The 288,358-nt window shown below is 40.4% G+C and overlaps 1 protein-coding gene and 3 pseudogenes across 1 annotated transcript; 2 read left to right on the top strand and 2 right to left on the bottom strand.

The window, feature by feature from the left end:
* Nucleotides 1–60,605: 60,605 nt before the first annotated feature.
* Nucleotides 60,606–62,973, bottom strand: LOC124085026 (melanoma inhibitory activity protein 2-like; annotated as a pseudogene).
* Nucleotides 62,974–76,494: 13,521 nt separating this feature from the next.
* LOC124085012 (E3 ubiquitin-protein ligase SH3RF1-like) lies at nucleotides 76,495–90,270 on the top strand (annotated as a pseudogene).
* A 2,515-nt stretch (nucleotides 90,271–92,785) lies between these two features.
* LOC124085013 (E3 ubiquitin-protein ligase SH3RF1-like) lies at nucleotides 92,786–203,695 on the bottom strand. The gene is made up of 5 exons (XM_058575188.1): nucleotides 203,539–203,695; nucleotides 199,100–199,246; nucleotides 107,707–109,016; nucleotides 107,475–107,612; nucleotides 92,786–93,626 (listed from the first exon to the last, which is right to left on the bottom strand). The coding sequence occupies exons 3-5, from the start codon at nucleotides 107,975–107,977 to the stop codon at nucleotides 93,466–93,468; spliced, it is 570 nt and encodes a 189-aa protein (XP_058431171.1). The 5' UTR covers nucleotides 107,978–109,016; nucleotides 199,100–199,246; nucleotides 203,539–203,695; the 3' UTR covers nucleotides 92,786–93,465.
* LOC124084978 (melanoma inhibitory activity protein 2-like) lies at nucleotides 120,114–122,480 on the top strand (annotated as a pseudogene).
* Nucleotides 203,696–288,358: the final 84,663 nt, after the last annotated feature.

The following is a 288,358-nucleotide window of genomic DNA, read 5'->3' as shown; positions in this document are numbered from 1 at the left end:
CTGTGATTTTATGTGGTCGGTGTCCTGTATGCATCTACAATTTGTATATCCTTTTCTTTTTTGATTTCTGGAAAGTTTTCTGTAATTATTTCATTCAGCAGGTTACACATTCCCTTGGTTTGAATCTCTGTATCTTCCTCTATCCCAATGACTCATAAGTTTGTTTTTTTAATGTTATCCCATATCTCTTGGATGTTTTTCTTGTGATTTTTTACCAGCCTTTCTGAGTTGGCTAGACTCTTTTCAAGATGATATATTTTGTCTTCATTATCTGATGTTCTGGCTTCTACTTGCTCCACTCTGTTAGTGATACTCTCAATTGAGTTTTTAATTTGGTTTATCGCTTCCTTCATTTCTAGAATTATTGTTTGATTTTTTTAATAATCTCTATCTCCTGATAAAGATGCTTAACTTATTCTTCTATCTGTTTATGTAATTCATTTTCAATGTGTTCTTTCACTGTTTGAATTTGCCGTCTCATATCCTCTTTAAGGTTCCATTCCATCTGTCTAAGGTATTCCTTGAGTTCTTTATATGACCATTTTTCTGATGACTCTAGGTCCTCCTGAATATTTAGGCTGTCCTTCATTGTTTGTACTCCTTTTCTTCCTTGCTTTTTTATGCTGCTCATGTTACTTCTTGTTCTGTTTGACTGCTGAGTTACTGTTTACTCTTATAAATTTATTTGATGCTTGGGAGGAAAGATATTAGAAGGGAAGGGAAGAAGTCACTAAAGAGAATAAGAGTAGGCAGGTAGAATTCAAGGAAGGGGGAATAAGAAAATTGAAAAGAAATGAAAAGACAAAAAATAGAAAATAAAGAAAGAAAGAAAAAAAAATTAAAAAATAATAATGATAATAAAAAAATGAAAATTAAAATTAAAAATAATAATAATAAAATAAATAAATTAAAAACATTAAAAAAGTTAAGGAACAACAACAAAAAAATGAAAATGAAAGAAAAAGAGAAAAAAAGAAGAAAAAAAATAATAAATGCAGTCATAGAGTTTGATTAACTTCTCTTCCAGTAGGTGGAGCTGGGCTAAGCTTCTCCTCTCAATAAGTGTGAACCAATCACTGTGCAGCAGCTCTTCCTCCCAGACTGGGCGGGTCTCCAATCCTGAGTGCCTAGGGCCTTCTCTTGTGTTTCCTCAAGCCAGGCCCCGCTCACCTGTAATGCTCACCACAATACTGGCTACAAGCCAGGTCTGCTGCTCCTGGGAGCCCTGTTTTCATGAACGCCTGGGCACACTCTCCCTGTTTGCCTCCCTCAGACCCTAAGTTTGTAGAGCTTGGGGCTGAGAACCCCCAGTGAATTTGCTTGCCCTCTGGTAGCCATGCCCCCGGTAGCTGGTGCAAGAGACCTCAGTTGTCAGCACTGGTGGGAGCGGTAGCCGGGAGTTCCGCGCCGGGAGTCCCGCCCCACTCCTGATTCCCTCGGTCTGGCTATCGCGCTCACAGGAGAGCTGGGAGGGGCCCTTAAGGTTTCCCCGCTGTGTGGAGAGAGATGGCTAGGGGATTACACACCTGTCGCGCTGGTTTCAATGAAGTTATCTCCTCCGCCTGTGACGTCAGTTCTCTGCCATGGTGGTATCCCATGCAAATGGTGACTGTTCGTTCCCTTTGCCGGGTGACCAATGCAACGGGTGGGTCCTGACTGTCTCTCCCAAGCCCCGTTTCAATCCTGTGGCCACTGCCTATGAAGGCTCCGTTGGCTTTTACCTCTGTAAGTTCAGAAGGGCCGACCAGTTATTTCAGCGGGATTGTTAGTGCTGAGTCATGAGAAGCAGGCGAACCGGAGCTTGAATGCAGCCGATCCGGGCTCGGTGTGTGTGTTCTGAGGGGCCCAGACTGTTTGCCCCAGATCCACGTCAGCTCAGCATTGCCTAGTGATCCTGAGCAAACAGATTTTAGACAATTTACGACTCCCTATGCCCGCGCAGCTGAAGAGGTCAGAGACTTGATCTCTCTGCGTCTGCCGCCATGTTGGATGCCCCCATGTTAAGCATTTTTAAGTGCACATAGAATTCAGAAATGCTAAGTACATTCACTATCACCACCATCTGTTGCTAGACTTCATCTTTATAATAGAAACTCTATACCCATGAAATAATGCCACCCCACTGTCCCTCATCCAGTCCCCTGCTTTCTGTTTCTGTGGGCTTGAGTGACTCTAGATACATCATCTACAGAATCACATACTAAGTGTTCTTTTGTGATTGTGTGACTACACTTAACATAATGTATGGTGAATTATATTCCATTGTGTGTATGGACAACATGTTTATCCATTCCTCCATCAATGGATGCTTGCATTACTTACACTCTTCAGGTCTGGGGAACTCTTACTTGGCATTTCTGGAAGCTTGAGCACTAGAGGAGGTGGAGAATCTACAGGAAATGAGCTGTGGTTGGGATCTCATGGGTCCATGACTTTCATCTCGATATAATCTGTAGGCAAGAGGAGATATGAGCTGATCCAGGTGAGGGCACCTGCAGTTAGCACAAATGCTACAGGGAAGGTCAGAACAACCTCTTCACTCTACAGAAAGAGAGGAAATAATGAAACTCAGAGACAGACTTGATAAGAGGCCCCAAACCTAAGGAAAAGGGAAGTGGAGCCACACAAAGAACACTAAGAAGTAATGAATGTGAGTGAAGGATGAGCAAAGCCCAGGTACACTCTTCTTCCCAACATCACAGGTTGCACCTGCCATCCTTTGTTTTCAGTTGATGAGCAGAAGGCTTAGTGCATACTACATTTAAACACTCCAGTTTCCAAGATCACTGCTACCTGCACCATTTAACAGAGGGGTACCTTTTACAGACTTTCCTTTTAAGGACTTAGAAGTTCCTTAAGTACAAGGGCTGAGTCTAATCTTTGCATGTCCCAAAGTGCCTGATGCATAGTCAGCACTGGGTCTTTCTGCAGTGTCAGACTGAGGACAGGGGTCAGGCCCAAGAAGCAAGATGAAGGAATCCATCAGTTGGAGGAAGATGCAAGGCACTGTGGGAATATTGGTCATCATTTATTCAGAGGTGGCAATAGCCCCAGGGTCATTTCCATACTTCTTTTTAATATAAAGGCCAAACAAAAAAGGCACATAGCCAAGAAGCTGGTGCATCCCTACAAGCAAATGTTTATGACCTTGATTACATATGCTGAATCACCATGTTTCTGATCTTGACTACACGCTGACCATAAAATAGCCCATTCATAGCCTCAGGCACTCACTAAAAGCATAACAGCTAACTGGAAGTCTGGAAAGGGAGCCATTTTGGCCCTGCCCCAAAACATGGCTTCAGCTTAAACACTGATCTCCTGCACACTGTTCGACAGTTTCCACACATAGAGGCAAGGACAACTTGTGCTTTCCTCCTTAGGAGCTGACAGCACTGACAGAGAGGACACAGCAGCAACAAGTCACTGGGACCAGCTCCTTGAGGGCAGTTTAGCATTATGAGGAGAGAGAGGCCTGGTTGCTGCTCACACTGAGAGAGGAAGGGCCTTGAGAATTGTGCTGGTGGTGGGAATGAGTTTTAAGACAGGATAAAACAACAATAAAAGCAAATGATTTTTTGCTTGCATATATTGTCAGAGGTTTTGATAATATAATAAGAAATAATAATTATTTAAAAAGTCAGCTGACTGTTCTCAAGTGAGATCTTTCAGGGCTTGCTCAGGGGTATTTGCTATAAGCAATCAACCTTCTTCTTCCCTGATTATTAAGTCATCTTGAAAGCAAGACAAGGAACATCAATGAAACATAAATATTAGTTGTCTGGCATTTCTTTTGAGATGATGAAGATTTTGGGAAAAACAGAAACATTGTAATAATTCAATATAAATATTTATGTCAGAGAAAAATAGGTAAGACTGGAAGACTCTCAATTTCCTTCAATGTTCAAAACCTCTGTTTTATTTCTATATTTAAGGTCAATCAATAGCACTTTGAAGTGAAACCCACTTTTGTTTGATCCAGTATTCGATAGCCATTTTAGTCCAAGTTTCCCATTGAAGGGGGAAAAATTACAATTATTTTATAAATACAACAAAGAAGTACATAGTTGCTATACAAACATAAAGTAAAGGACATTTGGAGACAACGGAGTGTCCAATATGCAGGCAAATCAGAACACAAAGTGATGACTTGTTTTTACTCTTTAAAGGTCTGCATCCCAGCCACATGGTATGGTAAGTCACTGAAGCTGGGCTGACCATAGATGGCTGCACTATCCCAAGTAAATATAAAATTAAAATAAACAAAATATAAAATTACATATTCATCGGGGAACCTAAAACTATGTATCACACTGATAGTATAACTACAAAGATGAAGGGGGGAAAATAAGAATTAATATAAGTAACTTTATAACCAATCACTCTAGCAGGATATTACTGGTGAGATTTATTTAAAAAAAATAAGCAACCTTGAACTGAACTTAAAGACTTGTCTATGCAGTGTTAGGGAGTATGAGTCCCATGTGTACCTGGGTTCAGGAGATGATATTCTAATCAACCAGAGTTCTCACTGTGGGAGAAACAGATGCAATGTGGAGTGGTACTGGATTGGATTCAAAGTCTCAGAATAAAATCTCAGTCAGTTGATTGATCATGCAATCAGTAGATCAGTCATTCTACCAGCTCTATCCACTGAAAGGTCTAGAGGCAAATACAACCCAGTAGCCATGACCACATGACTGTTCCCCTATCATTTTGTTTCCAAATGCCATCCACCATGCAAAATAAGGCTCCTTGGAGAAATGGTTGATTTTTCCAGGGCTTGAGCAAGGAAAGCACAAGCTAAGCCCGCAGCATCCTGCTGAGGAAGAAAGTAAGAGCATATTCATCAACCCATGGGATACATCCAAAGGACTTGGGAACTGCTTCAATGGTCCCACTTGCAAATTATGAATACTTTGAACACAAAAGGAATAAAATAATTATACAAAATTCATGTATAAAGATGTGAATTTGGTGTCAACATACCTTATATACAAACAGAGATTTGATAAATTGTGGTATAAAGATGTATTAAGAATTGCAATGCAAAAAATTATGAATGTAATGCATGTAATATAATGAGTGAAAGAGTATTGAGAATGCAATATATGCATACTCAGGTTTTGCTTCACAGATGGCTTACTAAATACAGAGGGAAGACAAGTAGCTTTGCAATACAGATGACATCTGGGTGACACCAGCATCACAGTGGCCACACTGAACAGCACCAGGAATGGGCTGGGCAGGGGGAAGGGAAAGGATGACATCAAGTCCCTCTGAGGTGTTACACAGGGACATAGCACTTCCCTAGTGGGAACAATGACCAAAAAAAATGCATAATCATGCCTCCAGTCTCAAAGGTATCAATCAAAAGAGTACATGTTCATACTTTTTGCAAAACAATTGTCAATGACATAAGAGAGAACAGAAAGGTATGGAGAACTTTTTCTAGAAAAAGGGCTAACCAAGCAACCCAAAGCCATGAATGATCTATGACTACATTTTGGATGGAGAAAAACAAAAATTCCAGTCACACAGGATATTGTCAAGGAAATTTGTACAAGCTCTCCATTAGACACAACAGTGTGTCAGTCCCTAAGTTCACTATAGAGCCCCCAAGCCTCCTCCACGTGGTGCATGTCAGGTGCTACTCAGGGTCTGCCCATCCTTGTCTGCTAACCTTATCAGGGTTGAGGTCAGTCTACCTTCTTCTGCAGTTCCCAGTAAACCCAGGGCATCTGGCATTTGGTTGACCGCTGCCATGAACATTAGTTCTGTCCCACAGATGCTTCAGCACTTCCTTGGGGCACAGTTGGGACTGCAGTCCTCTCTCTTGAGGTCAGGTGTGCCATGTGGCTTGCCCTGATTTCAATGTCTGAGTGAAAATCTTATCTGCCACTTCCAGGCAAAAGGTCAGGAGTCAGTGCATGAAGCCACTCTCTCTGCCTCTGCCACCCTGTCTGGCAATTATTAGTTAGGGTCAGATGAGGAGGATGATAGAGCAGCTAACCCAAAGTGGAGCTTCAATCAGTCTCATTACAGGCCTGCAATGAGCTTAACCTCCTAATCATGTCCCTCAAGCCCCCTGACCACACTCGACATGTACCCTGAATAAGAGTAAAGTCAGAGAGATACTGAGTTGGCTGTTATATTAGCACTCACCAGCTTATCTCAGGTGATACATGTGTGTTCAACTCTGAGTGCAAATTCAAATAGCCAAATAGGTTACCTAAACACCAAATAAGTCAGAGAGTTTATCTTTATATGTGGTGACACACCACATGGACATAGGAGCTCTCTAGAGCCAGGAGTTCTGTCAAGTGGGAAAATAAGATTGCACACCCAGGAATAGCTGAATATGTGCCATATTCTGAAGCCCCAGGACAGTTTATCACTATGTCCATCAGCCAAGAAAGCCCTGCTCTCCACCACAAGGACATGGGAAATGTGAGTCCCTGTGTGAGGGAGGAGGAAGGTGCCATCCTCCTACCCCTTCCTGCCTAGGGAATTCACTGAGCACTTGTATCTTTGATTACTTTGATTGCTGTGTAGAGCTAGATATTCTGAAATCCAGGTCAATTCTTTGTGTCTCTGAGAGCAGGAATAGAATGTGGGTGTATATCACCATAACGCTTGCCCATATTTTGCACTCAGGGTAGGGAAAACCTTACAGAACACATCAAATGGGACACTGGGGGACAAAGGTACTATATGATCAAACCTGGGGCCATCACATGCAAACATCCACTCACCTGTGTACAATGGCATTGTAGGAGAACACAGGAGGCTGGCAGAGGCTGCCCCTCCAGGGGCACACTGGGACCAAGCATGGCAGGAAAATCCACTTTCTGCCCCTTGTCAGTATTGTGTGTCTTCCTGCCCATGTATGCCAATGCAAGCACATGCTGTGAAATTACCTGGGAGAGGTGGGAAGACTTGGTGGGTAAGAACTGCAGCTGCTTGGTGAGGGCATGCCTGCCTGTGCATCTACAAACATGTTAATCAACCTTTCTGTTCCAGTTTTATCAGCTTGAAAATGGAATATGGACAGGGCCTCCCCAGGGCATGATGAGGATGTGATGATATAGTTCACACAAAACTCTTTCAAAGGCACCTGCCTCATGTGTACTCAACAGGCATTATCAACTGTTGTTACCTGTCTCAGTAATAATAGTAATATAATACAATTTACAGGACGAAGGGGTAAGATCCATTAGGAAAACATGAAATCTAGCACCATGAAGATCCACTCCATGGTTTGCTTTCATAGGGAGCAAGAAGGGATTTAGGACAAATAAAATGGGAATGAGCCTGGGTGATAATTAGAGTTCATCATTTGAGAGATTAAAGTCAGAAAATAATAATCACCTGTAAGTACCTAGTACCATGCAAAAGAGATCAAACTGAGTGAGCTGTGTCTCCAGTTAAAACAAAATGATGGGGCACAAGAGCATTGAAGAGTACAGGAAACATGGTTTATCCCAGGAAAGCACTACCCAATCCATAACCAGTATCTAAGGGGGATCTCAGGAAGCCCCAGTAGGGAATGGGGGTATGGACACAATTCTAGCTGCCAGGAACCTAGTGGGGAACTTGTGCAACTACAACAGAAAGGAAACTGACCCATTATGGAGGGTGTTTCACCCAACCTCCCAATGCAGCAGGGGCTGGGCCCTCTGTGGAAGATACAGAAACACAAGCTGAATGCAGAGACCCTACTGCAGATGTGCCTGGTCTATTAGGAGGGTGAGAGTACATGGGAGGGATTTTGTGGAAGACTGGGTTCATCACTCACGGGAGGTGGCATCAGCATGAGAAGAGTGAAGATGAGTGCCCTGGGGACTATGGGTGAAGTTCCTCATCAGAGTGTGTACTTCAGGAAAGTGGATCCTGGCACAGAGCTGGCCCTTTGCACCCACATTCAAGTAGTCATTTAAAGCAGGGCATTTTAGGACAACTATCAGAGGTGGCATTCACCCCAAATCCAGCTGGTGGTCTGCACTTCTTGTAGAGGCCCAGGGACCAGGGAACAATGTCTTTTCGGCATTGCCTGGCTTTGAGCTCTTCACCTCAAACCCCACTCTACCTCATGCAGGGTAGGGCAGGAGGAGGGAGTTGCCATGTTCCAGTGAATTACAGGAAAAGTGCCAAGGGTCAGGAATCTCAATGCAAGAGTAAATGAAGGCCTACCTAGAGGTGGAAGGCCCAGATAATGAGGTTCTGGGAGTCCAAGGAGTAAAGAAAATGTGGAACACAAGATTCAATTACATCAAGAGGCTTTCTGACAGAGAAACTGAATATAAATGCTAGGCATGACCAAGATGAGAGGCAATCCTTTTGGAAACAGCAACGCATCAAGCAGTTGGTCAAAATAACATTGAGTGGAACAGGCCAGACTTGCTACATAAGGGTGTGCAGGTAGTATCCTACACAGAGGCCTCCAGATGCTGCAGTCAAATGTGCTAGCAAAGGATAACTTTTGGTGGAGTCCTCCTTTCCATAATTCACACAAAATCATCTGCTAAAGTTTAAAAGTCCTCCAAAGACCCATGTGCTTTAGACTTGGTCACCAGCCTGTGGTGCTACTGGGAGATAGTGGAACCTATAGGAGCTGGAGCCTGGTAGAAGGAAGTTAGATCATCAGGGTCATGCCCTCAAAGGAATATTGGGAGTCCAGTCCTTCCTCTCTCTTTTGCTTCCTGGCTGCCATGATATGAGCAGCCTCATATGGCCTCCACATTTGGCCATGGGCTCTCACCATGATGTACTGTCTTGGCTCAGGCCCAAAGCAACAGAGCCAACAGACCAGGAACTGAAACTCTGAAACCATGAGACATATAAATCTTCACTCTTTTAAGCTGATTTTTCTCAGTTGTTTTTGACAGAAATGGAAATCTGACATCTATGATCACTATGAGAAGTGGGGTGGAAGAAAGAATAGCCAAAGAAATGCAGGACCTAAGCAGAGTTGCTGCTGCTGCAGAATGAGGGAGTGACTGTAGTCTATCATGAAAAAGCCATCAACTAGGTGTGAAAATAACCATTAGCCTGCCCAGGGCTTGCTCTATGTACAGGGCTATGCTAGGACTTGACAGAGTATCCTATTTAATTAGAATTATCGCAATTAGAAATAAAGGGGTTCTTACCAAGAAAATTTCCTAGGGCAAAATTCAAAAATCACAACTGTAAAAATAGCACATTTGATTCAAATGAAGGCACAAGAAAGGCAACAATGCTTCAGCTATGAGAAAACACAGGCTCTCTACAGGGAAGAAGGGGTAGCCCATCTTACCAGGCCTGGGCATTGTATATGCTGCTGCCTCATTGGGTCATGAAGGATGTGTATGCCCTTCCATTCTTCACTATTTGTTCTTCCTCTCTACTAAGGCTGACCATGATGCCCCACAATTGTCATAACCCAAATGTAGGTGAGTCTCCTGTTTCTTGGAGCTCATAGTGGTCTGGTGTACACCGTGTCAGACAGCATGGTGTTGTGTAAAGCCAAAGACCTGGACACAACAGGACCTTGGCTAACATTCCAAGTCCTGTCACTTCCTCTCTATAGAACCTTGGGCTCTCTTGGGACCTCAGATGCTACATTACCAAATAACCAGCTCTCTTGGGACCTCAGATGCTACATTACCAAATGAAACCCAGTGTCCCTGTATTACAGATGGTAGAACAAGACCTGAAGAAGTGGGATAACTTACACAAGGCCATACAACTGATGAGCTGAAGACTGGGAAAAATGTCTTTGGACATGAGCCAAGGCTCATGGAGCACATAGGAGGTCAGCATCAGGCCCCCAGTGCTCCTGTTCCAAGCTCCACCTGCACCTCTCTCAGTGTTCAACTTCAAAGAATACACACAGGATCATGTGCAAAAAATGGAAGTCTAAATATCTCTGTATACAGTTCATTTTTCAGAAAATTAGCTTGTTAATAAAGCAGATTAAAACCTGAAAATTGCCCAATTTGGCCTAATGCTTTAGTTTTGTATTTTTAGCATTAATCATAAATATATAAGTCATTTGTAAACAAATAACTTATTTTCCATATTACCAACAAAATCTGAATAAATTATAGGGCTAAGAAGTGTTTGAATAATTAGTAATTAATAAAATTTTTACATAGGTATTCAAGGTTCCTATTTAATTAAAAGGTGAATCCTTCCAACAGTGGGACTATCTTGATTAAAGATCTTTAAAATTGTGCAAAACCCACAAATGTTCAGGACATATTAAATAACAGAACTAAGAATATGTCCCTGCTATCAGTACACAGTCAGGTATTGTTTTTAACCAAATTTGTATCAAAAGAACAAACTGAAAAAGGTGTTAACAATCACAAGCAACACTGAAGTGCCGAAGAATATAGTTAAGGCTCAAGACCAGAGAAGAGAAGTTTTGGTGGGGTAGGGACCCTTCTTTTATTTTTTACTTGTAGATGAAGACAATACCTTGATTTTATTCATTTGTTTTTTATATGACCAAACCCAGTGTTTCATACACGCCAGGTAAGTGCTTTACCACGAGCCACAACCTCAGCCCAGGGCCCTTCTTTTTCTGAGAGCACTTTCAGAAACCAGAAGGCCAGAGTAAGTGTAGGCTGACAAGCATTGTTTCAATAAGACAGATGATGCATGAAAAAGAAGCCTCACAACAAACATGCCCACCTACAACTCCTCTCTAATAACTAAAATCACACTGGCACCAGGATATGAAAATTTTGGTATTGCTGTTTTGATTTTTTAAAGGTTCAATATTAAGTTAGTTAGATATATTTAACTTAGGTAAGAAGTTCATCAACATAAATATTCAGCAAGAAATCACCTATCACAACCTCATGAAAGCATCAAACTCCAACAAGGGACTGCAATACTTCTTTAGCATAAACTACTTTACATTGATCCTTTACATCTTTCTACAGATCACTATCCCCCAGTGGTTTGGAAATTGAAAGGTGAGTAAGTGATCACTGAACCTACCTTCTCAAAGCAAAATGGGAAGAGTGGAGGGCCAACCACTGAAATAGGCTAGCTCTGACATTTTCTTTTGCCTTTTGGTTATCTTGTACAACATTTTATACCAAATACAGTCCCAAGATAACAAGCTATGAGGCCTCAGGTTATGCACCTACAAAATAGGGTCAATACTCCTGGTGACAAGCAGAGTCTGACTCATTCTTTCACCCAGCATCAATTTAATGAGTTCTGACCCCCAAGTCATCTTTATGTCTTTCCTTCCTAGTGAATCCCAGTGCCCCTGCAATTCTCTGTCCCAAATTCCAGAAGTTCTTCTGTTCTCATCTTTTAAGAATCATGACACCTCCCCCACACACCAGCTTTCTTCCTTGAGACAGACCTGGGTCTGTAGTGCCTTCCTACTCTTCCACCTACCCTAAGTGCTGAGGGACTCACCAGGTGCTGATGCAGCAGCAGCAGCAGGAACAGTCCCAGGCAGAGTTTGCAGCTTTTGGAGAAACTTCCTCTACTGGTGGTCCTGGTACCAGCCCCTGTTGAGTGGGCCCCACATGTGAGAGCAGCTGTTGCCCCTGGGACACCATACCAAAGGTGTACCCAGAGGGTTCCCAGCACTTCTGCAAGTTCCCACATGCCCTCAGGCCTCACATGCTCCACACAGGTTGCATACTGCCACTTCTGCACTTTCCTCCCCAGGACTGAAGTTCCAATTCATCTTCTGCCTGTGTGTGTGGACTGTAGCACTAGTGCCCACAGCTACTGCTAACTAACAGGGTGCCACATCCAAGGGAGGAAAGATTTTCTCCTTGTACTCTTCTGTGGCTGTTTAGAGGATACTCCAAGGCTCCTCTCCATGCTCTGCCTGCACAGACCTTAAACCAAGAGGTAATTTTGTTGCTTAAAGATCCATGTTGCTCAAGAGCAACACCTCATCCTCAGTCTGCATTTAGCCCTGGACCTCAGGGAGCCCTGCTTGCTAACTTTATTCCACAAGGCCTCTCAGTATAAGCCCATGAGTGAAATCATACCTGCTATAGAAATGAGTGATTTAGAAAATTTATCACAGAGGTAATTCTAACTACAGATGATAAGTCTAGAGGTCCTCATTCATAATTCTGAACAAGAAATCAAAAATTTTTAATATAATTAAGTCTGAGCCCTTGTGGTTGAGCTGCCTATAATTTCCTTGACTCTGGAGACTGAGGCAGGAGGATTCTAAGTTGAAAGCCAGCCTCAGAAACTTAATGAGGCCCTAAACAAGTCAGTGAGACCCTGGCTCTAATAATAATAATAGGGCAGGGGATGTGGCACATGCTTAAGTGTGTCTGGATTCAATCCCAGGAATAACAAAAAAAGTTTGAAAGCTAAAAACCCTGAGAAAATGACCCCCATGAATGATGAATAAGAAAAGCAAAAGAAATGCTTAAAAATTATAATGATTGGTCTTCCTAAGATTTAAAGGACAGTTCCTTTGATTGAAAGTAGAATAACAGGTCGTTATTACAGAGGAGCAGTTGTTAAATGAAAGGTAATTGTGACTCTTAACAGAGCTGTGATTCTCATCTGCAAACATTTTCAGAAAATAGGGAAGAATGAACACTTGCCAACTCATTCTACAAGGCAAATATTCTCTTATAGAAAATCAAGAGCAAACATGACAAGAAAACCACAGACCACTTATTGTCCCTCCTTAAGAAAAGCAAAAACCATTAATAAAATGCTGGTCATCTGAATGAAGCCACACTGACAAGGAGTATATAACATGAACAGGTAGAATTTACCCAAGAATTCCAGGTTGGCTTAATATCCCCAAACCAGTCAGGCACTGAGGTTGACCTTCATCTGCACCACAGAGGGCACCACAGGCTGGCTACATGCCTGTCACCTTCCCTCAGAGCTGCATGAAAAGGAGACAATACTTTTGAGAAGAAGAAGTCTGGAACCAAGGAGCAAGCTGTGGAAACAGGAAAAAGAAATTTCAAAAAATTCCCTGAACCAAAACTCACAAAGAGGAGGCCTAGAGAATAACTACTCCTGAGAAGCAAGCAGGTAGAGTTTGAATGCAGTATCTTTAAAGATTTTAGCCTATTTTAATATTTATTTTGTCTTTCGGAAAATGCATTTCTCTAGGAATTTTGTCCACTTTACAGAAATTGCCTGCTGTGTTGCTATAAAAGTTTTCATAAATATATTTTTCTAGGAATTTGTCTACTTCATCAGAGAGTCCTGCTGTATGGATATAAAGTTTTCCATACTGTCTTCTTATGGAATTTTAAAATGTCTGTGAGCCAGGTGATGATGTGAGCCTTTTCATCCTTCTTAAGCCCCTTGCCCTTCTCACTGCCCAGGATCAGTCATCAGGGATCCATCCCCTGCTTACTTTTTCCCTCGCAAAAACCTTTGGACTTTGTATACCTTCTCCATCAAGGATTGTTTTCTATTTGTTAATTTGTGTTCTTTGTGTTTCCATGCCTGCCACCATGTCTGAGCTCTATTGTTCCTCTTTTTCTTACTTCTTGAGACAGGTGCTTCTCATCTGGGTTTGTTCTCTCTGTCCACCCTGTGTACACAGGCAAACCTGTATGTTTTCCCTTAACAGTGGCATTAGGTGCAGCCTGAAAATTTTGATAGCCTTTCTTATGGTTCAGTTCAAAATAATATCTATATTATATTGGGATTCTTTATATCCTTATGTTATTTGAAAGTATATTGCTTCTAAATAGGTACAAGTACACAGGAGCATTTTATAAAAATGTATGATTCCTCATTGAATTCAAAAGAACAAACTCTGAGTGATTGATGAAAATCTATGATGAAGAATATGATCAGTTTTGAAAATGTGCTTAAAAAGAATGGTTTATATGCCCTGAAAGGTTGCATTATTCTCTAAGTGTATGTATGGTTAAATCTGCTAAAATTTATTCCATTATTTATTTATAACAATTTGTGTTCTACATGGATGTGTCCATGTGCGTGTGTGCATGTGTGTACTGTTGCAGATGGAACCCAGGACCTTATGCCTGCTAGAGAAGTGTTCTACCACTGAGCTACATTTCTAGACCTGCTTTTCTATCAGACAAAATCTTCTAGGGCTGGGGTTGTGGCTCCGCAGTAGAGCACTTGCCTAGCAACTACAAAAGTGAGGCACTGGGTTTGATCCTCAGCACCACATAAAAATAAAATTAAGGTTATTTTTCACCTACAACTAAAAACCAAATATTTAAAAAGAAAACTTCTATGTTTTACTTGTCTGTCTCTTTTTAAGTTTTGTTCAATTCATATACATACACAAAAATGTCTGCAAAATATTTTCACATTAGACTATATTCTTCAACATAAATCAAACCTCAATGAATTTCAAATAAGTGAAATCATTCAGCTTTCATAGTATTTTCTCTAGAACAAATGAGAAATCAAAAAAAAAATATATATTAGAAAATCAGGGCTGGGGCTGTAGCTCAGTAGTAGAGCATTTGCCTAGCATGTGTGGGCACTGGCTTGTATCCTCAGCACCACATAAAAATAAAAAATAAAATAAAGGCATTCTGTCCATCTACAACTTTTTTATTTTAATTTTTAAATATGAGAAAATCATCATACCCATAATAGGTATCTATAAAAATATACACATATACACATATGCACACCAGGTTATTAGCTAGACAATGTTCATTTGATCCACAAAACTTGTCCCTGCCAAAGGACAGGTTTATGTGTAATGACATATGTATATGTGCTGTATATGTATAATAAGGTTACAAGGTTATTTTAAAAAATCTTCTGAAGAACCAAGGCTTCTGTGATCATGCAGCTTCTCTCCAGTAATATTTGTACTTAAATTCTATTTTGTGTGATATTTCATAGTCAACCACTGATTTTAGGTTAGTATTTGTATGGCTTATCTTTCTGCATCATTTTCTTTTCAATTTTCTGTGTCCTTTTGTTCTAGGTTTTTTCATATAAGAAGCATGAGTTTTTATTTAGTCTGATTGATTTATGGCTTTTAATTAGAATATTTACCCTACTGCATTTAGCATAGCTCTTGTAAGAATTCTGGATTTAATTAAATCATCTTGTCATATATATATATATATATATATATATATATATATATATATATATATATATATATATATATATACTCATCCTTCTTTTTCTTTGCTCTCTTTTGGCTTCTTTTGAATGGATTATTTTTTAATTTTTCAATTTTCTTTCCATCAGCTTGAAAGTCAGAAATCCTGAAACCTTTGTTAAAACCCCGAAACCTTTGCTTATGGGACACAAGCAAAGGTTCAGGAACAGAAAGTGATGTGTTTCTGATAGGCATAGAGCTGGAAGAGGATAGAAGTGTGACAAGTTTAATTTAGAAAATATTGACTTAGAAAATTATTACAGGAGAAAGGAAGAGTGTGGGGAGGAGGAGTGGAGGGAATAGTTAGTAAAGTTAGCCAATCCCAACCAAACAAATGCTGAACTTTTTCTCTGATATAAAGAGGCTGACTCATAGTGGGGTAGGGAGGGGGAGCATGGGAGGAATATACAAACTCTAGATAGGGCAAAGGGGTGGGAGGGTAAGGGAGGTGGCATGGGGTTAGAAATGATGGTGGAATATGATGAACATCATTATCCAAAGTACATGTATAAAAACACGAATTGCTGTGAACATACTTTATATACAACCAGAGATGAAAAGTGTGCTGTATATGTGTAATAAGAATTGTAATGCATTCTGCTGTCATTTATTTTTTTAAAAAATGAATTAAAAAAAAATAGAAAAAAGAGAAAAAGCTAAAGGGAAGTGGCTTTTACTCATTAGTAGCACTAGAGGGTGCCAGAACACTGGAATTCAGTAACAGAAAGCCCATGATCTGCATTGCAAAGAAAAGAAGGACTTCAAACAGGGTGAATTCAATACTGCACAAAACTTGTCTCTGCCAAAGGACAGCTTGGCTTTTAACCCAGTTAGTTTGCTCACATCTTGTGAATTCTATGTGTCTGTTCTTGGGGATTTTATTATTGACTTTTTTAGGTTATTGTTTTTTTAAGCTTCTATGCAATAATTGTCCCTGAAACACAGTATAGAAATAACAGAACTCTAGAAATACTCTGATTTTAAAATTAAAGAACATTTGGAGAAATAAAAGAGGATTTTACCTAGTTATTAAAAGGGAACATCATGTCCCCACCCCCAAAGTTACAAAAACAGATGAACCAAAAACATTAAAATACATCCTAAGGGGGCTGGGTTGTGGCTCAGTGGTAGAGCACTTGCCTAGCATGTGTGAGACACTGGGTTCAATTCTCAGCACTGCATATATATAAATGAATAAAATAAAGGCTCATCAACAACTAAAAAAAAATTAAAAAAATACATCCTAGGACAATGGTCATCTGTAAACAGAGAACAAGGACCTGGTAGACACATACTATCCCACAAGCAAAGTAACTACAATCATCCATTTCTGAATTGTGAAATTAACTGAGGCTGTGGATCAAATGAACATTGTCTATCCAAGAGAAAGTAATGTAGGTAAGACAGTGATATCTGTTACATCTTCACAGGGGCTTCCTCCTGTCCTCTCCATCTCAAGACCAGTAACCTGCTTACAAAGTTATGAAAGGCTGTCCCTTAGAATTAAAGGACACTACACATAACTCGAATCCAAACAGAGAAATAAAAAGCAGCAGCAAAGGCAGTTGGGCCCCTGGGGAATATGGAACAGGATGCACACATCATACCTATAACTCTTTTCTTCCAATAGTTGTTTTAAAAGACTACTGCAGAAAGCAACAAGAGTTATAAAACTGTGTTGAAGGATTAAAATGAACAAAGAGAAAAGTTGTTTTACAAAATAGCCCAAAGGAAGTAGGAGGAAATGGAGTTATATTGGAGTCAGTTTTTGTACAGTATTGAACTTAATATTAATCTGAATTAGATTGTTTTTAAAAGCTCATAATACTCCCTAGGACAATTACTAAGAAGTTGAATTTTAAAATTTAATAAAATAAACAAGAAGAGACTTAAAATAGTACACTAGAATGTACCCACTTATCAGTAAAGAAGGTATAAGTGGGGGGTTGTGGCTCAGTAGTAGAGCACTGGCCTAGCACATGTGAGCCACTGGGTTCTACCCTCAGAACCACACAAAAGTAAAGGTTAAAAAAAGAAAGAAGAAGGCATAAGTGGAGAAACAGAGAAACATCATACACATGCCATATTGAAACATGAACCAGACGTGAATTATACCTCCTCAGTGATCATGCCAAATGGAAATGGACTAAACACTAAAATCAAAAGGTATAGATTGCCAGAATGGATTGAAAAACAGGATCATGTAACATATTGCTATTGAAGACACACCTTAGATTCAAGAATACAAATAGGTGCAAAGCAATAGGGAGGAAAAAGACATGGCAAATAAGCAAAGTTGGCATGACTCCACTGACACAGAATAATAGACTTTGGAACATAATTGTTTACAAAGAAAGAGAAGAACATCTTATGGCAAATGGCCAATTTACTAAGAACATAAGTAGGAATAAACAAATGTGCATAAAACAGCACCATTAGGAAGGAAAAGTGAGAAGATTAAGGGAGCAACCAATCATTCGATGTTAACAGTGGAGACTTTGAAATCTCACCCTAAGTAAGAGAGAGAACAACCAGGAAGATCCATGAGGAGTAGAATCCTGAGCAACAGCATGTGGGCATCTATAGCCACAGCATGGACCCCGTCCAGAGCCTAGCTGGGCTGTGAAGCCCTGTGACTAGGTAACAATAATGCAGGTGCCATCACTGCACCCTTGGGGGAGGGACCACCTGTCCAGAGATCCTCAAAGGTTTGGAGGGCACAGAGGCACAGAGGCGTGTCCTTGTGGCAAGGAAGTGTGTGCCTTCAGGGGTGATTTGTATGTTGTGCTGTTTAAAACACAAAAGCAATGCAAAATGATGTTTGAAGATCTGACAAACTTCACATGATAGTGAAGAATTAAGCAGCTAAGATTTTTTTTAATATTTATTTTTTTAGTTGTAGTTGGATAACATACCTTCATTTTATTTATTTTTATGTGGTTCTGAGGATCGAACCCAGGGCCTTGCATGTGCTAGGCAAGACCTCTACAGCTGAGCCACAACCCCACCTCAACAGCTTAGATTTTTGAGGTTTGATTTTCCTGGGAGTGCTCACCAAATCTACTAGAGGCACGACTACAAACTTGTGATTTGAAGTCCATGTGGGGGCTTCTGGTATATAAAGATATTCCCTATCTTTTCCTGGGTCCCAATTACAAGGATCTGTGTTTTATAACAAGTCATTAAGCTGCATGATTTAAGGTTCAGTTCTCCTTTCTGTATCCGTTGCAGATTACATAAGTACAAAATTATTACCTAATATTAAATAACTATACACACACATATATGAACAGTGTACCCATTTATATAGAATGTTCCATCACTTCAAACATTCTCAAGGATTCACAAAATCAGGTCATAAACTCCAAAAAAGCAAATCTCAACTCACAAGAGAAGAAACAATACAAATACTATGTGCTGATCATAATTTAATAAAAGTAGAAGCTAATCGCCCAACTAGAAAATACAACTTTTGTTCAAAAACCTTTTTTAAACTCAATAAAAACCTAGTATTTTTTAAGTGCTACATATTAAAATAATAGAACATCTAGAAAATAATGTATTCAGTCTATCAGAACAAATGAGACACAAGAAAAAAAGAAAATTATTTCAAGGAAAATGTGCAGTCCCCAAAGACATACACTAGTAAAAATGTGCAGAGGGGCTGGGGATGTGGCTCAAGCAGTAAGGTGCTCACCTGGCATGCGTGGTGGGCTGGGTTCAATCTTCAGCACCACATAAAAATAAAGATGTGTGTCCACCAAAAAACTGAAAAATAAATTGAAAAGATGTGCAGAGGATAGCACTGCTTGTTCACTAAAAGCCACTGTCCCCTTATTCATGAAGAACAGTATGGGGTTCATCCCCCAGAACTTGTGGGTTGGCTGTGGTGGATGACTAAGCTAGGGAATGCCAGTGGACAAACTTGGTGTCACCTCAGGGCTGTACTGCCACCTTCTGGGTATTCCTAAAGGTCCTCTACTGGCTTGGTGCATGTGACAGTTCCATGTTCCATGATTTATTTAACTAATTTTCTATTAATGGATGCTGATTCTTTATCAGGGGTTTATTTTGTTGTTTTTGTATGTTTGGTTATTTGGTCACTAGAAACAATGCCATAAGCCAGGTTTGGTGGCACACAACTATATTCCCAGTTACTTCGGAGACTGAGGTAGGAGGATCACAAGTTTGATGCTAGCAAGACCTTATCTCAAAATAAAAAGTGGTGAGGATGTAGCTTACTATTAGGGTACTTGTCTTGCATGCATGATCCAAGGGTTAGATCTCAAGTACCACAAAAACAAAGAAAATAAAGCTGTAGTATAGAGTCTTGTACGTACACTTTAGCACACATTGGGAAATATAGCTTTAATTTAAATTCACAGAACTGACATTCAAATAAACCATAATAAGAAGGCTGTTCAGGAATTGAACACAATCCAAATGTCTCTCTTTAGAGTTGATAAAATACATAGAAGTCAGTACATAATTTCATAAGACTCCCTAGCTTGTCAGAACTGGCACATGTGACTTGGACAAGTCACAAATTTATAATGGCAAAGAACTCATCTCCCATTTATTTTATTATCTCATTTAACCTGCAAAGCTTAAGCAAAGAAAAGCAGGTCATCTTGCATTGTTTAAATCATCTAACTGAAAAGAAAGGGTGAAAAGGACTCCTGAGGAGCTTCAGATGATCTAGTTTTAAACATACTTGGGCTGAACTCCAGATCATATGTGTGGCTACTCCCTCTCTGGGGAGCTGGGGCTCACTTCACTCACTGTCTTGGGAATGACCTGCTTCTGAGGAGTGGGGAAAGAAGTGAGGAAAGTATCTTCACAGTGGAGAAACCTGTGAACAAGCTTATTCTCACATGTGATGAGTCATGTTAACTGCCTGTATCCTCCAAGAAATGATGAGAATATCACCAGTAGGCTTTTCTTACCCAAAATCCATAATCAAGAGACTAAACATTATGTACATTACATATCATACGTATTATAGAACTGGGGCTCCTGTTATACTTGCCTAGGTATAACTCACTTGTTGAGAAGCAACAAATGTTCTATATATACTTACACTTGCCTGGTTACAACTCATAGTAGTCTCCTCACACATTGGTCCCAAAGACCTTTTTCATTTTATAATAAGAATAAGGAAGGACTTCAGAAGTTTCTGACTTCAGAGCGTTATAGAGGCTGATATTTACCCATTTAGAAATTAAGATCTGTAGGAGGCTTCAATGGCTCTTCCATTCCAAGTCTGAAAATCTGTAATGACTTTTGACTTTTAAAGAACTGATCATACCTACACTCAAAGTGTGCAATTTCTTTTTCTTCCAAGTCAAAACAATTGGTGTCCAAAGGATGGTAGTACTTCATTCACATCCTGACACTGGCACAAATGCTTAATTACCTAAGGCACTACAGGCCATGTTGTTCACATCTATGGGACTGAGAGGAAGTGTACTTGGTTATCATTTCCTCATAAGGTCCTCATTTCTCCTCAGAAACTCTGAAACACAGAAGACATTAGGTTGAAATATTCAAAGTGATGAGAGACAAACCTGCCAGCCAAGAATCCTCTGGTCAGCCCATATGTCCTTCCCACAGCAGGAAGCATTGAATGGATTCACTGTTCAACTATGTCAGACAAGAGAAAAATAAACTTGAGTGAATTACAAATTCAAATTCAAATCATTACAAAAAAATCATATATGCTGAATGAGAAATGAAATGAATAAGCATTATGCAATTAAAAACAACCAGAAATAGAATGTTGACAGTGAAAGAAATAAAACAAGACACAAGAAGACTCCCAGCTTCTGGTTCTACCTAAAAGAAGATTGGAAGTTGTCGACCCTTGTAATAAGTCAAACACTGAACTAACCCAAAATTAGCCACTCTTCTTACATCCATCAAAGAATTGAGATCTCAGTGCAAACTGTTGGCCAAAAAATGGTGGATACAAGGGCTGAGGCTGTAGCTAGTGGTAGAGTGTGTGCTTAGCATACATGAGGCCCTGGGTGAACTCTGGAAAGACACATTGATGGGGAGAATTGCAACTTACCACAGCCATAACCTATAAGCACAAACTTGGGTAGAGTTTCTACAAGGATAGGAAATCCCAACCTATAATAGACAAATTGCTGGAGTCTCAAAGGTGGCAAGTCCCAGAATTAAAATCTTCAAGCTGCTTACACTGAGAATAGGTTCCATACATTTTCAGGTCATCTTCAGGAGCCTACCAGGTCCTCAGAGTGAATTGTGGAGAAAAAACACTTCTTGAAGAGCAGTGTGAACAATTGTTTTCAAATATTCCCAGAACATTTCTTGCTTCTCAATGAGGCCTGCCACCAAGAGAAAGTATTTGGACTGACCTCACCTGACTGGGTTAAATCAGGGAAACACAAACACAGTTTATTTCTGCTCCTGATGGGGTGTGGATTTTCCTGACCAGCAGTCACAGGTGGCTCAGTCCCTGGGGCTGAGGTGGCTGGTTTCAGAGTATCCTCTCCTGTGGATCAAGTGAAGTGCAGTTTTAAAAAAAATTGGTGTTCCTGTGGGTGAGGGGTTCAGAATTCTTGGAATTCTTTGATATTTTCTGTTTCTGTGGGACTCTTATTTTCAGCCCCTCTCTATTTTCCCTACCAAACCTCCAAGAGACTTTTTCCCTTTCCACAATGTCCCTCTCTGACCTGAAAATGTCTTTCCAGCCCTAGGCCTGTGTCCCCCCAAGCTTTCCAAGTCCTCTCCTGTCTACAGTCACCCTTGTTCTAACAGCAGGTCTCACATGAGTTCATGCTGCCATTGGAAGAGAGCCCTATAATTCATGCATGAATATACTTTTTCAAAACAAGTGGAAGTAGTACTTTTATAGGTTTTTTAGTCAAGCTAAATGTTTAATATATACATTAAAAGCCATTGCTTCAAACAATTTTTCAAATGATGGATATATGAAAATGTATAATACCACAACTCTGACCATGGCCACTGCTCCCCTTAAGGAGTACAGCAGTCCCAATGTAAGTGAAGTCTCCATGTCCCCAATGACATGTCCCCTCTGTCTTCACTCTTGGGCTAAGTTGCCCAAGCTGGCATCAAAATTTCAATCATCCTGCCTCATCCTCCCCAGTAGCTAGGATTATAGTTGTGTGCCACTGTGGCCAGTTACTCTTGTTTTCTTAAGTGTGCAAACTCTTTAATACGATGTTCTTATTCTTCTCCTGGGATGGATGGATGGATGGATGAATGGATGACTGGATGGATGAATGGATGAATGGATGGATAGATAAATATACATGTATATATTTAACTCAGGGGCACTTTACCATTGTAGCTATATCCTCTGACATTTTTATTTTTTATTTTTATTTTTTAATTTTATTAGAGAATTATAATTATACATAGAATTTGAGTTCATTTTGACAAAATAATACGTTCAAGGATTTTGATTAAAATCTTCATTCTCCTCGCCCTTTTCCTTACCTCCTCCTTCTCCCTATTCTCCTTCCTCTCCTTTATTAATCTTACTTTCACTCCTTTATTTAATTTTGCTTGATATTTTCTACATGTACATACAGGTTAAATTCTTTTTGTTACATTGATATATGTATATAACATAATATTGTTGAATTCATTTCATATTTCTACCCATTTCCTCTCTTTCTTCCATCCCTCTTATTCTTCTCCTCTACTGATTGACCCTATATCTTCATGATATCTTATTCTCTCCCCCACCACCTTCTTTCCCTTATTTGGCCCAAGCTTCCACATATGTGAGAAAACACTTCACTCTTGATTTTCTAAGTCTGACTTATTTTGCTTAGCATGAATTTCTACATTTCCTTCCATTACCTACAAATACCATTACTACATTCTTCTTTATGGCTGAGTAAAACTTCATTGTGTGGATATATCTATATCTATATATCTATATCTTTATATTATTATATATAGATATTTTCTTGACTCATTCATTTGTTGATGGGCATCAAGGTGGATTCCATAATTTGGCTCTTGTAAACTGTGCTGCTCTAAACAATGAAGTGGCTGTATGGCTATAGTGTGCTGATTTTAGTTCTTTTGGACAAATATCAAGGAGTGAGATAGTTGAGTCATATTGTGCTTCCATTCCTAGATTTTGTGTGTGTGTGTTTTTGTTTATTTGAGGAGTTTCCACACTGCTTTCCACAGTGGTTGTACTAATTTTTAGTTTGTATTTTAAGACAGTGTTTCACTAAGTTGCTGGGGGGTCTCACTAAGTTCTGAGCCTGGCCTCAACCTTCTTGCCTCAGTCTCCCAAGTCACTGGGGTTACAGGTATGCACCGTTGCAGCCAGCCTCTTATTTTCAAGTCTTTTGTGTTGTTGTTCTGATACTAATTATAGCCATTCCAATTTTTTTTTATTATTGTTTGCATGGTTTATCTTATCCCATTCTTGTACTTTTTCTCTGTGATTTATACTTAAAAATGTGTCCCTTGTTGACAGCATGTAGATAGATTTTGCTTTGCAAGTCAGTCTAGTTATCTTTGCCTTTCAGCTGTAGTATTGAAATCTATCATAATATTAATTATTAATATGGTTACATTTAAGTCTACCATCTTGCAATTTGTTTTAAATTTGTCCCATGGTTTTGTTTTTCCTTTTAATTTTTTAAAATTTTTACTCCTTCATTGGGTTTTTAGCTATAGACCATTGTTTTATTCCTTAGGTGTTTGTTTAGAATCCAAAACATGCATCTTTAATTTAACTCAATCTACTTCAATTTATTTTACCACTTCATTTTTAATGAAAGTACCTTACAAGAGGGAAAAGAATGTCACTCCATTCCCTATCTTGAACTTTGTGCTTTCATAATATACAAATTCTACATATAGTTTTTGTGTAGTCACTGGTGTTTTATAGTGACTTAAAAATTAGAAAAATCCTCATATATATATATATATATATATATATATATATATATATATATATAATTTTCTTTGTTCAAGTAGATCCAAATTTCTTTTTTTTTCTTCCCCCCCCCACACAATACTTGTTCCCCTGGAGGATTTTATTTGCAAGTTTCTGCCCTGGTAAGTTGTGATTTTTCACTATCTGCCTGTGTCTTCAACTTTGGGTATCAGACCTCAGATCTAGGAAGAGTTGTTGATTCTTCCTATGGTTCATCTTTATGATTGTTGTTAGAGTCAAGTGTCAAGTGTCAACTCCAAAACTCCTTAAATGGAAGCCAGCAGACTATTTTTAAAATGTATTTTTTTCATTGTTTTCAAGTGGTTTCCTTAGATTTACAATTATCATCTTAATTTATAACAGTCTATTTTGGGTTAACTTAATTTCAATGATTTACAAAACTTATCTATAGCTACATTTGTGCCTCGTACTGTTGTTATAAAAATTACATCTTTATATATTGTGTTCCAAACAACAGAGATTTAAAATTATTGATTATGCAATTATCATTTAAATCACAAGAAAAAGCTATCTTTTCAAACAAAAGTCTACATTTAAACTATCTTTCATATTTATTTTTATAGTTGCCTTTATCAATATTCTATTTCCTCATGTGGAATAGACTTCCTGCCCTATGTCCCTCCATTTCAGTTTGAAGCATTCCCCTTAGTATTTCTTCTATGGAAAGATTGTTAGTGACAGAATCTCTCTGTTTTATCTGAAAGTGTCTAGATTTATTTTTCATTTATGCTAAGCATATTCTCTCCCAGTGAGCTACACCTCTAGCTCTAAGTTTTTAATCTTCTTCAAAATTTCTTTTATATGATTAATCATTTCTATTTTCCTGTTTTCAAAATTCTCTATCTTTGTTTTTGAGCAGCATGATCATGTAGTGTCTAGGCGTAGATCTTTAAATTTATCCTACTTGGAGTATGTTGAGATTTTTTGATGTACAATTTTTTTACATCAAATTTTGGAAGTTTTTCCAATTTTTATTTATATATTTCTTCTATGCCTTTGTCCCCTCTCCATTTGGAATTCCCATTTTTTCACATCTTTCTATACTTGTTTTTATCTTGTAGAACTCTAAGACTCCATTTTTTCTTTATACAATTTTTTTTCTCTTTCTCAGATTGTTTTATCATAATTGGCTCATTTTAAAATTTGGCTTATATTATCTATTTTTGAGACATAATTCTCATACTTTTTTTAGTTCTATAAACATGATTTCCTTTAGTTAATGTATTTAAGAGAGCTTAATTTTTTTTTATTGGTTGTTCAAAACATTACACAGCTCATGACATATCATCTTCCATACATTTGATTCAAGTGGGTTATGAACTCCCATTTTTTACCCCAAATACAAGTTGCAGAATCACATCGGTTACACATCCACATTTTTACATAATACCATATTAGTGACTGTTGTATTCTGCTACCTTTCCTATCCCCTACTATCCCCCCTCCCCTTCCCTCTCATGTTCCCTCTCTACCCCATCTGCTGTTGTTTAATTCTCTCCCTTGTTTTTTTTCCCCTTTCCCCTCACAAACTCTTATATGTAATTTTGTGTAACAATGAGGGTCTCCTTCCATTTCCATAGTTTCCCTTCTCTCTCGCTTTCTCTCCCCCCACTCGTCTCTGTTTAATGTTAATCTTTTCCTCATGCTCTTCTTCCCTGTTCTGATCTTAGTTGCTCTCTTTATATCAAAGAAGACATTTGGCATTTGTTTTTTAAGGATTGGCTAGCTTCACTTAGCATAATCTGCTCTAATGCCATCCATTTCCCTGCAAAATCCATGATTTTGTCATTTTTTAGTGCTGCGTAATACTCCATTGTGTATAAATGCCACAGTTTTTTAATCCATTCATCTATTGAAGGGCATCTGGGTTGATTCCAAAGTCTAGCTATTGTGAATTGTGCTGCCATGATCATTGATGTGGCAGTATCCCTATAGTATGCTCTTTAAAGGTCCTCAGGGAATAGACCGTGAAGGGCGATAGCTGGGTCAAATGGTGGTTCCATTCCCAGCTTTCCTAGGAATCTCCATACTGCTTTCCATATTGGCCACACCAGTTTGCAGTTCCACCAGCAATGTACAAGTGTACCCTTTTCCCCACATCCTCGCCAGCACTTATTGTTGCTTGACTTCATAATGGCTGCCAATCTTACTGGAGTGAGATGGTATCTTAGGGTGGTTTTGATTTGCATTTCTCTGACTGCTAGAGATGGTGAGCATTTTTTCATGTACTTATTGATAGATTGTATGTCCTCCTCTGAGAAGTGTCTGTTCAGGTCCTTCGCCCATTTGTTGATAGGGTTGTTTGTTATCTTGTTGTTTAATTTTTTGAGTTCTTTGTATATTCTGGATATTAGGGCTCTATCTGAAGTGTGAGGAGTAAAGATTTGTTCCCAGGATGTAGGTTCCCTATTTACCTCTCTTATTGTTTCTCTTGCTGAGAAAAAACTTTTTAGTTTGAGTAAGTCCCATTTGTTGATTCTAGTTATTAACTTTTGTGCTATGGGCGTCCTATTAAGGAATTTGGAGCCCGACCCCACAATGTGTAGATTGAAGCCAACTTTTTCTTCTATCAGGTGCAGAGTCTCTGATTTGATATCTAGGTCCTTGATCCATTTTGAATTTACTTTTGTGCATGGTGAGAGAAAGGGGTTCAGCTTCATTTTGTTGCATATGGATTTCCAGTTTTCCCAGCACCATTTGTTGAAGATGCTATCCTTTCTCCACTGCATGCTTTTAGCGCCTTTATCAAATATAAGAAAGTTGTAATTTTGTGGATTGGTCTCTGTGTCCTCTATTCTGTACCATTGATCCACCTGCCTGTTTTGGTACCAGTACCATGCTGTTTTTGTTACTATTGCTCTGTAGTACAGTTTGAAATCTGGTATCGCTATACCTCCCGATTCACACTTCCTGCTTAGAATTGCTTTTGCTATTCTGGGTCTTTTGTTTTTCCATATGAATTTCATGATAGCTTTATCTATTTCTACCAGAAATGCCGTTGGGATTTTGATTGGCATTGCGTTGAACCTGTAGAGAACTTTGGGTAATATCACCATTTTGATGATGTTGGTTCTGCCTATCCATGAACAGGGTACATTTTTCCATCTTCTAAGATCTTCTTCTATCTCTCTCTTTAGGGTTCTGTAGTTTTCATTGTATAAATCTTTCACCTCTTTTGTTAGGTTGATTCCCAAGTATTTTATTTTTTTTGAGGATATTGTGAATGGGGTGGTTTTCCTCATTTCCATTTCAGAAGTTTTGTTACTGATATACAGGAATGCCTTTGATTTATGCGTGTTGATTTTATATCCTGCCACTTTGCTGAATTCATTTATTAGTTCTAGTAGTTTTTTTGTAGACCCTTTTGGGTCTTCTAAGTATAGGATCATATCGTCTGCAAATAGTGATATTTTAAGTTCTTCTTTTCCTATTTTTATGCCTTTAATTTCTTTTGTCTGTCTAGTTGCTCTGGCTAGTATTTCAAGGACTAAATTAAATAGAAGTGGTGAGAGAGGGCATCCCTGTCTTGTTCCAGATTTTAGCGGGAATGCCTTCAGTTTTTCTCCATTTAGAATGATGCTAGCCTGAGGCTTAGCATAGATAGCTTTTACAATGTTGAGGTAAGTTCCTGTTATCCCCAGTTTTTCTAGTGTTTTGAACATAAAAGGATGCTGTACTTTGTTGAATGCTTTTTCTGCATCTATCGAGACGATCATACGGTTCTTATCTTTAAGTCTATTGATGTGGTGAATAATATTTATTGATTTCCGTATATTGAACCAACCTTGCATCCCAGGGATGAATCCTACTTGATCATGGTGCACAATTTTTTTGATATGCTTTTGTATTCGATTCACCAGGATTTTATTGAGAATTTTTGCATCTATGTTCATTAGAAATATTGGTCTGTAGTTTTCTTTCTTTGAAGTGTCTTTGTCTGGTTTCGGGATCAGGGTGATGTTGGCCTCATAGAATGAATTTGGAAGAGCTCCTTCTTTTTCTATTTCTTGAAATAGCTTGAAAAGTATTGGTATTAATTCTTCTTTGAAGGTTTTGTAAAACTCCGCTGTATACCCATCTGGTCCAGGGCTTTTTTTGGTTGGTAGTCTTTTGATGGCTTCTTCTATTTCTTCCTTTGTTATTGGTCTGTTTAAATTGTGTGTGTCTTCCTGACTCAATCTGGGCAGCTCATATGACTTAAGAAATTTATCGATGTCTTCACTGTCTTCTATTTTATTAGAATATAGAGTTTCACAATACTTTCTAATTATCTTCTGTATTTCTGTAGTGTCTGTTGTGATATTGCCTTTTTCATCCCGTATGTTAGTGATTTGAGTTTTCTCTCTTCTTCTCTTCGTTAGCATGGCTAAGAATCTGTCGATCTTATTTATTTTTTCAAAGAACCAACTTTTAGTTTTATCAATTTTTTCGATGGTTTTTTTTGTTTCAATTTCGTTGATTTCCGCTCTGATTTTAATTATTTCTTGTCGTCTGCTATATTTGCTGTTGTTTTGCTCTTCCTTTTCTAGGGTTTTGAGATGTAGTGTGAGTTCGTTTATTTGTTGTTTTTTTCTTTTTTTGAGGAATGAACTCCAGGAAATGAATTTCCCCCTTAAAACTGCTTTCATTGTGTCCCATAGATTCCGGTATGTTGTGTCTGAATTGTCATTTATCTCTAAGAATTTTTTGATTTCCTCCTTTATGTCTTCTGTAACCCATTGATCATTCAGTAACATATTGTTTATTTTCCATGTGATGCAGGATTTTTCCTTCCTTCTTTTTTCATTGATTTCCAGTTTCATTCCATTATGATCAGATATGGTGCATGGTATTATCTCCACTCCTTTATATTTGCTAAGAGTTGCCCTATGGCATAATATATGATCTATCTTTGAGTACGATCCATGCGCTGCTGAGAAGAACGTGTATCCACTTGATGATGGTTGATATATTCTATATATGTTGGTTAAGTCTAGGTTATTGATTGTGTCATTGAGTTCTATAGTTTCTTTATTCAGCTTTTGTCTGGAGGATCTGTCTAATGGCGAGAGCGGTGTGTTGAAGTCACCCATAATTATTGTGTTGTGGTCAATTTGACTTTTGAACTTGAGGAGAGTTTGTTTTATGAACATTATCACCATTATTTGGTGCATATAAATTGATAATTGTTATGTGTTGTTGGTGAATAGTTCCTTTTAACAGGATATAGTGTCCTTCTTTATCCCTTTTGATTAACTTAGGTTTGAAGTTGATTTTATTCGATATGAGTATGGCCACTCCTGCTTGCTTCCGAGGGCCATGTGAGTGGTATGATTTTTCCCAACCTTTCACCTTCAGCCTGTGTATGTCTTTTCCTATCATATGAGTCTCCTGAAGGCAGCATATTGTTGGATTTGTTTTTTTGATCCAGGTTACCAGCCTGTGTCTCTTGATTGGTGAGTTTAGTCCATTAACATTTAAGGTTACAATTGAAATATGATTTGTACTTCCAGTCATGTTTATTTATTTATTTATTTTAGTTTGGCTAGTTTTTACTTTTTGGTTGTTTTCCTCCCCCTTTACTGAGATACCTCCCGCTGTTGGTTTTGGGCACTGTTTTTCCATTCCTCTTCTTGTAGAATTTTGCCCAAAATGCTTTGCAGTGCTGGTTTTCTGGCTGCGAAGTCTTTTAGCTTTTGTTTATCGTGAAAGATTTTAATTTCATTGTCAAATCTGAAGCTTAATTTTGCTGGATACAGTATTCTTGGTTGGAATCCATTATTTTTCAGCGTTTGAAATACATTGTTCCAGGATCTTCTCACTTTCAAAGTCTGTGATGAAAAATCAGCCGTTAACCTAATTGGTTTACCCCTGAATGTAATCTGCCTCCTTTCCCTCGTAGCTTTTAATATTCTCTCCTTGTTCTGTATGTTGGCTATCTTCATAATTATATGTCTTGGAGTTGGCCTATTACAGTTTTGGATGTTTGGGGTCCTGTAGGCTTCCAGGATTTGGCAATCCATTCCATCTTTCATCTCTGGGAAGTTTTCTAGGATTATTTCATTCAATAGGTTGTCCATTCCTTTGGCTTGAATCTCTGTGCCTTCTTCTATCCCAATGACTCTCAAATTTGGTTTTTTGATGAAATCCCATATCTCTTGGATAGATTGCTCGTGAGATTTAAGCATCTTTTTAGTATTGACTATATTCTTTTCAAGTTGATAAACTTTGTCTTCATTATCTGATGTTCTGACTTCTACTTGATCTAGTCTATTTGTAATATTCTCGTTAGCATTTTTAATCTGGTTTATGGTTTCTTGCATTTCTAAAATCACTGTTTGGTTTTTTTTAAGATCTCTATCTCCTGGTAAAGCTCGTTCTTTGCAGTTTGAATTTGTTTGTTTAGTTGGTTTTCAAAATATACTTTCAATTCTTGGATTTGCTGTCTCATGTCTTCTCTAAAATTCCGTTCCATCTGAGTTAGGTATGCCTTGATTTCTTTCCCTGTCCATGTTTCTGATGCTTCTAGGTCCTCCTGTAGATTTAAGTTGTCCTGCATTATCTGTACTCCTTTTTTCCCTGTTTTTTTCATGTTGTCCACATTACTTTCCAGCTCTATTTGACTACTTTGTAACTGCTTTCTCCTATACATTTGTTTTGGCTTTGTTTATATCTGTTGTTTCTCCTTTGTGGTGGGAGATTATGCCTATAGATGTTGGGCTTTATTGTACTTTAGAGCTGATTCATTCAATTTATAAAGGCCTTCCGGATTTTGTATGCATATAGTGATTTGTTTTTTGTTCTTAGGACTTTATGTTGGGTGCTATGAAGGTATACAGGTTAGTATGTCTTGGCTACTTTAGAAGATTGCTCTACTGAAGGGGGATGCTAACCGTCAATTGGATCAGGGTGTTGGTAGTAGCTAGGTATTTAGGAGCACTATAGATGGCCTCGAAACATTCACCTGTTTGCATTTAGACAGTTACACGAAATGGAGGACGTAATGCTTGGGATGAAAGTTGGGGGGAAGGGAAAGGAAGGTGCTCTTGAAAAGTAAGAAGGAGGGGGAGTTAGATAGCATAGAGGAGAATGGAAAGAACAATAAAACTTGGAAGGGGAGAGAAAGAGGGAAAAAGAGAGAGAAAAAATAAAATAAAATAAGAAATAAAATTAGGTCTTAGAGATCCATTTTCTTCTCTTCCCGTAGGCAAAGCTGTGCCCTCCGGGCTGAGATTTGCCCTCAATGTGTCAACAGCAATCCCTGTAAGGCGGCTCCTGGGAGTCTCTCAATCCTGTTGGTCCAGAGCCGTTTCACTTCTACAGCCCCTCCTCCCCTTCCTCCTGCCAGCCAGCCAGGTCCTGTGCACCGGAGGAGGTTCTCCAAGGATTTGGTTACACTTTCAGACCCTCTGGGTGCTCTATTTCCCTAATGACTGAGCACTCTCTCTGTCATTCATCTAAGCCCCAGTGCTGTGGAGCTGTGTTCTGGGAGTCAATAGTTTAATTTTTCCGGACCCCTTTGGTGGGCACACCTTCGGAGTCTGGCGGCTAAGACCATTGGTGTCGCCACTGGTGGTAATGGGAGTTGGGGGTCGAGGATCCCATCTGCTTCCCTCAGCCCCTACAATCACGACCACTCCGCTGGCAGTAGGAGGAGTTGGGGGTCTGGAGTGTCCTCTGTTTCCCTCCACCCCTACTGTCACGCCCTCTCAGTTGGCGGTTGGGGGAGTTGGGGGTGGGGAGTCTTCTCTGCTTCCCTCCACCCCTACAGTCACGCCCACGTCACTGGCAGTATTGGGAGTTGGGGGTCGAGAGTCCTTTGGCCCTTACAGTCACGCCCACAGAGAGATTTTGAAGTTTCCCGGTTGTTTGTATCTGATGTGGGTGGGAGTCACACACCTGCTAAAGTAGATTCTGCTGGGAAGGAATCTCTTTGGCTAAACTTTGGTGACTTCCCCTCTCTGCAATGGCGGGCCCCTGCCTCCTTGCTGGAGTGTCCGAAGGGAGGGGTGGAACTGGCTTGTCTCTGGACTGACCCAATCTCTGGTTTTAGTTCCCAGTTCGCTATTTCATAAAGGCTTGGTTAGATTTCCTTCACGTCGTCTCAGGGGGGGAGCCGTTTGCCGGGCGGGCGGGGCCGTTCGCAGTGGGGGCGGGGCCGTTAGCAGAGCTGGGAGGGCACAGGCCGTCTGCCGGGGCGGGGACCCTTCTCGCCGCGCAGGGCCGCTGGGGGCCGCCTGCAGAGCCTGGGGCGGTGGCCGCGGGCTGGGCGCCAGCAGAGCCCAGAGGGCGGGGGGGCCCGTTTGCCGGGTGGGCGGGGCCGTTTGCAGAGCCAGGTGGGCAGGGGGCCGTTAGCCATGCTGGCGGGGCGTTAGCAGCGCCGGGAGGGCACAGGCCGTCTGCCGGGCCAGGCGGGGACACTTCTCGCTGCGCGGGCCACCAGGGGCCGCCTGCAGAGCCGAGCCTGCGCTGGCCGGGGGCGGGGCCGCCAACAGAGCCGGGAGGGCGGGGGGGGGGGGCGTTTGCCGGGTGGGCGGGGCCGTTAGCAGAGCCAGGAGGGCGCAGGCCATTTGCCAGGCCAGGCGGGGACCCTTCTCGCCACGCCGGCTGCCGGGGGCCGCTTGTAGAACCCGGTAGGCAGTGGCCTCGTGGCTAAGAGCCGGGCGGGCGGGGTGGCCGATCACCGAGCGAGCGGGGCCGCCAGGAGAGCCAGGATGGCGGGAGCCGTCTGCCGGGCCAGGCGGGGACCCTTCTCGCTGCCCCGGGCCTCCGGGGGCCGCTTGCAGAGCCGGTTGGGCGGTGGCTGCGGGATTGGACCTCTGTGCCCTCGTGGCCGGCCAAGATTCACTTGTCTGGGGCCAACTGTCACCTCTAATATAACTTACTACTTCCTGGCAGGTCTCCTTTCAGCGGAATTTTGCTAGAAGTTCCTCAGTAGGTAGAATGTAGCTGTTTTAATGGGTGTTTCTGATCCGGTTAATGTGGAGATACTGAAAGTGCTGCTTCCTTGCCGGTCGCCATGTTGGATCCCTTAGTAGATCCAAATTTCATCTGATATTTTTGTTCTGTCTAAAAGAAGTTCTTTTCAATATTTAAGTGCAAGTCTGATGCATTGAATTCTCTTGGATTTTGTGTCTAAAAATGCCTTTAACTTTCACTTTAGAAATATAGTTACAAATTATATAATTCCAGCTTGACAATTGTCCTCCCCCTATATTGTCCTCTGTTTTTTTTTAAATTGTATTTTTAGCAATTTGATTACAACCTGTTTCCATGTATTTTTCACTGCTTATTCTGTTTGGGTTTCTTGAGCTCCATGGATGTGTGACTTTATACTTTTTGTCAAATTTGGAAATATTCAGCCATTATTTCTTCAAACGTCTTCCTATTTTGTTCTTCTCTACTGTCCTGGGACTTGAGCTACACTTTTGTTGAACTAAATGGTATTATACCCACAGGACACCTTTTGTTTTGTTTTGTTTTTGTTTGTTTATTTGTTTGGTTTTTGGCCATGTTCCCACTATGCTTAATTTTAGTTGGTTTCATTTTCAGTATGCTCTAAGTTCACTATCATTGTCTCCAACCCCTGTCAAAACTCTAGCTGTTTTTAGAGCCTCTTTGTGCACTCCTCTTTGTGCTCTCAGCTGCACTCCACTTCCTTATGGAGATCCACCTTCACCCAGCCTTTCCCCACTCCTGTCCCATGCTCTCCAATCACCTGGTTTGGTAGTACTTCTGTCTATCTTCAGTTGTCTGATTATTTCATTCACATCTCTCTTCCCAGCCAGTCTGTCAGATGTAGGAGGGTGGGGCCTATATTTGTATATTTGCAGGTCCCCAGCACCCATGATCCTGCTCAGTAAATATATCTGTGTTGTGGTGAAACAGAGGTCGAACCCACTCTTGTTCTTTACATGAGAACCTTCACTGGGCCATGGATAGAGCTGGGACAAATCAGGGAGGTCATATCTGGGCTACAACAGCTAATAGCATGGGTTGAAACCAGCCTCACCCTGACCCTGGGTCCCCCAGCACCATCTTGCTGCCAGCTGTACATTCTAGAACTTAGATGAGGTTGGAAAATGGCCTGGATCACAGTGAGTCTCAGGCAGTTTCTGATAGAAAGAAATGCCTGAGACTCACTGAAAATATTTTTTCACTGTCAGAAGAGCAAAAGGTGAGGCCTCCTGTTTCATGTCAGTGGTGCTATTAACTGGAAAAGGTTCTGGGGTGTTGCTTAACTAGCTCTTTCTTGCTTATAGCTCTTACACATCCTCTAAGGCCATTCTTTCTTGTGACTTAACAGGATTTATTGGATCTAAAGACCTAGCAAAGGATGTAGTAGGGAAAATTATTTTTATAGTTTTGGGTATTTGTTAAAATGTGTGTTTTATGATTTTCAGCAAATATCAACTAATAGTTACTGCCATGAATAGAGAGTTCATCCCAGTTTTATGTAGTGTAAGTGGTGACATACTCATCTCATATAAAATAAGAGAATATGAGTAGGACTTAGGTTTCTCTTAGACTCTGTTAGGTCTTAGATAAAGATATAGGACACAAAGAACCTGACATCTTGAAAATAACTCTACCACTGGGTATCAGCACTTAGAAAAATAATATGTGGAAATAAGTCTTTAGTTGTACTAGTAAATGTAATTTATTATCAAATAAAATTTTATTTTAGTCTGCAAAGATATAATCATTGGAAATATTGATACTCATGAGATCACTTTTATCTTCTGGAACTTGACAATGAAAACTTCATCAAGAACTTCATAACCAAGTGTCTGGAACTATGATTGCTTGCCAACTTTGAGGTATTTTTCCTTTTGGCCTTACAATAATTTTCTTGTTTATACAGATGTAGCTCAGCAGTTTTAGAGATTGGGAGTCACACATTTTCTACTGTCAGGGTGATTTATTACATATGAATAAATGTATTTCTCCATGGATTATTTATGTATCTGTATAATTTCATATATAGCATACAATCATTTTTAAAATTAGCAATGGATCAAAAAATACACGTAATTTTTTTCTCCTGGGAAAGACTGGGTGCCACATGGTTCTATCTTTCCTGGTTATTCTCACATGGGTGCCTGGTGGCTGCCAACCTTCTGCTCCTTGGAGACTGTGATCATATGTAGATTCTTTATCTCTCCTGGTCTCTGCTTTGGCTGGTGGTCCTCAGCTGGTGCTGCTCACTCCAGGTCCTGCTCTATATTGACCTGGTCTTTTTCTCTGTCTGCCTGTGTCCTCTCCTTTACTTAGAAGGTTGCTAGTCTTTGATTTGGGGTACACCCTTAATCTTGATGATTCACCTTATTATCCTTAATGAACTACATCTGCAAAGACCATGAACCTCACATTCTAAAGTTCAAAGTGAACATGAATTGGGGAGTACATCATCCAACCCATTATAAAGACCAAGCAAAATAAATTACTAAAGGCACATGCTCCAAATATAATTCTTGCTTCAAATGAAGAAGGACATGGTTTAAACACAGGCCCACTTGAGAGAACTCTAAAACAACACTGGCCATACACACACACACACACAAAAAAAAAAAAAAACCAAAAAAAAAAACCTGTTTAACTTTTCCAAAACAACCAAATCAATTCTGATGTGATCTATGTACCCACCACCTATAAATCTAAAGATGTACTTATCAATATGAGAACTGAATACCTTAGTGATTTTACACTGTTCCAGGTATATTCACTTGTAACAGAAACTGAACCTTGACAAGAATCAAGTTCAGCAGAAAATAATCTCATTCACCTTCCAATTGGCAAACAGAAACTTTGTTATATAATGGACAAGGCACTAGCATAGTATTTGTAGGTATAATTATAAAAATATGCTGTAGGTGTACTATTCTCTTTGAAGTCATGTGTATGTCTGTGTGTGCGTGTGTGTGTGTGCGCACATGGGGGTGGGGGAGTGGATAGATAGATATTGAGGGGCACTGGACAGAATCAAGGTGTACAGCTAGGTGGGTGCTCTCAAGTCCTGCCATCTCTCTATGCCACAGCTCCCTTTGAAGTTGGGCTGGGTGCATGTGACTGTGTCCTCACAGTAGATTGAATGGATCACTCCCTCACTTTCAGGCATAGATCAAATTCCTCCTGTTTCTCTCTTCTGAAGAGAACACACAGCCAATGCACCACAGGTGACTGTAGTGCCAGACAGAACTAGCATGGATCCCTGGGTCAGCATGGGTGGAGAGACCACAGAGCCACCAGACTTGCAACTGGGATGGGAGTGAGAAACAGCCGTGCTTGTCCATTTCACAGATCCTTTAAGTGTCTTTCCTTGCTATAGTCTGGGTATTGACAGATCCTCCAAGGCCCATTTACTAAGGCCTTGTCCACTGGGTGGGGTTACTGGGAGAAGGTGGAACCTTTGACAGGTGGGCCTAGTGGGAGGTCTTGAGGTCCCTGGGGTGTTACTGTTAAGAGGAGAGTGGGATTCTAGCCATTCCCTCCTCCCTTTTGACTTCCTGGCTGATGATAGGATCAGTTCTGCATTGCTACACCCTCCCACCATGATGGGCCATCTCACAACAGTCCCAGAGCAACAGCAACAACCCATTATGGACTGGCATCTCTAGAAGTATGGGCCCCCAAAACCCTTTCTATTCATAAGCTGATTAACACACATATTTGTTACAGTGAAGGAAAGTAGACTATCAGAATTATCAATTTTCTAGAGATTCTGAAGAAGTCACACATACCCTCCTCTTTGCTCTTACATCCCATTCTCCACAGTGCCTCCTAGCAGCAGGCCTGGGTCTGTGCATGGCCTGTCTCCCCTGTAGATAGAGCTCTTTCATAAGGCTGGATTCTCTGCCTTAATTGTTGTTATTGCCCAGCCCCAAGCATAGTGAGCACACAACTTTCTGATTTGTCTTTCTGCATGAAAGAGGAAGAATTTGTCAAAACATCATTTATAAGCAAAATTTCAAGAAGAATTTATTATAAAAGTAGTTATTTCTCACAGCTGAGTCATCACAGGCTCAGCTGGGTCTTTAGCCCCTGATGATGCACTGTCTGCACTGGTTTCCAGTCACCCATCCCAACTCGTGTCTGTCCACCTCTCTGGGCAGACATCTTTCCACTTCTATGGAATGAAGGTGACCTAGTGGGAATGGCCCTTTCCCATCTTGGCATACAAAGTTACAGGAAGTCACACTCCTGTTCAAGTCACTTCCTGCAGCTTCAAGAATTCCACCTCCTATCTTTACCAGTGGCCTCTTCTCTGTAGGGTCTCTTGCTTGACTGTTTCTCCATGCAGTGTGAAAAAATTCTCAAGATTTTCATTTCTTAAAGCAAAATTCCCCCCTCTAGATCCTACTGGTGACAGGAAGGACAGGGGAGCTACGCTTGCCCCAGCCCTCAGACAAAATCATGGGTACCAGGACAGAGAGAATTCCCTTTTGGCTGGGTCCTCTTTTCCAAAAGGATGCTGTTTAGCAGATGGAGAAGGCCAGTGGACACTAGAAGAGGTTCCTACCATCACTGGCTTGACCACAGTCAGGGAGACTGACAACACTCAGAAACTTTCCTAAGCTCACAGGCTCAGATTAATCATTGTGTTCACAAAAACCTTCCTATTTCTTTCTGCACAGCCTATCCCCTAATAGTGGAGCTGCAAGGAGAGTGGAGGGTAAAATAGGCAGCCTCCAGCCAGGCCCTCTGCCTAGTGGTCACAAAGCCAAGCCCTGCTCTTCATGACCCTCACTCCTGTGGTCAGAGTGCACACAGCTCTGCTGCTCTCTGCTGGCCAAGCTTTTAATCCACCTGTGCAGTTTACCTGGATTCGGTAGCTCAAATCCTTCTTCCTTCCAGTTACATTTTGTATTTTACTCCTGGGCGATCAATTCCCCTCTTGAACTATGGCTTTGATAAACATGGTATCCCAACATGCTCTTGCCACCAAAGCACGTTGCCAAAAGCCTATCATGTCCTTCTGTGGTCTGAATTCCTTCTTGGAATGTGAGACCCCTGAGCTGGGTGTGACAATATGCTAAGTTCCCAGTGAATTTTTGGTAAATCAGTGAATGAGTGGAAGGAACAAAATTACCCCCTTTTATCCCCACAGCTTTTCACTGAGTTTGATCCATTCTGTTTCCTCAACAACTCTCAAGTCCATCAGCTCCTCTCCTTGCCTGCCTGGAGTGACTTATCCCAGGGCTCATTTCTTCCTGCTGAGCTTGGAGTACAGCTGTTGTTACACCTGTCACTCAGCATCCCATCCTCCTTCTCAACACCACTTCAGATGGCCTGGGACGTAACACCCATCACAATGTTTTGCCTCTGCACAGCTGCCAATGTCCAAACTGAGTGGAGCATGAGGCCAAAGCAGGCTGTGAGGCCATGAGTGATGGGATCCACTCCTATTAATAGTGTCTCCTGCATCACCTCCCACTCACTCTTGTTGCACCAGTCAAATGAAAGTATCTTCTGAGCCCCATGCCCAGGCTTCTTTTCTGAAGACAAACTTTTAGTTTTAGTAGTCTTAGTTTATAGAAAAACTGAAAGGCAGTACAGAAGGTTAATGATAACTCTCAGCTAGTTTCACCAAAGGTTAGCATAGACATGGCTTTGAACATCTGTGAAATTAATGAATCTACTCTGACATATTGACTAATGTCTGTGCATTACTCATCTGTAATTCTCCCCTAACTGCTGAGAGCCACAGCTGAAGGGGCCCCAGTAAACTTCCAGCTGATTGGCTCACAGTGGCCCCAGCAAACTTCCAGCTTCCAGCTAATGATTGGCTCACAGCGGCCCCAGCAAACTTCCAGCTTCCAGTTGATTGGCTCCTCTGCAGTGATGCTCATTGGGCTGTTTCCCCGCCCTTTCAGACCACGGAGATGCTCATTGGGGGACTCTTTTGGCTCCGCCCACATGACCCAGCCAATCGGCCTCAAGAGCAGGAGGAGTGAGGGGGAGGTAGAGAGGCTTGTGGGAAGCCCGTGGTGGCAGTTGGGCTCTGAAGAAATTCCTGAAGAGCTTGTGTGGTGCTGCCTGTGTGTTCTAAAAATAAAGTTCGTTTCTGCTTGATAAGTGGCTCGTGATTTGTGCCCAGCCAGACTGCGGCATTTCACCTTGCCGTCTCCTTGCAAAATTCCTCATTGGCAACCTTCCATGACAGGTATTGTGTTCAAGTTGGTAATGGATTTGACCATGCTTACAGTGAAGGGTGCTTGAGGACCATAGTTTGTTACAGCCTCTTTTAGCTGCTTCACTTTTTTGAAATCTAAAGCATGGTGAATTCACTGCCCTCTGGCCTGCTCAAATACAGGGCATGCTAATATTTGAGGTCCTGTCTTAGGATCCCATCTATCAACTACGGGGTTTGGGGGCCTCCCAGCATATGGAGGTGGTGCTGTTGGTTGGACTCTTACGCCCTCTGGTGATAGAAAGGTGTTAGTAGCAGTCTCCTGTTGTAACTTTTCCCCTGATGGCTTTTTCTGCTCTAAACTTTCTCTGTCTGACTAGCTTGAGAGACCTTCTCTTTTACTTGAATCTTTCCCTCTGTCCAAAACAGTTAAAAAACAGATAATGCCCCTGGTTATACTTCTACCTATTTTAACCAATTTTGCTCATCATTTGGCATTACTCATATAACAGGAATCCCATACAATACACAGGGACAAGGCATAGTTGAAAGAGCTCATCAAACTATTAAAATGTACTTATTAAAGCAAAAAGAGGGAATTGGGAAGGGGTATATATTCCCCAAAGATAAACTTAAAATAACCCTTTTTACTCTAAACTTTTTAAATTTGGATTCATCAGGGCTTAGTGCTGCAGAAAGGCATATGTGTCCAAAAAATGTACATAAGCCCAAGGTACTTTGGAAGGATATTCTAACAGGACAATGGAAAGGTCCTGACCCAGTAATTGTCTGGAGTCAGGAGTCTGTTTGTGTGTTTCCACAGGGAGAACAGCAGCCGATTTGGATTCCAGAGAGATTAACTAAGGTCCTGACCCAGTGATTGTCTGGAGTTGGGGGTCTGTTTATTTGTTTCCACAAGGAGAACAGCAGCCGATTTAGATTCCAGAAAGATTAAATAAAGGGATTTCTACAGACCAAAAAGAAGATGATTTGGCTTAAATCCATAACAGCTGATATCCAGAACTCCAGTTTGGCTATCCTTACATCTGCAACAGAACTAGGATGCTTTTTTCAATATCTATTTTATTATTGCCCTTTCCCACATCATGAATTTCTGTTTTGTATTTTGAGCTCATACAGACCTAGGTTAATGTTTTGCTGATCAGGTCTAGTTTTTGACTATAGAGTTTCACCTGTAAAAAGTTATAAGGCCTTTACTTGTTGGCAGCAGGTCCACCCTGGCCCCTGGAGCCCTACCTCCACTAGTTTGTTCTGCATGCCAGTGTGGCCAGCTCACAAGGCCATGGCGAACTTGCGGTTTTTCTGTTCCTGCTTATCCGTCTGAGACATATGTATCCCACGGGAATGCCTTGACCTTTTCTGGTCTGATGGACTTATTGTTAAGGGAGGTTTCAGTACCTGACAATAATAGATGTTGAAACTAAATTTCTCCCCCCTCCCTCCTGCTTTTGGGTAGTTTTCCACTTCTGCTGCTTGGGGTATAAAAAAGGTGTGTCAGCAATAAAGATTATTGACTCCTGGATGAAGAACCTTGGTGTCCTGTGTGTCTTTTAACCTCGCCGTCCCTCGCCGGACTCGGCTCCCTTGGCCGGAAGCGGAAATTGGAGGTTCCCACCGAGATCCGGAAAGCAGGGGTAAGCGGACGGGGCTCACCTTCTAAGAAAGAAGGGGGAGGATTGGTTTAAAGATATTTTAAAGAGACAGGGTAAGTACCATGGGTAACTCAACAGCGAAGGTTCGTCTGGCCAACGAACTAAAAGAGCTGTTAAATACACAAGGAACAGGAATAAAAACTAAGACTGCAACCGAATTCATTGAAATTATTGCCCAGGCTTGTCCTTGGTTTCTGACAGGAGGATTTCTTAATAATAGTGACTGGGACCTGGTGAGGCATGACCTTCAGAAATTATTGAGGGACCGGGGCTCGGACAGTGTCCCAGTTGCCACCTTTTCCTTATGGAGGTTGGTAAAGGGATGCTTTATTAACAGATAAAGTAAAGATCAAGGATCAGCTTGCTGAATGTGAACAGGCCCTTAATCAGGTGCAGGAGGAGCAAATGGCAGAATCCTTAAAGGATGAGGGTCCCCTTGAGGACTCGGGCTCGGAGGGTAGGAAACGCCTCCAGATTTCTAAGCCCAAAAAGGATCCTGAGGATCTCAGTTCTCTCTCTGAGGAAGAGGAGGGATTAGAAAGGGAGATAGAGGAACTAGAACATCGCCTTAAAAGGGCAAATGTGAGGGTGCCTAGGGCCCCCTCAATTGCCGCACCTCCTCCCTATAATCCTGATTGGAATGAGGACGCCCCTACTAGACGGGCGGGGGTCCACTGGGGTTCTAGAGCGGCTCAGGTTTTTCCAATGATTGAAAACGCCGATGCTGATGGACAGCCGGCCAGAGCCCATGTCCCCCTAGCCTTCAAGGACATAAAACAGCTTAAGGAGGCGGTCATTAATTATGGACCTCATGCCCCTTTCACATTGACCCTCTTCGAGTCTTTCTCAGCCAGTCAACTAATACCCAATGATTGGCAGCAACTTTGCAGGGCTGTGTTATCTGGAGGGGCTTTCTTATTGTGGAAAAGTGAATATCATGAAAGGTGCCGCGAGGTGGCTCAGATTAACCTGAATGCGGGCCATCAACGGCGAAATGCCGAAATGTTGACAGGAACTGGGCAGTATGCCACCATAGGCCAACAAATTAATTACGACCCAGGTGTTTATGCTCAAATAGCCTCAGCTGCAGTTCATGCCTGGAAAGCCCTGCCCGTTTCTAAGACTGAAGCAAAAATTTCCAAGATCTCTCAAGGACCCTCTGAACCTTATTCGGACTTTATAGCCCACCTAATGCAGGCTGCTGGAAAAATATTCCCTAATCTGGAACAGGCTATGCCACTTATTAGACAACTGGCATATGAAAACGCTAACACTTACTGCCAAAATGCTATTAAGTCCTCCCGGGCCAAAAGTATAGATGACATGATTCGAGCATGCAAAGATATAGATGGGCCTCATATTACTGGTCAGGTTTTGGCTGCTGCCCTTAAGACTGGAATGCAAAAATCTGATAACAGGGGAACCCGCTCTAAGGGGTGTTTTAAGTGTGGGAAAGAGGGACATATAAGGAGAAACTGCCCGGAAAGGAGCAACGGTGCTGGCAGAGGGATGCCTGGACTTTGTCCTCAATGTCATAAAGGAAATCATTGGAGCAGTGAGTGCAGGTCAAAATTTGACATCCAGGGTAACCCAATACCGTCGGGAAACGGGAGCAGGGGCCCGCCCCGGGCCCCGGAAGCCAAAGTGTACGTGGCAGTGCAGGGACAGAACAGTGCCCCAGGGAGTGGGCATCTCCGCCGCCTCCCACTGACCAACCCCTTTCTATCTGGGAACTCCCCAGGGGAATACCAGGAAGCGCAGGACTGGACCTCAGTTCCACCTCCCGAGCGGTATTAACTCCCCAAATGGGACCTCAGACGCTGCCTACTGGGGTTTTTGGACCCCTGCCAGAGAGGACGGTGGGACTAGTGTTGGGACGAGGTAGCGCAACTCAGTGGGGCTTGAAGATTCTTACGGGGGTTGTTGATGCTGATTATCAGGGAGAAATAAAAATAGTAGTAAAAGCTACCCAAGGAATTGTTATTCTTCCCCCCGGGGAGCGTATAGCTCAATTGCTGCTGCTACCCTTAGTTTCCATTCCTGGGCACACCCTCCGTGGGTCCCAGGGCGACGGCAGCTTTGGCTCCACTGGAACTCCCCAGGCCTTTTGGGTAGCTCATTTGGATTTGCGTCCCAACCTGACCATTGAGATACAGGAGAAGGCTTTCAAGGGAATACTAGATACGGGGGCAGATGTCTCTGTCATTTCTGAAAAACAATGGCCACCTGCCTGGCCCCTCCAGAGTCCCTCGGCCATATTACAGGGGATAGGACAGACCCGACCAAAAAGAAGTGCCTCCTTTTTAAAATGGAGAGATGGTGAAGGACATAGTGGCCATTTCCAGCCTTATGTGGTGACTGGACTCCCCACGAATCTTTGGGGGACGGACTTACTTCATCAAATGGGGGCTATTCTCACTACCCAGACTTTGAAAAAAAATAATGACTTTGTTAATGATGCAATGCTAGACATGGGATGGATCCCTGGAAGGAGACTAGGAAAGAGACATGAGGGCAGAATATCACCCGTGGATCCAGCAGAACAGGTTACCCAGAGGGGAAGAGACCGGAGAGGACTGGGAAATTTATCCTAGGGGCCACTGAAGTGCGGCCACCTCCACTGTCCATTACTTGGTTATCAGATGACCCTGTGTGGGTAGAACAGTGGCCCCTAACTAAGGACAAATTACAGGCCGCTTCCCTATTAGTTCAAGACCAGCTTGAGTTAGGACACGTGGTGCCCTCTACCTCCCCTTGGAATACCCCTATTTTTGTTATACAAAAGGGGTCTGGGAAGTGGAGACTTCTTCAGGACCTACGGGCTATTAATAAAACTATGCAACCCATGGGACCCTTACAACCAGGGCTACCCTTTCCTACTGCGATCCCAAAGGATTGGCATCTTATTGTCATAGATTTAAAAGATTGTTTCTTCTCTATCCCCTTAGACCCACGAGACCAAAAGCGTTTTGCTTTCTCCTTGCCTTCCACAAACTTTAGGGAACCTTACCAACGGTATGAATGGACCGTCCTACCTCAAGGGATGACTAATAGTCCTACAATGTGCCAATATTTTGTAGCTGAGGTTTTGCGACCCTTTCGACAGCAGTTCCCACAGCTCTACCTCATTCATTATATGGATGACATCTTACTGGCAGGGCCCAAGAAAGAAAGGCTTCTTCAATCTTATGAAGTCCTCCAATCCCTTCTAAAAGGGGCAGGGCTGGTCATAGCACCCGAAAAGGTGCAGTTTCAACACCCTTACAATTATTTGGGATACATCATTAATAACATAGGAATCTTTCCCCAGAGACCCCAGTTCCAGATAAATCAGCTCAAAACTTTACATCAGTGGCAGACATTCCTCGGAGAAATACAGTGGCTGCGCCCGTCCTTTCATATTCCAACTGGAGAGCTCAAACCCCTGTATGACCTCTTGCGAGGAGATCCTTCTCCTACGTCGTATAGAGTACCTACACCAGAAGCCTTATGAGCACTGAGGCTAATAGAAGAGGCTCTGCAGGACATGCAGATTACGCAGATAGATTATTCTCTGCCCTTGTCATTTATAGTTCTACCTTCTAAAATTACTCCCACAGGAGTGTTCTGGCAAACGGGTCCCATTTATTGGGTCCACTTGCCGGCTTCTAACCCCTGGGTACTGACTCCCTTTTATGAGCTAGTTATTAACTTAATTTGGAAGGCTAAATATTTGGGTGATGCATTGTTTGGAAAAACCTTTGACATACTTATTTAACCTTACACTCAAGATATGATACACAAGTTACAACAAGAACATGACCTTTGGTGTCTTTTCCTGTGCAGCTTCAAGGGCCAGATTGATAATCACTTCCCTAAACATAGACTTTTGGAGGGCTTTAAAAGGTGTCCCATTATCTTCCCAAAGATTATGAAAAGGGAACCTATTCCAAAGGCCCAAACTGTATATACAGATGGGGCCAAAAATGGATTTGCCGTCGTTTTTGATGGATCTCAAATTCTCCGACAACCTGTGTCAGGTCAGTCGGCCCAAAAGGCGGAAGTTGAAGCTTTAATCATAGCTCTCAAAGTCTATAGTTCTATTCCTCTTAATGTATATACTGACAGCTTGTATGTAGCCAATCTGGCTCTAGTCATAGAAACAGCATCATATATTGGAAAGCAATCCACCATCACAGAACAACTACAGGTAGTTCAGCTTCTCATTTGGGCTAGACGAGATCCTCTATACATCGGCCACATCCGAAGCCATTCAGGGCTCCCTGGACCTTTGTCAGAGGGCAACGCAAAAGCAGACGCTGCTACTCATGCTGTTGGCCTTTCCTGTGTGACGACCGAATATGATAAGGCCTTACAATTCCATAACAAATTTCATTTAAATGCACAGTCTTTACGCTTCCACACAGGATGTTCACGAGACCAAGCTTTACAGATTGTCTCATTATGTCCAACCTGTGCACCATTTATTCATTCTCCTTCCCTTGGGGTTAATCCAAGAGGACTACAACCTAATGATGTCTGGCAAACTGATGTTACACACTTCCCTAGCTTTGGTAAGCTCTCCTTTATACATGTTTCCACTGACACATATTCTGGCTTCATTTTTGCCACCTTACATACTGGAGAGAAGGCTAAGGACGTAATCAGTCATCTTCTAAAAGCCTTTTCCTCCATGGGCACCCCACGATGCCTCAAAACCGATAATGGTCCCACATATGTAAGCCAGGCGGTTCAACGGTTTTACACCCAATGGGAAATTAATCATAAGCCTGGAATCCCTTATAATCCACAGGGACAAGCTATCGTGGAACGAGCCCATCAACATTTAAAAACTTATTTACAAAAAACAAAAGAGGGGGAGATATACCGGAATTGTCAGGGACCACAAGCACTTCTAAGCATAACCTTATTTACTTTAAATTTTTTACTCACTGACACTGGAGGGCGCACGGCTGCACAACGCCACTTTTCCCCTCCCACTGTACAAGATGCTCAAATAAGGTGGAAAGATTTATCCACTGGAAAGTGGCAACCCCCGGCTCCACTCTTAGCTAGAGTGAGGGGAGCTGTATGTGTTTTTCCCCCAGGAACTGAGAAGCCCATTTGGATCCCGGAGCGCTGCACCAGACCGGTGAATGAAAATTCAAGACAAAATGAAGTTCCCAAGATGGCTGATCCTGCCACTGTTGTTCTCACCCCTTCAAGTGAGTGCCGAGACACACTTCATGAGCTGGACCCCGCTTGTGGCATTCCTTCTGGACAGGTTTGTTGAAGGAGGGCTTGACCCCCCACCTGGGAATATTCATGAATATCTTTTTGGAGCCCCTTGTGAGTGTAAGGGAGGGCCCCTGCACTCGGCCCCCTCTGGTTATATCCAGAGCATTGATTGTGGGACTAAAGTAGCCTATATGGCAGCTAAACTCAATGAAAACATCGGAGGATTTAAGCAACCAAAATGGGTATGTGTTAATAAGCCCAGACTTGTTGTCCCTAATCCGACCGAGACTCTTGGAAGCTGTCCCGCCACTTGTCATTACACCCCAGCAATGCACATCTCCTGTTATACATCGGCCTCAATTTGTGTTAATAATCAAGGAAAACAGTATTTTGAGGCCATCCTAACTAACACCCGTGGAGAATGGGGGACCACTTATAATTATATTCCTTTTCTTGGTGACCGGGGAGGGGAAGGCATCACGACTTGGTTAACGGAGGCGGGATGTGAGGGCTTTGTGGGTAAACCTTCCTGCTGGCCCATGCAGGCCCCCATCGGAGTCTCTGATGGAGGGGGGACCCACTGATGCTATCAAACACCTTCAGGTGATTAAGCTTTTAAAGCCGGAGATCCCTAAGCCTACATACCACCCCTTGATATTGCCCAAATCCCAGTTTCCTGATTTAGATGCCAATACATTAGATATCCTAGAAACTACCTTTTCTTTACTTAACAGTTCCAACCCTACCCTTGCTGGTGATTGCTGGCTCTGCATGACGGCAGGTGCAGTCATGCCATTGGTGGTTCCCATCAATTATACCATTGATGATGACAACACATGTCAATCTGGGCTGCCCTTTAAGGTGCAGCCTCTAGGTGGTTTTATGTCATGCCTTCTGGGCATGATACAAAATAATACCTATGATGTTGATGTTGGAATCTCTTCCTTTGGAAACTGCTCATTAGTAAAGAATTACTCCTCACCTACTCCGCCCATTTGTCCCCCTAATGGTACAGTTTTTATGTGTGGTGGAAATTTAGCTTTTCCCAGGCTCCCAGCAAATTGGACTGGTGGTTGCGTTCTGGCATTACTACTTCCTGATATCACGATTATCTCAGGAGATGAACCCCTACCCATTCCTAGCCTAGACATCTTAGTTAGAAGACACAAGAGAGCTGTGCAGGCCTTACCACTCCTTGTTGGCCTTGGAATAACCGCTGCTGTGGGTACAGGCACGGCGGGATTGGGTACGGCTATACATTCTTACCGCCGCCTATCTCAACAGCTTATAGATGATGTGCAAACCCTGTCAGGAACCATTAAAGACCTACAAGACCAGATAGACTCCCTAGCAGAAGTAGTTCTTCAGAACAGGTGGGGTTTAGACTTGCTTACTGCCAATCAAGGGGAAATTTGTTTAGCCCTTGGGGAGAGGTGCTGTTTTTATGCTAACAAGTCTAACATAGTTCGCACAAAAATTAAACAACTCCAAGAAGACCTAGAAAAAAGGAGGAGGGAATTATTTGAGAACCCTCTCTGGACTAGACTTAATGGATTTTTGCCTTATCTTCTTCCCTTATTGGGGCCATTGTTAGGCCTCCTTCTAGTAGTGGCAATAGGACCCTGCATTGTAAATAAGATAGTACAATTCATTAAGGATCAAATTAATATCTTAGCCTCTAAGCTGATACAGGTTCACTATCAACGCTTGAAGATGGATGATCGCCCCTCTGAGATATACTTCAGACCGATCCGAAGATGAGTGTCCTCCTTAAAAGAAGAACTCCTGCCATATCTTTTCTCTATGCATACCTCTCCCTCTTGCTTTCCTGTACTAGGATCTTTGCTGTCTAATCTCTCGGTCCAATCACATCTGCCATTCAGCGGTGATGGTCGTGGGTCCCGTAGGTGGAGACGGTTAAGCGTTCACCGCAATAATGTCTTGATAGGTCATAACACCTTGAGCTGATCTTGTAGTACCCAGTGACGGGCAACTTTCACGCTTGCTGTGCAACCTAAGCCAGGGAATCGGGGCCTTCCCAGAGACGGGTAAGCATCGCAAGGGCTGTGAACGACCTAAGACAGGGGCTACTTGATTCCCACTGGCATGCAAAAAACAAAAGAGGGGGACTTGTTGGCAGCATGTCCACCCTGGCCCCTGGAGCCCTACCTCCACTAGTTTGTTCTGCATGCCAGTGTGGCCAGCTCACAAGGCCATGGCGAACTTGCGGTTTTTCTGTTCCTGCTTATCCGTCTGAGACATATGTATCCCACGGGAATGCCTTGACCTTTTCTGGTCTGATGGACTTATTGTTAAGGGAGGTTTCAGTACCTGACAATAATAGATGTTGAAACTAAATTTCTCCCCCCTCCCTCCTGCTTTTGGGTAGTTTTCCACTTCTGCTGCTTGGGGTATAAAAAAAGGTGTGTTAGCAATAAAGATTATTGACTCCTGGATGAAGAACCTTGGTGTCCTGTGTGTCTTTTAACCTCGCCGTCCCTCGCCGGACTCGGCTCCCTTGGCCGGACGCGACATTTACTATTATGTTATGTGTTGTATGTATTATATTATGTGTGCACACTTGTGTTTTGTGTTGTATGTTTGTATGTATGTATGTCCATATATCATATATGATGAGCGCTCATGAAAAAATGGATCCAATTTTTTTTCTTATTCACGTGATTTAAATGGTTTAATTTAAATTGGGTAAACAGCTGTAGAGGATTGTTTTAATATGTGAACAAAAAAGGAGGTTAACAGATCTGTTTGTTTACTTTCACCTTTCCTTTTCATTATATTTAATAATTCATTCAGGATAATGTAAATTGTTCAGAAAATTCTTTTAGTGCCTGCTGGAATGTTACATAATTTTTTCTTTAGCCATTATTGCCAGAATTCCTATCTTCATCCCAGTGCCGGTGAAGACAAAGATAAAACCAATCTACAGCTTCTGCAATAGCTATCACTGAACTGCTTGCAGAACTTGCCTGGACTATGTATCACTTTTATGCATTGTGAACTATCTGTTGGTGCAGTGACTTGTGGTAGTGTTGGGATATTTTTGCTGATGGTGTCATCAGTGGTACAATTTTTCCAAAAGGAGCTGTCAATTGGCTTGGTGTATCCTCCTCCCTTCTTCTTGTGATGGTCATTCAGCTAAAATTTGGGGGCCAACAGAGGTGAGGCAAAGAACCCCCCCCCCCCCCCCCGCTGGTACAAAGGCCTATCCACAGGTGTGGCTGTATGCTGGACTGGTAGTCAATGATGGGTAAGATCCAATTGCAAAGGTTACCAACCTAAGATAGGAGGCTGACGCCTTGAAGTCAGCTCATCCGATGACGGGTAAGGATCATATGTAGTATTGGACAACCTAAGGCAGGCACGGTCCCTAAGCCACATGCTTGTTGTTTAAACAGAGAGGGGGAGATTTTGAGAGCCACAGCCGAAGGGGCCCCAGCAAACTTCCAGCTGATTGGCTCACAGGGGCCCCAGCAAACTTCCAGCTGCCAGCTGATGATTGGCTCACAGGGGCCCCAGCAAACTTCCAGCTGCCAGCTGATGATTGGCTCACAGGGGCCCCAGCAAACTTCCAGCTGCCAGCTGATTGGCTGCTCTGTGGTGATGCTCATTGGGCTGTTTCCCTGCCCTTTCAGACCATGGAGCTGCTCATTGGGGGACTCTTTTGGCTCTGCCCACGTGACCCAGCCAATCGGCCTCAAGAGCAGGAGGAGTGGGGGAAGATAGAGAGGCTTGTGGGAAGCTGGTGGTGGCAGTTGGGCTCTGAGGAAGTTCCTGAAGAGCTTGTGTGGTGTGGCGTGTGTGTTCTAAAAATAAAGTTCATTTCTGCTTGATAAGTGGCTCATGAATTATGCCCAGCCAGACTGTGGCACCTAACATCTTTCTTCTGTCTGGAGATCCCAAGTAGGATGCTATGTTATGGGGTGTGGTCATATTGTGTGGGCTCCTCTGGGAAGTCATGGTATCTCAGACTTCCCTGGTTTTGAGGACCTTCCCAGAAGCATTTAGAGGCACTGGTCAGAGGTTTGTAGAACATCCTTAACTGCTCTGCTTTGAAGCCATTTCCCAGCCTACAATCTTGGGCTTTTACTCTGTTCAGAAGAAAGAAATTAATTCACAATAAAAATAATTTCTGTAGCATTTAATGAATTTCTGCTATTTACAATCTTCTCAACCTAATGATCCTGGGAGTTATTTAAAGAGAAAGAATGAAAGTCAAGAATAGTTAGAATTTTAGCTAACAGATAATCCTCCAAATGCTAGTTTAAAATCCAGGAAAAGTACAATTTCTAAAACATGAAAGAAAAAAACAGGAAGGAAGGAAAGAAAGGAGGCTGTGAAAGTGAAGGAGGAAGAGGAGGAAAGAGGAAAAAGGAGGTATACCACCTCCATTGAATGTTATAATTTTCAATTTGGGAAGAACAAGAAGAACCAGGACTTGGTAATAATAATCCACTTGTGCCCATGATTTTATGAAGACTTCTAAGTACAAAGACAGAAGTTTGTAATGACAGAAGTGGAAATCCATCTGTAAAGGCCTTCATCCAGGGATAACAAATAGGAACCACAGAGGAATGTGGAGCCTTTGAAAATCCATAAAGATGAGTAGGAACAAAACATGTTAAAAGTTAGTCAGAAAGACTGAAACTGCACCACTGTAGCTAGGGGTCCAGTCTTGTATTGGGGGGAGGCTGCTGTGTAGGACTTACCCAAATGGCTTCAGAAGGGCCCCAGAGGCACAGATCAACCCTGTTTTCTGACTCAATGTCATTGTGTCAATCTTTTGTTCCTGCTTGACAGTTTCCTAAAGCAGCAGATACCAGGCTACCTTGCAAGTGAACCTGCCCTTGAGTGGACCAGGAAGTCTGTCACTGACCCACTCTCCTCTTCTTGGAACTACAGACTTCACATTCCTCAGGTCAACCATCCACCCAGCAGGAGACCTTGATGCCAAGCACAGTGGGAGTGTGTGTTTTTTCTGAGGCCTGGGTTTTAATCACAGGCTGATCCACGGGTGATGGGTTTGAAGATACCTGGAGAAAGGCAGGGTGTGTGATGGTCAATCCTGTATGTTCACTTGGACAGACTATGGTGCCCATGTTGTCAGTCAGCCTGGATGTTGCTGCAAAGATATTTTAAAGATGTGATTGAAACTGAAGTCTGCAGATGGAGAGTCAAGCAGATTGCCTTCCATAATGTGAGTGGGCCTCAGCAAATGAAAGGTCTTAAGAAATAATACTGGGCTTCCCTCTGGAAAAGAAACCCCTGCCCACAGACTGCTTCCAGATTAAGCTGCAACCTCAGCGCTTCCCTGGGCCTCCAGCCTGCAATCTGCCCTGCACATCACATTAAACTTGCTACTTTCCACAGTTAGTGAGCCAGTTCCATAAAATAAGGCTCTCTGTCTCTCTCTACCTTTCAGTACTGCAACTCCACATTTCAGGAGATCCATCCTTTCTGACATGTGACCATTGTGACCCTACAGGTAGGTTGGGACATGCTAATGACAGGGAGTTCACTATGGTGCAGAGGCAATGAAATAAGCAGAGGTCTCTTCTCAGGCCTGGCAGGAAGTCATCTTGCCTCAGACTCTGGTTCTGGCAGGCCTACACTGGGCACACACTCTGGTGATGTTGCACTTGCTTCTATCTGGCCAGGTTGGGATGTGCACAGGAACAAAGATTTTGCTCTTCTATCATCTTCAAACCTTAGGATGCTACTCTTTGAAATATCAATTTAAGTGATGCTTTCAATTCATCCTCTCCAGAAAGGCAGTATGTCATCCAGGAACACAACCAACAAGGAAATTACACTCAGAGAAAAAGTAGATGCTTAAGAAAATTTGTGAGAAAATCAAAGAATTTCCCAGATGGCCCTGGACATCTGTCAAGGTGGGATCTGTGTTGAGGAATACCCCCAGAATTGAACTCTGGCCAGGGCTCAAGTTTATGTCCATATGACTGAGTATCCTGGCCAAGCAGGACAGGGAGGTCAGCAGGATGATGTGGGGATCTCCACCTGGGCTCAGCAATATGTCCACAAGTTCACATGTCTCCTGCAGCTTGGCAGTGGCATGACTTCTTATCTTCCCAGCACCCAGCACTATGGCTCCTAGGAGATGGGAGATGGCTCGTGTTCTTTGTAGCCACTGTTATAATTCAAGCCAGACCCTTGTAAATGGCAAGAAGTATGGAAGAAAGGGAAGGAAAAGAGAAAGTATAGGAGGAAAGTTGGGGATGGTTGTTGTAGAGCAACCTGGAGATGGATTCCTATTTCCCATGCTCCCCTGGGGCATCCTGCAGAACTGCCAGATGAAAGGAAGGTCTCGCAATGCCCCTGTCCTTTAGTGACTTTTTGATGAGAGCAGTGGTAACAGTGAACATTTTCCAGAAGTTACCACCTTAGGTGTAGCCAATATTCGTTATTCATGTCCTGTATTTGCAGTTTACTGCTTGCTAAACCTTACTTGTAACCCCCAAATAAGTGCCCACGTGCATAGAGCCACCTGATATCTATGCACCAGCTGAGGCTGAATGAGACCCCTGTCTTCCTTTTTGTTCTTGCACTGTAAACAAGTGTATTTTTCTCCACCTTCCCAGGGCCCTGTTTTTAAAAAAACCCTTCACACATCATGCTGAATGCTTTTGCATTCCTGAGCAAAGGAAGGCTGAGATGGCCTCATGGAGAACACACACATCACAGAATCTCTCTTCCAGCACAAGCTGTGGCACTGCTGGCCCTGTTTCATGCTAACCAACTAGCAGCATGTATCAGTTAAGGTGTCTCAAACAGAAGCACACATACCACAAGGTGATATATTGGTGGGTGGCTGCAAGCAAGTGCAACCAGAGACTGGCAGGCACCTGGCCCTGCTGCACCTAGGATCAGCACCCCAACATTCCCCAGCTTAGGGTTAAAGGTGACTTTACATAGCAGAACTGCCATTGGAAACAAGAACTATTATGCAGTTCACTACAAATTTGGGGCATCCTGATCCTGGCTGGGTGCTGGATCCCATGGGCAGCGGCTCATTGCTCAAGGGGATGTGATGGAGCAGAGTCATCTTGAGTAAAGATCAAGCGCTTCCCTTGTTGTTCTCTATAACCCTCCCAGGCAATCCTGAAAAGTACACCCTGTTGTTGGTCAGGACTTGAGTGGGGTTTCATGGGTTTAATTGATTTGCCCAAGGTAATCACAGAACCAGTGACTCCTGGGTCCAGAAGTCCAGCCCTGGCAGTCAGACCATGGAGCCCTGGGTGAACCCTGAGTGATACTGCCCACTCACCTTCCCTTCCTGCTGGGGCAGAGTCGTGGGTGTCAGGGGACTAAGACAGTTATTACACAGAGACCCTAGACTGATGCTGCCATTCAAATGACATGTAAACCCTTGGGGACATACTAGACCCACAGCACCTGGCATGCTTAGGCTCTCTTCTATTTGTATTTTGTGCTTCTGAGATAGATTTTTGCTTTGTGGTTACCACAGTTTATATAAAAATCTTAGGCTATTTTATGCAGATAACAACTTAATCTCAATTATATACAACTCTGTGCATTGGCTATGTACTTTAAACACACATTTTATGCTTTTGATGTCAACATTTCCATCACTTTGTACCAAGTATCTTGAAAATCTGTTAGATCTAAAGTTGTCTTAAATATTTTTCTCTCTCCACATACTAGAGAGAAATATTGACTCAGTATTACTTATAGTATCAGTGTCTGGGCTTTTATATGTTTTATGTTGTGAATTAGTAATTTTGTTTGTTTGTTTCAACTTCACTCCCTTCAGCAGTTGCAGGGACAGACCTCGTGGTGGGGAACTTGGCTTTTCTTTAGGAGAGTCATCACCTACTTCCTCCTCATTTATGAAGTTCAGTTTTGCTGAATAAAGTATTATTGGCTGGTGAGTTTTTCCTTTTTTCCCTTTAGCACATTGAGTTTATCCCCTGCTCTTGCCTAGTCTACAGGGCTTCTGTAGATCAAGTCCTTGAGTGCCATCTTGGGGCTCTTTTGTCTGAGGTGAAGAGAAATATTTTTAAAGCACCACAGTTTCTGTGCACTGAAGATAAGCATAGTCTCAAAGAGTAACAGGGTTCTTCCTATACCTGAACCCTGCCAGGTAAGGACTGTGCTAGGAGCTGCAGGAGTCTTGTTTGGAGCAGAGCAGATGTTATGACTCAGCAGAGCAGAGTGGCTACTCTTTATACCTCCAGCATAGAGGAAATGTGTTCCCTCCAGCTGGCGCACTCTCTCTCTGTGCTTTTTTTTTTTTATTGTTGTTGCTCTGATCAAAGAGACAGAAAATGATCTTAGTCTGGGATAAGCCAAAAATAATGTAGTTGGAAGGAACCGTAAGTGATGCCATTCCTCTAGCCAATGTGAGACAGCCACAAATTTAATAGAATTAGGAGCATTGCACTTGAATCAACTTAAACTTGAAATAAATTTGTAGCAGTATACTAAGAAAATTAAGCACAAGAATCTTTACACAGAGTTGCCAGTGACACCCAGCATGGACCTCTGCAATGCTTCCTAAGACAACTGAAAGTCTGAAAAAGGAGAAAAGGAATCTGCCTCTGCTTCCTACTTCAAGGCCTTTTTTTTATTTAAGAAAGTGTATCAAATGGTCTGGTCTGCTTTTGTCAGTAGATAGGAATTTTAAGAAACACATAAAAAGACATCCACTGTGATTCTGGTTAACTTTTTAAGCACACCACAAAAGCATGGTTACATAAAAAATGAAGAAAAATACTTTTTTTAGAATATTAGAATATTTACTTTATTTAAGCCATGTAAATGATATGTGTCTGTGGCTGCAGGTGCTGTGGCTGCTTTGAAGCAGCAGCAGAAGGGCTGAGAGGTTGTGGTAGAGATGCATGGGTCACAAAACAAAAACAGAACTCAAAACATGGTTTTAGCCTTTACCCACATGTGCCCACTTCTTAATAAATGGGGTGAGAAACCTGAGGATCAGTCTGAAAACTGTAGGAAGACTTTTTGATTCTCTTTCACCCTCCATGTCCATCACAAACTGGAACAGCTGTCAACTAGGCAGCATCCAGAAATCCAAGGTCAGTTTAGAGCTGACTGAGAAAAGATGAGATAGAGGGTCTGATGGGCAGGCTGGTGGCCTGCAGTAGATGAAGAAGCAAGATTTGTCCTAAGGAACATAAGCAGGACAGAGCCAAGACAACACTCCTCCTCTGCTTGCAGCTACCACCCTCAGAGCCCAGGGCTGGCTATCATTCTCCAAGGCTTTCCCAGCTGTCACCTTCTCAGCACCTTAAAGTTGCATGGCTCATTCACTCCACACTCCAAATCACATTTCCTTTTCATTGTAATCCTCTAACAATATTGTAAGTTTCCTTTTTATTAAGTTTATTGTCTAGATCAGAGATCAGCAAAGTACAGCCCTCCAGCCAAATCTGGCACCCCACCTGCTATTAATTAACATTCATATTCACATTATGTTTTGCTAGAGCACATCCAGGCCCATTTGTCTGTGGCTGCAGGGGCTGGGGCTGCTTTGAAACAGAAGCAGAAGGGCTGAGGGATTGTGGTAGAGATACAGGAGTCACAAAGCCAAGGATTTGCACTTTCTGGCCTTTGCAGAAGGTCTCCCTACCTCTGGACAAGCTCCATAAATTCAGGAAATGGGTTTTCTCAATCCTGTGTCCCAAGTGCTGAGCAAATAGTTGAGGCAGGAATGGATGAATAATGCCTTAGGCAGAAGGTGTTCTGTTTTGTAGTTTTAAAAGAGAGACAGGCAGGGGAACCTGAGTCACCACATCCCATACTAGTATTGCAACTGGAACACAAAGTTCTGTGCACCAGCAGTGAAAACTTTATTTCTCTACTAATTTAGAAAACACTGGGTGTTCATGAGAGTTTTTTCCATTCTTCAGTTCAAGAACTACAGGAATAAGGGGTCAGTAGAGCAGGTTGATGAGGTTTGCTCTTGAGAACTGGAAAGCTGGAGAAACCATCCAAGTCCCCACTTCTCCTGGATTCCTCAAGAGCCTCAGTTCCTGTCCTCTCCCAGCAGTAGAGGTGTACTTACATATTTCTGTAGCTTGGTTCATAGGTCATGTTTTCCAGGGGAAAGAGGTTCCAGAACAGCCAGGTCACTGTCCCCAGCCTCTATGGGAGGAGGGGAGGAGCTGGTGGCAATAAGCTCAAGTCTTTGTTACTCAGAATCCAAGCAGAGGAATGTCCTGATTCCATTTCTGCTAGAGGACTGAGGATACCTGTTTAATTTCTTGCATAAGATTTTTTCCTTATAGTCCTATAAATAGTCCCTTTTATCTGAAGATTATTGCTTTTATAATCAATGCATTTTCATCTTAATGCATACTGAAAAAATTGTGAATCTGTAAGCAAGAGGATAAATCAGAAAGCAGAAGCGAGAAAAGCCATTTGAAAGGAACAAGAAATGAAAACCACAGTGATCCATGTACTGGCATGAAAGGTGTGTTTAGCAGAAAATGACCTGACTTCTAAACATAAAGGGTATTTTATCCTCAGCAATCAATGGCAGCCTTTGGAATTTTGGCAAATATGGTTAGAAAAACAAGTTGCCTTTGTTAAGAGCTAAAACTTTGTGTTTTTTCATTTTTCTGAGATATCTATAATATATTTCTTTCTTTTTTTTCAAAATTAATTTTTAGGGATGGGGTTGTAGCTCAGTGGTAGAATGCTTGCTTGCCTTGCATGTGTGAGGCCCTAGGTTTGATCCTCAGCACCACATAAAAATAAAATCAATTTTAAATTTTACTATTGATCCAGGAATCCATTCTTCTATTGCAGATAAAATCATCACAATATGTTATTCTGCATTTCCAAGCTTCCTCCCTCAAACATCCCCAATTATTACCATTACTATGGTATCTTGAGTGTTACCCATATTAAAAATACTATTATAACCACATGGATATACATATAGAAAACACTTCGCATTATTCCATGTTTTATCACACAGAGCAATAATAATTTATAATCCTGTGTTTGCTTCATTCCACACCTTGTTTTTCAGCAGAAGGATTTTTGAGAGAGATTCATTTTGTAAAGCAGATAGAAAAGAGATGAAAATATAGTTTATTCAATCTTTATGAAGCTCTTTAGTTCCCCTAGAAAGTATCTGCTACTTGTTGTCCATTAATCCTTCCCCCAATAAATATTAGTGAGAATGTGGTGAAAAAGGTACACTCATACACTGCTGGTGGGACTGCAATTGGTGCAACCACTATGGAAAGCAGCATGGAGATTTCTCAGAAAATTAGGAATGGAACCACCATTTGACCCAGCTTTCCCACTCCTTTGTTTATACCCAAAGGACTTAAAATCAGCATACTGTAGTGATGCAGCCACATCAGAGTTTGTAGCACCTCAATTCACAACAGTTAGACTATGGATCCAACCTGGGTGTCTCTCAATAGATGAATGGATAAGAAAATGTGGAATATATACTCAGCTTTAAAGAAGAGTAAAATTATTGAATTTGCCAGTAAGTGGTTGGAGTTGGAGAATAACATGCTAAGCAAAAGAAGCCAATCCTAAAAAACCAATTTTTTATTAATATGCAGATACTAATTCACAATAAGGTGGGGGGCAGTAAGGAAGAATAGTGTTACCTTAGATTAAGTAGAGAAAAATGATGGGAGGGGAGGGGAGGGGATGTGGAGATAGAAAATATAGAATGAAACAGACATTTTTACTGTATGTATATACATGACTGCATGACCAATATGATTCTGCAACATGTACACTCAGAAAAATGAGAAATTATATCCCATCTATGTATGACATATCAAACTGCATAAATGCATTCTACTTTCATATATAACTGAAACAAACCAACAAAAAAGAACTAGAGAAGAGCCTGTAACCTCTAATACCATTTTCCCTTCCTATCATAACCCTCTGAAAATGACCCTATTAGCAATATAGGAATGCATTTCTTTATGTCCATTTTATATTTTATGTATATGGAATTATATAGTGAAAGAAACTTCTTAACTTCAATGTTGTTTGTAAGAATCACATGTCCTACTGCCTGAAGCCCAAGTATCTTCATCTCCTTTTGATAGCCTCCTATTGTGTGTGTGTGTGTGTGTGTGTGTGTGTTTTCCTATGAATATGTGGTATCCTGAAGAGTTTTACCACCTGTGGGTATTTGGGTTATGAAGAAGTATCCTCCTATGATTGCTGTGGTAAATGTGTTTAGGTAAATTGCATGTAAGTATTTTTTTTATTTATATCCTAAGAGTAAATTTCTGGATCATCAGTTACACATATTTGAAATTTAGTATATATTACCAAATGCTTTCCAAAACAACTGTATGAATTCAATCCACTAGTAACATGGGGACACTCTAATCTATCCATATCCTCACTTACATTTGTTACAGTCTTTTTTTTTTTATCTTAGTGATTCATCTGGGTGGGCAATAGTGACATATTGTGTTTTAATTTGTGTGTCACCAATGACTAAGAAACTTCTGCATTTATACAAATTTTTAAAAAAATTTTTAAATGGGTCTGGGGATGTGGCTCAAGCGGTAGCACACTTGCCTGGAATGCGTGTGGCCCGGGTTCGATCCTCAGCACCACATACAAACAAAGATGTTGTGTCCACCGAAAATTAAAAAATAAATATTAAAAATTCTCTCTCTCTCTCTCTCTCTCTCTCTCTTTAAATTTTTTTTAAATGGCCAGAAAATAAACTCTTTATTTCTAAAAAAATATTTAAAATGTAACATAATATCCATCGCTTCTAAAATTTTTCTTCAACTGAGATGATAAATACTGTTAATCACATTTTTCTAATATTGTTATTTTAATTAAAATACATAAATAAATTTAACATAATTGTGATTAATCACCATAAATATGGTTTCTTAAATGATCAAATTAGAAATTACAACTGACGCCCAACTACTTTCTCCTTTTTTGTTCAGTTGTTAAAGAAACAACAGGATCCTGCCTCAAATCTCTCCGCAGCAAACTGAATTAACCACCATCATCATGGCACTGAGATTATTTTCTACTACTTTAAACCATACCACAGATTCTGAATATATAGCTAGACTTGGTCCTTATATTTCTGTACTTATGTTATCCCCTTGTTTGGATTCCAGTTTACTATCTCTTTTTTTTTAGCCCTTCAGACTCTTTCACAGCATCAAAAGTCCTCCATCTTCCTTGCTCATATGCACGACACACCAAGATTCCTGGACCTCTGACAGAGAATAACGCCCACACATATACTGCTTTGAGGTCCCTAATCTTTTATTGTCAGATGCTGTAAAACTCATGGTTTTCTCATCAAAAAACTCATGGATTTTCTGCTCATGAATGAAGATGTTTTCCATTTCTTTCCCCAAAGCTCAGGCCACTGTCAATAACTGTTCTCACTATACACCCTTCTGGGCCCCTATTTGGGAATCTGTAAACCTACAAGGACTACATTCTAATGCACTTAGGCAAATAGGTGTTAACACATTTCCCTCCATTTTCATTCTTATTTCTTTCTTCATATTTCCACTGATGTCATTCTGGGTTTATTTGGGTTACTGCACAATGATCTAAAAATTTACCTTCTTACAATTCTCATTTATTACTCTGCTTTGTCACTATGGGCAAGCCTACTTATTTAAAAACAGATAACATCCCTGCATACATACTCTGTGCTTTTGCACAATTTGCTACTCATTGGAATATCATTTTAACCCACAGAATTACTCATACTCTTACCAGACAATCCTGGCTTGAACCAGCACATTGTATCCTAATGACATGACACTTACATAAAAAAATATAAATGGGACTTAACCCACAGTAGAATAATTTTATGAAGTTATTATACTTAATTTTATGAAAATGGGCATCAAATAAAAGATATAAGGGACAATGGGGATCAAGTAAACTTAAGTGGTGGCTTATAATTCCTAAAAGTTTTCCTGAGAACAGGAAACTTCTTATGTTTGAAATATCCTGTTTACATGACAGTCATGTTTTCTTGTTTACACTTAATATACTCTGGTTATTCTAATTTATGGGAAAATGATCTGATTTTTATTATCGTCAATGCCAAACAAGGCTTTAAATCAATTAAAATCTTTCATTAAGCATAAAGTTACTTTCACACATGCTACAATCATAATAAGTAAATTTCTTTGTATAAAGGCATATGCTTTGTTTGGATTTTAAAATATCCCTGACTGCAAGATTTTGTATATAAAACTCCCATTGTTGCTTATGTAATAGTAAATTAATCAAATGAGGTCACACTACCTACAATCAAATAAAATGAAAATAATTTACTCATAGAATTCATTTTCAAATCATCTTTATTTACAAAATACTATCCTAAGAATTATAATTCCATTAAGCTTCAACTGGAGCAAAAGTATAATCATTTAATTAAGTAAAAGCAGATACTTAAACTAAAAGTGAGAGATAAGTCAAATTCCTTTTGAAGAGAGATCAGAAAAATCAGGTTTCTTGTTTTGGATGTTCAGTAGCAGTCTCATTTGAAGGTGGAATCAACCCTGAAGGAAACTCACTTCTACATTCAGAATGTGGAGGTGGGGGAGGAATGCAGCTCTTGGGGGAAGATAATGAGAGAAACACCTCAGTGAATTGACATTTCCCATTGGGAATGGAGGGGGTGGTGGGCCCGATGGAAAATAATCTCCAGATGCTCCATACATGTTTCCTGGAGGAAGTAGAGGGAAACAAGGTCCTCTTCTCATGAACTGATTCCTTGGGTCTACTGGAAACAATGCACCTCTGACTGGAGGGGAAGATGAAAAAACAAAACCAGAGCCAGTTGCTTGGTTTTCAGCAGGGAGAGATGAATCAGGCACATTGGAATTACAAAGATTGACTTTGGTATCATTTTTACTAGATTCCATTTCTGAAGATGGAGGCCCATCCACTTTATCCAAAGAAGGCATATTAAAACTTCTGTGTTCCACCGGTCCAGAAAGTCTACCATAATTGAATAATATATATCCTGCCTTTGTAGAGGAAGATACGGATCAGAATATGGTTGGTTTAGTGGAGGGATAATCAGCCTACAGGCATTTTCCCATGGAGGTGACAGGGGCCCAGTATTATAAGACACTCTCTGAGGACCAGTTAACCCAACATATCCTGATTTTCTCCTTTCATTGATAATTGGAGGTCCCAGAGGATTCTCTTGGCCTCTTGAGCCTCTTTCTCCTCCCACTGGCACCAAAGATAAGAATATGAGTGGACCCTTCTTTTCTAAAAGAGGACCTCTCATTTAATATGGAGGTTGACCCAGTAGTGACAGACCATTTGGGGAATGCTGTCTGGCAAAGGCTATACTTGAATCATCAAGTGTATAAGCATCTTTTTCCCTAAAAGTTTAAATTTAACCTAATTTTCAGTTAATTTTTATCTGTTCTGAGCATTTTGTTTCCTTAAATCTTGAGGTATCTTTTAGCACTCTGAGCTGCGAGCTCATTATCATGTGCTTTTTTCTCACAGTACATAATCTGCCCCTGATAAGAATGAATGGTTCTCTCCAAATCTTCTTTAAGATCTTTGACTTGCTTTCTATAGTTCTCCAGCTGTTCAGTTGTATGACTGATGTTTTCATCTACTTTGGAAAGTTTCTCCTCTCACTCTAACTGGTAATTTTCCTCTCCTATTAATTTTTTTTGGAGTTTCATTACATTTTTTATATAGTTCAATCATAACATTAAATTTCTGCTGAAGATTCTGATTCTCTCTTTTAAATTGTGTATTTTTGTCTGCAAAGATGCTTGCTGTATCTTAAGATTTTGTAATATATTCTATAAGGTCTCCTTTATTTCATCTACTTCAGATAATAAAGTAAACATTTTATTTCTTTCTCCTTCTAAGGTTTTAAAAGGGCATTTAATTAGCACCGTAAACCTGTTCCTTCAAAGCTCCTTTTGGCTGATCATCTAAGTGAGCACCAATTTCTGATTCACCCTTCATTTTTAATTCCAAGTTACCATCATCTATTAGATCTTCTCCAAGTACAGAAGCCCAATCTTTCATCTGCACCAAGTGTTCAGTCAGAGACTTGATGTGATTTTCTTTCTCTCTTAGAACTTGTTCTGCATATACTGTAGAGTCTTCCAATGTTATTTTCTGTTTATTAAGGTCATTCACTTTTTCTTTCCATACTTTAGCTTCTTGTAAAAGTTGTTTCTGACTATATGAATTTGAGAATTTTCTTTCAAAACCTCTTTTATTGCTAACTTAAATCCTTCTGCATTTATTTGAAATATTCTCAAGATTATTTCAACTTTGGCTATTAGTAACTTGAGGGGTTTTGATTCATCTTCTAGGGACTTAATCCTTCTTGGTATATGTGCCATCAATTCATCCTGTTGAGAATGTTTAGTTTTCTCTTCTTTTAGCTCTTTTTCTAGAAAGAGTATTTAATCCCTAAATTAGATTCAGACCTATTCAGCTTTTCATATATTGCCTCCAAATTTTCTGCTTCTATGGACTTCTCCAAAATGGCATCCTTTAAAGATGACTCTAAGCCTTCATACTCTTTTTGAACAAGGCTAACTTTTTCAAGTAGTTGACATTTTTCTTCAATTAGTCCACCAGGTTTTAGAGCAAGCTTTTTCTCTCTTCTCACATAACACCTGCTTCTAACACATTAACAACATGTCCACAGAAATAAGAGAACAGGAAAAAATCCAATAGCTGCATATATCACCAACTCCCAAGGATACCCATAAGGATGAGGGCCTGGTTTCATATCTGCAGACAATGATACCAAAGCCCTGTGTACTTCTTTCAGGACCAGCCCCCAATACAGCTGAGGGGCAACCATTGGCACCTCCATCATGCTAAGGCTGCTTTGCCTACTGCCACAGCCTGCCCAGCCATGCCCAAACAGGCTGTGGACATTCAGGTTTTTGGTCAGGAACTCAAACCTGTACCAGGTAATGGAGCATACCATTGTGAAGCAGCTGCAGAGGAGTGGGGCTGGAGCTGTTTGCATGGGCAGGGGAAGCCACAGTCATAGGCTCCCAGAGGCCTAGCACACTCAAGTGCCTGTCAGGGAAGTTTGGCCCCTTCACTATGCTGTGCATCCTAAAGCAGTGCAGGTTCCAGTGTGTCCCAATTGAGCCAGAGAGGACTCCTCTCCATGCCACCCACCCTTGGTTTAGTTTCAGCCAGGCCAAGGTGGAGCTTATTATGTGCTATTCCATTCAGTCATAATGTCAACCAGTTTGATGTAACTAAAATTCTAAAGCTTTGTAAAATAATTTAAAGAGTTAGTACAGCATATATTTATACATTTGTACCACTTGCCCTTTTATTATAATGATTCATTCCTTTTCCTCCCCTCCTGCCTACTCCCTTTTTTCCCTTTCTTCCTTCTTTCTCCCTTCTCTCCCTTTCCTTTTCATGCAGTGTTGGGAGTTAAACTCCAAGGCCTTCTCCATGCTAAGCAAGCTCTCTACCACTGAGCTACATCCACAGCCTGTTGACACTTACTATAGAAGTAATCTGACTTATTTCTACAGAAAAACTCTCATGTTAGGATATTTCAAAGGTATTTTTTAGAAGAGTTGCTACCATGAGCACAAATCAGTTATGACAAGCTGCTTTTTTTAAAAGTACAGCATATGTAATATTTGTAAAAAAAAAAAAAAAGGAACTTGAAACTTGAGTTGGTTTTCATGCCAGTTTTTCTAGACTACCACTTATTTAAGTTTGCAAAATCATTTCTTTCGATGTTCTTTTGACTTCTTATAGGATATAAAAACTTCTAAGTAACTGGGTCAGTATAAATATATACCAAAAAGAAGGATAAGATGTGACTCTTTGAAATGGCTTTAGCTCCTAAAGGTGAATTATGTTGTTGTTAAGATAGAGTTCATTGCTTGATGTAAATAAAAGACATCTAATATATTTTTGTTCCTAGTTATGCTTGAATTGTTGATGAGCCAAATCTAATGTTTCAAGGAAAGCATTCACTAGTAGTCTTTGGTTTCCTAAATATCTCTAAAGTTCAAAGGCATTATGCCACCATGTATGATTAGACCTATTCTATTTCTATGGTCAGAGTTTTGTCAATGTAAACTAAAACACTTGTCTAGTTCCATAGGGTATGAATGTTTAGAAATTTTTTAACAAATGTAATTATGTGATGTCACAAATATGTTTATTAGTTTGTGGTGAATATTTCACAATGTACATACATATATCAGAATCAAATTATCAGCTGGGCATAGTGTCACACACCTGTAATCCTAATAGCCACTTAGGAGGCTAAGGCAGGAATATTATAGGTTCAAGGCCAGCCTCAGCAATTTAGTGAGACCCTGTCTCAAAAAAAAAAGGGCCCTTCAAGAGACATTTCAGATCCATTAAACTGTAACACCATGTGCTATTCTCTGCCACCTCATGTCCCAGAGGCCTCACCAGATGCCAGCACCGTGCTCTTGAACTTCCAGATCCATGATCTAAATAAATTGTCTTTTCCCTATAATTTACTCAGGGTGACATTCAATTATAGCAACACAAATCATACTAAGTTTCAGAGAGATTACTGGTCAAGGCACACAACTAAAAAGCAACACATTTGGGACTCAAATCAATTGCCTTCAGTTCTAAACAAAATAGAAGCAGTTAGTCATCAAATAAAACATACAAAAGCCAGGCTGCAGTTTCCTCTTTACTTGCCAGAGCTGTTTCTGTTTGGATGTAAAAGTCACTAAATGAGAGTAGCTCGTTTGCATCTATAGCATCTGTATCAAGGTACCTGCTTTCAAGTGAAATTTCTGAGCCTTTTACTCATCTGATCATGCAAGTCAATAACACTTTTGTAATAATAATAATAATAATAATAATAATATTCACTATAACAGAGTTATTCCCATCATAAAGGGACAAACAAAAAAGACATCAAATGCTGTTCAATTCCTTCCCATTCTCCTTTTTCCATTTCTTAGTAGAAAGAATAAAAAGTGAGGATTCTTAAAAATCATTTTTCTTTGAAGGGTTATAGGATTTTCAAATGGTACAGAAACTATGATAGCACATCAAATAGTAATAAGATACCAAACCACACCCAGCTAAAAAAGTGAAGTCTGGGGTAATTACTTTTGAGACTTTCCATTCTGAGACATGGGCACCTGGTCTTACCACTTATTTAAATGTGAGAAAATTTTGCACCATTCATGTCACCATTCCCCAGATCACCAGAGATGATGATGACAGTTGCAGTACCCCCACGTGTTTCCTGAACACTTACAGAGTTCAGGAACAGCAATATGTGCACTTTCCCTAAACTTGTAATATCATTTTCTACCAAAATTCTAGTACTCAAAAATTTTTCTTTGAAACATGCAAGCATTGTGTTGTAGAAAATCAGTAGCATCCTATAATTAGAAACTGGTGAACTGGGTGTGGTTGCGAATGCCTGTAATCCCAGTGGCTCAGGAGGCTGAGATAGGAGGATCATGAGTTCAAAGCCAGCTTCAGCAAAAAGCAAGGTGCTGAGCAACTCAGTGAGACCCTGTCTCTAAATAAAATACAAACTAGGGCTAAGGATGTGGCTCAGTGGTCTAGCAACATTGAGTTAAATCCCTGGTACCTTCCACTACCACCAAATAAAAAGACTAGTGTTTCCTTTCTGACACATTACCCTAGGAAATGGGAATCCTCATTCCAGAGAATCTACTGTGTATAACTTATTATACACAGTAGAGATATATAACTGAGACATGTCAATTAGCTTGACAAAAGGATTCACCATCATAGTACCATAAGGAGTTTGAAGGAGACATCAGAAGACTCAAGGAGAGATACTATGGGCACCCAGGGAGTCTGAAAGATGATCCCTATGAGTTCCAGAAGCATCTATGGATCAAATATAACCAGAAAATGCTCTCATGATTAAAATGATTGTTACAGTGGAAAAAATATTCCTCTTGGTAAACATCAATGAATCACCCCAGGGGTCCTGCAGGACCCCCCCCCCCAATCACACAGACCACCGCAACCTTGAGCACTGTGGCTTGGATCCATTCTGATTTGCTGCCACGTATGCCAAGGCAGTTATAAAATACTTTGAATACCACTCCTGGGTATCATCAAAACTTCTTCTTAAGTAAAAATCTTTCTCCCCCACTAAAATTTTAGACACTTTTCCCTTGAGCTATTTGACAGTGTTTTCTACCTAAAAAATATTAGCAGCTGAAAGTAAGATCCAGCTCCATGAAATGCATCTCTTTCCTATAGTAGATTTTCATCAAATTATGTATGTTAGAATTTAATTTAGAATTTATACACAGCCTGATTAAAGTTCTAAGCTGTGACATTACAATTTTTTAAACTATAGAGATAGAGGATTTGCTCGTGGATGGTGCAAAACTATATGTTACAGCACAATTAATCACTCATTTCTTTGGAACCATGTATTATTAATCTCTTTACTCATCCTAACAAGAAAAACGATTCAACCATAAAAGCTATACAGAGATCATTAATGACAAAGAAAATTTTTGGTTCTTTCCTGGAAATGTTTGAATTTATTAAACTACACAACAGTGCAACACTTAGAATGCCCCTAAAAAATTATAGAGAAAGAAGATGGCGGATTAGAGGAGAACTCGTTACATGATCCCAAGTTGGTGGACAGACGCTCCCCCTCATAGGAACCCTCACCCATGAATTTAAACTTCATGGAGCCTGTGACAGGATTATAAACAAGGGCTGGTCACAAACGCAGTCCAGAACATGTGAAACTCCAAGTTGTTCCATGCGTGGAAACTGGCCAGCGGAATTGAAGGCTCCGGAGTTCTGTCAGCTTAGAGACACAGAGTTTCAGATCCTTTGGAGATAGAATGTGCTAGACTGTGATTTGCATCTCCAGGGGGCATCAGACCAAGGATGGAAGTTTGGACTTAGTGGAGATACAACTCTGTTCCCTCCCCCTCACCAGACACCCCTATGCAGAAACGGAAAATCTACCTCATAGCTTTGGGTGGATCTCACGGACAGTGAGATTAGTGATAGATCAACAGTGATGACTTGGTGAGTTCCCAACAAAGAGCATTCAGCTGATCATGAGCACTGGGTGACCATGGTGTGACACGCCCAGAGTAATTCCAGGGCTGTGGGGAGGAGTCCCAGTGACTGGGGCCTCGTGAGCAGGAGAAGTGAGGGGGATAGAGGCTGGGAGCAACTTAAAGAGACTGGGATTGGAGAAGCTCCCGGCAGGGGAGGGAGAGCCACCCCACATGGATTTCTTCCTACATCATGAGGGCAGAGACTCAATCTGGAATGCACAACACCATCTACTGGTAAAGAAGAAAACAGAACTCTAAGAGTGCATTTTTCTTTTCTAATTTTTTTCTTTCACTTTTTTCTTCTTTTCTTTTTATTTTTCTTCCCTCTTCTCTTCCTCTCCCAACCTCCCAAGCATTACTATTTCAACTACATGTAATATACTAAATGCAAATAGGTGAATGTTTATATGCTTCTTATAGTCTTCCCAAGTACTTAGCTACCCCAATTTGCTCCTTTCTATTCTCCTGTTAATAACCTCCTTCATTAGAGCTCTCCTCCAAAGTAGCTAAGATATACTAACCCCCATATCTGCACATCTTTCCTCCTAAACATAAAGTCCTACTTCTGACCCTCAGTTCTCTATAAACCATAAGAAGCTGTATGCCTTTTATGAAGCTAATGAATTTATTTTAAATTACAATTGAACCCAACATCTCTAGACATTATCTCCCATCACAAAGGAGAGACCTTGGAGATATACAAAAACAACAAAAATTTATAGGAGTAAATAATAACACAGCAGTCACACAGAGCTGGAAAGAAATGTGAGCATCATGAAAAAACAAGGGGGAAAAGGAACACAAACAATGCAAGACAACTCAACAATAGAGGAGTTGTTAGCTGCAGAAGAAAAAATGTCAGATAAAGATTTCAAGATATACATGCTTCAGTTGATCTGGAGTCTCAAGGAAGATCTTAGACAATGACAATGAAAGATCACTTTGACAATAAATTACATAAACAAATCCAAGAAGCAAAAGATCAACTCTACAGGGAGATAAAGGTTAAACAAACAAACAAACAAAAAACAAACAAACAGAAATCCTGGAAATGAAGGAAATTATAAACCAAATTTAAAAACTTAAATGAGAGCATCATCAGTAGAGTAGACCAATTAGAAGTCAGAACATCAGACAATGAAGACAAAATATATCATCTCAAAAAGAGCCTAAACAATTCAGAAAAGCTGATAAGAAACCATGAGCAGAACATCCAAGAAATCTGAGATACCATAAAAAGACCAAATTTAAGAGTTATTGGGATAGAGGAAGGTATGGAGGTCCAAATCAAAGTAATGAGCAATCTGTTCAATAAAATAATTTTAGAAAACTTTCCAGACATGAAGAATAAAATGGAAATCCAAATCCTAGAAACCTACAGGATGCCAAATGTACAAAACCACAAAAGACCCACACCAAGTCACATTATAATGAAAATATCCAACATACAGAACAAGGAGAGAATTTTGAAAACTACAAGAGAAAGGAGGCAGATTACATTTAGGTGGAAACCATTAGGTTAACAGCTGATTTTTTCATCACAGATGCTGAAAGCTAGAAGATCCTGAAACAATGTATTTCAAATGTTGAAAGCTAATGGGTTCCAACCAAGAATCTTGTATCCAGAAAAATTAAGCTTCAGGTTTGACAATGAAATAAAAATCTTCCATGATAAACAAAAGTTAAAAGAATTCACAGCTAGAAAACCAGCTCTGCAAAGCATCTTGGGCAAAACATTACACAAAGAGGAAATGAAAAACAACAACAAAAATCAACAGTGAGAAGTAGTACAGTAAGGAGAAAAACTAATCAAAGAGGAAAAACAAATAAAGTTAAATAACAAAAATAAACAAACATGGCTGGAAGTACAAACCATATCTCAATAGTAACCCTAAATGTTAATGGCTTAAACTCACCAATCAAAAGACATAGGCTAGTAGACTGGATTAAAAAAAAAAGATCCAACAATATTCTGCCTACAGGAGACTCATCTGATAGAAAAAGACATACACAGACTGAAGGTGAAAGGTTGGGAAAAATCATACTACTCACATGGACCTTGGAAGCAATCAGGGGTGTCCATAGTCATATCAAATAAAATAGACTTCAAGTCAAAGTTAATCAAAAGAGATAAAGAAGGACACTACATACTGCTAAAGGGAACCATTCACCAACAAGACATAACAATCACTAATATATATGCCCCAAACAATGGTGCAGCTATGTTCATCAAACAAACCCTTCTCAAGTTCAAGAGACAAATAGATCACAACACAGTAATCATGGGTTACTGTAACACACCTCTCTCACAACTGGACAGATGTTCCAAACAAAAGTTGAATAAAGAAAGTATAGATCAAAATAACACAATTAATAACTTAGACTAAATTGATATATATAGAATATATCAACCAAAATCAAGTGCACACACTTTTTTCTCATCAGCACATGGATCCTTCTCAAAAATAGACCATATATTATGCCATAGGGCAACTCTTAGCAAATATAAAGGAGTAGAGATATTACCATGCATTTTATCCAATCATAATGGAGTGAAATTGGAAATCAATGATAAAATAAGGTAGAAAAATTCCTACATCACTTGGAGAATGAACAATAGGCTACTGAATGAACAATGGGTTACAGAAGACATGAATGAGAAAATTAAAAAATTCTTAGAAATAAATGAAAACACAGACACAACATATCAAAATCTATGGGACACTATGAAAGCAATATTAAGAGGAAAATTAATTGCATGGAGTTCATTCCTCAAGAAAAGAAAAAGCCAACAAATAAATGATCTCACACTACATCTCAAAGCCCTAGAAGAAGAAGAGCAAATCAGCAGCAAATGCAGTAGAAGGCAAGAAATAACTAAAATCAGAGCTGAAATCAATGAAATTGAAACAAAAGAAACAACTGAAAAATTGACAAAACTAAAAGATGGTGCTTTGAAACAATAAATAAGATTGACAGACCCTTAGCCAAGCTAATGAGGAGAAGAGAGAGAACCCAAATTACTAGCATACAGGATGAAAAAGGCAATATTACAACAGACACTACAGAAATACAGAAGATAATTAGAAATTATTTTGAAACCTTATACTCCAATAAAATAGAAGATAGTGAAGGCATTGATAAATTCCTTAAGTCATATGATCTGCCCAGATTGAATCAGGAAGATATACACAATTTAAACAGGCCAATAACATGTGAGGAAATAGAAGAAGCAATCAAAAGATTACCAAACAAGAAAAGCCCAGGACTGGATGGATATACAGCAGAGTTTTACAAGACCCTTAAAGAAAAACTAATACCAATACTCTTCAATCTATTTCAGGAAATAGAAAAAGAGGGATATTTCCAAATTTATTCTATGAGGCCAATATCACCCTGATTCCAAAACCAGGCAAAGACACTTCAAAGAAGGAAAATTTCAGACCAATATCTCTAATGAATATAGATGCAAAAATCCTCAATAAAATTCTGGCAAATTTGATACAAAAACACATCACAAAGATCATGCATAATGATCAAGTGGGTTTCATCCCTGGGATGCAAGGCTGGTTCAGCATATGGAAATCAATAAATGTAATTCACCACATCAATAGACTTAAAGATAAGAACCATGTGATCATCTTGATAGACACAGAAAAAGCATTTGACAAAATACAGCACTTCTTTATGTTTAAAGCATTAGAAAAACTAGGGATAACAGGAACTTACCTCAACATTGTAAAAGCTATCTACTCTAAGTCTCAGGCCAGCATCATTCTAAATCGAGAAAAATTGAAGACATTCCCTCTAAATCTGGAACAAGACAGGGATGCCCTCTCTCACCACTTCTATTCAACATAGTTCTTGAAACACTAGCCAGAACAATTGGACAGACAAATGAAATTAAAGGCATAAATATTGGAAAGCAAGAACTTAAACTAGCACTATTTGCCAATGATATAATCCTATACCTAGCAGACCCAAAAGGTTCTACCAAGAAACTTCTAGAATTAGTAAATGAATTCAGCAAAGTGACAGGATATAAAATCAACACCCATAAATCAAAAGGCATTCTTGTATATCCATGACAAATCCTCTGAAATGAAAATGAGGAAAACTACCTGATTCACAATACTCTCAAAAAAAAAAAACTTGAAAATCAACTTAACAAAATAGGTGAAAGATCTATACAATGAAAACTATAGAACCCTAAAGAAATAAATAGAAGAAGACCTTAGAAGATGGAAAGATATACCTTGCTCATGGATAGGCAGAATTAATATTATTAAAATGGCCATATTACCAAAAGCACTCTACAGATTCAACGCAATTCAGATCAAAATCCCAATGGCATTCCTTGCAGAAATAGAAAAAGCAATTATGAAATTCATCTGGAAAAATAAGAGACCCAGAATAGCTAAAGCAATTCTAAGCAGGAAGAGTGAAACAGGAGGTATCACTATTCCAGATCTTAAACTATACTACAGAGCAATAGTAACAAAAACAGCATGGTACTGGCACCAAAACAGGCTGGTAGACCAATGGTACAGTATAGAGGACACAGAGACCAACCCAAAAAATTACAACTACCTTATATTAGACAAAGGTGCTAAAAACATGCAATGGAGAAAGGATAGCATCTTCAACAAATGATGCTTGGAGAACTGGAAATCCATATGTAACAAAATGAAATTGAATCCCCATATCTCACCATGCACAAAAGTTAACTCAAAATGGATCAAGGATCTAGGAATCTAACCAGAGACTCTGCATCTAATAAAAGAAAAAGTAGGCTCTAATCTCCATCACATGGGGTTAGGCCCCAAGTTCCTTAATAAGACACCTATAGCACAAGAATTAAAACCATGAATCAACAAATGGGACAAATTCAAACTAAAAAGTTTTTTCTCAGCAAGAGAAATAATATGTGAAGTGAATATGGAGCCTACATCCTGGGAACAAATTTTTACCCCTCACACATCAGATAGAGCTCTAATCTCTAGGGTATACAAAGAACTCAAAAAAGTTAAACAACAAAAAAACAAATAATCCAATCAACAAATGGGCCAAGGACCAGAACAGATACTTCTCATTAGAGGATATACAATCAATCAAAAAATACACGAAAAAATGATCACCATCTCTAGCAATCAGAGAAATGCAAATTAAAACTACTATAAGATATCATCTCACTCCAGTAAGAATGGCAGCCATTATGAAGTCAAACAACAAGTGTTGGCAAGGATGTGGGGGAAAAGGTACACTCATACATTGCTGGTGGGACTGCAAATTGGTGCAGCCAATTTGGAAAGCAGTATGGAGATTCCTTGGAAAACTGGGAATGGAGCTACCATTGGACCCAGCTATTGTTCTTCTCGGACTATACTCAAAAGACCTAAAAATGGCATACTACAGGGACATAGCCACATCAATGTTTATAGCAGCATAATTCACAATAGCTAGACTGTGGAGCCAACCTAGATGCCCTTCAATGGATGAATGGATAAAAAAAATGTGGCATTCATAATGATGGAATATTACTCAGCACTAAAAAATAACAAGATCATAGCATTTGCAAGGAAATGGATGGCATTAGAGCAGATTATGCTAAGTGAAGTTAGCCAATTCCAAAAAAAAAACAAATTCCAAATGTCTTCTCTGATATAAGGGAGGTGAATCAAAATGGGGTAGGGAGGAAGAGCATGAGAAGAAAATTACCTCTAGATAGGGAAGAGGGGTGGGAGGGAAAGGGAGGGAGAAGAGGAATTGTATGGAAGAGAGAAGGAGACCCCCTTCTTTATAGAGAATACAGGTATGATGATATGAAGGGGAAAAAAGAATTGTGTCACATTATATTGGGTAGAGAGAACTGATGGAAGGGGAGGGGAGGGGAAGGGGGGAATGGAAGGACAGCAGAATAAAATAGACATTATTATTGCTGTGGGTATATACGTGACTGCATGACTAATGTAATTCTGCAACCTGTACACTCAAAAAAATGAGAAATTATATCCCATCTGATTCAAATGTATATGTCAAGATCATTGTAGTGTCATGTGTAACTAATTAAAACAAAACAAAACAAAAAACAAATAATAATAGTTCTTAATGTTTTGGGAAATCACAACACCAGTCTTAAGAATCTGGGCCTAACATGGACCTCCTCCAAGAAAATGTACATATATATGTACATAGCATTAAGAGGCTCACCAAACTCCTGAAGTATATCTCTGATAGTAAGAAATACAGGTTAAGAATTGGGGCGTTCAGTCCCAAAAAGCCAAGTCCAAATGATCTCTCTGATATGTGGATGCTAACACATAATAAGAGTACAGGGGTTAAAACAGACATTTATTGGATTAGACAAAGGGGAATGAAGGAAAGAGAGGAGGATGGGAATTGGAAAGACAGTGGAGTGAATCAGACATAACTTTCTTATGTTCATATATGAATATATGACCAGTTTCACTCCACATCACATACAACCACAAGAATGGAATCCTAATTAGAATAAGTTATACTCCATGAATGCATACTATGTCAAAATACACTCTAATGTCATGTGTATCTAAAAAGAACATTTTTTAAGTTTAGATAAATAATACCTTCACATAGATTTGAAATACTTATTGGGTTGATGAACTTTGAAATTCTGTTTTTTTTTTTTTCACTTCAAATGTGGACAATAACATATAACATCTATCAATGTAGAAGAAAATTTAATGTCAGTTTGTTTTTTTGGTTTAGATCACCTGTAGGTGGATTGTTCTCACTGCCTAGTTCAGCTTAAGAAGACAATAATGTTGATAGCTTCTATGTCGTTTGTTAAGATTTTAATTAAATTAAATTTGTATTACTTTTTGTCTGGTTACATGAAAACCCATTGGATGTACATATAATTTCTCCTTTGTTTCATATAATTATTTTCTTTTATTAATATTGCTATTATTAAAACTTGGGAAAAAATCGGGGCTTTAATTTGACTATTTAAAGGCAACTAAATTTTATGTTTAATTTAAGGCTAAAACCTTTCTTTATAAAAGAATGTTATCAAAATGTATAGAAGAAAGGGTAGAAGTAGAAAACTCACCCCCTGGGAAAATTTTAATTTGACCTGATGTTAGATAGCTTTAGGATATTGTTGCTACTTTCTTGGGTGACATAATAACATTGTGCTATGCAGGTGAGTCTTCTTATTTTTAGGAGATGCATGTTAAGCTATTTAAGGATGAAGGGCCATAATGATGCAACTTACATTGAAAAAGTTCAACAAATGAGATGGTTGTCAGAGGATAGATGAAGTTAATCAGGGGAAATATTAACAACTCTAGAAACTAGGTGGTGGGTATGTGGCGCCTATTTTACTCTTCCTAAAAATTTCTCTGCTGTTTGAAATTTTTATAATAAATATCTGAAGAAAAAAGGTCCCAGTTTTTGAACATTTGGGGTACTGGGCAAGAAAATATTAATGTAATTTTAAAGTCTAGGGGGAAAATTAAGGTCTGTGTGGATATTCTAATGTAGACACTGATACTAAACTATTTCAAAGAAAAAAAAAGAGTTCATATTTGTTATAGAAACAAGATTAGAAATCAGTACAAATAGGAATGTCTCAAATTAGGGTCACAAATTATCTCAATCCAACTTAATTCAAGTAAACTGAAACTTTGCAGATTTGGTTTATTTAAACTTTTGTGTGTGTTGCCATATGTATGAGTAATGTAATCATGCCATTATTTTGTTTAAATATAGTTCATTACACAAAGTATAATAAAGTGTTTCTGATCTTCAAAAAAATATAGAGAAGACCCCAAAGGGTGACCATTTATCCTTCTGCTTAACTCTAAACTGTATGAATTAGTTACAAATGGGTACTACCCAGTCAGTAAGAGCTTGTCACATGGAAAATAATTAAAATCATCATAGATTTTTTGAAGGAAAATATCTGCATTTGAAGACAGAAATAAAAGTCTTAATTTTCAAAAGAAAATGATTAGCTATTTGCAAATTTACAATTTACTAAAGCCATATCACTGTGATTTCATTACCTAAAGCATGTAACAGTGCCATGAAATTGTATTCGCCAAACAACAGCTTAGAACATAACCACACAGTTAAAGATATTTTACAATAAATAATGGTTAATAACAAAGAGCCATGTACAAAACAACTGATCAGAGCTGTGAAGATGCAGGGAGACACACAGATGCCCAAGAAAGGCTGTTTCCATGAGCACAACAGGCAGCCACATAGATCACATTGGACTTCGATTTTCAAGTTAAAGATCTAAGGGGTGCTAGGTAAAGCAGAAGGTCAACCCCAAGGGAGTCACAAGTGAAATTCATTGACTTATCTCCACAAATACAATTTCCAATACCTGTAAGAGCCACCATCCCATAGCAGTTGAACACATTAAAATACTCCAGTCTAAAGTGTACTTGCCCCTTCCAACTTCTCCACCATGTTAGCCAGCATCTCCTGCAGGGTCTGCAACAAGAGGGACTGCTCCAGCCAAAAGGTGTAGATGAACAGGTCCTTGGGGACATTCTGCAAGAAAAAAGGGAGAGGTATGAATATGTCACCAGTGTCAAGCATCCAGGCCCCATCTACCTTGGTGTCTGTCCTTCAGCTGCTTCACAGAAAGAGTGAAGGTCCTCGCTACCTCTGCACTGTCAGCTGCCCATCACCACAAGACACTGTCATTACTGCTCTTGTTTCATACATTATTAAACTCAGGGTAACAATAGCTGCCATGTCTTGAGTGTGTATCATGACTTGCACTGCATTGGAGCTTTGTCTGTAGTTCCTGTGGTTCCCTATGACAGGGACTACTACTACCACCAGAGAAAAAGAAAGCAGAGAAGTTAGGTCACTCCTCAAAAGTCACAAAGTCACAAAATATTCAAGCCAGGATAGAAATTTGGACTATTCCATCTCTCATGTGTTGGTTTCTAATCCATCAAGTATTCTGTTGACTTAAAAAATAACATTTAAGGCTGGGCAAGTGGGAGGTGGTGATACCTGTAATGTGTCTTCGCAGACAGGGGGGCAGCAGAGAAGAGTCTCCAGGGGCTGCAGCACCTGCTTCAGAGACATAGGGAGCAGCAGGCAAGGCTGGGTGGAATCTGCATTGGCCATGGCCACCACTGGGGGGAACAAGAACAAGAAGGAGGAGCCAAGGCATAAGAGCAAAATATGACATGGATGTTACATGAATAATTTTAAGAGCTGCACACAACTATGAACTTTGCTAAAGATTTTTCTCACTAGAGTACATCAAGATGGATGAATCTGCCTCCTTGGATCTTTTGGAGTATCCTGGGTGCTTCTGCAAAAGTCTTGCTTTGCCAGCACAGGTTTTACAAAGGATGTTTTCTGGGATCTTAGGTTCCCTCAGTTGTCCCAAGTAGAGGACTCTTGTTGGCTCCCATTATGAGCTTCCAGGTAACATCCTGCTGGTCAGGCTTCTGTATGGCATCAAGCAGAGGCCTTGGAAACCTAGCTGGTGGAGGTTTTTTGGCTAACTGTAGTGCAAAAGATCTGGAGAAATCCCAGTGTGGATGGCAGCCTCAGGTGCAAGCCTGGAGGCCCCAGTGATGGGTATACCTGTTACCATGTCCTCAAGCATTACATAACTATGAAGGAAAGGACCCTGGAGACTTTAAATTCAGCAAATATGACATCATCATTTTTTTGAGGACACATTGATAAAAACTGGCTCCACAGGGTAAGTCAATGGGATCCATGGCTTTTTCCCCAACCAACTTAGTGCAGATTATTAAACCATTGCCTCAGCCCCCACCTCAGTGCAAAGCACTTTATGACTTTGAAGTGAAAGACAAAAAAAAAGTAGCAGATAATGACTTCCTTCCATTTGTTAAGGATGATGTTCTGACTGTGATCCAGAGAGTGGATGTAAGCTGTGCTGAAGGAAAGTTGGCAGACAAAATAGGAATATTTCTGATTTCCTATATTGAGTTTAATTTGACTGCTAAGCAACTGACAGAATGGGATAGCCTCCTATGCCAGAAGTTGATGCTGAAGAATGTACCTCAGCAACAGCCCAGAGCAGCACTGCCCAAAAGCAATTCTACACCAAGAACAATACCAAAAATCACAACTCCTTCACTTCCCTCACCATAGCAAACAAGTCCTCTCACACATCCCAGAACTGCCAGTCCATGGAGATCAGCCCTCCTGTCTTCATCTGCCACAAGGATCAGAGAACTGTCTGGACTTTCCTTCTGTGTCCCTTCTCAGATTCATGTGAGTACTGTCACGTTCATTGTGACCCCACACCCTAGCAGCCCAGGGACAACTGGCCCCTCATTCACTTTCTTGTTTGATGTCCCCTCTCTAGGTACACATGCAACTATGAATCCTCCCTTTCTAGCACCCCCTTCTCCTGGCTAACACTGTCCTCTCACCTCTATCTTGCCAGGTGCTGTGCTGCTTCTGCTGGAATGGGACCCAGTATCATGGCAGAATCCACTGCTCACAGGTGAGAAGATTGAATATTATGAAGATGTTAGTTCTCCCCAAATTTATCTACAGATTTGATGCTATCTCATTACAAATTCTAGCTGTCAATTTTGTGGAAATGTATATATTAATTCCAAATGTATATATTAATTAACATATGTTAATGCCAAAATTTAAGCAGGTATAAATCATCTCAGAAGCTGGGATCATAGTATGGTAAAAGTAATTAGGAAATGATGAATTTTGAGTATTAATTATTCCTGATTTTTATATGATCTACTTAATTTTTAATAATGGTTGGATTTAACAATGATTTGCAAAATTTATAAAAAACTATTCTCATAAATAAATGTGGGCTGACTTTAGCAAACCAATGATTCCAGGTATCCAGAGAAGTTTAGGTATCTATGATTTTCTTACCAGCCATTCTTAAGTACTGGAAGAATATTAGCCTAGTTAAGAAAAAGAAAGGAGAGAGCTTCCAATCACTCATGCAAGGTAGGCGGGCCTGCAACCCACCTGAAGAAGAGGAGCACCGGCCTGCTGAGAGGCAGAGCCGCCCCCCATCCCTTGTGCCTGCCAGGTAGGCGGAACTGTGACCACCAACAGAAAAGGCCCAGTGGCCCGCGGCGGGACAGAGCTTCCAATCACTCCTGCAAGGTAGCTGGGCCTGCGACCCACCGGCAGAAGAGGAGCAGAGGCCTGCTGAGAGGCAGAGCCGCCCCCTCCCCCTGTGCCGGCAAGGTAGAGGGAACTGTGACCACCCACAGAGCAGGCCCAGTGGCCTGCTGAGGGGCAGAGCCGCCCCCCACCCCCCGCGCCTGCCAGGTAGGCGGAACTGTGACCACCGACAGAAAAGGCCCAGTGGCCCGCGGAGGGGCAGAGCTTCCAATCACTCCTGCAAGGTAGGCAGGCCTGCAACCCACCAGCAGAAGAGGAGCAGCAGCCTGCTGAGAGGCAGAGCCGCCCCCTCCCCCCGCACCTGCAAGGTAGACGGAACTGTGACCACCATCAGAACAGGCCAGACCTGCAACCAACAGACAGAACAGGCCCAGTGGCCTGAGGAAGGGTAGAGCCGCCCCGCCCCCTGCACCTGCAATGTAGGCGGACCTGTGACCCACTGGCAGAACAGCCCCAGAGGCCTGAAGAGGGGCAGTGCCACTGCCTGCGCCTGCAAAGTAGGCAGAACTGCGACCACCAACAGAACAAGCCTAGCGGCCCGCAGAGGGAAAGAGCCACCGCCTGCGCCTGCAAGGTAGGCGGACCTGCTACCAACCGGCAGAGCAGGCCCAGTGGCCTGCCGGCGTGGTAGGCACATTGCCCCAATTGGAGGAGGGGCAGAGCCACCACCCGGCCTGCGAGGGAGACTTTGCAACTATACAAGACCAATATAAATATATAGGGGGAAAATTCAATAGCACAACAGTTTCACCAAGTAGAAAGGAACGCGAACAGTATGAAGAGACAAGGAAAGAAAGGACCACAAGCAATGCAGGTCAACTCAACTTTAGAAGAGGTAATAGCTGCAGCAGATGGAATGTCAGATAAAGAATTCAGGATATACATGCTTCAGATGATCTGGAGTCTCAAGGAAGACATCAGACAGCAAAATCAGACAATGAAAGATCACTTCAACAATGAATTACATAAACAAATCCAAGAAGCAAAAGATCAACTATACAGGGAGATAGAGGTTATAAAAAACAAACAGAAATCCTAGAAATGCAGGAAGCAATAAACCAACTTAAAAACTCAATTGAGAATACTACCAGCAGAGTAGAACACTTAGAAGATAGAACATCAGACAATGAAGATAAAGTATTTCAACTTGAAAAGAACATAGACAGCTCAGCAAGACTGTTAAGAAACCATGAGCAGAACATCCAAGAAATATGGGATAACATCAAGAGACCAAATTTAAGAGTCATTGGGATACAGGAAGGGACGCAGTTTCAAACCAAAGGAATGAGCAATCTATTCAATGAAATAATACGAGAAAACTTCCCAGACTTGAAGAATGAGACAGAATCCCAAATCCTAGAAGCCTACAGGATGCCGAATGTGCAAAATCATAAGAGACCCACACCTAGACACATTATAATGAAGATGCCCAACATACAGAATAAGGAGAGAATTTTAAAAGCTACAAGAGAAAGGAAGCAGATCACATTTAGGGGTAAGCCAATCAGGATAACAGCTGATCTTTCAACACAGACTCTGAAAGCTAGAAGATCCTGGAATAACATATTTCAAACACTGAAAGAAAATGGGTTCCAACCAAGAATTGTGTTTCCAGTGAAATTAAGCTTCAGGATGGAAGATGAAATTAAAACCTTCCACGATAAACAAAAGTTAAAAGAATTTGCAGCTAGAAAACCATCTCTTCTAAACATCCTTGGCAAAACATTACAGGAAGAGGAAATGGAAAATAACAATGAAAACCAACAGTGGGAGGTAGGACAGTAAAGGGGGGAAAAATAATCAAAGAGGAAAACAAACCATGTTTAGTAACATAAATAAACAAATATGGCTGGAAGAACAACCCATATCTCAATAATAACCTTAAATGTTAATGGCTTAAACTCACCAATCAAGAGACACAGGCTAGTAGAATGGATCACAAAACAAGACCCAACAATATGCTGCCTACAGGAGATGCATTTGATAGGAAAAGACATACATAGGCTGAAGGTGAAAGGTTGGGAAAAATCATATCACTCATATGGACTTCGGAAACAAGCAGGAGTGTCCATACTCATATCAAATAAAATAGATTTCAAGCCAAAGTTAATCAAAAGGGATAAAGAGGGACACTACATACTGCTTAAGGGAACCATACACCAACAAGACATAACAATCATAAATATATATGCCCCAAACAATGGTGCAGCTATGTTCATCAAACAAACTCTTCTCAAGTTCAAGAGTCTAATAGACCACCATACAATAATCATGGGAGACTTCAACACACCTCTCTCACCACTGGACAGATCTTCCAAACAAAAGTTGAATAAGGAAACTATAGAACTCAATAATACAATTAATAACCTAGACTTAATTGACATATATAGAATATACCACCCAACATCAAGCAGTTACACTTTTTTCTCAGCAGCACATGGATCCTTCTCAAAAATAGATCATATATTATGTCACAGGGCAACTCTTAGACAACACAAAGGAGTAGAGATAATACCATGCATCCTATCTGATCATAATGGAATGGAACTGAAAATCAATGATAAAAGAAGGAAGGAAAAAGAATACATCACTTGGAGAATGAACAATAGGTTACTGAATGATCAATGGGTTATAGAAGACATCAAGGACGAAATTAAAAAATTCTTAGAGATTAATGAAAACACTGACACAACATATCGGAATCTATGGGACACATTGAAAGCAGTTCTAAGAGGAAAATTCATTGCGTGGAGTTCATTCCTTAAAAAAAGAAAAAACCAACAAATAAATGATCTCATACTTCATCTCAAAATCCTAGAAAAAGAAGAGCAAAACAACAGCAAAAGAAGTAGAAGGCAAGAAATAATTAAAATCAGAGCTGAAATTAATGAAATTGAAACAAAAGAAACAATTGAAAAAATTGACAAAACTAAAAGTTGGTTCTTTGAAAAAATAAACAAAATCGACAGACCCTTAGCCATGCTAATGAAGAGAAGAAGAGAGAGAACTGAAATTACTAGCATACGGGATGAAAAAGGCAATATCACAACAGACACTTCAGATATACAGAAGATAATCAGAAATTATTTTGAATCCTTATACTCCAATAAATTAGAAGATAGTGAAGGCATCGATAAATTTCTTAAGTCATATGATCTGCCCAGATTGAGTCAGGAGGATATAGACAACCTAAACAGACCAATATCAATTGAGGAAATAGAAGAAACCATCAAAAGACTACCAACTAAGAAAAGCCCAGGACCGGATGGGTATACAGCAGAGTTTTACAAAACCTTTAAAGAGGAACTAATACCAATACTTTTCAAGCTACTTCAGGAAATAGAAAAAGAGGGAGAACTTCCAAATTCATTCTACGAGGCCAACATCACCCTGATACCTAAACCAGACAAAGACACTTCAAAGAAAGAAAACTACAGACCAATATCTCTAATGAACCTAGATGCAAAAATCCTCAATAAAATTCTGGCCACTCGGATACAAAAACATATCAAAAAAATTGTGCATCATGATCAAGTAGGATTCATCCCTGGGATGCAAGGCTGGTTCAATATACGGAAATCAATAAATGTTATTCACCACATCAATAGACTTAAAAATAAGAACCATATGATCATCTCCATAGATGCGGAAAAAGCATTCGACAAAGTACAGCATCCCTTTATGTTCAAAACTCTAGAAAAACTAGGGATAACAGGAACATACCTCAATATTGTAAAAGCAATCTATGCTAAGCCTCAGGCTAGCATCATTCTGAATGGAGAAAAATTGAAGGCATTCCCTCTAAAATCTGGAACAAGACAGGGATGCCCTCTCTCTCCACTTATGTTCAACATAGTTCTCGAAACACTGGCCAGAGCAATTAGACAGACGAAAGAAATTAAAGGCATCAAAATAGGAAAAGAAGAACTTAAATTATCACTATTTGCAGATGACATGATTCTATACCTAGCAGACCCAAAAGGGTCTACAAAGAAACTATTAGAGCTAATAAATGAATTCAGCAAAGTGGCAGGATATAAAATCAACACGCATAAATCAAAGGCATTCCTGTATATCAGCAACAAATCCTCTGAAATGGAAATGAGGACAACCACTCCATTCACAATATCTTCAAAAAAAATAACATACTTGGGAATCAACCTAACAAAAGAGGTGAAAGACTTATACAATGAAAACTACAGAACCCTAAAGAGAGAAATAGAAGAAGATCTTAGAAGATGGAAAAATATACCCTGTTCATGGATAGGCAGAACTAACATCATCAAAATGGCGATATTACCAAAAGTTCTCTATAGGTTTAATGCAATGCCAATCAAAATCCCAACGGGATTTCTTGTAGAAATAGAGAAAGCAATCATGAAATTCATATGGAAAAATAAAAGACCCAGAATAGCAAAAACAACTCTAAGCAGGAAGTGTGAATCAGGCGGTATAGCGATACCAGACTTCAAACTATACTACAGAGCAATAGTAACAAAAACAGCATGGTACTGGTACCAAAACAGGCGGGTGGACCAATGGTACAGAATAGAGGACACAGAAACCAATCCACAAATCTACAACTACCTTATATTTGATAAAGGGGCTAAAAGCATGCAATGGAGGAAGGATAGCATCTTCAACAAATGGTGCTGGGAAAACTGGAAATCCATATGCAACAAAATGAAACTGAATCCCTTTCTCTCGCCATGCACAAAAGTTAATTCAAAATGGACCAAGGAGCTTGATATCAAATCAGAGACATGCCGTCTGATAGAAGAAAAAGTTGGCTACGATCTACATACTGTGGGGTCGGGCTCCAAATTCCTCAATAGGACACCCATAGCACAAAAGTTAATAACTAGAATCAACAAATGGGACTTACTCAAACTAAAAAGGTTTTTCTCAGCAAAATAAACAATAAGAGAGGTAAATAGAGAGCCTACATCCTGGGAACAAATCTTTACTCCTCACACTTCAGATAGAGCCCTAATATCCAGAGTATACAAAGAACTCAAAAAATTAGACAATAAGAGAACAAACAACCCAATCAACAAATGGGCCAAGGACCTGAACAGACACTTCTCAGGGGAGGACATACAATCAATCAACAAGTACATGAAAAAATGCTCACCATCTCTAGCAGTCAGAGAAATGCAAATCAAAACCACCCTACGATACCATCTCACTCCAGTTAGATTGGCAGCCATTATGAAGTCAAACAACAACAAGTGCTGGTGAGGATGTGGGGAAAAGGGTACACTTGTACATTGCTGGTGGGACTGCAAATTGGTGCAGCCAATTTGGAAAGCAGTATGGAGATTTCTTGGAAAGCTGGGAATGGAGCCACCATTTGACCCAGCTATTCCCCTTCTCGGTCTATTCCCTAAAGACCTAAAAAGAGCATGCTACAGGGACACTGCTACATCAATGTTCATAGCAGCACAATTCACAATAGCAAGACTGTGGAACCAACCTAGATGCCCCTCAATAGATGAATGGATTAAAAAAATGTGGCATTTATACACAATGGAGTATTACTCTGCATTAAAAAATGACAAAATCATAGAATTTACAGGGAAATGGATGGCATTAGAGCAGATTATGCTAAGTGAAGCTAGCCAATCCCTAAAAAACAAATGCCAAATGTCTTCTTTGATATAAGGAGAGTAACTAAGAACAGAGTAGGGTCGAAGAGCATGAGAAGAAGATTAACATAAAACAGGGATGAGAGGTGGGAGGGAAAGGGAGAGAGAAGGGAAATTGCATGGAAATGGAAGGAGACCCTCAGAGTTATACAAAAGTACATACAAGAGGAAGTGAGGGGAAAGGGAAAAATAATACAAGGGGGACAAATGAATGTCAGTAGAGGGGACAGAGAGAGAAAAGGGGAGGGGAGGGGAGGGGAGGGGGGATAGTAGAGGATAGGAAAGGCAGTAGAACACAACAGACACTAGTATGGCAATATGTAAATCAATGGATGTGTAACTGATGTAATTCTGCAATTTGTATATGGGGTAAAAATGGGAGCTCATAACCCACTTGAATCAAAGTGTGAAATATGATATATCAAGAACTATGTAATGTTTTGAACAGCCAACAATAAAAAATTAAAAAAAATAAAAATAAAAAATATGCAGATTTAAAACAAATTAATGGTTTTCAGCGATTAGGAATGGTAGCAAGGAATGGATATGATTATAAAGGGGTTTCAAAGGAAGGATCTTCATTATGATAGATGAGTCTGTCTTTTTTTTTTTTTAAAGAGAGAGAGAGAGAGAATTTTTTTTAATGTTTTTTATTTTTTAGTTCTCGGCAGACACAACATCTCTGTATGTGGTGCTGAGGATCAAACCCGGGCTGCACGCATGCCAGGCGAGCACGCTACCACTTGAGCCACATCCCCAGCCCAAAGAGTCTGTCTTGATTATAGTGCTGGTTACAGGAATTTGCATGTGATAAAATTACATAGAATTATGTACACAGATTGTACCAATGACAAGTTTTTAGTTTTGATGGTGTTTTATAATAAAAAAAAAAGAAAAAGAAAGGAAAAATAAAATGAAAGAAACTTCAGCCCCTGCCCCAGAATATATAATTTGATTTTCAAGAGTAAGCAGGTTTTTGAAGTTATAAATAGGTCAATTTTTTTTCTACTACAAGGCTGGCTTTCCTTACAGATTATAGGTAAAGTCTATGGATTCATATCTGGAAAAAACTTCATATAATGTTCTGCAAGCCATTTAAGAAAAAGAAGGTCATGAAGTGTTCATGGATCCTTTAAAAAAATATACATTTTGCCCAAAGTCATCTACTCTGGCCACAAATTGTAATTTGACCATTGAAGTTGCATATTGCTGTAAGAAGGTGGGCTTCCACAATCTTCTGTTCCCTTTGTTTCTGGAGCCCACCATTGTTTGAATCTTTTTCTATGCTTCCTCTTCTGGATCAGGACCTCCAGGTATCTGTGCTACACAGGTGCTGAAAAATATCAGGTCAAAACATACAGAACCCTGAAAGCAGAGAAATGTCTTTATCTCCAGTGTTGGATTTAGTGGAAACTTTGAAAGGAACCATTGACATTCAGGGATGTGGTCATTGATTTTTCTGAAGAAAAGTGGAAATGCCTGGACCCAGCTTAGCAGGCTTTATATGGTGATGTGATGTTAGAGGTTTATAGAAACCTGGTTTGTGGGTATGTCTTCTCATCAAAACCTAGAATTTTCAGGAAAGCAAAACATAAAATATTTTTTTGCAAAAAATTTTTAAGAAAAGGAAACATCTGGGTGATCATTTTAAAAAGATTTACAAAGATAAAAGTGAGAACTTTTTAATTCATACTCAAAATTCATCCATCCAAGTTTTCATGTTCATGAAAAGAATTACAAATATAAGGAATGTGAAAGCATTTTATATAAAACTGCAAGTATTACTCAACACCAGAGTATTCATAATGGAGAAAAACCATTCAAATGTAAAGAATGTGGCAAAGATTTTACCAAAATCATGCCATAGTAGACACCAGAAAATTCATACTGGAGAGAAACCATATAAATGTAAAGAATGTGGCAAAGCTTTTAATTGAAGATCATACCTTATCCAACTCCAGAGTATTCATACTGGAGAGAAACCATACAAATGTAAAGAATGTGGCAAAGCATTTATTTGAAGATCACATTTTATTCAACATCAGAGAATTCATACAGCAGAGAAACCATACAAATGAAGTTGCAAATTGCAGACAAAGATGATTCATAATTAAGGTAATCCCAAAAGACTAGAAATTTGTTTATCCATTACATCATAACAAGTTCAGAACACTTTTATCTATCAGATAGATGTTGGTTGATTAATGAAAACTAACGAGCCATTAGTTTTGAATATGCTCTCTTCAGGAGAGCCCTAGAAATGCAACTATGCTGCATTCTTGCATTTCCTCCCACCTATTATTCTCTAATTTAAAGATGACACTAGCAAAAAAAATCCTTAAATTTTAATTGATGGAAAGCAGCCTGTGTCTTGTGCATTGTGTAGGCGCCAGTTTCTGAGGTGTCAGATTGTATATATGGAAAGAACCCCCCCCCCCTGGCTAACACAGGAGCTGAAACAAACAGCAGTAAGAGTTGTTTTGTTCTGTGAATATTTTTGGATGTGAAATATAATGAAGAAAGATGATTTGACTGAAGATGGTTTTAGAAGAAGCAATTTATAAATAAGAAAAAGTCTAATAAAAATGAAGATCTCACTGCTCTGAACCATTGGATAAATGAATCCTCTTTTAAACTAAAGATAATACTGTGAACAGACCAGATTTTATGTTAATATGAATCTATAATTTCCTTCTTCCATGCACTTGACTTCAACACATTTACAGAACACATCTGCTGTGTTGTATGACCTTCTGGCTGAGTCCTGATTCCTCAAGTTTCCATATCTGACATACCTGTAACATCCCAAGTTATTGAGGTCAACCTGAGGATCCTAAGTCCATGAAAATAAAACTCTTGTTCACATTCTGCAATTAAAAATAAGTTAAAAGGAAGGGATTCATAATATAAGGTAACTACTTTTTGAAAAGTCAAGAGACTCTGCTATGTTATTTCAATTTTAAATCATCATCTTTATATATTTAGGGATTTAATTTATGGAACAATCAGGCAATCTTATATTTTAACATTAAATATCTGAATATTATAAATCACCTTAGATGAAAATTTATGGGGGATTTTCAGTGAAACTTCTGAACAAATTGTCATTTTATTGTATAGCAATGATTTGTAAAAAAAAATGATATGCTAAATAATCCTAGAGTATAATTTAGGGACACAAAAACAACTGTCAAGAAATAGGCAGAGATCATGTTTAATCAATCTTTGCAGACTAAAGTAATAAGTATTAAATTAATAAATACAGCTTAATTGAAGCTCTATATGTGACATTTTTAAATTAGACTTGTTATTAATGGATCTTTAAATGCTACCACAACTTGAACTCTGGGTTAAATCTAGATAATGAACCACTGTTGCCACACAATAAAAGAACAAACACTACTTTAATAGCCCTTTGTTTCCATGAGTCTTTTCCTTTTGTACAGAGTGAAGACAAAGAGGACTCCCTCCTTCCTCCCCAGGGTTGACTAGACTCTTTTCGAGATGATATATTTTGTCTTCATTGTCTGATGTTCTGACTTCTACTTGGTCTACTCTACTGGTGATACTTTCATTTGATTTTTTAAATTTGGTTTATACTTTCCTTCATTTCTAGGATCTCTGTTTGGTTTTTTATTATAACCTCTATATCCCTGTAGAGTTGTTCATTTGCTTTTTTAATTTGTTTGTGTAATTCATTGTGGAGGTGTTCTTTCATTGCTTGCATTTGCTGTCTAATGATCTCTTTAAGATTCCATTCCATCTGAGTCAGGTATGCCTTGAGTTCTTTATTTGACCATTTTTCTGATGCATATAGCATCTCCTGTAAATTTAAGCTGTCCTGCATTGTTTGTGTTACTTTTCTTCCTTTTTTCATGGTGCTCATGTTTCTTTCCAGCTCTGTTTGACTGCTGTGTTATTATTTTCTCCTATAAATTTGTTTTGGTTTTGTATAGCTCCGAGATCTCTCCTTTGTATTGGGAGACAATGTTTAGAGACGTTTGATTTAAAGTAAATTCATTAGTTTCATTAAAGGCCTACAGATTTTGATGTCATATAGAGAATTGAAGTTTGAACTTAGGATTTTATGTTAAGGTCGGGAGATGTGATGGTATGGAGGTTAGTATACCTTAGCTTCTTTGGGGGGGTTACTCAAATGCAGGAAGATATTAACAAGAGAATAGACAGGAGTACTTGGGGGTAGTTAAGGGCTTAGGCGGACTATAGACTCTCTGGTAACATTCATCTATTTGCATTTAGTAAATTACAGGTAATCGGAGTGGTCATGCTTGGGAGGAAAGATAGGGAAAAGGTAAGGAAGAAAACCAAGAAAGAGAGAGGGAGAGAAGAAAGAAAGAGAAAAAAATAGAAAAGAAAAGAGAAATGATAAAAAATAATAATAAAATAAGTAAAATAAAAATTACAATTAAGAAAAAATGCACCGTTAGGCTTCTATTTTCTTCACTTCCAGTAGGTGGAGCTGTGCTTTCAGGAGCAAGATTTTGCCCTCGGGCTGTAGGAAACAATCCATATGAGGTGGCTCCCCCCTCCCCCACCTGGTGTCTCTCCAATCCTATTCACTTAGGGTTGTTCCTGGCCTCTAGCCTCCTCGCTTCTCCCGCCAGCCAGGCCTTCCCCAGTGTGGTACCTCTCCACAGTTCAAGCTACACTCTGGGCCTGCAGTTTCCTAGATGTGGAGTGCAGGAATTGGGAATCGGCCCCCTATTCTTTCCATTCCCTCCAATAGCCACTCCCCCCAGAGCTGGTTTCCTTTTTGCCCCTGGTGGGAGGTGGGAGTTGGAGGTCAGGTGTCTTTACCTTTCCCCACGCCTCTGATATTCATGCCCACTCTGATATTCATGCCCACGGAAAGCCGGGGAGAGATTTAATGCGATTTCCCCTCTGTATGGGAGAAGGGCTGAATGTCACACACCTGTTCTATCACTGAACTTGCTGCGATGGGATCTGATCTGTCAGAAGCTGGTGATGGTGACATCAGCTCCCCAATATGGTGGCGGCTGGCTTCCTCTGTGGGGTGTCTGGTGTGGAAGGCAGATCTGGACCATTTCTCTCCCCCGTCTCAATCTCAGAACTCAGCCTGGAGCACTGTGAGTGCACAGTTAGCAGGACCCCACAGAATCTGTAGAATCATTTCTCTGCTTTGCTGGCACATGGATGGAGCAGGCTCCGGCTGCTGGCGAGCTTCTGATCAATCAGCCTGAATCTCGGGGCACACGGTTCACTCGCAATTGAGCCGCAATAACTGATCCTCCAGTGTTGAAATTCTTCCTCTAGGTTTCAGTGCACTCCAATTTTGCTGGACATTCCAAACAAGATAGCTTCCGGCGGTTCTAAACTCACTAATTACCTGCGCAGTGACGCGGTACACAGGGGTGTCTCACTCCATTCACCGCCATCTTCTTCTTCCTTGCCTAATGTTTTATTTTTACATGGATAACATTTGGGCCACCCAAATCAAGCTTAGGTAATATAAGTAAGTCCCTTGCATTGAAGAATAGAGTCAATCCATGAAGTCGTACTGAAAGTAATTGCGAATAAAATTAAGAATATGAATAAGCTAGTTTTCTTTCTTTTTTTCTTCCTTCCTTTATTGTTTTAGCTATTTATTTATTCATAAGCTCCTGGGGGGTTTCCCCTGGTGGGATGGACCCATACCTAATTAGGGTTCCAGCAGCCATGAAGATCCACGAGGAGGATCTGGCCAGACCTGAGCTTCATTGAGAGTCTGCTATTGGGTGTATACAGTCCTGGCCCTGCCTGAGCTCCGGAAGTGTCTTCCAGTGGACTGAGGCAGTTCTGGGTTGAGCCTCAAATGTGGTGAGGGTCTGCTGGTGGCTTGATGGACTCAGGCCTACCCTAGGTAAGGACTCCCACGCAGTTGGAATAGGCTGATCTGGGGAGAGCCCGAGCTCCAGAAGAGGTCAGCCAGTGGCGGGATGGTCCTGGGCTTACCCTGAGCATCAGCTCAGGAGAGTTCGGCCAGGTGCATCAGATCTGGGCGTCAGCTCCCTCAGTAGTTGGCTGGTGGCGGAATGGACCTGTGGCTATCCTGTGCCCGCGCTTCCACTGCAGGTCGTCCTGGCAGATTGGGGCGATCCTGAGCTCTCAAAGATGTCTGGCAATGAGGAGAAGCAGTCCTGGGCCGAGCCTAAGAACCACAGACATCAGGTGGTGGCACGTAGAACCAGGGCCTTCCCTGCCGCCTGGCTCCCGGGCAAACCTTGAGCTCCAGTGGAGGTGTGCAGGTGGTGGGATGGAACCAGTCCTACCCTTGCCAGGGTTCCCATGCAGGTCATTGAGGCAATCCTGAGCCAAGCCTAAGCTCCACCTGCTATCTAGCAGTGGCGGGATGAACTCAGGCCTACTACCCTGTATCTGGACTCCCACAGGTGTACTAGGATAATCTGGGCTGAGTCCGAACTCCAGCAGGTGTCAGCAAGTGAGCAGAGGGAGTCCTGGCCCGGGCCTGAGCTCCGGTAGGCATCTGACCATAGATAGAGGTGGTATTGGGCCGAGTCTAAGCTCCAGCGGGGGTCGGACACTGGCGGGATGGGAGTGTGCCTACCTATGCCCGGGCTCCCACGCAGGTGGACTTAGGCTGATCTGAGAAGAGCCTGAGCTTCAGAAGGTGTCTGCCAGTGGGGGGAAGCTGTTCTATGTGGGGGCTGAGCTCTGCTAGAGGCCTTCTTATGGCAGTTGGTCCCAGGCCTACCTTGGGCCAGGCTCCCACACCTGTCACACTGCTGATCTGGGCTGGGGCTGAACTTTGGTGACTGTGGGTCAGTTGGTGGAGTCATTCATGGGCGGAGCCTGAGCTTTGGTGCCAGTCTCATGGTGACTGGATCCACTTGGGCTACCCTGAGCTTGGGATTCATCTCCTGCCAGGACATAGAGTTGGATTTGGCAGAGCTGGAGCTCTGGTGGGGTTCTGCTGGTGGTGGGATGAAACAGGGCCTCCCCTTGCCCGGGCTCCTGCTCAGGTCAGGGAGGCCAATCTTGGCCATGTTTGAACTCTGCCTGTGGTTGAAGGTGGTTCTGTGTATGGCCTGAGCGGTGCTTGGGGCCTTCTTATGGCAGTTGGTCCCAGGCCTACCTTGGGCCAGGCTCCCACACCTGTCAGCACTGCTGATCTGGGCTGGGGCTGAACTTTGGTGACTGTGGGTCAGTGGGTGGAGTCATTCATGGGCGGAGCCTGAGCTTTGGTGCCAGTCTCATGGTGACTGGATGGACTTGGGCTATCCTGTGCTCAAGCTTTGTCTCCTGCCAGGTCATGGAGGTGGATCTGGGCAGAGCTGGAGCTCTGGTAGGGTTCTGGAGGTGGCGGGATGGAACAGGGCCTCCCCTTGCCTGGGCTCTTGGGCAGATCAGGGAGGGCAATCTTGGTCATGTTTGAACTCTGCCTGTGGATGAAGGTGGTTCTGTGTCTGGCCTGAGGTCTGCTTGGTGCCTGCTTGTGGCAATTGTTCACAGGCCTACCATGGGCCAGGCTCCCACACCCTTCAGCACTGCTGATTTGGGCTGGGTCCGAACTACTGTAGCTGTCTGTCAGTGGGCGGAGTCCGTCCTGAGAGGAGCCTGAGTTTCGGATACCAGTCTCTTCATGACTGGAAGGACATAGGCTATGCTGGACTCGGTTTCATCCTGCCAGGTCATCAAGTTGGATCTGGGCATAGCTGGAGCTCTGGTGGGATTCTGCAAGTGGCAGGATGGAACAGGGCCTCCCCTTGCCTGGGCTCCTGTGCAGGGTAGTGAGGCCGATCTGGGCCTTGTATGAGCTCTGGCAGGATTCTGCCTGTGGGCAGAGTCAGTCCTGGGCCGAGCCTGAGCTCAGGTGGTGGTCTGGTGGTGGCCATATGTTCCCAGGGCTACCCTCTTCCTGGGCACCTGTGCACATCTGCAAGGCTTATCTGGTGGGAGCCTGAGATACAGTGGGGGTCTGCTTTTGGTGGGAAGCACCAGGGCCTACGCTGGGCTTCAGCCAGGATGTCGAGGCTGAAGTGGGCTGGGATTGGCCACCAGCAAGTGTCTGTTGGTGGGCAGTCTGTCCTGGTCCAAACCTGAGCTCTGGAGGGAGCTGCTGGAGGGTGGAGGCAGTCCTGGGCCAAACCTGAGCTCTGGCACCAGTCTCATGATGAGTGGATGGACTCAGGCTACCCTGGGCCTGGTCTCCTGAGAAGGTCCTTGAGGTGGCTCTGGACTGGATCTGAGTCCTGCAGTGGTCTGCCGGTGGGCAGAGGCAGTCCTGGGCCAAGTCTCAGCTACGGGGAGGGTCAGCCAATGTTGGGATGGACCCAGACCTACCCTTTCCCGGGCTTCATGCAGGTTGGTGAAGCTGATCTGGGCAGAGCCTGAGCTCCAGCGGGTGTCTGCTGGTGTGTGGAGGCAGTCCTGGGCTGGACCTGAGCTTGGGGCAGGTCTCCTGGTTGAGGGATGGACGCGGGCCTGCCCTGTGTCTGGCCTCCTGCACAGGTCAGTGGGGGCAGATCTGGACTGTACATGAGCTCTTGATTGGAAGTTGTCCTGGGCTGGGCCTGAGAATTCTGCTGGTGGCAGGATGAAACTGGGCTACTCTGGGCCCCAGCTCCAGTGCATCTGGGAAGGGCCTGAGCTCAGGTAGCTGTCTCTGGACCTTTATTTTATTCATTTGTTCCTAGGTGGTACTGAGAATCAAAGCCAGTGCCTTACAGGTGCGAGACAAGTGCTTTATCACTGAGTCACAATCCTAGCCCTATTTGCTTCTTCTTGACCTTTAATCATAATATCTTTTGGTTCTATATAATTTGTTCATGCATGCATTTGAATTTTAACAATTAGCTATTATGTGATATCACCAGCAATACTTCCCAAGCTGGCCCCAAATCAGTCCTTGGTCCTCCGCTGGATTACATCCCACACACCCATTCACCTCTGGCATAAGTGCAGAAGAGAGATGACTAAAACATGGTCCATGACTCTCAACTTTTGGAAAAAAATTATTTTAAAGAGATAAAGGATAAGGGGTCACTTGACAGAGATCCTGCAGAACGCAGAGCAGGTATGTTTTTGAGTAAGGATTTATGTATTGATAAAGTTTATTTTCTTTTTTGCTCGCATTCATTTATCTGAAATTTGTTTTTCCTTTTTCTTTTTGGAATAGGGATCGAACCCACGGCTTTGGGAATGTGAGGCAAGTGCTTTTGCAGCTTTGCCATTGAGCTGCTTCCCAATCCATTCATTCATTGTCAGCATGGGAATTCGGGGCTTCTTTTATGAATGAATCTACTATGAATATTAAAAAGAGACTGATCAATGGAGTTCCTATGTGTCCAACCCAATTAGCATAACTTTGGGCCAATAGCATTGATATTTCTTTCTAAGTCCTAATTAGCATAAGTTTGGACAAATAGCATTGGACGAAGTGCTATATAAACCCCTTGGAGGCTAGTCTGAGGAAGAGAAGCTGCCAAGGCCATGGAGATTGCTGTGCAAGAGTTCCTCAGAGTTTCGCCACAGTTCTGCTGGAGTTCTGCAGGAGTTCCTCAGGAGTTCTGCCTGAATTCCACGGAAGTTCCAGCCTGCTTTGGTTCCCAGAGATGAGACTGCTGAAAGAAGAAGAAATGGTTGAGGATCTGCTGGGGTCTGCTGCAAAGCTGGATGGAATGGCCCGCCATGAAGAGCTAGGACTCCTCTCTGCTGCAGATTCCCCCCCCCCCCCCCCCCCGCGCAGACCCCTACCTGCCAGCAGAAGCCATGGAGTTTCATCTTAGAACTCCGGTTTCAAAGGTATTGTTAGATAATTAGCGTCTAAATAATGAAATTTCTTAATTTTAATTTCTAGTAGTGAAGAAGCGGGAAAAGTCTGTCCCAATAGTTGTGTCATCATATGGCAGAAAAGTGGGAGAGATTATATACACACTCTTAAAAGCCCTTTTCGTTTCCATTCATTTTAAGTTGATTTTAGTGCTATCAAAATGTTTAAAGAACCTAGGAAATGTTTCATTTTATTAGTTTTCGTTTATTGTTTGTTTTAAGTTATTAAATCCAATTTTTTATTTTTTAAGTTGTTAATGGACCGTTTATTTTATTTTATTTATATGCAGTACTGAGAATTAAACCCAGTGCCTCACACATGCTAGGCAAGTGCTCTCCACTGAGCCAAACCCTGGCCCATAAAATTCATTTTGATTTAGCCCATATTTGTATAATTATACTTTATCTATTTAGAGTTACATTATTAGGATGTACATGGTGGTGGGATTCACTATGTTGTTTCCACATATATACATGGGAAAGCTGCATCAGAGTTTTTCCACTGTCTTTCCTTTGCTTATGCCCCCTCCTTTACCTCCACTCCACATTGTCTAATCTACTGCACTTCTGTTCCCATCATCCCTCCTGTTGTGGGTTAGCTTCCACATATCAGATTAAACATTTTTCCTTTGTTTTTTGAAAACTGGCTTAGCTTCATTTAGGATTGTCTCCAGGTGGATCCATTTATGAGCAGATATTGTAGTCATATTTTTTCTGCAAATTGGTATGTTTTCTTTAATCTACTTTAAAAAAATTTGTTCTAATTCTACATGACAATAGAATGTACTTTGACATATCATACATAAATGTAGTATAATTTCTCATGCTTCTAGTTGTGCAGGATGTAGCATCACACCAGTCATGTACTTTGGATGATAATGTCTGATTCATTCTACTATCCATTCTACCCACTATACCCTTTCCCCTCTCTTCACCCCCCCCTTTTAAGTAATGTAAAGTTGTTACTTTTTCTGTAATAAAAACAGACATTTAACACAGTTTATATCTGAAGCCTGTGAACTTCAGGGATGCCTGTGGGTTGCCTGTCTCCAGGTCAGACACACAGTCCTGTGCTTACTCAATACAGGTTTGGAGACTCTTGAAGCCTCTTCTATAACCATGAGAGCCAGTGCTTCATAGTCAGCAGGCCAAGTCTGAGTCTCCAGGTCACATAAATGACACATCCCTATGGTGCTGACTCCCCCCCCCAATCAGTTCATCTCCTGCCTTCCCACACTCACTGGCCACCATTTAGCTGGATGGGCCCTGTTCCATAATGGGAAATTTATAGCCTTTGCCTTACTTGTCCAGAGCTTGTGGAAAGGGGCCTGGCCTTTCCTAACCTCCAGAACTATCTCTGTGTCCTCTTCACATGGTCCTGTTATTACTGGCTCTGAGTGTGCTTTGTGCAGATGGTGGTGTACTGCAAGCTTATACCACATTCATTTTGTGTCCTCTTCCTTATAGCACTTAACAAGGTGCTGGGAACTGGTCTGAAAAATGACCCTAAGCTTCATGACCATACAGTTAGGAAAACCTAGGGGTTGGAGGTGATGATAGTATGGAGAGAAACCAATTCCTCCTAGGGAAACACATGCACAATCAAACTTCAATTTAGTAAAACGACATCCTGCACACCAAAATCAAGCAATTCTAGATGGATTTCAGAGCATTAAAAAAAAAAGGAGAGGAAAACAGAACTAGAAGATAAAATTGAATAGTTTTTCGATTTCTGCTTGGGAGCCAGTTCTCACTGTCGGATCACACTGTGCTCTACTGGGGATCATGAATATCACATGAAGTGAGAGCTGTACAAACACATCTCCAGTTACTTGTCTTGTTGTGACACAGCACATTTCCTTAGTCTTTTATGAGGGAAAAATTACACATTTGCTCCTAATGAATGCTGTGCTTGGACTGTTCTGCCTCAGCCATTAAGGACCTGGGCTTTGTTCAGCGGGATCCAGATTTTTAGAAAAAGGCTAGGCAGCAGAGAGAGACACATATCAAATCAGTTGTCAGAACAGGACTCCACCATGACTATAAATGTTGAGCGATCACTTCTGGTTCTGTTTTTAGTATCTGTGCTGCCTCTCCACTTGGTGGTCTTTAACTGATAAGCTAGCTTTTGACATTGGCCTGCATTAGGACACCACAGTTGAGGACTTGGGGATGGTAGAGAGCCTGGTTGGCATTGGATTGGATGATTGTGTGAGACACTATGGAAGATGCATTAGACCAAAGTCCTCATGGGTAGAGTCACGAAAAAGTGCTTTCTTCTTGACATTTTGATAGAGGGAGGAAGTGTGAATTTTTCCGAATGGCAATCCCCATGTAATTAGTTGGATATTCAAACTAGGTTTCAAACTCCATTCTTTCATGAGTTTGGAGGGAAAAACTAGTACTTACTATTCAGCTTACTGGGTGTTAACTATCATACTGTGCACTGGTTAGTTTATAAAATATCACCGCAAATCTCTCATTTTAATCAGATTTTAAGTATACACATGTAAGGTACTCAATGTCAACATTCGAACAAAAAGTAGAGAATGAAAACCTCCTTCATTTCTCTGCCCATAAGGCATTGTGCTGAATTAAATATCTGTTAAGGAGATATGCATTTCTATGTTTTTGAAACAAAAAAAGGTATATATTAACACACTTATACTTTTAGAAAGTCAAAATAAGAGAATTCTTCTCAGTTCTCTGAGGACTTTAGACTTATTTTATAAACCTCTGTTCAGTATGGCTCTTTGTTTTTTTTACAAAGAGAATGCATGGCTTTTGTAATTGAAAATACATGAGACCAAGTAGAAAAAAGAAAGGAAGTAGCTCAAATTTGATCCTTTCAGGGGAGGATTCAGCCTATTCTCTCACTCCTTCCAGAAATGCTTTCTGCTGGGTTGTGTGCATAGCCCTACAGTGGAGGCCTTGCCCAGTGTGAAAGGCCCTGGGGTTCAGTCCCTGGTGCTACAGAAACAGCAGAGCTCTTGCCTAACTTGTGTGAGGTACTGGGTTTAAATCTCAAAACCACATTTAAATAAATAAATAAAATGAAGGCTCGTTGACAAACAAATAAATAAAAACCAACAGCAAACATTTTCTGGAATGCTATTGCACAGTAGGGTGGTGAGTATTGGTAATAGTATATTGGTATAGTATATTTCATCAAGCTGGAAGAAAAGAGCCCACACAGTTTCACAATATACAAAGGGGAAATGTTAAGGAGGTAGGTGTCTTTAACCTGATTTAAACATTGTACCTTATTTGGTGTATCAAAACATCACATGGTACTCTATAAATACATGTAATTTTTACATTTTATATATCAGTTAGCTACCAATTTAAAATATTTTCCATATTCTCTGAAGTTTTATAAACAAAAAATGGATAAAAAGTTATTTATGTATCTAATCAATAACTTCCAAGAATCCTAGGCAGTCTCATTTTTATTTCATTTTATATAGGCTCAGTAATACTTACGCATTTTTCTAGGATTTTGGTATTCTCGTTTAATATATTTTGGCACACTATTAAATGAAAATCAAAGTCAAGGTTGCTCTTCAGCAGACATGCAAGTCAGGTTTTGGAAATTGTGTTTCTATGATAAGATGTTAGGATGACACAGTCAGTCCCTGTCCCTGCATCAGATCTCTTGTGATACTCTGCCACGCCCCCCTCATATATCTACTTTTTCTGAATTACTGGATTATTTATTGTATTTATTATTTGTTGTCTGCTTATCTTCATCAGAATGACACCCACAAGGCAGGTGATTATTTTTCTTGTTTATTGATGTATTGTAAGCTACTGTGAAGCAGTGGTTGGCAAATAGTGGGAAAAGTATAAATGCTTGTATGAGTGCATACAAAACTACCTACAACTCTAAAATGTGGATCTGGTGAATAAAGTTAAGAAATCCTGCCAGGTGACCTGCAAGTAAAAGTGATTGTGTAAGAAAAGCATCATGAGGCACAGGCTACATATTGACTCTAAGGATGCTTCAGAAATACTATTGGATTACTCCTTCATTCACTCATGCAAAATTAACTTTTATTGAGTGCATATAGTATGTTACTTGGAGCTGGGAAAACTAGGACAGCTGCCCATGAAGGACAGGAGATTTTCTACCTCAGGGGCAAGGCTTCTGGGATAAAGGTCAAGGCAAGGTGTAGATCCCCATCTGCGCTAGACTTTTCCTTGGCTCTAAGTATAGATTTAAATGAGGAAATACATAGAAAATGAAATCCCTTTTTCTTAACAAATAAGATAACTGGGACTCAGGGGTTTCTTAAAGTAGAAACTATTTTGCTTTCCCTCTTTTCCCAAAGCAGCAGATTTCTGGGCTCACCAATCAATTAACAATGTGAATTGGGGGAGGAGGCAGCTGCCTTTGTCCCTGGGATCAGTTCCCTCACTCCCAGGGCAGGTGGCTACACATTCCCCAGGCTCCACCCTGTAGCAACTGAAGCTGCAGGCAGCCTTCCTGCCAAGAGCACCTTACCAGTGGATGATCTGGTGACACAGAGGACACCAGGACTCTCCTGGGGTCTAGACTGACAGTGCCCCTGGACCAGGTAAATGCTGCCTGTGCCTGCATTACCTGCTGGGCCCTGGCGGGGCATCTTCAACTAGTGGAAGAACAGAAACAAAGTTAGAGGCACCTGCCAGGGACAATAATGCAAGCCAGGGAAACTGGGACTCTCATTGCTGCAAAGCAGATTTCCCTGACATCCACCTGCATATTGCTGTTTCACCCCAGGGGTGACCAACACCAACCTAACGTGAATGAGTTTGTTATTGTCTGGTTGTGCAATAAAGGAAGGAGAAGCACAGGCCTGACCTTGTGTCTCCTATTTTTTTCTTTTTAAAAAATTCTCTTGTGCTGCTGGGGATGAAATCCAGGGCCTCACACATGCCAGGCAAGGGCTGTGCCCCTGAGCTCCACCCTGGTGCCATCTTCTCTTTCTTGATGCTCCATTCAGTTGTCAGCAGCTGTGCTGGTTCTTACTTCCAGTGCATCCAGAACCTGGCCTCCATTCCATGCCTCCATTTCTCTGGCCTCCCTGGTCAAGCTGTGGTCTCTCCTGATCACTGGGATGACCCCAGGTGGGCTCCTGCTTCTCCCACCTGTAGAGTCTTATCTGTAGGAAAAGAGTGGAGGGTATACTCCCAATCCTTTCCTTTTTAAATTAAGCACTGCCACTACTAAAGTTTGAATCTGGAATGACCCCTACAGGCCCAGGTGGGAAAGCCTTGGTCTCAGCCACAGGTGCTATTGAGAGAAGGTGGGACCTTTAAGGGGGCGGGGGGCAAGTGGGAGGCTTCCTGTTATGGGCCTGCTTTCAGGGGACTGAGGAACCCTGGCCTCTTAATTTACCACTCTCTGCTTCCCAATCACCATAAAGTGAGTAACTTTCCACCATGCACTACCAGGGTGATATGTGGTTTCACCCCAGACCCAAGAGCAACAGGGCAACCAACCATGGACTGAAGCCTGCAAACAGTAAGCCAGAATATACCTTTGTCTTTCTAAGCTGATTACCTCAGATATTTGTCACAGTAATGGAAAGCAACACAAGTACAAAGCTGGGGAGGGGACCACAGTAATAAAGGTGTAACTTAGTGAAAAATTGGTTGAAACACTCTAGAACCAAGTCAGGAACATCACCCTGCCAGCATCACCTCATGGCTGCATCCTATCCCTAGTCCTTCCTCCCTCCAGAAGTAACAAGCCCCATGGCCCACATGCTCAAAGGCTAAGACACCCCATGTACCACTTGGTATGTCTTGGTGCGGGTCTTGGTTTGCAGATTCCTACCATGTGTGTTTTTTCCTTAGACTCTCTTTGTTACAGTGGCAGGCCCTGTGACCCATGGAGGTTCTCACATCTGTATTCTGCTAATTCATATTTAGAATATAGTCCACACCTTCCTTTCTCTTTCTTCCATATCTCTTGCAGAATGGAAGCTGGATGTGAGACCTATTGAGAGTGACCTGTGATGCTGAAAAAAGTTTTGAATTTTAAAGTATATATTGGGACCTGAGAGAAATAACATTAGAAACAAGATCACGATGCTGATGTCCACCAATTGAAGCTCACCAGGCTATCACCTGTGGTCAGATTCAGTTTACTTAGATTTCTGTTGGCTTCACAGCCACAGAGAAGCATCTCATAAAGAAGCATGGAGCATGCCCCTTAGAGGATTCTGGCTTCTATTCAACAACTTCAAGATGTGAGTCAGGACAGGGTCAAGAAGTAAGGTAGCTTAGTGATTGGACATCTTAATTACTTTTGTCTCAGGGGTGGGAAGATTACTGGAGAGTCACAGTCTATGTTGGTAAAGAGGCAGCTGTCACTCATGTTAGAAAAAGGATGGACTCAGATATTTATGTGGCCTCAGAGTCAGTCTCCACCTAGTTTACGATATGACTACCATGTGGTCCTGCCTGAGGTTTTCATTCTATTAGCAGTGCATGTTTTGAGTTGGGGAGATCATGGACGAGCCACCTATTGTCAGGAAGGTCATTTCCCTTTCTCAGTTCCTCTCAGGGTCTAGATGAAAATAGCACTGATTTTACTTTATCAATGGCCAGATTGCTGAAGGCCTTGAGTTTCGGTGAGAGGAGGTTTATACCTAGTAAGGTAAATGATATTTGGATAGGAGGTGTCTCCCAAAAGCTCATGTGTGAGACAGTACAAAATCGTTCAGAGGTGAAATGATTATATCATGAAAGCTGTAACCTAATCAGTGGATTAATTAATTTGATGGGTTAATAATTTGAAGGGGTTAATGGGTGATAATTATAGGTGAGTAGGATGTAAGCAGTTCATTGAGGGTGTATCTTTTTGTTTATATTTTGTCCCTGGCCAGTGAAACTCCCTCTCTCCCTCTCTCTCCTGGTGGCCATGAGCTGAGAAGCTTTCCTCCATCTTCCACCATAATGTTCTGCCTCACCTCAGGCCCAGAGTGAGGGAGTCAGCCAGGTATGGACTGAAGCACTGAAACCATGAGCTGAAAGAAGCTTTTCCTCCTCTAGGGAGTTTTTTGGGTATTTTGGTGACAGTGATGGAAAGCCAACTCACAGAGTGGATAAGAGAGCCACCAGGACTTTCGGGTGCTGGAGTGCTCAGCTGAGCATCATGCTTGAGGGATCAGCATCCATCAATCTTTTGGGAGACAGATGATCTGAGGCAGGTCTAGGAAGAGGCCATTCCAGAGGTGCACCTGAGTGGAGGAAAGGATGAGGCTGCAGCCCAGGCAGGACACTGGCAGAGAAGGGAGCAAGTGGGGAAGTGGAGGTCTACCTCTGGACTGTGCCCGCTTCTCTGCCTGCTGTATGTTTTTTCTAGGCAAAATGGAAAGGAATGGTGAGCTGTCAAAAGCAGTCCTGGCTCTCCCAGTCACTTGGTCAGATGCCTCTGGGCTCCCTTTTGTGAAGGCTGCCCATGATCTCACTCTGGCCAATGGGGTCCTGGGAAAGGTTCTTATATCTTGTCAAAGTAGGAGTATAAAAAGGCTGCTCCCTAAATGGCCATTTTCCCCTTGTTTGGGGAAAGCCTGCAGTAGGTAATGTCTGGTGTCATCCTTCCAAGTTTTGTTCTAAATTTCTTGCCATTTTTGGAACTTACTTAGTTGGGAATATGGTTCCTTGTAGCCCAAAGCATCCCCATCACAGTGCCAGAGACAACTGGACTGTCTGAGGTGGCAATACACCTGGCCATGGAGCCTGAAGAGGTTTGGGAAGCTGGAGGAGGAGCTGTACTGGGAGTGGGTTAAAAAAAAAAAAAAAAAACTTTGTTAGAATCTTCCAGGAAGTATGTTGACAGTAAATGTCAAAATCTGCATCTTGGGACAGAGGCTACAGCCTGTGAGGAAGCAGGCAGTACCCTGGCCCCAGGGTGTGGATTATGTCACAGGAGAGGAATCCAGAAAGTGATCATGGATCCTTGGTAAACAGATACTAATTGTTCTCCACATTTTCAGATATTGCTGTTAGGAGTTGGTGAGTTCAGGGCCTGGCTGTGTTACTGCACTTCCAAGCCTGCCAGGAAAATAAACCACATCCCTTGTAACTATACAGCCACTGCCCACTCCTCACAGGAGATTTTCTCTTTCTCTTCTTCTGTGCCTTTTCTTTTTTTTTTTTTTTCTTTGCATTTTTTCAATGTTCCAAGTGTAGTGGTCACCACACTCTCTAAGATCCTGTGCATCAGCAGAGTGGCCTGCAGGAGGGATAGAGCTTCTGTAAGCAGCAGGAGGAGGACATGGAGGTGTGGGGTACAGGGCTAGTACTGTCAATCAGGAGCACAGGCCTCATGGTGAGTCAGAGTTTAATGGTGGGGAGGAGGCCTGGGAGGACCCCTGGTCTACTAACCCCTCTCTCTTTTAAAATATCCACATCTAGTGACTTTAAAGCAGGAACAGATGTGGGGGAAGTGAGTCACAGAGTTATCCATTTTTCTAAAATCAGGGATAAATTTGGCATTGGAGCCAGATCTACTTCTTGGTCTTGCTCTCTTCCCTTCCTGTCACTGAAAATAAGATGAATAATTAACAGAGGGCTTGGAGCAGAGGACTCATAGGGCCTGCTCCATGCTGGGGGATATCATTCAGAGTGTGCTCTTGAATAGAAGAGGCCAGGAGTTGTTACAGGCCTGAAGGGCAAGAGGTAAGAGGCTGGGAGAGATGGAGCTGAGATCCAGTGGGGACAGTGGAGGAAAGCTTGGGGCAGGCATGGTATATTCCAGAGATGGGGTCAATTGTCCAGATGTACTGCTGAAAGGTGACAAAGGTGACTCCCAGGTTAGGTCCTGAGAACTGAAACCATGTTCTTGCTCCAGGAGCAGCAGGTTTAGAGGGAGGTTGTCTCCATCTGTGCAGGCTGCTTGGACCAAATACCATAGACCAAGTAGCTTATACATGACAGACATAAAGCCATTTCTCACCATCCTGTAGGCTGGACAGTCTGAGATCAAGATGCCAGCAGTTTCCATGTCTTGCACTTTCTGGCTCATGGAGAGGCCTTCTGCATGCATCCCTGCAGGTGAATGAGTTCCTGGGCCTCTTTGATAAGGACACTAATTTCACTCATAAAGACATATCCACATGACCTAATCCCCTCCAAGAGGCCCTTCCTGATACTTTTGGTTTCAGGATTCACCCTTTGGTGTGGGGGCAACCAGCATTAAGGCTACAGTGAAGGCATGAAGATTTTCACTTGGACAGGTTGCATTTTGATTTATCTGGGCAGTTGAGTGATGAGTCAGAGTTCAGGAGAGTTTCAGGCCAGAGATATCAATGTGGGGGCACCTGGGAGGTGTTAAAAACCTCTAGCTTCATAGGATCTCCCAAGAGAGAATGCTAATCTTCTCAAATGTGGGGGCCCCTGTGCCATCCCGGGCAAGCCATGCCACCGCTTGAGCCTTTTTCTTGACTGTAAAGATGTGGGTTGAAGCAGTTTTTCTCCAACTTCCTGTCCTGCTCTGAGATTCTGCAGTGGAATGTCTTCAAAACAAAACAGATTGGTCCAGACTGACCAAATGGGTGCTGTCCACACATCAGTGCTGATCTCCTCTAGGTGAGTTACCTGGGTTATCATGGGACTGACACTGTGGGTGCTTCTGGAGTGAGATCTGGGATGGCCCCCAGTTCTTCAACCTGCTCAGCAGGAGGTGTTATCTCTAGGAAGTCAGAAACACTCAAAAAACCAGTCCATGGGGACCAGTCACCTCTGCAGCCATATCCCCCAAACCTGCTTGCAATCTGTTCTCCTGCTAGCCGTTAAGCCGAGGACTACAGAAACAACCAGAGTCTTCCTGTCCAACATCCGCTCCTGCCCCAGGGCACTGAAATTCCTATTGCAATCATTGAAGGATGCAGACATTACAAGATGACCTTGCTTTGTGGTATCACAGGCTGATACATTAGAAGTAGGGCCCTGGAAAATGGGGAGGTTGGTCTTTGCAGGTCAGGTGGGCTGTTCTGAGGAACAGAGAATAACATGGCCACAAGAACAAAGTAAAGAGGTTTGTGGGATGGACTGCAAACTCCCAGCAGCCACATAGTTAAGGTCAGGAGGGTGCCAAACAGGCTGTGCTGAGAACAACAGGGCCACTTGAATAAGTAGCCCTCCATGTGACAGTAGGTCGGGTGGCTAGAGCCAGAACTCTGGGAATGTTGCTGCAATTTGAGGTCAGAAATTTGGCCCTGGGGACCCAGCAAATTAGGTCCAGCCACTCATCCCAAAACCAAACTGGAAAGTAATGAAGAAAACAAGGAAGGAGCTTTCCTCACCATGGCCATGTCAGGAAAGACAAGTGAGCTACAGGGTCTCAGGCCTGTCCATGGGATGCTCTCATGAGCTTTTGGGTTAAATAGAGGAGGGATTGAGACAAATCAAGAGGGCTGAACAAGGATGCAGCCCTGGGCAATCTAATCTGGTCATCGTCATCTCCCTGGTGCTCCTAGGAGGGGCTTCTTGTCTATTGGACTGTAGGTCCAGAAGGGGGCAATTTTGTTCTAACTGGACACATGCACCTGCTTGGTGGGGCCAGCCTTGTCACCAGGTGATCTCTGCTACAAGGTTCTGCTGTTCCTCAGAGGTGCATGGCAATGACTGGAGACTTCTAGGCCACTCCAGGGATGTGGAACAGGACAATGTGAAAGCTGACACTGAATGTCCCTGAAAACCCTGGAAATCCCTTAGTTATTCTCATCTCATCATCTTGTCCCTCTTCAAGACTAGGTAAATTGGGGCTAATAAACCTTGTGCTACTAGGTTTTAGAAGAACACTCCTTAAAGGAGAACACACCTTTATGCAGAGCTGAGCAGGAGTCTGAAGACAAATAAAAAAGGAATGCAGAGATGCCTCCTGCTTTGTGCCAACATAATTAGCAGCTTCTAATTATTTGATGGGGACCTGCATACTCCCTCAACTGGAATTCTGCTTCTGTCATTTTCTATCTGTGTCATTTTGGTTGAGTGAGTTCTCTGTGTTTAGAAGTTTGATATGAAAAAACATGGATGCAAAATTGTGCTATTCCATCAGATCATGCTGAGGACCCAAGGAGTGTTATGCCTAGAAGCAACACTCGGAGCACTGTGAGTGTACTTAAGACTTGTTCTTCCCCAGGACTGACTGATTCTGTAGCCAAATGCCAGATTCTCCCTATTCTGAAAGATTGCCAGGAGCACATCTGGATTCAAAAGTGTCTCAGTACCCCAGAGGAAGACCTCAGCTGCTGGTTCTTCCCCCTCTGTGAGCTCTCTCATCAGATGACATCAGAGTGATTGACTGTGGTGTGGGCAACTCAGAACCTTTAGATGGAGATGTGAAGCCAAGACACAAGCATGTCATTGATACACAGAAAGAGGCACCAAGTGACATTCAGGATCATGATGGGGATGTGTCAAAGGGCAGTACACAACAAATGGTTGGGTGTTTGGTGGGACAGAATGGATAGGGATATGGACAGAGAATCAACAGCTCATTACTGTACTCAGAAGGCCCCAGGGAATCAGCTACAAGTGACAGATCTTATAATTGTGTGCAGAAGCCCACAGGTATGCTGGGGCTCAGTCTGTCAGTAAAACAGCCATATGAACAGGAGGACAGTAAAGGAACCCTAGGAGTTTAAGGAAAGGCAGGACATTTAGGAAGAGCTCACTCCACAAGACTTGCTGTTGATTCTGGAATGAAGACAAAGATGACAGGAATCTTGTATGTTCAGAATAGTGTGGTTGAGGCTGGTGTCCTGTCACATGGAGGCTGAGGCAGAAGTTCGAAGCCAGTTGTTTTTGTTTCCCTAAATTATACTCCAGGATTATTTAGCATATCATTTTTTTACAACTCATTGCTGTACAATAAAATGACAATTTGTTCAGAAGTTTCACTGAAAATCCCCCATAAATGTTCATCTAAGGTGATTTATAATATTCAGGTATTTAATGTTAAATATAAATATTGCCTGATTGTTCCATAAATTAAAGCCCTAAACATATAAAGTTGATGGTTTAAAACTGAAATAACATAGCAGAATCTCTTGACTTTTCAAAAAGTAGTTACCCTATGTTATGAATCCCTTCCTTTTAACTCATTTTTAATTGCAGAATGTGAACAAGAGTTTTATTTTCATGGACTTAGGATCCTCAGGTTGACCTCAACAACACAAGATGTTATAGGTATGTCATATCTGGAAACCTGAGGAATCAGGACTCAGGCAGAAGGTTACACAACACAACAGGTGTGTTCTATAAATATGTTGAACTCAAGTGCATGGAAGAAGGAAATTATAGATTCATATTAACATAAAATCTGGCCTGTTTACAGTATTATCTTTAGTTTAAAATAGGATTAATTTCTCCAATGGTTCAGAGCAGTGATATCTTCATCATTTTTCATTAGACTTTTTCTTATTTATATACAACTCCTTCTAAATTCATCTTCAGTCAAATCATCATTCTTCATTATATTCCATGTCCAAAAATATTCATGAAACAAAATAACTCTTACTGCCCTTTGTTTCAGCTCCTGTGTTAGCCAGGGGGGCTTTTCTTTCCATATATTAATCTGAAACCTCAGAAACTGGCACCTACACACTGCACAAGACACAGGCTGCTTTCCATCAATTAAAATTTAAGGAATTTTTGCTAGTGTCATCTTTAAATTAGAGAATAATAGGTGGAAGGAAACCTCCTACAAGAATGCAGCATAGTCTCATTTCTAGGGCGCTCCTGAAGACTAATGGCTTGTTAGTTTTCATTCATCAACCAATATTTATCTGATAGATAAAAGGGTTCTGGACTTGTTATGATGTAATGGGTAAACAAATTTCTAGACTTTTGAGATTACCTTAGTTATAAATCAACTTTGTCTGCAATTTTCAACTTCAGTGGTCGACTTTCAATTTGGGGCCAGAGTAGTAGTCTTTGGGCAAAATGTATATTGTTTTAAAGGAACCACGAACACTTCATGATCCTCTTTTTCTTAAATGGCTTGCAGAACATTATATGAAGTTTTATCCAAATCAAAATACATAGACTTTACCTATAATCTGTAAAGAAAGCTAGCCATGTAGTAGAAAAAAAATGACCTATTTATAACTTCAAACACCTGCTTACTCTTGAAAATCAAATTATATATTCTGGGGCAGGGGCTGAAGTTTCTTTCATTTTATTTTCCCTTTCTTTCTCTTCATTAGGCTAATATTCTTCCAGTACTTAAGAATGGCTGGTAAGAAAATCATAGATACCTAAACTTCTCCAGATACCTGGTATCATTGGTTTGCTAAAGTCAGCCCAAATTTATTTATTTATGAGATTAGTTTTTATAAATTTTGCCAATCATTGTTAAACCCAACCATTATTAAAAATTAAGTAGATCGTATAAAATCAGGAATAATTAATACTCAAAATTCACCACTTTCTAATTATTTTTACCATACTGTGATCCCAGGTTCTGAGATGATGTATACCTGCTTAAATTTGGGAATTAATATATGTTAATTAATATATGCATTCGGAATTAATATACACATTTCCACAAAATTGACTGCTAGAATTTGTAATGAGATGGCATCAAATCTATAGATAAATTAGGGGAGAATTAACATCTTCATAATATTCAATCTTCTCACCTGTGAGCAGTGGATTCTGCCATGAGACTGGGTCCCATTCCAGCAGAAGCAGCATAGCACCTGGCAGGATGGAGGTGAGGACAGTGGCAGCCAGGAGAGGGGGTGCTGGAAAGGGAGGATTCATAGTTCCATGGGCACCTGGAGAGGGGACATCCAACAAGAAAGTGAACGAGGGGCCAGTTGTCACTAGGCTGCTTGGGTGTGGGATCAAAATGAACATGGCAGTACTCACATGAATCTGAGAAAGGGCACTGAAGGAAAGCACAGACAGTTCTCTGATCCTTATGGCAGCTGAAGGTTGCTGGAGCTGATGAGGACAGGAGGGCTGATCTCCATGGATTGACAGTTCTGGGATGCATGAATGCATGAGAGGACTTGTTTGCCATGATGAAGGAAGTGAAGGAGTGATGCTTTTTGGTGTTGTTATTGGTGTTGGAGTGCTTTGGAGCAGAGCTGCTCTGGGCTGCTGCTGAGGTACAGTCTTCAGCATCAACTACTGGCATGGGAGGCTTATCCCATTATGTCAGCTGCTTAGCAGTCAAGTTAAACTCAATGTAGGAAATCAGAAATATTCCTATTTTGTCTTCCAGCATTCCTTCAGCACAGCTTACATCCACTCTCTGGATCACAGTCAGAACATCATCCTTAACAGATGGAAGGCAGTCATTATCTGCTGCTTTTTTGTCTTTCACTTCAAAGTCATAAAATGCTTTGCACTGAGGTGGGGGCTGAAACAATGGTTTAATAATCTGCACTAAGTTGGTTGGGGAAAAAGCCATGGATCCCATTGACTTACCCTGTGGAGCCAGTTTTTATCAACATGTTGTCAACAAATGATGATGTCACATTTGCTGAATTTAAAGTCTCCAGGGTTCTTTCCTTCATAGTAATGTAATGCTTGAGGACATGGTAACAGGTATACCCCTCATTGGAGCCTCCAGGCTTGCACTGGAGGCTGCCATCCACACTGGGAGCTCTCTAGATCTTTTGCACTACAATTAGCCATAGTACTGCCCTGAACCCTTAATGCATTTGTGCAGTTAGTCTCAATGCCCCCACCAGCTAGGTTTCCAAGGCCTCTCTGCTTGATGCCATCCAGAAGCCTGACCAGCAGGATGTTATCTGGATGTTCATCACAGGAGCCAACAAGAGCCCTCCAGTACAAACAACTGAGGGAACCTATGATCCCAGAAATCATCCTTTGCAAATCCTGTGCTGGCAAGGCAAGACTTTTGCAGAAGAACCCAGGCATTCTACACACACAGGACATTCCAAAAGATCCAAGAAGGCAGGTTCATTCATCTTGATGTACTTCACTGAGAAAAGGCTTCAGAAATGTTCATAATTGTGTGCAGCTCTTTAAATTATTCATGTAACTTCCATGTCATACTTTGCTCTTACACCTTGGCTCCTCCTTCTTGTTCCTGGTCCCCCAGTGGTGGCAATGGCCAATGCAGATTCCACCCAGCCTTGCCTGCTGCTTTCTATTTCTCTGAAGGAGGTGTGGTGGCCCCTGGAGACTCCTTTCTGCTGTCCCTCTCTCTGCACAGAGACATTACACAGGTGTCAGTGCCTCTCACTTGACCAGCCTTAAATGTTCTTTTTTAAATCAACAGAATGCTTGATGGGTTAGAAACCAATATGTGAGAGATGGAATAGTCCAAATTTCAATCCTGGCTTGAATATTTTGTGACTGTGTGACTTTGGAAAAGTGACCTAACTTCTCTGCTTTCTTTTTTTCTGATGGTAGTAATAGTCCCTGTCATAGGGAACCTCAGGAACTACAGACAAAGCTCCAATGCAGAGTATGTCAGGATACACAATCTGGGCATGACAGCACTTGTTACTCTGAGTTTAATAATATATGAAACAAGAGCAGTAATGACAGTGACTTGTGGAGATGGTCAGCTGACAGTGCAGAAGTAGCAAACATCTTCACATTTTCTGTGAAGCAGCTGGAGGACACCAAGGTAGATGGGGCCTGGATTCTTGAAACTGTTAACATATCTACATCTCTCCCTCTTTCCTTGCAGAATATCCCCCAGGGCCTGTCCATCTACAGCTTTAAGCTGGAGCAGTTCCTCTTGTTGCATATCCTGCAGGAGATGCTGGCTAACATGGTAGAGAAGCTGGAAGGGGCAAGTACACTTTAGACTGGAGTATTTAGTGTGCTCAGCTGCTGTGGGATGGTGGCTCTTCCAGGTATTGGAAATCATGTTTGTGGAGATATGTCAATGACTTTCACTTGTGACACCCTTGGGGTTGACCTTCTGCTTTACCCAGCACCCCATCATATCTTGAACTTGAAAACAGAAATCTAAGTGCAATGTAATCTATGTGGCTGCCTGTTGTGCTCATGGAAACAGCCTCTCTTTGGCATCTGTGTGTCTCCCTGTGTCTTCAGAGCTCTGACTGTTCCTGTTTTGACCAATTGTTTTGTGCATGGCTCTTTGTTATTGACCATTATTTATTGTCAAATACCTTTAACTATGTGGCTATGTTCTAAGCTGTTGTTTGGTGAGTAAAATTTCATGGCACTATTACATATTTTAGGTAATAAAATCACGGTAATCTGGCTTTAGTGAATTGTAAATTTGCAAATAGCTGATCATTTTCTTTTGAAAATTAAGACTTTTATTTCTGTCTTCAAATGCAGATATTTTCCTTCAAAAATCTATATGGTGATTTTAATTATTTTCCATGTGATAAGCTCTTACTGACTGGGTAGTACAATTTGTAACCAACTCATACAGTTTAAAGTTAAGCAGAAGGATAAATGGTCACCTTTTGTGGTCTTCTGTATAATTTTTAGGGGAATTGTATGTGCTGCACTGTTGTGTAGTTTAATAAACTCAAGTACTTCCAGGAATAGAACCAAAATTTTTCTTTATCATTAATGATCTCTGTATAGCTTTTATGGTCAAATCGTTATTCTTTTTGGGATGAGTAAAGAGATTATTAATACGTGGTTTCAAAGAAATGAGTGATTAATTGTGTCATAACATATAGTTTTGCACCATCCATGAGCAAATCCTGTATCTCTATAGTTTAAAAACTTTTAGTGTCACAGCTTAGAACTTTAATCAGGCTGTGTATGAATTCTAAATTAAAATTTAACATAAATAATTTGATGAAAACCTACTATAGGAAAGAGATGCATTTCATGGAGCTGGATCTTACTTTCAGCTGCTAGTATTTTTTAGGTAGAAAACACTGTCAAATAGCTCAAGGAAAAAGTGTCTAAAATTTTAGGGAGTAGAAAGATTCTTATTTAAGAAGCAGTTTTGATGATACCCCAGGAGTGATATTCAAAATATTGTACAACTGCATTGGCATAAGTACCAGTGAATTAGAGTGGCTTTGAGTTACACTGCTGGAGGTTGGGGTAATCTGAGTGATTTGTGGGGGGTTCTGGAGGACCCTTGGGGTGGTCCAGTGATGTTTACCAAGAGAGATAGGTTTTTTCCACTATAATAATCATTTTAATCATGAGAGTGTTTACTGGTTGTATTTGATCCATGGATACTGCTGGGACTCACAGGAATCATCTTTTGGACTCCCTGGATGCCCATAGCATCTCTCCTTGAGTTTTCTGATGTCTCCTTCAAACTCCTTATGGTACTATGATGGTGAATCCTTTTGTCAAGCAAATTGACATGTCTCAGTTAATAAACTATACACAGTAGATTCTCTGGAATGAAGATTCCCATTTCCTAGGGTAACATGTCAGAAAGGAAACATTAATCTTTTTATTTAGTGGGGGGGGTATAAGGGATTGAACTCAAGGGCACTTGACAACTGAGCCATATCCTTAGCCCTAGTTTGTACTTTATTTAGTGACAGGGTCTCACCGCACACCTCACTTAGCACCTCACTTTTTGCTGAAGCTGTCTTTGAACTTATGATCCTCCTATCTCAGCTTCCCGAGCTACTGGGATTCTAGGTGTGCACAACCACACTCAGTTCACCAGTTTCCAATTAAAGGGTGCTACTGATTCCCTAAAACACAATGCTTGCATCTTACAAAGAAAAATTTTTTGTACTAGAATTTTTGTAGGAAATGATATTACAAGTTGTGGGTAAGTGTACAAATAGCTGTTCCTGAACTCTCAAAATGTTCAGGAAGCACATGGGGTACTGCATCTGTCATCATCATCTCTGGTGACCTGGGGAATGATGACGTGAATGGTGCAAAACTTTCTCACATTTAAATAAGTGGTAAGACCAGGTGCCCATGTCACAGAGTGGAAAGTCAAAGGTAATTGACCAAGACTTAACTTTTTTAGCTGGGTATGGTTTGGTATCTTAGTAGTATTTGATATGCTATTATAGTTTCTATACCATTTGAAAATCCTATAATCCTTCAATGAAAAATGATTTTAAAGAATCCTCACTTTTTTTCTTTCTACCAAGAAATGGGAAAAGGAGAGTGGATAGGAATGGAACAGCATTTGATGTCTGTTCTCTTTGTCCCTTTAATAATGGGAATAGGCTCTGGGCTGCTTTCCCTTCTTGAGTGGGCACGGAGCCCCAGCATGCTGGTTCAATAAATCCCCCCTTCTGCCAATTGCATGAGTGGTCACTTGGTGGTCTCTTTCTCCGACATTTCGCGGGATCCTTACATTTGGTGCATTGGCCGGGAAAAGCGCATTGCCGGACAAGGAGACCTCCCAAGGACTCCTTTAGGGGGTAAGTAAGGTGCCTCTTCCTCTTCTTCTTCCTCCTTCTCTCTCCTCCTTGTTCTCCTTCTTGTTTTTCCTTTGCGATCGCTTAGAGCTTTTTGGTTTTTGGCTCGGTGGAGAGTGTAAGTTCTCAGAGCTTTTTGGTTCAGGTTTGGTCTTTGGCTTGGATTGGTTTGGTTGGGTTGGCAGCGTGGCCATCAGTGGAGAGTGTAAATTCTCCCTGGCAGTGGTGACAGAAGTGTCCTAATCCACAGGCCACCCCTCTTAAGGGACGCCTTAGAGGATTCGGGGGGGGGGCAAAAGTGCCCCCAGTTGGTAGAGGGACAAGAGTGCCCTCGTTTGTACTCTGCTGCCAACCTGTTTGGTTTCGCTGGCAATTCTTTCTCTCAGATTGGATTCACAGTCTGTCTTTAATCTTTGCCTCTGAACTTGTGTTAACCGTTTACTGTTTGTCCTTGTCTCTGTGTCACGTTTGTATTGTCCCTGTCTCTGCCTGAGTAACTCCCAGTATGGGACAAAGCCATTCCACGCCTCTGTCCCTGAAGCCTTTCTTGGTCCCTGCCTCCACTCCGACCCCTTCCCCCAAGATCCTATCACTCAATCCTTCTGCTCCTCCCCCTTTTCCCTCCATTCTCCTTGAGTCACAAGATTGTAGATCTTGGGGTTGTGAACGAACGGGAGCTGCATGATGATCTTTGTGTGTCATTTTGTCTGTGTCTCTGTTAAGTGTGATGGCATTGTTTTACTTTGGACCGATGCAGAGTCCCAAATTCCAAACGGCCTTAGATGTGTGGAAGTAACTTTAGCTAAATTTTAACCTAATGCTTCTCCTGTGAGGGACCAAAAGTCAATAGAACCACCAGCTTTTCTGTTCTCACCTTTTACACCTCTCTTAGCTATGTTTTAAAGAATTTTGATAAACTTTACCCCCCTTTGTTAAGCGAGATTAGGGAAGCAGTGTTTTCTTTTCTTCCCATAGTTGGCTTGAGCACGCCCACTGCAGAGGGAAATGCCTGGGGTCTAAAATCTTTGATATCTCGCTTAAACTTTTCTCAAACTCGAAACAACTGCAAGCAGAAGATGAGCTTTTTGGGAAGCTGACTACTGAAAAGTTAAGAGATGTGAGAAATGCCTAGTGCCTGGGGTCAGACCAAGCCAGAGGAACTAATCCTGTAAGTAAAAGGGAAACTGAGGATTCCCAGCAGCTGCCAGAGCCATTTTTGCTTTGGGGAATTTCCTCATTCTTCCCTGCACTGTAAGGATTGCTCCATCTCTGTCCACTTAAAAAAAGGGACACTAAATGTAGTAAAGTCAGTCACACTGAGACCCTTGATTTTACACCTATAGTTGCCCCTCTGTGAAAACATCTGGTCCACTCATGGGGAAATCTATGGTGCCACTGATAGGAGTCATAATTAAATGGAAGTTAAAAACCTGGAGAGATTTTTCTCTTATCTGGTTTCTCTATTTTAAAGGTTATTATAGATTGTTTCTTGGGGATGATCTTGGCTAAATGTGTGTCTAAAAGATGATTTTTTATTGTAACAATCTGGTATCTGAATGGGTTTCTAAAGCATTGCACTATCTTGCAGTTAAAAGTTGGGTTTAAGCAATTGTTTAGTTTGATTTCAGATAGTTCATGCTAGAAAACTTAAATACTTAGGGTAAAAAAAAAATTAGAAAGTTTCAATTTTGAACTGGGTAGCCTGAGAAAATTTCACTAGGTATTCCAGTGCATTAACTTGGGCGAAGATAATAAATTATGATATGATATCTGTTCCCCTCAGTGTGTAAGATTCAAGAAAAAAAAAAGGGGGGGGGTGCTAAATTAAAACGTTGGTCTGGCTTATTTAAATGACATTAATTAGCAACAGTCTTGGAAATTTTTAAGGCTTGATTTTGGATATACATGATAAAACTTAATACTACTTTAGGAACTTCAGAACAAAGGAAGCAGCTTAATGATCCTGAGGAAATTTCCTCTGATGGTGGCCTTTATATTATCAGAAAAAGATCCTATTTTCAGTTTTGTGTGGGCAAGTGTTTCTAATGTAAAGAGATATAAAGATATAAAATTTTAAAAATTACATCTTAAACCTGAAAATTATGACTTATAGCTAAAATGCCTTAAGCATGAGGTTTCTGCTCAGAATTCCAGTTTTCCCAGTTCCTTGCAGACCTCAGCCAGGACTTAAGCTGATATGCAAATAGAAGAAGCCTGGGGCTCAACAGAGGGCAGATTTCAGGCCCAAGGAAAAAAAAAAGGTTAAAGTGTCTTTTTCACCTGAACTCAAACTAGACCCCAACCAAAAAGTAAATTATATGGTATTTATTAATTACTGGCCAGCCATCTTATTTAGGACTCTTGCTTTTTCTTAGATTCTGCATTTTTTTTTTTGGAGCTCATGATTTTAATCCCACGGACGGGTTAATGTTTTCTGATCAGTTCTATTTCTGATCAACTGTGGAGTTTTTAAACATTGCAATGGAGATTTCACCTGAAAAAGCTACAAGGGTGTTACACTTGTGTTATGTGTTGTATGTCGGTATGTCTGTATGTGTGTATGTCCATATATCCTGCAGTGATATGACAATTGACAGATGAGGAGCGCTCATAAAAAAAAAAAATTAAAAATGGATCCAAGTATCTTTGATTCATGTGATTCAAATGGTTCAATTTAAATTGGGTAAACAGATAAAAGTAAAGATGTCTTTAAAATTAAGCTTATAAGTTTTTCTAGGTGTTCAAAAAGACCCTAATAAAATAATGATGTCTATAAAATAATCTGCTTAAATTCAGAAATTTACAGATATTGTTTTAAAGTGTGAACAGAAGGAGGTTAACAGATGGAAAAGAAAAACTAGAAAGTTTTAGATATGGATTTAATAGAGGGAAAATGTGTTTCTGGATAAGAGAGTCTATGTGATTAAGTAATTAAGAAGGTTTAAGTAAGTGATAAAAAAGGTTTGTGTAAGTGAGTTATGTGTGTAAGTTTTTGAGCAAGTAATCTTAAAGAAAATTAAAGATTATACAACTATGGTTAAACAACAGCTGTTATTTTTCAATATTGTAATGTTGTTACTTTAAAAGCTAACCTCGGTTAATATAAAAACATCAATGTAATTATGGTGCTATTAATGTGTTCATATCTTCCAGGTATACAAGTCTGTAAGGTAGAAGCTTCAAAAGAACATTATATCAAGCTGGTGTTCTAAATTTGTATGGTAATTTTAGGCTTAAAAGAAAAACATGTTGGAGATTTATTCATATCATTTGTGTTCTACAACTGGACTTGTTATCAATAAGATATGTATGGTTCCATGTTACTTTCTACTCTGAGATACAATTTATGTATTTTTAAGTTAATGAGAGCCTAATCTGTGTGAAGGTTTTATTGCAAAACACAAAAGTACATTACTACTTTTCTACAAGAGGTTAAAAGCTTTCAGCCTTTAATTCATGTTTTAGGTGTGATATTATATTGTGTTAGCTAATATTCATGTGAACTTGAGCAACAATTTATGTAGGCTTTGTAAAATGATGTTTGAAAAGCAAAGATCAGTTTCAGAACTACAGTACTTAAGATTTATGAAGAGCCCTGCCTTACTTGAGATAAGGCTCTGTCCCATCTCACTACATGTGAAAGTGACTATGGAAGAAGTAGGCCAGATTTCAATACAGTTAAAGTTGTGTCCAAAGTAGTTTTTTTGCCAAGATTACTAGGATCTCAAACAGGGAATTATGATGTATAACCCTGCCAGAATTCAAGGTAGCTATTATGTAAGCTAAATATGTTTTTACCCTAGTTAGTTTTGTTTTGTTGTTTGCTTATAGATGGTTTAAGGATTGCCTGTTAATGTTTTAAAGAGGTACTGCTTTAAGAACTCACAACCTGGGTTAACTTAAGATAAGGAGTTATCACCTACAGGATAGAGAGATAGACATTAAAGCCCAGTGCTCTTAATAGAAGGCTGTTAACTTATTTGCTGGATGTTTAAGATTAAGTTTTAAAATTAAAAATTTGGCTCTTGCCCTCTGAGTCAGTCTGAATCAGGGAATAGGGGACTTCTCCAAAGGGCTCTGAAACTCTAGGCCACATAACCTCCTGAGCAGGGAGATTAATGAGACCAGTGGAGGGCAGAAAGCCGATGGGTGCATTTGCTGTAAAGAGGAGGGTCATCAGAAAGGGGAGACATCCCTGATGCTTCCGAGGGAAGCCACATGGTCAAGCAAGGCCTGGACCCATCCTAAGGTAAATGGCACTAGCAGAACTGAGAAGCTGCTATGAAGTTCCCCGAGGAATCCCAGGGAAACTCAGCTGACTATTGACAATAGATAAGAACAAAAGTCAGTTTGACTTGCTTCATCTTAAACACTTAGCAAAGATAGTTAAAGCCAAAGCACAGCTGTTCCTGGACATTTTAAATGATAGTAATAATTAAATGTAACTTCCAAAAATAAGTAAACTGGAGGCTACAAAAGAGATTCTCAGACAGGAATGTCTGATAACTATTAAAAGGAACTGCCAGAGTAGTTTTTAGTTTAAGGCCCACAGATATTCCTAACCTACACAGGTAGGCTTGGTGTTTGCCAGTATGGTTATCCAGCCCTAAGTAGCAAAATTAAAGGTTTCTCTATTAGACATAGGTCATACTAGTAAAAAGGACATCTGTAAACCTAAATGTTAGTTGTTGTGTTTACATCCCTGACATTTCTGGCAAGGTGACAAATATCCTTAAAGATTTACATGCTTAGATAGAAGCCATGTCCTCAGCAACTTTGTCGTGGAGACAATATCTTAGCTTCTGGTTCTTGGTACTTCCTGGTGGAAAACATTGTTAGTCTCTGTCTTGGCCATTATACTCATTGGCATATTCCTGTGCTGTGACATTTATTGCTGCATCAATATGGTTCCAGTAAATTAATGAATTCTTGTTTCTCTTATAGACCACCTATCCCTCGAATGGCCCTCCAGCCTAATACTTCTCAATTGGACTTTTATCATGGACCACTCGATAGACCCGATTATTAAAGGGGGACTCCAAACTGCTTGCCCCACACCGTCCCTTTTCAGCCTGAAGAAGCCAGAAAGATTCTCTTCGCCCCCCCTTCCTTACAGCAGTGAGGAGTTCCCAAATTAGAGGGGGGAATAAAGCCAGATTTTAAGTTAGGTAGTCAGTGTAGTTAGATAAATCAGGGTCTAATACCGAGTGAAATCTAAAATGGAGGCCATACTGAAAATGATTCCAGGGAACGCAAAACAACTCATGAAATGTGAAACCCTTCAATAATTGTGATGCATTACTTTTAAGATTAAAAGTAGTCAGAAAAAGGAGTGGGGAATGTAAGGGTAAAAGAAATTGAAGTTAAAGCGTAAAAGTTAAAGGGTAAAAGACCGGGTGTTGTAAAGTTCTAAGCTGCAAGGTCTGAGTTAAAATGTAAAGGATTAGGTATTGTTAGGTATCTATGCTACCTGCAAAACCTGAAATTTCTGTAGCTGTTGAGACAATGCTTGGAACTGCCCAGTAAATATTTCCCCTGACTATTGGTTGTTTAATAAGGGCTCTGTGTGGTCGCACGTAGGCATTGCAGGGCCTGGACCAATCAGTTTAAATGTAACCCCCTCCTTAGGAATGACCTATAATTCCAGCCTGACCTGTTCCCGCCAATGAATGAACCAATCATGTTTAGGAGTTGTTATTCAATTTTCCCACACCTCATGATGATTTGTTCTGATGTATACAAGGCCCTCTGCCCTCCCCAAAAAGTGTACTTAAGCAGTGCTCAGCCCCTGCTCAGGGCTCTGGGCTGCTTTCCCTTCTTGAGTGGGCACAGAGCCCCAGCATGCTGGTTCAATAAATCCCCTTTTGCCAATTGAAAAAAAAAATAATGGGAATAACTCTTTTATAGTGAATATGATGATGATGATGATGACAGTGTTATTGACCTCCATGTTCAGATGATAAAAAGGCTCAGGAAGTTTACTTGAAAGTAGGTACCTTGATACAGATGCTGTAGATGCAAACAAGCTACTCTCATTTCATGACTTTTACATCCAAACAGAAACAGCTCTGACAAGTAAAGAGGAATCTGCAGCTTTACTTTATGGCTAACTGCTTCTATTTTGTATGGAACTGAAGACAATTGGTTTGAGTCCTAGAAGTGTTGCTTTTTAGTTGTGTGCCTTGACAAGTAATCTCTCTGAAACTTATTATGATTTCTGTTGCTATAATTGAATATCACCCTTGGTAAATTATAGAGAAAAGATATTTTATTTAGCTCATGGCTTTGGAAGTTCAAGAGCATGGTGCTGGCATCTGGTGAGGCCTACTCCCTCATGAGGTGGCAGAGGGCAGCAGCACATGGTGTTGTAGTTTAATGGATCTGGAAGGGCCCGTGTTTTTTCTTTCTTTCCTTCCTTCCTTCCTTCCTTCCTTCCTTCCTTCCTTCCTTCCTTCTTTCTTTCTTTCTTTCTTTCTTTCTTTGAGACAGGGTCTCACTAAATTACTGGCCTTAAACTTGTAATACTCCTGCCTTAGCCTCCTAAGTGGCTACTAGGCTTACAGGTGTGTAACACCATGCCCAGCTGACAATTTGTACATGTATGTACACTGAGAAATATTCACCATGAAATAATTAATATTTGTAACCTCACATAATCACATTTGTTAAAAAGTTTCTAAACTTTCATACCCTATGGAACTGGACAAGTGTTTTAGTTCACATTGGCCATAGAAATAGAATTGGTCTAATCATACATGGTGGCATAATGCCTTTGAACTTTAGAGGCATTTAGGAAACCAAAGACTACTAGTGAATGATTTCCTTCAAACATTAGATTTGACTTATCAAAAATTCAAGCATAACTAGGAACAAAAACTCTATTAGATGTCTTTTATTTACATCAAGCAATGAACTCTATCTTAACAACAAAATAATTCACTTTCAGGAGCTAAAGCCATTTCAAAGTGTCACATCTTATGTATATTTATTTTTTGCTGTATATTTATAATGACCCAGTTACTTAGAAGTTTTTACATCCTATAAGAAGTCAAAAAAACATCTGAAAAACAATTTTGAAGATTTAAATAAGTAGTTGTCGAGAAAAACAGACATGAAAACCAATTCAAGTTTCAAGTTCCTTTTTTTTAAGAAATATTACATATGCTATACTTTTTAAAAACAACTTGTCACAATTGATTTATGCCCATGGTAGCAACTCTTCTAAAATTACTTTTGAAATAGTCTAACTCGAGAGTTTTTCTATAGAAATAATTCAGATGACTTCTATACTAAGTGTCAATAGGCTGCAGATGTAGCTCAGTGGTAGAGAGCTTGCCTAGCATGGAGAAGGCCTTGGAGTTTAACTCCCAACACTGCAAGAAAAGGAAAGGGAGAGAGGGGAGAAAGATGGAAGGAAGGAAGTAAAAAGGGAGAGGACAGAAGGGGAGGGAAAGGAATGAGTCGTTACAATAAAATGGCAAGTGGTATAAATATATGATGTACTAGCTCTTTAAATTATCTTACAAAGCTTTAGAATTTTAGTTACATCAAACTGGTTGACATTATGACTGAATGGAATAGCACATAAAAAGCTCTGCCTTGGCCTGGCTGAAACTAAACTAAGGGGTGGGTGTCAAGGAGAGGAGTCCTCTCTGTCTCAATTGGGACACACTGGAACCTGCACTGCTTCAGGATGCACAGCATAGTGAAGGGGCCAAGACTTCCCTGACAGGAACTTGAGTGTGCTAGGCTCCTGGGAGCCTATGACTGTGTATTCCCATGCCCATGCACACAGCTCCACCCCACCACACCTGCAGCTGCTTCACAATGGTATGCTCCGTTGCCTGGTGCAGGTTTGAGTTCCTCGCCAAAGACCTGAGTGTCCACAGCCTGTTTGGGCATGGATGGGCAGGCTGTGGCTGCAATAGCAGTAGGCAAAACAGCCTTAGTATGATGGAATGGCCAAGGGGTGCCCCTCAGCTGTATTTGGGGTTGGTCCTGGAAGAAGTATGCAGGGCTTTGGTATCATTTCTGCAGATATGAAACCAGGCCCTCATCCTTATGGATATCCTTGGGAGTTGGTGATATATGCAGCTATTGGATTTTTTGCTGTTCTCTTGTTTCTGTGGAGATGTTGTCAATGTGTTAGAAGTAGGTGTTATGTGAGAAGAGAAAAAAAATCTTGCTCTAAAACTTGGGGGACTAATTGAAGAAAAATGTCAACTACTTGAGAAAGTTAGCATTGTTCAAAAAGAGTATGAAGGTTTAAAGTCATCTTTAAAGGATGCCATTTTGGAGAAGAAATCCATAGAAGCAGAAAATTTAGAGGCAACATATGAAAAGCTGGATAGTTCTAAATCTAAATTGGGCATGAAATACTCTTTCTAGAAAAAAAGAGCTAAAAGAAGAGAAAACTAAACATTCTCAAAAGGTTGAATTGATGAAAGATATATCAAGAAGGATTAAGTCCCTAGAAGATGAATCAAAACCCCTCAAGTTACTAATAGCCAAAGGTGAAACAACCTTGAGAATATTTCAAATGAATGCAGAAGGATTTAAGTTAGCAATAAAAGAGGTTTTGAAAGAAAATTCTCAAATTCAGAATAGTCAGAAACAACTTTTACAAGAAGTTGAAGTATGGAAAGAAAAAAGTGAATGACCTTAAAAAACAGAAAATAACATTGGAAGACTCTACAGTATATGCAGAACAAGTTCTAAGAGAGAAAGAAAATCACATTAAGTCTCTGACTGAACACTTGGTGCAGATGAAAGATTGGGCTTCTGTGCTTGGAGAAGACCTAAAAGATGATGATGGTAACTTGGAATTGAAAAAGAAAAGTGAGTCAGAAATTGGTGCTCACTTAGATGATCAGCCAAAATGAGCTTTGAAGGATCAGGTTTATGGTGCTAAATGCCCCTCTTAAAACCTTAGAAAGAGAAAGAAATAAAATGTTTATTATCTGAAGTAGACAAAGTAAAGGAAGACCTTATAGAACATATTAAAAAATCTTAAGATAGAGAAAACATCTTTGCAGTCAAAATTACACAATTTAAAAGAGAGAATCAGAATCTTCAGCAGAAATTTAATGTTATGATTGAACTATATAAAAAATGTAATGAAACTCCAAAGAAAATTAATAGGAGAGGAAAATTACCAGGTAGAGCGAGAGGAGAAACTTTCAAAAGTGGATGAAAACATCAGCCATACAACTGAACAGCTGGAGAACTATAGAAAGCAAGTCAAAGATCTTGAAGAAGTATTGGAGAGAACCATTTATTCTTATCAAGGGCAGATTATGTACTGTGAAAAAAAAGCACATGATAATGAGCTCGCAGCTCAGAGTTCTAAAAAATACCTCAAGATTTAAGGAAACAAAATGCTCACAACAGACAAAAATTAACTGAAAATGAGGTTAAATTTAAACTTTTTAGAAAAAGATCCTAATGCACTTGATGATTCAAATACAGCCTTTGCCAGAGAGCATTTCCCAAATGGTCTCACTATTGGGTCAACCTTCATTTGAAATGGGAGGTTCTCTTTTGGAAAAGAAGGGACCACTCATATTCTCATCTTTGGTGGGAGGAGAAAGTGGCTCAAGAGGCCGAGAGAATCCTATGGGACCTCAGATTATCAATGTAAGGAGAAAATCAGGCTATCTTGGGTTAATCGATCCTCAGAGTGCCTTACAATACTGGGCCCCTGTCACCTCCATGGGAAAAGACCTATAGGAGGATGATCCCTCCACCAGGCTAACCATATTCTGATCCACATCTTCCTCTATAAAGGCAGGATGTATATTATTCTAATTATGGTAGACTATCTGGACTCACGGAACACAGAAGTTTCAATATGCCTTCTTTGGATAAAGTGGATGGGCCTCTGTCTTCAGAAATGGGATCTAGTAAAATTGATACCAAAGTCAATCTTGGTAATTCCAGTGTGCCTGATTCATCTCTCCCTGCTGAAAACCAAGCAACTGGCTCTAGTTTTGTTTTTTCATCTTCCCCTCCAGTCAGAGGTGCATTGTTTCCAGTGGACCCAAGCAGTCAGTTCATGAGAAGAGGACCTTTTTTCCCTGTATCTCCTCCAGGAAACACGTATGGAGTATCTGGAAATTATTTTGCACTGTGCCTACCACCCCCTCCATTCCCATTGGGAAATGTCGATTCACTGAGGTGTTTTTCTCATTATCTTCCCCCAAGAGCTGCATTCCTCCCCCACCTCCACAATCTGAAAGTAGAAGTGAGTTTCCTTCAGGGTTGATTCCACCTTGAAATGAGACTGCTACTGAACATCCAGAACCACAACAAGAAACCTGATGTTTCTGATCTCTCTTCAAAGTAATTTGACATATCTCTCATTTTTAGTTGAAGTATCTGTTTTTACTTAAGTAAGTGATAATACTTTTGCTCCAGTTGAAGCTTAATGGAATTATAATTCTTAGGATAGTATTTTATAAATAAAGATGATTTAAAAATGAATTTTATGAGTAAATTATTTCTATTTTATTTTATTCTATGTAGTGTAACTTAATTTGATTAATTTACTATTACATAAGCAACAATGGGAGTTTTGTATACAAAATCTTGCAGTCAGCTATATTTTGAAATCCAAAAAAGCATATGCCTTTATACAAAGAAATATACTTATTATGATTGTAGCATATGTGAAAGTAACTTTATCAATGAAAGATTTTAATTGATTTGAAGCCTTGTATGGCATTGATGATAATAAAAATCAGCTCGTTTTTCCATAAATTAGAATAACAGGAGCATATTAAGTGTAAACAAGAAAACATGACTGTCATGTATCAGGAGATTTCAAATATAAGAAATTTCCAGTTCTCAGGAAAACTTTTAGTAATTGTAAACCACCACTTAAGTTCACTTGATCCCCACTGTTCCTTATATTCTTTATTTTATGCCCATTTTCATAAAATTAAGAATTGTATTTTACTGTGGGTTATGTCCCCTTTTTAATTTTTTTATATAAGTGGCATGTCATTAGGGTACGATGTGCTCATTCAGGCAAGGATTGTTTGGTAGGAGTATGAGTAATTCCATGGGTGAAAATTATATTCCAATGAGTAGCAAATTGTGCAAAAGCACAGGGTATATATTCAGGGGCATTTTCTGTTTTTAAATAAGTAGGCTTGCCCATAGTGGCAAAGCAGAGTAATAAATAAGAATTGTAAGCAGGTAAATTTTTAGATCAATCTGAAGTAGCCCAAATAAACCCAGAATGATATCAGTTGAAAAATGAAGAAAGGAATAAGGATGAAAGGGAGGGAAATGGGTTAACACCCATTTGCCTAAGTGCATTAGAATGCAGTCCTTGTGGGTTTACAGATTCCCACATAGGGGCTCAGGAGGGTGTACAGTGAGAACAGTTATTGAAAGTGGCCTGAGCTTTTGGGGAAGAAATGGAAAACATCTTCATTCATGAGCAGAAAATTCATGAGTTTTTTTGCTGAGAAAATCCATGAGTTTACAGCATCTGACAAAAGATTAGGGACCTCACAACTGTATCTGTGTGGGTGTTATTCTCTGTCAGAGGTCCAGGAATCTTGGTATGGCTATGCATATGAGCAAGGAAGATGGGAGACTTTTGATGCTGTGAAAGAGTCTGAAGGGTTAAAAAAAAGAGATAGTAAACCGGAATCCAAACGAGGGGATAACACAGCTACAGAAATATGAGGAACAAGTTTGGTGATATATTCAGAATCTGTGGTAATGTTTACAGTAGTAGAAAATAATCTCCCAGTGTCATGATAATGGAGGTTAATTCAGCTTACTGCAGAGAGAGTTGAGGCAGGATCCTGTTGTTTCTTTAAAAACTGAACAACAACCAAGGGAGAAAGTAGTTGGACGTCAGTTGTAATTTCTAATTTATTCATTTAAGAAACCATATTTATGAAGATTAATCCCAATTATGTTAAATTTAACTTATCTTAATTATAAAATAGCATTATCAGAAAAATATGATTAACAGTATTAATCATCTCCTCTCTGTTAAAGAAAATTTTTACAAGCAATGGACACTATGTTACATTTTAAACATTTTTTTTTGGAAATAAAGACTTTATTTTCTGGCCATCTAGAAATTTTTAAAATTTATTTAAATGCAGAAGTTTCTTAGTCATTGGTGACATACAAATTAAAACACAATATGTCACTATTGCCCACCCAGATGAATCACTAAGATCACAAAAGACAGACTGTAATAAATGTCTGTGAGGATATGGAGAGAATAGAGTGTTCCCATGTTACTAGTGGATTGAATTCATACAGTTGTTTGGGAAAGCATTTGGTAATATATACTAAATTTCAAATATGTGTAACTGATGATCCAGAAATTTTCCTCTTGGGATATAAATAATAAAAATACTTAACATGCAATTTACCCAAACACATTTCCAACAGGAATAATAGGAGAATACTTCTTCATAACTCGAAAGAAGAAACAATCCAAATGCCCACAGGTGGTAAAACTGTTCAAGGCACCACATATTCATAGGAAAAAAAAAAAACACAATAGGAGACTATCAAAAGGAGATGAAGAGGGCTGGGGTTGTAGCTCAGTGGTAGAGCACTTGCCTTGAAAGCATGATGTACTGGGTTCAATTCTTAGCACCACATAAAAATGAACAAAAATAAAGATATTTTAAAAAGAAATATTTTTTTTTTTAAAAAAAGGAGATGAAGAGACTTGGGCTTCAGGCAGTTGGACATGTGATTCTTACAAACAATGTTGAAATTAAGAAGTTACTTCTTTCACTATATAATTCCATATACATAAAATATAAAATGGACACAAAGAAATGCATTCCTATTTTGCTAATAGGGTCATTTTCAGAGGGTTATGGCAGGAAGGGAAAATGGGATTAGAGTCTGCAGGCTCTGCTCTAGTTTATTTTTGTTTGTTTAAGTTATATATGAAAGTATAATGCATTTATGCAGTTTGATATATCATACATAGATGGATACCATTTCTCATTTTTCTGAGTGTATGCGTGGCAGAATTATATTGGTTATGCAGTTACGTTTATAAATGCAGTAAAAATGTCTTTCATTCTATTCTTTTCTATGCCCACATCCCCTCTGCTCCCATCACTTCCCTCTACCTAATCTAAGATAATGCTATTTTTCCCTACTGCCCCCTGCCTTATTGTGAATTAGTGTCTGCATATCAGTAAAAAAATAGGTGTTTGGTTTTTTGGGATTGGCTTATTTTTCTTAGCATGATATTCTCCAACTTCAACCATTTACTGGCAAATTCCATAATTTTACTCTTCTTTAAAACTCAATATTTATATATTCTACATTTCCTTATCTATTCATCTATTGAGAGACATCTAGTTTGGATCCATAGTCTAACTATTGTGAATTGAGGTGCTACAAACACTAATGTGGTTGCATGACTACAGTATGCTGATTTTAAGTCCTATGGGTATAAACCAAGGAGTGAGATAGCAGAGTCAAATGGTGGTTCCATTCCTAATTTTCGGAGAAATCTCCATGCTGCTTTCCATAGTGGTTGCACCAATTTGCAGTCCCACCATCAGTGTATGAGTGTACATTTTTCACCACATCCTCGCAACCATTAATTGTTGTCTGTATTTTTTTTTATTGGTTGTTCAAAACATTACAAAGCTCTTTTTTTAAAAAATTTTTTATTGTTGGTTGTTCAAAACATTACATAGTTCTTGATATATCATATTTCACACTTTGATTCAAGTGGGTTATGAACTCCCATTTTTACCCCATATACAGATTGCAGAATCACATCAGTTACACATTCATTGATTTACATATTGCCATACTAGTGTCTGTTGTATTCTACTGCCTTTCCTATCCTCTACTATCCCCCCTCCCCTCCCCTCCCCTCCCCTTTTCTCTCTCTGCCCCCTCTACTGTTATTCATTTCTCCCCCTTGTATTATTTTCCCCTTTCCCCTCATTTCCTCTTGTATGTAATTTTGTATAACCCTGAGGGTCTCCTTCCATTTCCATGCAATTTCCCTTCTCTCTCCCTTTCCCTCCCACCTCTCATACCTGTTAAATGTTAATCTTCTTCTCATGCTCTTCGTCCCTACTCTGTTCTTAGTTACTCTCCTTATATCAAACAAGACGTTTGGCATTTGTTTTTTAGGGATTGGCTAGCTTCACTTAGCATAATCTGCTCTAATGCCATCCATTTCCCTGTAAATTCTATGATTTTGTCATTTTTTAATGCAGAGTAATACTCCATTGTGTATAAATGCCACATTTTTTTTATCCATTCGTCTATTGAAGGGCATCTACGATGGTTCCACAGTCTTACTATTGTGAATTGTGCTGCTATGAACATCGATGTAGCAGTGTCCCTGTAGCATGCTCTTTTTAGGTCTTTAGGGAATAGACCAAGAAGGGGAATAGCTGGGTCAAATGGTGGTTCCATTCCCAGCTTTCCAAGAAATCTCCATACTGCTTTCCAAATTGGCTGCACCAATTTGCAGTCCCACCAGCAATGTACAAGTGTACCCTTTTCCCCACATCCTCACCAGCACTTGTTGTTGTTTGACTTCATAATGGCTGCCAATCTTACTGGAGTGAGATGGTATCTTATGGTGGTTTTGATTTGCATTTCTCTGACTGCTAGAGATGGTGAGCATTTTTTCATGTACTTGTTGATTGATTGTATGTCCTCCTCTGAGAAGTGTCTGTTCAGGTCCTTGGCACATTTGTTGATTGGGTTATTTGTTATCTTATTGTCTAATTTTTTGAGTTCTTTGTATACTCTGGATATTAGGGCTCTATCTGAAGTGTGAGGAGTAAAGATTTGTTCCCAGGATGTAGGCTCCTTATTTACCTCTCTTATTGTTTCTTTTGCTGAGAAAAAACTTTTTAGTTTGAGTAAGTCCCATTTGTTGATTCTAGTTATTAACTTTTGTGCTATGGGTGTCCTATTGAGGAATTTGGAGCCCGACCCCACAGTACGTAGATCGTAGCCAACATTTTCTTCTATCAGATGGCGTGTCTCTGATTAATATGAAGCTCCTTGATCCATTTTGAGTTAACTTTTGTTCATGGCGAGAGAAAGGGATTCAGTTTCATTTTGTTGCATATGGATTTCCAGTTTTCCCAGCACCATTTGTTGAAGATGCTATCCTTCCTCCGTTGCATGCTTTTAGCCACTTTATCAAATATAAGATAGTTGTAGTTTTGTGGTTTGGTTTCGTTGTCCTCTATTCTGTACCATTGGTCCACCCGCCTGTTTTGGTACCAGTACCATGCTGTTTTTGTTACTATTGCTCTGTAGTATAGTTTGAAGTCTGGTATCGCTATATCGCCTGATTCACACTTCCTGCTTAGAGTTGTTTTTGCTATTCTGGGTCTTTTATTTTTCCATATGAATTTCATGATTGCTTTCTCTATTTCTACAAGAAATGCCGTTGGGATTTTGATTGGCATTGCATTAAACCTATAGAGAACTTTTGGTAATATCGCCATTTTGATGATGTTAATTCTGCCTATCCATGAACAGGGTATATTTTTCCATCTTCTAAGATCTTCTTCTATTTATCTCTTTAGGGTACTCTAGTTTTCATTGTATAAGTCTTTAACCTCTTTTGTCAGGTTGATTCCCAAGTATTTTATTTTTTTTGAGGATATTGTGAATGGAGTGGTTGTCCTCATTTCCATTTCAGAGGATTTGTCGCTGATATACAGGAATGCCTTTGATTTATGCGTGTTGATTTTATATCCTGCCACTTTGCTGAATTCATTTATTAGCTCTAATAGTTTCTTTGTAGACCCTTTTGGGTCTGCTAGGTATAGAATCATGTCAACTGCAAATAGTGACAATTTAAGTTCTTTTTTTCCTATTTTGATGCCTTTAATTTCTTTCGTCTGTCTAATTGCTCTGGCCAGTGTTTCGAGAACTATGTTGAACAGAAGTGGTGAGAGAGGGCATCCCTGTCTTGTTCCAGATTTTAGAGGGAATGCCTTCAATTTTTCTCCATTCAGAATGATGCTAGCCTGAGGCTTAGCATAGATTGCTTTTACAATATTGAGGTATGTTCCTGTTATCCCTAGGTTTTCTAGAGTTTTGAACATAAAGGGGTGCTGTACTTTGTCGAATGCTTTTTCCGCATCTATTGAGATGATCATATGGTTCTTATTTTTAAGTCTATTGATGTGGTGAATAACATTTATTGATTTCCGTATATTGAACCAGCCTTGCATCCCAGGGATGAATCCTACTTGATCATGATGCACAATTTTTTTGATATGTTTTTGTATCCGATTCGCCAGAATTTTATTGAGGATTTTTGCATCTAGGTTCATTAGAGATATTGGTCTGTAGTTTTCTTTCTTTGAAGTGTCTTTGTCTTGTTTAGGAATCAGGGTGATGTTGGCCTCGTAGAATGAATTTGGAAGTTCTCCCTCTTTTTCTATTTCCCGAAGTAGCTTGAAAAGTATTGGTATTAGTTCCTCTTTAAAGGTTTTGTAAAATTCTGCTGTATACCCATCCGGTCCTGGGCTTTTCTTAGTTGGTAGTCTTTTGATGGTTTCTTCTATTTCCTCAATTGATATTGGTCTGTTTAGGTTGTCTATATCCTCCTGACTCAATCTGGGCAGATCATATGACTTAAGAAATTTATCGATGCCTTCACTATCTTCTAATTTATTGGAGTATAAGGATTCAAAATAATTTCTGATTATCTTCTGTATTTCTGAAGTGTCTGTTGTGATATTGCCTTTTTCATCCCGTATGCTAGTAATTTGAGTTCTCTCTCTTCTTCTCTTCATTAGCATGGCTAAGGGTCTGTCGATTTTATTTATTTTTTTCGAAGAACCAACTTTTAGTTTTGTCAATTTTTTCAATTGTTTCTTTTGTTTCGATTTCATTAATTTCAGCTCTGATTTTAATTATTTCTTGCCTTCTACTTCTTTTGCTGTTGTTTTGCTCTTCTTTTTCTAGGATTTTGAGATGAAGTATGAGATCATTTATTTGTTGGTTTTTTCTTTTTTTAAGGAATAAACTCCAAGCAATGAATTTTCCTCATAGAACTGCTTTCAATGTGTCCCATACATTCCGATATGTTGTGTCTGTGTTTTCATTTATCTCTAAGAGTATTTTAATTTCCTCCTTAATGTCTTCTATAACCCATTGATCATTCAGTAACCTATTGTTCATTCTGCAAGTGATGCATGATTTTTCCTTCCTTCTTTTATTGTTGATTTTCAGTTTCATTCCATTATGATCAGAGAAGATGCATGGTATTATCTCTACTCCTTTATATTGTCTGAGAGTTGCCCTGTGACATAATATATGATCTATTTTTGAGAAGGATCCATGTGCTGGTGAGAAAAAAGTGTAACTGCTTGATGTTGGGTGGTGTATTCTATATATGTCAATTAAGTCTAGGTTATTGTGTTATTGAGTTCTATAGTTTCCTTATTCAACTTTTGTTTGGAAGATCTGTCCAGTGGCGAGAGAGGTGTGTTGAAGTCTCCCATGACTATTGTATGGTGGTCTTTTAGACTCTTGAACTTGAGAAGAGTTTGTTTGATGAACATAGCTGCACCATTATTTGGGGCATATATATTTATGATTGTTATGTCTTGTTGGTGTATGGTTCCCTTGAGCAGTATATTGTGTCCCTTTTTATCCCTTTTGATTAACTTTGGCTTAAAATCTATTTTATTTGATATGAGTATGGACACTCCTGCTTGTTTCCGAAGTCCATATGAGTGACATGATTTTTCCCAACCTTTCACCTTCAGCCTATGTATGTCTTTTCCTATCAAATGCGTCTCCTGTAGGCAGCATATTGTTGGGTCTTGTTTTGTGATCCATTCTACTAGCCTGTGTCTCTTAATTAGTGAGTTTAAGCCATTAACATTTAGGGTTATTATTGAGATATGGGTTGTTCTTCCAGCCATATTTGTTTATTTATGTTATTAAACATGTTTTGTTTTCCTATTTGATTATTTTCCCCCCTTTACTGTCCTACCTCCCACTGTTGGTTTTCATTGTTATTTTCCATTTCCTCTTCCTGTAATATTTTGCCGAGGATGTTTTGAAGAGATGGTTTTCTAGCTGCAAATTCTTTTAACTTTTGTTTATCATGGAAGGTTTTAATTTCATCTTCCATCCCGAAGCTTAATTTCGCTGGATACACAATTCTTGGTTGGAACCCATTTTCTTTCAGTGTTTGAAATATGTTATTCCAGGATCTTCTAGCTTTCAGAGTCGGTGTTGAAAGATCAGCTGTTATCCTGATGGGCTTACCCCTAAATGTAATCTGCTTCCTTTCTCTTGTAGCTTTTAAAATTCTCTCCTTATTCTGTATGTTGGGCATCTTCATTATAATGTGTCTAGGTGTGGATCTCTTATGATTTTGCACATTCAGCGTCCTGTAGGCTTCTAGGATTTGGGATTCTGTCTCATTCTTCCAGTCTGGGAACTTTTCTAGTATTATTTCATTGAATAGATTGCTCATTCCTTTGGTTTGGACCTCTATACCTTCCTGTATCCCAATGACTCTTAAGTTTGGTCTCTTTATGTTATCCCATATTTCTTGGATGTTCTGCTCATGGTTTCTTAACAGTCTTGCTGAGCTGTCTATGTTCTTTTCAAGTTGAAATACTTTGTCTTCATTGTCTGATGTTCTATCTTCTAAGTGTTCTACTCTGCTGGTAGTATTCTCAATTGAGTTTTTAAGTTGGTTTATTGCTTCCTGCATTTCTATGATTTCTGTTTGTTTGTTTTTTATAACCTCTATCTCCCTGTATAGTTGACCCTTTGCTTCCTGGATTTGTTTGTGTAATTCATTGTCAAAGTGATCTTTCATTGTCTGATTTTGTTGTCTAATGTTTTCTTTGAGACTCCAGATCATCTGAAGCATGTATATCCTGAATTCTTTATCTGACATTCCATCTGCTGCAGCTGTTACCTCTTCTAAAGTTGAGTTGACCTGCATTGCTTGTGGTCCTTTCTTTCCTTGTCTTTTCAGACTGCTTGTGTTTCTTTCGGCTTGGTGAAACTGTTGTGTTTTTGAAAAATTTTTCCCCCTATATATTTATATTCCTCTTGTATAGTTGAACACTCTCTCTTGCAGGGTCGGGTGGCGGTCTGCCTACCTTGTAGGCATGGGAGGAGGCTCTGCTCTGCCCCTTTTTCAATTGGTGTGACGTGTCTACCACGCTGGCGTGTCGCCGGGCTTATTCTGGGCGCGGGAGGCGGCTCTGCTCTGCCCCTACTCCAATTGGGGTGTCGTGACTACCACGCCGGCAGGCCGCTGGGCCTGATGCGCCGGTCTATTGCAGGTCTGCCTACCTTGCAGGCACGGGCGGCGGCTCTGCCTCCTCTGAGAAGTGTCTGTTCAGGTCCTTGGCCCATTTGTTGATTGGGTTATTTGTTATCTTATTGTCTAATTTTTTGAGTTCTTTGTATACTCTGGATATTAGGGCTCTATCTGAAGTGTGAGGAGTAAAGATTTGTTCCCAGGATGTAGGCTCCCTATTTACCTCTCTTATTGTTTCTCTTGCTGAGAAAAAAAATTTTTAGTTTAAGTAAGTCCCATTTGTTCATTCTTGTTATTAACTCTTGTGCTATGGCTGTCCTATTAAGGAATTTGGAGCCCGACCCCACAATATGTAGATCGTAGCCAACTTTTTCTTCTATCAGACACAGAGTCTCTGATTTGATATCAAGCTCCTTGATCCATTTTGAGTTAACTTTTGTGCATGGCGAGAGAAAGGGATTCAGTTTCATTTTGTTGCATATGGATTTCCAGTTTTCCCAACACCATTTGTTGAAGATGCTATCCTCCCTCCATTGCATGCTTTTAGCCCCTTTATCAAATATAAGATAGTTGTAACTTTGTGGATTAGTCTCTGTGTCCTCTATTCTGTACCATTGGTCCACCCGCCTGTTTTGGTACCAGTACCATGCTGTTTTTGTTACTATTGCTCTGTAATACAGTTTGAAATCTGGTATCGCTATACCGCCTGATTCACACTTCCTGCTTAGAATTGCTTTTGCTATTCTGGATCTTTTATTTTTCCATATGAATTTCATGATTGCTTTATCTATTTCTAGAAGAAATGCCATTGGGATTTTGATTGGCATTGCATTAAACCTATAGAGAACTTTTGGTAATATCGCCATTTTGATGATGTTAGTTCTGCCTATCCATGAACAGGGTATATTTTTCCATCTTCTAAGATCTTCTTCTACTTCTCTCTTTATGGTTCTGTAGTTTTCATTGTATAAACCTTTCACCTCTTTTGTTAGGTTGATTCCCAAGTATTTTATTTTTTTTGAGGATATTGTGAATGGAGTGTTTTTGCTCATTTCCATTTCAGAAGTTTTGTCGGTGATATACAGAAATGCTTTTGATTTATGCGTGTTGATTTTATATCCTGCCACTTTGCTGAGTTCATTTATTAGTTCTCATAGTTTTTTTTTAGACCCTTTTGGGTCTTCTAGGTATAGAATCATGTCTTCCACAAATAGTGATAATTTAAGTTCTTCTTTTCCTATTTTTATGCCTTTAATTTCTTTCGTCTGTCTAATTGCTATGGCCAGTGTTTCGAGAACTATATTGAATAGAAGTGGTGATAGAGGGCATCCCTGTCTTGTTCCAGATTTTAGAGGGAATGCCTTCAATTTTTCTCCATTCAGAATGATGCTAGCCTGAGGCTTAGCATAGATAGCTTTTACAATGTTGAGGTAAGTTCCTGTTATCCCTAGTTTTTCTAAAGTTTTGAACATAAACGGATGCTGTACTTTGTCGAATGCTTTTTCTGCGTCCATCGAGATGATCATATGGTTCTTATCTTTAAGTCTATTAATGTGGTGAATAACATTTATTGATTTCCGTATATTGAACCATCCTTGCATCCCAGCGATGAATCCTACTTGATCATGGTGCACAATTTTTTTGATGTGTTTTTGTATCCGATTTGCCAAATTTTATTGAGGATTTTTGCATCTAGGTTCATTAGAGATATTGGTCTGTAGTTTTCTTTCTTTGAGGTGTCTTTGTCTGGTTTCGGAATCAGGGTGATGTTGGCCTCACAGAATGAATTTGGAAGAGCTCCCTCTTTTTCTATTTCCTGAAATAACTTGAAAAGTATTGGTATTAATTCTTCTTTAAAGGTTTTGTAAAACTCCGCTGTATACCCATCCGGTCCTGGGCTTTTCTTCGTTGGTAGTCTTTTGATTGCTTCTTCTATTTCATCCATTGATATTGGTCTGTTCAAATTGTGTGTATCCTCCTGACTCAGTCTGGGTAAATCATATGACTTAAGAAATTTATCGATGTCTTCACTATCTTCTATTTTATTGGAATATAGGTTTTCAAAATAATTTCTAATTGTCTTCTGTATTTCTGTAGCATCTGTTGTGATATTGCCTTTTTCATCCCGTATGTTAGTAATTTGAGTTCTCTCTCTTCTTCTCTTCATTAGCATGGCTAAGGGTCTGTCGATCTTATATATTTTTTCGAAGAACCAACTTTTAGTTTTGTCAATTTTTTCAATAGTTTCTTTTGTTTCAATTTCGTTGATTTCTGCTCTGATTTTAATTATTTCTTGCCTTCTACTACATTTGCTGTTGTTTTGCTCTTCCTTTTCTAGGGCTTTGAGGTGAAGTGTGAGCTCATTTATTTGTTGGTTTATTCTTTTTTCAAGGAATGACCTCCAGGTGATGAATTTCCCTCTTAAAACTGCTTTCATTGTGTCCCATAGACTCCAATATGTTGTGTCTGTATTTTCATTTATCTCTAAGAATTTTTTGATTTCCTCCTTTATGTCTTCTGTAACCCATTGATCATTCAGTAACATATTGTTCATTTTCCATGTGATGTAGGATTTTTCCTTCCTTCTTTTATCATTGATTTCCAGTTTCATTCCATTATGATCAGATAATATGCATGGTATTATCTCCACTGCTTTATATTTACTGAGGGTTGTCCTATGGCATAATATATGGTCTATTTTTAGAAGGATCCATGTGCTGCTGAGAAAAGAGTATATCCACTTGATGATGGTTGATATATTCTATATATGTCAGTTAAGTCTAGGTTATTGATTGTGATATTGAGTTCTATAGTTTCTTTATTCAACTTTTGTTTGGAGGATCTGTCTAATGGTGAGAGAGGTGTGTTGAAGTCAGCCATAATTATTGTGTTGTGGTCTATTTCATTCTTGAACTTGAGGAGAATTTGTTTTATGAACATCGCAGCACCATTATTTGGTGCATAAATATTGATAATTGTTATGTCTTGTTTGTGAATGGTTCCTTTTAACAGTATATAATGTCCTTCCTTATCCCTTTTGATTAACTTAGTCTTGAAGTCGATTTTATTCGATATGAGGATGGCCACCCCTGCTTGCTTACGAGGACCGTGTGCGTGGTATATTTTTTTCCCAACCTTTCACCTTCAGCCTGTGTATGTCTTTTCCAATCAGATGTGTCTCCTGGAGGCAGCATATTGTTGCATTTGTTTTTTTAATCCATGTTACCAGCCTATGTCGCTTTATTGGAGAGTTTAAGCCATTAACGTTTAGACTTACTATTGATATATGGTTTGTACTTCCAGCCATGTTTGATTATTTATCTTTTTTTTTAGTTGGTTTCTCCATGATTAGATTTCCCCCCGTCCTTTGTCTTTACTGAGGCACTTCCCACTGATGGTTTTGGTTATTGTTTTTCATTTCTTCCTCGTGTAATGTTTTGCTCAAGATGCTTTGCAATGCTGGTTTTCTGGCTGCAAATTCTTTTAACTTTTGTTTATCATGAAAGATTTTTATTTCATTGTCGTACCTGAAGCTTAATTTTGCTGGATACATAATTCTTGGTTGGCATCCATTATCTTTCAGTGTTTGAAATATGTTGTTCCAGGATCTTCTAGCTTTCAGTGTCTGTGATGAAAAATCCATTGTTAACCTTATTGGTTTACCCCTGAATGTAATCTGCCTCCTTTCTCTTGTAGCTTTTAATATTTTCTCTTTGTTCTGTGTATTGGATATCTTCATAACAATGTGTCTTGGCGTTGGTCTAGTGTGATTTTTGTATGCTCGGTGTCCTGTATGCTTCTACAATTTGTATATCCGTTTCCTTTTTTATTTCTGGAAAGTTTTCTATAATTATTTAATTCAGCAGGTTGATCATTCCCTTGGTTTGAACCTCTATACCTTCCTCTATCCCAATGACTCTTAAGTTTGGTTTTTTATGTTTTCCCATATCTCTTGGATGTTTTTCTCGTGATTTTTTACCAGCCTTTCTGAGTTGGTTAGACTCTTTTCAAGATGATATATTTTGTCTTCATTATCTGACGTTCTGGCTTCTACTTGCTCCACTCTGTTAGTGATACTCTCATTTGAGTTTTTAATTTGGTTTATAGTTTCCTTCATTTCTAGAATTATTGTTTGATTTTTTTTATAATCTCTATCTCCTGATAAAGATGCTTAACTTCTTCTTTTATCTGTTTATGTAATTCATTTTCAATGTGTTCTTTCACTGTTTGAATTTGCTGTCTCATATCCTCTTTAAAGTTCCATTAAATTTTATTCTCTTTTTTTATTTTCTATTTTTTTCTTTTGTCTTTTCATGTCTTTTCAATTTTCTTATTCCCCCTTCCTTGAATTCTACCTGCTTACTCTCATTCTCTTTAGTGACTTCTTCCCTTCCCTTCTAATACCTTTCCTCCCAAGCATCAAATAAATTTATAGGAGTAAACAGTAACTCAGCAGTCAAACAGAACAAGAAGTAACATGAGCAGCATGAAAAAGCAAGGAAGAAAAGGAGTATAAACAATGCAGGACAGCCTACATATTCAGGAGGACCTAGAGTCATCAGAAAAATGGTCAAATAAAGAACTCAAGGAATATCTTAGACAGATGGAATGGAACTCTGCTGCTTCCAGGAGCCCTATTTTCTTGAATGACTGGGCACACTCTCCCTCTTTGCCATTCCCTCAGACCCTAAGTTTATGGAGTTTGAGGCTGAGAACCCTCAGTGAATTTTGCTTGCCCTCCAGTAGCCACGCCCCCGGTAGCTGGTGCAAGAGACCTCAGTTGTCAGCACTGGTGGGAGCGGTAGCCGGGGGTTCCGCGCCGCAGGACCCGCGCCACTCCTGATTCCCTCGGTCTGGCTATCGCGCTCACGGGAGAGCTGGGAGGGGCCCTTAAGGTTTCCCTGCTGTGCGGAGAGGGAGGGCTAGGGGGTTACACACTTGCCGCCACCAGTTTCAATAAAGTTATCTTCGCCGCCGCATTCTGGTGACATCAGTTCTCTTTATTCAACTTTTGTTTGGAAGATCTCTCCAGTGGTGAGAAAGATGTGTTGAAGTCACCCATAATTATTGTGTTGTGGTCAATTTGTCCCTTGAAATTGAGGACAGTTTGTTTTATGAACATAGCAGCACCATTGTTTGGGGCATATAAATTGATAATTGTTATGGAATGGTTCCCTTTAACAGTATATAGTGTCCTTCTTTATCCCTTTTGATTAATTTAGGCTTGAAGTCAATTTTATTTGATATGAATATAGCCACCCCTGCTTGCTTCCGAGGTCCATGTGCGTGGTATGATTTTTCCCAACCTTTCACCTTCAGCCTATGTATATCTTTTCCTATAGATGAGTCTCCTGAAGGCAGCATATTGTTGGATCTGCTTTTTTAATCCACGTTACTAACCTATGTCACTTAATTGGTGAGTTTATGCCATTAACGTTTAAGGTTACTATTGATATATGGTTTGTACTTCCAGTCATGTTTGTTTATTAGTTCCATTATTTTTTAAATTTGGTTTGTTTTTCCTCTTTGATTAGTTTTTTATCCCCCCCCCCCTCCTTTACTGAGGTACTTCCCACTGTTGGTTTTGATTGTTGTTTTTCATTCCCTCTTCGTGTAGTGTTTTGCCCAAAATGCTTTGCAGTGCTAATTTTCTGGCTGTGAATTCTTTTAACTTTTGTTTATCATGGAAGATTTTTATTTCATTGTCAAACCTGAAGCTTAGTTTTGCTGGATACAATGTTCTTAGTTGGCACCCATTATCTTTCAGCGTTTGAAAAACGTTGTTCCAGGATCTTCTCGCTTTCAGCGTCTGTGATGAAAAACCAGCCATTAACCTAATTGTTTTACCCCAAAATGTAATCTGCCTCCTTTCTCGTGTAGATTTTAATATTCTCTCCTTGTACTGTATGTTGGATATCTTCATAATAATGTGTCTTGGCGTTGGTCTGTTGTGGTTTTGAACATTTGGCGTCCTGTAGGCTTCTAGGATTTGGACATCTGTTTCATTTTTCATGTCTGGAAAGTTTTCTAAAATTATTTCATTTAACAGATTGCTCATTCCTTTTGTTTGGATCTCTATACCTTCCTCTATCCCAATGACTCTTAAATTTTTTTTTTTTGATATCCCATATCTCTTGGATGTTTTGCTCATGATTTCTTACCAACCTTTCTGAGTTGACTAGACTCTTTTAGAGATGATATATTTTGTCTTCGTTGTCTGATGTTCTGACTTCTACTTGGTCTACTCTACTGGTGATACTCTCATTTGAGTTTTTAATTTAGTTTATACTTTCCTTCATTTCTAGGATTTCTGTTTGATTTTTTTATAACCTCTATCTCCCTGTAGAGTTGTTCTTTTGCTTCTTGAATTTGTTTATGTAATTCATTGTTGAACTGATCTTTCATTGTTTGCATTTGCTGTCTAATGACCTCTTTAAGATTCCATTCCATCTGAATCAAATATGCTTTGAGTTCTTTATTTGACCATTTTTCTGATGCATCTAGCTTTTGTATAGCTCCAAGATCTCTCCTTTGTGATGGGAGGCAATGTCTAGAGATGTTGGCTTTTATTGTGATTTAAAGTATATTCATTACTTTCATTAAAGACCTACAGATTTTGATGGTGTATAGAGAATTAAGGTTTGGTTTTAGGATTTTATGTTAAGGTCGGGAGATGTGATGGTATGGAGGTTAGTATATCTTAGCTTCTTTGGGGGATTGCTCAAATACAGAAGGATATTAACAAGAGAATAGACCGGAGTATTTGGGAGAAGCTAAGGACTTAGGAGGACTACAGACCACCTCAGACATTCACCTATTTGCATTTAGTAAATTATACATAATAGAAGTGGTCATGCTTGAGAGGAAAGATAAGGAAAAGGTAAGGATAAAATCCAAGAAAGAGAAAGGGAGGTGAATAAAAAGAAAAATAAAGAAGAAATGAAAAAAAATAATAAAATTAAAATTAAAAAAAATGCACTCTTAGGATTCTATTTTCTTCACTTCCAGTAGGTGGAGCTATGCTTTCCGGATGAAGACTCTGCCCTCCGGATGTAGGAAACAATCCGTGTGAGGCCGCTCCCCCTCTCCAAACCGGATGCCTCTCCAATCCCATTCAGTTAGGGTTGCTCCTGGTCTCTAGCCTCCTCACTTCTCCCGCCAGCCAGGCCCTCCCCACTGTGGTATCTCTCCACAGTTCAAGCTACACTCTGGGCCTCCAGTTTCTTGGATACCCTGCTCTCTTGAATGACTGTTCTTTATTCACCCAGACCTCACAGCTGCGAAGCATGGGAGTTGGGAGCCAGCAGCCTATTCTTTCTTTTTCCTCCAATAGCCACGTCCCCCCCCGCCCCCAGCTGGGGAGACAGGTTTTGGTTTTCACTGCTGGTGGGAGAGGGAGTTGGAGGTCAGTGCCTTTTCTGTTTCCTTTGCCTCTGATATTTATGCCCACAGAGAACTGGGGACAGATTTTATGAGATTTCCCAGCTGTATGAGAGAGGGGCTGAGTGTCACACACCTGTTCTGTCGCCGAATTTGCCATGATGGGATGGGATTTGCCGAACACTGATGACGATGACGTCAGCTCCCCAATATGGTGGCCGCTGGCTTCCTTGGTGTGGTGTCCGGTGTGGAGGGCAGATCTGGTCCGTTTCTCTCCCCCATCCCAACCCCAGAACTTGGTCTGGAGCACTGTGGAGGCACGGTTGACAGGACCCCACAGGATCCATAGCTTCGTTTCTCTGCATTGCTGGTGCATCGGTGTGCAGGAGCCAGCTGGTGTGTGGGGGGGGGGGAATCAGTCAGCCTGAATCTCAGCGCACCAGTTGGCTCAGATTCACTCGTGATTGAGCCACAGTCGCTGATCCTCAGGTGTTGAAAATCTTCCTCTAGGTTTCACTGCATCTCAACTTTGCTGAACATTCCTGTCAAGACAGCTTCCAGCCTTTCTGAAAATGCTCATTGCCAGCGCAGTGACGTAGGACACAGGGGCGCTACACTGCCATTCACCGCCATCTTCCTTCAATCCCTCATGTCTTTATACATTTACTTTTTTTTTGCATTACAATTCTTATAACACATATATACCTCAGTTTTTCATATCTCTGGTTGTATATAAAGTAGGTTGACACCAAATTCATGTCTTCATACATGTGCTTTGGATAATAATGTCCATCACATTCCACCATCCTTGCTAATCCCCTGCTTCCTCCCTTTCCCTCCCACCCCTCTTCCCTATCTAGAATTCATCTATTTTTCACATGCTCCCCACTCCATATTCTACTATGAGTCAGCCTCCTTATATCAGAGAAAACATTCGGCATTTGTTTTTTTTGGGGGGATTGGCTAACTTCATTTAGCATTATCTTCTCTAACGCCACCAATTTACCTGCAAATGCCATGATTTTATTCTCTTATATTGCTGAGTAAAATTCCATTGTGTATATATGCCACATTTTTTATCCATTCATCCACTGAAGGGCATTTAGGTTGGCTCCACATTTTTTTTATCCATTCATCCACTGAAGGGCAATAGTTTAGCTATTGTGAATTGTGCTGCTATAAACATTGATGTGACTGTGTCCCTGTAGTATGCTGTTTTTAAGTCCTTTGGGTATAGTCCAAGGAGAGAAATAGCTGGGTCAAATGGTGGTTCCATTCCCAGATTTCCAAGGAATCTCCATACTGCTTTCCATATTGGCTGCACCAATTTGCAGTCCCACCAGCAGTGTATGAGTATGCCTTTTCTCCCACATCCTCGCCAACACTTATTATTGTTTGTCTTCATAATAGCTGCCATTCTGACTGGAGTGAGATGATATCTTAGAGTAGTTTGATTTGCATTTCTCTGATTGCTATTGATGATGAGCATTCTTTCATTTATTTGTTGATTGATTGTATATCCTCTTCTGAGTCTGTTCAGGTCCTTGGCCCATTTGTTGATTGGGTTATTTGTTTTTTGGTGCTTAGCTTTTTTAGTTCTTTATATACCCTAGAGATTTGTAATCTATCTGATGTGTGAGGTGTAAAAATTTGCTCCCAGGATGTAGGCTCTCTGTTCACCTCACAGATTGTTTCTTTTTCTAAGAAGAAACTTTTTAGTTTGATTCTATCCCATTTATTGATTCTTGGTTTTAATTCTTGCATTATCAAAGTCTTATCAAGGAAGTTGGGGCCTAATCCCACATAAAAAACATTTCATATTTCCATTTTAAGACCTCTTTAACAAAGGTGTCGGAGATAGACTGTGATGACAAGAGAATATTTACTGGAGAAGAAACTGAAAAAGATTTGCTTTCACCAAATGGAAGCTTGTATCCTTGCTTGCTGGAATTATTTGGAGCCTGAGAATGAAGCACATTGCACAAACTATTCCCATCACCTGCTGGCTTCTGAGGTACCAGGGAAGCAGGCTGTGGTACTTTCAAAATAGACTGTACTCCATTTGATTTATTTTTTAGAGCTGATGGAAGTGAAGTATTTTCCAAAGACTTGGAAAGATTGGCAATGCGTGAAGTACTCTTTGAACTAAAAACCTTGGTGGTAGAAGGTCTTAAAGGTTTGGCTGCAGAAAGAGGCACACACTTTTTCTTCTATTAGATGCAGAGGCTCTGGTCTAATTCCTAAGTCCTTGATCCATTAAGAGACACAGAATAGCTAAAGCAATTCTTAGCAGGAAGAGCAAAGCAGGTGGCATTGCTATACCAGACCTAAACTGTACTACAGAGCAATAGTAACAAAAACAGGATGGTATTGGCACCAAAACAGACTGGTAGACAGTGGTAAAGAACAGATGACACAGAGACTATCCCACAAAACTACAATTATCTTACATTAGACAAAAGTGCCAAAAACATACACTGGAGATAAGATAGCATCTTCAACAAATAGTGCTGGGAAAACTGGAAATCCATATGCAACAAAATAAAATAATACCCCTATCTCTCACAAGAAATAGAAATCTTGAGAATGTTTACACAATGCATGGAGGAACACGTCCAAGCAAGAGAGTCTCCAGAGCAGAGGCCACTAGTAAAGACAGGAGGTGGAATACTTCTTGAAGCTGCAGGAAGTGACTTCAACAGGAGTGTGACTTCCTGCAACTATGTGTGCCAAGATGGGAAAGGGCCATTCTCACCAGGTCACCTTCATTCCTGGGAAGTAGGAAGATGTCTGCCCAGAGAGGTGGGCAGGCTGGAGTTGGGATGGGGAAGCACAGAGAGGAGGTGTTTGGAAACCAGTACACACAGTGTATTGTGGGGGACTAAAGACCCAATTGGACGTGTGATGACTCAGATGTGAGACTTCAGTGGTAACAATGGAAACATCTACTTTATAATAAATTCTTCTTGAAAATTGGCTTATAAATGACATTTTGACAAATTCTTCCTCTTTCATCCAGAAAGACAAATCAGAAAGTTGTGTGCTCATTATGCCTGGGCCTGGGCAATAACAACAATTAAGGCAGAGGATCCAGCCTCATAAAAGAGCTCTATCTACAGGGGGAAAAGGCCATGCACAGACCAGCGTGATGCAAGGAGGCACTGTGGAGTCTGGGCTATAAGGGCAAAGAGGAGGACATGTGTGGACTGCTTCAGAGTCTCTAGAAAGTTGATAATTGTGTTAGTCCACTTTCCTTCACTAAAACAAATATGTGAGCTAATCAGCTTATGAAGAGAAAGGTTTTCTTTAGGCCCACAGTTCTAGAGTTGCCAGTCCCTGATGGGCTGGTGCTGTTGCTTTGGGCCTGTGGTGGGGAGGCCCATCATGGTGGGAGGGTGTGGCAGAGCAGAACTGCTCCTGTCATCAGCCAGGAAGTCAAAGGGGAGGAGGGAATGGCTAGGGTCCCACACTCCTCTTCAAGGGCACACTCCAGGGGCCTCAGGACCTCTCATTAGATTCTCAAAGGTTCCACCTCCTCCCAGTAGCACCACCTAGTGGACAAGGCCTCAGTAAATGGGCCTTGGAGGATCTGTCAATACCCAAACTATAGCAAGGAAAGACACTTAAAGGATCCATGAAATGGACAAACATAGCTGTTTCTCACTCCCATCCCATTTGGGAGTCCAGTGGCTCTGTGGTCTCTCTGCCCATGCTGACCCAGGGATCCACGCTGGTTCTGTCTGGCACTGCAACCACCTGTGGTGCATGGTTGTCTGTTCTCCCCAGAAGAGAGAAACTGGAGGAGTTTGCTCCAGGCCTGAAAGTGAGGGAGATGATCCATCCAATCTACTGTAAGGGCTCAGTCACATGCACCCAGCCCAACTTCAAAGGGAGCTGTGCCACGAAGAGATGGCAGGACTCGAGAGCACCTACCCAGCTGTTCAGCTTGATCCTGTCCAGCATCCCTCAATATCTATCTATCTACCCACCCACTCCCACATGCACACACTCACAGACATACACTTGACTTCAAAGAGAAAAGTATACCGACAGCATATTTACTAATTATACCTACAAATACTATGCCAATGCCTTGTCCATTATATAACAAAGATTCTCTTTGCCAATTGGAAGGTGAATGAGATTATTTTCTGTTGAATTTTATTCTTGTGAAGGCTCAGTTTCTGTTACAAATAAATATACCTGGAACAGTGTAATAGCATGAAGGTATTCAGTACTCATATTGATGCGTATATCTTTAGATTTATGGGTGGTTGATACACAGATCACATCAGAATTGATTTGGTTGTTTTGGAAAAGTTAAACAGCTTGTGTGTGTGTGTGTGTGTGTGTGTGTGTGTGGCCAGTGTTGCTTTAGAGTTCTCTCAAATGGGTCTGTTTTTAACCCATGTCCTTCTTCATTTGAAGTAAGAATTATATTTGGAGCATGTGCCTTTAGTAATTTATTTTGCTTGGTCTTTATAGTGTGTTGGATGATGCACTTCCCAATTCATGTTCACCTTGAACTTTAGAATGTGAGGTTCATGGTCTTTGCAGATGTAGTTCATTTAGGATTATAAGGTGAATCATCACAATTTAAGGGTGTACCCCAAATCAAAGAGGACACAGAGAGACAGAGAAGAAGACCAGGTCAAGACAGAGTAGGCCCTGAAGTGAACAGCACCAGCTGAGGACAACCAGCCAAAGCAGAGACCAGGAGAGATAAAAATTCCACCTATGATCACAGTCTCTAAGGAGCAGCCACCAGGCCCCCTAGTGAGAATAACCAGGAGAAATAGAACCACATGGCAGCCAGTCTTTCCCAGGAGAAAAAAAAATTATGTGTCTTTTTTGACTATTGCTAATTTTAAAAACAATTTTAAACTAGACATGAAATTATACAGCCATCTAACAGAATAGATGAAAAATGAAGGGGAAGAAAAATTCCCATAGTCCCACATCCTAACACATGGTGCAGTTCCTCCTCTTTCCAGACCTTCTCCTCATCTCTAAGTTCTGCATGGTGCATGCCATTTCCCCCCTTTCTCTTCACTTGATTTTTTTTGAAGATTCTAATTTGTGGAGGTACAGAGGAGGTGTATCTAGTATCAAGTGGAATGGAACCTGCTCACCTGCCATGGAGACTCCATTCACTATTGTTGAACTTCTCTAGAAATAATAACAATTTAGTTACTATATTAGTTAATTTTTTTAAAAGAAGAGGGAGAGAGAGAGAGAGAGAGCCTTTTTAATATTTATTTTTCAGTTTTTGGTGGATACAACATCTTTATTTTATTTTATGTGGTGCTAAAGATCGAACCCAGTGCCCTGTGCATGCCAGGCTAGTGCGTTACCGTTTGAGCCACATCCCCAGCCCTATATTAGTTAATTTTAAGTGTCAGTTTGCCAGTGTTCCTAGATGTTAGACCATGATGCAAAGAAAAGACCACTGACTCCAACTGAAATCAAATTAAAGCAAGCTTACAGTTTTGACTGGACAGCTTCCTCTCCCAAAAACCACAGGAACAGAAGACAGCCCCTTAGCTCTCTAAGAGTACAACTTTATAGCACAGAAAGTTACACAAAGGGGGGGTTTGAGAACTTGCAGATAACAAAATTTTGACAAGCACAACACAAAGGTTAGTTAATATTTTAGCTGGCCCTGACATCAGAATTTATGAGGCTCATTAGAGCCTCAGAGAGGGTCATTATCTGGCCAGGGAAATCCAGGATTTTTGAGGTGACACTAAAGTTTTGGAGAGGGTTGTTATCTGGTATGGGTAAGCCAGACATAGGTGAGTTAAAGGCATGGGCAGGCATTCCAAGCAAATTTACAACATCATAGGGCAGGGTGCACACTGATCACTTTGACTGACAGTTCTGGACTCACAGGTCTGAGTGCACACAATCTTGTGACTTATAGTTCTGGACACACAAGACTTGGTACATGCTGTCCTCCATGACAAAATTCCTGGGCACAAAGGGCAGGGTGCACACAGTCCACTATGTCTGAGAATCCTGGACACACAGGGCAGAACGCACACTGTCCACTGTGTCTAAAAGTCCTAGAAACAGGCAGGATGCACACTGTCCACCTTGACTGAGAGTCCTGGACATAAGGGTCTGGGTGCACACAATCCTGTGACTGATAGCCCCCAGACACACAAGGCTGGGTGAACACTGTCCACTATGTCTGACAGTCTTGAACACCTGACCAAGTACACATAGTTCACTGTGACTGTGAGTCCTTACACACAGGACAGGATATGCACTATCCACTGGGACTGAGAGTACTGGACATATAGGACTAGGTACACACAGTCCACTGTAATTTAGAGTCCTGGACAGAGAGGACTGAGTGCTCACTGTCCACTGTGACTGAGAGTCCTGGACACAGAGGGCTCATGCATACAGTGCACTGTGACTGAGAATCCTGAGCACTGGACCAGGTACACACAGCCCACTATGACTAAGAATCCTGTACATACAAAGCTGGGTGCACAATGTCCACTGTGACTGAGTCCTGGACACAGGAACAGGTGCATGGTGTCCACTGTGACCAAGTCCTGAACACAGAATCAAGAGGACATTGTCCACTCTCATGGAATCCTGGACCCAGTCCTAAGTGGAGATCATCCACTCTGGCTTATAGTCCAGGACACAGGCCTGGGTCCAGTGAGGTTTCTGGACCCACAGGCCTGAAGTGATCACTGTTTGATGTAAGTTGGTCCATGCTCACAGCAGCACTGCCCTCCAATTCAGTGGGATGAGGACACCTTCCTGAAGATAGACAGAGTGAAGGGGTGCCTCAGAGACCTCTGGAAGCAGCATCCTGGGCAGTGACTATTGTCCTCCCACCATCCTCCTGGACTGTTATCTTTCTGAACCTGAATTTCAGACCTCAGGCCATTACCTACCTGTGCCTGCAGTGGCCATGCTGTGGCCAGCCTCAGGATTCAGCAATGGTTCTGTGGGGCCCCAGCCTGGAGAGCACAAGTATCCTGGAGAAGCCAGTGGAAGGATACACCCTCTGCAAGGACAGGCAATGCCTGCTTTCTGCAGGTACAATGTGCACCTCCTTGGCTGCAGCTGTCAGCTGATAGATGTCTGGGTAGCTTCAGTTAACCAGAGTGAGTTAAGACAGGCAAAGAAGGAGGGCTGGAGGACAAGCTCTCATTTTTCTCTTGATTCCACAAAAGTTTGTAGGAAGGCACTTTGGTAGAAAAATTGTAGACAAGCCATTCTCCTTAGAGGTTTTGAGGTTTGCAACACAATTCACATCCCTGAGTACAGCATGTGGAGTTTGTTAAATGTAATAGGAGAGATCAAATAGGACATAGATAGGAGCAACAGCAGGTTGATAATGGACAAGGTGGACCCACACAGGGTCTCCTAAGCATCTCAGCTTTGCTAACCTCTACAGCTTCCCTTCTGGAGTGCCTTAAGACCCATAATGACTAGGGCTCTAGCTGTCACTTGTGTGCTCCCCACCTGTACCAGGAAGTACAGAGAGCAGTAGGCATCCATGGCATCCCTTCTGTCTTCTCCCTAGAAATCCTACAACCCTTTACTCAAAGTTGAGTTGTATGACCACACCAGAACCATGATCTTAGATGGGAGTGTGGCTACTCCCAGCACATTGCTGATCTCTTATGGAAAAGCAGGAGGGAATGAGCCTTGAGTTGATAAGTTGCTGTCCCAACTACCAACCCAGAGGACTAAGACCATCTATTGATGAACTCCTGGTTCACAGGTCAGTCCCTCCTGCTCAGGAAATCATGCTCTCCTACCTTAGGTATCCACATTCCTGTCCAACTTGCTTGCAAAGCAGTGGCCACAAAAGTACTGTGAACCATTGGTTTTTGACTTGTTATTTAAAAATTTATCTTAGCTATGCTATGGTTTAGATATGAGGTGTCCCCCAAAAGCTTTTGTGTGAAGCAATGCTAGAAGTTTCATAGGTGAATAATTAGATTATGAGTTTTTACCTAATTAATGAACTAATCCACTGATGGATTTACTGGGTGATAACTGTAGGAAGGCTGGAGGAGGTAGGTCACTGGGTATTTGTTTTGGGGGTTTATATTTTGTTCTTGGTGAACAGAACCCTCTCTGCTTCCTGTTGCCATTTCCTGAGATGCTTTCTTCCACTGTGCCTTTCCACCATGAGATTCCACCTCACCTCAGGCTCAGAGCTATGGAGCGTGCTAACCATGGACTAAACCTCTGAAACCAAAATAAATGTTTCTTCCTTTAATTGTTGTTGTCAGATCTTTTGGTCACAGTAAGAAAAAAAACTGACTGAAACAGGTATTAGTAGAGATACTCATGTGGGTGAAGGATCATTCTCAGCCAGCCAGTCCCATCCCCAGGTCATCCAGTTCCTGTCCTGATCCATGATGGAAGCCCTTTCTTACTTGGAAGCTCACCACTGAGTCCCCAGCCAGCCCCAGCTCCATGTGCAACCCAATTACCTAGGATTCAGTCCCCATTTTCTATGGGTCCAGGTCATCAGATGGGGTATCAGAGGGAAGATGTTTCCAGTATCTGAGAGTATTTTCAATCACCATGGAATTCCCAGGGTGAAACTTTGATGGCCTAGGCACACTTGGAAATGAAGCTGAATCTTGTGAATAGGGAGACTTCCCCCAGCTGATTCTTGGGTGGCTGATCCCAACACCTAGAAACAGCAGGTCCCAAGGAAAGAGGGTCCTGGGAGGTCAGGCCTGAGGCTGTCCCATAGATAATCTGGGTATGCTCATAGGCAGGTTTCCACCCCTGTACCCAAATTTTCCAAATGCAAAATGTCTCAGGGGTGGAGAAGGAGGCAGGAACTGGAGGAAAAGAAAGAGCCATGGAAAGATACCCTGAGCAGAGACTTAGGAGAGATAGCTTGAGGGAGTCCCCAAGGATTGAGTCACTGGTGTTGATGTTCAGGGAACTCAATGTAACCCATCTGGAGCCAGGGGATAAGAGATGGGATGTTCAGGGCTGGGTGGGGGGGTGGGTGGAGAGCACCCTTGCTCCTCCTGCTTCTGTTTTCTCCTGGTGCCAAGCTTCAACCAGAAGAAAACCCAGGTCTCAACATAGGCTGCATTGTATCTTTTATAGAAGAAGGTCATGGGGAGGAGCTGATCCTCCACCAGGGCTCAGCATGAAGGATCACAGATCAGCAGAGGCCCACCATGCTTAAGTCCCTGCCAGACACAGGACTATGAGATATAGAAGGCCCCAAGGCTCCAGAACATTTGCCTGACAGCCATCAGTGTTTTGTAGCTTGTGATGTGGGATTCAATCCCTCTGATCCAATGAGAGAGAGGGAGAGGGAGAGGGACAGGGAGAGGGAGAGGGAGGGAGGGAAACCAGGTGAACACTGAGTTGGCAAAGGCATGACAACAATGTAGTAAGTAAGTGACATTTTTGAATACTTGAACAAAAGCATAGACTTACCAAAGTAGTCTTTACATTATCTGAGGAAAGTACTAAGAGTCAACCCTGAAGAAGTAAGCAGCTTGGCCTTTTAATGCAATAGAACACAAATAAAGAAAATCAAAGGTTGATGAAGAATCTGGGTAACTTAGGTTTTAGAATTTAAAGAATTAAATGTAAAGGAAATACCTAAAAAGCCAATTACATGGACAAGTCATTAAAAGACATGGAGAATCCTTAACAACTTCTAGAATAGGTCAAAGTCTCAGGAACACAGTTGAGTTGAGGCTGGCTGAGCGTCCTTGGGAAGGACAGTTTTGTCAAGAGAGGAGGTGGTGAAGGGCTACACAGTAACCTGTAAAAGATTATTGTCAAGGGTTACACAGGGGGCTGAGAAAGGAGGTGGTAGAGGGATACACAGGAGATGAGAGCAGTTGGTGAAGGAAAACACAGGAGTTGAGAGGTGTTGGTGGAGGGCTACAGAGGATGGGATGAAAAAGAGATGGTGGAGTGCTACAAAGAAGCCATGAGAGGAGATGGTCAAGGGCTACACATGAGCCCTTGAGAGGAAGTGACAAGAGAGTACACAGGAGGTGGTGGAGGGCTAAGTGGGGAGATTAGAGGAGAAGGTGGAGGGACACACAGAAAGCTTAGAGGAGGTGGTGGAGGGTTACACAGGTAGAGATGAAAGGTGCTGGTGGGGTTTTACACAGGAGAGATAAGAGGAGAAGGTTGAGAGCTACACAGGATCAGTAAGAGGACAGTGGAAGGCACAACAGAAGCCATATGGGATGTGATACAGGGCTACAAAGAAAATTGATAAGTGATGTAGAGCCACAGAGCAGGTCCTCAGAGGTGGTGGTCAATGTTAATACAGTATGGAGGATAGTATCTCAGGATTCTGAATTCTAATGAAGTCTTGGTTTGACCCTTATCCTGACCTCTCTTACCTATTCATAACTCTAAAACACAAACATTATTTCCTATCTCCTAGCTTTTACCTCACCCTAGAAACCCTAAATCTAAGCCCACAAACCATGTGCTTCTATTTAACATCTACTCTGTAAACCACCCCCACCTATTCTGTACTCAACACCTCACCACAAACCAAACCACAAATTTTCTCAAGCTCAACCCCAACCATAATTCCCATCCTAACCCTAATGTTCACCATAAAATTCTGGTTTTCTGATTTTGACCTTGAGAAGGGGCTAGGCTTCAGCCTGGCTGACCTTGAGAAGGGGATGGTTTTAGTGTGGATGACATTTGAAGGCAGGCCTCATTCCTCCATCCAGGGCTGGTTGGCCACATCTGTTCTATTCTTAGAATGTATTCTTCTGGAGCAGGTTGGAGAGATCATGATTTGCCTGAATGTAAACTTGACCTGAAATAATCAAGCCACTTTTCCCACAGTTATTGTGAAAATTGTATCTGAATGTCACACCAAACTTGTACTGGAACAAATTCATATCCTATTAATGGTATTAAAACAGGATCTGAGCATTCAGATGTTCTCTGGGGCACATGCTGGTAAGTGGGCACTATCCCAAACCCCACTCCCAGCTCCTCCACCACCTTTACCATATCTAAGACAAGGAAGAAGGGATCTCAGTCCTTGACAGGGACAGTGTTCTCTGAGGCAGATGTTGCTTCTGGGGATGGGATACTATAGGAACAGCTGAAGTGTAATGAAGCAGGGTGAGGGGGCATTAACAAGATATAGTATAAATGTCATATTAGTATTCAAGGCCTACAGGGCAGCTATTATACTAGTTTTACAAGATGTAGAAGGATATTATATTAGAATAAAAGGCCACAAGGCAGTTGTTATTTCTGTTTCCGAGGCCACATTATTAATATTATATTAATATTAAACACACAGAACACCTATTATATTAGCTTTAGTTGCTATAGTATGGATATTACAGTACTATTAAAGACCACAGTGCAAGTATTATACTAGACTGGCACAATCAGATGGCAACCTTTTTCAGGGCTCCTCTTGTACTGCTCACACTGCAGGAGTCCTGTTTCTATGCTCTTATGAATAAATCCTGCTGTCACACTCATGCATCCTGGTCAGTGGATTTCATTCTTCAAATTCACAAGACAAGAACCCAGAAAGAAGAAGAAACTGACAGTGAGTCGCTGGGGTCTGCTGTGTCACTGGAGGGCATGGCCCACCATTGAGAGATGCAACACTTCTCAGATGCAGAGGGCTGCAGCTTGTGCAAACCTCTCTGCCAATAGAAGGAAGAAACTCTAGTTTCAACAGGGCAATAATTATATTAGTTTTAGATGCAATCATGTGGATACTATATTAAATGCTGCAGTGCAGCTATTATATTGATTGTAGATGCTATATTATGGATATCACATTAGCAATAAATGCTACATAGCTGCTATTATATTAATTTAACAGATTATAGTATTAATATTACATTGATGTTAAGTGTCACAAAGCAGCTATAACATTAGCTTTAGAGCTACAGTATGGAAATAATATTAGTGTTAAAGGCCTCAAGGGATCTATTATATTAGTATTGATGCTAAAATATGGATCTCATTTTAGTAATAAAGGCCATAAGACACATATTACATTACTTTAAGATGCTTTAATATGTATATTACATTACATTAACGAATGCAAGACACATTTTATATTAGTTTTAGATGTTACAGAATGCATATTACACTAACATTAAAGGCCACCAGGCATGTATTATATGTTTAAGGTGCTATTATATGTTTAAGGTGATATAACTAGTATTAAAGGCCACAGTGCAATTATCATATTAACTTTAAATGCCATAGTATGGATATTTTTTACTAAAAAGGCCACAGGGCAGTTATTATATTAGTTTTGAATGATATAGCATGGGTATTAATATTAATAGCTACAAGGCCACTATTATATTAATATTAGATACTATCATATGGATATCATGATAGTATTAAAGACTCAGGCAGCATTATATTAGGTTTAGATGCCATAATACAAATATTACATGAATATAAATGGACACAGCACAACTATTATATTTAGATATGAATATCAAATGTCACAGGACAACTATCATGTCAGTTTTATAAGCTACACTACATATATTAGTAGTAAAAGCCACAGGGCAGATGCTGCACTTTGTATATTTTATTAGTAAAGAAGGCACAGGAAAGCTATTGTGTTAGTTTTAGATGCTAAAGTATGGATATTACATTAACATTAAAGACCAAGGGGAGGTTAGGTGGTATAGTAAGGATATCATGTTAATATTAAAGTCCACAGGGCAGCCATTATATTTAATTTTAGATGCTAAATATGGATATTACATTAACATTAAAGGCCACAGGGCAGCTAATATATTACTTTTAGACTAACATGAAATATTATATTAATATTAAAGGCCATAGGACAGCTAATATGCTAGTCTTAGATGCTACAGTAAGGACAGTCCATCCATTACAGGTAAAAGTGCAGCTATTATTTACCTTCTAAATGCTCTAGTAGAATATCACAGTAATATTAAAGTCCATAGGAGAAGTATGATGTTAGCTTTAGATGTCATATTGTGGATATCATATCAGTATTAATTGACACAGGGCAAGTATTATATTAGTTTCAGATGCTATAGTATTGACATCTCATTAACATTAAAGGCCACAGCATGCTTATTTGTTATTTTTATTTATTTATTTATTTTGGTATCAGGGATTGGGCATGGGGTGCTTAACCACTAAGCCATATTCCCAGCCCTTTTTATTTTTTATTATTTTTAATATGTATTTTTTAGTTGTAGGTGGATACAATACCTGTATTTTATTTTTATGTGTTGCAGAGGATCAAACCTAGTTTCTCACATGTGCCATGTAAGCATGCTACCACTGAGCCTCAGCCCCAGCCCTTTATTTTTATTTTGAGTCAGGGTCTTGCTAAATTGCTTAGGGCTTTGCTAAGTTGTTGAGGCTGGCTTTGAATTTGTGATTCTCCTGCCTTAGTCTCCAAAGTTACTGAGATTACAAATGTGTGTCTCTGCACCCAGAGACACGCTACAAATTTGACATATCACGCTACAAATATTATAATATTTTAAAGGCAACAGGAAAGCTATTGTATTAGTTTTAGGTACTATATTACAGACATCATATTAGCATGAAAGACAACATTTAAGCTATTACTAGTTTCAGAGGCCACAATACATTACATTAATGTTAAAGGCCACAGGATATATATTACTTTTCCAGGCTACACTATTGATATTATTAATAATAAAGGAAACAGGGCAGTTATTGTATTAATTTTAGTTGCTGCAATATCTATATAATATTAACATTTAAGGACACAGGGCAGAAATAGTATATCTGTATTAGATACTGTACCAATGATGTTATATTAACAGTAAAAGATGAAGGGCACTAATATATTGATTTTCAATGCTATTGTGCAGATATCATGTTAATATTAAAGGTCAGCTATTATATTACTTTTAGATGCTATAGTATGGATATTATATTAAAATTAAAGGTCAAAGAGTACCTACAATGTTAGTTTTAAAATCTATAATGCTGATATTATATTAATCATAAATGTCACAGAGCGTCTATAATATTAGTATAGGATGCTATCGCATGAATATTTTATTAAAATTAAATGCCATAGAGAACCTATTATATTAGTTTTACATCCATAATGATGACATAATATTAATTATAAATGTCACAGAACAATTATTATATTAGCTTTGAATACTATAGTATGGATATCATATTCATATCAAAGTTCAAAGTGCAGCTGAAGCCAAAATTAGACAGATAGTCAGTAAAGATAGGTAGATTGAGTCAGGTCAGATCAAGGAGGCCAATTACAGTTAGTCCAGGATGTTGGAGAAAAATTGAAATGCTAATGCCTTCAGAGCCCTTCCTCCACCCTTATCAAGACAATCTGCCCCTGCTCTAACTTGTTGCTAATGTAACCTGCCCAGGAATTGTCTTTCCCTACAGGGAGTTCTAAAAGTTGCTAATTAATTCACCCTGGGCCCCCTTCCTGCCCAGATTACTCCATTTTGACCCCTCTAGCCCATCTGCTTCTCACCTTTTGGCCATCCCACTGAGCATCTCCTGGACCTAGTCATGTATGCAAGAAAGAAAGAGATAAGGGGAAGACAGCAAAAGAACAAAAGAAGTCTAAGACATATAAAAAGGCTCTTGGGATACCAGAATACCAGCAATGGCCCCTTTCTCTCTCCTGGGAGAAGTCTGTTACCCCTTTTTAAATAAACCCTGTCTTATATGCTTGCCTTAGTGTGCTTCTCTAATGTTATACTTCAACATGTGAAGAAGCAGAACTCGTCACTGGTATCACAGTCATTTTATCAATTTTAGATGTTCTAGTATAGATACCATATTAGTATTAAAGGCCACAGGTAAACAATTAAACCACTTTTAGTTGCTTGAGTATGAATATCACATTAGTATTAAAGTCAATAGGGCAGTTAATATATAAATTTTAGATAATATTATAGAAATATCATATTAGTTATTGGCCATAAAGCATATATTATATTAGTTTAAAGTGCTATAATATGGATATAATGTTCATATTATATGCCACAGGGCATCTATTTATCTATTTAGATGCTATAATATGGACAATAAATAAATATGAAATTTGACCATGAAATTATTATATTGGTCATAGAAATATACAAGTCATAGAAAAAAATGGTATATTAATATTAAAAGCCACAGGACATCTATTTCATTGGTTTTAGAGGCTATAATATACATATCATATTAGCATTAAACACTACAGGTCAGCTATTATATTAGTTTTACAGCTATTACATTAATTTTAGGTACTATAGTTTAGATATCTTATCAGTGTTAAGGCCACAGGGCATCTATTATACCAGTTTTAAAAGCATTTAGTATGGATATTACACTAACATTATAGGTCTTAGTGCAGCTATTATATTAGTTTATAATGCCAAAGCACAAATATTATATTAATATTGAAGTCCATAGAATAATTATGAAATTAGTTTCAAATGCTATACTGTGGATATTATATTAAAACTAAAGGCAAAAGGGCAGAATCATGTAATATTAGTATAAGATTATATATATATATATATATATATATATATATATATATACACACATATATATATTCTATAATATATATTGTTATATCTATTAGTATTAAGGACCAAATTTTACCTATTATTTTAGTTTAAGATGTTATTTTATTAATATTACATTAACTCAAAGGCCAGATGTCAGCTATTATATTAGTTTTTATGCTATTCTATGGACATAATATAAATATGAGAAGCCACATGTCAGTTATTACATTAGCTTGAGATAACAAAGTATAAATAATACATTGATGTTTCAGGCCAAAGGGCAGTTATTTTATCAGTTTTAGGTACTAATATGTGAATAGTATATAGTGTTAAAGGTCACAGGATATACATCATATTAGCTTAGGATGCTATAATATGGATATTAGTTAATATAAAAGGTCACAAGGCAGCTATTATATTTATTTTAGATGCTGTATTATGAATATTATAGTACTATAAAGGCTACAACATGGCTATTTTATTAGATGTGTCATATAATATATATATATATATATATATATATATATATATACACACACACACACACACACACACACACACACAATTTCATCTAAAGTTAATATATATATATATAAAAACTTTAATATATATATATATACACTATTTCATCTAAAGTTTATATATATATAAACTTTAGATGAAATAGTATGAATATTATGTTAGTGTTGAAAGCCACAGGGAAGCTATTACTTTAGGATGCTAGAGCATGAAAATTTCCATAGTATTAAAGGACACATGGCAGATATTATATTAGTTATAGATGTTATAGTGTGGACATCATTTGGTTTTAGAGACCACAAGGCAGCTGTTATAATAGTGTTAGCATCTATAGTTTCTATATGATATCAGTTTTTAAGGCCAGAGGGCAGATATTTTATCAATTTTAGGTATTATATTAATATAAAAGGCCACGAGACAACTATTCTTTTAGTATGAGATTCTCTAGGATGGATATTATATTAGTAATAAAAGACATAGGAAAACTAACTAACTAGTTTTAGAGGACTCGGTAGGGACATCATATTAATATTAAAGGCCACAGAGCAACTATTATAACAGTTTTAGATGCTAAAATATGGATCTCATATTAGTATTAAAGGCCTCAGGATAGCTATATCATTTTTGATGCTATAATGTGAAAAATCATGTTAATATTAAAAGATACACTATAGCTATTGAATAAGTTTTAGATGCTGCTATGGGTATTAAATGAATATAAAAGGCTACAAGGCAGCTGTCCTTTAGTTTTAGATGTTACAGGATAGATATTATATTAGTAACAAAATTCATATAGAAGCTACTAAGCTAGTTTTCAAGGACTTAGTAGGGATATCCTATTGATATTAAATGTCACAGGGCAGCTATTATAATAGTTTTAGATACTGAAGTATGGATTTATATAAATATAATAATAAAGGTCACAGGACAGATATTGTATGATTTTTAAGATGGCATAATATAGGGTTGGAGTTGTGGCTCAGAGGTAGAGCAATTGCCTAGCAGGCATGAGACACTGGGTTCGATCCTCAACACCACATAAAAATACAAATATTTTTTAAAAAGGTGGCATAGTATAAATGTTATATTAATATTAAAGGCCAAAGGGAAGCTATTAGTATTGAATGCTATAATATGAATATTACATTAGTGTTAAAGATCAAAGACTTATATTACATTAGTTTAAGATGTTTTAAAGTGAATATTATGTTAGATTAAAGAACACGGGTTACATTTTGTTAGTTTTAGATTCTAGCATAAATATTATGTTAATGTTAAAGGTCCAGAATATCTATTACATCAGTTTAAGATGCAATAAAATGAATACTACATTACTATTGATTACCAGAGGGCAGCTATTATATTAGCTTGAGATGCTAGAGTATGGATATCATTTTACTAAAAAGGCCTACAGGGCAATTATTACATTTTGGATGATATAGCATGGATATTATACTACGACTAACAGCTACAAAAGCAACTATTATATTAATATTAAATGCTTCCTTTGAATTTCATAATAGTATTAAAGACTCAAGGAAGCTATTATATGAGCTTTAGATGTTATAGTACAAATATTATATCATATTAAAGGCCAAAGCACAGCTATTATATTTATTTCAAATAGTATATTATGAATGTTATATTAGTATCAAAGTCCACATGGTAATTATCATATTAGTTTTAGATGCTATACTTTATATATTATCTTAATGGTAAAGGCCAGTAAAGGCAGGTATTATATTAGTTTTAGATATTGCACTATGCATATCTTTAGTATTGAAGGCCACAGAGAAGCTACTGCATCACTTTCAGATGCCACTGTATGGATATAAGTATTAAAGGCCATAAGAAAGCCATTATATTAGTTTTAGGTTCTATATTATGAATATTATATTGATATGAAGGCCAAAGTACAGCTGTTATTTTAGATGCTAGCATGTAGATATTATTCTAGTATTAAAGGACACAGAGCAGCTATTATATATTCAAAACTAAGGGTACAATATGTTTATTATATTAATATTAAAAAATCCAGGAAGCTATTATATTATGTTTAGATGCTATACTATGGATAGCATACCTATTAAAGGACATAAAGTATCTAGTATACTAGTGTCAGATCATATGTGATTATTACTAAGGGCACAAGACATGTATTAATATAATATCAATATTATATTAATTATTATTATATTAATATTTAAGGTCACAAGGCACCTATTACATTAGTTAGAGATGGTACCATATGATTATTACATTAATCTTAAGAAATGCAGGGCATCTATTATTAGCTTGAGATGTGATAGAATACATATATTATGATAAAAAACCATAGGCAGCTAATATATTAGTACAGAATTCTATAGTATAGATAGTACATCAATATTAAAGGTCACAGGGCAGCTATTGTATCAGTTTTAGAGTCTATAATATGGATATCACAGTAGTATTAAGGAACACAAGTCATCTATTATATTAGTATTAGGTGCTGTAGTATGGACATTGTGTTAGTATTAGAAGCACAGGGACATATATTAGTTTAAGATGTTATATATTGATATTGCTTTAATATTAAAGGACACAGGAAATATATATTAGGTTATTAGGATTAAGTTAGATTACATAAGACAGTATGTATATTACATTGGTATTAAAGGCCACAGGAGAGCTATTCTGTTAGATTGAGAGGCTATAGTATGAATATCATATTACTGTAAAAGACTACAAGGCAGCTATTACTTTAGTATCAGATAATATAGTATGGATATAATATAAATATACAGGCCACATGGAAGCTGTTATATAAATTTAAATTCTATATTATTGATATTACAGCATTTTTTAAACCACATGGCAGCTATTATATTTTAGATATTACATGTTGGAAATCATTAATATGAAAGATTACAAGAAAGTTAATATATTAGTATATGATGCTATAGCTTGGATATCATATCAACATTAAAGGCTGAAGGGCAGCTATTATATTTATTTAAGTGCTGAATTATTGATAGTTTATTAATATTAAAGTTCACAAATCAGCCATTATATCAGAATTATATGCTACAGTATACCTATCACATTAATAATAATGCCACAGGGCAGCTACTATATTAGTTTAATATGCTATAGTATTTATATCACATTGATAATGAAGGCCTTAGTGCAGTTATTATATTAGCTTTACATTCAATAGTATGCACATGATATTAGCATTAAAGCCACAGGGCAGTTATTATACTAGTTTTAGAGGCTGTGCTGTAGATATATTTAGAATATTATAGGCCAAAATACAGTTATTCTATTATCTTTAGAATTCATATTATATTAGTATTACAGGCCACAGAACAGCTCTTCTGTTTTAGATGCTATAGTATAGATATTACATTATTATTAAAGACCACAGCCGAGTCACTTTGTTATATTTATATGGATGTCATTAGATAAGAGGAATTAGTCCATTTTATTAATTTTATTACTTTTAGATGCTACAGTGCAGATATCATATTAGTATTTGATGTCACAGGGTAGCTATTATATTAGTTCTAGACTGTATAGTATGGAGATCATATTAGTATTAAAGGCCATAGGGCAGAAATTGTATTAATTTTAGAAGCTATAATATGAACAATATAGTATGGATATTATATTAGTATAAAAGGCCACAGGGTAGCTATTAGTGGTAGACTGTATAGAATAGAGATCATGTTAGTATTAATGGCCATAGGGCAGCACTTATATTAGTTTTAGAATCTATAATAGGATAATATATTAATTATAATCACTACAGGTGTTATGGTTTGGATGTGAGGTGTCTCCCAAAGTTCATGGGTGAGACAATGCAAGAAGGTTCAGAGAAGAAATTATTGGGCTATAATAGCCTTAACCCAATCAGTAAATCAATCACCTGATTGGATGAATTGAGTGGTAACTGGAGGCAGGTGGGGTGTGACTGGAGGAGACTGGGCATTGGGGGTAAGTCTTTGAGGTATATATTTGTATCTGGCAAGTGGAGATCTATCGAGATAGTGAGCTAGCCAGCTATCGCCTTCCTGATCATCATGAGAGCTGCTTCCCTCTGCCACACTCTTTCATCATGATGTCTTGCTTCACTTTGAGCTCCAAGGAATGGAACCAGCAATCTGTGGACTGAGACCTCTGAAACCATGAGTCCCCGAATAACCTTCCCTCCTCTATAATTGTACTGGTTGGGTCTTTTAGTCAGAGCAGTAAAAAATCTGAATAAAATAAATTAGTACCAAAAAGTGGAGTCACTGCTGTGACTAACCTCACCATATGGTTCAGAAGCTTTTGGTGCTTTTTTGAAAGTGGTGCAAGAAATTTTGAGATTCTCAACAGTGCAAGCTGGAAATGGTTTGGACTTTGTAAGAAGAACTTAATGGCCAATTCTGTGAGAGCTCAGAAGACCAGAATCCCAATGGGACCATGAATAGTGAAGACAGGGCTTGAGAGGGTTCAGAGGAGGACACTATTGGTAAGTGGACTAGAGGCCATTAATGTTATGATCTGGCTGAGAAGTTGTCTGCATTTTGCTTATGTCCTGAGATTTTCTGTGAGGCTGATTTTAAAAGTGATAGACATCTTAACCTGGCCCAAGAAATGTCTAGGGAGCATAGAATCAGGAAGTGGCACGGGTATTGTTGGTGGCTTTTAGCCAAGTTTATTTTGATATTCAGGAGCAGAAAGCAGAACAAATTTGAAACATGAACTTGAAAGGTGGGAGTAAAACTGGGACTAAGGAAATTGCAGTTTTTAAAGACTTTACCATTACTAATGAAATGCTAAAGACTTTGACCAGAGAAAATAAGAAAGGTGGCTTGAGGGCATCTCAGGAGCTAGATAGACCACACCCAACTCACACTCTTCCACCACAATGTCCTGCCTCATCCTAAGCGCCAAGGAATGGATCCAGCTGTCTGTGGACTGAGAACTCTAAAACTGTGAGCCTCCAAATGAACCTTTCCTCTTCTACAATTGTGCTTTTAGTCACAGCAATGAAAAAGCTGACTAAAACAAGAGGGCAGCTATTTTGTTAGTTTTTGATATGACATGTGGATATCATACTAGTATTAAAGGCCACAGGGCAGCCATTATATAAGTTTATATGTCACCGTTTGTATATTTTATTAATATTAAAGGTTACATGGCAGATATTATGTTAGTTTTAGAGGACAAAGTTATAGATATTATGTTAATATTAAATGCCACAGATCAGTTATTTTATTAGTTTTAGTGATTGAAGAATGGCGATAATATTAATATTGAAGTCCACAGTACAGTATTATATTAATTTTGGATGCTATAGTGTGGATAAAATATTAGTACTAAAGACCACAGGGAAGATACTAAATTAGTTTTAGATGCAATACTATGGATATTCCAGTAACATAAAATGTGACACAGCAGCTATTGTATAAATTGTAGTAAGTATAGTATAGACATTATAATAATATTAAAGGCTAGAGGGCAACTAATCGATTAGTAACAGATTCTACACTATAGACATCAGATTGGTCTTTAGCACCACCACATACCTATTTTATTAGTTTCATGTGCTACATGTGGATAAAATGTTAGTATTAAGGCAATAAGACAACTATTGGTATTATATGCCTCACTATGGATATCATATTAATAATAAGGCCACAGATTAGCTACTACATTCATTTTAGATGCTATGTAAGGATATTACATTAGAATTAAAAGCCACAGGGCAGCTATGATATCAGGTTTTGATACTGTACTATGGATAAAATAACAAGCCACAAGGCAGTACTACATTAGTTGTATATGCTCTAGTATGGATATTATATTAATATTAAAGGCAATTGGACAAATATTACATCAGTTTTAGATGATATAGTATAATATTAGTTTTAGATGCTATAATACCTGTTTATGATACTAATATCATATTAGTTTTAAAAGCCACCAGACAGATATTATATTAGACACTAAATAAAAATGTTACCTAAATATTAATATATTAGTATCAGATGCTACACTATGGATAGTACAAATAAAAGGAAAGGTGCAGCTATCATTTAGTTTTAGATGTTGTAGCAGGATATCAAAGTAATATTAAAGGACACAGGAATAATTAGATATTATGTTAATATTAAATGTGATAGACATCTTAACCTGGCCCGAGAAATGCCTAGGGCTTTAGCTTTAGATACTATGCAATAAATATTGTATTAGTATTACTTGCCTCAGGCCAAGTATTATATTCATTTCAGATGCCATGGTATTAATATCAAATTCATGCCAAGACTTCAGTGTAGCTATTGCATTAGTTGTAGATGCTATTTTATGGGCATCATATTAGCAAGAAAGCAACATTGAAGCAATTACATTGGTTCTAGAGGCCACACTGTGGATATCATATTAATGGTAAAGGCCATAAGAAATGTATTTGAAACTTGAAAATGTCACAGGAAAACTATGATATTAATTGTGAATACTATGGTATGAATATCGTATTAGTACTAAAGGCCATGAGACAGCCATTTTATTAGATTATAGGCCACGGTGTACATATTATATTAATATTAAAGGCCACATGGCAGCTACTATGTTAGTTTTATAGGCCAAATAATGCATATTAAATTAATATTTAAATGCTACAGGGCAGTTGTTATTTTAGTTTTATGGCTAAAGTATGAATATTATATTAATATTAGATGGCCACAGGCCATCTTTTATATTGGTTTTAGAGGCTGTAATATGGATACCATATTAATATTAAAGATCACAGAACAGACAATATTTTAGCTATAGAAGCTATAATATGGATAACATAATAGTTTTTAAGGCTACAGGGCAGCTATTTTATTAGTTCTAGCTGCCACAGTATTGATACTGTATTAGTATTGAAGGCAACTGAACAGCCATTATATTCATGTTAGATGCCAAACTTTGGATATTATATTAGTATATATTATCTTATATCTTTATGCTATAATATGAATATCATGTTAATATTAAATACCACAGGGCAGCTATTATATTAAATTTTGATGCTACAATTATAGATATATTAGTTATGAAGGCCACAGAACACCTATTATAGTAGTTTTAGATGTTACAATTTGGATACTGGATTAGTATTAAAAGGACACAAGGCAGCAATTATTTCAGTTTTAGAGGCCACCATATGAATATTATATTAATATTAAACCCACAGCTAATCTATCAGTTTTTAATGTTTTTATATGGATACCATATCAGCATTAAATGCCACAGGCAGCTATCACATGAGTTTTATACTCTATAATATGAATATCATATGAATACTATAGGCCATAAAGCAGCTGTTCTTTTAGTTTTAGATGCTACAGTATTGATATCTTATTATTATAGGCCACAGGGCAGCTATTATATTAGTTTTATATGTTACGTTAGTATTAAAGATCACATAGCAGATATTACATAAGATTTAGGTGCTATTTTATGGATGCCATCTTAGCACTAAGGGTACAGGATAGGTAGTATATTAGTTTTAGATACTGTAGTAGGAATGCTACATTGATATTGAGAGTCAGAAGAGACCTATTATATTTGTGTATGGATATAATATTAATATAGAAGGCCACAGGTAAGTTATTCTATTGTTATTAGAAGTCACAATGTGTATGTATGTATGTATGTATATTCATACATTAGTAATATTAAAGGCCACAAGAAAGCTATTTTATTAGTTTAAGATATTATAGTATAGAGTTTGGGTTTGGAGCTCAGTGGTAGAGCACTTGCCTAGCACATGTGTGGCACTGCGTTTGATCCTCAGCACCACATAAAAATAAATAAATAAAACAAAGGCATTGTGTTCATCTACAACTAATAAAAACATTTTAAAATTAAAAAGATGTTACAGTATGGATTTTGCATTAATAATAAGGGCCACAGGGCAGATATTATATTAGTGGCAGTTAGTAGTATGGATATTACATTACTGTTAATAGTCACAGGCAGGTATTATATTCGTTTCTGATGGTTTATTATGCATATTACATTAGTATGCAAAACCAAAGGGCAATTATTGTATCAGTTTGAGACACTATAGTATGAACATTTATACTAATATTAGAGGCCCCAGAGTAGATATTATATTAGGTGCAGATACAGTTGTATGGAATATAATATGTGTAATATATATTATATTCATTATGTTCATAATATTATTGCATTGATATTAATGGCCACCAGGCAGGTTTTATATTAATTTTAGATGCTATATATAAACACCAATTAGTAATGAAGCCATTGGGTACCTATTATATTAGTATTTGATTCACTAATATAGATGTCATATTAATATTAAAAGCCACAGGACATATATCAGTTTAAGATGCTATTTAGTTTAAGATGTTAAATTAATACTAAAGTTCACAGGCCATCTATTATATTAGTTTAAGATGCTATACTAAGGATATTAATTTAGTATTAAAAACTCAGTGTAACTATATTATAGCTTCAGCTCAATAATGAATATCATTTTACCACAAAAGACTACATGGGCTATTACATTAGTTTTCAAAGATATGACAAGGATTAATATTAACATTAAAGGCCACAGGGCAGCTATTAATTTTGCAAGCTATAGTATGGATATTATTGAGTATTAAAAACAGAACAGCTATTAAATTAGTTTTACATGCTATAGAATTGATATTACATCAAATTTAAAGGTCACAGAGCAGCTATTATATTTAATTTATTTTTTTTATAATATAAATATTATATTACTGTTAAAGGCAGCTAAATATGTGTATGGGTATCATATTAGGATCAAAAGCCACAGAGCTATTATAATATTAGTTTACTATTAGTTTTAAATGCTATAATATGAATATTATATTAGTACTAAAGGCCTCAGGGCATCTATTTTATCACTCTAAGATGATAAGAGTATGGATATTACATTAGTATTAAATATTTATTAGCATTAAATATTTATTAGTATTAAATATTAGTATAAATATCAGTACTACTACTGTGTTATTTTTAGATGACACAATATAGATAACATCCTAGTATTAGATTTCACAAGGGATTTATCATATTATTTTAGATGCTATTGTGTGGGTACCATATAAGCACTAAAGGCCATGGTGAGCAATTATATTAGCTTTATATTTTATATTATGAATAACATATGAATACTAAATGTCACAAGGCAGCTTTTATGTTAGTTTTACATGCTGTAGGATGGATATTGTATTAAGATTATAGGCTACAGTAGAGTAATTATATTAGTTTTAGAGGTGGTAGCTATAATATTAATATTAAACTGCATAGGTTAGTTATTTTATTAGTTTTAGATGCTACATTATGAATATTAGTGTCAAAAGGCCACAGGGCAGGTATTATTTCAGATTTAGAGGCCAAATATTGATATTATACTAATAACCACAGGAAGCTATTTTATTAATTTTAGATGCTATAGTACAGAAATTAGTATTAAGGATCAGATGGCAGATATTAGACTTAGATGATCTCTAGTATGGATGTCATGTTAATATTAAATGTTATAGGACAACTATTAAATCGGCTTCAGATTCTTATAGTTTGGATATCATATAACTTAAGGCAATGATGGAGATATTTTGTTAATTTTAGATGCTATTTTACAGATACCATATTAGTACTAAAGGCCACAGATCAGCCATCATATATTAGCTTTTGATGCTATACTATGGATATTTATTAATATTGAAGGTCACATGACAGCCATTGTGTTAGTACTAGGAGCCACAGTATATTTATCTAATTAATATTAATAGCTACAAAAAGTTATTTTAGGTGTGATACTATGGATTTTACATTAATAATAAAGACCACATTGCAGCTATTAAATTACTTTTAGATGCTATTTTATGGTTACCATATTAGTATTAAAATCCACAGGGCAATGATTATATTGGTTTTAGATGTTTTAGGATGGATATTATATTAGTATTAAAGAAGACAGGGCAGCTATTATATTCATTTCAGATGCTGTAATATGGTCATTATTTTATTATTAAAAGCTTTATGGTGACTATTAGGTTAATTTTTGATGCTATAATATGCATATCACATTAGAATTAAAGGCCCCAAGGCAGTTATTATATTCAATTTTGATGGTATAATATGGATATTTTATTAGTACTAATGTCCCCATGAACCTATTACAATAATTTGAGATGTTATAGTGAGGATAAAATAAAAATACTAAATCTATAGGTAGCTAATATATCAATATTCAATGCTATCATATGTATAATATCAGTATTAAAGGTCATGAGGCGGCTATATATCAGTTTTAAATGCTATAATATAGACATGAATTAGTGTTAAAGGCCACAATGAAGCCACTTTACCAGTATTTCCTAATAATGTGAATAAGATATTAGTATTAAAAGACATGGGCAAATATTATATCAGTTTTAAATATTATAGTATAAATATCATACTAGCATTAAAGGCCACACAGGACAGCTCTTACATCAGTTTTGTATGCTCTAGTATAGATATCACGGTAGTACTAAAGGCCACAAGGCAATTATTATGCCAATTTTAATTGCTTCAGTGTGTATATTTTATTAGTATTAAAGGCCACGGGCTGCTTTTCTGTTTTAGATGTGAAAGTAAAGATATTATTTTAATATTAAGAGCCACATGGAAGCTACTATATTAGTCTAATAGGTATTATATGGATTTATATTAAATATCACAAGGCAGCTATTATATTCGTTTTTTATGTCATAGTATTGATGTTATATTAATATGTAAGAGCATATGAATATCATATTAGTGTTAAAGCCATAAGGCAGACATTATATTAATTTTAGGTAAAATTATGTGGATATCATATTAGTGCTAATGGTACTGTATTATTACTAATGGTACTAATGGCAAGTATTATATTAATGTTGGATGTTATAATACAAATATCATAGTAGTATTAAAAGCCACAGGACAGCTATTATATTAGTTTTAGATGCTATAGTATGGATACTATATTAATATTAAAGGCCATAATGGAGCTATTATAATAGCTTTAGAGCCACAGTATGGGTATAATATTAATATTAAATACCCATTTTAGTTACTATATATATCAGCTTTAGATGCCACAATATGGATATCATATTGAAGTTCACAGGGAGTTATTATATCAGTTTTGGTTCCATAGTAAGGATGATAACATATTAGTATTAAAAGACCACAGGCAGCTGTTATTTCACTTTTAGAGGCCACATGACTGATATGATATTAATATTAAAGGCCATAGGGCAGCTATTGTATTAGTTGTAGTTGCTATATTATGGATATCATCGTCGTATTAAAGGACATAGTGCAGGTATTATATTAGTTTTGGATGCTATAGTATTGATATCATAATAGTATTAAACTAATTTAGATGCTATACTATGGATATTATATTAGTACAAAGAGCCAAAAGACCACTATCATATTATTTCTAGATAGTATAGTATTATTTTAGTCAGCTTTTCCACTATTGTATCTCAAAGTCCTGACAAGAACATATTTAGAGAATGAAAATTTTATTTGGCACTCACAGTTTCCAAGGTTTCAGCCCATAGAAGGCCAACTCCATTGCTGCGGAGGAAGAAAGCAGCTCAGAATGTGGCAAACAGGAAGCAGACACAGAGCTCTGCTCATCAGGAACAAATACACCTCAAAAGAATGCCCCCAGTGAACCACCTGCTCCAGCCACATATTACCTGACTACAGTTTCCATCTACTTAAACCCTATCAGTGGATTAATGGATTGATTGGGTTAAGACTCTCATAACCCAATCATTTCATGTCTAAACTTTCTTGCATTTTCTTACATATGACATTTTGAGTGACACCTCTTATCTAAACCATAATAATCTGCTCCAGCCCTCAAAAGTTCATGCTCATCTCACAATGCAAAATACATTGAGTCCATTGCCAAGAGTCTAGATGTTCTTAACAGTTTCAGCATTCCCCAAAAGTCTAATTCCAAAGTCTCTTCTGAGATTCAAAACAAAATCATAGTGTGAACCCCTGTAAAAATCAATATATACATACATCCAATATATAGTGGCACAGAGTAAACATTTCCATTCTATAAGGGAGAAATATGGGCATAGAGAGAGGGGATGGGACAAAAGCAAGACCAAAATCCACAAACAAGATGGGTATTTTCACATACAGCATCTGAGGCATATGGAATTGTGATGTTCTATCTGAAGAGCCTGTGTAGCTCCACTCCTCTATTTTGTTAGTAGCAGTCTACATGGCCTCTTCTTGGCCTGTCTCTGCTCAATTCCTCGAGCTTTCCTTGGCAGATGTTCCATGATACTAGTATCTCTTAAACGCAGAGTTCTCCACTGCAGTTTCAGATTCCTTCTCACTCCTTCATTCATCAACCTCTCAGGGGCTACCTGCAAGGACTCCAACCCTGTAACAATTTGCCTGGTCTCCCAGGTTTCCCTTTGACATCTCCATGGATGCATCCATGACCCCCTTAGTCCAGCATCTTTCAATCCTATAGAACCAGCACCACATGGTTGATGCCAAGGTCCCACCATCTCAAGCAGTAGCCAAGCCTCCTTGAGACCATGGTTTCAGCAGAGTCTAGGTTCCTGAGCCTCTAAGCATGGTGAAACAACTTCCAAGGCCTCCTTGTGCAAACAGGATGGGGATAGTCTTGCCAATTCCTGAGATGCCCCTCAGGCCAACTTTCTTATTGTCTCTGAGTAAAATATTTAGATTACTTTTGTGGTTCTTATTTCTTCAACAACCACAACTTCCTGAGGCTTCCTTAGCCTCAGTTTGCCTCACAATTTTCTGACAAAACTGATTTAGATGCCACAATATGGATATCATATTGAAGTTCACAGGGGAGTTATTATATCAGTTTTGGTTCCACTGATTTCAAATCTTTCTCCACTGATTTATGATCCTGATTATCACAGTAAACCTGGCTAAAAGTTGCCAGCAATATTTGTGTCACTGCTAAATGCTATGCTGCCTTGAAATTTCCACCACCAGCTTACATACACTATCATCTTTAAATTCAGCCTTATAGAAAGTCTCAGAACAAAGCAAAATATACACAACTTTTTAGCCAGAATTTAACAAGAATGGCCTCTCATCCTATTTCCAATACAGTTCTCTTCTCCTAAAACCTCACGAGTCCAGTCTTTACTGTATATACTCCAATCAGCATTACAGACTTCTGGGCTCCCCCCAGAACCCCCATTAAGCTCCTACAACATTCTAAAGCTTCAGCTTGCATCTCTAAACTTTTCAAAATTTCTTCCCCCAAAAAACAGCTTCCAAGGCTTCTGAACCCCATGTGACCACGTGCTGTTATTTACAGCAATTAACCCACTCTAGGTACCACTTTGGTTTTAGTTAGCTTTTTCTGCCACTGTGATGAAAAGACCTGACAAGAAAAATTTTAGAGGAGGAAAAGTTTATTGGGTGTTCATAGTTTCAGAGGCCTCAGTCCAAATATGACCAATTGCATTGTTCTTGGCCCAAGGTAAGGCAAAACATGATCATGGCCAAAGGGTATGGAAGAGAAAAGCAGCTCAGGGCATGGCAAATAGGAAGAAGAAAGAGATCTCTGTTCACCAAGGACAAAATATAAACCCCAAAGGCATGTCCCCAGTGACCCATCTCTCCAGCCACACCCTAAGTTAACATCCATCCTAAATTAACAGCCTCTGGTTAAACACCACTTAATCCCAATGTGTGAGTTAATGCACTAATTAGGTTAAGGCTCTCATAAGCAAATCTTTTGACATCTCAACTTTCTTCCACTGTCTTATGCAAGGGATATTTTGGAATTTCATATCTAAACCATAACACGTATAGATTTGATATTAATATGAAAGGCCAAAGCTTAGCCATTACATTACTTTTAGGTGCTCTAGTAATGGATATCATATTAAAGACAACAGGGCAGCATAGATGTTATTATGGAGACTATATTAGTATTAAAGGTCACAGAGCAGATATTGTATCAGTTTTAGATAACAGTATGCCTATTATATGAGTGTTAAAGGCCACACTACAGATATTATATTAATATAAGTTGCCATAGTATGAATAACATATTAATATTAATTGCCACATGGCAACTATCATATTACATTTAATGCTGTAGTATGGATATCATATTAGTATTGAAGGTCAGGGAACCTACTGTGTCACTTTTAGATTCTCTAGTATGGTCATCATAAAGACAATAAGGCAACTATTATATTAATTTTAGAGCCCACAGGGTGAATATTACAAAAACTTAAATGCCACAGGGCAGCTATTATATTACTTTTAGATGCTATAGTATGATTATCATATTAGTATTAAAAACAGGGCAGCTACTATATCAGTTTTAGGTGCTATATATTGGTATCACATTAGTATTAGTTTTAAATGCTCAAATATAGATATCATATTAATATTGGAGGCCAGAGGAAAACTGTTATGGAAGTTTTAGATGATATAATAAGAATATCATATTATTAAAGACGACAGCTCAGCTGTTTTATTAGTTTTAGATGCAACAGCATGGATATTCCATTAATATTCAAAGCCACATAGAAGCTATTGTATCAGTTTTAGAACAAATAGCGTGGATACTGTATTAGTATCAAAGGCCACATGGAGCTATTATATTAACAAGTTATATTAGTCTTGAAGCCAAAGTTCAACTATTATAATAGTTTAAGATGTTATGTTATTAATATTACCTTAATTCAAAGGCCACTGGGCAGCTCTTATGTTCGTTTTAGATGTTATACAATGGAAATATATACTAGTAAGAAAGCCTGTAGAAGTGTGAATCAGGCGGTAGAGCAATACCAGACTTCAAACTATACTACAGAGCAATAGTAACAAAAACAGCATGGTACTGGTACCAAAAGAGGAGGGTGGACCAATGGTACAGAATAGAGGACACAGAAACCAATCCACAAAACTACAACTATCTTATATTTGATAAAGGGGCTAAAAGCATGCAATGGAGGAAGGATAGCATCTTCAACAAATGGTGCTGGGAAAACTGGAAATTCATATGCAACAAAATGAAACTGAATCCCTTTCTCTCGCCATGCACAAAAGTTAACTCAAAATGGATCAAGGAGCTTGATATCAAATCAGAGACACGGAGTCTGATAGAAGAAAAAGTTGGCTACTGTGAGGTCGGGCTCCAAATTCCTCAATAGGACACCCATAGCACAAGAGTTAATAACTAGAATCAACAAATGGGACTTACTCAAACTAAAAAGTTTTTTCTCAGCAAAAGAAACAATAAGAGAGGTAAATAGGGAGCCTACACCCTGGGAACAAATCTTTACTCCTCACACTTCAGATAGAGCCCTAATATCCAGAGTATACAAAGAACTCAAAAAATTAGACAATAAGATAACAAATAACCCAATCAACAAATGGGCCAAGGACCTGAACAGACACTTCTCAGAGGAGGACATACAATCAATCAACAAGTACATGAAAAAATGCTCACCATCTCTAGCAGTCAGAGAAATGCAAATCAAAACCACCCTAAGATACCATCTCACTCCAGTAAGATTGGCAGCCATTATGAAGTCAAACAACAACAAGTGCTGGCGAGGATGTGGGAAAAGGGTACTCTTGTACATTGCTGGTGGGACTGCAAATTGGTGCAGCCAATTTGGAAAGCAGTATGGAGATTTCTTGGAAAGCTGGGAATGGAACCACCATTTGACCCAGCTATTCCCCTTCTTGGTCTATTCCCTAAAGACCTAAAAAGAGCATGCTACAGGGACACTGCTACATCGATGTTCATAGCAGCACAATTCACAATAGTAAGACTGTGGAACCAACCTAGATGCCCTTCAATAGACGAATGGATAAAAAAAATGTGGCATTTATACACAATGGAGTATTACTCTGCATTAAAAAATGACAAAATCATAGAATTTACAGGGAAATGGATGGAATTAGAGCAGATTATGCTAAGTGAAGCTAGCCAATTCCTAAAAAACAAATGCCAAACGTCTTGTTTGATATAAGGAGAGTAACTAAGAACAGAGTAGGGTCAAAGAGCATGAGAAGAAGATTAACATTAAACAGGGATGAGAGGTGGGAGGGAAAGGGAGAGAGAAGGGAAATTGCATGGCAATGGAAGGAGACCCTCAGGGTTATACAAAATTACATACAAGAGGAAGTGAGGGGAAAGGGAAAAATAATACAAGGGGAGAAATGAATGACAGTAGAGGGGGTAGAGAGAGAAGAGGGGAGGGGAGGGGAGGGGAGGGGGGATAGTAGAGGATAGGAAAGGCAGCAGAATACAACAGACACTAGTATGGCAGTATGTAAATCAATGGATGTGTAACTGATGTGATTCTGCAATCTGTATACGGGGTAAAAATGGGAGTTCATAACCCACTTGAATCAAAGTGTGAAATATCAAGAACTATGTAATGTTTTGAACAACCAACAATAAAAATTTTAAAAAAATAAAAAAATAAAGATAAAATGTAAATAGAAATAAATAAATAAATAAATAAATAAAGATTTAAAAAAAAAAAAAAGAAAGCCTGTAGTGCAGCTCTTATATTACTATTGGATGCTACACTACAGAAATTATATTAATATTAAAGGCCACAGAGCAGGTATCATACCAATTTTAGATGCAATAGTATGAATATTATCATAATTAGAAAACCAAAAAGTAGATATTATATTAATTTTAGATGCTATACTTAGATACATATAAGTATAAAATGCCACAGGGCAGCTAATATATTAGTATAAGATGCTACAGTATGGATATTACATCAATGTTAAAAGCCACTGGACAGGTATTATATTGATTTTGGATACTATAATATGGATATCATGTTACTGTTAAAGTATTATAGTGTGGCTATCATATAATTGTAAATTTATTATATTATATTAATTTTAGATACTATAGTATGTATATTAACATAATAACCACAAAGCAGATATTAGTTTTACATGTTATATTATGGGAAAAAGTATAGGTCACAAAACACCTATTTTATCAGTTTTTGAAACTATAGTATGGATGTTATATTAATATTAAAGGCCACAGCATAGCTATTATATCAAATTTACATGTTATATTAAGTTTTAAATACTATATTATGAACATTATATTAGTATTAAAGTCCACAAAGCAGATATTATATTAGCTTTAGATCCTATTGTATGGATATTACATTCATATTTAAGGCCACAGGACAGATATTATTTGCTTTAGAACTCACAGTATGGATATAGTTGAATGCAAAGTTCAGCTATTGTATTGGTGTTACATGCCACAGGCCAAGTATGATATTCATTTCAGATGCCATGGTATTGATATCACATTCAGGTCAAGGCCTCAGTGCAGCTATTGTATTAGTTGTAGATGCTATCTTATGGGCATAATATTAGCATGAAAGCAACATTGAAGCAATTACATTGGTTCTGGAAGTCACACTGTGGATATCATATTAATGTTAAAGGCTACAGAAAATGTATTATATTAGTTTTATAGGCTACAGTTTGGATATTATGTTAATAATAAAGGAAACAGGTCAGTGATTTGGTCAGTTTTAGCTGCAGTAGTATCTACATCTTATTAACACTAAAGTTCACAGGGCAGCTATTAAATCAATATTAGATGCTCTACTAAAGATGTTATATTAATGTTAAAAGCCATGGGGCACTAATATATCAATTTTCAATGCTATTGTATAGATATCATGTTAGTATTAAAGATCATGGAGCAGCTCTTCTATTAGTTTTAGATGTCATAGTATGGATATTGTATTAAAATTAAAGGTCTCCGGGCACCTGTTACATTAATTTTAAAATCTGTAATATCTATATTATATAAATTATAAATGTTAGAAGAAATCTATTATATTGTTATCAGATACTATAGTATGAATATTATAGATTATGAATATTATATTAATATAAAAGGCCACATAGCAGCTATTATATTAGTTTTAGATTATATAATATGGATATTACATTGGTATGAAAGGCCATAGTTTATTAGTTTTATTTTATTAGTTTTAGAATCTAGAGTATGGATAATATATTAATATAATCACCAGAGGGTAGCTATTATATTAGTTTTGAATATAATACTGATCATAAGTTCAAGACCAGCCTCAGCAACTGAGTGAGGTCCTAGCAACTTAGTGAGACCCTGTCTCAATTTTTGTTTTTAAAAAGGGGATGAGGTGGGGCTGCTCAGTGGCAGAGCACTTTCCTTGCAAGTGTGAGGCACTGGGTTCGATCCTAGCACCACATAAAAACAAACAAAGGCATTGAGTCTATATACAATTAAAAATTTTTTTTAAATGAGGGGGGTGTGGTGGTGGGGGATGTAGCTCAGAAGTGCTTTGGGTTAAATTGCCAATACCAAAAAAAAAAAAAAATGACTGGACAGCTATTATATCAGTTTTAGAAGCTGTAGTTGGGTATCATAATGGTATTAAAGGTTACTGGGCAGTTATTATATTAGTGATACATTCTATACTATGAATATCATACTAGCATTAAACACCATCATGTAGTTATTTTATTATTTTCAGATGCTATGGTATGGATAATATATTAGTATTAAAGGCCACAGGACAGCACTTATGCCAGTTTTAGATGCTATATGTGGATATCACATTAAAACCAAAAGCCACAGAGCAGCTATTATATCAGTTTTCAATGAAATATTATGTTTAACATATAATACAAAAGGGCACAGAGCAGCTATATCAGTTTTTGATACTATAGGATGGATATAATAATAGTGTTAAACACAACAGGGCAGCTATTATGTTATTTTTAGATTCTGCAATATAGATATCATATTAGCTATGAAGCCACAGAGCAAATACTATATCAGTTTTATTTTTATTTTTTTGGTATCAGAGATTGAACTCAGGAGAACTTGACCACTGAGCTACATCCCCGACCTTATTTTATATTTTATTTAGAGAGAGCGTCTCACTGAGTTGCTTAGCACCTCACTTTTGCTGAGACTAGCTTTAAACTCATGATCCTCCTGTCTCAGCCTCCTGAGTCACTGGGATTACAGGTGTGTATCACTACACCTGGCCCTATATCAGTTTTAGGTGCTATATTATGGATATCATATTAATATCAGAGGCCACGGAGCAGTTGTCATATCAATTTTAAATGCTATATTAGTTTTAAAGGACAGAAGGCAGCCACTGTATCAGTTTTTTTATGCTCTAGTATGGATATCATATCAGTATTGAAGACCATGGAGCAGGAATTATATCACTTTTAGATATAACAGTATGGATACTGCATTAGTATTATATTATTGTATTAACTTGAAATGCCCTTATTTTACTTTATTAATTAACAGATATCATTTTATTATAAAAGGCTACAGTGCAGCTATTTTAATAGTTTTGGAAGCTAGAGCATGAATATTATATTAACATTAAAGGCCAAAGGGAAGTTAGTATATTAATTTTACATGTGCTTTTCTATGGGTATCATAATAATATTAAAACCACAGGGCAGTTATTAGCTTAAGATGCAATAGGATGGATATTACGTCAATATTAAAAGCCACAGGGCATCCATTATATTTCTTTCAGATGTTATAGTATAGATATTATATTAGTATTAAAGGTCACAGGGAAGCTAAGTATTAGTTTTAGAGTTTATACTATGGATATAGTGTTGATATTAAAGACAACAGGGCAACTGTTATATTATTTACAATGATAAAGTATGGATACTACATTAGAACTATAGGCCACAGGGCTGCCATTTTATTAGTTTTAAATGCTATAGTATGGATATCATAAAAGAACTGAAGGCCACAGTGCAGGTATTGTATTCATTTTAGATGCTGTAGTGTGGATTTTATATAGTATTAAAAGGCCACAGGGAAATTATTATTTCAGTTTTAGAAGTCACCATGTTGATATTATTAAAGGCCATAGAGCAGCTAGTATATTAGCATTAGATGCTATATGTAGATATTGTATTAATATGAAAGGCCACAGGAGAGCTATAATATTACCTTTAGAGGCCACAGTATAGTTATAATACTAATAATAGTGTCACAGGCAGCTCCTATAATACTTAGTATAGATGCTGTAGTATACACGCCATATTAGTATTAAAGCCCAGCCAGGCAGTGGCACATGCCTATAATCCCAGTGAGTTAGGAAGCTGAAGCAGGAGGATTACAAGTTCAAGACCAGTTTCAGCAACTTAATGAGTCCTCCAAGTAATTTACCAAGATCCTGTGTCAAAATAAATTTAAAGAATTTTTAAAAGGCTGGGGATGGGGTTAAATGCCCCTAGTTTCAATTCCTAGTACCAAAAAAATGTACTAAAGTTATTATATTAGTTCTATATGCTATACTATATACATCTTATCAGTATTAAGCTATTATAGTCATTTTAGATACTGGTTTGGATATCATATTACTATGAAATGCCAGAACTACAGGCATTTAGTTAAATTAATTTTAACTTTAGATGCTATAGTATGGATATCATAATAGTATCAAAGTCCACAGGGCAGCTATTATATTACTTTTAGAAGACATAGTATAGAGATTTTATTAAATTTAAGGCTAAAGGCCATAGGGATGATATTATATCCATTTTAAATGCTATATATTATAGATATCATATTATATGGATATCATATTAAAGGCCACAGAGTATCTATTGTATCAATTTAAGATGCTATAATAAGGATGTCATATTGGTATTAAAGGATACAGGGCAGCTATTATATAATTTTTGGGAGGCAATCATATGGGTACTACATTAGGGGCCACAGGGTAGATATTATATTAGCTTGAGATGCTATAGCATGGATATTAATTTTGTATAAAAGAATACAGGGCAGCTATTATATTAGTTTTAGATGCTATAGTTTGGATATATTATTAACATTAGAGGTTACAGGGAAGTTATTATATTAGTAATATTATTAAACCCTCAGGACAGTTATTATATTAGTTGTACTTACTATAGTGTAGATATTACTTCAATATTAAAGCCACAGATCAGCTATTATATTAATGTAGATGCTGTAGCATGGATATCATACTAATATGAAAGGCTACAGTAGAGCTTTATTATCCTATTCTGCAGCCATGTAAGCATATATTAATACTAAATGCCACAAGGAAGTTTTTACAGTACTGTAAGATGCTACAATAAACATACTACATTAGTATTAAGGCCAAAGTTTAGTTGTTATATTAGTTTTAAATACTATATTATTTTTAGATAGTATTCTGGGTATTGTATAGTATTGGCAGCTATTATATCAGATTTAAATGCTACATTATGGAGAATTTATTAATATTAATGGCCATAGGGCAGCTTTCTTATCAGTTTTAGATGCCAAAACAGGTAATCACATTAGTACTAATGGCTGCAGGTCAGCTATTATATTAGTATTAAGACCACAGGGGAGATATTACATCCATTTTAGATGATAGAGTATGTATATCTTATTTGTATTCAAGGCTACAGGGCAGCTATTATATCAGTTTTAGATGCTACACTAAGCAGTTTTAGATGTTCTACTAATATGATATCATATCAGTATTAAAGGCATCAGGGCAACTATTTGTTTTAGGTGCTACAGCATGTATATTATTTAGTATTAAGACCACAGTACAGACATTATATTAATTCAGATGCTACAGTATGATATTATATTAATATTAAAGGTCACAGGGCAACTATGTTATCAGTTTAAGATGATATAATATGAATATCAAATAGTATTTTATATATATTATATCATATTATTAAAGGTCACAGGGCAGCTCTTATATTAGCTTTGGATACTATAGGATGAATATTTTGTTATTTTAAAAGATCTCGGGGAAGACATTATATCAGTTTTAGATGTTCTAGCATGGATATCATAAATTAGTATTAAATGCCCAGGTCATGTCAATAACTCTATTTGTATTTGGACACATGCAAATGTCATTTCTCTCTGATATCCAAAGCCTCCTTACCTGTTCAGCTTCAGTCACCCAGGGCTTGACTTGAATAGCACTGGGCCTTTTTTACTTGAAAATTTGTCTTAAGTTTTATAGTTGCTGGTTACCTTAGCAAAAAGAAAGAAAGAAAGAAAGGTTTTCTCCTCCTCTTCCTTCCTCAAGATGGAGTCAGAAATTGATTCTTCAGATAGGAACTTTTGAATCTGTTACAGATATACCAGAATGGGGGAACTAAACTTGGTACAAAAACAAGAAAGTGAAAACAAGAGTCATTCTCTACTGTTACTGGACCAGAACTTTACTTCTAAAACTTTGTTAGATTCATAAGTTTAGTTCTGATATTAAAGATGAATCTATTCTTCTGAACTCTCTTAAGACATAACTTTATTGAGATTGTCCTGAAAAAGCCAAGTGTATGTCTTAACTTCTGTTGCTAATTACACAGTGGTACCAGAAAATTTGTTTATGTCTAAGTTGAATATTCCTTCCTTGGTTGCCTTTAAATCATATGTTCACCATTTAATATCCAAAGACTTAATGTGTGAAAGCATTTTGTGCTGGCCTTTTAAATCACAGTAACCCATCAGAACTGATCTTACTTTTCAGCCTCATAATACTGTAGGAAGTTCCATGAGACAGTTGTTCAGGGCACTGATTTTAAAATCAAATAGAAGTAATTTGAATCACAGCACCATCGTGCATCAAATAAATGGCCTGGTGAATTCATCAAACAATGATACTAGATAAGGAAACTGATGCTCTGTGTTTCATACTACATACCTTGAAATTTGAGGAAGAAATTAAATAAGGTATGCAAAACTGTCATCAATATTGCAATCATGGGTATTTTACTGAGTATTGCAAGTGCTTAGAAAAAAATAGTGGCTAATTTTTAAAAACTGCTTTATTTCAATCTCTTGCTGTGTACATCAAGGTGAAAATTCCACTCTTCTATGTAATAAATAAAATAACATTTAAAAATAAATAAATGCCCAGGTCAACAATTATGTCACTTTTAGATGTTCAAGTATGCATAACATGTTAGTATTAAAGTCAACATGGCAATTGCTATATTAATTTCAATAGTATAGCATGGATATCATTAGTTTAATGGCTACAAAGCAGATATTTTACTAGCTTAATGTACTATAATATAAATTTCATGCTAATATTAAAGGCCATAGAGCACCTGTTTATCAGTTTTAGATTCTATATAATGTATATTAAATATTAAAATCCACCAGAGAGTTATTATATTGGTTTCACAGGCTGTAGAAAAGGTGTCACATTCATATTAAAGGTCACAGGACATCTATTACGTTGGTTTTAGAGGTCATAATATGGATGTCATATTAGTATTAAAAGCTACAGGGGAACTGTTATACTAGTTTTAGATGCCATAGTATGGATATCACATTAGAGTTAAAGGCCACAGCCCAGCTACCAAATTCATTTTAGGTACTATAGTTTAGATATCATAGTAGTATTAAAGGCCTCTAATGGCTCTGATATTTGTTTTTGATGCTATAATATGAAAATCATATTAATAGTAAATTCCACAGAGCAGCTATTTTATCAGTTTTCCATGCCATATTATGGTAATCATATCAATAACAATGGTCACAGGACAGATTTAGAGGTCATAATATGGATGACATTTTAATAGTGAAGCCTATAAGGAAGCTATTGTATTAGTTTTACATGCTATCACAAAGTTATTATATTAATATTAAAGACAGAGGAAAGCTATAGGATGGATATAATATCAGTATTGGAAGGCCACAGGACAGTTTTTATATTAATTTCAGAGGCTGGTTTCTTACCCAAGAGCATCTGCTAACTTCAAACTCATTTCCAGCCTCCTGGGAGCCAGAAGTAGCCTTCATCAGACCCTCCAGGTATGTCCTGCCTCATCTCAGACTCCAAACATAGCTTCTTCTCTGCCCAGAATGGCCACAGTCCAATCTGAACAGTCATCCATGCAGGCCAGAACAGAAAATGTCCTTTCCAGATCAGGCAAAGGAGGTGTCTGGAGACTGTTGGCATCATTCAGTCTTACCTATATCCCAGTAAAAGAGGAGATGGAGGCCAACTCTGCTGGTCCACTGGAGCTACTAGGGCCCCAACTGGACAAATGGGGAAACCCAGTGCTCTTGTGGCAAGGGTTTTTATACTTGTATACTTGGCTTAAAGTTGCACATAGCATAAAAGTGCAACCAGAACTTGGCACAGGATTCTGAACATGGTGGGTATTTTGCCAGGTCCAGAGCCTCTTGGGACACTTGGAGATTAACCTGTGCAGATGGAAGTCAGTCTCCACTCCTTTCTTTGTTTCTCTCATTTGTGCTGCTGCTATTCATGTCAGCAAGAAAAAAAGAAACTCAGCTTTTCCTTCTCTATTTCTTTCTTGACTTTCCATTCCTTTCAGCCTTCCTTTTCTCCTCAGGAACATGTGTTAAATCTGGCTAGGCTAGAATATGTGCTCATGTAACCCATAAGGCTCAGAGTCTAGAATCACTGGTACCACAGGCTTCCACGCCTGTTTATAATTTTGGAAGTTCTGAATTATCTTCTAATTTGTTTCTCCAGATTCCACACTGCTGAGAGCCATAGCCAAGTAGGAATGACGTATGGCATTTTGGGTTGAAAGGTGACCCTACTCAGGGATTAGGGTGGCTCCGGGTTTAGGGCGGATCCTGCTGTGATTAGGGCGTATCCTGCTGCCTCAGGCGCCCGCTCCTTTGGAGTTCCCATTGAGTTCTCGCGGGGTTCTGAGAGAATTGGTGCGCAGAGCCAGTGGAGGTAGGGTGTTCACGGGAAGTGGGTAGAGTGTCGGTGAGAGTTCGGGAATAAAGAGTTGCTGTTTGAATCTACAAGGCTTTGTGGTGGCTCGGTTATTTTGTGCCCAGCCAAACTGCGGCACCACACAGAATTTATCTACACAGACTTTATGTGTAGCCACTTGTAGTTAATTTCTCAGCCAGAAGAAACATTTTATATGTTACTCATTTCTCCTAAGTGTTTTGGTTTTACTTGATATTGTTTCTTTGGTTGTCTTTCACTTACTTCTCCTTTCTTCTCTCTTCTACTCTCTCTCTTTCCTTATATATCTCTTTCATTGTGAATAAACGCAGCATGAAAGTGTAAAACCTGATTTTTCTTTTATTTCTTCCATGACTCTACATTCCTCATAAACCCTCTTTTTCTCCATGGTGTCCTACATGTGCTTTCAGAGTCTGGGCTGATACACTTGCATCCTCATCAAACCTCAGCCTTCACCTCTGAAATCGCTGGTACCTCAGGCTACCTTACCTACCATTTCTGATTTGGAAGATCTGAATTATCTTCTACTTTGTTCCTCCTGATTCTGCATGAAAATTTCTTTGAAGATTTGACTTGTGTCACTTGAACACATTTTAATATTCCTTTTGACATCAATTGTAGCTACTTCTGAGGTAGAAAAACAATTTTGTAGGTTATAACATCAAATAAACGTTTTTATTTGGCTTGATTTTGTTCTTTGGTTGCCATTCATTCATCATTTATCCACTCATGTATACTGCAGTTCCAGGAATCCAACTCAGGCATTACTTATTCCAGAGAAAGCCTCCACCACTAAGCTCCATGCACAGCCCTGGAAGGTGAGCAATTGACATTATGGAAGACTTATTTTCCCCAATACCACTAAGACTAGGTGAGACAGCCTGAGGCACACAGAATTCATTTAGCCAGCCTCAAGAGAAAGCCCAGATTTCCTGTGGTACCTGGGTGTGTTCATTTCATGTGTAACACAAAGGATACTCTGACTAGTCACCAGGGAAGCTGAGGCTGGAGAATGGGAGGATGGCATGTTGCAAATGATCCTGGGAAACCTCATGAGACCATGTCTCATAAAAAGGACTCATTATGGCATGGTGACACTCAGTAACCCTGCAAACATGGCACTGAAAGTGGCATGGAGCACTCCAACTGAAGCCTGCAGCACTCTGCCCACTGTGCCCTGGCAGCTTTGCATGGGATCCACTCTGGTTTTGGTGCATAAATTAACACAGAAACATTAGTAGATAACAGAAGAAAATGGTATTGGAACAATGGGAATCAGTACTTTTGCATAGGAAGCTCTGGGAAATGTTGTTTACTGTAGTCTGCCTGAAGTTGAGACAAAATTAAAAAAACAAGATGAATTTGGTTGTTTGAAAAGTGTGAAAGCTGCCAGTGAACTCTATTCTCTTCTATCAGAAAAAGTAACTGAAATTAATGAGGCACTTTGCAGAAAATCCAGTGCTTGTGACAAACCGTGTTATGAAGATGGTTGGTTGAGGAAGATGACACTGAGAGAAGAATTTGAGAAGTATGCGAAATCTGTTGGGGAGTAAAAATGACACTCTAAATATACTCATTCAACACAGCTGTCTTAAGTAAGTGGTGATAGGAAGACTTAAAAGACATTACTTTCAATACTGCCACTGGAGAAAGATACCCCTTAACTTTCCAGAAATTGCAGATAAACACAATATGCATTATTTTTACAATTCCTTATGATTTTTAGAGTAAGTTTTAGGCTCTGGTGAAATTATCTGTGGTAGTAAAAACTATTTTTACAAATTATGTAATTCAAGGAGTCTTGATATAAGCCTTATGTAATATTGTAATTTGCTTACAACCATCCTGCATTGGGGTCAATAGACTTAATGATCTTCCCACTGGAAAAAACTAGGAGTGGAGGAAAGTGTTTATCATGCAGTGTCAGAAGAACAATACTGTCTTAATTGTATAATATACTGTATTTGCTGGTGTTATGTTTATACACTAAAGGAACAGCTTTGCAGCAAGAAACAAAGTATTCAACTTAAAAAAAAAAAAGCAAAAAGAGTGGGGCTGTGAGATGGCATGCCCCTGGTTTCCATCCTCATATCTTTTCTTTAGTTATCAATACTGTGCTGCCTTTCTTAAAGAGAGAAATCTGATTTTTTATTCTGTTTCTTCCATAACTCTCAATTCCTCTCAGTCCTTCTTTTCTCCAGTGTCCCAGCTGTGTTCCCTGAGGATGGGCCAGAACATCGGCACTCAGGTCAAACTCCAGCCTAGGCTTCTGGATTCATGGGTATCACAGGCTGCCATACCTACCTGTTTCTGATTTGGAAGGTTAAATTAACTTCTAAGTTGTTCCTCCTGAGCACATAAGAACTTTCTAGTTAAAGACTGGACTGTCCTCTTGATAGCATTTTGATGTTTCTTTTGCACCAACCATAGTAAACATCTCCGCTAGAAAACAATTTTTATTTTTTATTACTAGCATCCCATACATGTTTTTGTTTTGACTGATTTTGTTTCTATGGTTTCCATTTGTTCCTTCATTCATTCACTTATTTATTTCACAGTTCTGGGAATTCAAACTCAGGCATCACACACTCCAGGGAAAGCCTCCAGCACTCAGCTCCATCCCAACCCTGGGGAGTGTGCAGTTCAAGGTACAGAAGGCTTTGGGTTTCCCAACAATTCTAATCCCAGAAAATACAGGCTGAGGAACAAAAAATTGTTTTTCTTCTTTAAACAGGAATCACAGATTTCTTTGACATCCATGTTCATTTTTAAGAAACTTCCCTGTGACTAGGGTGGCTGAGATGGGAGAATATTATCCTGGACAGCCTCATGAAACCCTGTCTCAAAATGAAACATTAAAGAGGCTGGGGCTGCAGGTACTGTGCACCTGGGTTCACTCCTTAGCTTCATAAAAAATAAAATTATTTTCTGCTATTTCTCTCTCTTTTATTTCCCTGTTTAATGCTGTATTTATTCCAGGAAGAAAGAGAAATGACTTTTTCTTCTCTGTCCATGATTTTCTGCTCCTTTCTCTCCTTTTTCTCTTTAGTTTCTCTACTGTGTTGGATGATCGTAGGCCTATGCTTCTGCACTCACATGACCCCCAACCTGAGTTTCTGGAAAAGCTGATGCACAGGCTGAAGTTGCTAGCACCACAGGCTACCACACAGACATTTCTTCTGGCACCAATTTCAGTTAAATTCTCCACTACCAAAAAATTTTGTAGGTTAATCCCATCCCATATTTTTTTGCCTTATATTATTTTCTGGTTGTTATTCATACATCCACTAATTTATATTGCAGTCCTGAAAATCCATTCCTAGGCATCATAAATACGAGGGAATGGTTCTGTCACTGAGCTCCATCCATAGTCATTGGAGTTTTGCACCTCAAGGTAGAGAAGACTCCATGTTCCCCAACAATGTAAAGCTTCCAGGGTGAAAATCAGCATGAGAGATCCTCAACTTTTCCTTCATGATATCTTCCATGACTTTCCATTCTTCTCAGATTTTCCTTTTCTCCTCAAACTCCTGGCTGTGTTCCTCTGAGCTAGTCTTCTACACCTGCATACATGCACTCTCCCAGTTCAACCTTCTGGAATTGCTGATACCACAAGCTCCTCCTCATGCCTGATTCTGATTATTAACAGATTATCTTCTAATTTTGACTTTGATATTCTTTTGATAACCAACCACAGTTAACTTCTCTGCTAGGAAAAAAAATATTGCGGGTTACAAGCATCCCATAAATGTTTTTGTTTTGCCTTATTATTTTTTTCTGTTATTTTTTGGTTGCCATTCATTTACTCATTTTCTGCAGTCTGGCTGGGCACAAATCACGAGCCACTTGAAGATTCAAGCAGGAACAAACTTTATTTTTAGAATTCACACTGCACGCTGCCCACGCGAACTCTCCAGGAACTCTCCCAGAGCTCCACCGGAACTTTGGGGAACTTTGGGAGCACTCAACCGGAACTCAACCTGCAAACTCCACCCAAGCGAACTCTCTAGGAACTCTGCCAGAGCCCAACCAAAACTCAACCAACCCACGCGAACTCTCTAGGATGTCTGCGAGAGCTCAAAAATAGCGGGCACCCCAGGCAGCAGGAACCGCTCCTTTTGGCAAAGTGCCAGGCACCACCTTGACCTGGCTGTGGCTCACAACACTCATTTATATTGCACCGTGGGAATCCAATCCCAAGCATGACACTTTCCAAAGATAGTCACTACCCCTGAGCCCTCTTCCAATTCCTGGGAAATTAGCATTTTAAGTTACACAGTACTCAATGTTTCCCTACAGAGATAAGCTGATGATAGACAACCAGACGCATACTGAATTTATTTAACTTAAAGATGAAACCTAGATTTCTTTGATACCTACATTAGTAATTAAAGAAATGGCCCCAGTGACTAGAGAGGCTGATGCTGGAGAATATGGAGATGGCATGTTCAAAGTGATCCTGGGAAGCAATGCCAGAACCCATCTCAAAATTAAACAAAAGAGACAAGGACTGTGAAGTATCATGCATCTATGTTTAATCATCAGATACAAAATAAATCATTTCATTCTCCTTTTTCTTATTTCTCTCCTTTATGCTGCTTTTATTTTCTGGAGAAACTCAACTTTTCTCTGTTCCTTCTATGACTTTCCATTCCTCTCCTCATGGTCCTGACTTTGTTCACTTAGGGCTGCCTGGTATACCTATACTTGTGTGAACCTACAGCCTCTTCTTCTGGAATCATTGTAACATAGGCTACCATAACTATCCATTTTTACTTTTGGAATGTTAGAATCATGCACAAAATTTATCTTCAAAGATTTAACTTGTGTCCACTTGAGCACCTTGTGATATTTCTTCTGACATCAAAATGTTAAAATCTCCATTAGAAAAAAAAAGTTCATATGTTGCTACCATACCATAAACATTTTTTTTTGGCCTGACTTTATTTTTGGTTGCCTTCATTCACTCACACATTTACATTACATTTCTCAGAATCATGTCCCAGGCAACACACATGCCAGGTAATGTTCTAACACTGAGCTCCATTCCTAGCCCTGGTGGTGAGCCAAGGAAAGACATCATGAGGCACACAGAATTTATCTTGGTTAAAGAGGGAGCCCAGATTCCTTTGCTACCCATGTGCAATATAAAATAAACTCTGCTCAGTGACAGGAATGTTAAGGATGGAGAATGGGAGCATGCTATGTGCATTGTGATTTGGGGCAACCTTGTGAACATTTCATGAAAATATTCCAGGCAAAAGGCAACACAAAAAGATAAGCTCTACTTTTCCTTCTCTGTTTCTTCCATGAATTTTCAATCCTCTGTCTATTTTTATCTATAGAGTCCCTGTTGTGTCCCCCAAGCTAGCCTCCTACACATATACTCCGGAGGTCCTCAGCAACAGCTCCTGCAACCACTGGAACAACATGCTATTATACAATTTAATTTCTTATTGCAGAAGGTCTGATTTTCTTCTAATTTGTTTATCTTGACCATAAATGATATTTCTTTTCAAAATTTGATTTCTGTCATCTTAATTGCCTTTTGATATTTATTCTGACACCATTATTTTTTTAAAAAAATTTAATTTGTATATGATAGCAGAATTCATTACAATTCTTATTACACATATAGAGCACAATTTTTCATGCCTCTGGTTGTATACAAAGTATATTCACACCAATTAGTGTCTTCATACATGTACTTTGGATAATAATGGGGCACTAACCATTTTGAAACACTTTACTGTAAAATTTTTTACAGGTTAATATTTTCTCAAATCAATTGGTGCTTTATTCCTTCTCCCATCCATTCACTTTCCATATTTCTCTATCCTGATGCCTTTCTTCATGCAATAAAAATCAAACCTTAACTCTTAACACTAACCCCTAATCCAACCCATAACCCCAATCTTAATATCAACTCTAACACTACCTACCTGAAGATGGCAGCAACTCCCACTTGAACTTGATGAAGCAGCAAGTGCCCAGGTGGCTTACAACTTCTGTCTAACATGGACACAAATGAGATGTTCCATGACCCTCTTCTTTGAGTCATTTGCTATAGTGGCTCACAGCAGCCAGAAAATTATTTAGTACTACCAATTCACCATAAAGCATATCTTTCAAACATATTTTAAATAATATATTTTAACAGGCATATGACCACACACACAGGGAAGGTAAGTGGTAAAGGGCCTGTAGCTTTTATGCCCTCCCCAGGCAGCATCCTGCCAGTACCTTCAGCAACAGAGAATCATAAAACTCTATCCTTTTCTTTTTATGGATGCTTCATTAAGTACATATGATTCATTAAATCATTGATCATTTGTTACCAATTTAGCCTTCAATTCCTCTGTTCTCCTTAAATGTGTGGGAAGACTAAAGTTCAAACCCTGTAATGACAGTTTTTTTCCACTGAACACAGTCATCCTGTGTTGCCCAGGAGCCCTAGACCATCAATCACCTCACTGGCATCAGAGAGCACATTGCTTCATAGATTGAAGAATGAGGAGCTAAGAGACAGGAAAATGAAGCAGAGAACAAATGTGTATTTCTTAGCACAACATAACTTCAAATTGACAAAGAACTTGAATACATACTTTTTACCAGTAAACATGAAAAGATGATTAACAGGATATTGTATTAGTGTCATTATAGACATGCAAGTTAAACTACAGTGAAATTTCCTCACTCCTACTAATAAAGCCATAATCAAAATATTTAAAAATAACAAGTGTTGGAAAGGATGAAGAGAAATCAGCACTCTTTATATACCTTTAACAATACATAATGTGAAGCTTGTGTGTGGAGTAGTTTGCTATTTCCTCAAAAAGTAAAAATAGAATTATCATAGAACTCAACAACTCCATTTCTATGTATTTAACCCCAAAGAACTGAAAGGAAGTATTAAAAGAAAAGTACATGTGTACACTCTCCATCTGTTAAAGTCATGAAAATGAGAGACAGGCTCAAAAGGAGTTTTAGGAAAAGAATCCTAGATATGAGTTAAAAAAAATGAGTTTTTTCCCCCAGTTGGGCAGGTAGTGAAAGTGAGGATTGATTACCATGGAGAAGCTTGCTGATGTCCTGATTTGCAGGTTATGTGGTGGTCACCTGGGATCATCCCTACATTGAGTAAAATACACTGCAGTGTTTTATATGGAGATGTAAATTTGACATAGCAATGACCAGTGGAGAATGTGAGTGAAAGGATGCAGAGCATTTTGCACCACCAATTCAGGGTTCCTGTAAGCTTAGCACTATCAGAAAGTCAACTGCTTTTTAAATACCACCATGTCAATACTATGCCAGAAAAACAGACATCAGACTTTATTAGGGAAGCTGATCCTTATGAATCCAGCTCAGCCAAATCTCAGAAATATGATTGCAAGGAAAACTTTCATTAGAAGCAACTGTGTGTGTGTGCGTGTGTGTGTGCGTGTGTGTGTGTGTGTGTGTGTGTGTTACATTAGTACTAGAGGCTAAATTTTGGATGTTATATTAGTGATATAAAACCAATGTGTTCATAGTAGATTAGCATTAAAGACCACAGTCTGGATATCACTGTGAAGCAGTAAGGGTTCATGTTAAGTAAATATATTACTAGTAGAGGCCATCTATGTACACTGTAAGCATACTTGGGGAAACAATGTGAATATCACATTAGTATTAAAGGGTACAATGTGTATACTGTATTAATATCAATGACAAAAGGTCATGTATGCTTATAATCCCATCAGCTCATAAGGCTGAGGCAGGAGGAGGGCAAGTTCAAGGCCAGCCTCAGCAACTAAGTGAGGCCCTAAGCAACTTAGAGGCACCCTGTCTCAAAATAAAAAGGGCTGGCATGTAGCTTAATGATTAAGTGCCCCTGGATTCAATACCTAGTACAAAAAAAGAGCAAAAGATCAACTATTATATTAGACTAGATTTCTCTGTGAGGACATTGTATGTGTCATGAGTGGCAGAGGATTCAATGAAGATATTATCTGCATCACAGGCCTCAGTGAGGATATTATATAGGTCAGAAGTTTCAGTTTAGATATTATATTAGTGGTAGAGTCCTGAATAAAATATTATATTAGTGTAGCAGGTCTCAGTGAAGATACTATACTAGTATCACAGGTCTCAGTGATAACACTATATGTGCTAGAGATTTCAGTCAGGATATTATATGTTTTAGAGGCTTCAGTGTGAATATTATGTGTGTCAAAAACTTAACTGGGAACAATATCTGAGTATCTGAAGCCACCGTGAGAATTTTATATTTGTCAGAGGCCTCAGTGAGGTTATTATTGAGTATCAGAGGCCTTACTGTAGAATATGATAACTATTAAAGGTTAATTGAGGATATTTGTAAAAGTACTCATTGAGAATGAGTGTCAAAGGTCTGAGTGAGTATATTATACATGTCATAAGCTGCAGTGAGAATATATATATACATATATATATATTATGTATAAATTATGTATTTATATAATGTAGGAAAATATATATTTATGCAAATATATTATATATATATATATATATATATATATATATATGCATGTGTGTGTGTGTGTGTATTGGGAGTGCTTTACCACTGAGATACATCCTCAGCTCTTTTTATTTTTTTGAGACAGAACTTCACCAAATTTTTGAGGCTGGATTGAAACTTGCAATCTTCCTGACTCATGCTCCTGATTCATTGGGATTACAAGTCTATGCCACTGTATTCAAGTTATTGAGAATATTATTGAGTGTCAAAGTCTTCAGTAGGTCATTATGAGTTAGAAGACTCAATGAGTATATCACTCAGAGGACTCAATTAAGGTATTATTTTTGCCAGAGGCCTTGGTGAGATTATTATATGAATATCAGAGAACTCAATGAAGATAATACATGTGTTACAGTCTTAACTGATGATATTATATGAGTATCAGAGATTTCAGTGAGAATATTATGAGTATCAAGAGAACTTGGTGAGGTTATTATATCTGTCAGAGGCCTAAATGAGAATATTACATGAGTGTCAAAGGGATATATATGTCTCATCCACCTCATTAAAAATATTACATTTGGGGCTGGGGTTGTGGCTCAGCAGTAGAGCACTTGCCAAGCACATGTGAAGCACTGGGTTCAATCCTTAGCACCATATAAAAATACATAAAAATATAAAGGTACAATACCTTTGTAACTAGAAATTTAAAAATTAAAGAATATTACATTAGTCTTAGAACTCAGTGAACATATTATATGTATTAGAGTCATCACTGATCATATTATGTTTTTCAGAATCTCAGTGGTGATATTATATGAATGTCAGAGGCCTCAATGAGGCCATTGTATATTATAGTCCATTTAGTTAATATATCTGTACGAGGACTCACTGAGGATATTTTATGTCCCCTTATATGTGACAGAGGACTAAATGATGATATCATAAATTTTAAAGACATCAACGTGGATATCATATGCGTCAGAGAACTCAATGTGAAAATATTGTGTCAGAGGCATCAGTAAGAATATTATATGTGTAAAAAAGAATATTATATGTGTGCCATATTATATATATATATATATATATATATATATATATATATATATATATATATATATATATAATCTTTTCAGAGCCTCAGTGAGTATATTGTATCGGGTAGAGGCTACAATGAAGATACTATATTAATGTCACAGGACTCAATGTGGATATTATATGTGATATAGAACTGAGAGAGGATGTTCTATGTGTTAGAGAACTCAGGGACATTATATGTGTCAGAAACCTCAGTGAGAATATTATATTCTTTAGAGGTTTTAATGTGGATAGTGTATTAAACAGAGACCTCAGTGAGATCATTATATGGGTTAGAGGCCTCATGTGGCCATGATATTTGTTATAGACCTCAGTGAAGATATCATATGAGTGTCACAGGCATCAGAGAAGATATTATATAGGTAAGGGCCTTAAGGTGCATATTATATGTCAGAGCACCGAGTGAGGGTATTATAGATGAAAGAGGCCTCATTACATGAGTGTCAGAGGAATCAGTGAAAATATGAGTGTTACAGACCTCAATGAGTATATTCTGTAAAATGCCTCAGTGAGGCATTACATCTTTTACATATATGGAGCTTCACTGAGGACATTATATGAATAGCAGAGAACTCAATAAGAATATTGAATAAGAATATAAATGTGAAAGCCCTGACTAAGAATATTATGTATATCAGAAGTTTCAGTCCTCACTGAAGCCCTTATTATGTTTGTTAGAGACTTCAGTAAGGATAGTAAATGTATTAGAGTCTACATGAGGATATTATGTGTCAGAATCCAGAGCAAGGCTATTACCTGAGTGTGAGTAGTATATGTATTAGAGCCCTCAATCACATTGTTATATGACTATGAACATCCTTAGTGAGAAAAATATCTGACTGCAAGAGGCCTTGTTGAAGGCATTGCATGTGTTTGAGATCTCAGTATGTTCAATCTATGGCTCAAAGGTCTCAGGAAAGAAATCCTATGTGTCAGAGGTCTCACAGAGGATAAAACAGGAATGCCAGACTACTCAGCAAGAACATTAATTGTGTTCAAGTCCTCAGGGAAGAAGGTATACCAATGTCACATACTTCAGTGAGGGTATTCTGTGTTGAAGGCCTTGGCATTTGTACTGCTTGGGTGAAAGTCCCCAGTGGAGCTACTGTGTCAGCGACCTCAAGGAGACTCTTAAAAGTATCAGAGGACCTCAAGGATTTAGAGTTCTCAGGGAGTATATTACATATGTCAGAGTCTTCAGAAAGATATTACATGAGCCAAAAATCTCATTGAGGCTATTAACTGAGTCAGAGGACTCAACACTGGTACTTCATTGTTGTCAGAGGCCTCAGAAGAGGATAGATTGTTTTTAGAGGGGTAGGAGAAAATACGTTTTCCTGAGGCCACTGGGATGATACCATGAGTCAGAGGCTTCAGTGTGGGTAGAACGTATGAGAATCTGAGTGAAGATTTTATCTTGATTTCAGAAACCTCAGGGGGATTATGATGAAGTATCTCAGAACTCAGTGAATAAAATCTGTTAGTGTCAGCAGCCACATGAGGAAATTTTGTGCATCGAAATCCTCTATATTATATGGGTTTCATAACTCTCAGAGAAAATATCACATGATTCTAAATGCTGTGAGTGAGGATATTTTAGAGCATCTTTAGGAAGTTGCTTATAGGTGTCTGTATACTCAGTGAAATCAAATATGAATATCAGAGGCCACAGTGTGTATAGGATGCAAACTTCAGAGGAGGACCCACGGTAGATATCCTATCAGGGATAAGACTACTAGGAGGGTTCTATTTGAGTAGTCACCATTAGAACGAGGATATTACATGGGTCATAGTCATCAGTATACCAATGGTAAGAGTAAGAGGCCTTTGCAAACACAATATATGCCTTAGATATGTTAAAAGTGTGAAAAGTTAATGCCAGAGTGAGGCTATTAGTTGAGTTTCAGAGGCCTCAGCAAGAATCACATAAGTGACCCAGAAATCAATAATGAAATATTATCCAGCTACAGGCCTCATTGAGGATGTATCAGGGGCTTCATTGAGATTAATCAATGATTGCCACAGGACTCAGCTAGGGTATTGTCTCTGAGGCCTTAGTGAGTTGAATACATATGTCCAAGGACTCAGTGTATATAATATGTTTCAGATCCCTCAATCACACTATTATATGACTATGAACATCCTCAGTGAGGAAAATATCTGACTGCAAGAGGCCTAGCTGGAGGCATTGAATGTGTCTGGGATCTTAGAATGTTTAATCTATGCCTCAAAGGTCTCAGGGAGGAAATCCTGTGTAAAAAGACTTACATAGAATGTGATAGGAGTGCCAGGCTACTCATTGAGAACATTATGTGTGTTAGAATCTTCAGGGGAGAGGCTATACCAGTGTCACACCCCTCAGTGGGGATATAATGGTGTCAAAGGCCTGAGCATTTGTACTGCTTGGGTGAGAGTCCTGTATGGAGCTATTGTCTGTGTCAGAGACCTCAAGGAGACACTTAAAATGTCAGAGGAGTCTGTGTTGACAGAAAGATATGGTCTGAGCCCTCTATGATTTTTAAATATGACTAGACAATCAGGATCTCTGCCAGTGAGGCTCTTAGGTGTGCCTGAGCTCTCATTGAGATATTCACTGAGGGACAGACAGAGGCTTGAGGGAGAATATTATTTGCATCCAACAAGCCTCTGTGAATATGTGATATAAGTGTCAGAGGCAACTGGGAGGAGAGGATACGAGTGTCAGAGCCCTGAGTTTATTGTATATGTGACAGTCCTCAGGAGATAGAAGAATTTTTGGACTCAGTGAAATGATCAAGGAATTTCAGAGACCTCAGTAAGTACACAATGTTGAGTGTCAGAGGAGACTCACTGAGGATATTTCTTGAGTGTCAGGGACCTCCATGAGAATGTTTCCATGAGTGCTGCAGGCCTGAGTGAGGATATGTATGTGCTATAACAGGAAAAGACCTGTGTTAGCCTATTATATGTGACAGTGCCTTCGAGGCTATCACCTGAGTGTCTGAATCCTCATTGAGAATAATACATTTTCAGAAGATATATTGAAGATGTTTGGTCAAAGTCAGAGGCCTTAATAAGGATGTGATAGGTTCAAAGTCTTCACTTTTGTGAAGATTATTTTGTTATTACTATACGTCTCAACCAGGGTATTTTCTCTTAGAGGCCTCAGAGAGTTGAGTATATGTGTTAGACACTAGGGGTGGAGAATGTAGGTATCATAGTCTCACTCACTCTGTTATGTGACTATGAAGGTCCTTAGTGCAGAAAATTTCTGACTAGGAGAGAATAGTTTCCTGTGAGTATATTTTAGGGTTGAGATTTCTAGTGAGGAAGTTTTTTATTTTTCTTATTATTTTAGTTATACATGGACACAATATCTTTATTTTGTTTATTTATTTTTATGTGGTGCTGAGGATCAAACCTAGGGTCTCACATGTGTGAGGTGAGTGCTCTACTGCTGAGCCACAACCTCAGCCCTCTAGTGAGGAACTTCTATGTGTCAGATGTTTCATTGAGAATAATGGTGGGAGTGCCAAGGTACCCAATGAGGACACTGTATGTGATGGAGTTTTCAGGGTTGAAAGAACATCAGTGTGAAAGGCCTCAGTGAGATAATGAAGTGAGTATCAGAGGCCTTAATGACTATATATATATTACATGGAAGAGGCTTTACTGAGAAGATGATCTTTCTCAGATCGGTCAGTGAGGAAAATATGGGCTCAAATGACTCAGTCCCTACTCTACATAGTTTGGAGCCCTCTGTGGGGATTTCATATGTTTCAAAGACCTCAATGAGACACATGAATATATCAGAGGATTCATTGTACATACTATATATAACCTTTGGAGGTCTCAGTTATATTTTGAATATCTATCAGAGCATTAATCTGTGCAGACATAAGGTGCCCCAAAGAACTTGGTAAGATAGTGCTTAAGTGTTAGAGGTCTCAGGAGGTCATTATCTGAGCTTTAGAAGCCTAAGGGTGGATATTATATTCATTTCATTGTCCTACATGAGGATGATATCCATTGCAGAGTCCTCAGGCACTATGTTACCAGTGTGAGTGGACTCAGTGCCATATGATGTGAATGTCAGAGGCCTCAGGGAGGAATCATTGGAGTTTCAGAAGAGGATACATTGAGGATATGATTATCAGATACCTGCTTCAGGCTATTATAAATGTGTCCAAGGCCCAAATCAGTATATTTTATGTATCAGAAGCTTCAGTGATGACATTGAATCTGACATAGGCCTCTGTGAGCATATTGTAGGTGGCCAAGGCTTCACATGGATATTAAGTGTCAGAGTCTAGAGCCAGAGTGTTACCAGACTGTCTGAGGCCTCAGTAACAATGTGAATATGACCAAAGTCACAGTGTAGATATACTATTGAGGGCAGAGGCCTCTGTGAAGATGTGATATGTATCCAAGGCTTCAGTGAGAATGTAATGTGTTTGTCACAGGCCTCACATTTGATATTATACTTCATAGAGACTGCAGTAAATTTACTATACCTGTCAGAGGCCTCAGATTTCTCCTCTGGAAAGAGGCCTCCATAAGCATATAATGGCTGTGTCAGAGGCTTCTCAAAAAGATCCTAAGTGGAAGAGATCTCTGTTAGCCAATTACATGTGTCAGATGTCTCCAATACATCATAATATTAGAGGCCTCAGTAAGCCTCTTATAGGTTCTATAGGTCACAATGTAGATACATTATGTGTCAAAGCCCTCAGGGAGTTAGAGGCCTAAAGGAGTATATTATATCTGCCAGAGGTTTCAGGTAGGATATTATATGCTCCTGACTCTTCAGTGAGGCAATTAACTGAGTCAGTGGACTCAGCATTGATACTTCATTGCTATCAGAGGCCTCCATGAGGATACTATTACGGTCACAGGCCTCATTGAGAATACTAAATGGGTCAGAAGCTTAGTGACAATGGAGGATGGGTCAGAGGCCTGAGGATATCACATGCATCTGAGTCTTCAGAGAGAATATTTTGTGTGTCAGAGACCTCAGCAAGTATATGGGCTACAGGCCTCACTGTTTATATTACATGAGCATCAGAAGCCTGAGGGAGGACATTCAAAATGTGTCAGAGGCCTAACTGAGGATAGTTTGCTTTTTGAAGGGCTAAAGGAAGATATTGTTTGTCAGAGGCCCCAGAGCAGATACCAGGTATCAGAGGCTTCAGTGTAGGTAGAAGGTGTGAGAACCTTGAATGAAGATTTCATTGATTTCAGAAGCAATGTTATTATCATAGGACTCAGTGAATATACTAGGTTAGTGTCAAAGGAAAAGAGAGGACATTCTACGTATCAGAATCCTCTAGGAGTTTATTATATGGATTTCAAAGACCTCAGGGAAGATATCACATGATTCTTGGAGCTGTGAGTGGGACATTTTAAGTTTCAGAGTCCTCAGGAAGTTGATTGGGGTGTCAGTAGCTTCAGTGTGATTGTATATGAATGTCAGATGCCTCAGTGAGTATGGGATGTGAATGGCAGAGGAGGCATGGAGGATATCCTATCAGGGTCAGAGACACCCAGGAGAATTCTAAATAAATAGCATGGCCCAAATGAGGATATTGCAGGGGTCAGAGTCCAGTGTACATACAGTAAGAGTAGGAGTATCTGTAAGCCTATTATATACCTTAAAATCTTCATGTGGATATTTACTGCCAGAGTCCAGAGCGAGGCTATGAACTGATTGTCAGAGGCCTCAGTGAGAATCATACATATGATCCAGGACTCTGTGAAAACATTATGTCCAAGTCAGAGGCCTCGGTGAGGATGTGCAATGGGTCAGAGTCTTCATTGAGCTTACTCCATGATTGCCACAGGACACGGTTAGGACATGTTCTGTGTTCAGGGCCTCAGTAAGTTCAGAACGTGCATCTGAGGACTCAGTGTGGATAATATATGTGAGAGACACCCAAGTAATACTATTACTATAAACATCCTTAGTGAGGAAAATATTTGATTGCAATAGACCTTGTTGAAGGCATTGCATATGTTTGACATCTCAGTATGTACAATCTATGGCTCAAATGTTTCATGAAGGAAATCCTATGTGTCTGAGGCCTCACAGAAAATATTATGGAAGTACCAGGCTACTCAGTAAGAACATTGCATGTGTTAGAGTCCTCAATGAAGAGAGTATACCACTGTCACATCCCTCAGTAGGATATTACAGTGTGGAATGCCTCAGCATTTGTACAGCTTGGGTAAGAGTCCTCTGTGGAGTTATTGTCTGTGTCAGAGACTTCAAGGGGATACTTAAAAGTGTCAGAGGGATCCGTGTTGATAGGAAGGTACTGTCAGAGTCTTCAGTGATTTTTTAATATTTTAGACAATAGGGATCTTTGCCAGTGAGGCTCTTAGGTGTACCTGAGCTCTTGCTGATATATTCACTGAGGGCCAAGAGGATTGAGGGAGGATATTTTTTGAGTCCCACAAGCCTCTATGAATAAGTTGTGCAACTGTCAGAGGAACCAGGGAGGAAAGGATATGAGTGATAGAGATCAGAGTGAGGATATTGTACACTTAAGAATCCTCAATAAACAGAATAGGAGTGTTTATGGACTCAGTGAAATGATCAAGGAATGTCAGAGGATTCAGTGAGTATCTGATGTGTCAGAGGAGGACTCACTAAGAATATTACCTGAGTGTCAGAGACCTCCATGAGAATGTTTCGTAAGTACCATAGACCTGAGTCTTGATATATATGTACTGTAATAAGAAGAGGACTCTGTTAGCATATTATGTGTGAAAGTTCTTTGAGGATCAGAAATGTGAGTGAGAATAATACATTTGTCAGGGGACATACTGAAAATATTCTGTCAAGGTCAGAGGCCTCAGTGAGGATGTGATATGGGTCAGACTTCATTGAGTTTATTTTGTTATCACCTCAGTCCTCAATTAGGGATGTTGAATATTTGTGTCAGAGGCCTCAGGGTAGATAGTACAAGTGTCAGAATCCTCACTAACTATTTTATATGACTGTGAAAGTTCTTAGTGAAGAAAACTTCTGAATATGAGAGGCCTTGCTGAGGATATTGTCCTCAGTGAGTATATTTTAGGGCTCAGAGTTCTCAGTGAGGAAATTCTATGTGTCAGAGGCCTCCTTGAGAATAATGATGGCAGGCTAGGGTACCCAGTGAGGACATTGTATGTGATGAAGTTTTCAGGGTACAGAGAATATATCAGTGTGAAAGGCCTCAGTGAGATTATGAAATGAGCACCACAGGCCTTCGTTATGATCTAATATGTGTAAGAGGCCTCACTGAGAATATAATCTCTCTCAGACTGGTCGGTGAGGAAAATATGGGCTCAAATGACTCATTCTATACTGTACATAGGTTAGAATCCTCAGTGGGGTTTTATATGTGTCAGAGACCTCAATGATACACATATGTCTCAGAGGATTCATTGTACCTCACGTTACCTTCAGAGACTTCAGTGATTTTTGGATGACTCTCAGAGGGTTTAAATCTGTGTGGACTTCCGTGCCCCAGAGCACTCAGATATTCCTTGAATGTCAGAAGCCTTGATTAGGATATTTCTAAATGACAGAAGCCTCAGGGTGGATATTATATTGATCCCATTGTCCTGTATGAGGATGAAATCCACTTCAGAGTCCTCAGTAAGAATGTCATTAGTGTTTGGGACTCAAATGAGATAGGGTGTGAATGTCAGAGGCCTCAGGGAGGATTCATGTTAAGTGTTAGAGGAAGACTCACTGAGGATGTGATATGAGTGTCAGAAACCTTTCTGAGGCAATTATAAAAGTATCCAAGGCCTCAGTGTGGTTATTTTATGTGTCAGAGACTTCATGAGGATATTAAGTGTCAGAGTCCAGTGCCAGGGTATTACCAGAGTATCTGAGGCTTCACCAACAATTATGAATGGGACCAAGATCACAGTACAGATATCCTGTTAATGGCAGAGGCCTCGATGATGATATGTGTCAGATTCTTCAGTGACAGTATAATGTGTTTGTCACAGGCTTCACTTTTGACATTATATTTTGTAGAGTCTGCAGTAAACTTACCATACTTGTCAGAGGCCTCAGTTTTCTCCTATAGAAAGGGGCCTCTGTGAGTACATGATGGCAGTGCCTGAGGCCTCAAGAAGACATTCTATGTGGAAGAGACCTCTGTTATCCAATTATACATGTCAGATGTCTTCAATACTTTATTGTTAGTATTAGAGACCTCAGTAGGCCTCTTATAGATACTGTAGGTGTCAATGTAGATATTATATATTTCAAAGACCTCAGGAAGTTAGAAGCCTCTGGGAATATATTATACCTGTCAGATGGTTCAGGGAGGATGTTACATACACCAGCCATCTCAGCAAGGCTATTCAATGAGTCAGATGTCTCAGTACCAGTACTTCATTATTGTCAGCAGCCTCGGTGAGGATACTATTAGGGTCACATGCCTCAGTGAGAATACTAAATGCATTTGAATCCTCTGTGACAATGGGACTTGTGTCAGAGGACTTAGGATATCATGTTTTAGAGGCTTCTCTGAGAATATTATGGTTGTCAAAAGAGTCATTCGGTAATATTTTATATGTCAGAGCCTTCAGTGAAGACAGTACCTTTTTAAAAAGTTTCATGTGTCTAGTGAGGGCCCTGAATAAAAATATTATTGTGTTTCAGAGGCCTCAATATGTTTTTTCCTTATTTGTCATAGGCCCTCATATGGATATTTTATTACACAGGCCTCAGTGATGATATTGAGCATGTTAGAAACCTCTGTGAGGACATTATTGTCAGAGCTCTCATTGATTATATGTGTAGAGGCCTCATTGATAATATTATATGTGTCAAAGAACTTAGTTTTTTATGTGAGTTTTAGAGATCTCATTTTTTTTAAAGAGAGAGTGAGAGAGAGAGAATTTTAATATTTATTTTTTAGTTTTCGGTGGACACAACATCTTTGTTCATATGTGGTTCTGAGGATAGAACCCAGGCCGCACATATGCCAGGCGAGCACGCTACCGATTGAGCCACATCCCCAGCCCTAGAGATCTCATTGAGAATATTTTTATGTGACATAGGCTTCCACAAGAATTTTATAGGTGTGTCAAATGCCTCAGTGAAGATATTATATTTGTCCTAGTTCTCTTTGAGGATATCGTATGAGTGTGCAGGACTTGAGTGTAGACATGTTATTTTTTAGGGGTCTCAATGTATATGTGATATCAGCCAGTGGTATCATTAATGATATTTATTGATGTCATACTCACATTATTTCAGTGCATAATATACATGTTAGAGTCTTCATGAGGATATTATATTGTATTTAAAGCCTCAGTGAAATGTTTTATAAGTTTAAAAGGCCTAATTGAGGGTATTATACTATTCTTTGAGGCCACAGTGAGGATATTATTTTAGTATTTAAGGCCTCAGTGAAGATGAGTTTCAAAGGCTTGTATGTGGACCTTATATTATAGTTTGTAAGGCCACTGTATGGATATTTATATGTGTGTTCAAGGTCACTCTATGAAGAGTATATTAGCATCATGGGCCTCATATGGATGTATTAACATTAAAAGCTACTCTAGAGATTGCATTCAAATTAGAGTATACATAAAAATAACAGTTTTATAGAACACTGTATGGACATTATTCTAGAGGACACACCTTGGTTGTCCATGGAATCAGTGGTCATTGTGTATTTCATTTCTGATAGGAAGACTTCTCTCTGTGTGGTCTCTGAGGTCTTCATCTGCACTGAAAGCATAGACAGAAAACTTTCACTCACCATTGCAGGGCAGACATTGTTCCTTTGGTTGTCTGTCCTCCAATGAGTTGCTGCCTCCACCCTGGACACTGTGTGGTTGGGTTAGGCAGCAGGATGCAGCACAGGATGCTGCAGTTCAGGAGTTTATGTGTGACACTCCTAGCATTTCTGAAAAATGAATAAAAGTCAATACTGTAGTTAGATTATATTGAATGCCATAATTTTGTAAGTTCAAACAGAAATGAACCCCATAACCCATAATTTTTCAAAAAATGGTGATAAAACATATTTTTGGAAACTATGCTGAAATGAAATAAATGTTGACAGAAACTGAGGCCTTGGGTACAATCCCCAGCACCACAAACACAAAAATTATATTTTCTACTCAGTGAAAAAGGTCATTTAGAGAACAAAAACATAAGTCACAAATGGGTGTAACTTACTTACAAAACACAATTTTTGAAAAAAAAATTTATTTACAACATATATCCAGGGGTGGCACATGACTGTAATCCCAACACCTTGGGAGGCTGAGACAGGAGAATCATGAGTTCAAAGCCAGCCTCAGCAATGGGCAAGGTACTAAGCCAACTCAATGAGATCCCCCCCACCCCCCACCCCCGTCTCTAAATAAAATACAAAATAGGGCGGGAGATATGGCTCAGTGGTCAAGTGCCTCTGAGTTCAATCCCTGGTACCCAAAATTAAATAAATAAGAATTTTTAAAAAACATACAAAGACCTCTTAAAAACTAAAAACTAAAAACCCAAACAAAAATGGGTAAATATCTGATACACGAACAAATAAAATATGAAGGTGGCAAAGAGCTATATGAAATGATGCTCTAAAATTATGTATGTTAGGGAATTACAAATTAAAACAATAGCATGGCAAAGCTATTATAACTGCTAAACTTTAAAAGAATGACAATATGTCAATAGCAAGAGGATGCAGGACATTAGTACTCTCATCCACTGCTGGTAGAACACATGGCAAAGCCACTTTGGAAGACAGTATGCCAGTCTGACCAAAGCAAAACAAGTCTAATCTATGATTCCAAACAATTGCACCCCTAAATTATCTGCATTTACACAAGTGCTTTGAAAAACTTTGTCCAACCAAAACCAGCATATAATTATACACAACAGCTCTGCTGTTGCTAATCAGATCAGAAATCAGTCCTTCAAAAGCTGAATGCATAACCAAAGTAGAGTACATCCACACAACAGAATATATTCAATAATATAGAATAGAAAGGAATGAATTACCCATTTATGCAAAGATAAAGATGAATCCCATCTGTATGTTAAGTGAAATAAGCCAGGCTGAAGAGTCTACAACCTGTATGACTTATTTTTATGACATTCTAAAAAAAGTAAAATGACTAAAAGGATAAGCAGACTAGTGGTTACGGGGGGTGGGATTTGTAGTATGGCACTTTAATGAAGTTTACCTAACATTATTTGAGAAAACATATGGAAATCTCAAATTTTATTACATTATTTAGGATTTGGTAATACCCAAGGAAGTAATACAGAACACGAGAAAGAATCTAACTATATTACAATTGAATGGATACATCCACCACAGGTTGTAGGCAAAAGGTATAGACCTAAGCCATTTAGAAATGAGAAGGATGGGAAAGAACCCTTATAAAGGCTTCTTAAGGGAGCTGTTTCTACATTCTGCAATGAGGATATGGCTAGAAAACACAATCTATGAAGAGCAGGTCCTCACTATACATCACACTTACCAGCGCCTTGGACTTGGACTTGCCATTTTTCAGAGGTATAGGTAATAAATTTTTGTTGTTTATAAATTGTCCAGCCTAAAGTATTCTGTTATAGCAGCCTAAGAGAACTAAGACACTGGTTTGTTATAAAGAATAGACCTGAACAGTCAGATGAGGAGATGTCCAGGATAAGACCCAGGAGGGTTCCCAGGGCACAAGCCTCTGTCCACATAGAACTAGGCTGTACTGCCCTCCCTGCACATGGATACATTTGACCACTCAAGAGCTCCCTACCTCACTCCTTTTTAGAGATGATTTGTGGAAACTTAATCATGTAGGCATGATGGATTATTAACTCAATCCCCAGCTTCTTTCCCCCAGTAGATGTGGTGCTGAAGGTTCTAAGCTTCTAAACCTGGTTTGGTCTTTCTCATGACCATCCTCCATCCTGAAGCTGTCCAAGAGACCATCAAGAATCCTTATGAGAACAAAAGACATTTCTATCAACCAGGAGATTCCAAAGGATTTGGGATCTCTGTGTAAGTAACCAAGGTCAGAGGACAAATATTAAAACAAAAGATGTTCTTAGCATGCCTATCACTCAGCAAGTATGAGTATTTTATGAGCTCTCCACCAGAAATGGGGGGCAGAGGCCAAATATGCATTTCTTACATCAAAACCTATAATCTGGAACAATAATGAATTAATTGTGCATAATGGGACAATGAATTAATTAGAAAGCAGATGCTAGAAACCAGGTTTCTCATTACTGAGGTTGGAAATTACAGATAAGCAAGGGGTAGGGGGGAAGCCTAGAAGGATCTGTGTCATAATTGATCACAGTCCATTGCCTGCAGATCAGAATAAACTCACATTTAGCTTAGTAGAAACACAGATCTTCCCACATAAAAGAGTTATAATTAGATGTGTGTTTAGATAAAAAATACATATAGCAAATTAAAACTACATTGAGATTCCATTTCACTCCAGTCAGAATGGCAATTATAAAGAATATAAGTAACAATAAATGTTGCAAGGAAATGGGGAGAAAGGTACTCTCAGACACCTTGGTGAGACTGCAAATTGGTGTAACCACTATGGAAAATAGTACGGAGATTCCTCAGAAAACTCGGAATGGAACCACCACTTGACCCAGTTATCCTACTCCTTGGTCTATAAACAAAGGACTTACAGCATACTACAGTGACACAGCCACATCAACATTCATAGCAGCTCAACTCACAATAGCCAAGCTATGGAAACAACCTAGGTGTCCTTCAATGGATGAATGGATAAAGAAAATGTGGTATATATACACAATGTAATATTACTTAGCCATAAAGAAAAATGAAATAATGGCATTTGCCAGTAAATGAATGGAACTGGAGAATATCATGCTAAGTGAAATAGCCAATCCCCAAATACCAAAGGCTGAATGTTCTCTATGATTTGTGGATGCTAACCCAAAACAAGGAAGGATGGGGAGGGGAATAATAGAAATCCATTGGATTAGATGAAGGGAGGGAAGTGGGGACGGGAATAGAAAAGACAGTAGAATTAGCTTTCCTAGCCTTGTATTTGAAAACATGACCAGAATAACTCCACATCATGTACAACCACAAGAGTAGGATCCTAAATAGAATAAATCATACTCTATGTATGTATAATTTGCCAAAATACATCCTATTGTTATGTATAACTAAAAAGAATAATTTAAAAAAAAGAACACACATATAAACTTCTTTGCATTGTCAGCTGTCAGGGTCAAGATGCAATGGGCATATTTACCTGCCAAATGAAAGTTTTTGGGTGGGGGGAGGGAGGAGTTTTTTGTTTAATTTTTGTCTTTATTTATTTTAGTACTAGGGATTGAATCCAGAGGTGATTAACCATTGAGCCACATTCCCAGCATTTTTCATGTTTTATTTTGAGACAGGGTCCCACTAAGTTGCTTAGGACCTCACTGAGTTGCTGAGACTGGTTTAAACTTGTGAAGCTCTTGCCTCAGCCTCCTGAGCTGCTGGGATTACAGGCATATGCCACCACAACTGGCCAGATGAAAGTTTTTAATATCACTAATCAAAAGATCTAGGGCTCTTTGAAGAAGTAGCTGATACTATGACTGAGACAGTAAAGACATGAGTCAGGGTAATCCTCAACTATCAGAAGTAAGGAATTTTGTACAAAATCATTAAAGTATGTTAAAAGAAATCAGGAAACAATAGAAAGAACTCCCAGTGGAAAAAATGGTCAAAGCTATTCCCAAAGACTTCAAGCAGGAATGAATTAAGCAACAAAGTACTATAGACTTGGATAACAAAACAAAAGCTTGGAGTAAATATCCAGATGCTCACATTGGTACAAATAAATGACTAAACAGACAAATAAAAAAGGTTAAATAAAAATCTCTTATGCAGAATTTCAAATAATTGAGGTGGACATTTGGCCCCCAAGGAGTTAGGCCTAACTTCCTACTCCTTAAGAGGGGGCTCTGCACAGTGACTTACTCCAAAACAACGTATATAATGTGGACATGCAGAGAAACATAACTTCACAGTGAGAAACCTGGCAAACACTACATCAGTCAGATGAGCACAGTTAATATTAACATGAACAATTCACCTTGAGGATATAAAATGAAGAACAGCACTTCATCTGTAATCTGCTTTCCCCAATCCATAACCTGTATACATATGAGAAAAACACCAACTAAAAATCTAAAAAGTACCTGACAGGTACTCCTCAACTGTCAGGTCCTCCTCAACCAACAAGGGCATCAGAGAAAGGAAGGTCAGAGAAACTGTCGCCACCAAGAAAAGCCTATGGAGACAGGATGACTGAACATCATGTGGGATCTTGGATGGGGTCCTGGAACTGAAAGAGGCAGTACTGAGAATCCAAAGGAAACACAGACATTAGTTAATAAGAGCATATCAGTATCTGTTCATCATGAAAAATTATGTATGATGTTAACACATCTGAGATAGCTCATGTAAGTCATAAGAGAAAAAAACTGGGTAGAAGTTACATAGTAGATCTTTGCACTTTCTTTGCAATTTCTGCATAAACATGAAACTACTCTAAAATAAAATCTTAATACATGGCTATATTTTTCCAAATACCTGCTCGTTTAATTACTCAGAATGTTAATTACTAATAATTGATATTCTTAACTAGTTCTTCATATTGTTAAGAGCATTTATAACAAAAATATTTCAAACTAATAATGTAAGATAAGTATTTCTTTTATATATTTTATGTTAAAGTAATAACATGTTTAAATTTATCATTATTTATTTTTCTACTGCTAGGTTCTGGATTTTCTAAAAATTTCAAAACTTTAAAGAAAAAAATCTACATTTTAAAGACACTATTTCAAGCCATGGTTAAACTTTTTCAAAAGAGTGATGATAAAAAAATGTTACAAAAGCAGATTGATTCATTGTGAATGAATCATTCATCCCAAAGAATTCTTATCTTTTGTTTGTTTCTATGTATACCCTTTAACAGTAATAGTATCAAATATTTGTCACTGGGAAAAATATTCAAACAAAAATGTATACAGAATTTGTGACAATAACATATGATGCTTTCTAAAAAAAGAAAAATTTAAAAGAATATCAAAGTCAATTTCCTCCATGATGCTCTTCAGAAGTGGTAAAACTAGAGAAACATCAATGAAAGCATGGTTTATGAGTGTTTTATGGGGAAATTATATTTTAGAAATCACAAAAAAATATTGGATGCCCAAACTCTGGAATGTTTTCAAATGTAGTTGAATTTCTATGTAAGTTTCTCATTGATATAGCTAGTCATAAAGCTAATAAAAACAAAGAATCTATGGAGCTGGGATGTAACTCAGCGGTAGCATACCTTACCCAGAATTCAGGAGGCCCTGGGTTTGATCCCAAACACCATAGAATTTTTTAAAAAATCAGTGCCTTATTTGTGTAATCAAATAGAAAGTGAACAATTACCACTCTTAGGAAATGTTAAGCCTGAAAAACAGTTAAGACTATCAGAATCAAAATACTCTTACTGTGGGTTGTATAATAGAAATAGCCTATTGTGAACAGATGTGTCACATCATAAAGTATATTCACATTAAATATCCTGTCAGAACAACAAAAAAGACTTTGATGATCATTTAGAAGGAGAAAATGGCTATATTAGATTAGAAAATTATTAAGAAATTATAAACATGATAATGATATAAAAATTCTCTATGCCATACTAGGCACTTTGACCTGTAATCACAGCTATTTTGGAGGCTGAAGCAGGAGCATCATAAAGTTTGAAGCCAGCCTCAGTACCTCAAGATCTTAGCAAAACCCTGTCTAAAAATAATATTTAAAAAGGGCTGAAATTCATTGCTTGCCTAGCATGGTCAAGGTTATAAGTTTAATCCTCAACACCATAAATAAATTTAAAAGAATAATTCCAAACCAAGCATATAATATGAGATAACTAGGGCATTTATAGAAAAGGGTGGAAGACATTATGTTGAATACCCCCCAAAATTTAACTATATTTAATTATTTTTTCAGCTCATGATATTAACATGTCTAATCTCCACTTCTATAACTTCAAATTAATCCATTAAAATATGGTAAAAAGTGTATGTACTTTTTTAATTATTTCAAAATATGAGTTATACTCAACTCTATTCTAAAAACTACCTTTGAAGCACATAGAGGTACCAACATTTATATAAAATGAAATCAAGCCATTTCCCACCCAAAGTAATATTTAGTAAGTACTAATATATACACACATAATTTCAAAAGAAATTAAAATTGATGAAATCAAAAGGTCACTGGTATGCTTTTAAATGCTATTTTGAATCTAGGAGAAACACTTAATAGATTTCTCCAAAAATAACTTCTGATAATATATAAAGCATGCTTAGTAGAAGGTCAATTCCCTTGCTTGCAAGGAGTAAGAGAAACTAACTACTTGATGAATGTAAAACTTTAATAAGATATACGAATATGCTTTCTAAATTTGAAAAGGTAGAAAAGGTCTGTTTAAAAAAAGTCTATTTTTGGTAAATGTATCTTTTTTTTAAAAGAATCAACTGACTTTTCTCTTACACTCTGTAATTATTTCAGTGGTTTTAAGCATCATGTATTATCAATAGCTGGCATTTTAAAATATCACCATCCTCTTTCTATCTATAAAATTGATTAGCAAATTTTTCTCAGAATAATTTCAACCCAATTTGGAAAAGATCTCTCTGTGTGTGTGTGTGTGTGTGTGTGTAAATACATAATATTTTAAATAATTCCCCTGACACTTGGGTCCTGTCAAAGACACATTGTCTGTGTGTGGTGCTGGAATGGAACCCAGAGACTTTCAAATGTTAAGCAAGTGCTCTGCCACCAAGCTACACACACAGCCCCAAAGACCTTAATAAGCAGAAGATAATTAAAATTTTTTTGAGATAATGAGAATTGTCAAACAAGATAAATCAATCAAAACAAAGTAAACTAAAAAGTATATTTAAAAGTATTATTGATGAAAATAGCAGAAGTTCAAAGTTAGAGGAGAAATTAAAAATCAAACTGCAGAAACCTACCGCATAAAATTGGAAACCTAGAGGGAATGGGTGATATCCTAATAAAAATACACATTAACAAAAGATTAAAATAAGAAAACTATGAATGATCAATCAGCTTAAAAAGTTTGAAATGATGCTTATAGATCTCCCATTGGGGAAAAAAACAGGAACACAGATTCACAGTTGAGTGTTAACCGACTTTTAACAATTCTGGATTTACTTAAAATGTTCATGATCTAGGAGAAAAGAGTGAAATTATTACTTAAAATAAATTCTTCAATTAATTAAAATTAATTTTCTCAATTAATTTAAATTAATTTCTTCAATTAACTTTATGGTCTAATACCAAGACCTTATCTAGTCAAGATATTTCAGCAGACATAGAATATCAACACAGTATTTAGCATACCATTACAAATACACTGCCAATTAAACTGACTTACTCAACTAAAGACAAAATGTATTCTCAATCAAAATGTTGATTAATTTAGTTCCATAAAATCCATGAACTATTTTTTTCACAAATTCTGGCTTTATTAGAAATAACATATTTAAACGTAAATAACCTTGTGGGTTTCATACATCTACTTTTCCATTTTTAATATTTTTCCTGCTTTAACACAGTAAGAATAACAATTAGAACAATTCCTCCTCCCTCTGTGCCACGGTTCCCCAGAAATCACCAAAATAGCTGAATTATGATGACAAGTAATCAGAGCCTTATGAAGGGATGTTTCCCTAAAGTAAACCTTGCTGAATTAATAAAGGAGAGCAAGGCTCCCTCCTCAGTGAAATCAGATTCACTCCCTCAGGGCATGGAGTGAATCTGATTTTTCTGCACTCTTTCAACCTTTTCCTTACCTGCTGCCTATTTATCCAGAAGTTTCTGGAAGATCTCTCTGAGGTTGCTCTGGGCATGCCTATAGACATGACCCACAGTATCCCCAAGCCAGGATCTCTCCAAGGCTAGTCTGAGAGCTCTAGGAGTCCCTGTAGATATGACTCATAGTGTCCCCAAGCAAAGCAACACTCTGAGGTTGCTCTGAGGAGAAGGGACCTCTGGATGATCCTACACACATGACCCACAGTACCTTCGAGTCAGGCATCTGCCTGAGGATGGTCTGAAAAGAATGGAGCTCAAGGTGTCCCTATAGCCTTGACCCACAGCTGGTCTGAGAACGGAGTTACAGCCTTGATCCACAGTATCCCCAAGCTGTGTGTCTCTCTAGGGCTAGTCTGAAGAGAAGGGAGCCCTAGACGTCCCTGTAGATACAACACAAAGTGTCCCCAACCTGGGACTATTCCTGAGTCTGCTCTAAGAGGAAGCTCCAAGTCCCCATACACAGGAACCACATTGTCCCCAAGCTGGGAGTATGCCTGAATCAGCTGAGAAGGAGGCAACTCCCTGTCCCAATACATATGACCCACGAGGGTACCCAAGCTAGGAGAGTCTCCTCAGACCAGAGGCACACAGGGGACATAGTGTCCCCGAGCTGGGAGTACCTCCTCAGACCCCTGGCACAAGGAGGACCCAGGGTCCCCGAGCTGGGAGTATGTCTTCAGACACAAGGCATACATGGAACCCAGGGTCCCCGAGCTGGGAGTATCTCCTCAGACCCCAGGCACATGGAGGACCCAGGGTCCCTGAGCTGGGAGTATCTCCTCAGACTGGAGGCACACAGTGAACCCAGGGTCCCTGAGCTGGGAGGACCTCCTCAGACCCCAGGCACAGGGAGGACCCAGGGTCCCTGCGCTGGGAGTATCTCCTCAGACCCGAGGCACACGGAGGACCCAGGGTCCCCGAGCTGGGAGGACCTCACACCCGAGACACACGGAGGACCCAGGATCCTGGAGCTGGGAGGACCTCCTCAGATCCGAAGCAGGTCTGAGGAGGAGCTCCGTATCCCCACACACAAGACCCACAGTACCTTCAAGCTGCGCGTCTCCCGGAGGCCGGTCTGAAGAGAATGGAGCTCTGCCGCTCCCTGCTGGTAGACCCACCAAGCTCGCGATTGTTCCTGAGGCAAGAGCTCCAGACCTCACACTGAAGAAGGCAAGACAAAGATGGAACCGCGAGGCACCTCCCCCTGCTGACCCCGCCCAGTGCGGGACTCTGCTCAGCGCAGAGCCACCACTCCCTGATGGCCACGCCCAGTGCATACCTCTGCTCATGCGCAGAGGCAGTTGCATACCTGGTCTTCTGGGCGAGTCTCTCTTTGAAACCACAGCTGTTACTGAATAGAATCTGTTGCACTTCCCAAACTAAGTCTGGCTGTGTTTATTTGTGGCATCCCCAGAAGTGGAATCTAAGGAGAGGAGAAAAGGGAGGCCAAGAGATGACCTCTCTGAGACCCCGACCCCTGTACTCAACCAGGCCACCCACTGCTGTAGCCAGGGGCCAGGCAGGCAGAGGGGCAGATATGACACCTGCAGGGAGCCCCTGGACACTTCACTCTTGTGCCCAAGGGCAGAAGGCCAAAAAAAAAGGTCAACACAGAGGTCTCTGCGAAGTGTAGTCTTTGAGACGAAGTGACAGTGACGTAGCCAAGGACTGCCAAATTTAAGGATCATGGGTTTTAAGAAAAGCAGTTAAACCCCAGCCCATGTTGACTACTTTCAAGGTTGGGAGACCCTGAACTCACATCAAGACCCCAGCAGCCTCTGGGAGCTGCAGGGTGCACCCCCTTGCCCTGGGGCATTCTAGATAATTCAGTCTGTCTTTCTTTCCCAGCTCTCACCATGAATGCCTCTGGGAGGTGCACAGTTATTCCCAGAGATTCTGGACAGTCTAATTTGATGTTCTGCCCACACAGCCCTCACCAGGCAGGACCATCAGAACTGTGTGCTACATACTATCCCAAGTACCCTGGAGGACCCTGGCAGTGGAGACTGGTGTTCTGCCCATGTAGCCCTCATTCCAGAAGCCTATGGGGACTACAAGTAGCAGATTCACCCTCATACCCCATGCAGCCTTCACTGCAGAGGCATCTGGGGGCTTTAGGACCCACATGATCATGGACATTGTAGCCTTATGCTAGGTTGGTGCAGCCCACACTAAAATTGTCCTCAGAGCTTTGAGGCCCCAGGAATTCTTGGTATTGTAGTCCAGTTTGCTCAAGCATCCCTGACCTCACAGTTCTAGAGCTGTGGGCTATTGATTACTCTGGGCAGTGCAGTCCATCCTACCTAAGTGGATCTCACCATCAAGGCTCCCAGTATCAGAACACCACAAGCCTGCCTGGACACCCCTGAGGAGTCTGGGTAGTGCAATACAAATCTTGCCCATGCAGTCGTCAAGAGGTAGGTGTCTGGGAGCTGCAGGCCCCAGGGGATTCTAGTAGTGTATTCTTGCCTTCAGCCTGCACAGCTCTCACTGTGGAGGCCTCCAAGTGGCAGGCCACACAGGCACCTGGACATCTCCAAGAATTCTGTGTAGTGTAGTTCAGTTCTCTACCCTGCAGCCCTCACCACAGAGTATTTTGGGGGCTGCAATTTCCTGAGGATTCTGGGTAATGTAAGTCAGTGTTTTGCCTATGTGCCTCTCCTGTGAGGGCCAAGATAAATGCAGGCCACATGCTTGCTTGGTAATGCAGACCTCACTGTGTATGGTTCTTGGACTATAGGTTTCACAGTCACCAGGGTAACCCCAGGAATTATGAATAGTGTAATCTGACCTTTAGCATGAACAGCCTTTGCTGTGGAGGCCTCTGGGAGTTGCAGGCCACTTGCTTACCCAGGCAACATGTCCCCCTAATGATTCTGGGTAGTATAGTTAAGTTCTCTTTCCTACAATTGTCATCACAGAGGATCCTGGGAGCTGCTGGCACTAAGATTTGTGGGTAACATAGTTCTGTGTTTTACCCATTCACCACAGAGGGTTCTGAAAGCTATAGCCCATGAGGATTGTAGGTAATGTAGGCTAATGATTTGATCACCACAGAGGAGCCTAGAAAGTGCAGCCCATGAGGATTCTGGATAATGTAGTCTAGCATTTGCCTGTACAGCCCTGTTGGGAGGACCACAAGAACTGCAGACCCATGTTTTCCCTGGTACCCTGGAGATTCTAGGTACTGTAGCTCTCATCACAGAAACCTCTGTGAGTTATAGGCTGAATACCAGGCTCAGGGCAGACATACCCTGCATTGAGCCGATGTTCTGCCTTTGCAGCTCTCAACTCAGAGGCTCCTAGGAACAGCAGCCACCCAAGGGATATTAGAAGCATAGTTTGTCATTCTGCCACACAGACCTCACTGTAGAGGTCTCTGCAAGCTGCAGGTCTCTGAGGGCTCTGGGTCATGCAGTCTGTCATTTGGTCCATACTGCCCTCAATGCAGAGGACTCTAGAAACTGCAGATCCTGAACGATTCTGGGTAGCACAATCCATCATAACCTTTTGCCCCAGAGCCTCCTGGGAGTTGCTGACCACATTCTCCATAGCCACTCCTGAGGACTCTGGGCAGTGTAAAAACCAAACACTGAATAAGTGTTCTCTTTTCTACATTGTAGCTGAAATAAAAGGGCCACACTGCCATTTTAAAACCTGGCTTTTATCTGTTTTAACTATGTCTATTTCTTATTATTAACACTGTTTCCTAAATGTTTAAGAGATCAAAAGCTATCCTTTCACTTTTTGCTAGTCCTGCTAACATATGCAGACCTGTCATTATAATTATTATACACTATGGATTCTAAATTTTACTTTAAAAGTTAAACTTATTTAATTGTGATACTAACCATTACTAGCTTTTTCATATTTTGGACATATTCATGTTCTTATAGTATACAAGTCCTTTAAAATGTAAGGCTTGGGAGAGCCCTTTACCAAGATGATGTTCTCTAAACTAAAACTATTTGAAGCAATAGTCTCTTTCAGGTTTATATAGAAATAACAAATTTGATTGGTATTTATTTATGTTATTTAATGTTTTATAACTGGATAAAGGTAACCTGTTATCAATAAGTTATATATAACAATTTGTGTTACTCTTTATACTGGGATGTGAATTTAAATGTATTTTTGGAAAGTAGTAAGCAGAGCCTGGTTTGTTTAAAGGCTGATACTGTGAAATATGCATTTTGCCACTTTTTCCACGAAAAGGAAGTTAAGAGCTCTCTTAGCCTTTCTGTTTTATTCATGTTTCAGATGTAATGTTGTTTGTTTGTTTTAATTATAAAGAAAAGAGTTTTATTTTGGCTCAAGGTTCTGGTCCAAGATTGAAGAGCTGAATCTAGTGATGGCCTTCTTGCTGGCAGAATATCGAGGTGGCTCAGTACATCATATAGTGAGGGAAGGGACTAGTATTCTCAAGATACCTAGTGTCTATAGCAGCCTCACTGTCCAGTTAACCCATAAGTAAGTCCATTAATCTGTTCATGGTGTGAATGGATCAACCTTTCTCAAGTTAACCCATAAACCTATTAATCTGCTAATGATGTGAATGGACCAATCTTTCACAGGACAAAGCTCTGATTGCTTTATGACCTCTTAAAGGTCCCATTTATTTTTCTTTCTTTTTTTTAACTGGGGATTTTACCCAGAGGTATTTTCCACAGAGCTACATCCCCAGTCCTTCATCCCCAGTCCTTTTTAATTTTTTATTTTGAGACAAGATCTTGCTATATTGATGAAGTTGGCCTCAAACTTTGTATCTTCTCCCTCAGCCTTCAGAGTCTGAAGGATTCTGGGCAGCACAGGCCATCATAACCTTTGCAGCTCTGGGACTTCAGGTGTATACCACCTTGCCTTGTGGTTCCACCTCATTTATTTATTTATTTTATTTGTTCAAATTAGTTATATATGGCATATTGACATATTATACACAAATGGAGCACATCTTCTCATTCCTCTGGCTGTACATGGTGCAGAGTCACTCCAGTTGTGTAATCATACATGTACATAGGGTAATAATGTCTGTCTCATTCTACCGTCCTTTCCATCCCCACAGCCTTAATCTTCCCCTCACAGCCCTCTACACAAACCAAAGTTCCTTCATTCTTCCCTACCTCCCTACCCCACTATGGATCAGTATCTGCTTATCAGAGAAAACATTCAGCTTTTGTTTTGGGGGGATTGGCTCATTTCACTTAGCATGATATTCTCTAGTTCCATCCATTTACCTGCAAATGCCATAATTTAATTCTTCTTTATGGCTGAGTAATATTCCATTGTGTATATGTACCACATTTTTTTATCCATTCATCTGTTGAAGGGTATCTAGGTTGGTACAATCACTTAGCTATTGTGAATTGATCTTCTATAAACATTGATGTGGCTGCATCACTGTGGTATGCTGATTTTAAGTCCTTTAGGTATAAATTGAGGAGTGGGATAGCTGGATCAAATGGTGGTTCCATTCTGAGTTTTCTGAGGAATCTCCATACTGCTTCCCATAGTGGTTGCACCAATTTGCAGTGCCAACAGCTAGGTATGAGAGTACCCTTTTCCCCACATCTCTGCCAACACTTATTATTGCTTGTATTCTTGATAATTGCCATCTGACTGAGATAAAATCTTAGCATAGTTTTGATTTGCATCTCTCTAATTCCTAGAGTTGATGAACATTTTTTTTCACTTGTTTGTTGATTGATTGTATTTCTTTTTCTGTAAAGTGTCTGTTCAGTACCTTAGCCCATTTATTGATTGGATTATTTGTTTTTAGGGTGTTAAGTTTTTTGTGTTTTTTATATATCCTGGAGACTAGTGCTTTATCTGAGGTGCATGTGGTAAAGACTTTCTCCCATTCTGTAGGCTCTCTCATTATGTTATTGATTATTTCCTTTGCTGAGAAGAAATGTTTTAGTTTGAATCCATGTCATTGATTTTATTGCTTGCGCTCTAGGAGTCTTGTTTAAAAAAGTCAGGTCCTAAGCCACCATGGTGAAGATTTGGGCCAACTTTTACTTCTATTAGGTGAAAGATCTCTGTTCTAGTGTGTAACACTATGATCCATTTTGAGTTGATTTTTGTGCAGGGTGAAAGATAGAGGTTTAATTTCATTTTGCTACATATAGATTTTCAGTTTTCCCAGGGCCATTTGTCTCTTATGTTTCCAAGTGAATTTTCATGATTGCTTTTTTTGGTCTATGAAGAATACCATTAGGATTTTAATAAGAATTGCATTTAATCTGTATAACAGTTTTGGTAGTATGGGCGTTTGGACTATATTAATTCTGCCTATCCAAAATCATGGGAGATCTTTCTATCTTCTAAGATCTTCTTTAATTTCATTCCTTAGTGTTCTGTAGTTTTCATTGTAGAGGTCTTTCACCTCTTTTGTTAGATTGATTCCAAAGTACTTTATTTATTTATTTATTGAGGCTATTGTGAATGAAGTGGTTTTCCTAATTTCTCTTGTAATGGATTCATCACTTAGTGTAGAAACATTTTTGATTTATGGATATTGGTTTTATATACTGCTATGTTGCTGAATTCATTTATTAGGTCTAGAAGTTTTCTGGTGGAATTTTTTGGATCTTCTAAAAATAGAATCACTATTAGCAAATAGTAATAGTTTGTGTTCTCCTTTTCCTATGAATATCCCTTTAATTTCTTTTGTCTGTCTGATTGCTCTAGCTGGAGTTTCAAGAACTTGGTTGAATAGAAGTGATGAAAGAAGGCATCTCTATCTTGTTCCAGTTTTTAGAAGGAATGCTTTCAATTTTTCTCCATTTAGAATGATGTTGGCCTTGGGCTTAGCATAGATAGCTTTTACAATGTTGAGGTATTTTCTGTCTATCCCTAGTTTTTCTAGAGTTTTTAACATGAAAAGGTGCTGTATTTTGCCAAATGCTTTCTCTGCACCTATTGAGACAATCATATGATTCTTGTCTTTAAGTATATTGATGTGATGTATTATGTTTATTGTTTTTAGTATGTTGAACCAACCCTGTGTCCCTAGAATGAACCCCACTTGATTGTGTACACTACCTTTTTAGTATTTTTTTATGCAATTTGCCAGAATTACAAATTTTATTGAGAATTTTTGCATCTATGCTCATCAGGGATATTGGTCTGAAGTTTTCTTTCCTTGATGTGTCTTTGTCTTGTTTTAGTATCAGGGTGATACTAGCTTCATAGAATATTTGGAAGGTCTCTCTCCTTTTCTATTTCATGGAACAATTTGAGGAGTATTGGTATTAATTCTCTCTGAAGATCTTTTAGAATTTGGCTGAGAATCCATATGGTTCTGGGCTTTTCTTGGAAGGTAAGCTTTTAATGGTGTCTTCTATTTTCTTGCTTGAAATTGATATGTTTAAATTGTGTGTGTCCTCCTGATTGTGTTTGGACAGATGATATGCCTGTATCTTTAAGATTTTCTATTTTACTGGAGCATAAATTTTCAAAATGGTTTCTAATTATCTTCTGTATTTCAATAATGTATGACATGATATTTCCTTTTTCATCACAAATTTTAGTAATTTGAGGGGTTTTTCTCCTTCTTTTTGTTAGGGTGTTTAAGGGCTTATCAATCTTATTTATTTTTTCAGAACCTTACAAGAAGGGCTCTTGATTTCTAGCAACAAGCTTCAATCTCTGGCCACACAGCAACCAAGCAACAGCAGCAGCCACCCTCACCAAGTCAGAATCCACGAAGGTGCTAAGCTAACACTGCAAATCTCTCCATCAGTTTAATAGGTGACTTAAAGAACATGTGCCCTCCATGATGATCTAGTCCCAGAACACCTACCTACGTGGCTAAACACCCATCTCTGCCCTGTTCTGTAGGCCGAAGCTGTCAATTTCTGTGGCAGCTGTAAGAAAGTACCACAAGTGGATGACCTAAAGCAGCAGAAATGTGTTCTCCACAGTCCTGGACGCTGGGAGTCAGAGTCCAGGTGGCAGCTGTGCTTCCTCTGCAGGCTCTGGGGGAGGGCCACCTGCCTCTTCTAGCTTCTGGGGTCTCCCACATTCTTTTGGCTTGTGGTAGCATAACTGCAATCTGCCTTCATCTTCTTTACTCTGCCTCTTTCTGTGTCTCCCCTCATCTTGTAAAAACACCAGCACTCCTGGATTAGCACCCTAACTTCCTGTGATCCCCTCATTTGTTGATTACATCCACAAACAGCTTGTTTCTAAACAAGGCCACAGTCACAGGTACCAGACTTAGGACTTCAACAAGTCTTCTTGGGGGCTACAATTCAACCCATGATAAGGATTTTTGAGGAAGTTCCCCAGAGCCCTTCCTTTCTCCATGTGTCCTAATTTTCAATTCCAATTTTTATAGAAGTATAATCTGCATGACTTTCCATGATCAGTTGCTATCTCATTCTTTTTTTTTTTTTCAATTATACATTTTTATTTTTAGTGCCTCTCCAGGCTTTAAGTAGTTCTAAAATCCACTTACTCCCCTTAGAAAATAATACAGAACACTACAGTCAACTCCCAGTTATTCTAGGTCCTTTAGTTCATTCACTTCTGGAATTCTTTTCTTCTACTTCTCACTTTTCTTTATATATTTTTTTTTAATTTTTTTTATTGGTTGTTCAAAACATTATAAAGCTCTTGACATATCATATTTCATACATTAGATTCAGGTTGGTTATGAACTCCCAATTTTACCCCAAATACAGATTGCAGAATCACATCGGTTACACATCCACATTTTTACATAATGCCCTATTAGTAACTGTTGTATTCTGCTACCTTTCCTATCCTCTACCATCCCCCCTCCCTCCCCTCCCATCTTCTCTCTCTACCCCATCCACTGTAATTCATATCTCTCCTTGTTTATTTTCCCATTCCCCTCACAACCTCTTATATGTAATTTTGTATAACAATGAGGGTCTCCCTCCATTACCATGCAATTTCCCTTTTCTCTCCCTTTCCATCCCACTTCATGTATCTGTTTAATGTTAATCTTTTCTTCCTGCTCTTCCTCCCTGCTCTGTTCTTAGTTGCTCTCATTATATCAAAGAAGACATTTGGTATTTGTTTTTTAGGGATTGGCTAGCTTCACTAAGCATAATCTGCTCTAGTGCCATCCATTTCCCTGCAAATTCTATGATTTTGTCATTTTTTAGTGCTGCGTAATACTCCATGGTGTATAAATGCCACATTTTTTTTATCCATTCATCTATTGAAGGGCATCTGGGTTGGTTCCACAGTCTAGCAATTGTGAATTGTGCTGCTATGAACATCGATGTAGCAGTATCCCTGTAGTACGCTCTTTTAAGTTCTTCAGGGAAAAGTCCAAGAAGGGCAATAGCTGGGTCAAATGGTGGTTCCATTCCCAGCTTTCCCAGGAGTCTCCATACTGTTTTCCAGATTGGCCGCACCAGTTTGCAGTCCCACCAGCAATGTACAAGAGTACCCTTTTTTATAGAAGTATAATCTGCATGACTTTCCATGATCAGTTGCTATCTCATTCTTTTTACTGCAGCATTTTAATTACCAAGCACAACAGATTTTGCTCGAGTGCTAGAAATTACCTGGAGCACATGCGTATTGCCCACCATCTTTACCATTTGATTTACCTATTCTGGAGTTGATTCTAATTTTTCCAGGTCCACTGACTCCTTTAGAGCTCCCTTGCTCTGCTCACTCATGACCAAGGACTCCTGGGAGCTGTGCACTGTGATCCTGCACAACTACTTGCTTCAGGCTCACTAGCACCCCCTTGCCTCCTAAAGCCCACACCACCTCATGCCCACTGGGTCCCCTGGCCTCCTGGGGCCCACACCAGTGTCTCTGGTCTTATAAGCCTCACATGATTGTAATAGACTCCAAAGTGATGAGTCTACTTTGGTGTCATCTTGCACTACCAAACTGCTTTTCATGTGACTCCTTTAATTAAAACTTTCTGAAAATATGTCTTTCTTTGAGAAACAAAAAAGAATTCTTTAACTTAAAATGAAAAGTATTGTAGAAATTAACTCTATATGTGTCATGCTGATGGGAAAAAAAATCACATCCAGATTGCTTGTATATATTGTGTCAAAATAAATTAGATTTATAGCAGGGAACCCAAGACCCTTCAGGACCCCAATCTTTTATGAAATTGAATTTCATTCCTGTCTCTTTTCAAAGGTAGAAAATAGAAGTCATTTTAACTTAGTGGTAAATCATTTAACAATAAATTATTTAGCAAAAAATATTTCTTTTTTAATGATAATGGCTAATATTTGGCAAGTATGAAATCAATACCTGCTTACTGCAGGAAATTTGAAACATACCCAGCACTGGCTCACCTCTGAACTTTCTTGCACTGTCTCACACATGAGCTTTGGGTAAAAGGTTCATATCTAAATCATAATGATCTTGACTCTTCCTGAAGGATCTGATGGAGAGGAAGGAAGTGAGAAGTTTGCAGACCACAGCACTAGTGAACCTTTGAGAGCAATTTTCTAGAAGTGAGATGCCCAGGTCAGAGAAGAGCCACTCCTTTGCCTTTCATGATGGCAGACCTCACCAAACAACCTGATATTCTCATTTGCATTCTTGCTTCAAAGTGGCCCAGCATGGTTCTGAACTCAACTGCCCAAGAAAGAGATCCTGGTGTCACATGGCTGTTTTATGTTCTTTCTGATGCAGTTTGTGAACCTGGCTAGTGAAAGATGCACTTGGCTTCACAGCTCTGTCTAGCCTCCCTTCCATCAAGAAAAGAGACTGAGAATGGCTTTGATATGGAAATGGTTGACTGTGAAAGCTCCCAGAAGGTACAGCAGCAGTCAAGAGTGTCCATTGATGTCACCTGTGGCCAAATAAAAAAGCGAAGTCTTTGTTTAATCCCTGCCTCATCCTCCTTTCCCCATCTTTTGAACTAGGGCAGCAGTTCAGAAGAACTATGGACTACAAAGTTGCATTCTCTCACATTTTACATGTTGAAAACTCACCATCATCATGTGATGGCAACAGGAGACTGAACCTTGGAAACATGATTGGGTCATGAGGTAGAACCCTTGGGAATGGGATTAGTGTCCCCAGAAAAGAGTCTCCAGACCTCCACCCCTTTCCTCCCATGAGGATACAAAAAGAGAATGGCTGTCCATAAACTAGGATTGAGGCCTTCACCAGACACCTGATCTGCAGGAACCTTGGACTTTGTAACCTTTAGTACTATGACAAATACATTTCTGTTGTTTATAAAGTACCAGTTCATGAAATTTTGTTAAATCATTTCAAATTGCCTAAGATAAGAGGGTGCAGGAGATTGCCATGTGACAAATCTGAGTAATGTTAGGATGGCTTACTTCTTCCCTTCAATCTGCTAGTTCTTGAAGCCCAGTGCCAAGGATTCTACTTCCAGTCCTGGACATGCATTAGGAATTCTGTCACCACAGTCTCCTCCTGATCCAATCATTATTCTTTCTGAGCTAGATCAGCACACTCACATTGAGCATTATTCTTGTGCTAGCAAGAGATACCGAGAAAGGTGAAAACAATTCTTGCCTTAAGGAAGTCAAAATTTAGTAGGGAAAGCAGTAAGTTAAAAGATACAGATATTCTGAAATTGTCAATCTCTAAAAAATATTCTGCAAACAAGAAACAGGATACAAAATAGGTAACGTGTTAAGAGAGAAATTACTTGAGAACCCCAGTGCCATTTGTCCTGGCATCAGCAGAAGCCTCTCAGTGGTGTGGAGATCATTTATGTCAAAACTAAGAAAAGAAGCTGCAAGGAAATAGAGTCAGCAGGCACCTCACCCAGAAGTCTGGGAAGCAATGACCAAGTCAGGGACAGCAGCGCATGTGTACTCCTGGTGATCTGTGCTGTCACACCTGGCACATTGCTGGCTTTGTTGCAATTCCATATGCAAAGTGAACAGACTTTCTGTGGCACGGATTATCTACCCATTTAATAAAGGCATACCCCAGGTTTCTTCCTTAGGCTGCCTGGACTCAGTCAACCTACCTGGGAGAGAGGAGTTGCTCCGTTACAACTTGGCCAACTCTGCAAGGGGAATTACAGACATTTTCACTTTTACTAGCCATAAGCAGAGGCTGTTGGAAGAACATTGATTGAGGGAAGCAAAATGTTAGTGTTTCTGGTGACCTAGGAAGAAACACCATGGGGACCCTGTGTTGCAGTTGAAGTACCCATGTTCCCTGTCTATACCCTATTCCAACACCCACATCCCCATGCCACAATCTACCTCGTTTCCTATTCACAGAACCTAAATTCCTGCTTTTAAGCACATCTGGTGTTGGGCCAAGGAGAATGTCCTGGAGATTGCACAGGGGCACTGTTCTCCAGCTGCAGCAGGGGTGTGAGTGAGGCTGAGCTGTGCCTGGAGCATGCACATGAGGGTAGGAACAGACCAGAGAGGACAGCAGACCTGAGAGAAGGGCCAGGCACTGAGAGTTAGGGAAGGAGAAGCTTCCATTGAGAAGACTGACATTTTAGGCAACCTTCAGCGCTCACCATCCACTGACCTTAAGACTCAGGGAGTACTCACCTCCACTGACCACAAGGTCGAGGGAACGCTCTGACCATGGAGTCCAGGGAGTACTCTCTGCAACTGACCATGGGGTCCAGGGAGTGCTCATCACCACTGACCATAAGCACCAGGGAGTGCTTACCACCACTGACTATGAGGTCCAGGGAATGCTCTGACCATGGGGTCTAGGGACTCCTCACTGCCACTGACCATGAGGTCCAGGAGGTGCTCACTGCCACTGACCATAAGGTCCAGGGAACATTCACTGCCACTGACCATGAGGTCCAGGGAGTGCTCACTGGGCCTAGGGGGCTCTCACCACCACTGACCATGGCACCCAGGGAGCACTCACCACCACTGACCAGGGGATCCAGAGGGTGCTTACCAACACTGACCATGGGGTCCAGGGAGTGCTCACTGCCACTGACCATGAGGTCAAGGGAATATTCACTGCTACTGACCAAGAGGTCCAGGGGGTGCTCACTGCAACAGATCATATGGTCCAGGGAATGCTCACTGTCAATGACCATGAGGCCCAATGTCCCTGACTCCTGACCATGAAGTACAGGGACCTTCAGCATATAGACTCCCCTGCTACTGAGCTTGCACTCCCAGGAGGATTGCTGCCTTTGAAACAGGTAAATGTGCTGATGTGACGGAGCTCCTAGGGCTGTTTTGGGTTGAGACAGTTTTTTAAATCATCAAGTACAGACTTTGGAGACTGTGTGGGATTCAGTTGCATGCGTTATAGAAATGACCCACAGGCCTGAAATTAGGCCATGGTTGGAACAGCACAGAGGGTCTCCAGTTAAAGCTTCCCTCAGGTCTTGGAAAACCTTGCTGCAGTCCCTGGGCCTGACACCGGGTGGTGCTTCTACACCATTATACCCAGGCCTCTTCAGCAAACCAGGGATTGGTGGGCCCTGTCCCAGATTGAGCTGGTCAGCAGGGCCTTGCCCCTCCCTGCCTTCCTCTATAGTAACCTTCTTCCTCTTGAAGCCACAGAAGGCTCTAGCATTAAATTTGTCTTTCATTGTTTGAGGTGATGGGTTTTTACTTTATTTTATTTTTTTGGTACAAGGATTGAACGCAGGGGTACTTAACCTCTGAGGCACATCCCCAGCCCTTTTTATTTTATTTTTAAATTTTGAGACAGAGCCTCACTGAGTTTCTTAGGGCCTCACTAAGTTGCTAAGGCTCGTGATCCTCCTAAACTTGTGATCCTCCCCAGCCATTGGGAGGCTTGGCCACCACTTCTGGCTAAGGTAACCTATGTGGAAGCTTTTGTTTCATGATGGATATTAAGGGACATTTAAAAATACTTTTTAAAAGGGCAAGACTATGCCATGAGGTTCAGTTTTTTTTTTCTTGGATGCTAAAATGATATTAAAAACTTATTTTCTTTGTCAGAGTAAAACTTATTCCCAGAGGGTTCTGCCCCAAAGTTCACATTACTTCTTGTTCTTGCCTGGAGGAAAGAAGCCATTTTGAAGTTATATTCATAAAATTACAGAATGAAAGAACTTTTAAAATCATAAAATGTTAAAAATGGGGGGGGGAGTGTAACTTTTAGTGCCAGTCACAAGATTTAGCTGGGAAAGAAGTTTCCGGTCTTGACATGGCGAGGACATGCTTGTATCCTTCCAACGACCTTGGCACCAGTGCCACTTGACAGGCCTGTTTTCCTCATAGACGTCTGCCAACACTTTCCCTTGGTGGGAGGAAAGGAAGGCTGCCACATTGGAGCTTCCTTCCTCTGCTGCCATCAGGAGGACTCCAGGCCTCTCTGAGTGCCTCCCTGGCTCTCAAGTGCTCCAGCCCCTTCCATGCCATCCTCAGCAGGCACTACTGGATGCAGTCAGCCTCTGACAGTGCTGCCTGGTTTCACAGCTGGCTCGGGGCACCCCTGGCACCCATCGTGGTTGTTTTGTGCTTATCTGCTTTTCTGCTTTCTTGAGCACTTCCCACTCTGACTGGCATGGCTCCCTCTAGCCCTCAGTCAGCTTTCCCAAGGCCCAGCCAACACCACCCAGTCACCTTCTCTCAATAGTCTTTGACATCTCTCTACCATTGCTGAGTGTGAGAGATTGTCTTCATTTCCACTTCTCCAGTTAGTGCTTTATCTTGGCTTAATTACACAACTCTCTGTTTAAAGTACCCATTTTCTTTCATGCTTCTAAAAGCCAAACTTGTGAACTAGAAGAATATGTGAGATCAAATCTAAATAAACTACTTTTCAATATAAGTAAGTTGTTAGCAAAAGGCCCAATACGTATTTATCAATCATTAAATAAAGGGCATTATTAATTGAAATTCTCCAAACAATTTAATTCAACACACTTTCCAATATCAACTAGATGGAAAATGCTTTATACTAGAGAAGGCAGGATTTAATAATCCACAATCTTATTCTCCCAGAAGCTCAGAGACTATGGGAGAATATAGATATCTACATGGGTAACAGAAAAACATATGATCCTTCTCCTTAGAGACTGTGGGAAGAATGACAGAATATGAAAGGAGAATCTAGGGGTCACGTGAGATACTGAACAGTACTCCTCAGGTTTAATGTGAACCAGAACTGTTGGAAACCTTTCCATGTATTTGATGACTACAATCTCACAGTGCTGAACATAGAGCAGAGCTGTTGGACCCTTCCCATGTCCAGCTCTCTCTCTGTGCTGAATGTGGACCAGGGCTGTTGTACCCTTTTATATATTATCTCTTTCAATTCTCTCAAGGCGGCTGTTTGACATAGATACTTTTTGTCTCATCTTCTTGTGACCAGAAAGGAGAGTAAGGGGTAACAAAGCAGGGGGACTGGCTGAAGGCACTAGGGCTGGTTTTGGCCCTGGAAGTTCTGTCCCTTGGAGACTGTTCCCAGCCATTGTCTAGGTTGATTCCATAGCTTAGTTATTGTATGTTAAGCAACTATAAACATTGGTATGGCTGAATCACTGTAGTATGCTGATTTTAAATCCTTTGGGTATAAACTGAGGAGTGGGATAACTGGGTCAAATAGTAGTTTGGAGGGAGGAGAGACAGGTGGCATTCAGTCTTGGAAGCAGAAAGCTGAAGAGATCTGCCCAATAGCCTGGTTGTATGTGGCAGGACATATATTTCAGACAGGAGGGGATGGTATCCAGAACTCCTCAGGCCAGCTGTGTCTGTACCTCTAGTGTAGCCATAAGGTGACCTGAGCTGAGCAGACATCTCAACTCATCCTTGGAAAGGGTGTGGGATTGGCTCCCTACTGCCGGCATGTAGTCTCCTGTCCTCAAATGGCCACCACCCTCTTACAGCCACACTTCCAGGTGTGCCTTGGAGAGGAGGACTGGAAGTGTTTTCTCCAGCACCTGCCATGTATGGTACAAAGTAAGGGCCAATGGGGTTACCAGAGCAGCCTCCTGTCCCTGCCCAGAGACCTAGGTGGCCTGTACTGCTGTGAGGAAGAGGGCAATTTTCTGGGCAATGCTGAAGACAACATACCCTTAATATGCCCCTGCATGCAACAAAACCTTGTTTCCAAACGTACCTGAGAGAATGACCCAAGGTGTGTGCATGTGCAGCCCTCCTCATGGGTGGGCAGGTGGGGGCAGATCAGCAGGGAACCTGGTCAGGTGTCTCTGTGCAGTGCTCCTCACAGGTGGGCAGGAGGGGGCAGAGCAGCAGGGATCCAGGTGAGGAGCCTCTGTGCAGTGTTCCTCCCAGGTTGGCATCAGGGGGCAGAGCAGCAGGGAACCTGTTGAGGAGCCTCTGTGCAGTGTTCCTCACAGGTGGGCAGGAGCGGGCAGAGTAGCGGTTATCCGCATGAGGAACCCTGTGCCTTGTCTAGAACCTGCCAGCTGCTGTCAGCCATGTGCCGGGGCCAAGTCTTTCAATCTTCCTGTGTCCCCACAGAGGAGACATCTCTTGTTTCTTAACTGTGCCATTTCAAGTCTAAGGCAGATGGTTTGAGTAATGCTGTTGTTTTTAACTAGATTTAGTTGCCTGTTGTGACTACAAATGACTTTAGAGACCAGATGGCCACTGCTGGCCCACATGCATCTGACAGGAAATGTAGGGGAGCACGTAGCTGGCTAAGGTGTAGATGTTTCTGAGTAGGGCAGGACTGTGAGTGACTCCACTACACTCCCAGTGTCACTCTTCTCCACTCCTGGTGCCTGTCATCCTCCCTGTCCCACCCTAGTGCACAGGCACCAGAGCGCAAACCAGACCTGCAACCTCTCTGCTGTGGTTTCTGTTTCTTGTCTGGTAGCAGAGCGCAGGCTTTCCTTCTGGACAACATGTAAAACTCCAGGTAAAGGTGACCAGCTGGAACATGCTCCCCAGGCCTGAGCACACCGTGGGGCTGCCCTTGGCCCTACAACCTCAAGGACGAGACTTTCCTCCATCTGTGCAGATCTTGAAACTCCTGGGAAATGACTAGGTTCTGTGCAGCCTGTGATGTTCAGTTTTTGTGTAATCTCACCATGAAAATTGTGTTTTAACTGTGTGTGCAGCAATGTGGCTATTGTGGGAAGCTGACAGAGTGACTTTAGAGATAATGTGACATTTCTGTCCTGCTGCCTCTTTGGGACTGGAGCTGAGACGCAGAGGTATAGGATGGATTGCCCACAGCCATGCAAGTACTTAGAGCAGAGCTGGAATCCAAACCCCGATTCCCAGCTCATGGCTTGTACCATTTTTACCAAAGGCATACCTGAACTTGCATTTACCCTCCAGTTGCTGTGTAGGTCAGCTTTAGAGAGTGAAAGTAGCTGGTAGACACACTGTGTTCCCTGGCAGAGAAGAGCATGCTGCTAAGACCAGGAACATTTTCAGCATCAACTCATTCAAGAAGCCAGTGCTGACTGTTTGCTGATTGCAGTGCCCTGTGGCTTGCCTGCCTGGGCCTGCAGCTTGCTGTCTGTGGTCTCCCCCATCCTGAGGGCAAGCCAGGTCTAGCTTGGGACAGACTCACATCCGAAGCCTGGTTGCCACACAGCATGTCGACAGGGCCCAGGCTGAGCTCCCAGCCTTCCCTCTTCTATCAGTGCATGCCTGCCTCCTATCTGCTGCATAGACTTTCCATGATTTAGGGCATGATCCAGCTTCCGGTTCCTCTTCCAGAAAGCTCCAGGGCTCTGGTGCTCTTCTCTCCCAGAACAGATGTCTCACCCCCACACTGATCCCGACTCTGCCCAGGGTCTGTTTATTCCACGACCCTTTGTTTGGGGGACCATTGTACCTCTCACTCCAGTCAGAATGGCAATTATCAAGAATACAAGCAACAATAAATGTTGGTGAGGATGTGGGGGGAAGTACACTGATACATTTTTGGTGGGACTGAAAATTGGTGCAATCACTCTGGAAAGCTGAATGGAGATTCCTTAGAAAACTTGAAATGGAACTACCATTTGACCCAGTTATCCCACTCCTCAGTTTATACCCAAAGGATTTAAAATCAGCATAGTACAGTGTCAGCCATATCAATGTTTATAGTTGCTTAATTTACAATAACTAAGCTATGGAACCAACCTAGATGCCCATCAACAGATGAATAGATAAAGAAAATGAGGCATATATACATAATGGAATATTACCCCATGAGGCTTGTGGAACCATTCACCACACTATCTTCCACTTGGGGGGACCCTGGTGGAACCATTCACCACACCATGAGGCTGGTGGGCTCCTTCCTTCTCCCACCTGGGGAGACCCCATGTGGAGCTATTTATTAACCATCTTCACCCAAGAAATTGCCTCCAGGTGGCTTGTGATGTCTATTTTCTGTTTAGGAATCTATTCCCAGTGGAAAGCTCCTGTTGCTTGCTGAGTTGGATGGTCCTCCCTGGTGTTCTCGGCCCTGTCCCAGCAAAGCTGCTGGAGCAGGTGCTGCTAGACGGCCTCTGGTCTTTGCCTGCTTACCATTGTTATCACTGGAACCCCGAGGAGCTTCTACTAGGAATTTAATAGCAGAAAACATATTTGCAAGGGTTTTGTTATGATCTAGACACAGATAAGATCTAAGACTCGAACTTATTGGGATTGTAGGATCTGACCAAAGTCCTCTGGTAGAAATGGGTTTTTCCACAAATGTACCTAGTGTTATCCATGGCTACCAACCTGAGAAAGCGTCAGGCTCACTACGTAATTTGGAGACCCAGTGCAAAAAGAAAAGCCACTCCCTAGCCAGAGATGGGGCAGCCAACCCCTATTTCCCAGGGCCAACTGCCCCACACTGGCAGACAGGCAGACACCAAGGTGCCAGGTGCCACTATAAGCTCCATCCCTGCCCTCCAGCCATCCTGGCCGCTGCCAAAAGCTCTGCTGTGCTGTCAGCCTGAGTGTGGGTGGATGCCCTCTGCCTGGCCCAGACACACAAGGCAGGGCTATCTTCTTGCCTCTCAAGACCCCTCTGGGGACAAAGAGTGATGACTCAGTGACCCTTTCCTTACTCCCAAACAACCCAATCATTCAAAGCAGAGAACAGCCATGGTCCTGGTGCAGGGGTGAGAGGAAGGCCAAGAACCTGACCCAGGGAAGTGGGGAGGGGCTGAGAGGCCAGACCCCTTGTGAGACGAGGCTTCGAGTAGCAACTGTCCTGTCACGCTTCACTTAGGAACACAGATCCCAAGGTAAAACCATGAAGAATTCTGTAGCCTTCCAGAGTCCCTGAGGGTTGCTTCAGCATCTCGGCTTCATGCTTGTGCTAGGAGTGATCTTGTTATAAATGCCAATAAGCACAGAGATTGGGGATCTCCAAGGGAAGGGGACTTGGGACAGTGGGCTCTTTGCCCATCTTGGCAGATTAGTAGCAATGGTTGACATCTGGGGGCTCATTGTGTGCTCTGTTCAAAAGCATTGCATGTATTCACCCAGGCCTTTGGGATAGAACTACAGTTCCTTCCACTTTACAGATGGGCAAACTGAACTACAGAAGGTCACTTGCTCAAAGGTCACAGAGTTCACATGTGGTGGGTCAAGACCTGGCTCAGTCTTTCTGGGTCCAAAGCCTGTACCTGGACAACCCCCAATACTGCTCAACTCCCAGGAGCAGAGCTTGTGTTCTACATATGTTGGGGGGAGGCATTGTACTATGATGCTTGGAATTGAGATCTCACTGTTACCTCTCCAGAAAATAAAGCTGGATCTCTCCATTCACACTTCAGAGTTTGCAAGGCATCGTCACTACCTGACTTCACTGGTCCTTCTACAGGGTCACTACCAGGTCTTGGCTTTGCTACATACAACACTGGGCAAGTTCACTTGCTGAGAATCGATTTCCTCAGTATAACCTCTGCCTTACAGATCACTACCTCTTTTTATTTGTATTTTTGAATGAGAGAAAATAGGCTTATGAACATCCCTTCATCTTGGAGGACCTCCTAGCTTTGGGGTTCCGGGAATAGGACAGCTCTGCTCCAACCCAGAGATCAGTCCCAATGCTTCCAAAGGCTTTCCTCTTGCTCTGTCTTACCCTCCAGAGGACACCATAGAGTCACTTCTGTACTGTCAACAGTCCTGAAGTCTCTGGGTTGTGAAGGGTGGGAGCAGGCACTGGGCTTGTCTTGGGGTCCTCAGATGTGATGTCAGTGCATGACAGAAGGCAGGAGATAATTGAATGTGGACTCAAGTACAGGCTTATTGACCATATCAAACAAAGATCTGTTTTCTCCAAGAACAAAATTCAGACTGTTTTTCTTCTTCGTGCCTAAATACAAGTGAGTTTAATTAGATAAGTTCCATTAACAGCCTATTAGGTTTCCATTTAGAGGTCGTATTTGAACACAAGCTGCCCCCACTCTCTGCAAAGTGGTGTGGGTCTGGGCTTCCATCTGCTTAATGTTACATTGCCCATTAAGAGAGGTCAATGCATTCCTAATTGTTGCCTTGGGAGAGAAGCCATGTCTCCCTCCCTGGCAGCCTACTCTTTCATGACTTTGGCTGGGCAGGCTGGGCAGGGGAGAAGCAGGACAGGGAGAGAGGAGGCCTAGGGTGCCATCCAGAGAAAGTGGGGGCATGGGATGATCCACAAAAGACCAGTAACGGCAGTGGTTGGCAGCTGGCAGGGCTAATCACAACTGAGTGTCTTGGGGTGGGCTTGGTTCCCAGGTCAGTAGCTGGAGGTGCTTATTTCTGCATGATGATTTGCCTGCCTTAAGCATAAGCTGGTCAGCCAAGGGGTCTGGGGCCTGTTGGGCTATTCAACTATGTCTTCTTATTTGGAGCTGCTACTCCAGGAGGAAGGGAACTGGGAGTTCTCCATGATAAGTATTTACACTGCAGTTGAATTGTCTCATATAATTGTCACAGTATAATACAGTAGATGGTATTATTTTGTGTCTAAATATATATATTTAGTTGTAATTGGACACAATACCTTTATTTTATTTATTTATTTTTATGTGGTGCTGAAGATTGAACCCAGAGCTTGCATATGTTATGCGAGCGCTCTACCACTGAGCCAAAACCTCAGCCCCAGATGTTATAGAAGAAGCTAAGGCATGGAGAGGCCACACAGCTTTGGGAAGAATAGAAATGGACATAACAGCAGACTGTATGCCCATGGGGCTCAGGACCATGGGGCTCACATGGTGCCTGGAGCTTTGGAAGAAGAGCCGAGTCCTGTCACCAAAAGGGTGAGATGCCTGTCCATGCCTGGCAGATGATTTGTGTCAAGAAGTGAAGCCACGTGGCCTTACCAATGTTCTACACAAAGGAAAGCTTTAGTTGAGCTAGCAGAAGGGAGAGGCAATGGAAAGACACACTAGGAGCAGGGCATGAGTGAGAATCTTCTGCCGCACGTGGAAGTTTCTGAACTGGGAACATGCACGGTGAGGTCAAGCACTATTGGGTGCTTATTGAGAAAGAAGATGAAGCTCTTTCTGATGCCACACCCTGCTCACTGCCTGTTGTGATTGGTCTGCATTTTTGCATACAGAGCCCTGTTAAGTCCCACAGATAGGGGAGTGGTGAGTTACTACCACCTCATGGGCTCAAGCTCAGGGTGAGCAGAGTTCAGTCCCCCTCACCTGCCCAGGGAAAGATGGGGGTGACAGGTGGCACCTGGACCAGAGGAGAGTCCCTGTGTGTGGAAAAGCGTGCTAATGAGGAGGAGTCCTGAGGGAGGACATTGACATGAATCCTGGGTTGAAAATGCTCTTCCTGTTGTATAAACCACATATTTATCAGTTGTGGACAAACTGTTGTTGACCCCCAACCTGTGATCCCTGGGATGCCCGAGTACAGAATCGTAGATAATCAGGAAAAAGAGCCTTAAATATCTCACTGATATTGAGGTTTATTGCTGAAGAGCTAAAGGCCACCAGGAAGGGCCTTTTGCCCATTGTTTGAAGCTGGAGAACTGCACAGTAAGAACTAAACCCCAGGTCTCACAAGCAGAAGGCCAGGGTTTCCCATTTCTCCACATTCTTTTAATCCCCCCCCCCCATACAACTCTGCAAGCTTTCTATTGGGAGAAGAGGAAAAAGAAAAGCTAATGCCTGCCTCTCTCTCCCACCATAATTAGCATGAAAGATAGACCACTTCTTCTCCCTTCCCTCTGCCCTCCTTCACACCCCCTCCCTGTAGCTAAGAATATACAACTTAAATACTCAGCAGCACCATACTTAGAATTCACCCTGAACTGTAAAATGTTGATGTCAGGTGCCTGAGATTTCCTCACTGGGAACAGGGAAAGGGAACTGACAAGAGATGGGAGGGGAAGGGCATGCAGATAAGGCTGGGACCTCACAGGCATGCTTCTCCTGTGCAAGCTTTGCAAAGTCTGATGCCAGCCGTTGGATCTGCCTTGAGTGGTTTGAATTCAGTGATTGACCATTGATAGAAACAAATACATTAAGCTTATGAGCTTTCTTCTATTTATAGATCACACTGGTTTCTGTTGCTATAAATAGACAACTGTAGGCCTAAATTGAACATTGGCCACAGACCCCCATGCTAAGACCCACAGACACAGAAGTGTCACTGTGATGAAACTTAGAAACCACTGCAGGTTCCAGAACACTTGAGGGTGCCCACTGTTAGAGCTCCAGGTTACCTCTGCCTTGTCCACATTAGAGCAGAGTGAGCAAGTATTTAGAAGCTGAAGGCTTTGTCAAGATGGGGCTGGAATTCTGTGGACTGGATATGAGCTCTGGAATCAGATGTCTGCATCTAAATCCTGACTTCAGTAATGAAACATGTCCACCTCTTAACATTTCTCTGTACTTTGTTTTCTCAGCTGTGAAACAGGATGGGATGAAGCCTTTGATACATAACCCTGAGGCTGCTGGTCACTCAGGAAAACTACTCACTGCAAAGACCTGCAGACAGTTTTGGTCCAGTGACCTTCCTTTGTCCCATCCTGGTGCACCCACCCTCCCCTGCAGGCTTTAACCACAGCCTGACCTGTGCTCCAACCATGGGGATACTTCAGGCTCCCTGGGCAGGTGGTAGTCAGGGTGAGACCTGATGAGTATCTCCTTTCCACTCCTCTGCTCTTTTACATATATATAATATACAAATATATCTAATCTAATATATATATATATATATATATATATATATATATATATAAATATAGGTGAACACAATATCTTTATTTTATTTTTAGGTGGTGCTGAGGAGCAAATCCAGTGCCTCATGTGTATTAGCAAGAGCTCTACCACTGAGCCACAACCCCAGCCCAGGCTCCTCCACTCTTTGACCCTAATAACTCTGTGGGTCTCCTGTTTGTCTAGGTCTAAATGTCGGCTTCCTATCTGAGAGACAGCTAGGACCAGAAAACAAATGGCTTTATTGGGTCAGAATAAGAATGGCAGCTGTTTCTTCCTGTTTGGGGCTTTAGTAACTCAGGAAGGAAGAATGATTTCCTGCTTTGGATTCTGTATGGTATTAGAGTTTTCTCAGGATTAGGAGAGTCCAGGACTTGAGGACGTCAGGGTTCCCATTATCCTGGCACCTTCTCCTGTGTGGGTTGCGCTCAGAGCAGTCACGTGGCCCAGTCACATGGATCAAGAAAGCTCCTAACAGTAGACCATTTGTCATCTTCCGAAATGGCAGAGATAAAAAAAAGAAAGAATTCAGCTTGAGGCAGGTACTCTCCAAGATCACTGGAAGACATGGAACTAAGTATCACTTACCAGAGGAATTATTTGAAAACATCTTTAACATGTACACATTTTTGCTTCATTAATTTTTTCTCATTGATTAATTGCCAAGTTATTGGAATGGTTACCACTATATTATATTAATAATAAATATTACATAGCTCTTTATGATTAAGGCTTTGAAGACTATATAATGACATAGATCTAAAATCTGGTGATTCAATATTAGATTAACAAATAAGGAATCAAGTCTATCCATAATGTAGTTGCGCCCAAAATAAACCCAAATGCTCTCAGCTAGTATCTCTGATCTGACCAGTGGATTTACTGTTGATTTCATTGTTATTTTTTTCCTTATACTTTTTTATACTTCAAAAATGTTCTACCCTAAAAGATGTATTTACTATTTAATTAGAAAATATTGTAAGCTGGGCACCATGGCGCACACCTGTAATTCCAACAACTTGAGAAGCTGAGACAGGAGGATCCCAAGTTGAGGCCAGCCTGGGAATGTAGAAAGGCCCTAAGCAACTTAGCAAGATTCTCTATCTCAAAATCTAAAAAATAAATAAATAAAAAGGGCTGGGGATGTGGCTCAGCCTGGGTTCAATTCCTTGTACCAAAAACAAACAAAAAAAGTGGAAGGAGAATCAGAATGGAGACTGGTACTTTTCTTTCTTTCTGATGTGATGAAATTCAAAATGTTTTAGGAAGTTTTTATTTCTGTAGAAAATAAAAGTGGACTGACAGATATCTTGAGGATTTAAGAAAGTGTTGATGGATATGTTGATAGTCTTGGAATGAACAAGTCCTTTATGAAAGAAAAAATTTTAAAATTTTATTTAAAGAAATAAAAAAAATGGGGTTGGAGTTGTGGCTCAGTAGTAGAGTGCTTGCTTAGCATGTGTGAGGCACTGGATTCAATCCTGGGCACCACATAATAATAAAATAAAGGTTATTGTTTTTCCACCTTCAATTAAAACAAATATTTAAAAAATAAAATCAATTAAAAAAAGAAATAAAAAATTGTGAAAAGAAATGACTCGAAACAAGTCAAAAGCAAAACCACTGATCCAGGAGAAATTTTGTAGCAAACATAATGGCCAACAATGCTCTTGATTTACAAAGGGATAACCTAAATCACTAAGGAAAATGAGGCATTTACCATTGGAAAACAGGGACAAATCCTTGTCACAGGGGACTGGCCCTCTGGACTGACTGCTCCTGGAGCAGTGTGGTAGAGGTGTGGACCCAAGGAGAGGCTCCCTTCCCCTGGGGTCCTGCCAATCTGCAAAGGGCAGCAGAGAGGTAGGTTTCTGATCAGAATGTCTGACAAGGACTGCCTGAGAGAAGCTGTGATGCTGGCATGAGAGAGGTGGAGAGAAACTGGAAAGACAAGGCTGTGGCCCAGACAGGTATCCACTGTGCTGCAGAAGGAGCACCAGGTGGGGAGGGCCAATAGGTAACCTAAGGAGAGCTCTGAAAGACAAAGGCCTCCTTCTCAACAGCAACACTGAGAGTATAGCCCAGGACTTCACTAGCAGAACAGCAGAGGGTCACAGAGAGTGGAATTCCCAGCCTTGCTGATGCTTAATTAGTTCAACTTCTTGAACAGAAAGAGGTGGGACCTTGAGTCTCAGGATGGGGACATCTGGTCAATGCACTCAGAGATCTTGACTTTCCAAGCTTTCCTGGATCATCTCCTGTTCAAAGTCGGCACTTTCCCTTACTCAAAGACCCTCATGAACCCATCTTTGAGACCTACCCTCATCCCTTTCTGGGACCAGGTTGGTAGTTACAGTAAGTCACAACAACAACTGGCTTGAAGAATGCTGAGCCCACTGGAGGAGGATGTGTCTTCAGGACCCAGCTGTGTATCCAGGAGGAGCTAAAGGAGTGGATCCTAAGATTCTAGGCTAAGGGCATAGAACTTAGAGGTTGCTTGTTTGTTTGGTTTTTTTGTTGTTGTTGTTGTTGTTGTTGTTGTTGTTTTGTTTGTTTGTTTTTAAATAAGGAAAAACACTTCTGTGATTCAGGATTTAGCACCCTTGCAAGGACCTTAGAGACAGAGCCACATGGTGAGAATAGCTTCTAGAGGCTTGGACAAGTAACAGGCTACAAAAAGGAAAGCTGCCAGACAGAAGGCACTAAGAAAGCAGCATGCTGGAGTGGACACGCTGCCACATGCTGCCTGCTCTCAGGAGGGCTCAGTCTAAGTGCAGTCCATTTATATAGAAAGCTGATAAAGAACACAGTGATAAGAGGGCACTGACCTCTCTGAAAAGTTTGGGGATGGCTTCTCCCATTAGGCTGGGCAGACACAGGAGATGCTGCTGCAGAGTGGGCTGTCTGATAGAAAAGGGATCGGGATCGGCAGGGCTCCGAAGTCCGGGTCTAGATGGTAGCACTACACTGACAGAAGCAAGACCAGTCTACTTATTGTCATCCCCAGCAAAAACAGGTAGATGGACCAGAATCAGCACTCCCAGAACGAGATATTTGGACAAATTAAAGACGCGTTTGCAGAGGCTAAGAACACTTGCTCCCATCCCCTACCCAGTATCCAAACCTGTTTTTAAACTTGGAGCCCATGGACTTTGGAGAGGCCAGCTCTGCCTGAATAAGCCCCTTGCGAGGGTGGCAAAGTACATGGTAGTGACTCCCAGACTTTCTCCTGGGGACTTTTGATCACTTCCTGGAGTAGCTGCACAAGAGACCAAGGTGTCTGAGAACAGGATATGGACTGAAGTGACGCTCGGGCCTGGTGTGGCTCACACCCTCCCTCCCAGTGGAGTGAGTCATGTGGAGTCTGTCATAGACAGTCCTTCAGGCCTGTCGATGGCCTGGTAGTGGCTTCTTTGGTGACTAGATGTATGGTTGGAGAGGACATATTTGTGGTGGAATGCCCACACTTGATCCTTAGTCAGTGAGGTAAGGGTGAACCTGGCAGAGTGAGGGAGGGTGGTGCATGAGCCTTGCACCTCTCTCTGGCCACCACTCCTTGCCAGGATAGGCCAACCACACCATGCTGTGCTCCTGGAGGGATGGCAAAGATGACCACCACTCCGAGGCAGAGACTGCCTTTTGTTCACATGTGACTCTCCAGCCTGCTCCCTGCAGCAGTCAAATACATGGTGTCCTAACTCAAGCAAGGTTCTACCCAGCAACCTCCCACTTCCTGGAGGTAGAGCATGGCATTCTTGAGAAAGATGCTTACACACCAATAATGTGGAAGTCCAGCTTCATGGGCAGCCCTGAGTAGCACACACCTCTGCAGCAAGTTCAAGCTGTTCCATCAAGCAGTCCACCCATCCCACTTGACAGACTCTGGGCTGGAGATGTCTATGGTAGGAAAACATGCTGTATGTGTAGTTCATGTCACCTCCAACAGCGTAAGCCCCTAGGGTTTAAGCACATAGACAAGCTGTTGGCACAAAGAAGAGACATCATTTTAGAAGCTGCTCGGACAGTCTACTGGGTCGTGGTAGAGAGGTCACCCCTTGTGGTGAGCCGCTTCTGCCGTTTCTGCAGACTATGGTCGCCATTACAAGATGACGCTGGCTCCACTGTGGTCTGTGACAAACAACTTCTTATCTGGGAAAGTTGGCACATGATTTTTCACCACCCTGTGAGAAAGCTCCATGCGGCAGCTTTGCATTGGGGCTTGGGATGCTTTATTAAGGCTGGGAGGGGCATCCGGGAGGGAGAAGAAGAAATATCAGGGGCCTGAATAAACTGTTGAAAGAAGATTCTCGAGTTGCGTCTTCCTTGCGGGCAAGGGGTCGCGACAACCCCTGACTGCGGGCATCAGCCTAGAAGCCATGTCTACGATGGGCTGCAGCTTTGGAACATTCTGGTTCACAAGAGGGATGAACATGATGGCAGTCTCTTATAAGTTGCAAGTGGTCCACTGGCATCTGGGAGTAAGATGGAACAGGACACATGTAGGCTGCTTGAGGGCACAGATGGCCAAGGTGCCCTCTGCTGCTCCATCAGCTTGTCTTCCAGTCACCCCTGTGGCCACTCAGGGGACAGGAGTAACCTTTTATTTCCCACAGGTAGAAGAGAATGAAAAATGACCTTGGGTCCTGGATAATGTACTGGATTGGGTATGGCCTCGTGTGTGTGTGTGTGTGTGTGTGTGTGTGTGTGTGTGTGTTGTACCAGAAGCATTTGAATGTGGCTAAATTTGGAAAAGGGTCTTTGTAGAGACAATGAAATTAAGGATCTCAAGATGAGCTCATCTTGGATGCCCCTGGTGGGGCTATGTCCAAGTGCCGGGCTATGTCCAAGTGCCAGGCTCTGTAGGCTGAGCAATATCCTGTGGCTGCGTAGCTTCCAGGTGAGGAGGCCAAGCCCTCCATGTGCACACTTGGTTCATAAGCAGAGGCAACTTTCTGATCAGTGAGCTTACTGCCCGTGTAAGTTGTTATTCTTTATTCATTAATGGAAATTGCAGGCTTATATTCATTTTCTAAGGATGCTGTAAAAACATAACATAAACCAGATGGTTTAAGCAACAGAAATGCATTGTCTCAAGTTCTTGAAGTTCAGAGATCAGGTTGTCGGTGGGACCTTTTCCTTTGAGGACCATGACAAATTCCCTCCTGTCTCCAGTGGTGTGCTGGCCATCTTTGGAACTCCTGGGCAGTGTAAGCATCACCCAAGCATGACCTCAGTGCAATGTGCTCTCCATGAATGCACAAACTCCCTTTTCTAATGAGGATACCGGCATGTTGGATCAGGACTGCCCAATTGCACTTTGTCTTAATGAATTGCACCAGCAAGAGCCTATTTCCAGATGGAATCAATAGGCCACATTCTAAGTGGGGGCTAAGACTTAAACATATAGGTTTGGGGGAAGGGACAATTCCACCCTGAATGGGGCACAGGAGCAGAAAGGTGCCAGCACAATCTCCCGCTGCTTGTGAGCAGTGGTTGCAGGTGGCCCCTCTTTGTGTTGTAGACATTCAGGGGATGCTTAGACTTCTGCCTTTCAGCTTTTCACCACTGAAAGTGGGGCTGAGGGACCTGGGACCTGGACAAAACCATGTGCACAGCAGGCTGTGTGCACATTGTGTGCTCTAAGGCATAAATGTGGTTCACGTGTTATAATCATTTCTGCTTTATTGCTGTTTGTTCTGGCCAACGGCGTCACCTAAATTAAGTCTACTCTTTACATAATATTTCATTATGTGAAGTCAGAGATCCAGATGGATCTTTCACTGGGCCCTTGCTGACTTTTCCTCAACTTCCTTTTGGGTCAGCTCTCCTGTCCACCTGCTGTCCCTAAGCAGCCATTCTGTGTGTTTGCTGTATTGTTGGATTTTTACCTACTTATATGTATTCAGTTTACTAAGAATAAATTTGTTGATACCCTTTTAAAACCCTCTTAAGAGGTGACTCTCTAGCTCATTAGCCTAAGATGGCTTTTAGTTCCCTACCAATTCAGAAATTCTGGATTTTAGTGGCTCCACTTCAGTTTTTGGAGGAAACGGGAAGGATCTGCTCAGTTTCCATGAGGGCAGAGCTGGACTGGGAGCCAGTGTCTCTGTCACCCTCCACCAGGACTCCTTCTATGCCCTCAATAACATTGTATCTTTGGACTTCCCAATTCAAACACTGCTGGGCTGGGGATATAGCCTCACATGCACAGGGCCCTGGGTTCAGTCCCCAGCACTACCAAAAAAAAAAAAAAAAAAAGAATGTCTTTGTTCCGAATTGTAGGCTCTCTATTCACCTCACTTATTGTTTCTTTTGATGAGAAGAAGCTTTTTAGCTTGAATCCATCCCATTTATTGATTCTTGATTTTAATTCTTGTACTATAGGACTCTTATTAAGGAAGTTGGGGCCTAATCCGACATGATGGAGATTTGGGCCTACTTTTTCTTCTCCCTGCTCTTACTGATGCCAACCCTGTTCTAGTCATACATGGGAATCATGTTCATAATGCTGGAATTCTCAGCTGACCATGCTGGTGGGGCTCTCCCTCCAGAGCACTCTGCTGATGTCTGCTCAGCTCATGGGGCAGCAGGGTAGTTGGGCTGGATTCTACTTTGTTCTTTGTACTCAAAAGCACAGCAGGTTTTAAGATGCACAGGCCAGAGCTGTGTAAGAAGCATGGATTGGAACGAGATGCCTGCATCCAGAAATCAATTGGAGCCCAAAATTAATGTCTAAGAACTTGAGATTGTTTAAGGCGTGGCACATGATGTCTCCATCTCCTTTGGTGCTCCCGCAACGTACAAGTCCTCTGCAGTGCTCCCAGAACGTCCGTGTCCTCCCATGAGGTCCCATGACATCTGTGTCCTCTGCAGCATTCCCAGGAGGTCCGCATCCTCTGCGGCATTCCCGTAAGGTCCCATGACGTCTGTCTTTTGAAAACAAGCTTCTCATGGAATTTGAAATATTAGCCAGTAATGTTGAATTCAGCTCAGCAAACTATCTTTCATTGTTTGTTCAATGAGAGGCTGAGTCATCCCTTGAGGTGCTGGCAGACCTGCTATCCTGGTCAGCTGTGCAGTGGTGACACATTTGCAGATGGCTACAGAATAGCAAAGCTCTAGCTCACATCTGCACAACAAGCTGTTGCCCAACTTCTGGCCCCTCGCTTCCCCATTGCAAGATAAACTGTCATTTTCAAATGTCCTTCAAAATGTCAGCTGGAGCCTCAGCTGTGGCCAGGTGTCTTGGTTCGAACCAACATGGTGTGTGTGAAAATGATGTACTTTTGAAATGTCCTGGTAATTTCTTATTTGGCCATTGGTGAGCTACTTAGGGGCATGTTCTTTAATTTTTGCGCAGTATGACTTTCCAAATTTTCTTTCTGTGAATGATGTATTTCATTGTATTGTAGTCAGTGAATATGCTTAGTTTGATTTCAATCCATTTAGACTTAAGATGTTTCATGGCCTAACTTATGACGTTCTCCTGCCCTGAGGGAAGCAGGCTCTGCTGTTATTGGAGAAGCATTCTGTAGATGTCTGTTGGGCCTTGCTGGTTTACATGGTTGTCCAGTCTTTTCTGTTTCCTGCAGGTCTTCTGTCTCCTTGTTCTGTGTTATCCTCAATAGGGTGCTGTTTCCTGGTGGTCTTCTGTTTCATTGTTCTATGAATTATCCACAGTGGAGTATTCAAATCACTGTTGTGTTAATCTACTTGCTTTTCCCTTGAGATCAGGGTTTTGCTTTGTGTGTTTGGAGTTCATTTGTCGCTGCATGTACTGTTATATCCCACTGGTACAAGGCTGGAGACATCAGGAAAATAGTACATGGTCTTTGTTCTCACTTCCTGGCACAGAGATCCTAAGACCCTGGGACTTTCCTGAGTGAGGAGGGGGTTGGGTGGCCACTGGTTCTGATGAAGTGATCCTTCTCAGCAGGCTACTACCTAGCTTCTGGATACAGACTGGTCACCAAAAAGACTAATCCTTGATTGGAAGGTTGGGACCTTCAGCTCCACATCCCAGCCTCCAGGGAGCCTCTGCCAGGCTTGAGATAGCATTAATAGATCATGACCAATTGGTGAAGCCGTTCCTGCACCTGCTTGCTGTCTAACAGGATCACAGTGTGGGGGATGCTGTGGCAGGGCTACACCATCTGGCGGCCAGAACCATGGGGAATGTTAAGTATTTTGTTTATGATACTCATGATATGGAAAATAGGGCATATGTCAATCAATAATAAAAGTATGTATTGCCTGAGAATGCAGGAAAATTCCCAGAATGAGACTAAGGATACAATTAAAACATGCCCCAAGGTATGTTTCAGTATCTCTCAGGATACAAACAATAGTGTTATTCCTCAAGAAATTCACAAGAAATTGCAAATCGAGGTTCCTGAGAAAAGCTTAACAATTTCCATTAAACCCCTGTTCTAAAGTCACAACCTGTGCAACGTACATTCCCCCCACCAACAGACCTTCCTTTCCTTACACAGGAATTCATGATGAGAATGGAAAACACAGTTAATATAAATGATAAATGGGTTTAGGTGCAAAGCCTGCCCTTTAGTTAAAGATTACAAAGACATAAGAATTGGTGTGCTTTGACCAAGGATCAAGGAAACTCTTTAAGAAAGCAGTTAAATAGATCCTATGAAAAAAGAAAATTACCTTGAAAATTAAAAATAGAATAAGGTAAAATTAATATAGTTATATTTTAGAGGCACTTCAGAATAGTAGGCTTTTTAAGTAATAGAGTTTCACCATTTTAAGTGTGTTTTACAGGGATTTTAGAAATAAGAAAGCTTACCAATAATCATAGGTATGCTTTAAAGTTAAAGGTTAATAAAATAATTATAGGTATGCTTTAAAGTTAGAAGTTAATAATAGGTCCAGAGACATGTAGTCTAGTTGTGTAGCCTAGCACCTAGTGATTGAGGTGAAAATGTAAAAGCTTAATCATGATTGGCTAAGGTTATAGAAAAATATTTTGAACAATATACTCAATATCTTAGGTAATCAATATATGTCAGAAAACATTGTAACTCTTGAAAATTATGTAAACCAAAGAAGTTTCGGGCTTTGAGGCTATCCATTAACTACCTGAAAAAAAAAAAAAAAAAAAAAACACCTGTAAAAAGGTATAAAAATAAAGCCTCCTCTAGGGGCATCAGATTGTTTCTGGAGACTGTTGGTAACTTGCGACCTGTGGGCCCATCCAGACGCAGTCCTCCTTCAGAACTCCTGGATTCACTGTTGGGGCTAGACTCCAGCAACCAATGATGTGACCAATCTTGCCTATGGAATGAAGCCACAATAAGCAGGGGCTAGGGAACAATAGAAGTTCACTGGATCGACAAAGCGGAATGAAGGGAAGCAGGGGTGGGTGAAGAAATAGGAAAGACAGTGGAATGAATCCGACATCACTTCCCCATGTGCACATGTGAATATACTACCTGTGTAACTCCACATCGTGTACAACCACAAGAATGGGAAGTTATACTCCTTATGTGTATAATATGTCAAAACACATTCTACTGTCATGTACAATTAATAAGAACAAATAGAAAAAAATTAAAAACAAAAACCTAATGATGGGGTTCAAGAGCCTCCAGGCTAGCAGGCAGGCAGATATCACCCGCATGGGGCTTATAGGCTGTGAGCCTCCCTCGTCTACCTTGCCCCAGGCATTTCTTTTATTCAGCTGTTCTTGAGTTGCATCTTTCATAATAAACAGACAGATAAAAGCTTTCACCTTCTTGAGTTCTGTGAGTCGTGTTAGCACATCCAGTCATTTTCATGAGGTGAGGGCCTGAAAGGACAGAGGAAGGAGAAAGACCATGTGTGGCACTTCTGGAGTAGACTATGGACTTCATGCAGGACTACCTGTGTAATTTGTGTAGCCCAGTGCAAAATGAACCTGCAGGATCTCTTGTTTAAAAACTGCCAGAAAGCTTAAGACAGCACCAGCAGACCATTAAACCAAGCTTAAGTCCCATCTAAGTGGACACAGGCTACATATCCATGACACCAGCCAGGGTCCAGGGCAGGTTTGTCCTTGTAATCCTATGGACTCAGCTAAGGTGGTCTGTGGAGTAGCCCACAGCTGTGGACAAAAGAGGCTGATGTGACCTTGCTGTAGATTCTAACTGAAAGTAACCCTTGATCTGTATAGGTTTTCCACACTGAAGTTGGTCTCTGTTGAGGCAGGGCAGGACGGCTGGGAAGAGATAAGAGTTTTGACACTGGAGAGCTGGCAAGGAAGACCTCAAAGCTCCATCAGAACTAGACAATGCCTGGAGAAGATACAGACCCTCGTAAGTCTCAATATGTGGAGTATGTGGACATGACACTCTTGGAATGCTCGTACTGGCTCTGCTAACATCAGGTTCTCTTAGAATTAAAGCTACAAATATCTCTATAGGGGCTGAATCCAGAGTGGTTTTGATTTTAACAGGAGTCCTAGCTTAATAGAGAAAGCTATGGCCTGGAAAATATGAGCGACTTCGAGCAATCCCTGGAGGCCATGCATCTCTGCCTGGTCTCACGCTTTCACCAGAAGGGGTGAGCTACAGCTCTGGCCTGGGCCCATGTGAACCTGTGGCAGCTACTTCTTGGGGCCTCCGTTTCTCAAAGCAAGAGAGTCAAACCAGCTGACTCAAGGCACTTCTCAGCATCAAGGGTCAGGAACCATGGTGCCTCCCCGGCTGACACATACCTTCTTACATGGCATCTCATTCCGCAATTACCAAACACAAACTTCACTTCCTGCTGCTTCCCCTGGGCTGCCGTCTGCAGGAGTTTCTCTGACATGACAGAGACAGGCTTCCTGTTAGCTTCAGTTTGGGCATCCTAGGTGTAGCCTGTCACATATTCCAAGTGAGGGGGACAAGCAGAGGTGCCTTGCCTTGCTGACCCATGTGTGTGCAGACGTGGACTCTGTGGGTGGAGGTCCTCCTCCAGAAGTGAGTGTGAGCGCGTGTCGAGGGAAAGCCTCTGAAGACGGGAGAACTCACTCTGACTTACCTAAATCCTCAGTGTCGTCTCCCTCCTATCACCAAAGAGGAAACAAAATAGACCAGCTCTATACAGCAGCAGATGGATGGCAGAGCCTTTGGAATCTGACGGGACAATCCCAGAGGGAGGGTGGAAAGGGCCTAATGCCCATGACAAGGCTGCAGGGCAAGCATTCGATGCCACACTGGACCTGGCAGAAGGAGCTGTGGGTGCCACTGCCATGTTCAGCTGGCCCTTGCTAGCCACGCATGACTCTGTGGCACGGGCTATAGCCATGTTAACTTGGTTAGCAGCCTGACCTTGGACTCAGTTGCAGTAAAGTTTGTGAACTTATAAATGGGAAATGATAATAACAATGCATCTGAGTCACAGGTGGATTGGAGGTTGTCATAATAAAATACATGTGAAAGTTCCTGGAACTTAGTGGTTACCAAAAAATGACCTAAATTCTTCACCACCGTTGAAATTTTCAAAAACTGAAAACTCTTGATGAAAGTAATTTTGCTTTAATTGAAGAGGGCATATTACAAAGACTGCTTCTGTAGTACAAAGACTTAAAATCGGAATTTGGCATTAGATTAACAGAGAAGTAATGAGAACAGGATACAGAATCATGCTGGTTTGATGTCAGACTCCAAGTGCCAGGGCAGGGGCCTGTTGACTGAAGCCCAAACACCCTCTTTAACTTCAAAGCAGGAAACAGTGGTTAAACTGTTGAAATTGCAAACAAGACAGAGCACTGGTTGTCCTCAGAGGAGAGCAGATGTGAAGACTGAGGAAGGGGCAGGCTGCTACTCCCCAGGGCCAGCCTCATAGGAGTAACCTACCCAGGGCCAGCCTCATAGGAGTAACCTACCTGGGGCCAGCCTCCAATGTGTGACTTACCAGCCTCGGTCCTCATGGGTGACAGTGGGCAGGTCATTGATTCCTTTAAGCTTCGTTTTCTTATCTGCTAAATGGGGTGATGTGCCTGCCTCCTTCAGAGGCTCCTGCTGTGGTTTGCTGTTAACATGTGCTGTATGACTGAACAGATTTTACATACATCTGCACATGTGCACACACAATTCACAGCTTGTTAAAGAGTGGAAAGACTAATGATTCTTATGTCCTAGATGTCTGGCTCTTCGGTGGAAAGTAGAGGTTCTCCACGCTGCAGCCCAAACCATCAACCTGAAACACAAGCCTGTCGGTAATCTTCCTGCCCAACCTCACAAGGCTCCTCTCTCCCCATCAATGCTTCAGCCTCGGGTGAGCCCTGTGAGGGTCTTCTGAGTGGTCCTGCCTCATGCTTTAGCCTAACCTCCATGGCATAGCAAGGTTGTACCCTGGTAACACCAAGGGACCCAGAGGCCTTGGCTCCTTCTCCCTGTCCTGATCCTTCCTCCCCTTCTGGTCTTCAGTTCTGCTCCTGCCTAGGGCATTTTTTCATCTTCTGCAGTGTTGGAGACCATTGGAAGTTACTGTGGCCACACTGGGAGCTACTGACTGCTGAGGAATTCCCACCCACAGTTCCTTTATTCTTCAGAGGCCTGGAAAATGGGTGTAGCTGATGAATGGAAGCGAACTCTCATGCACAATGGAATGTTCCTTGCCATCACACTGATGGTGAGAGCTTCAGATGCATTTGCTATCAAGGCTGATCTTATAAAATATGAGGTTAAGTTTTGCATTTTAAAGACTTTATGCCTAAACATTTGATGTCAAATATATGGGTCTAAATTGTGTCCTCAGGCAGTCCATTTAGAAACCCATCCATAAGCAGGCTTCTCCAGGTGTCATGCAGACTGCTGTCACATGGCTAGTAAGACTCACAGCATAAAGGCCCCATTGGGCTGTGAAGGGCTGAGCTCGACTCTCCACTGTGAGGCAGCAGAACCACGCACAGTCTTCTGCAGGTTCTATTTTCTCCCACTGCCCAGCTCTTCCCATACCCTTCCTCTGCCTCTTCTTCCCTACCCATGTGTCCTCTATCCAGTCATCAGCCTTGTGGTGCTGCACTTGTTCTGCCACAGCATTCAGAGGCATGCACCCTCTGCAAAGGTCTGCTGGAGCTCCCGACTGCCGCAGTCTGGCTGGGCACAAATCACGAGCCACTCAAGCAGGAACAAACTTTATTTCCGAACTCCCACAGCATTCCGCGCACACTCCCCGGGAACTCTCCCGAACGCCACCCATGCGGCTCCTCCAGGAACACACCACACACCAACCGGAACTCCCTCCCCTGGGCTGCATGCCCACTCACTCTCAGAACCCCTGGAGAACTCAACGGGATCTCCAAAGTAGCTGGCGCCCGAGGCAGCAAGAGCCATCCTATTACCGGACAGTAAAGGTCTAATATACAATTGAATACACAACCTGTTTCAATCCAACATCATCTTAATGGCTCACCTCTCAACCATACTTCTGGTAAAATGCCAGGGGCCATTCCGACTAGGCTGTGGCTCTCAGCACTTGACCATGGCAATCCTTGTGCAGCCTCATTTTCTCTCTCAGGGAGGGGACATCGGAGAGGAAAAATGATTATCTCAGTCCCAGATATTTCAGAGCTGAACAGAGGCAAATTCCAGGCACACCATAATCACCCTGCCCCTTGCCTCTCTCCCTGGGGACCATGGGAAGGCCCAGGCCTCTCCTCCTGACCACCCTGCCCCTCACCTCTCTTCCTGGAGACCCTGGGTGGGGAGTCCCAAGCCTCCAGAGTCCTCCTCTGTACCCTCCCAGAACAAGGGAGGGGAGCTAGCTGGCTGCCAAGGAGCCTTTCTCCCCGGTGTTGACTGTGCTGCACATATGAGTGCTGGATCCAACTTGACTCAGCCTGGACTATTCCTTGCAGGACCCATGTCACACAACTCTGGAGATTTAAACAGCTGCGGTCCTTGGAGGGATAGTTTTTTTGATAATGTATCTTGTTAAAAGCTCTAGAAAAAGCGCTGTGTACAGTTACCCTGCAGAGCATCCCCTTTCATAATATTCTACTTTCTCTAAAAGAAATGGACTAGTTTCTGACAGCCAAAGTCACTGTGCAATAGCAAACATTAAAATGCATCAAACCTGTGGCCTTTCCCACTCCCAGATGCAGGGCACAAGTGCGGACAGTGGGTTAGTCGGGAACTGCTCAGGGGCAACACGTTTCTTTGAACTTTAATGTTTCATCTTAGAGTTTTCTGTAAAATTCCCATTTCCACAACAGACATCTGTGTTTAAAATTAAAGTGTTTTAAAACTAGGAAGAATGACACCCTATTAATCCAGGAGGTTCCTGTACTCCCCAAACATCAATGCTTAGCCCAAAGTCAGCAAAACCAATATGAGACAATCCCCAGCTAGGTCTCTGTGGGCCTTGAGAGCAGACCCCTGATCCCATGCTTTGCTGTGCAAACAGCCAGAGGGTCATGACCTGGTGTCAGGACAGGGCCAGCTGCACAAGGCAAGGTGGGTTTATCCACAAAGTAGCCCACACTGAGGTTACCATGTGTGCCGAAGGGCAGGCAGTGCACCTGAAGAACCAGGTTCAGATCTCAGGTTGGCGGTCACCACTGCAGCATCTGGACTGGGTCATTAGTGCTCTAAATCTCAAATACAGGCTAAATAGGTAACAATGTGTTATCATGTTCAAAACAATGCCTGGCATGTTGAAAATGATCAACAGATAGCAGCTTTAACTATGGTTAATTGTTTTCAGACCACTAGATTTATTTTCATGTAAAATTAAAAAATACATAAAGATCATTGCAAATGTTTATTGCCTTTCAAAATAAAAATAATTTAATTAAGATCAGAAAGTATTTGAGTATTACCTATTAGGTCTAAAACCTGAAACAAAATTCTAGTTAACATTTTTAGAGAAGCACTACTAATGGTCCTTCCCTCTGCAGGATTGAAAGAAGGGTTACAGGTGGAAAAGTCATTGCAAATGCATACAGAGTCATGCAGAGGTGGTGGACAAACCAAAGCACCTTCTTTTGCCTCTAGAAAAGAGTGAAATTATTCCTATACCCTTGTCTAGGTACCCAACAACGGAAGAATAGCATACAATTCAAGGAAAGCTTGAAACCTAAGTACTCAGTAGGAACAAAAAAGGGCAGTGACAGCAAAAGAAACAATAAGAGAGGTAAATAGAGAGCCTACATCCTGGGAACATATCTTTACTCCTCACACTTCAGATAGAGCCCTAATATCCAGAGTATACAAAGAACTCAAAAAATTAGACAATAAGAGAACAAACAACCCAATCAACAAATGTGCCAAGGACCTGAACAGACACTTCTCAGAGGAGGACATACAATCAATCAACAAGTACATGAAAAAATGCTCATCATCTCTAGCTGTTAGAGAAATGCAAATCAAAACCACCCTAAGATACCGTCTCACTCCAGTTAGATTGGCAGCCATTATGAAGTCAAACAACAACAAGTGCTGGCGAGGATGTGGGGAAAAGGGTACACTTGTACATTGCTGGTGGGACTGCAAATTGGTGCAGCCAATTTGGAAAGCAGTATGGAGATTTCTTGGAAAGCTGGGAATGGAGCCACCATTTGACCCAGCTATTCCCCTTCTCGGTCTATTCCCTAAAGACCTAAAAAGAGCATGCTACAGGGACACTGCTACATCGATGTTCATAGCAGCACAATTCACAATAGCAAGACTGTGGAACCAACCTAGATGCCCTTCAATAGATGAATGGATTAAAAAAATGTGGCATTTATACACAATGGAGTATTACTCTGCATTAAAAAATGACAAAATCATAGAATTTACAGGGAAATGGATGGCATTAGAGCAGATTATGCTAAGTGAAGCTAGCCAATCCCTAAAAAACAAATGCCAAATGTCTTATTTGATATAAGGAGAGTAACTAAGAACAGAGTAGGGAGGAAGAGCATGAGAAGAAGACTAACATTAAACAGGGATGAGAGGTGGGAGGGAAAGGGAGAGAGAAGGGAAATTGCATGGAAATGGAAGGAGACCCTCAGAGTTATACAAAAGTACATACAAGAGGAAGTGAGGGGAAAGGGAAAAATAATACAAGGGGGACAAATGAATGTCAGTAGAGGGGGCAGAGAGAGAAGAGGGGAGGGGAGGGGAGGGGAGGGGGGATAGTAGAGGATAGGAAAGGCAGCAGAACACAACAGACACTAGTATGGCAATATGTAAATCAATGGATGTGTAACTGATGTGATTCTGCAATCTGTATATGGGGTAAAAATGGGAGCTCATAACCCACTTGAATCAAAGTGTGAAATATGATATATCAAGAACTATGTAATGTTTTGAACAGCCAACAATAAAAAATTTAAAAAAAATTAACAAAAAAAAGGGCAGTGAAATCTGAGCACTGGACAAAGAACGCCAGGGAGAGCCCCCCCCTGCCCTCAGTTGCTGCAGGGGAGTTTCATGAACATAGTGGGTCCCCAGAGTGTTCTGGCTCCAGGCTGGTGTCAGGTCCAGGGCTGCAATTTTCAACCCACCGTTTTCCTTGCACTGGGAGTTGTGTCTCCCTGTGGCCGAAGGCACCGCAGGTCTTCTCCAGGGACTACAAGGAGACTGATGGCATCTCTCCAGCCTCTTGAGTGGGTGGGATCTAGTCTTCAGATCCTTGAGTTCCCTTGCCCTTTCTGTGCCTCATGGCTGCAGCTTGCATCAGACCCCACCCTTGTTAAGTGGATGCTGTGAGACTGAGAAGAATCACTTCGGAATGTCCTTTTCTTCCTGGGAACTGTATTTTAGAGACTATCAGTTCAGAATGAAGGAATAGAATGTGGACTGGATACTCCTCACTACAGACACTTTTCTTGGTTGGATGGATATGGCTGGGCTTAAGAGAGGACTCAGCACTCACTAGACTCTCCCACATGATGTGGTCAGAAAAACCACACAGGTCACTCTGTGACCCAATTTTAAGAGCCACTAGCACATGCCCATAAGGGAGATGATTCAGACTAGGGTGTGCTTGCTTGGAGGCAGACTTCCAGCAGCTTTCCCTGCATCATGCAAATGTGGGCTAATGGGTGAAAATCAAAGAAAACAATTAATTTCTGTGATTCTTTCATGGTCACACACTAGGTACACATTCGGGGAATTATAAATATTAGAAATTTCCATGAATAGTCAGGGCATGATAAAGAGATCTTCAGATAGTACCCATGGAGTTCTCTGAAAAGCTGTGCTGCTTCTCTGAGCAAAGCTTCCTCTCCATAAGGGACACAGGAGAGGAGAGTGGAGGTAGGCAAGGGGGACAAGGTGGGTCTTCTGGCAGCCCAAATTGATGTCCCCCTGGTCCACAGTCCACAGTGGTGTGACCTGTGCCAGATGGCTGGCTGTCCCTCCTGCAGCATCTATTAGCTATGGATTCACCCTGATTTCATTCCTGATACTCTATTTCTAGTATTCACGGAGTTATGGAGCAGGCAGCCCTGGAAGTCCTTCAGATTTCCCTGTGTACTCCTCGATGCGGAGATTACACATGGTTTCATCTCCTTGGAGGCTAAACTGATCCCCTGAGGAGATGCATGCTGGCATTTGGATTCGAGTTCTAATTGGTATGGAAAGTGGATTGAGATATTAACAGCTCCTAATTGCACTTTTAAATGTTAATGTTAAAATTCATGACTAAGGAGAAAATCATATCAAATTCTCAAGGGTCACCCAATTATGGAAATCAGGCTTAACAAGAGACTAAGCACAACTGGAGGGCTGGAGAACTCAGGTTTATCTACCCCAGAAGACCTAGATAAGCTAGTGCTCTGAAGTTCTGGGCCCTGTGCTGAGGTTACATGGGGGCTTTTTAGGAAATTTGACATCTTTCCTTAACCATGACAACACTGGTGGGTTTGAGTCTTGGCCTACATGACCAAAGACCGTACACAGGGAATTTATGATAAGCAATTCACAAGTTCAGAACAAAGACAGTAAAGCTTCTGTGGGTGTTATCACAAAGTGGCCTCCACAGGTAGCAATAACTTAAGGTAACTCAAGTTTACCTCCCTAAGAGCTATATTTAAGAACTTAGCCTATGAGTTTATAGTTCTGTAAGGGTAAAAGAAATTGAAGTTAAAGTGTAAAAGACCGGGCATTGTATAAAGTTTCTAGGCTGCAAGGCCTGAGTTAAAATGTAAAGGATTAGGTATTGTTAACCTGAAATGCCTGTAGCTGTTAAGACAATGCTTGGAACCGCCCAGTAAATATTCCCCCTGACTGCTTGGTTGTTTAATAATTCAGGGCTCTGTGTGATCTTGCATGTAGTCATTTAAGCCCTAAAACCAATCAGTTTGAATGTGTACCCCGCTTAGGAATGACCTATCACTCCAGCCTGACCTGTTCCCGCCAATGAATGAACTAATCATGTTTAGGAGTTGTTGTTTGATTTTCCCACGGTGTATAATGATTTGTTAAAGGACACTGTGATGTATGTAAAATCCCCGCCCTCCCCAAAAAAGTGTACTTAAGCAGTGCTCAGCCCCTGCTCGGGGCTCTGGGCTGTTCTCCCTTCTTGAGTGGGCACGGAGCCCTAGCATGCTAGATCAATAAATCCCCTTCTGCCAATTGCAAGAGTGGTCACTTGGTGGTCTCTTTCTCCGACGTTTCGCCGGACCCTTACAGTTCAGACAGCAGTTAATTGGCCTAGCAATTAAGTGATGTAGCTACTTTTCTACAGAGTTCAGAAAGTTACAGAGTATAAGAAGAAACTACTCTTTTCTGTTGAATCTCTGGCCTTGAAAGTCTGGCACAGGGGTGTTTACATTTCAGGAGGGAATCCTCAGGCTCCTAGAGACAGTTGTTTACAATCCAATATGTAGAGACCCATGGTTAATTAGGCTGACTGCAGAAGAGGGAGTTAACCCTTCCCCAGCATTGGTTCTTTATCATAATATTCTTATAATTCCATTTTATAATCATGTCTGGTCTTCCATCACAACCTTACTCCTGATTTCTCGGGGTGTCTACCTAGGTACATGTATACTCTCTGCCTAGATATCTTGGAACATAGAAGGAATTTTGTGTTATATTTTTTGAGTTGACAGATAACATTGTACACTTGTATCATTCAGAACATGATGTTTTGATTTGTAAAGGTTGAATCTAGCTAGTTAACCATTGTATTATCAGAGTTGCCGATTTTGTGGTAAGGACAACTGACATTCACTCTCACACTTTCAAGAATGCAAGGTGTCTTCATTGGCTGCAGTCCTGGCCTGTACAATGGTCTCTTGAAGTTCACTCCTCCCCTCTTATGTAATTAGTTATCCTTGGACCAAATTTTTCCAACCCTCTGCCCCCAGCCACCCTGGCCTCTGGTACCACCGTTCAGCTGTCTGGTTCTATGGAATTGTAGCACACAATGGAGAAAGATGCTCTCTTTTCGTGAAATTGGATAGTCACATGAGTATGGAAAAGTTTATTCTGGCTCAGGGTATCAGAGGTTCAGTCCATGGTCAACTGACTCCACAGCTCTGGGCCCAAGATGAGGTAGAGCATCAGAGCAGAAGAGTGTGGCAGAGGAAAGCATCTCAGGACTTGACAACCAGGAAGCAGAGAGAGCCCTGCTCACTAGGGACAAAATATATCTCAAGGGCAGGCTCTCAGTGACCCACTTTCTTCAGCCACACACCACCTGCCTATAATCACCACCCCATTAACCTATATCATGGGTGAATGCAATGATTAGGTCACAGCTCTCATAATCTAATCATTTCACTTCGAAATATTCTTGCATTGTTTCATGCATGAACTTTTGGGGGACATCTAATATCTAAACCATAACACATCTATACCTATCATTTATATATGTCAATCATCTATCAATTCTCTATCCCTCTATCATCTAAATATATCACCTATCATCTATCTATCCATCATCTATATCTATCATCATTCATCATTCATCTGTCTCTCACATGCATGTCTATCATCTATATTCATTTATATCTATCTCCCTAAGTACTTATCAGCCTATCATCTATATCTACCATCTATTTATCTATCATCCATTCATCACCTATATCTATAATCCATTCATCATCCATCTATCCCTCATGTATATCTATTATCTACATTGATCCACCTACCTGCCTACCAATATCTATCTATCATCTTTTTAAGTATCATCTATCAATCATCTATATCTTTCAACTATCTATCATCTCTTTCTGTGTGTGTGTGTGTGTATATATATATATATATATATATATATATATATATATATATATATATATATATACACACACACACATACATACTTACCTACCAACCTATTGTCTACATCTATCTACAGGAATCCAACTACCTACCTACTGGCCTATCATTTATATCCATCTACATCTATCGTCTGTCTATACCTAATACAGTGTCTGTATTTTAATGGTATTTGTTGAATGGATTAATGAATGAGTAAATGATTTTAAACTCAATGCCCCTCAATTGCCCTGAGAATAATTCTAATACATAATGCATACAATAATAGAACTAGAAGAGAGTTAAAGAATAAAAACTGTGGAAGGCCAAAGTAATGCAGCCTCAATTTAAAAAATCAAATTCTTTGGGAGTTAGCAGAAACCTAATGGGTGATTGTTATAGCATTCCAAATCTGAAAAATCACAAATCTAGAATGCTCCAGAATTTGGAAGTCTTTGGGTACTGACATGATACCACAAGTAGAGGCCCCATCCCAGACCTCATGGGCATGGAAATGGAAGCAGAAGAAAGTGGGGTTAGATATCTTGGAACAAATAACAGGTTTGCATCCTGGCCCCACTATGTATCACTTAGCTCACTGCGTTTTAAAGGGAAATGCCATTTCACTAACAGCAATGCAGCTGTGCCTTTCCAACTCCAGCTTCTCACCCAGATCTTATTTCTCCTGGGGGTTCTGTGTCCTCTGGGCTTTGAATGGGCCAACCTCTGGGGCTACGTGCACCTAACAGGCCATTGCTGGTCTAATGGACTGTGTATACTGGATTGGGTAGATGACTTACAGAGAGGCAGGTTTCCAGCAGCGCTACCTGAGGTCACACGACCAGAGGAATGCCAGCCAAGGAGGTCTCCTGCCACCCTCACTATTCAAGCAGGGCTCTATCCTCACTATTCAAGTAGGGCTTCTCTAGGTCGGCTCAGTCTCAATCCATCTCAGCCATTTAAGCACCCCAGAGAAATTGGGTTGGGGGAGTGTGTATCTAGCATTTACCCACTCAGTGCTTGCTATAGGTTTAAGCCATTGTTTCTGAAAAGCTCATAGACTAGTAAGGAAGAAACACACACAAATGAGTAATAGCAGGTCAATATATTAGGTGTTACAATAGAAACAAGTGAGAACAATGGGTATATTCAGGGAACAGCTAGTAGCCAAGGATCAGTGAGTGCCCCAGAGACACAAGAGCAGGAGCTTTGGGAAAGTGGAGCCTTACCTCCCAATTCAGGACAGGCTGGAATCCTTCTCCAGGGCTCCTAGAGATGCGCACCTGCTTACACTAACCACTCCAGCTCTCAGGGAACCCTGCTTCCTGACTCCCAACTCCATCTCCACCCCTCCACCTCGAGTCCCTGTGTCTCCTGCAGTCCTTTCTGGAGGCAGTTAGCCTGGGTCCACATACTCCTTCCCTGTGCACATTGGACACATGTGGCTGGACAGCTGGCCACATGGAGGACTCTGTCTCTTGCCCTGTGCCCTCTGGAGCTGGCTGGCTGGCCACATGGAGGACTCTGTCCCCCTGCTCTGTGCACTATGGACACAGACCTGGCTGGCTGGCTGGCCACATGATGGACCCTGTCCTCCTGCTCTGTGCGCTATGGACACCTGACTGGATGGCTGGCCACATAGAGGACTCTGTCTTCCTGCTCTATTCACACTGGATGAACAGCTACCACATGGAGGACTCTGTCCTACTGCTCTCTGAACACTGGACACACACCTGGATGGATGGCTGACCACATGGTGGACTCAGTTCTCCTGCTCTGTGTCCTCTGGACACTCACTTGGCCAAACGACTGGTTACATGGAGGATTCTGTCTTCCTGCTTCACTCTCTGGGATTATCTTGTATCTAATCCTGTTCCTCCACATCTGGCCTGTGACACTGGAGAATTTGACACTACCTAATTTAGAGATCCATGGGTCTTTTCTTGATTTGAGCTGCACAGAGTGAATGTGTGGGTGCACATGCACATTTTGTTTTAAAAAGCAGAGAAGAGACTGAAAGTTGCTACACTTTTTTAAAAATGTTATCATCATTTCCCTTTCCCCCACTAGGAGATTGCTTTCCCTGGCCATTTTCCCCTCCAGTGCAGGCCTTTGTCTATGAAGACCAACTACAGAGTGAACGGGGTGGCTCTTCCTTCCCATGGTGAGAGGCTTCATTTTCTTTCAACTCTTATTTTTTCACCATGCTCTCTCTGGTCTCCTTAGGTGTTTTCCAGCAGCATCAGGGATGTCACTAAGTGTGCTGTTGTGTCCTTGGGGGTTTCTGCACGTATTTGTGCATCTCTCTCCAAACTCCACTTCAAGCTTCATGGTTTGCACTAGAGGGCAGCTCCCCTGGCTTCCTCTGAGCTGCCACAATACCTCCACTTTGTACATCAGCACTCAGACAGCCATTCATCCATTCAAGCTGTTTCTGCAGGTGTGTGCATTTGTCCTACGCTTTCACGCTGATTTATTTGAGCTCACAATAGTCAAAAAGCTTGGGTGCGTCAGCAATTGTCTCAAGGAGAATGTGGGCTAGAGGATATTAAGCACCAAGCACAGTTCACATTCATGGCTGTGGGATGGTGCCACTCACTTCCTGAGTCTCCTTTCCTAGACCTTTTCTGGATGAAATTAGCAGCCTGAGATGTGAGTCACCAAGGCAACACCATGGACTCATCCTGGCTCAGCTAGTGATGGTGATGTACACTAGTATGCACTCAATCCTCACTCGGACTCTGTGCAGAGGCTTCTCTAAGTTATTTGAAGTGAATTCCACATGATGTACAAACACAACAATTCCTGGAAAGTCTGAATAATACTCCAAATGTTGTACAAGCATTTATGACAGAATTGAGAGTCAAAGGTGCCATTAATGCCTTCTGAAGATTGATGAGCAATACTGAGAAGCAGAAGGTCACACTCAGGTCAGGGTGTGGAGGTCAGCAGGTGGTCATTCCTGGGTCTGAATGTGTGTGTCCACCCAGTTCCTGAGCTGAAATCCTGCCCCTCAAGGTGGTGGTGTCCGTGTGAAACCTTCAAAGGCTGTGAGGTCTTGAGGTGACCCTCACCATGGACTTATAGCCCTTGCAAAGTGAGGCCTGGCCCCTCCACCACTGTGAGCAAGCAGCCAGGGAAGCAATCGTCCTGGGACCCATCCCGACCTCTAGCCTCAGCACTTGGGGCTCACATTTCTGCTATTTAACAGCTTCCTCATTTTGTGTACTTCTTATAGCAACCTGAGTAGGCTGAGGAAAGAGATAAAAACAAATATTTCTGTGACACTTGTTAGGGCAAATTGGTATCTCTGGAATTCTAACCAGGAAATAAGACCAGTAGGATTTCTCTCTATATCTATCTATATCTGTGCCTCCATCTGAATCTTTGTCTATATCCATATCCATCTCTATATCTGTATATGTATCTGTGTCTATATCTATATCTGTGTCAATATCTACGTCTATATCTTTATCTCCATATCATCTCTATATCTGTATGTGTATCTATGTCTCTATATGTATCTCTATTTCCATATGTTTTTTAATCTGTATATATATCTCTGTCTGTATCTTTATCTACATCTATATTTACAACATCTAAATGTATATTTCTATCTATATCTAAGTCTGTATCTTTATTATATGTATGTCATCTAAATCTACATATCATCTCTATCTAAACAGACTTATTTTAAGGAATTAGCTTGCAGACTGTGGGACTGCCAGACCTTGGATCTGCAAGGCAGTCCCACTGGCAGAGTGCTCTTAGGTAGGAGCTCACACTACAGTCCACAGGCAGAATTTTTTCTATTTCCAGGTAGCTTATTTTTTCTTAGTCCTTTCAGCTGATTGTATGAGATCCACACAGATTATCAAGGTTTATCTCCTAAACCTGCAGATTGTAGTTGTTAACAACTGCTACAGTGTTCAGTGAAGTTATCGGACTGTATGCCTGGTGGAACAACCCAGGACACTGACTGCCACAGCACTTTAGGGCTCATGGAGTGTTTCCTGCACCTTGCCATTCTCAGCAGCAACAGAAAGCATGTCTCCTCCTTCTGAAGCCTCACAGGACTGTAGCAGACAGAGAGGGGAAATTATGGGGCTGTTTCATGCATGTTATACTGTGCACTGCAGAGACCTGTGGGATGAAGTGAAGGAGCAAACTGGAGGCCTGAAAGGGGAGAGTGAGGCAGACAAAGCAATCATATTATTGTGCTGACTTTTTATTTATTTATTTTTATGTGGTGCTAAGGATCAAACTCAGTGCTTCATGTGTGCTAGGCAAGCATTCCACCACTGAGCTGCAACTCCAGCCCCTGTGCTGGCTTTTTGCACCCACTATTTCCTTGAATTCTTACAATGCTGGGACTCAGGTGTACAAGTCCCATTTTGCAGACCTGGAAATGGAAATGGGTGTGGTGCAGTCACTTCCCTCTTGCTCCTATGTGCCTGGTCAGGGCCTGAGAGGCTTTGATGTCAGAGTCCAGACTTCTACTGTTGCACTTCCCACCTAGCATCTAATGCCAACCCGCAGTGCCCTGCATGTGGTTGGCACTCCTAGGGTGTGAACTGGACAGAAACAAGTGAAACTGGACTCGAGCAAACCCAATGCGCTGGAGGGATCAGGCGTCCCGAGAGTCCTCTCACCCCAGTTCCGGAAGACCTCGCCTGTCTCTGCTGCATTGAAATGTGGCTGGGAGAGCAAGCTGCAGTCTACCAGCCCTCAAGGCTGCTGTTCTGTGATTTGGCTTCCCTGAGGCCACACACTTGAAGTGGCATCGTGGTATAGTGTGTTCTCAGACTTTTGTCATAAGAACATCCCACATGTGGCCAGAGGTGAAAGGCAGCAGAATAAGTGCAGTCAGTAGGGAAACAATGAGAGCAAAAACTGACATTATTGTTTCCTAGCTGAGTAGAAGCCAAGGTGAATCATAACCAGAATGCAATGAGCTGAGCCTTGTTTTCAAGGGATGTTGATTTCAAACATCCCTGTCTACAGTTCCTGGGCAGTAGCTGCTTTTGAGTGTCCCATTGGCCACTCTGGTTACCTGGCCTGGAGCTAGGATGAAGGGCCTTGCATGTGCATCCAGCAACCCCAGGCACCCTTGTGGTGGCAAGGGCCTATTTAGCTCTTGTTTCAACCTTTTCAGTGGATTTAAGTGAGCACTCAAAAGCCTGAGAGCACAGAAGTAATTGCCTTGGCTTTTCAGCACAGACTGTCACCAACATAGTGGAGATGACAGTGTTTATGGGGTGCAGAGTGATCTCAGCCCTGGAACTGCCTAATTGTTCTCCTCTGAAATCACCTGGTACCAGAAATCTCTGCTGCTGTGCATCTCAGTTCCCCTGAGAGGTCCCTCACTCTCGCCCTCCCAGGGGGAAGGCACACTGCTGTCATATGTCCTGTTGGCTTTTCTGGGAAGGCTTCTTGCTGTCTACCTCTAGGGCATTGCCTTTTTAAAAATTTTTTTAATATCTGCACTTTATTAATTTATTTTTTGTTTTGAGACAGGGTCTTGCTAAGCTTAGGGCCTCCCTAAGTTGCTCAGGCTTTCCTTGAACTTGTGGTCCTCCTGTCCCAACCTCTCCAGTTTCTAGGATTACAGGTATGTGCCATTACTCCTGGCCTTATCACAATTTCTTCAGCCACCCACTGGGGATGCTGCCTTATCCTGCTGAGGTCCTGAGTGGCACAGATACCCAGAAGCAGAGTCCAGTGTTGGGCCAGGGTGGTGGGCCAGAGATTTGGTGGATGGTCTTTCCTCCAGCCACAACCTGCTCACCAATGTCCTGCCTACAAAGGCAATGTCTCATGAGGAAACAGGACCCCTTGATGGGACTGTAGTCTTAGAGGATCTGAGCAAGGGTTAATTGTCATGACATGCGACTAAATCAGGGTCACTTCAAATGAATTGGGTTGGCATGAGATAATCACACAGAGACAGAGAAAATACCTTTTTCTTGGGGTTCAGTGATGGTTCCTCATCCCCAGCTCCCACAATGGAAGCAAGAGAGGCAGCCAAAGTGAGAGAGAGCACACCTGAAGCCCTATTTATTGAGGAGAAGGTATTTGAGAAAGTTCCACCCAAATTAGGGAAGAGATTGGGTTTCAGGGGGATGTAGCCCAGTCTCATTGGGTGATGCCCACTTTCAAAACTGTAACTCCCCTGCCATGCGGAGATGGGTATCCACCTACTTCCATGAGCAGCGGAAGCCAGTCTACACGTTTCTATTGCTCAAAGCTGGGGGGTGCTCAGCTCCTATGTGGCAACTCCCCACAGTTAATGCTCTGCTGTGCCATCTGGAAATTCTTAGTAATTTTTTAGCAAGAAGCTCTGGTGACCAGTCCTGTGGGGACCTGAACTTGAGGGCAGTGCATTGGTGAATCTGCTTCCAGGGGAACTCTTGGTGTCACTTCTTACTCCTCACGGATCTTACTGTGTTGGGACGTCTGCATCCTGGTTGAAGACACAACAGGCCAGCCTCAGTGCTCTCTTCTGTGTCCTCCAGCTGTTCTTAGCCTAGGGTTGGTGCTCTTTCCTCTCCATCAACTGGCCCTCAGGAAGGCTGGAGCCAGGCCAGGACAGGGTGGAGAGCCTGGCCTTAGAGCTCTCTCCAATTATTCTGTTTATGTTCTGATGCACCCTTGTCTGCTTGGCCTTGACTTCTGTGACAGACTGGAATTCTGGAGTCTGGGCTTCGGAAAAGGAAGAGGCCTTACAACTCCTTCCTGGGCCCTGGACTTTAGTTGAACCAACACCATCATTTAGAGCTGCAGTGTGCAGTTTCAGGTTCAGAGGCAGATGGCAGCTTGCATTCTGCTAGTCAGACAGCACTTAGGATTCTGCTAGCCAGTCACCTAGGAGTCTGCAAGCCAGTCAGCACCTTGGAGTCTGCTAGCCAGTCACCTTTGCTCTTTCCCATTGTTTCCTGAGTGCACAATCATCCAAAGCTCAACAGATACATTACTAGTCAACAGGTGGAAAAAGTTACAGAACTCGCCTTCATTCCCCTCTGCTCCTCAGCAGGAACATCCTGCTGGACATCCAGACTGTGCCTGTGTTAAATTTAAAAGTATGCATCTGCACACACATTTGTAAAATATAATTGCACCATAACTGTGTATGCCTATCAGTTTCTGGGCTGTTTGGTTTTTGTCTTACGTGAAACATCTTATTGGGCTCTCCATGTGGCTCCATGATGTCTGCCCAGCATCTTCTTCTGGCAGTGTTCACAGGCTGGAGTCCATGGTCCTGTGGCATTTGTGCTGCTTACCACCTTCCTGTACAGCCAGCCCTGGCCCTCTACAAGTCTAAGGGTGAACATTCTCCAGGACATACCTAGTAGTGAGCTTGTTCCATAGGTAGTGTTGAGCATGCTATTCCTGTTCCCATTCCTGATGGTGTGACATGACTTGATATCAATTTTATTTCACTTTTTATTAGTTCATTATAGATATACATAATATTGGGGTTCATTTTGACAACATTATACATTATTAAGCCCACATATTCTTCCCAAGGTGCCTCCTCCAGCCTGTCCCCTGCAGGTTGGCTGGTCTTTGGGGAACATCTCTCTGCAATCCTGGCCCACATCTACTGCCCCAGGCATCCTGCCTGTGCCCTGCAAGGTGGCAGGTCCTTGGGGAACCTCCTGTGCTCTGGGTGACCCCTCCGTTCATTTGTTTTTATTTCCATTTCTTCTGAGCACTTTTCTCAAATGGCATCCTTAGACAGTTTCTCTGCCAACCTCTCTAGGGTTTGGACATGGCTGATATCAGAGTCAGAGGGCTGTGCTTTGCTGTCTTCAAGCTCATGCACTGGGTTTGTTTTGAGGATAGGATTTGACCTCTCTCCCTTGGTGTGTCATGTCTGCATGAGGCAGGAACCCTGCTCTCATCCCCAAGGTCTTTGTCCTCTTATGCATCTTCTACATGGGCTTCTGGCTCAGACATGGCCTCCTGCCCACACACTGTCAGAATCCCCTTTCTCAATGCAAATCTGACTGTGCCACTGCTTGAAGCACTGCTGGCCGAAGCACTTTGGCAGTAGCTCTTGTCCCCAGCCAGACACTGCTGTGACCTTTGTCTTTCTCCATGCTTTCCTCTCTTGGGCTGTCCTCTCCCTGAGCTATTCTGTGCTGGACCAGTTTTGTTAGCCATTGGGTGCCAGTTCAGGTGAGCTGCTATCCACAGAAACTTCCGACTTCTGCATGGAGTTGATCGTTCTTGTTTCTCTGCTCTCAAGCTATGACCATCTTTAGGTGTGGGTCTGCATTTCCATTGCCATGTCGTCTGCAGAGATAGAGACCATGGCTGATTCCTTTGTGCTTTCTTGCTGGCTGGACAGTTCCTGGCACACACCCAGGAATTAACCCTATATGTCAACAGGCCCCTGCTCCTGGTCTGGCTTTGTGTTCCTGGCACGTCTGTCTCAATAGGCTGGTGGGGTGTTGTCCTGGGGATGCTTTCCTCCTCCTCACTCTAAGCTCCCTCCTGGGGAGTCTTCTCTAGGGGCAAGGGCGAGTTTATGGAGAAGCCCTCCCCAGTGGTAGAGATGACCCCAGCACTACCATTCTGGTCTCTGGTTGTAGAAGAAGGTCACTGCTGTCTATAGAGAACCTTTTCAAATATCATGAGAACTAGAAACAGACAAGAAGTGACTAATGTGAAGGGAAGGGGTATTTGTGGTGTGAGAGAAGACACACTCACCCCTTCTGCAAGTGACAAAACAGTTTCCTCTGTTTCTGATGGTGCCCAGAAAGGAGGCGCTGCCATTAAAACACATGCAGCTTCTGTCCATTGTGGAGGTGCAGTTTCTAGTAGCGAGCCAGAGCTCGGGTCACTCTGAGTGCCTCAGCCCTTCCTGCACCCAGTGGATGAGGCTGTGGACACACATGACCTTTAAGCCAACCTGCTAATTAACAAGAACCACAGGCCGGAAGCATGTCAGACCCCAGAGTGTCTAAAATTAGACCATGTCTGTGAACATTTAAATCAACACAGCTGCCCTGTGCCTCAGTCACCCATGGGCTCGCTGTGGTCCTGAGACCTAGGGGACAATGGGAGGCAGGGACATGCCACAGGACAAAAGCCTCAGGAGGCTGCTGAGTAATGAGACCTTTCCCTCGAGGTCATGGAAGGCCAGGCTCAGTCACACTTTCTACAGAGTTGGCACCTGATTATCTATAGAAGCAGAAACTTCTGGTTTCCCTCCTCTATCTGGAGCTGCATTGTTGAGCTCTTGGTGCCAGAAAAGTGACAAGGCAAGCCCTGGGCGAGGCAGTGGGTTTAGCTCTGAGTAGGGACTCTGCCCCTTTCTCACTGAATGCTCTGAATGAATCACTTCACTGTCAGCAGCTCCTCTCCTCCCTTTGCTGGTGATGGGGATGCCTGCCCATGGCAGAGGCTTGTCGGGAACCCCAAGTGCTTGCCTGTGAGCCCAGAGTACTGCTGTCACTCACTCGGCAGCCGACAGGGATGCAGGGCTATTCTGAAGGGGTAGCCCTGTCCTCCAGGCAGCGAGGACCCAGCATTGCTGGGCTCATGTGATAAAGAGAATGAATCAGATCCGGGACACCTGGTTGGTCCCTGCTTGCACACGCCACATCACCGTCCCCTGATTCTCTCTGTGTACATGGAAGTAGATGAATCAGTCATGCTGTTTTCTACAGAACCTCTTCTGTCCTTTTGAGAAATTAACATTATTTTGTTTTGAAAAGATGCTTGTCCTTGAGGTTCTTCAAGGGCTGAGGCACATCCCAGTAGTTCTATGAGCTACAGCACCAAGCAGAGCTGAGCTCAGTGTCCTTGTGGAGGCTGCACTGTGGGTGTCCCTCAGGGCAGTCTGATGAGACCACTGTGACTCACAGGACCTCCTGTGGCCTTGAGTAAGTCCTGTACCTCTCTGGGCATCAATTTCCTCATATGATAAACTCGAAGATTAATATTCTGATTAGGGTTATATGGGATTTAAGTAAGATATTTAATAAAATACTCAGCAAGGATGATATAATAAAAACATGTAAAACATAAATGAATAAGTAAAACATGAAACTATAGGATAAAATGAAAAGTCAGAATTTTAGAACATGACAAATAAAAGTTAATTGAATTGTCATAATGGATAAAAGCCATTTATTAACATCAAATAGCTTCGGCTAAGACCCTGAGGCAGGTGTGCAGTGCCCTGGGTGGACAGCAGAGCCCAGGCATCGCTGAAGTCCAGGGACAGGCAGGAGTGAGGCACTTGAGCTCGTCAGCCTAGCATCTTCCTCTAGGAGCAAGAAGCAGGGCAGCAGGTCAGGGACAGGGACAGGGCTGAGTCCCAGGTGCCAAGACACAAGGACTGGGTGGCTGCCCGCAGCTTACTCAGCTACTGGGACCCAGTGGGGTGGAGTGCAGGGCAGGCTGTGGATGCACTGGGCTGGCAGGACCAGGGCAGCTGACACTCCTTCCTGGTGTGGGGATAGGAGCGCTCAGCAGGCAACGGAGGAAGGAAGCGTGTTGCTGGAGGAAGGAGAGGCACAAGGGTACGCAGTGAACCAAGCAGAAGGAAAAGCAGGTGAGAAGGGCAGGTTGAGAGGAGGGCACGTCCCAAAGTGATGGAGTTTGGGTTCCATCCAGGTCATAGAGGAACATTGTAGGCATGGGGGGAAAGAAGACTGAGACCCAGGTGGGACGAGGACACACTCTGTGCTGTGAGATGGTGGATCCGAAGCGGAGGCACAGGGAGCACAGGACAGCAGCGGGGACAGCAAGGATGGTGGGACCCTTCTAGGTGCAGGTGTGAGAAGTAAAGCCACAGGACCAACAGCCATGGGGAGATGGGGGATTGGAGCTGGGCCCTTCTCTGCTTGCTTGCCACTCACACAGTATCTCAGAAGAACAGTGGCTTCCAGAGAGGATGCTTTTGGATCTGCAAACCAAACTAAGTTTTGCAGAACTAAGTAAGAAGCATCAGGATGGGGCCCTGAGGATCTCTGCTCCTCTTGGCCTCTCCTCCCTGAGGGCCCCTTACTGGAGCTCAGCCTCAGAGAAGCCTGGAGTTGGGTGGGCCCAGCAACCTCTTTTGAATAGCAGGATGTCTTGGCCAGCATCCCTGACAAGATGTTTGAAAAGTTTAGAGAGACTTTAATGAGGGAAATTGGATGGCCCTTCCAGCGGAAGTTACAAGATGGATAAAAATAACTGCAGAATGTAAATAGACCATGGAGTGGGAGATCACAAGGACTGTGGTCTCCTCGGATCACGAGCATCTTGGGAAACTTCCAAAGGCTGTCAACTCCCACGCATCACTCTCTGTTCCTCCTGGGAAGCAGGGCAGCTGGAAAAGGATTCAGTAGCCTCTTCCACCTCCTCACCAGATAGAAAAGTTTTGTTCAAGTTTAATATGATGAATCACCAGATTCCCAACAAGGGCAGTCCAGCCTAGTGGACAGCCAGGGAAGGGCGGTTGCACGCACAAGACCATCCTCACCTGGGTCCTCATGGGCGCTGCAACCACAGTCACACCACATTGCCCTTCAGGTCCTTTGATAAGTCTGCAAAGTCACATTGGAGAATTTCTTCCAACTTTAACATTCAACAATTTTGAAATCTGTAATATTGAAGAAATAAAAGTATACTGGATCAATATTTTCAACTTTAAAATGGGTATATTTGCCTTGTTTTAATGAAAAAAATATGTTTGAGGCTCATTACAAGTCAGTTTTACTCACTGAGTGCATGGAATTCAGCCTTTTATTAATTTTTTATTTGTTTTAATTAATTATACATGACAGTGGAATACATTTATGCACTTCGATATATCATACATGGGATATAATTTATCATTTTTCTGAGTGTACATGTTACAGAATCATATTGGTCATGTGGTCATATACATAAAGTAATAATGTCTGTTTCATTCTACTATCTTTCCTATGGAGGGGAGAGGAGACTGAGATCCAGGTGGGATGGGTCTATCATTGCCATTCTGACAGGAGTGAGATGAAATCTTCCAGTAGTTTTTATTTGCATTTCCTATCCCCACATTCTCTCCCCTTCCCTCTCATCACTCCTTTCTCCCTAATCTAAGGTAATGCTATTATTCTCTACTGCCCCCCACTTATTGGGAGTTAGCATCCACATGTTAGAGAAAACATTCGACCTTTGGTTTTGTGAGATTGGCTTATTTTGCTTAGCATGATATTCTCCAACTACATCCATTTACTGGTGAATGCTATAACTTCACTCTTCTTTAAAGCTGAGTAATATTCCATTGAGTATATAAACCACATTTTCTTTATCTATTCATCTATTGGGGGACACTTAGGTTGGTTTCATAGTTTAGCTATTGTGAATTGAGCTGCTATAAACATTGATGTGGTTGCATTACTGTAGTATGATGATTTTTAAGTCCTTTGGGTATAAACCGAAGAGTGGGATATCTGGGTCAAATGGTTATTTCATTCTGAGTTTTCTGAGGAACCTTCATACTGCTTTCCATAGTTGTTGCACCAATTTGCAGTCCCACTAGCAATGTAAGAGTGAACCTTTTCCCCCACATCCTCACCAATATTTATTGTTGCCTGTATTCTTGATCATTGCCATTCTGACAGGAGTGAGATGAAATCTTATAGTAGTTTTGATTGGCATTTTTCTAATTGCTAGAGATGTTGAACACTTTTTCATATATTTGTTGATGGATTGTATTTCTTCTTCTGTGACTGTTCAGTTCCTTAGTCCATTTATTGATTGGGTTATTTGTTTTGTGGGGTTTTTTTTGGTGTTAAGTTTTTTGAGTTCTTTATATGCTTTATTAATGCTTTATTGGAGGTGGATGTGTTAAAGATTTTCTCCCAATATGTAGGCTCTCTCCTCACATTATTGATTGTTTCCTTTGCTGAGAAGAAGCTTTTTAGTTTGAATCCATCCCATTTATTGATTCTTGATTTTACTGCTTATGCTTTAGGAGTCTTGTTAAGGAAGTCAGATCCTATGGTGACATGGTGAAGGTTTGGGCCTATTTTTTTTCTGTTAGGTAGAGGGTCTCTGTTCTAGTGCTTAAGTCTTCAATCCGCTTTGAGTTGATTTTTGTGCAGGGTGAAAGAGGTTTAATTTCATTTTGCTACATATGGATTTCCAGTTTTCCCAGGGCCATTTATTGAATAGTCTATCTTTTCTCCCATGTATGTTTTTGGCACCATTGTCTAGTATGACATAACCATATTTATGTGGGTTTGTCTCTGTGTCCTCTATCCTGTACCATTGGTCTACAAGTCTATTTTGGTGCCAATACCATGCCATTTTTGTTACTATAGCTCTGCAGTATAGTTTAAGGCCTGGTATTCTGCTTCACTTTTCTTGCTAAGGATTGCTTTAGCTATTCTGGGTCTCTTATTCTTCCAAATAAATTTAATGATTACTTTTTCTATTTCTATGAAGAATGTCATTGGGATTTTAATAGGAATTGCATTAAATCTGTGTAATGCTTTTGGTAGAATGGCCATTTTGACAATGTTAATTCTGCCTATTCAAGAGCATGGGAGATCTTTCCATCTTCTGAGGTTTTCTTTAAAATTTCTTTCTTTAGTATTCGGTAGTTTTCATTGTAGAAGTCTTTCACCTCTTTTGTTAGAGTTATTCCCATGAGTGTTTTTTTTTTTTGAGGCTATTGTGAAGAGGTAGTTTTCCTAATTTCTCTTTCGGTGGATCACTAATGTATAGGAGTGCGTTTGATTAATGGGTGTTGATTTTATATCCTGCTACTTTGTTGAATTCATTTATTAGTTCTAGAAGTGGAATTGTTTAGATCATCTTCATATAGAATCATGGCATCAGCAAATAGTGATAGTTTGAGTTCTTCATTACCTATGTGTATCTTTTAATTTCTTTCTTTTGTCTAATTTATTTGGCTAGAGTTTCAAGGATGATGTTGAATAGAAGTGGTAAAAGAGGACATCCTTGTCTTGTTCCAGTTTTTATCAGAAATGCTTTTGATTTTTCTCCATTTAGAATGATGCTGGCCTTGGGTTTAGCATATATAGCTTTTACAATGTTGAGGTATGATCCTACTATCCCTAGTTTTTCTAATGTTTTGAACATGAAGGTGTGCTGTATGTTGTTAAATGCTTTTTCTGCATCTATTGAGATGATCAGATGATTCTTGTTTTTAAGTCTATTAATATGATGAATTGCATTTATTGATTTCCATATGTTGAACCAACCCTGCATCTCTGGGATGGCCCCACTTGATTGTGGTGCACTGTTTTTGAAATATATTTTTGTATGCAATTTGCCAGAATTTTATTGAGAATTTTTGCATCTATGTTCATCAGGGATATTGGTATGAAGTTTTCTTTCCTTGATGTGTCTTTGTCTAGTTTTGGTATCAGGTTGATATTAGCCTCATAGAATGAGTTTTGAAGAGTTTCTTCCTTTTCTATTTCATGGAATACTTTGAGGAGTATTGATGTCAATTCTTCTTTGAAATTCTTGTAGAACTTGGCTGAGAATCCATCTGGTCCTGGGCTTTTCTTTGTTGGTAGACTTTTGATGGTGTTTTCTATTTCATACTTGAAATTGATCTGTTTAAATTATGTATGACCTCCTCACTCAGGTTAGGTGAGTCATATGTCTCTAGAAATTTGTCAATGTCTTCAATATTTTTTATTTTATTGGAGTATAAATTTTCAAAATAGTTTCTAATTATCTTCGGCATTTCAGACATGTCTGTTGTGATATTTCCTTCTTCATCTTGTATTTTAGTAATTTGAGTTTTCTCTCTTTTTCTCTTCATTAGCATGTTCAGGGGTTTATCTATTTTATTTATATTTTTCAAAGAGCCAACTTTTGTTTTGTCAATTTTTTTTCAACTATTTCTTTTGTTTTGATTTCATTGACTTCAGCTCTGATTTTAATCATTTCCTGTCTTCTACTGCTTTTGCTGTTGATTTGTTCTTCTTTTCCTAGGGCTTTGAGATATAGTGTTAGGTCATTTATTTATTGACTTTTTATTCTTTCAATGAAGGCACTCACTGCAACAATTTTTTCTCTTAGTGCTACTTTCATAGTGTCCCAGAGATTTTGATATATTGTATCAGTATTCTCATTTGTCTCTAAGAATTTTTTAATTTCATCCCTGATTTCTTCTACTATCCATTCAGCATTCAATAGTGTAATATTTAATCTCCATTTGTTACAGTAGCTTGTATTTTTTATTTTATTGTTGATTTTTAATTTCATTCCATTGTGGTCTGATAGACTGTGGGTTATTATCTCTGTTTTTTTTTTTTGTACTTACTAAGAGTTGTTTTGTGGCATAAGGTATGGTGTATTTTAGAGAAGGGGTCATGTGCTGCTCAGAAGAAAGTATATTTGCTCATTTATGGATGAAATATTCTATATATGTCTGTTAAGTCTAAATTATTAATTGTATTATTTAGTTCTGCAGTTTCCTTATTTAGTTTTTATTTGGAAGAGTGAGAGAGGTGTAGTGAGAGAGTCACTGTGTTAAAGCCACCAGTATTATTGTATTGTGGTCTATTTGACTCTTGAAATTTAGAAGGGTTTGTTTGATGTACATAGATGCTCTATTGTTTGAGGCATAAGTATTTATAATTGTTAGGTCCTGTTTATATGCTTTCCTTGAGAAGTATGAAAAGTTCTTCTTTGTTTCTTCTGATCAACTTTGGTTTGAAGTCTACTTAATCTGAGAATGAAATCCCCTGCTTGTTTACTCAAGCCATATGAGTGACAAGTCATTTCCCATCCTTTCACCTTTGGCCTGTGGATGTCTTTGCCCATGAGGTGAGTGTCTTGAAGACAGCTTATTGTTGGGTCTTGCTTTTTAATCCAACCTGCCAGTCTATGTCTTTTGATTGATGAGTTTGACCATTAAAATTTAAGTTTATCATTGAGATATGATTTGTATTCCCTGTTATTTTGATTTATTTGTGGTTTTTGATTTGTCTTAGTTTCTCATTTGATTGAATGTCCCTTTAGTGTAGATCGTCCCTTTGCTGGTTTTCACTTTTTTTTTTCACTTCATCTCATGGAATATTTTGTTGAGAATGCTCTGTTGTATAGACTTTCTAGTTGTGAATTCTTTTAATTTTTATTTATCATGGAAAATCTGAAACTTAATTTTTATTTTGATGGATATAAAATCTTTGTTGGCAATCATTTTCTTTCAGAGCTTGAAATATATTATTTCAGAACCTTCTAACTTCAAGCATCTGGGTTGAGAAATCAGTTGAGATCCAAATTGGTTTCCCCCATAACTAATTTGATTTTTTTTCTCTCTCACAGCCTTTAAAATTTTATCTTTATTCTCTGTGTTAATCATTCTCATTATAATGTGGGTCTGCTATAATTTTGTACATTTGGGGTCCTGTAAGCCTCTTGTATTTGATCTTCCATTCCATTCTTTTTTTAAAAAAATTAGCTGTAGTTATACACAATATCTTTATTTTATTTATTTTTTTAATGTGGTGCTGAGGATCGAACCCAGCGCCTCACATGTGCTAGGCAAGTGTTCTACTGCTTAGCCACAACCCCAGCCTCCATTCCATTATTTAGGCTTGGGAAATTTTCTGATATTATATTATTGAACAGATTGTGAATTCCTTTTGTTTGTATCTCTGCTCCTTCATCTATTTTGATAACTCTTAAATTTGTTTTTTTTTTCATGTTATCCCATAATTTTTGGATGTTCTGTTCAGGTTTCTGACCATCTTCTCTACAAAGTCAACTCTACTTTCAAGATTATATATTTTGTCTTCATTGTCTGAGGTTCTATCTTCCAAGTGGTCTAGTCTGTTGGTGATGTTTTATATTGAATTTATAATTTGGTTTACTGTTTCCTTCATTTTGAGAATTTCTGCTCTTTTTTTCATAATCTATAACTCTTTATTGAAGTGGTCTTTCATTTCCTGTATTTTTTCTTTGATTTCACTCCTTCTACTGTCCTTTACTTCACATATCAATTTAACTATATACAATCTGAATGCCTTTTTGGACATTTCTTCTACTCTGTTATCAGTGGCTTCTGTTGTTGAAGCATCTTGGTTTGTTTGGGGTGCTTTATTCCCTTGTTTTTTCATGTTGTTAGTGTATTTTTACAACTAGAAGTATGGATCTAAGGCAGGATAAATTCTACCATGTAGACTTATAGTGTCCCTGAAGGTTTCCAGTGCTTCACCTTTCATGGTAAGACATCTACAAAGGTGTCTACTGCTTTCTCATATTAAATCAAAATGATGAGTTCAATAACTACCTATAGTACAAACAGAAAATATGTTAAAATGGTTTACAATTTAAAATGGTGGATGAGAGAACAGAGATCATGTAGTATGTGATATTTGCGAGAAAGGAAGAGAGGAGTTAGAAGTAAAAATTCACAAGAAGAATGGAAGAAGAGCCAACAGGGATTGGCTGTTGGTTGGAGAAAAGTTGGAAAGAAAATCAAAGAAAATAGATGAGAGAGGAAGAATATGAACAAACAAAAAAATTAAAGACAAGAATACAACAAAAAAATGCAAAACACCATTCATATATCATTGTCCTCCACACACTAATGCATAAAAACATCCTGTTCCAAATATGGTAGTGAGATTAGCAAATTAAAAAATAAAATATGTCTTGCTGGAGGGTCAAACTGTCTCCCTCAGTATTCAACAGTTTCTCATTTCTGTCTCTGACATCTCTCAAGATCACCAAACCCAGATCAGCCCTCACAAACCCAGTTTCTGTCCCACTGATCTAGGCTTCAGATACCTCAGGCTCTGTCACACTGCAGTCCCAAGATCTCAATGCTTCTCCTACTTGCAGAGAGACCACCAGGGATACACTCATGCAAAGGGGCAACCCCGAGATGCAGCAGCAAGACAAGGACCACCAGCACTCTCAGCAGGAAGACCCCAGGCTCCTCCAAACCTGCAGGTACCCCCACACAGGACCTGGCAGTCCCAGCTGGAGTCAACAGACAGAGGCTCTTGTGGTGGTAAACTTGCTGGCATCCAGGCTCCAGGCCAGGCTGGTGTTCCAAAATGGGTGTAGCCACATGCAACCAAACCTGGAGTCTCCCCTGAAGCAGTGCTCTAGGTGGTGGTAGCAGTGGTAGTGGTGGTGGTTGTTGGCAGCAGGTAGTGGGCCAGCCCAGTGGCAGCTGCAATTGCAGCTGTGAGTACAGCATCACTAGACAATCTCCATGGGTCAGCAGCAGTATCAGCTTCAGTTGCATCTGGGGCAGTGGTGTCTTCTGTGGTAGCAGCACCCAGAAAGGAAACCTCCAGGTGATCTCACACTGGCAGCAGCCGAATCAGAGGGAGCAGCAATGGCAGAAGGAGTGCAGGCAGCAGTTGGTTGACTCAACCTATATTTCTTTTCCCAGTCTTTTTCCATATACTCTTCTGGTGATTCCAGTTTTTCTGAGTCACCAAAAGAGTATATGAAAAAAATATATAAAATGGTAGATTTTAATTTTATTTTTTAAAAATTTTTTGAAATATTCTTTTGGAAAATATATCCTGATTTAAGCTGATTCCTAAATATACCAGGACTTGTGTTTGAATTTTAAGTAGCTATAAATTTCAGCTTAAACTCTATGGATTTTAATGATTTTCAAATTCATTCCCCTTTCTCTTAGCTGTCATGACTCAAGTTCAAGTAATTGCCCATATTGTCACCATGGTAACAATGGGCAGGTTACTGAATCCAGAATGTCACTATGATGGTGAAGAATGAGCTGCTGAGGTCACCAGAATGCGGCGGAGGAGATAACTCCATTGAAACCAGTGGCGACAGGTGTGTAAAGCCCTAGCCTTCCCTCTCCACACAGTGGGGAAACCTTAAGGGCCCCTCCCAGCTCTCCTGTAAGGGCCCCTCCCAGCTCTCCCGTGAGCGGGATAGCCAGACCGAGGGAATCAGGAGTGGCGCGGGACCCGCGGTGCAGAACTCCCAGGTATCGCTCCCACCAGTGCTGACAACTGAGGTCTCTTGCACCAGCTACCGGGGGCATGGCTACCGGAGGGCGAGCAAAATTCACTGATGGTTCTCAGCCCCAAGCTCTACAAACTTAGGGTCTGAGGGAATGGCAAACAGGGAGAGTGTGCCCAGTCGTTCAAGAAAATAGGGCTCCCGAGAGCAGCAGACCTGGCATGTAGCCAGTATTGTGGTGAGCGTCACCGGTGAGCGGGGCCTGGCTCGAGGAAAAGTGGGGAAGTGACTAGACACAAGAGAAGGCCCTAGGCACTCAGGATTGGAGACCCGCCCAGTCTGGGAGGAGGAGCTGCTGCACAGTGATTGGTTCCCGCATATTGAGAGGAGAGCTTGGCCCGGTGGGAACAGCTCCACCTACTGGAAGAGAAGGTAATCAAACTCTAAGACTGCATTAATTAATTTTTTTAATTTGTTTTTTTTTTCATTTTCATTTTTTGTTGTTTTTAAAATTTTTTTAATTATTTTTTTAATTTTAATTTTAATTTTTTTATTTTTTTAAAATTTTTTAAATATTTTTATTTTCTATTTTTTCTTTTGCCTTTTCATTTCTTTTCAATTTCCTTACTCCCCGTTCCTTGAAATCTACCTGCTTACTCTCATTCTCTTTAGTGACTTCTTCCCTTCCCTTCTAATACCTTTCCTCCCAAGCATCAAATAAATTTATAGGAGTAAACAGTAACTCAGCAGTCAAATAGAACAAGAAGTAACATGAGCAGCATGAAAAAGCAAGGAAGAAAAGGTGTACAAACAATGCAGGACAGCCTAAATATTCAGGAGGACCTAGAGGCAATAGAAAAATGGTCAAATAAAGAACTCAAGGATTACCTTAGACAGATGGAATGGAACCTTAAAGAGGATATGAGACAGCAAATTCAAACAGTGAAAGAACACATTAAAAACGAATTACATAAACAGATAAAAGAAGAAAATAAGCATCTTTATCAGGAGATAGAGATTATTTAAAAAATCAAACAATAATTCTAGAAATGAAGGAAACTATAAACCAAATTAAAAACTCAAATGAGAGTATCACTAACAGAGTGGAGCAAGTAGAAGCCAGAACGTCAGATAATGAAGACAAAACATATCATCTTAAAAAGAGTCTAGCCAACTCAGAAAGGCTGGTAAAAAATCACGAGAAAAACATCCAAGAGATATGGGATAACATAAAAAAACCAAACTTAAGAGTCATCGGGATAGAGGAAGGTATAGAGGTTCAAACCAAGGGAATGAGCAACCTGCTGAATGAAATAATTATAGAAAACTTTCCAGAAATAAAAAAGGAAAGGGATATACAAATTGTAAATGAATACAGGACACCGAGCATACAAAATCACAGTAGACCAACGCCAAGACACATTGTTATGAAGATATCCAATATACAGAACAAAGAGAAAATATTAAAAGCTACAAGAGAAAGGAGGCAGATTACATTCAGGGGTAAACCAATAAGGTTAACAATGGATTTTTCATCACAGATGCTGAAAGCGAGAAGATCCTGGAACAACGTATTTCAAACACTGAAAGACAATGGATGCCAACCAAGAATTTTGTATCCAGCAAAATTAAGCTTCAGGTACGACAACGAAATAAAAATCTTTCATGATAAACAAAAGTTAAAAGAATTTGCAGCCAGAAAACCAGCATTGCAAAGCATCTTGAGCAAAACACTAGAAAACACTAGAAATGAAAAACAATAACCAAAACCATCAGTGGGAAGTGCCTCAGTAAAGACAGAGAGCGGGGGAGAAAGCTAATCATGGAGAAACAAACTAAATTAAAAAAAAAAAAAGAAGATAAATAATCAAACATGGCTGGAAGTACAAACCATCTATCAATAGTAACTCTAAACATTAATGGCCTAAACTCTCCAATAAAGCGCCATAGGCTGGTAACATGGATTAAAAAACAAATCCAACAATATGCTGCCTCCAGGAGACACACCTGATTGGAAAAGACATACACAGGCTGAAGGTGAAAGGTTGGGAAAAATATACCACACACACGGTCCTCATAAGCAAGCAGGGGTGGCCATCCTCATATCAAATAAAATTGACTTCAAGACTAAGTTAATCAAAAGGGATAAGGAAGGACATTATATACTGTTAAAAGGAACCAATCACCAACAACACATAACAATTATCAATATTTATGCATCAAATAATGGTGCTGCGACGTTCATAAAACAAATTCTCCTCAAGTTCCAGAATCAAATAGACCAGAACACAATAATTATGGGTGACTTCAACACACCTTGCTCACCATTGGACAGATCCTCCAAACAAAAGTTAAATAAAGAAACTATAGAACTCAATATCACAATCAATAACCTAGACTTAACTGACATATATAGAATACATCAACCATCATCAAGTGGATATACTTTTTTCTCAGCAGCACATGGATCCTTCTCAAAAATAGACCATATATTATGCCATAGGGCAACCCTCAGTAAATATAAAGGGGTGGAGATAACACCATGCATTTTATCTGATCATAATGGAATGAAACTGGAAATCAATGATAAAAGAAGGAAGGAAAAATCCTACATCACATGGAAAATGAACAACATGTTACTGAATGATCAATGGGTTACAGAAGACATAAAGGAGGAAATCAAAAAATTCTTAGAGATAAATGAAAATACAGACACAACATATCAGAAACTATGGGACACAATGAAAGCAGTTTTAAGAGGGAAATTCATCGCCTGGAGGTCATTCCTCAAAAAAAGAAAAAAACAACAAATAAATGAGCTCACACTTCATCTCAAAGCACTAGAAAAGGAAGAGCAAAACAAAAGCAAATGTAGCAGAAGGCAAGAAATATTAAAATCAGAGTGGAAATCAACGAAATTGAAACAAAAGAAACTATTGAAAAAATTGACAAAACTAAAAGTTGGTTCTTCGAAAAAATAAATAAGATCGACAGACCCTTAGCCATGCTAACGAAGAGAAGAAGAGAGAGAATTCAAATTGCTAACATACAGGATGAAAAAGGCAACATCACAATAGATACTACAGAAATACAGAAGATAATTAGGAATTATTTTGAAAACCTATATTCCAATAAAATAGAAGATAGTGAAGACATCGATAAATTTCTTAAGTCATATGATTTGCCCAGACTGAGTCAGGAGGATACACACAATTTGAACAGACCAATATCAATGGATGAAATAGAAGAAGCAATCAAAAGACTAGCAACCAAGAAAAGCCCAGGACCGGATGGGTATACAGCGGAGTTTTACAAAACCTTTAAAGAAGAATTAATACCAATACTTTTCAAGTTATTTCAGGAAATAGAAAAAGAGGGAGCTCTTCCAAATTCATTCTATGAGGCCAACATCACCCTGATTCTGAAACCAGACAAATACACCTCAAAGAAAGAAAACTACAGACCAATATCTCTGATGAACCTAGATGCAAAAATCCTCAATAAAATTCTGGCAAATCGGATACAAAGGCACATCAAAAAAATTGTGCACCATGATCAAGTAGGATTCATCCCTGGGATGCAAGGCTGGTTCAATATATGGAAATCAATAAATGTTATTCACCACATCAATAGACTTAAAGATAAGAACCATATGATCATCTCGATAGACGCAGAAAAAGCATTCGACAAAGTACAGCATCCCTTTATGTTCGAAACATTAGAAAAACTAGGGATAACAGGAACTTACCTCAACATTGGAAAAGCTATCTCTGCTAAGCCTCAAGCTAGCATCATTCTGAATGGAGAAAAATTGAAGGTATTCCCTCTAAAATCTGGAACAAGATAGGGATGCCCTCTCTCACCACTTCTACTCAATATAGTTCTCGAAACACTGGCCAGAGCAATTAGACAGACGAAAGAAATTAAAGGCATCAAAATAGGAAAAAAAGAACTTAAATTATCACTATTTGCAGATGACATGATTCTATACCTAGAAGACCCAAAATGATCTACAAAAAAAACTACTAGAACTAATAAATGAATTCAGCAAAGTGGCAGGATATAAAATCAACACACATATTTCAAAGGCATTTCTGTATATCAGCAACAAAACTTCTGAAATGGAAATGAGGAAAAACACCCCATTCACAATATCCTCAAAAAAAATAAAATACTTGGGAATCAATCTAACAAAAGAGGTGAAAGATTTATACAATGAAAACTACAGAACCCTAAAGAGAGAAATAGAAGAAGATCTTAGAAGATGGAAAAATATACCCTGTTCATGGATAGGCAGAACTAACATCATCAAAATGGCGATATTACCAAAAGTTCTCTATAGGTTTAATGCAATGCCAATCAAAATCCCAATGGCATTTCTTGTAGAAATAGATAAAGCAATCATGAAATTCATATGGAAAAATAAAAGACCCAGAATAGCAAAAGCAACTCTAAGCAGGAAGTGTGAATCAGGCGGTATAGCAATACCAGATTTCAAACTATATTACAGAGCAATAGTAACAAAAACAGCATGGTACTGGTACCAAAACAGGCGGGTGGACCAATGGTACAGAATAGAGGACACAGAGACTAATCCACAAAGTTACAACTATCTTATATTTGATAAAGGGGCTAAAAGCATGCAATGGAGGAAGGATAGCATCTTCAACAAATGGTGCTGGGAAAACTGGAAATCCATATGCAACAAAATGAAACTGAATCCCCTCCTCTCGCCATGCACAAAAGTTAACTCAAAATGGATCAAGGAGCTTGATATCAAATCAGAGACTCTGCGTCTGATAGAAGAAAAAGTTGGCTCCAATCTACATATTGTGGGGTCGAGCTCCAAATTCCTTAATAGGACACCCATAGCACAAGAGTTAATAACAAGAATCAACAAATGGGACTTACTTAAACTAAAAAGCTTTTTCTCAGCAAGAGAAACAATAAGAGAGGTAAATAGGGAGCCTACATCATGGGAACAAATTTTTACTCCTCACACTTCAGATAGAGCCCTAATATCCAGAGTATACAAAGAACTCCAAAAATTAAACAATAAGATAACAAATAACCCAATCAACAAATGGGCCAAGGACCTGAACAGACACTTCTCAGAGGAGGACATACAATCAATCAACAAGTACATGAAAAAATGCTCACCATCTCTAGCAGTCAGAGAAATGCAAATCAAAACCACCCTAAGATACCATCTCACTCCAGTAAGATTGGCAGCCATTATAAAGTCAAACAACAACAAGTGCTGGCGAGGATGTGGGGAAAAGGGTACTCTTGTACATTGCTGGTGGGACTGCAAATTGGTGCGGCCAATTTGGAAAGCAGTATGGAGATTCCTGGAAAAGCTGGGAATGGAACCACCATTTGACCCAGCTATTGCCCTCCTCAGAGTATTCCCTGAAGACCTTAAAAGAGCATACTACAGGGATACTGCCACATCGATGTTCATAGCAGCACAATTCACAATAGCTAGACTGTGGAACCAACCCAGATGCCCTTCAATAGATGAATGGATAAAAAAAATGTGGCATTTATGTACAATGGAGTATTACGCAGCACTAAAAAATGACAAAATCATGGCATTTGCAGGGAAATGGATGGCACTAGAGCAGATTATGCTAAGTGAAGCTAGCCAATCCCTAAAAAACAAATGCCAAATGTCTTCTTTGATATAATGAGAGCAACTAAGAACACAGCAGGGAGGAAGAGCAGGAGGAAAAGATTAACATTAAAGAGAGACATGAGGTGGGAGGGAAAGGTAGAGAAAAAGGAAATTGCATGGAAATGGAAGGAGACCCTCATTGTTATACAAAATTACATATAAGAGGTTGTGAGGGGAATGGGGAAAAAAGGAGAGAAATGAATTACAGTAGATGGGGTAGAGAGAGAAGATGGGAGGGGAGGGGAGGGGGGATAGTAGAGGATAGGAAAGGTAGTAGAATACAACAGTTACTAATATGGCATTATGTAAAAATGTGGATGTGTAACCGATGTGATTCTGCAATCTGTATTTGGGGTAAAAATGGGAGTTCATAACCCACTTGAATCTAATGTATGAAATATGATATGTCAAGAGTTTTGTAATGTTTTGAACAACCAATAAAAAATGTGGCTAAAAAAAGATAAAGTACATTTTACAAACTAAAGAAACTAAAAAAAAAAATGAGCTGCTGAATCCATAATGTCACCATGGTAACAATGGGTGACACTACTTAATCCAGAATGTCACCATATTTAACAACAGGTTAACTACTGAATCCAGAATGTCACCATGGTAAACATGGATGAGGCTGCTGAATCAGAATGTCACCATGGTAATGATGGGTAAGCTGCTGAATCCAGATGCAGATATCCTTCACATTCTAGGTAAGCTTTGGAGATAAAGTGCTTGAAAGATGTGAGCTTTGGGACTAACCTCTGGAAGATAAGTCTGTTCTCCTTACACAATTTTCCACTTTAAATTAAAACATATTAACTCTTGCCATATGTTTTAGTTAGCTTTTTTGGCACTGTACCTAAAAGACTTGACAAGAACAATTTTAGAGGAGGAAAAGTGTGTTTGGGGCTCATAGTTTCAGAGGTCTCAGTCCATAGATAGCCAATGGTACTGCCTTGGGGCTGAGGTGAGGAAGAACATCATGGCAGAAGAGCACAGTGAAGGAGAGCAGCTCAGAACATGGAACCAGGAAGCAGAGAGAGACTTCTTTGCTCAGCAAGGACAAAATATACACCCCAAAGTCATGCCTCAGTGACCCCCTCCTTCAGTCACATCTTACCAGCTATAATCACCACCCAGTAATCCAGTGGACTAAAGCAGGTTAGACTCCTATAATCCAAGAATTTCACCTCCCAACTTTTTTGCATTGTCCCACACATGAGCTTTTGGAGACACCACATATCTACACCATAATATCATGACATCTTTTCTCCTCCTCCAAAGTGTTTTACGGAAGCTTGGTCTTATTCTCACTCTTATTAGAGAGAGGCTGTACTTGTGGGGTTTTTTTATTTCAAAAAGAACTCTCTTGGTTTGAGTGCTCAGTGTATGCCAGACTCTGCCCACTGGGTATTGCATGGGTGGTCTTACTTAAAAATGGGCAATTAAGAAAACCATTCTCTTGAATAATATACAGAAACTGAAGTGCAGAGAGCTTCAGTAACCTGTCAAAGGTCACAGCTGCAACTGTGGTGGGATTTGAAGCCGGTGCCTGGTTAACACTGACAGTGCCCAGGTGCCTGACCACCCACCAGGCTGCCTCTGCTGTGGGGAAGTGCAGGCTCCTGTTTGCACACATTTGTGACTCACCTGAGATTCACTCATAACTCTGGCATCTTCTGTCAGGTGTTACAGTGTGACAGTGGCAACAGAATTTTGTTTAATGGATAAAGACATTTTCTGAAGAAGACAGTCCGGTAATGTGTGTGCTGCATGTGAAGTAAGGATCTCTTTACCAGGAATATCTGCAGCAGAGTGATCAACTGACTTGTGGCTTGAGGAGTTGGGCCACAAGCAGGGAGCAAAGCCTCTTGGGGGCATGAATGCCAGCTGTGCTGAGAACCCTGGTCTGACTCTTTTTCCCACATCCGATGAGGAAGAGAGGAGCACACCGCACTGCATTCTTGAAGAACAAATGCCGGGTCTCAAGAGACCTGATCCAGCTTCCCAGCCCTGCCACTCTCATGTCCACAGCTAAGGACGAGTCATTGTACACCTTTGCTTTGCACCTCAACAAAATGGCGATGATGTTGGAGGTGTCTAAGTCCCTGGTATCACTCCCTCCCCTCACCATGAAGATTGTGTAGTGACTGTGCAGCACGCTAGATGGTGGAGGTAAGCCCAGGCCTCCTTACCAGCTTTGCTCCACCCTCAGGATCCCTTGCCTGGAGGGGACACTGCCTGTTGATAGCATGTGAGTCTGTTTCCAAATAGCCTGCCAGGCAGAGGCCAGAGAGGAAGACTTGGGAGTGGGCTTGGGCCTCCATTTTGTGACTCCAGCCTGCTCCTTCCTCAGCCAGGCTGCCTTCTCCTGGCTGTACCACAAGGACATGACATAAGCCAAGAGCGTTCCCTGGAAGGCAGCCTGGTGCTGGCCCATCTAAGAACTCATGGAGGTGTGAAAGACCCATTTTGCAGCCTCCGCAGGAGGGTGAAGAGGATGTTCTGATGCTGACTGACTTTCCCACAGCTGGATGTGTAGCACTAGCCAAATGCAAAGGGGCAAATCCCAGAAGACCATTCACCTGGCTTATTATCTCCAAGTCTCCTCAGACTGTTCTACCTCCAGTTTTCCTCCAACCCTAAACACAAATCAATTGTGTCCTTTTCAGAATTAAAAGTCTCAGTGGTGGTTTGGTTGTCTGTGGGTGGACTCGGCCTTGCAGGGCAGAACAGACCCAGCCTCCTTTCCCAGTTGGTCACACCCTGGCCTCCCTCTTTTACACCTAGGTGTCCGCCTCTCTTGGAAACCTCAGTTGTTCTCACTTCTCCCCATGTTTCCTGCATTAGTTTTCTCATCTGTAAGAAGAAAATACAAAAGCCCTCTTTCACAGTGACCTTAAATTTAGTGGGAATATGATAGACTATCATTTTTTGAGAGAGCCTGGATATTTGAACAGAGCATTTTGGAGGTGGCTCATTGGAAGATGAGGCCTCTGGACAAAACTTTAATGGGTAGGAGTGTGGAGAGGACAATTTGCCCTATGAAGATTTGAGGAGTTGAGTATAAATAGTGCAGGCAGGAAAATGAGTCACAGGAGAGAAAGTCATCAACATGAAGAAAGATCCACTAAGGGGCAAGGGTTTTCAGGCAAACCCCAGGCAGGCTGGAACAGGCTAGTGACCCCAGCACCACAGCAGGAAGGGAGGAGACACCCAGCTTGAAGCTGCCACTGTGGGCTTTCCTGCTCTGCAGCTTCAGAACCCCTCCCATGCCTGAACCGCCACAGAAGCCTGACACATGCACAACCCTGAGTCAGTGGTGTGGGATGTGAAGGCTCAGGGATGGTGTCCACAGAGCAGACCATGGAAGAGGAGATGGATAGGGTCATAGGCAATGACGTTGCTCACCATTGTGCAAATGTGATAAAATAATGGAACTAGGTGATCATCAATATTGCTCCCTGAGTGAAAGCTCAACGGGAAACTTCATTCTAGTCAGTGATGCTGACAACACCCAAACCCAGAGATTCATGTTAGCATCAGAAAATAGGCACCCAGATATCAGGAGTCTCCCCATGTGGTGCTGTCAGTGCTGCACAGACATCTAGGAAGTAATCCCCACCTTTCCAAAAGATCAGCATCTGATCGATCCTCATGATCTAGCAAGTTAACAGAGACATAGGGGCTTGAAGGCCCAATCAGACAATTCCACTGAGAAGCAGTGGGATTATAGAATTGGAAGGTAGAGAGACTTCCAATTCACATATAAAATACATGACCCAATTATCCAGTAAACAAATATTAAAGAAAGGAGAAAGAGGTAATCACAAAATTGAGAGGGACATGGAGACATTAAAAGTGAAGGCTGTGTGTGGACTTACATTCTTAACTGCATTAATCAACTGTCAAAGAAAATTAAAACCATGGAAATTTGGAGACCTATTTGGTATTTGATGACATGAAAGAATTATATTATTTTTAGATGTGGTATTGGTACCATGGCAATGTTTTTTTGTTGTTGTTGTTGTTTTTTACTGGGGATTGAACTCGGGGACACTGGACCACTGAGCCATATCCCTAGCCCTATTTTGTATTTTATTTAGAGACAGGGTATCACTGAGTTGCTTAGCACCTTGCTTTTGCTTTTGCTCAGGCTGGTTTTGTACTTGTGTTCCTCCTGCCTCAGCCTCATGAGCTGCTGGGATTATAGGTATGTGCCACCATGCCAGGCTACTGCCAAGACCGATGCGGCCAAACTAGCAGGTTCCTGTGAGGGACAATGGGAGATTAGAAGAATAAAGACTCACGTATATAGATTTTAAAGATAACAGCTGCTCTCTGATGTAGAAGCATGTCTAAAGAATTATACCAGCAATCTTTATTATATCTGTCTCATTAATCAGATTAAAGTCTATGCAATCAGTATTCTTTGAATTTGAGTTTGCAACAATGTGCAGCTTATTCCTCAGTTACATACTACAGTTACAATGTGCAATGTTGGGAGGCTTGTGTAGCTCTCAAGAAAGTCAATTGTTTAAAGTTACTGTTAGGGGAGAAGTTTCAGGAGCAGCAGAGCCAGTGAAACATTGTGGTTGTCTAGCAAAAGGGTTCCTTTATTCTCAGGAGCTGTGTGCCTGAGATCAAGGTTGAGGCTGATAAGACTAGCACAGAGCCTCCTCATGGAGGGAATTACCATAGCAACCAAGTATCCTGCACCTTTACACAGAAACTTTCCTAGGCACCAAGTATGCCACAGCCATGAAGTCATCAGGGATCCCAATCTCAGGCACTGCTCTACCATTCACTGTCACCACTCTCCACAGGTGTTAATGGTAATGTTTTTTAAATCTTTATTGACACATATTTATTAGTCAGGATTCAGGACAGAACCAATACTATATATTAAATAATAGAAGATTATCTAGCTTCTTTCTAGGATACTCTTGCTGACATTAGAGAAGAAGGCCACTGTGGTGTGAGTATCCCAATGAAAAGAACAGGTAGAGAGATGAAAGGGATTTATTAAGAGAATTGGCTTGTGTGACAATGGGGCTGAAAAGTCCCACAATCGGCCCTCTGCCAGGTGGATACTCAGAGAAGCAGGGCAAATCTCATTTCACTATCACAGGCTGAGAACCAGGAAAGCCACTGGGGTAGCACTTGATCCAATACTGGAGGCCCAGGAACCTTGGGGTGGGGTTGGTGCAAGGGCTGAAGAGCTGATGTCCAGGAATGGAGAAGAGGGTCCCAGATCAAGGAAAGAGGGTGATTCATTGTCCCACTACCATTTTATCCTATCACCAGCTAATTGAAGGTGCTCCCCGACATTAAGGGAAGATATCCTTACCCAGACTGATGAATAACGCACCAATATCCTCTGCAAGCAGCATCATAGATATACCCCAAAACAATGGTTTGGTAACTATGTAGTTTCCTTTATCTTAAAGGAAACTATGTAGTTTCTTTTAAGTTGACACCTAAAATAAACAATCACTTATACTATATTAGTCAGCCAGTGCTGTGTAACAAACAGCCAACTCGGAGGCTAGAACAGCATCCATCTATGGTCTGTATTATGTGACACACAGCAATACTGGAGACTAAGAACAGTACCCACCTATGGTCTGTATTAGGTAACACACAACCAACCTGGAGGCTGAGAACAACACCCATCTATGGTCTGTATTATGTAACACACAGCCAACCTGGAGGCTGAGAACAACACCCATCTATGGTCTGTATTATATAACACACAGCCAACCTGGAGGCTGAGAACAGTACTCATCTATGGTCTGCATTAGGCAACACACAGCCAACCTGAAGGCTGAGAACAGCACCCATCTATGGTCTGTATTATATAACACACAGCCAACCTGGAGGCTGTGTACAGCACCCATCTATGGTCTGCATTATGTAACACAGAGCTAACTTGGAGGCTGAGAACAGCACCCATCCATGGTCTGCATTAGGTAACACACAGCCAACCTGAAGGCTGAGAATAGTACCCATCTATGGTCTGCATTAGGTAACACACAGCCAACCTGGAGGCTGAGAACAGCACCCATCTATGGTCTGCATTAAGTAACACAACCAACCTGGAGGCTGAGAACAGCACCCATCTACGGTCTGTATTATGTAACACACAGCTAACTTGGAGGCTGAGAACAGCACCCATCCGTGGTCTGCATTAGGTAACACACAGCCAACCTGAAGGCTGAGAACAGCACCCATCTATGGTCTGTATTATGTAACACACAGCCAACCTGGAGGCTGAGAACAGCACCCTTCTATGGTCTGTATTATATAACACACAGCCAATGAAGGCTGAGAACAGCACCCATCTATGGTCTGCATTAGGAAACACACAGCCAACCTGGAAGCTGAGAACAGCACCCATCTGTGGTCTGCATTTTGTAACATACAGATAACTTGGAGGCTGAAAACAGCACCCATCTATGGTCTGTATTATGTAACACACAGCGAAATTGGAGACTAAGAACAGTACCCATCTATGGTCTGAATTAGGAAACACACAGCCAACCTGAAGGCTGAGAACAGCACCATCTACTACTGTCTGTACATGTTTCAGCTGCGTCTGTCTGAGGCTGTGACAAGGGTGGTCCCCAGGGCTGCGGCTCATCCCAGGCTACCTGAAGAAGTGTGCGCTCCCATTTTTATGCAGTGGAGTGAGAATTTAGTTTCTGGCCAGCTCCCACACTGTGCTTTGTTTGCTCATACCCAGCTGGAGGCTGCAAGCTCTGGATTCCATGCCATTTTGGGATACCTACATCATGACAGCCTGTTTTTCACAGCCTAGGGCTTTAGTCTACCAGAAAAATGGCTATGACAGCCTCACATTATTTAACAGGTTACATTCTGTCATGTTTTCTGTGTTGTGTTGGTTACAAATTAGTCACATACCTTGCCCAGAAGTAAGTCACACACCCTGCCCCTACTACACCAGGACATGTGCACCAGGAAATGGGGATCATGGGGCACCTTACAGGATGGTGTGTGAAAATGTGTGTTAGTGCATGCGTGTGCATGTGAGTGTACTTGTGTGTATGTGAGTACATGTGTATGTGTATGAGTGTGTCAGTGCATGTGAGTGAATATATGTGAATGTATGTCCTTGCCATAGGTTGTTCTTAAGTGTATGCAAAGTGTGTGTTAGTGTGAGTGTACATGTCTGAGTGTGTATGTATGTATTAGTGTATGATGTGTATATGTGATTGTGCATGAATGTGTGAGCATGTGTGAGTGTGTTAGTGTGTTGTGAGTGGGTGTGTGCATTTTGAGTGCATTACATGTGTGTGTGTCTGCATGTGTGTGTGAGTGCATGAGTTTGTGCATTTGTGTGTGTTAGTGTTTGTGAGTGTATATTTGTGCATGTCCATGTGAGTATGTGTGTTTGTGAGTGTGAGAGTGTAAAATTGTTAGGGTGTGTGAATGTATGTATAAGAGTGTGTGAGAGTATGAGTATGTGTGTTTGTGAGAGTATGTACAAGTGTGTCAGTATGTGAGTGTTAGTGTGTTTGTTGTTTTGCACGTGAGTGTCAGGGTTGTGTGTTTGTGAGATGTGTATGAGTATGTGTGTGAGAGAGTATGTGAGACTGTGTGTATATGACTTCGGATTAAACCCAAAGATCCTCTCTCACCAAGCTACACTCCCAGACCTTATTAATATTTTATTCTGAGATAAGACTTCACTACATTGCTGAGGCTGGCCAGGAAATTGCTGTCCCCCGCCTCAGCCTCCTGAAAGCTGTCTTTACAGGTGTACACCAGTGCACAGGGCTTGTCCTGGGCTTTTTGAAACCACCCAGTTTTGGTAGAAAGTGGGGATATTTATTGAAATATTACACTGTGAATTGGTAGTTGTTGAAGCTGATATGAGATTGATTATCTCTATTCATTTTTATCTGATTGCCAATTTTCATTGTGAAATTCTAGATCATATCAAATAAATTGTTCAGAAGAAGAAACTCAGAGCCAGGAGTGATTAGAAGAATTCTGAGCATACTAAGAGTCCTTGGAGACCTGAGAAGCCCTCTGAGTTTCCTGACATAAGGCAAACTTTCAAGGCACCTTGTCTTAAACATTGAAAGAAAAGGTGGCTTCTGCAGTCTGGGGACTTAGGGGCCATCAGGAGCTGGCCTCAGTTTTATGGGGACTCTGTGGAAAGCACCTGGAGTCTATAGATGATAGTGGCCTCTCTTGGGACGAGACACTCTGTGAAGTGCCTCTGGAGGTAGGAGACTCAAGTCTTCCTGCTGTGGCTGTTGCTCCTCCCTCTCCCTCTCTCTGACAGTGTCCTTGCCATAGGTTGTTCTTAAGTCAACCTCCACGTTTACATGGCACCCGTCTATTAAAGCTTGATGGGATTCCATGTGGAAGAAATGGGATGGCCCTCTGCCTCACAAGTAGCCTTCAGTGCTGTCCACCTGGCCTCTGGTTTTCTCCTGGACTCACTGAGATGCACAGTACCAGAGATGAAGCTGAGCCCACAGCCCTCCACCTCCCACCCAGCCTCAGCACGCTGCCCAAGGAAAGGGCTTAGCGGGCACTTTAAGTCGTGATAGTGAAGTTTTGATTATAAAATCATCCTGTGTCTGAATGGGACAGTTTTTCACAGAGAAAGAGAGATGTGAACTGAACATCAGACCAGGGGTCAAGACACCTAGATCTTGCCCAGACTCGACTTCAAATTCTGTCTGAAGTGCTGTGAATTACTCTCTGCCAGCCTTAACTTCCAAATTAGTGGAATTGATTACAGTCCAAAATGGCCACATTCTCAAGTTCTTGTCATTAGAGAAAACTAGTAAAAACCAGTTTTGTGTATGTGTATGAGTGTGTCAGTGCATGTGAGTGAATGTATGGGAAGACAGCATGGGAACGTGGCTGTCTTAAATTGCAACTATGATACTTGGAAATCATCTCTTTCCAACATGAATCAGGCTCTTCATCTGGAAAGTAGGGGTTTGAATTGTTGGTCCCTGCTTTAGTCAAGTTTTTCGCTGTTGTGACTAAGGGTTCTGACCAGGACAATTTTAAAGGGGAAAAAGTTTATTTGAGGGCTCATGGTTTCAAAGGTCTTAATCCATAGAAGGCTGGCTCCATTCCTTGGGCTGGAGGTGAGGCAGAACATCATGATGAAGAGTGTTGCAGATGGAAGCAGATTGCATAGTAATCAGGAAGCACAGAGAAAGAGAAGTCTCCAGTTTCCAGATACAAATATATATCCAAAGCCTAATGACCTGTTACAGGTCAACTTCTGATGTGCCCTGTCAGAGCCAAGTTTGATACTGTGGATTGCTCCCCCATCTAGCAAGCCACAGGTTTCACCTTTCTTCTATACCTCCTGTTTTAGGTTTTGCATGACCAATGCTAGTGGAGGATTGCTATGGCATTGGACTGCCCCCACCGTTTTTTAGTGAAGTCTCCAAGGTCATGTTGAAATTTTAACACTGAATATATCCTAATAGTTCAATAACTAAAGTTTATAATAATACAGAAGAAAAGATATAATAGTTTCAATATTTTCAGCTTGAAGACAGGTACATTTAAAAGGGAAAACATATGTCAGTGTGGCCATATGTGCTCAATGGGGCCCATTCTGTAGACCAGTTCTTGAGAGATTGTGCAACCTTTACTTTCCTTGGTGCAAAATCATGTAACACTTGTTCTGCTGACCTTCCAGGCATGCATGAGACAAATGAGAGCACGCCTGTATGCCATGGGAATGATGCTCACCCAGAAACTTTTCTCAGGAAAGCAGCCTACACATCTTATGCAGAATCTATAACTTGAAGATTATGCCAAAATCCAGCATCTTGGAAAAAACAAGAGACAGGATTCTTGCTTCTGTAGGATTCCAAAACTGACTAGGTAGATGACTGTGACCACACAGCATGCATCTTCAAAGCCCCATGTCCACATAGATATTGCGCGGGTGGCATGTAGAACATTAACCTTAAACCTAAACTTAAACCTTACCCCAACCTAACCCTACCCTACCACTACCCCTAACAATAACCCTACCTTACTTCTACATCTAACTCTACCCCTACCCATAACCCTAACCCTACACCAAATTGAACCCCTATCTCTACCCCTACACATAACCCTAACACTAACCCCTAACCCCAACCCCAACAACAACCCCAACCCTAAGCCCTAACCATAAACCCTAATCCCTAACCCGAAACCCTAGCCCTAGCCATAAACCTAACCTTAAACCTAAACCCTAACCTTAACCCTAACCCTAAACCCTAACTCTAATCCCTAAACAGGAACCATAAAGCTAAACCTAAACCCTAACCCTAACCAAACCCAAACCAAAACCCTACACCTAACTCCACCCCTACCCCTACCCCATCCCCTAACCCTAACCCTACCCCTATCCCTACCCATACCCATAAACTTACCCTTAATCCTACCCCTAACCTAACCCTAAGCCTATCCCTAACCCTACTCCTAACCCTAACACTAACCCTACTGCTGACCCAAATCCTAACCCTAACTCCAACACTAATCCTAACCCCTAACCCAAACCCCTAACCCTAACCCATAACCCTAACCCCTAGGCCTAACCTAGCCATAGCCCTAGCCCTAACCCTAACACTAAACCTAACCTTAACCCTAAACCTAACCCTAACCGCTAACCCTAACCCCTACCCTAACCCCTAACCCCTAACCCCTAACCCTAACCCCTATCCCTAACCCTAAACCCTAACTCTAACCCTAACCCTAAACCCTAAGCCTAACCCTAACCCTTACTCTAAGGACACAAAACTCCCTGTCATATCTCGGGGTCAGCATAAAGCACTCAGCACATGAGGAGCTCAGGTCAGCTTATATACACGTACAGAGGGAGGAAAACACAGTTAATATTTGGCCCTGATATTCCTCCCAGACAGTCCGGCCATGACACCACCTTGCATACATCTTCTGTAGGTCTCTTCTCTGTCAGAAATCCGCAATTCATCCTTCTTTGAGTCAGGCTTATCTGAATTTCCCACTGTCAGAATAGACCACTCAACAATATTTTCTGATTAAGGTTATATTTTTTTACCATGACATTTCCCACATAGTGACATTTATATGTATGTTATAAACTTGTCTTCTCAGTACCAGGGATGGAACACAAGATGTGATAACCCTGACCTCCAACCCAGCCCTGTTTATGTCTTGGTTTGAGGCAGGTTCTCCCTAAGATGCCCGGGACTGGCTTTGAACTAGTTGTCCTCCTGCCTTAGCCTTCTAAGTACCTGGGGTACATGTGAGCTCCATCATGGCTGGGTAAATTTTCTGAACTTCTGATGCCATATCTTCTCCACTCAAGCTCATTTGGGTCCCCTGTCCCCTTCCAATGACTCCTTCCCATTCCCATTCCACTCACTATGATTCCTATGATAGATCAGTTCATCATACACATGTCATTCTAGAACTCATATAGTGAAGGAACCTTCCACCCTTGGGGACATTTGGCAATGTCTGGAGTCATTTTATTTCTCCCATGTTAAGAAAGTGATAGTCCAATTTAAAGACCATTGTGGCTGCTAAACCTCCAGCTATCAGCCTAGCACCTGCAGCAAGGAATTAACTGACCCAAATGTTCATAAACCAAACTGAGGAATGCTGACAGGAGGCCCTAAACCTTATTAAATTCCACATAAATGTGTATGTTCAGAGTGATCATTGGTGTATATGAAATGTCTATTCCTCATGATGAGGCTATGTGACATTCATATCCCACCCCCAGGGCTCCAAAGGGCAGAGGTAATTAATAAAGAACAAGAGATCCTGAGTGTCTGAGTGAACAGGAGTGAGAGAAAGAGTGGATAGTTATCAGTGTTCTGACCAGGCTGCCTGTATATTTGCAAGTGTCCAGTGTTATGTGTACCTGGTGGAGTCTGGGGGAGGCCTAGTGCAGTCAGGGGGTTCCTGAGACTCTCCTGTGCAGCCTCTGGATTCACTTTCAGCAGCTACTGGATGAACTGGTCTGCCATTTTCCAGGGAAGGGGCTGGAGTGCGTTGGAGATATTAACAAGAATGGTGGTACAACAAACTCTGCCAACTCTGTGAAGGGCCAATTCACTATCTCCAGAAACAACACCAAGAATATGATGTACCTGAAAATGAGGAGTCCGAGAGTTGAGGATATGGTCACCTATTGCTATGCCAGAGACACAGTGAGGGGACCTCAGTGTGAGTCCAGACACAAACCTTTCTGACAGGCTCCCAAGGCCAGTAAGGGGACATTAAGCACACAGGAAGCTCAGGGTCACACAGGAGCAGGTGTGGGGGTGGGGTGAGGGCTGATTTCCTAGATGTGGATTTCTCTCCATGTACTAGCTTCCCAGGGAGCCACCTGGACTATCTTTGGTCCCTCTGAAAATATGAATCCTGGTTTTTGTGATATATTTTGTTTATTTTTAATATTAGTACATCATAGTTATCCTTATTATTGAGATTCCATTAACTTAGTCATATACATTAATTGAATATAAAAGCTCCATTTCTGCCCCAGTACCTCCTCTTTCCTTCCTCCCCATATCCTTTACTCCACTGATTTTCCTTCTGAGTTTTTATAGTTTTCTTTGAATTAACTTTGTATGTACAATTTATATATGAGAAACTCACTGTGGTACATTTCTACATGTGCAGGATTCACATGTGTGCAGAATTGGCCATTCACATCTGCTCAGTTCTCTCCCTGTCCTCCCTTTTCCTGTCTCTCCTCTCTCACCCTTGGTCACCTTTGTCTTCTCCACTGATCTCTTCTATTATCTTGGGATTCCACCTGTCTTTATTTTCCTTATTTGTTCTAGCTTCCATGTATAATAGAAAACACTCATCTGCAACTCTCTGAGCCTTTCTTATTTTACTTGCCATGATGCCATCCAGTTCTGTCCATTCACCATAATTTCATTCTTCCTAATGCTTGAGTAGAGCTGCATTGCTGGTATATGATTCACATTTCCCTTATTCATCCATTACTGATGAGCATGATGGCTGGTTGCATAACCTTTCTCTTGGGTAAGATAATATGTAAGATAATACATGAACCTAGCTGAAATGAGTCAGGCAGAGAAAAACCATCACCATCACCACACCATCACTCATGTGGGGAAGTTACTGCATCAATATCCTGGAAAGAGAGAGGACCATGGCCCCTGGAGATGGGAAGGTGCAGGGAGTGTGAGGGTAAGAATGGGTGTTGAGGACCACATGCAAAGAGGGGCCTTGTCCTGGTGTTCTGCAGCTCACAGGGCACATGTGGCCCA

The sequence above is a fragment of the Marmota monax genome, unplaced genomic scaffold, assembly GCF_021218885.2.
Source record: "Marmota monax isolate L192 unplaced genomic scaffold, Marmota_monax_Labrador192_F-V1.1 WCK01_AAM20220418_F8-fsc00090, whole genome shotgun sequence".
Classification (NCBI taxonomy): domain Eukaryota; kingdom Metazoa; phylum Chordata; class Mammalia; order Rodentia; family Sciuridae; genus Marmota; species Marmota monax.
Note: the sequence above shows the minus strand (reverse complement) of the source record. Positions and strands in the feature narration are given on the sequence as shown.

Coding starts and splice junctions, on each gene's coding strand:
- LOC124085013 (XM_058575188.1), bottom strand. CDS start 107,977: ATGCCAGTAGTTGATGCTGAAGACTGTACCTCAGCAGCAGCCCAGAGC. Junction 107,613..107,706: donor GTGCCCTTTCTCAGATTCAT/GTGAGTACTGCC, acceptor TCCCCTCTCCAG/GTGCCCATGGAACTATGAAT. Junction 93,627..107,474: donor GCAGAATCCACTGCTCACAG/GTGAGAAGATTG, acceptor TTCTTCTTTCAG/CAGTCTCATCTCTGGGAACC.